The following is a 287,262-nucleotide window of genomic DNA, read 5'->3' as shown; positions in this document are numbered from 1 at the left end:
TGTACAGTTCAGGAGTCTTTTTTAGGTTTGTAGTCACATTTCCTGCAGCTGTGGAGATGCAAGGAAACGCAAGAGCCTGCGGATCTGTTGTTGAGGGAAGCCCCCGATGCATCCCCCAAAGGCCCAACTTCAGCTCTTTCCTTGCAGCACCATGAAAATAACCCCATCAAACGTGCCCCAAACCACAGGGCTATTTCTGGCACAGCAACCTGGATTCATCACCAAATGGCCCCTCTGACACAACCAGCCGGATTCATGGCTCCCCCTATAAAGCCTGCACCTGACCGAGGGGGAGAGGAAAAAATAACAGCTCACCCTGTGAGTGAGCGCCGGAGCTTCAAATAAATCCACTTCAAGAAACCAGCATCATGCATATAAATTCACAGAGGTGGCGTAGCAGAGCAACACAAAGTTGCTGTGTATTTGTGTTGCCCAACCTCTGCATTCTTTCCATGACAGTACTGGTTGAGAGTGGCTTTCAATCCCTGCCTGAGAGGTAGACCAGTGGATGGACTTTCTCTTAACAGTTATCTTCAAAGAGCTGACAACGAGGAGGATGGGAGGGAGAGGAGAGGACTCGCTTGGGAACTTTGTTGTGTGTAAAAACAGAGAGGAGGGTAAGATGGATAAATAAATAAACTAAGAAGGGATAAAAAAAAAAGATTGATGGAAGGAAAGGGGAGAGGGAAGAGGAGAGCTGCAGTACCTTGACACAACCTGTTTCCCTGGAGCTGATATCCCTCTGGACACTCACAGGAGTAACTTCCTGGGCTGTTAATACACTGGTACTGGCACATATAGCTGGAGATGCTGCATTCATCAATGTCTGTGCAGGAAATATGCACACACACACACACACACAGATATTTAGTGTATGGCAGAGCACGATGAAAAATGGGAATGTGCCGGCTGTTTACTAACATGCATTCATCTGTCACTGTGTGTACCTCTGTATGTATATATTATGTATGTGTGTGTGTGTGTGTGAGTCCACCTTGGCAGGAGACCGTGTCTTGTGCCAGCTCATAGCCCTGGTCACACTGGCAGAGGAAGGAGCCAATCAGGTTGTAGCAGTGGTGCTGACAGGGACTCTGCACATCACATTCATTCACATCTGGAACGAAAGCAGATGTTTTACATACATGGATATAATAGGAATTATTCTGGTTTATAACGGCTTGGAACTTGTTTTTGTAGTTTTGGCCATCAATCTGGTAATACTGGCACAGTACTCACCAATTATACTTTAAGGAAGAACAGTGACTATAAATACTATTTAATTGTCTCATTTATTTTCCGAAGGGAAGTTGGACTTCCCAATACAGGTCAAAAAGAGGCAGAAAGACACACACACCAACACGGAACATACACACTCAGCACACGCACATGTTTCAACATAGCTGGGAGCCGGTCATGGGTTTTGATGGATTTCTAAATGTGTCTCAGAGATAAACAGCTCTCTATCACAGTGAAACATTTTCAATAACATCCTTTGACTTCAGAGGGAGATTTGCTGTGTGGGTTCAGGTTGCACGGTGAATCTCATGATAGCCCTGAGCTTCCAGGCATAAAAGAAGAAAAGAAAAAAAACAACAACCCAACAGCGTTTGCACTATTTGTTTTGTTAAGCCATTCCTGCCCTGAAAATATCTGCATCCTGAGAAAACTGAGGAATGAGAGAGAAACAGTGTGAACACTAGAATTTCATAAGCTGACATCCTCTGCTGTTTGTTAGACAGCACCTCTTTAAATCTACCTGATTACAACTTCATCTGATAACCCAGTTTTATTCATGTATATTTTTCTTCTATTAATTTCACTTGTTGCTCTTTTCTTTGCTTTTATTGGCTTGGTGTGTGGTTTGGTTCTACTTCTGTGTACAGTAAAGCACTCTGTAAACACAGTTTTTAGAAACTACAACACTATTAGGCTAAACTCTTGTTGTTTGCATTGAGCATTCATGCAGCATTTGGTGCCGAAATAGGTGGAATCAACGCTGAAAATGTCTGACACGCTACGTCAGAATAACAAATCACTGAAGCAAAATGTTTATATAATTTGATGCTGTACACACAAGCGCACACTAGCGCATGAGTACACATGGCTTTTCAGTGACTTACCAACACAGCTGTGGTTGTTGCTGGCCAACTTGTGACCTGCGTTGCACTCACAGTAGTATGAGCCCTGTGTGTTCACACATCTGTGCATGCAGTAGTGGGTCAGCGCACACTCGTCTCTGTCTGCAGGAAAACACACACACATGTACAGGACAGTCAATCAATTCTTTATAAAAGACAAAACAGAAGCCTTTTCAAAAGCTGGACACCAGTTTTAATCATGTGATCAAGCAGGAGGATAAAGTGTGCGACAGACCCAAGCAGTGATCTCCGTTCCTCTGGTAGCCCGGAGGACACTGGCAGGTGTAGGAGCCTCTGGTGTTGTAGCACGTCTGTTCAGGGCCACAAGTGTGCCTACCTGTCGCACACTCATCTATGTCTGCGATAAACACGCAAAAACACACACAGAGAGGAACCAAGTTAATGAATGCAGGAACACGTGGCCGACAAAGCGACGCAACATGCCTGGACTGTGTGCGCTCTGTGATCTGAGATGTGTGAACTGTTTTCTGTGATCACCGACACCATCACATCACACGCGGACACGCATGTTCGCACAGAGCGGGCCATTAAATAAGGAGGGCTTTTATTCAGCTGCTCCGGGTGAGGGGGAAAACACAAGATCGTATCTTCCACTAACAGGACAGCTTTTTGAAAGAGCGAGTGTGTGTGTGAAAGAGAGAAAGAGCTCAAATGATAAGTCATGCGCTCTCTACCGCAACACCTCGCTCTCTCAAGAGACATCCATCAACCCAGAGCGCACAGATCCAGACACATTCGCTCTCTATCTCTCACCCCATCATTAATAAGTTATATAACATGATAAGCCCTAGTTTGATGTTAGTATAGGAGCTTAAAAACACAAAGCTCCTGCGAGAAAGATGCTACATTTCCCAAAAAAATATATCTTTTCTGTAAAAAACTGCAGATTTTATCACTGACTGACTTAATGATAAACATGATGTGCAAGCTCAGACGTTGCCAAATCAAATCGTAAAGCTACATCCAGAATGTCTAAAATAACTGATGCTGTACGATGTTGGTGATGTTAAGATGTTAAAAAAAACACTTTTTTCTTTAAGTTAAGTTTTCAGCAGATATTTTCCAGCCTGGGCTAAGATACACGACACAGCAGTGGAAAGATTCTCCTTCTTCTGTTGATCCAACAAACACGTTCTCAATTTTTGATTTGCTTGGAGCCAGAGCTTCTTCAAAAAGGCTTTTCTCAGTATAACCCCCACTCCCCTTTTTTCTGAACTTCCATCTTTCTCTCGCACACACACTAGAAATATGCCCATACTGTATACTCTCATCCCTGTGGGCCCACCAGCAGTCCTCTTGGGTGGTCTGACACAACCCATCGTACGCAGACAGCCAGTGGGCATCAGTTTAACAGCATGACAGACAGTTATACTTAATACCACACGCACACACAGGAAAGGAGGGGGGGGGGGTACTACAACTTCATTGTGATCTGACACGTGCATAGCCTAACAATAGTCAGAAAAACCTGACTGGAAGGTGACTGGAAAAAAAAAGAACTGCACTCTGTCTTCCCTTGTGACTGTGCTGAACTTGACAGGCTGTGTTATCCCTTCTGCAGGGTTTAGATGCATCTGAGACAAAAAACAGTTGCACACTCATGGAGCCCCTCTTCATGGAAAAGGCACTAAAATCACTTGATAAATCAATTAAAATTGAGTGCAGGAAAGCCAAACCTGCTGCTGCACAGATATCTTGAACTGATGCACCCCAGAAAATGTTTCATGTGATGTGGTCTCGGCTGGATAGATCAAGCTCTTCCCTGCATGCCTCAAGAGCCCTATATTCCAGTCCCACAGCCTCCACCGTCCAGTGGGACAGGTGCCGGTGAGAAACTGGCCCATTAACCGAAAGGTGGACAGAAAGTAAGTTGTCCTTGCTCCTTAAAGGAATGAAAGGGAAGAGGGCTGAAATGTGCTAAGTCTTTGGGGGCACAGTGATAAGATGCACTCACAACATTAGGGACAAAAGCCGGGCTTATCTGAAGGTGCACCTGAGAGACAACAGGTGCGAATCGCATACAAGCAGGAATGCACAGACAAGGCCTGTTGCTCACTCTGTGAAGGCCAAAGATAAAAGCAGTGTTGTTCTGGAAAATCTAAGCTCTGATGTGGCTTGAAAGGCATCTGGGAAAGTTCATCCGCAACCAGCACCAAGTGTCAGCGAGAAACCGAATGCTTGGATTCCAGCAGTATCGCACCATGTGACACTGACCCACATGCAACAGCCCAAAGGCTTCATGACATGGCTGTTAAAAAAAGCCCTAGTGCATTGAAGGGTCGCTGTTGGGGGTAGACCTGTGGCATCCAGATCCAGCCTATGGGTCCAAAGTTCTTTCTGATCTGGATGTGGATGATAGATGTCCTCATGTGGTGCACGGCTACAGATACGCAAGCGCATCCACACTCAATAGTGTTTGTTTCGCATGATTTGTGTTTATCAGGTCACATCTGTGTGGGTGACAATACTGTCTAACATCATCCCCCCAGTGAATAACACAGTATATTCAGGTAAATATTACCTGGCAGGTCATTTTTGTACTAAGGCAAAACAACTTCACAAAAACAACACCTCTCTATGCTGGAGTCTGAACATGCAGAAAGCTGCAGGTTGATGCAGAGGACAACAATACAGAAGCCACAGTACTGTGTAAGCTCGCCTTGACAGGTAGCTACACGTGCTACCAAGGTAAACCACAAGCTAACCCTTTAAAGAGTATCAGGGCGATGTGCTTGTCAGAGAAAAAACTGGAAGTGAAATCCTGCATAAACACAAGACCAATGTCAACAAATAGTTAGCTAATAGACAGCAACAGCTAGATCAAGTCACCATGAATCACAACCACGCCTGCTTACTGGAGGTATTTGGTGATTCATTGGGACTGGAAATGCCCTGCCCTCTGGCAGTGGATTCAGACAACACAAGTCTGAGACTCCTGATCCCTGATCAGAAAGCCTGTGTGCTGAAGATGACAATGCTAGCAAAGCTGATGGTTAGCAAGTGCAATGTTTACAATGTTTACCACTTTTGCTTAGCATGTTACAGTGCTAGCTGCTAATTAGCACTGAGTTAGTGGGGATGCCATTATTGTTGCAGATGTTCGGTTTAAATCAAAATTCTGGACGCATTTAAACTGCAACATGATGGTGGCGATAAAACATTTGGGGATCGCCAAAGTTACCGCAGTTCATCCAAAGATTCAGCCTCTTAGGTGAAGAAATTTCGAGGCCGACATTGCTCGAGCTGCGCTGCTAATGTGGTCGAGCACTTGTTAACCTGTTGATAAAGCCTCTAAATAGATAATGGGGCTTTTTTTTTTGTCTTTGATTTTTATTCAGTTTTTATTTCTGTAATGCTGCGACCGGTTGAACAGTGGATCCATTGGTGTAAGCAGTTATGTTCTTGGACAGGATCAGTGCCAGAACAGATTGGCAGCAGAGTTTGACCAATTGCAGTTGGCACACTTTGTTCAGAATGAATTGAAGAGAAAATGTGAGCCAGAGTTGGTCAACATATGGCTTCAAGACTCAGAGTATGGATCAGCACCCTTTGCTCTAGATTTGGGCCATTGCTGCCAGCCATAATCACAACAAGTGCACTTTGAATGATTTTGGCGTGAATTACCTGGAGTCCAACTACATTTAAGCCACTGTTGCTCCGAGCAGTTTTGGCTACTTTGGCAAGTGAATCATCAAACAAGCTGTCACTCTCCTACATGAGGTGCAGAAACCATGAACTGTTCGAGAGGGACGTGCCTGCACGTTGCTAACAACGCAGCGATGCATCTTCAGAACTTCTGTGTACGGAAAAGTCAGAGTCATCCTCGCTGCCTTCAAGAAAGCTTGGAGAGCTCTAAATAAAAGCATATGTGCTGAATGCAGTCCAAAGGTTCATTCACGGGAATATCTTGTGGTAACTGCTACTTTGTCACTAAACCTTTAAGACGCTGCCAATACAAAGTGCCACAAAAGCATGTGTGTGCGTGTGTATGAGTGTGTGTGTGTGTGTGGGTAGGGTGGGAGGGCATCCCACACTGGCTGGCTCTTCGGTCCCATAAAGCCTCCACAGCTTACCACATGCAGCACAGTCCGTAGAGTTTACACAGGAAAACAGATTTTACTGCAACAAGCCATCAAATGTGATGATGTGTTGCGTGTGGGGAGAAGTGACTCTGTTCTCTGGGGTCACTTTTTTTTTTTTTTTTTTGTCAAAATTTGTTTAACACAGCTTACAAGTTTCCTCTAAGAGCTGCAACATCACAGGGAAAGATAAGGCGGTCCAGCAGAAGAGTGGAAGGAAAGAATGAGGAGAAAGGGTGGAGGCTTTTTTTTTTTAAACAAAAAAGGGCTTTTTAAGATTTGAAGTTAGATTTACGGCCGTGTGTGCATATGTGATGTCAGAGTTAAAAACTCCTTGCTTTTCAGGGAGATTAATTCTAAATGCCTTGTGGGAGTTGGGGGAGTAACGGGGATGGCGGCAGCTCAAAGAATGTGAGTGTGTGTGTGTACGGATCAGTGGGTGTGTGTGTGCATAAGAGGTCCTGTTTGAGGTGCTTGAACATTAAATGGCCTTTTTTTTTCCAGAGCTTACAATGTTTTCCAAAATGAAGAGATGCATTTTTGGTGTGAGTGCACGTGTGCTCGCCTGTGAACACGGGTGAAAAAAAGCATATGTGTCCAAAACGGAGACTAAAAATTTTTTGGCCCGAATTCAGAACAATGTGTTATTTGCTCCAGATTTATACTGACATGATAGGGCTTGTGGTAATTATCACTTGAGAGCATTTAGTCTTGTTTTCACTGAACCACTGCAATGGAAAGCAGGAGCTGTTCCAAAGAACAGTTGGAGCCATCCTGCAGTTGGACAGCATCTCTGTTTCCCTCTGATTATTGGATAATTCAATCTTTGGGAAAGCAGGGGGCAAGATGTGCGATGTTAATAGCCCATAAAATTTCACAACGTCAAATTTATTAGCATGTCACACACCAGCCCCTGAGTGTTTGGTTTTGCTTAAGCTCAAACACCTTAATATCACCCCTCCTAGCAATCGTGCTCGTTTCGTTTGTGTGCAATCCTCTCTGCGATGCAGTGCGAAATGCAGCTATCACTGGCTTGAACACAACCTCAGGACAAATGGGAGTGGTAGTGTTTCCCTTTCAAAGCAAGTCCAAACACAAGGAAGATAAGAAATCAAAGGAGTCAAGACGCTCTAACCTTATATTCCGTGTATTTCCATCCGTATTAGGGCATGAAATATTTCCATGCTCTTGCTATTCGCACCACTCCCAAGATTCCCTTCTCATCGCTCTCATTGTTCAGGAGGAACAGGAGTTTTAGTCATGCTGACACTTACTAACTGATTTGTGAGTTTGTTCCACACTCTTCTAAAGGTCGGGCAGAGTCTTGACATTCTTGAAAATCCGTCCAGTGTGCCAGCTACATTCCCGACTGATAATAATCCTTCCTGTTACTCTGAAAACGTCGAGAAAAAAAGAAGTGCTGAGCCACTCTCCTGCTACTCAGTGCGAATAAAATAATTCGCTCTGCCCACCTGACATGTCAGTAGTCGGGCTGTGGCCACTTACGGCCTTTAGGGCAAAATCTGTGGCACGGGAGGAGTGAAACCTGCAAACACGAACACTGAAAATGTGGTCAAAATAACAGTGATGGTGCGAATCAAGAAAAGGAGAAACTGTGAGAAACACGGACCCAGCGATCGCATGTGTCACCCAGCTGAGCGCAATAGTGATTTATAGCAGCCCCGTGTCCCTTTCCATCATGAGGTAAACGGAAAGAGCAACACATGTAAGCACATCAGAGGAGGAAGCAGCTGGCCGTTGGACAGGCACCGACCTCAGGGAGAATAATAACAACAACATTAAGCACTTATGCCGAGGAGGCACGGCAAAGCTGCTTCCCCCTTGCTCCTCTCTGCCATCGTTGATGTGATGGCAGCGAGGAGCCAGCGGCAAACCACAAGCAATAACAGCATGCTGTTCATCAGCACGGCACGGGCCAACAGAGGGGCTGCCTGCAGGATGGCTGGATTATAGTCACAGAGCCTGAAAGATTCTCTGCTCATCTCTGGCAGCGATAGTTAGCTGATATCACCATGTTGTACCCACGAAAACGCAGGAGGGCTTTAAGTCATTTGCTGACATTTAAGATTCCTCATTGTACTGATTTTTGTTTTAAGACGTTATTACTTCAGTTGTTTCAGTTGTTTGGCTCTTGATGTCTTGGTTTCTAACATCAAGATATTAAAAACATATTGAGACACTGCTGTCAAAATACATCCAGTAATTAAAAGAGCATTTAAGAATTTGAAATGTCTTTATCAGAAGCCGAGGGGTTGCAACATCGACAGGTTTTCTGGCACAGCTGACGAATGGAAAGTGAGTTTTGAAAGCCAGAAATCAGAGCAATGTTGATTCACTAGTATTGACTTTAAAACACGAGCAGTAATGGATGGTTGATACCGATTCAATACCTAGTTTAAAAAATCTGGTAATGATTTATCGGCTGATATTTCTGCTCTTTTTTTTTAAACATAAAACCAAAAGATGAACATAAATTTGGTTATTAGAGAATTGTGACCACGATGTGTTGATGAATGAAACTTCTCAGTGCTCTTTGGTGGGCAAAGCATGAAATTGGAACCACAGAAATGTTACTTCAATTCATTTTAATTGTGCAAACATTTCATTTGGCACAAATAATCATTATTTTGATATGAACTGAGACTAAACAGATCAACACTACAAAATAACAAGATCTACAGGTATGCTAGTAGCTCTGTGAGGCTATACTTAGGTTATACGTAGGTTGGTGCTTCGTGCTAAATGCTAACATCAGCATGCTAGCATGCACTCTGCTTTTAAAGCAGGTATGATGTTCACCATGTTCACCATCTTAGTTTAGCCTGTTAGCATGGTAGTTAGAGCTACGGCTAATGGGACTGTTCATAGTTTTGCACATATTTGGTTATAAACCAAATTTTTGAAAAGCATTAAAATCAAAAGTCAGAGGATCACCAGAGTTATTGCAATTCATCCTGATGGAGGCAAGAATGTTTGCGATAAATTTCATGGCAATCCATCCAACCATTTCATCTCAACAAAGAGCTGCTGTGGGCTGACAGACTGGCCAACACCGTCATCCCTCGAAAGTGTCTGCAATTTAAAGGATCAAACATGCGACACTAGTTGTTACAGCTGAAACTGCAGTGTAACAGGTGCAATGAGCTGGACAGTAAAATCATAGGGCACAGGACAATCTCTTAGTGAAGACATACTGATGCAGGGCAGTGCAAATCATCAGTCTGAGAGCAGGTGGAAGCCGGGAGCTTAGCTGGTAATAGGAGGGTTCAACAGGCACAAAGGTGTGCCTCAGGTGTCTTTTTCTTCGAGTAACCCTAAACAAAGTGGGTCAGTTTTCATCAAGCAAAGGCTTTGTGTTTGATCCCACTTCCTCCTGTCGAGCAACAAAACCGCTGCTGAATGTTTTAATTTAACATCCTGCACATCCTGTATTGCACTCACCTCCGTGTTGAAGTCTTTCACCTCTGTGCAACAACATTTTCCAAATCTGCGTTGCTTATCTCTAGATGGATGTTTGGGAGAAACAAACACTAACAGGATAACATCTGAAGGAATTTCCTGATAAACTGCACTCTGTGTATCCTCACATCTTTTTACATTGTGTGTGGATCAACAAAGACTGGTGGCTGGGGCTTGTTTCCTCAAGTGCAAATGTCAGGATGAGACAAAGCCAAGTGGAGCTGCAAAGCATAAGCTGTAAAGGTCAAATCACGAAGCAGCGTCATGTTGTGCCTTGCAACCACCGGGCTCTCTCTCTCTCTCTCTCTCTGCTTGTTCTGCTCTCCGCATTCCTGCTCCTCGCAGATCGATCCGACGCTTACTGTATCTGTCAAGGTGGTGAGTAATTCCTACCATCACAAAAGATGGGAGCAAACGGAAAAAACAACCAACGCTGACATTCCAGAGATATTCCTCCCAAGTGCATTGCATCTGCGTGGAAAAATGTTATTGCATTCGCTCGGGCCTTGTTCGGAAAAGTACACAAGTTCTCTGTCACACAGGGCTTAACGGCCTTAATAGAACATATTTAGGAAAGATTTACAGCCACTGCAGGTGAAGAGCGTCCAGACGTAGCTGAAAATAGTCAGGCACCTATGTAGGTGGTAATGTGGCCTACGTGACCTCGGGAAACCAGACAGGTAAACAGGATCGGCATGTCCTCTCATGTCCCACACTGCAGCGCATGAGTATCTAATTCACAGATGAAAAATAAATAGGCAGCAGCTCAAGTGTGCAAAGTCAAGACTTGTGAGGAGAATAACAGAACCCACAAAGTGTAAAATACTGTACGACATGACAGCCAACGTTATATGTCACTGAAAGTACAGTTAAGTCTCTAAAACATGGGGGTGTACTCTCAGGCAGCGCTCAACTGTAACCGAGAATCATGAAATAACCGCTTTCCACTTTTCATCAGATTTAACGACCGATTCAACAACTTTTGATGGACAACGTTCATTTGCAGGCGGAGGTGATCTCACCTCTGCTGAAAATACGAGTTAATATGCATGCACGGGACTACAGCGAGCCACTTGTAGGCATCTCCCGACGGTAAACACAGTAAGTGTGTGTGTGTGTATGTTTGGAGGGTGGGGGAGGTCATGGAAATGCGAGGCATCATTAAGCTGTCACACATACAGTAAAGGTTCATAGTTTCTCTGTGCTGCCGGGCCGGAGGAGGATGCCGGCTTCCCCTCTCTGTCACTGCAACAACACACACTTAAAGGCCCGGGTTCACACTCCAGGCCAAGGGGCTTTATTGCCAATTTGCAACCAGTTATCCCCATGGGAACGAATATCAAGGCTACATTTAAAAGGAAAAATATCAGGGTGAAGTGCATTATATATAATTTGTGGTTTGGTTCGCTTTTAATCAGTATAAAGAATAGTAAGAGAAGCTATTTTGTTTTAGAAACAATTTTTTTCAGCAATTTAAGTTGTGCTTTGGAAAATTGGCTTCATTTTTTCCAGAGCATTTAGCTGATCTCTCTACTATTCGCCACACACTCAGCAGTAAGTCACCAAAACAACTCCGCAACGGCACAACCCATGACGTTGGTACAACCTGGCTCGGTCAGTGCTCCGGCACTTCTGTGGTTATTTAGCCAGTGTCAGCCTTTCATCTTCCCCTTTGCCCTACCTGACTCGGCACTCTGGGTTTCCTCCACAGAGTGGTGAGTTAGCAGGGAAGGAGCCTGATGTAAGCGCTATTTGATACGTTGAGGTTTCCCCCCATTGAAAGTTAATGGGAATTCCTTCGCTAGCAAGATACAGTACGTAGCTGTGCAAAACAGCCACTGTGGAACAAAAAAAGAAGAAGGAAAGAAAGAAAGAAAAGACAATTCTGTGTCCAAGAACAATTGGCTCATTGTAGCGAGTTAAAGGTAATGACAGAGAAACCAGAGACTGATGTAAACAAAGATTATATCACTCTACCAGCAGGAATATACGCCCACATAACGGCACGAGACGCCTTCCAGTTAAAACTCCAGTCATTTCAAAGCAATAACACTGACAGCAACAGCCTATCTTTGTTTAGCCCATGCACTGAAACGGCACGCCAGTGAATGAATAAGTATTATACCCATGCCAGCTCGCTTATGTGGTTACTTGAGCTGATATGCTGCCATGTTTTACACTCTAATAAAACCTAATTGGGTTCCAATTCAGAGAAACACATAAAGCACCTCACACATATCTTTGCCCCAGGTGTAAAATCAAATTTGTTACTTTCACTGCAGCTCCGTGACCACAGGCCTCACCACACAGCCACTCACCACATGCCTCTGCCTACTGGCACGAGCAGCTCCTCGCCACCGAGCACATGCACTGTATGGTAATGCACTTTGTCTTACAGTGCATTTATACAGCCAGCGCTACGTATCCACACTCACCTCCCACCTCCTCAACACACGCGACAAACTCCATCTCAAAAGAGATTCTCCCTCTCAGGTGCAGCCATGAACATCTGGCACAAAGCAGCAACAAAGGGCGTGAGACAAAGAATGAATCTTTAAACCACTCCCCATTTGTAAAGATCAAAGCGTCTCGCTCTAACGCAGGATCACACCCACACAGTCTTGTGCAGCTACCAAGCTCGTCGAGGCCCAGGGACTAATCTACTGCAGGAGCAAAGGCTATAGGTGAGCACAGACTTTGCCACAATATAAAATCTCCCTGATTTGCCCCTGAAGCAGAGGACCTCAACACCCAAAACAACATTTTTTTTTTTTACATTTTAGAGAGCAGCTGAACTCTGGCCAAAAACATCACGCTGCGAGCGACCAAAAGAGTTTAGAAAACATGACATCACAGCGAGAGAAAAAATGAGAAGCTTGCAACACATCTGGCAGCTACGCATGGTTTAGCTGTTGATGACTGTCAGGCAGATGGATGAACAGTTCACCTTTGGAGCTCTGCTTACTGAGGCTCTTAAGTCGTTAACAAGTAATTATCAAATACCTACGAAGCTCTGCTAGAGACACATTCTTCTGCATCTGGCCAAGTGCAAGAAAAGCATACTACTGATATTCAGGAGATAAGAAAACACTTCTCAACACTGACATTTAATTCTGCCAGTGTACTGCAGCACATAGCAATTTGCAAGCACATTTTTAGGGTGTAATCTGTAACGTGAAGGCCAAAAGTCAAATCTTTAAAGTTCTGGAAGACAAAAAAAAACCTTTTCATGGAGAGAGTGTGGCATCCCTTTTGCACTTCTAGACCATATTTTGCGTCCAATTTCTCTCCTGAGGAGCTTGTCAGCACCACTTGCTGAGATAAGAGGAATCGTCCATGTGTTGGTGTAAAGCAGTAAAAAAAATTTCAAAGCACTTTGATGATACTTCATATCATCTTGTAGCTGAATGGAGAAGGGGGGGGGCTGCCTGGCCTGATCTTACCTCTGCAGAGGTTCTGCTCATCTGCATTGAATCCGGTCGCACAGGGGATGGTCCGGCTGGGCTGAGAGACCCTCTGGCCGCCTGAAAATACCCGTGGGGGCTGAGGCTGGCTTGGTGGGAGGGCAGGGGCAGGAGGGACGGGGTCTGGCAGCGGCACCTGCTCGCCCTCCTTACTGATATAGATGACGGCGCTCTTGGGGAGGCAGAGGTATCCACCAAAGTGGTTGATACACTGCATCCCTCCTTTGCAGGCGTCATCTAACAAGGCACACTCGTCGATGTCTGACGAAGACAAAAACAGTGAGACAGAAAGACAACAGACGTGGCATTTTCTGTACTTTAATTTGTTTAAAGGACAACTATTATTAAGCTTCAATGAAAACAGATGAAAAATAAAGACAGAATCAAACTTATTAAACTTGAAAAGCTGCACAAATATGCAAAAACCACAAGGCAATTTGTCATTTCTCACCTCTGCACTGCTCTCTGACTCTGTCATACTCATACCCTTCTGTGCACTGTGAAGGACACATAATGATTACGATGCATGACGATGAATAAAATCATGAACCCCGACTTCTCCATCAGCAGATGAAAGTACACAGCCCCTCAAAAATGCAAGGTTGTGTTAAACTACAGACAAAACATTAGCTGGTAAAAAAAAAAAAAAAAAAAAAAACAATGATAACCTCTCACTTACTGTGTAGGAGATGGGCTCCTCAGCCTCCTGAGAGAGGACGTGTGTGAAAACCGCACAAAGACACACGCAGATACCCAGCATGTCGACCAAACGTCGGAGCAGCACTGAAAACGAGATGCAGAGAGACCAAATGGATAGAGCGTGCAAGATCATTTTTCGCTTGACAAGCCTACATGTTTTAATACCAGTTATTACATCATTGATGGCATTGCTTAACGAGTCCCAACATCTCCCGCTGCTGGCGTGATGTTTACGTTGGCGCCGCTCCAGCTAAATCTGCGACTTCAACTACGTGAAGTGTTTTTCTGCTGTTTTTCTCCAAAAGGATTAGCGCGTAATGCGCGTAAAGATCGTGCGTAAACATGCCCTTGTGTGTCAGCCAGTGTCAGGAAAATGAACGAGTTAATCAGCCGTGCGGAGCCCATGTTGATTAAAAGTTTGTATTTGCACAAAACATGTCCAACTTAACAAGCTGTCCAATCACGAAGTGTGTGTGCGTTCTCGATTCTGTCTCGTTTCAAGACACTGACACTTGTTACTGGACAATTCCCCGAAACAAGAGAGCTACATCTGACACAAGTGCTACCGCAGATTTTTTTATCACTTGTTTCAACACACGCCTCGAATAGCTCCTCGGTGTATTTTTTTCATGCTTATCTGATCAGAGCGCTGTACGCGGCAGCTTTGTCATCCCGCGGCGCCTTGGCGACGTACCTGCAATTACCTGCGGGTCTCCGACTCTCCTGGCGCGCCGAAGGAAGCGTCCCCGGTTCGTGTTTTGCCGCAGATCGGAGCGTGTGCGCAGGAGCCGGCTGGTCTTTATTCTGCAAACGGTGCGGTGGATGTTAGGTGGTTGTCAGAGTGCAGGCAGCGCTTGTGATGAACATGCGGCTCCTTCAGTATGACATGCTGGGGGCGGTGTACCGGGCAGGTTGAGCTCCGGGTTCGTCTCTCACCGGAGTGCAGCAAAGGATCAGCAGGCTGCAGTGGCTCCCTCTATAGACTGATGACTACTGAACAAATGGCTATCAATGGAAAACTATCACCAGCAACAATCTAATAGTGCTGCTGGCAGATAAACTCATGTCAAAACATTTCCACCAGTTTAATTGTTGTTTTGACACACATTATTGGCTATTCAGGTCTGGTTTTAATAAATATGTGTGTCCTCATTTTACCAGTGTTCTTTTAACCCTTGCAGAAGTAACATTGTGCTTGTTTTTGTACGATTTTAGTAGTTTATAGGGGGAAATCTGATGCCATACCCAGTTAGATTTTTAGAAACCTGCACAATTTCTGTGTGTTATTTTAAGAATGAGCCTTCCTAACTTTTGGGGTTGTCCCACACAGACCTTGTCATGCTGTGAGGGACTTCAGAGCCTGCCTATATGTACAGTATGTGCGTGCAGCAGGTGGTTAAATCAAATTGTGTTGAGGACCTCTGTCAGCAAGCACTACATTAGCCTCCAATACATTTCATGGTGTTTACAAGATGCCTGCGCTTCAGGAACATCTGCTGGAATTGGCATGGCTTCCTGGATTTCCCATGGGTGAAGAGACAGCAAGTGATTGTGTGTTTGTGTGTGCGTGTGCATGTGCATGTGTCTATGTGGGCCAACAGCTTGCTGATATGAGTGGACAGAGACGGACTTGGCACCAGCTCCTTCAGTGCTGACCTCCTGACCTTTCCTCACTGAGTGTGGATGACAGAGGTTTGCAGATAGATTCTGCACGGTGCCACATCCTGCACATGCAGAGTCAAACTCACAAACTTCCCTTAGCAAAGAGCAGATTCTTCTTTTCAAAGACAAAAAGCTACTGTTTAACCTTTAATGTGAGTATTCAACTAGTAATCTGTAAGACTTCACCAGGTTAAACACAGTACAAGTGGGAATCAAAGAGCAGAGTTCTGGTCCTTCACTATAGGCATATACTGCTGAGATGACTGAACAACCCATACAGAATACAGCACAGGAATAAACTACAAATTATGCAAATAAATAACTGCAAACACAGAGGACTCAAAAAAAATAACTGAAGAAGGCTTGACTCTTGACTAAAAGTTTATTTGACTTGGCAAGCTATTCAACAGATCCACAAAAAAAAAAGGCAGGGGCATCGAGATAAAGCACTTGATTAATCAAAGCCATTTTGAAACTGTTTATAAAGATTAATAGAAGATTTTATCCAAGACTGATGAAAGAGAACATTCCCCTCGGTCCTGTTCCTCGCTGGAACCAAATGAAACAGTCTTGCTTGCAAATCACAGAGGCGAGGCCGAGGTGGGTGTGTCCCCACGGGAGCACCTCTAGGTGTGAGAAAGTCTGCACAGAAATGTTACTGAAGTCAAAGCAGATGATCCGTCTCACACTGATGTTACACAAAGCACTGACACAGTACATTTGGACATCTATGCAAAAACGCTCCATGTAAGTTAACAAGAGGGGAACATGATACACCAGATATCACGAACATACACTTAAATGTGAGAGCGATAGATTGGGCCTCGGTTTAACATAGGCACCACTTTGAGTTTCACAACATCTCTGTGATCACTATTATCTAATCCTCCAGCCACACACACACACGCACACATGCACACACAAACACATAACCATGTGCTAACCATTGCTGAGAATCCTCTTCATTATCACCGTTTAACAATACAAAACTTGTATGCAAAAGGTACATTTTTCAGAGCATAAAAGAAGTTGTACGTTGTGACGTTTCTTTCGATGCTGAAGGCAATGCATCAGGTACTGTTGGCTATTGAGCATCAGCCAATCAGTTCCTGATGCAGTATCATCCACATCAGAAAGCTCTTCCTTCACCCCAACAGCAGTGCAGGGGCAACAAAATCTGAACAGTTTCCAACACATTTTGGTCCATTTGCAGCATCTCCTAATTGTGAGAGGAGCGATACATAAATAACCCAAACTCATAAAAACAAGCCATTATTATTCTTTTCATCCTGCGATAATACAATAGCCAATACTGTACAGTACACATCATTGTAAGTCAAGATGGCAGCAGAAGCATCTGGAAAGTGAATTCATGCAAATTCAAAATGGGCATGCATTATGAAAGAGCTGCAAGAGATGAGGCTGCACTTCAAAAGACTGTCGAAAAGAAATTTTTTAAAAGTGGGGAAGGGGGATGCGAGAGGAGGAAGAGCAGACAGAGAGGGTGTCTGTGAAACGTGCTTGTGTAATTGCAGTGACATCTTCATTGAGAGCCCTCCATCTCTTTCCTGTGTGCTCCAAAGGGCGTCGCTGACGCCGGTCGATGGGGAGAGCAGCCGAGGCGCTGTGTTTAGCATAATCCCAGAGGCCATTGTGAGAGCAGCTAGTGATCGACTCACAGTTGCCAGCTGAGATTTCACCAAAACACAGCAGAACACAAGGAGAAGGCGATGAGACAGGAAAATCAGAGGTGGAGGAGGGGTGAGAGTGGGGAAGGAGCTTGGACGAGAGACAGGATTGGTAGTAGTGATGTGAAAAAAATGTCAAATATTATGTTACATGAAGTCTGAAGAGGAATATTTTGTATGTAAAGGTTGCTGAGTTTTGGGGGGTGGCAGGGAGGCTGCAGGATCAGGGTGGTTGTGGGTATCTGTGGTTGAGCGTGCAGCTCGCACAGCATCAAAGAGGCAGGGAGCAAAGTGTGAAATGTTTTTTTCCCCAGGTGGACTGCACCTGTTGGCCCTTATTCAGTCCTGCAATTCAATAATCTTCCCCCTTTTCTTCTTTGAAACAATCGCTAACTGTTTTGACTTGCAGCAGTGAGGCATAAAAAGATTAAGCAAAAGTGTCCCATGGCAACATTTCTTCTATTGTGCAATGATCATTACCTTAAGCTAGAGTGTGAAATCCCCTTTGATCGCAGGTTCAGGTAGGCAGACAGAAGCCAGCCTTTGGTAAACAATTCGCTCTCCTTCTAACATGTTGCAGGAGGCACTAACATGACAAATTGAATGTGTTGCGCAGCCAATAAAAGCAATTCTTCATAGTTTCTATGGCTGGTGACACAGAGAATGGAGATGAAATAAAGACACAGTTTAAGGGTTTGTGTCATGGAGGGGCTCTTTAAAGGTTTATTAGACAAACTGCAGAATCTCTCCAGGTGATTGTGAGAATATAAAACACCATCACAGTTGCCTGCAGAGATTACCCAGTCAGCCCAACGCGCATACAAGCGCACACACATGCTGTTCTGTGGTGGGTGCGTGTGATATCCACAAGAGTCAGTTGGCAGCAGACGGTTAACACCGATCAGGATAAAGACCAAGATTTGACCCTGACACCCCTCCCCTACCGTTCCAAAAGGTCCTGCGTTACCATGGTGACATGGCCAAGGCACGTGCCTCCCATTGTTGAGCCGTATCCTCCGGGGTCAGCCGCACGCCTAGTTAGAGGTCAGATGTCACCCAGGCCTCTCACTTTGGGTCACCACTCACTAGCCTTCAGCCTTTGACCTCAAACACTGAAACAAATTGAGGAGATGGGGGGAGAGAGGGGAGAGAGTGGAGAGAAGGGAGGACCAGATAACATGTTTACTTAAAATTTCTCCATGACCACATGATATTTTAGGATATTCCCATAAATTCATGCATTTGCTTGTGCTTCAGGCATTTTAAGTGCAGATTAGCGGTGCAGTCCTTGTGTGGGCGATGTACAGTGTGGTGGAGATTCACTCTGCGTGTTACAGTATGTCTCCCTCTTGTGGTGAATTATGATGCTTTGAAACTGTTAGATTTTAAAGCACGGCATAAAAATGCAGAATATGGGGCGTCCCGGACGTGAAGACTCACACCATACAACAACACCGGTTCGATTCTGGTCTGATATCTTTGCTCCATGTCTTCCCACTTTCGTTCCCACTGTTTCTGGTCTACATCTATACTATATACATCATGAAAAGACAAAACAGCCAAAAAGAATTAATTACATGTTATATTTATGCTGAGATTTGTTGCACTGGTGTGTTAAAAACATGAGATACACCTGATACAGAATGGCCTTTTATTATTAAGGTGTTTTCAGACAGTCACTTCATTCTGGATTTAAACAAAACATAGTTTTACATGCAATACGTCCATATATTCATCACACTCATGTATACATCTGGCTGAGAAAGCCTCTTGACCCAACCTTATTATTTCCAATTAACAAAACACTATCAGCTATTGCAGTTTAACTGACCAAATCAGACATATGTCCACACATTTTGGAAAGTCTTTCGCCAGAGGTGCCATCTTTTCCATTGAACCTCGAAGCATGTTGGGATATTCAGGTCATCGAGTTGCAAAGTGTTGCTCAGGCGTTGACAAAAGAAAAATCTTAAGTTTATTAAACGGAACAGGCTGACAGTCCACACTTTGTTAGGCAGTGAATGAACAGAGTGGTTTTGACAGGCCTAACCTCTTAAGCTTCGGGTCCCACTGAGCTCGGCACAGCTAGAGCTAAATGCCATCTGTCCCAACATCATGAGGCCCCCCCGACCAGTCCCCCAACAGTTTAGCATAAAAATCATACAATACTGCTATTAAGAATAGAAAATAATTCTGCTCATCTGATACCGAGCTCCTGAACTAGAAGTATTACCTTATCGTCAGTAAAGGCTTAAGGCTGTCCAGGTTAAATGCTCTGAAAACAATAGCTGTGCTTGTAATCCACATAATTTGATTTTCAAAACAAAACATGCGATCTGGATTATCAGCAAAACAACTGTCTTTGAAGACTTTAATAAAAGTTGCAGTGAATGTTTTTTTTTTTTTCATTATTATTAAATTATTATTAACTAAATTATCTTCTGCTGTATCTCTCTTCTTGCTGCCTCCACCTGTAGGCTCTTGGCCATGCACTGGCCCTGCTGTGTGGTTAAACTTGAAAATAAAGAGCAGAACAGCAAGAGCACTGAAAGGGGAGTGAGAAAAAAATGGTCATTCTAAGCTGATGCTGCTGACCTCTGAATAGTGTCACTACTTTACTGTAACTACAAACAGCAAGTCCTCTCAAAATAAGTAAAAAAAACTATTTCCAAAAAGTTTGAAAAAACAGCACAGATTCTGTTAAGATGGATCAAGGAAACCCCTCCTACTGTTACTTTGTGGTACAAAGAGATCTTTAAAGCACTACCACATGAGAGGATCAGCTCTGTGCTTAAAGGTACTGATCAGTCATCTCTGAACATTTTGGAAGGCACTCATGGACTATCTCCCTGCAGAGAGTCTTAATTTATTGTCAAAAGGATTTTCTTTCTTGACCTGGAAACCCTCAGGATGAAACACTTGTACTGACACAGTCGGTTGGACTGAGGCTGAGTCAAAGGTGACACAGTCAGTGGTGGAATGAGCTGAACTACGGGATCTTTATGTGCCAGAAACGGGCCGTTTTTCTGTTACGCTGCTTTTTTTGTTGCTTTTTTATGTTGCTTTCTTCCTGCATATTTATGTTTTTACTGTTTGCTCTATATGCCGTTGTGCCATATTATTTGAAATGTTAATAAAACTGCTTTGGGAAAAAAAAAAAGACAGCATGGGGTTTCACCCTTATGTTAGGAAGGTCAAGATCCTGCTGCACGTTACTGGTCTGACACTGACAACCTATTCAAACCACATTGTTTTCTTCAGTTAGTCTCTCACTGTGACTCATCAATGGCTACTTCAATTTTCGGTTTGGAACAAATTCGTTTTACGCTTTGCTGACTTCCACATACAGCACCGAACAATAAAGTAATGATATCACCATATGAACTTTAGTCTCCATCCTTTCACAGTGGTGTCTGCTCCGTTAGCTGTCATCTGACGTTAAGAGCAAAGAACGACCTCTGTGCCCAGTGGCCGATGTGTGTCCTTCAGCACTTCATTAAGGCCCTGGACCTTCAATGTACAAGCAATTGTCTTCCTCTAACAAAAAGACTGACGCATTGTATCAGTTGGAGGTAAATTTATCAAAGGAGGCCGATACAATGGACAGAGCAGCCCAAATTATGAAACAGGTCTGTAAGGGGCCTCCTGGTGAGCCATATTGTACTGTTTGTTGATGGTCCAGTTTGGACTGAATGACATGTGGCAAGATTCAGATGGGACAGCATGGTGTGTGACAGCGTATGCGGAGAAATGCAGATGTACATGTGCGGCGTATGAGTCGGCAAATGTGAGCGCGTGGTGTGTGAGAGTTGCGTGAAATGATGTGGGGTTAAATTTGGGTGCACGGGGCCACGCTGAGAAACACAGGCAACCCACGGACCTCTCAGAGGTGCACACTGGCTAAAAACAATTGGGATCTCCGTGAACCGATGTGACATGTGTATGTGTCCCAGCCTTTCCGTTAGGAGCCCGACTGCAGGGGTGGAAGGAAAAAAAAACTGCACGAAGAAAGGGAGGGAAAGAGGGATAGTAGGATGAGGAGGGGGCACAACAAGAGCTTTGGCCGAGTAAAAGCTGCACAGTATCTGAGGGCGGTTTCATCCTGTGTGCAGCCATTTATGCTGAATACAAGGACAATAAGATACCCACAAAAACAGGTAGAATGTGTATTATATGAAACTGAAGTGAGCATGTTAGTATTGTTTTAGCGATTAGTCTCATGATGAATGTCCCTCAAGGTTTTTTTTATCAGTGGTCTTGTGCATTTATACACCAGAGTTGTGATCTTTAGTAATTAACTATTTTGAAGCATAATATTTTAAGCAAAACACAAAATATTCTACTCTCCAATGGGAGGATTTGCTGCTTTTCTCTTTCTCTATCACTGTAAGATATAATCTTTGGCTTTTGGACTGCTGGGCAGACAAAACTAGATATTCTGGGACATCACCTTGGACTCTAGGAGATCCCGATGGACATATTTCAACGTTTTCTGGCATTTTATAGACCGAGTGATTAATCGATAAAATGATCAACGAATATAAAATGATCGTTAGTTCCAGTCCTACTAATCTTTCCTGTACAAAAACGATCTGCTGGAAGGCAAACACTCATTTAGACTTGACACTTCATTCCATATAAAACACTTCTCTGTAGTGCTGTGGACACCAGTTTTAATTTGCCCTCCATTCCGTGTGCGACTGGCTGCAATTTAGCCCCTGCACTGCAGTCTCAGACGAAATGGGCCGATGGTACATCAGACTACTGACTGGTCCTGACCATATTTACATCCCATCTCAGTTATTGGACACATAATTCCTCCACACATCTCTTCAATCTTGTATCGGCCACACACACACACACACACATGCACGCAGCTGACTACAATTATAATTTCATATGCCCCAGTGTATCAGCCACCCGAGCAATTTTCTGCCATTTAAATGTGAATTTATGTCTCATGTAAATGAGTGGGAGTCGATTTAGGCCCATTGGAGGACTGGCCTTTTCCCAGGGAGCATTCTGTTATAGGCCTCTGGTCATTTCAAGGTCCCCGTTTATCACCTTGATTTAACAGACAGCGCCGGCACTGAATGAGGCCTAGCCATCTTATCAACTTCCCTCCTCACCTAAACACAGTATCACCAAATCTTTTACAGTAGCAACTCATTTTTCACAAATCTTGCTGGAGGAACAATCGAATGGTAACTCAAAGCATCTCCCTAAAGAATATCGCCCCTCTGCTCGAAAACAGCTTACAAAATAGTTCCTTCGCTGAAACTTGAACGTGATCAGTTTTCGTGGTGAGGCTCAAAAATACACAGAACAAAACAGTCAGGATGTGATATTAAGCTTTATAATCAACTCGAACACTTAACAGATTTCACTCTACGTAAACGGCATTGCTGTTTAAAATGTCGAGTCAAGTTTTTAAGAATGAGACATCTCTGCTCCTCTCTGAGGTGAAAAAAAGAGCCCCACAGTTTGAATGGAGTGGTAGCCTACGCTGGGTTAACTGCTGTATGTCCTGTATGTCTGTTAGCACATGGCTCACTCGGGCTGAGGGGAAGCCTACTTTCAAACCAGCAACTTCCAAACCAGGAATTTCATTCATATCTAATATTATAAGTATCAATAACGACTCAGTTCCTGGTTGGTCAGTTGCTAAAGTTCATAGCGGCACGAATGAGGCCGAAGGATTGTTTCATATTTCTTTAAATGGCATATTTTCAATCCTGAGGATAAAACCCTTGACAAAACATTCTAATTAGTGCATGTTGCACAGGGTCAGTTATTGGCTGTTTTATTGGCTGCGTCACAACATAGCAAGCATGTGACCTTTTCAGAGAGCATTTCTTGACAACCCGGACGTCGCATTAGCTTCATTAAGACCCCATCAGAGAGGAGGTTTCGTTCTACATTGATCTGGAAAAAAAAGATGTGGAGGTGTCTTGATGGGCACTTTCACCCCCTGCAAAATACAGTTTAGCATTTGTTTCCTTTAATAAACTTTTCTATCTTTCTGTTCTATTACTCTGCACACTTAAGTGGCTGAAATAGAATAGAAGATCTTTTCAACAATTAACTGAGAAAGAATACATTTAATCTGTATAACCAGTTTTAGGAAGACAGGGCAGCCTTTAGCCTTTTTCAGTACTTGTGTACGATGTGCTTTTTTTCACATTAGTTAGCCGCTGTTGTAGTTCAGGAGATAAATATGAAGTAACCTTTCAGCTGATCAAACTATGTCTGATAGACAAGACCTTGACCGCATGATCGATCACCTTTTCTTATCACAACAATAACCAGGTCCAGCTGCTGCTTATCACACGGGCGCTCCAAAACAGGTGCCACTATTGCAAAATACACGCAGCCCTCAGCATGCTCTACCTCATGTCTTATCCAGAACCCAAGGTCTTCGCGCTCATCTATCAAATACAGCTGGCTTTTGCCCATACCATCATTTGATGGTGTCCTAGCTTAGTTTAACGCAACGTGTTGTTAAATTCTTAAAACAATTCAAATGTATAATGATCATACAGGACAAAAGAAATGGGCAGTTCATATGGAGGTGAGGCGCGCACACACACACACTCACACAGCTCTGAAACGACTGACATCGGGTACGTGCAGGGAAACAAGATGTCAAGCAGGCATGGGGAAACATTGTTGTGAGGCTAATGAAGCCGTACAGTAGTTGCAGCCAGAGAACGGCCTTCACTATGTTGTACTTATACTGCTTACAGTACGCACAGAGGGGTGATGTTACCCTGCAAAACGTGAGAAGCAGCCTCCTCATCTGTTTATTTAGTATATGTCTCTGTAATATTAAGCTGGTGTGGAAGCACCACAGACTTCACCTTGTGCACGATTTACTGCAATGGGAGAACCAGAACCTGACAGAAACAGCGGATGTGACTGCATATATGGGGCTGATTTATAAGTCGCGCCGTAAAAATCTCACCCCCCGTCATAGTCTGAAAAGACATGGCACCGCACAAATGTGTTGCTTGAGTTACGGTGCAGGGTTGAGACAGAAGTCCAGAAAAATGCAGTGTTGCAGCTAAAGTGCTGTGTAATTCCAGCCCAGAGAAGGGACTTGAGGGACCAGGAAAAGAGCAATGCGGCTCACCGTGCATTTGTGATTGATGGCCTCTGTCTGTGCAATAGCTGACTGAGCAACATGTACATCTCTCTTATTCACACACTTAATGGCGTTCTATAGTGTGCGCCGTCTAGCAAATGTGCACCGCAACCCATATATGTAATGCACATGTGGAGACTCCCTTAAAGTCATACACATCAGGCCGGTCATGGTGGCTCATTTGGTGAAGGAACGTACCATTTGGAGCCTGATCCAGGATGTTAGTCTTCGTTCACCCACTGCATCCCTTCCATCTCTCCCTTCACGGACACTGTTGAATCAAAAACAAAAAAACAGTGGAAATAAATGTTTAAAATCCCTCAGAAATATGCATGATATATGTATTTTTGTACTTTGTTCATAATGTGGATCAACGATACTTCATACTGTATGAGCATATTTTTCCCCCAATCCTTGATCCTGTCACGTCTCTGTTGTCTGGTGCCAAGACATGTCTGGTCTGGCTTTTGGCCAGGCTGGGCTGGTCGCCACCACACCCCCAGCAGCCTAGCAGGCAGGCCTAGCTTAATGCTGACACATTGCTAACATCAGCCAGGGAGAGGAGACCTCTGGGAGATGCTGAAACATCAGCACAGCACCATTTCAGATTTACAAGGAGGGGTACACTTGCTCATCTGCAGTAGAATTTAAGAAAATGTCACACGATCATTGTGGCCTTTAGAGGCTTCATAATCGCATGCATTTAAAGATGCCCGTGAGGCCGAGACAACGTAAGCTGGCAGAAAATTGTGGAAATGCACTAAAAAGGCCACACAAACTACAAATAAACCAATGGTTATTCACATAAAGGCATCATAAAACAACTATTTTTCCCCTAACAAGAAAAACTAAGCAAAATATTGATACAGTGCTTTATTTTAGCGCTCCACATTCAAGGGTGTAGCATGCAAGAGCTACAAACACATATAGTCTATATTGAATAAATTGGTGCATTAGTGGTTTAAAGTAGTTAAATATTGAAAAAAAAATGTAATCTACTGAATCATAGTTTTCTGGGTAAAAAACATTTAAAGCAGTAATAAAAAGATGCACCTGATTCTTACAAATAAAATACATTTTCTCCTTTGCGGGCATTTTTTTTTTTTTTTTTTGGAAAATTGACTCAGCAGCGTTACCTTTTATAAAAGCAGATGGCATTTACAAACAATCATGGTGCTATTCAAATGCCTGCATGATGAAGTGAGTTAAAATTACACAAATAAAAGGTTAAAAAAAACACGACTGTACGGCTGGATTAGACCTAAAAGCGGCCTCTTTGCAAAACAGATCTTACTTTTGTTCGCATGTATATGATTATAATGGCTGCTCTTTGTGCAAAGCAAGCCATGCAAATGAGATTGGCAGAAACGAGCATGTGTCATCGATATGCGCAGATATAACCAGGAGTGCCACTGATTGATGATGCACACCTTCTCCCTATAGCCTTTTTTGTGACCTCTGACTTCTCACCCCTCGAGGGGTTAAACTTATTACCCTCTGACTCACATGACCTCTGCTGTGAAAGGAGCTAGATTGAAGGATGACCACAGCTTAGGTCCTATTGGCCGCTCTCTGACCAAACCGTGGCCAGAGGGCTGACCATCCAAACCCTAGAGGGATGTGACCCTGGCCCTGCCACACGCTCTGTGGATAATACTATTAACAGGTCAATACGAGCCTCAAAAAATGGGGTGAGAGAGCGCTGCTTTAACCTAAAGGATGAGCAGAAGAAAGGGATGAGGGGGAGATACTGTGGAAGGAACAGATTTGCACCATGCAACCATTTGTAGGTTATTTATCAGGTTGGTTTGAACAAATGGTCACCAATTGGATTTCCAAACAGAGATGTAATGGCCTGGACACATTTTGAATAAACAATAAGAGTAGGTCTGTCCTAGAAACTTCAATGAATAATCATGAAAATATGGCCATTTCCAGAGTATACACTAGATAATGTGTCCTGAACAAACACGTAAAAGCTGGGACAGTGAGTCAAATGTTTTATTAATGTAAGAAATTCCCGGGGTAGACCAAACCCCACCAAAATAATGCAAGAATTTTAGCTTAGTCATCCATGTAAAATCCTGCTGAAGCTCCGTATCGTATAAAAAGGAAGACGTGTTAAATGTAGTATTCTAACAAATTCGGCTGCGTATAGAAATAAGATGGTCATGATGAATAATTGTATCAATATATTGGAGGAGCGCTGCTTTACGCTGGACCTCTACCTCTAGTATGAGCAGAAGAGGGGTGTATTGGGTGTTCACCAATACAGCACGTTCCATGCAAGACATGTGCTCACAGACAGACAGACACACACACACACACGCACGCACACACACACACGTTATAGGATTATTAGCCCTTTTTGCTGTTATCTCCCTTTTTTCTCTAATAAAGCACATAATCTGGTTCAGCCTCTGTCTAATTAAGTTTTTATGAGACACATAAATCTACTTTTTTCATGGAGAAAAAGCAAATAATATGCAGCATGGCCACAACTCAACTGACTAATAGCTGTTTTTTTTGTTTTTTTTTTAAATTCAGTTACTGTAACAAATGCTGGGCAATGTGACAACCAAAAGCCACCAAAAAAACCTCCCAAAATTCACTGCTCATCTCCAACTCTTTCACACCCACCATCACCACTATCACACCCAAAAAACCACAATACTCTTGCTGTTGTAAAGATGCTGCCATGTATTTCTACTGGACTTGATTTGACCGAGAGCCTCTACCCAAATATCATGAATACGCATATAGAGGGTGTACACAGGGCATACATAATGCGCTTTGTCTACCTCCACCCTTAAGAGTTGAGCGCCAATAGAAATAATAAAATGCGAGACTAAATAATGCAACAAGCAGCCAAAGCAGTGGCTCTTCTAAAATTAGTTTTGAAAAAGGCATTACGGAATAATAAAATCAAATCGAGCTGGAACACATGTAGCCGATAGAATCTACTCTACTAAAGTTGTCAGACCAGCGGCTACAGTCGAGCTTGTAAACAACCGTGCAGGCGTGCATTCAGTCCCGCACACACGCACATGCAGTCTCACACAAACACACACGCGTTAGTGGCAAAGGCTCGCAGATCACTCTGAACAATGAAGAGAGGAAATCTTCGAGCGAAGAAGGGGAAAAGAGCAAACCAAAGAAAACTGAAGAAGAATCGGGATGTCTGGCGGGGAGGAGGCAGAAACAAATGGAAACAGTACCTTCTGAAGCATCCATGTGATGAGGGAAGGGTGGGACACCTGCAGAACCTTGCATGGGCTATCCAGAGCTCCTCAGCGACTGCTTCCTCGCGGAGCCAGAGTGTGTGTATGAGCCGGGGAGAGAGAGTATGTGTGTGTGTGTCTGTGGCTGAGGGAGGGGATCCTACCCCTCCTCCTTTCGGACTGTGCCTCCTTAACAGGATGGAGGGGTAGGTGGGGCCACTGCAATAAAGCAAACACACACATACACACACATTTTTCTATGGTTGTTATGTCCTCGCTTCTCTTGCTCTTTCCCGCCTCCACACTTCCATCTTTCCAAGACTTGTTCTCAACCTCCTTCCCTCGCAGACTTGCTCTCATTCCTCTTGCCTCGTGCTTCCCTCAGTCTGTCTGCAAGGCGCTTACACTCTCCCTCTACCTTTCATCTCCCACCCCTCCCTACTCCTTGCCCCTATCCCTTCCTCTCTGACTGTATGGTAATATTAACATGCTCCCATTAATCTGGAGAGGAGAGGGACATATGCTGTTTCTGGCTGGTGGTCCACAACCTGCTAAACTCCTGGGGTGTGTGTATGTGTGTGTGTGCGTGCGTCCTGTCGGTCTTTAGTCTCATAATACTACAGCGCTAAGATTAAGCGGGACAGTCAGAGAGCATGGTGAAAAGAAGAGAGGAGAGGGACAGCGGGGAGAGGAGAGGAGTGGTGCCACGATCAACAGCAGTGAAGCACACTTTTTTTTAACCTTTTATAGTTCTTCTTGCTCTGGGTCGCTGTGCCACCACCCCTCCTCCTCCCTGCTCCCTGCTCATCCGGCCACCAAACACACATCCCATCTGATTCGGAGAGTAGCCATCCCTACATAAATCATTCCCTTATTCCATTGGCCACACGGTACATTGAAAGTATTGATTTTTCTCCCCCCCCCAGCCGCAGCACTGATTGCAAGGAAACCCTTCACAACGGTCACAAACAGGAAGTGGAAAAACAAACCACGGGTGTGTTTCGATTGACCACAATGGCGGATTCTGTTGCTTTGGTCTTAACACCGATGACAGATCCATGCTTTGCTGCACATAGCACACGAGGTGGAAACCCAGAGACAGCATGTAAAATATATTTTTTTAAAAAAAAGGTAAAACACAAAGAATTCATTCAGTACGTGATGCGCAGTTCAAATACTTCAACGCGGAAAAATCTGCAGCCACATGATCGTCAGAACAACACAGGAAGCACTAATACTACAATAGGAGCCATTACTAACATCCTTATTCCAACAACTCCGATCAGTCTAAAGATTAACATCTGAAGTCTGGCTGTGTGGCCACATTAAAAAGTCTCATCTTGGAGCTTAAAAGGAGTAAACACCGAACCTTTAAAAGGTGAGACAAAAGAACAGCAAATGTTTTGAATGGACCACTGTCCTCAGATTAACACTGACCATCAGAAGAGCAAACGCTGCCGTTTCCATGGCAGCACAGCTGAGGATACTTTGAACTCTGACCTTATACCTCCTGCCTGTGCTCTGAAGCGGTGACCAAGCCCGGGGGTCAATCAAAAAGAAGGTCAGCAGGGGTCAAATGGTAATGACCCTCTCTGGTTACGCAACCACACCACGTCAACCTCCTCCGAAGGAGCATCCAAGCATCATTCATCCTAATCAGAGCGGTGCACCTTCCAGGAGGTCGGGGTGATGCTGCCTGTATAATGAGATAGGCCAAAGTCAGTGACGATGCCAGAGAGATGGAGAGTGAAATGTGCAAAACTGGAACAAGAAAAGACGATGATGAAGGAAATAAAATTGTGAACTTCAGTCCATTCTTAGAGCACACTTAATATCTAAACTTAATCGGTAGCAATTTTGCATTAACTGTAATTCACTTTCAAGTAGAGCTGCAAAGATTAATCGATTAGCTGTCAGCTATTAAATTAATCTTAACTATCTTGATAATGGATTAATCATACTGAGTGACTTTTTATGTAAAGTCAAAATTCTTCATAAATGTAAATATTTTCTGGGTTCACTACTCCTCAATGACAGCAAACTCAAAGTCTTTGGGTTGTGGACAAAACGAGACATTTTAGTGCATCATCCTGGTCTCCTGGAAACACTGATGGACATTTTTCAGCATTTTCTGACATTCCATAGACAGAACAATGAATTGATTGATCATGAAATTAATCGGCAATTAAATTAATATTTAGTTGCAAACATAATTTAGAAGCGAGTTTGATGGAATAGTTAGGATGCATTACTTCACAGTGATGTACTATAACTTGGGATTGGTAAATATGGCAGGAGCAGCAAAATGCAATAATTTTCGGAGTTATAAATCTCAACATGCTGTATATACTAAAAAAGTCTAACTGGGTGCCGTAGATGAGACGCAGCAGAGAAGTCACAAAGAAGAATGGTGTAATACTCATTAGCATCATTCTTCCTGTATGATGTATTTAAAGGTATGCTGGATGCCTGTGATGAGTCAGCAGAAAATAGGGTTTGATAACTGATAGGGTGATGAAACAGATCCATCAACAACGATGTAGGACAACTGTCAAAACTACTGGAATGGTCCAGTAAAGAATGCACTAAAACACATCCCGAGAGGAAGAGGGGAAGATCTTTAAGGAGGGATGACACCGTCTTGGGGTAGAGAAACTGGGTTGGAAGAGAAGGGGGAAAGACAGATGAAGGGGTGGAGGGACTGATCAGAGGGGTGCCAGACACAAAGAGGCCAGGCCATGGCCGGTGGCACGCGATGGGCAGATTAACCAGCGTTTCCTCCCCTAACTGAAGCATTAGGACACCTGACTGAATCCCGCCAATGGCAGCCAGCCAAGGATTTGTTGGGGGGGGGGGGGGGCAAGCTGGGGCTCGCCTTTCAACACTCAGGCTCTTCAACAACACAAAGAGGGGTGGGGTGGTGTTCATGGGATGGGGTGGAGTGTGGTGGGGGGTGATGGGCTGGTGGCTTGGAGTGGGGAGGAGGGGGCTACAAGCCTTACCCCTCACCATCTGCTGCCCAGGCTAAGTGAGGACAGGGGTAGGGCCAGAGTGCGGGGTGGAGTATCTGAGCGCGTGCATGCAGAACACACGTGTATCTGCGTGCACGCACCTGTTAGTGTGTCAGTGGGTGGGTGGGTGAGCGGAATGGCAGATGGACAGGGCATATACTCCTGGCACCACAGCTTCGATGTTAGTCATCCCACGTTAAGGAGTACCCCCCCGCCCGCCCTCTTCCCCCACATTCCTAACCCCTGCTACCTAATCCACAGTGCCAGCCAATTCTTTATGTTTTGCTCAGTTTGATTAAGACATCCATGATTAGAGACATTATGGGGTGGGTGAGAGGGTGTGTGTGAACCGCTTATCCATGTGGCTGTTTACTGTAATCAAAGCCAAACAGATGCAGCCCGTTTGGCCTCAATGCCACTTAGCAATATCTCCTATTTTAACACTTACTGTAAAGCACACACTAATCCCACTTTATTAATTTCCTTCTATTGAAAGCGTGGTGCAAAATGTGGTTTAAAAACCCCTAAAATGGTCGTGGATCAAACATCTATAAGCACCACAGCTACCCCAAACAAACTACACCCACTTCCACACCCTTGTGCACTATTTGACATAATTTCCCCCCTGCGCTGCGTGTTTATCTGAACATTATCAGTGAGCTGTCCGTTTCCCCCTATAATAAAAAAAGGGGGTCAGAGCAGCAGACAGTTCAGTCTTGCTGAGCAGTAATCTGAAAATGCCTGTAATCCTCCATACAGAGCCCTTCTGGAGCCCGTGATTGTAGTGTGGAGAGGTGCAGCCTCGTCTCAGTTTAGCAGCCATGTGTCTGACCAAGCTTGACACGCAACCAGAGCCTTACAGCTGCCAGGACACACACTGAGAGATGAGGCACAGCAAAGCTGCCCCGGTCACTCACTGGAATAATTATGCCATTTTTCGCCCTATACAATGCAGAGTGAGTGCAGGTCACTGAACTTATTCAACTCAGTGTTAGGACAAGTGGCATATGTGGGAGCCAATGAAATCACTGGTTTATGCAGATAAATGGCGGGTGTGGGCAGCGTATTAATGAGCGAGCGTCATTTGTGAAACACGAGATGAACACAATAAAACACTGCTCAGTGAGAACTTTACTTGGCATATCACAAATCAGAATATCATCAATTAATCTGGTGGCACTTCTTTCGAGTGAGCACACGTGAATCCTCCCAAGGGATCTCTGTAACGATGAAGTGGCACCGAAGCTCCTGAAATAAACGGAAACATTTTAACAACTTCCATGTTGATGAAGAGCACGTGGGCTTCGAGTGTGCACACTTCTGCTTGTTTTTTTTAAGTCCTGAGCGCGTGCTGCGCACCACCTGAGATGTTGCACTTGCCTTGGGTTCAGAGTGGTAAACACATGGCTCACTGTCAGTCGTGGCGCTCGTCTTGCACATCGTGCGACCGAGCAGGACTTCCAGGATGTAGTTTATCCCCGCGACCACCTAAAGAAAACAGCAGGACTCACTGCAGGCATCTGTCAGAGGTTTAGATCAAACTCAGATAACTTGTACCTGGATTTTGGCCGATGTTATGTTCACAATTTTGTAGGCAAATTGGTCCGCAGCGTTGGCTCTGTTGAATTCGCCCAGGGCGAACCGCGCCGCCGTCAGAACCGCGCTGCTGTTCGCGGGGACTTCGTGCGGCCGACCGGTCATCTCATGTTCGGCGGCGACAAAACGGGCGACCGAAGCGCAGACGAAGATACAAACCCAGGCGAACATCCTGAACCCAACAAGTTGTTCTGAGGCAGCTTATGAGGGTCCTGGTTGTCGGTTCCGAGTGGCCGAGTCCTCGTTGAAAGCCGGGTTAAAAGACGCTGGAGAAGCGCACACCTGTCCCCCCAATCAGCGTCCCACCCGAAAATCGCCGACCACAAACCGCATCGCTAAGCTGCCGTAAAGCCGGTGGAAAACAGGCTAATGTGTGTTCATTGACTAAAAAATAAAATATGCAACATTAGACATGTGTGACTTGCAGTTTGTATTTATTTATTAAGAGAAATACAGTAATGCCAGTCTGCAGTGACATTTATCAAGATACATAACCAATAATGAAACATGATAAAACCACATCAAGCACAGGTGTGTCCCCGTTTGATCATTATTTCATACCTTGAACCTTCCCTCCCTGGTTTTTGTCAGTGCCACACAAGCTTAAGTTTAATGAAAATTAAAAAAAAAAAAGTAAAATGATGCTGTTTAAAAACACTGACACAGTGGTATATTTTTCCACTCATTAAGAGATAAAAATACTTTAATATTAAAAGAGTACTATAAAAATTTAATTCACAGGCGTCCATTCGCCTTACAAACCTAAACAATCACCAGTGTAGTTAATTGTGTTTAGTAGTCACATAATTAGGCTGAATTTGCTCAAGGTGACAAGTGATTTTACTTGAAATGCTGCTCTATCTGGATGGCTCAGCTGCTGGTCAGTGAATACCCCAGCAAAAACTACACCATGAAATCAAAGGAATATTGTAAGGCACTACATGACAAGGCTACTTAAAAGAATCAGTCAGGGAAACAGTATAACAAAAAGCCCAGAGCACTGAATAACCCTTGAAATGGGAATATAAAACAGCGCTGCTGTAAATCTGCCCTGAACAGCTCCTTGTGAGCTTTTGTGCGGCAGGCCACCACAAGGCCTTCTGCAACTGCAAAGCTCATTATACTAAATGCAATATTTGGTGTAAGCAAAGCACTGCACATTAACAGAGGCACGCCATCCCTCTGCAGGTCCTGGAGATGACTGCTTCAGTCTGTGACACAGCCATTTGGAAAAAATATTCATTTTCTAACAAGACAAATTGAAAAAGGACTCCCCAAGTAGCATGAGAGAGCTTGTGCAATTTTGTTAAGATGCACAAAGAAACCACAGATCCTTTCATATGTACTAGCCTACAACTGCTGCCAAAGGTGACTCCACCTAATATTAAATAGAAAACATAAATTGAGCATTCATGTCTTTTGTTTTGAACTACTTGTAGATATTTCACATTACAGAGTTTTCCTTGATCATAGCAGAAAAGACAAAAAATACTTCCACTAATTTAATGTTGAAAACAAATATGCCAAGTCAAGAGGAGGATGAAAATGTTTCATTGACACTGAATTTACTTTATATTTTTTCTTCTGCAGTGTATAAGCTTTATTTTTTCTACTGAGCGGTGAATTTATGTGGCACACATCATTCAGGAACAAGTTTAAAAATAAATATAATTGCTTCATACCTTTCATTCTGGATAAGAATCAGAAAACATTAACAGCTAAAATTTACTTATCTAGTGTTTTTATTCATTCATCCATTTATATCATTTTAGCTTAGTGAGAAGCATAGAGGGACTACACCTGGCATTTCGTTGTACAACTCTGTGTTGCAGAGTGACAAATAAATAAAACTTGAACCTTCGGTTAGTCACTGAATTAAATTACCTATCAATTTGCGAGTGATATGTAGTGGTTTTTGGATTATGGATCACCATTTATTGTCTGTGATCAAGAAAAAGGGTCTGTTTTCGTCCACTCTTGTCAGGAGGTTAAATTTCAGACAATGCGTCTTTGCAAATCCGATCACATAATATACTGCGGGTTGTGCGTTTGTTGCAGACAAATGTCGAGATATGTCTTGAGCTCAAGTTTGCAAAGTCACACTGATGAGAGGATCTTCCAGCCAGGGAGCAGGGATGGCCAAAGCAGGAGGAGCATGGTGCTGCTGGATGGGCAACGTGCCCTAGAAGACATGGGGGGGATGGGGATTACTGGAAAGGAATCAATTAAAGAATTTGTTCTTTGGATTTGAATTTAGAGATGCTATCCTTACAAAAAAGGCCTAAAATAAAAGACATCCCTCTGTTCTTATAAGCACTGGTTATCCAGACTCCTGAGACACTGTGTAGTGTGGGTGGGAAACAGCATACTGAAGGTGGGTGCAGGGTTTCGTTGTGTTCTGTGCACTAGGAAAGGATTTCTTCAAGGCAGTATGCAAAGGAGGAATAGGTAGAGTCGGGCTGCAACTAATGATAATCTTCATCATCAGTCTAGCGACATCGATTAAAATAAATAGTTAAAGATTTCATCACAGCGCAGAGCCCAAGGTGTTTTATATATATATATATATATATATACAAAGGCTGTTCAGTGTACTCTCATATATGACAAATAAGACATACATCTGGCAAGCTGCAAGCAGACAAGGCTCGGCATTGTGCTTAATAAATTAACGATTATCTGGTTATCAAAATGGCTGCAGAATAATTTTCTGTGAAACTAAATGATTAATGGACTAAACATTTCAGCTGTAGCTTACAGCAGCTAATAACACTTGCATGTTCATATGGGCATATATATATTACGCTTACGATAGGCTTGAAATATCTTAATCCATCCTTTATTAAACCTCTTCTGCCCTGATACTGATACACAGTACAGTATATCAGGTTAATGGACTGCATTTGACGTAATGGTGCTGCCATTTAACAATACTCTCTCTACTTTTGCTATTTTACGAGCAGATACAGGTATACTGTAGCCATGAGATATTTGCTGACACATGTTTTTATATAACTTTGAACACAACTAAATTTAAGGAGAATGTCAGGAGTCTTAACAGCAAGCAGCAATGACAGTTCATTACATAAGAGCAGTGGTGGAAAGAGAAATCAGATCAATTACATAAGTAAAAGCAACAATACCACACACACACACACACATATATTAAATAAAGGGTCTTGGAAATTTTACTTCAGTAAGAATACGAAAGTGTTGTCAGCTAAATGTATTTCAGGTATCATTAATAAAAGTACTGTAACCCTGTCTGTGTCATTATGTCAGTATCATTACTACTACGAAGCCACATGTAAGCAGCATTTTAATGTTGTAGCTTGTGGAGGTGGAGACATTAGTAAATACTAAATATACTTCAGGTACTTTGATTTATTGATCATTGATTATAGTTTTTGTATGGAAAAATCTTAATTAGCGAAGTAACGACAGCTGTGAAATAAATGCAGTTAATTAAAAATTAACGCTATAACATTTGACTCGAGGAAAAATCGAAGATGGAAAAACTCAACAACAGAAAAATACTGTAGTAGCGACAGTACCTGAGCAGGTTTGCGTTCAAAGGTACAGAGAACTGCGGCACGAAATCATAAATAAACCTCTTTATTAAACCACTCAGTTGTTAGCATCGCTCCTGCCTGCTACAATGGAGCTAACGTACCGGTGTTTTCTTTAACGACATTTAAACTTTTGACGAGTTCTGGTTGTGTGGTGTTTAACACTTCGAGGCACAAACGACCGCCTGTTCATTATGAATGATAAATCTACATTTACTAATTTATTCATTCCCAACATATTCCATAATAACAAAATACTTAACGTACCATCGGCCGCCGGTATGCAGCCATGAGAAAAACACAAGTCTTCTTCATAGCGCCTATTTACAGGTTATTATAGTATTTTACGGCAGCTGGCAAATAGCGAATGACGCATCAGCGCCCCCTACCGACTCGGAGTCTGAACTGATTTTTTTTTCAGCAAAACTGCTTTTACGAATATGTCTCCCAAGTGTCTCCTTCGTCCACTTATTCAATATTCCTTCACGTTATACAATGAAAAGGTTGTGAATCATCATCACCCCTGACAGATACCAAATGAGCATAAATACAGAAGTGATCAATTTGATCCAGCGCAACAAAAAAGTCAAACTTTCCAAATTTATTGAATTATCTTAATTAAAATTTTAATTTATCTTTATTGATTTCTCACTATCAAAATAAAAAAATCCAAAATAATTGGCAATCTGTGTAACCCCATGCAGAGAAAATGGAAACATGTAAAAACATAAAGACGTCAAGATTAAAGATAAGAGAATATTTCTGGTGTTAACTAACTAGGAAAGTAACAGGCTTATTTTTAAAATATCTACTGTAGTTTCAATTATTTTCATATACTTCTAGTTACTACTAGTATGTAATTTATGAGTTGGACAGGTCTGCAGATTTGAGTGTTTTTATACACATTTTTATTTAAGAGCAGACATTTCATATATTGACATTTCTCAAAATGACATTAAACATTACTTCAGTGAAAAGGTTCACTGACATCATCATAATATACAATAAGTACAAGAGTATAAAATGGTTTTGCCCAGAGGAACAGGAACAAAACAAAGGCTTAGGCCTTTAAGGTTTGATTGATTTAATATAAATTGTTTTCCTCATAGTATTGGTTTTCTTTTAGGATTGTATTTCACCCAAATCTATATATATAACATCCCCATATCGGTCATTTTGCAAAATGTTTGCATATACAAAATAACTAAAAACTTAATATGACCCAAATGTGTGTATAGAGCAATTAAATATATTTTCTTAAGAACTACTTTTATTTTATTCTAATTCAAAAAAATCTAAAGATTGATTTTAGACACATTTAAATTAAGATCTTTTTTATTTAAAAACAACAAAATATAAACCACACTACACTTTTAAAAAGCCAAATTTATCCTTTGTACAGAACAGTTTAGTGTTGAACAAGCATTTTTAAAAATGTCCACATGTGAACATACAATCACAAAGACAGGGATGAATTCGTTTCAGCAAAATTTCAGACATGTTCCTATTTCTGGTATGATGTCCACCCGTTACGGTGAAACAGCATCTGAAATGCAGACCCGTCTAAACGCATTGAAGGTCACTCCAAGCCAAAACCATTTACTATTTTGGTCTGAATCTACACAACATAGTTCTTAAAAACAGCAAACAAAAAACAAATCACTCTCTAACATGGCAGCTCCATAAGAGCAAAATACATCCAACAAATTATGCTTCAAAACAATCCTTTAGACATTGAAGGAATGTAGTGCTGGTTCATCTTTTCCTCATGGTTGGAAAAAAAAAAACATGAAAAACACAAAAAAAACAGAATAGCATCACCAACTGAACACAGAGAGAGACTTGGATTAAGCTACACATTAGTTGTTGTGTCCACCATTAAATAATATTTATCAAAGTTATACATTATTAGGTTTTGTTTCTCAGAAAAAAAAAAAGAAATCCGGTCACCTTTGTCAAACAAGCACTGTTAAGTGTTTTGGCACAAAATGTGGCTGCATTACTTTTAGCATGATATGTGCTCCGTACGAAACAATCAATCCAAAACAGACGTCGGGGCATGAAAGTCGTGCTGATATGAAGAACTGGCAAAAAACAAACTATCATTGCATGAACCAACTGCTGTGTAACATCTGCAAAATAAAAAAATTAAAAAAACTGTTGTTCATACTTAAACCTACAATAACCGCTCATGAAAACACAATCCAGCTGCTTTTCTTCTTAGAGTATGTTTCCATAAGTATCTTCACCCCATCACGGGGAACGTCACACCTGAGGTACCATTAGCACATCCTTCAGAATCAGAAACCGCATTCAAGCTTGTCCAGTCAAAAGGAAATAAGGGTAAAAAGAGAAATGTGTACGAGGATTTGTCTTAGACGTTCCTTCCTTTCTTTTAGACCCAGGATATGACAGCAGCATGGTGGTCGGTCAACACATCTGCCAACACTAACCCCTGAAATTACGAAAAACCTTTCTAAGTACAAAAAGTCTCTACCTCTCCACAAGCTCCCTCACACACACACACCTTCCAAACAGGCTACTCCTGTGGCTATTGGCTAAACGGGCTTTGCTTGTTTGGATATCATTAGATGCCAATTTCTATGCTGAATATCAAACCACAGCCGGACTTTCAGTACATGTTTAGTGTGCATGATGGTGGGCAACGGGCAAATATTGCACTTTAAAATGAAAAAGGCCCCAAATAAAATGGCAGAATCGTCTTAATTTTAAGATATTTTTGTGGTTCAATAAAGCTTCTGCTGCAGAGCAAACATTTGAGGTTAGCCTGCTATTTCAAGATTATCTCGTAATACAATCTGACACAGAAAAATATGTCCTACAAAATTTCCATAGCTCATGTACCTCCTTTATTGGTATGTGCAAGGGGAATGGAGAAGAAGTGTGGGATATGGATCTACTGTGTGATACCTGCCTGTACAAATGACTAGTGGAATATCATTGAGTGTGAGTGGTGCTGTGAGGGTTAAAAAGATGAAAAAACAGGAGTGTTGACAGTTATGTTAGGTGGTGCCGCACTGCCGCAGCTTGAGGATGCTGAGGGAAACCCTGGTGTGTACACATAACTATGTCTTCATTCAGTATGAAGTCCATTAGAACCACCATGTGTTCTACAGGGTGTTATTCTCCGGGGAGAAGAGAGCTGCCAGGCCCAGAGCTTCACTGTTCAGTGCATCCTTGTCCGGCTTCGGCTTTTTAAAGAGCGATGGAAGATTCCGGATATGAACCTCCTTCCTGAACTGCTGGCACAGAGCTTTCTGTTGGCAGGGGGACACAGAGAGGAGGGGTTAAACAGAGCCATCCAAAGATCTACCAGAAAGAATTTCATTAGATCGTACAGCCCTGTTGAGCTGCTGCACATTTTTTGCTGCCGAGCACAGAAGATTTACAACACAGCCAGAATCACACTGCTGAGTAATGACTTGCACTATTAGACCTGTGTCTCTGGTCACCGCTGATGCCCACAGTGAGATAAAATAGAGAAACACTGCCCTCTAGTGGCTAAATGTAACATTACCCCAACAGTCCCTGCAATGAGCTTCTTGAACTGGTCTTTCCTCTTCTTGTCTCCAGCTTTCTGGGCATTGGGGTCTATGAGCCTGTGATCGTACTGGTCCAGAGCCTCCACACTGATGTTTGGGATCTGGGTCATCACTGTTCTCAGCTCCATGTAGCGAGGCCGCTGAGACAGATGGACGGACAGGTGCATGCACAAGCAAGGAGATTAAAAGCAATGCATTCTCAGGATGCATCTCCACATGAATGGAAAATTAGCTTTACCCAAGTACTATATGACTTCAGAGCTGAAACAATTAGTCATTAATTAATCATTTGGAGTTTTCATTTCAGCTTGACAAATTTACAAATTATATATATATATATGTGCGCAGTCCAAGGTCACTTCTTGCACCAACCAAAGGCAGGAATCAAGAGCAGATATCGCAGATTTTTTCCATTAGCCTCACCAGGTTTTCATAGATGAGCATGGCCAGCTGAGAGAGGGTGGAGTTGCAGACCTCATGCTGCCCATGAACCTGAAGACCCCGAAGAACACTGGTATAGAACCACGTGACAGCCTCAGGAAGAAGATTCCCCCCTACGACCTGAGGAGACGCAGAGTGGGTGTGGGATGAAAACTTAATATGTAAAAATGTAAGATTTTTAGCAGCTACCACTACAGAATAAGTCTAACTCATTTTTTTTTTAAAAAAGGTTGGGGGTCACAAATACCTCCATTAAGTTTATTTTTCCCTGAACTTCGAAAGGAACACTGGACAGTATTCATAGTCTGGTGATTTTTTATGCTATTATTGTCCACAAACCCCATTAAAAGACCAAAACCTGAAATTAATTGTTCCTACAAACAAGTATTTCCTGTGTATTTGAAACACATCAATGGGCCACACTGCTGCACTGGACGATGGATGCTCTTTCATTAGTGCTGTAGTTAATTTTTAGTCAATCCCATGTACACGGCCTGCTGCTGAAATACACACTGAGCACCAAATCTGATGGTGAAACAAATGCACTATTTACTCTTAGAATAACATTTGCTACAACCTACAGCACCCAGCTGTTTCAGGAAATTTTAAAGCTTTTTTTAAAATTTTTAAACGAAATACACTTGTGCCCTGCGTTTAAAGCTCTTCAGTAGAAATGAAAGGGCTTGGTGCTGAGGGCCACAAACAGGGTAGGGAAGTCAGAACTCAGTCCTTTTCATGGAACAATAACAACAACATAGAATATGGCCAGCATTATCCTTCAAAAAGAAAGTGTGACATGAAAGGATAAAAAAGATCCAGACGCATATTGAACATCAAGTGTGCTACCTGCCGCAGAAGGGTCCAGCAGACCATGGAAGCAGTGCGGTGACAGTTAGTGGTGTCCTTCCATGACAGTGAGGTGAAGGAGAGGGTCAACAGGGTCATGTAGATGTTCTGAATAAAGAAAAAGAGAAACTGAGTTTATGCAGAGCATTTAATGAGTGCCGGCGCTGCCCTCTGAATGTTACGTTTCAGGCTGACCTCGTGTTTCATCAGGCATTTTCCCAGCTCGGTCAGCTCCTCTGTGGGCTGCGCAGGAGACGGCGTCTGCACTGAATCCATCATCATGTCTTCCTCTGCGAGAGCACATTTAGAACAATGAGGTGCTTGACAGAACAAAAAACACACAAAATCTACCTATTGATTCAACTTTTTTTACCCTCTATTTCCTCCTTATTTGCTGCTGGTTCAGGCACTTTTTTGGAAATACAGCTCACAGCTAGAAGAGAAGGAAGAAGAGAAGTATTACAGCCCCACAATAACTCAGCTCTCAAATTCACCCTCATTTTAGTCAATTCTAAACCTGATGAACAGCAACAATAAAGTGGAGGATAGCTAAACTGTGAACTGTGCCACAGGCTTCAAGGTGTCCGCTAACCTGGAAGGAACACAGCTCAACGTGTAGAGTCTCAGCTCTAAGAATTATGGCTGATATCTGCACTTTCCTAATGTGCCCTGAAACTGTTTTTAACTTGCGTAGCTGGCTCAAACACAACCTTACCACATGACTAAAGTGCATTAGCGGTATCAACGATTAAGCCCCGAGCTTCTTTTCGCGCTTTGCTTTGCAGTGAGTTTGGACGGGGACATTATGTTGCTATCATAAAACAACTACAACGTCAGTGCAATAAAAATAACTCACTTCAGCAATAAATATTTTATTTCCAATCAATATTCGTGCCAGCAAATGCAAAGTGGCTGGCACATGGTACACAGCGCAATGCTTGTTAACACTTAGTTCACTGTCAAGCCCTAAACTCCATCTTATTTCAAAACAATCAGTTTACAGAAACATATGCTTTAAATCAAGAGTGCATTTACCTGATGTTTTACCACACCTTTATATACTGTCAGATTATAATTCACTCGTAACACTTGCATAGAAATGGAAGTGGGAGCACGTTACTTGAGATGCTGAAACTTACAGAGGAGATCCAGCACCTCCCTGGTGAGCAGGCGGACCAGCTGCTCCTCCAGCATCTCCTGCGTTACCTGGCTCTCCTGACACACCGCCTCCTCCTCATCCTCGCCACTAAAAGCACAACAAACAAGCTGCCAGTGAGTCCACATATCCAATTTGCTGAGTAAGACACAGAGAGCTATCAAAGAGTTAAACATTTAGTATACTCAGAGGTTTTAGAGTGATTTGAGAAGAGCTCTCAGCTGTGCATAAAGACAAAACGGAACTGTGTTTAAAACAGTTCCGTTTTGTCAAACAGCGTGAATTGTGATTTATATTTGGGCAATTTGTTTTACGGCTTCAGCTGTGACTCAATCATAGCCATCCCAACTGAGGAGCTAAGGGAAGCACCTGTTTTCTTAAATAAAGTGCATAATGTCCAGCTTCCTCTGCTTCACAGTCATACTTTACAAGCACAGATCCAGTGATATAAACACATTCAATCGATGCACCACAACTTACTTGACAGAGGTCCTCTGGTTGATGACCTGCCACTTGACGTTGAGCCTCTGCAGCATGAAACAAAAGCAAGGCCGTGAGATTTGGCAGCAAAAACAACTCTGACTGAGCAAATGAAGTGTATCTAATGGTGAGATTAATAATATACAGAATAGGCACTGTGGAGATCCTGACCTGCAGCATGTAGGCAAACAGAGGGCCCAGCAGGGGGCAGAGCAGACTGTCGTAGTACTCCTGAGGACACGATAGCACCAGCTGCCTCAGGAACACTCGTAACACTGGTTAAGGAAATTCCATGTTAACATAGCAGCTTAGCATTGTTTATGTATGGGTGGAGTAGTATCCACCTAAAGGAGTCTAAAAAGATCACAAATGTGTATCACCAAACCACTGATGAAAGCATGGCAATAGGAAAAACTGATCAAATCAAATGAAGCAAATGCAAATGAGGATATGAATCATAGGACGAAGTCTGTGGTCAGGCACATGGTCGAGGGAGACAAAAGCAGAAGCAGCTATTTCTTCAGCCAGCCTCTCTATGGTGTAGAAATCCTGCTGCAGGGACACACCTGCATTCCCCAGGACGTGGAAGCTACACAGATGAAGAGATGAAGCGATCAGAAGAGGAGGTATATTCTTTCTGCAACAACATGTGAGGTATAAACAATACAAAAATAAGTATGGTGGAAAATTGCAACTGCTGCAACACGATTCTCACCAGTTGTCATACAATGTGGCGAAAAATCCCTGCATGCGCTCCAGGTTGGTTCTATACACTGGAGAGTCATAGATATCCAGAAGGTGCTGAGAGAGACCTGCAGAAAGCACATATTGAGAACGTTTAACCAGTGTTTTCAGACGATGGCTCACTATGGGGTGTAACACATGTGCACAAAGCTCCTCTTACCAAGAACCACATTTTTCTCTGCATCCATCACCTCATGGGCCCTGGAGAAGGTCTCACTCAGACGAGCCATGTTCTCAGGCAGGAACAGACTGTTCTGAGTCCTACAGGGAGGAGTACAGAAAAGAGACTGGTCACAGATCAGCATAACAGCAGGTATTATCACTGAGACACCGTTACACACACTGATAAAACCCGAACCGCAGACATGTCCCACCTATATATCAAGGTCAGACCCATGTGTATATCACATGTAAATGGCCGGATACGGAGATATTATGATGAAGTTTGGTTTTTTTTTGTTAGTCCTGCTTACTTTCCCACAAAGGAAACATGGATGAATACATTTGTGAAAAAAAAAAAAAAAAAAAAAAGGAGGTAAGTACAGGTAGGTGTAAGGTACAGTGTCAGCCCTACCTTATTAGAGCCAGCAGGTTGGGCAGCAAGACCAGGAACTGAGAGGTGCAGGGGTTTCTGTATATGGGAGCTCCTGCGGGGGTGTAGCCCACCACAAAGCCACCAGCCTTAGCTTCCTCCAGATCTGCAGGCCAGTGTGCACGCTTCACCACCCCCAGCATGGCATACAAACAGAAACTCAACTAGAGGAAGGTCAAAAGAGACGGGATAAACAGTTAAGTGTTACACTGTTATAGCCGCCTCCAAGCCATCGTTAGCCATGTTAGCAGTGTAGTGATAGATGCTAGCATGGCCACAGACTGAGCTTTTGGGGTTGATGCAGAAAATCTGTGAAGGACGTTTTCTGTCCGGCAAGTTGTTCTCTGCTTATGTGGCAAACAACTTTGACCAATGGAATTTACAGGAAGCATCTTGTAACTGTTTATTTGATCTGGTAAGTCACACTGACTGAACGCAAGACACTGACTGAACGCAAGAAAGCTCCTTAAGTGGCACTGGACAAATTTTGTGGTATCTTTGAAGCCTAAAATCCCTCTGTGTCTTGCAGTGTTGTGAAAAAGGCTATTCTGGAGCACTTAATGTGTTTCCTACTGCAGTGTCTTGTACATTAGTATAATTTTTTGCAGCCTTACTTGCAACACTTTGCCATTCAGATCCAAAATGAAGAAAAAAAAAAAAACAAGCATGAAGCCTGAGGTATGTGAGCTATATGACTATCATAGTCTGCCCTCACTAACTCAGTTTACACCTACACACTCACCCTCCCTCGATTAAGGCCCGCAGTGTCTGTATCTTTACTTTGTTCAGTGACCACCTGATCAGCTCCAACAAAGGACAGGAACATGGCAGGGTCCCTCAGCACACTGAAACACAAAGACGAGACAACTGTGACTTATCTGTCATGACATTAAAATACCTCGTATACAATTTGAAGGGAATAGAAAGGATTCAAAACGCACTGCCTCATCTCATCTGAGGTCCATTCTGAAACCACTGAAGCCATCAGTTCATCCAGAAAAGCCTTCTGCTTTGCAAAGTCTTTGAACTGGTTACTGATGAGCACCAGAGCTTCCATCAGGGAACATTTCTCCATGTGTGTCAGCGTGGCGTCGCCTGAGAACAGCTTCTTCACGTGATTGTAGAACATGTCAAAACAAGGCTGGGGGGGGTAAAAGAATAAATGGCGTGACGTTTACTCATGCCTGTTCATCAGCACGGTGTGCTTCAGGTACACATTTTGGATTTTATAATCCATCAACTGAAAGCGAGTGTAATCCACCCCATGCTGTTTTACTTTAACTGGCATACAAGGGCATTTACCAAGATGAACTTTGGGTAATCCCGGCAAATTTTGATGATGGAAGAGCAGGCGTGCCTCCTCACGTTCTTTACAGCTCGGGTCCGAGGTGCCTGAAGTTGAAGAGGACGTTGGATGAAGAATATATTTTTGGTGGCGGACATGACGGATTAAGAAAAGTGCCAATATTTGGTGCTGTGAAGGCAACTCACCTTGTTTTCCTGACCGACCTCAAATGTGATGGCTTTAAAGAGCTGTAGCGACAAAATAAAATGCTGGTACGGTAAATACAGACTAGCAGAAAAAAAACATGCCCCTAGTTTTATACAACAATAATACATTATTACACATAAATAACATGTAGCCAATGGCGATTCAGCTGACCTTGTACAGGATCTGTGGCAGGAAGTGCTGTCTTCGTATGGTAAACGGGAACAGAGCAGAGACGTTGGTGAGCACACAGGACAAGATGAGCGGGTCTTTAGTTTCGTAGTTCAGCACAGCCTGCAGCAGCTCCATGCTCTGATCTATGGGCAACTTCTACACAGTAAGAGGCAGAAGGTGGGGGCAAACCTTCACATCATTATGATCAAACCTTATTTTCCAAAACAGCTTTGTTCTGTTACTTGAAATTGCTCCCGTTACCTCCTCCTCCAGATTTTTGAAGATCTGTGCGACCATACACTCCATGAAGACGGTCATCGCATCCCACTGGACCACTGACGGCGACAGGAGGGAGCACAGGCCCTCAGCAGTCTTAGCTAGTGAGGTGCAGAGAGAAGTCAGGAACCAAATCCACCACAAATGTACAGAAAAATCCTCCCCAGCAGAGAACCAAAGCACATCTATAAAGAATTATCAATCCCATTGTTTCTGATACTGCACCAATGTGCCCAGAGTGAGGACAAACACTTACATGTGGTGTCCCCTGTGTCAATAGGGCTCGCGATTTGATACTGCAGCCACTCTGCTGCTATCTGGAAAGCCTCCAGAGGAACAATGCGACATGCACCCCTCACCACCTCTCCCTGCTGCGCTCGAAAAGCTGTTAAGCATGAACAGACACCATGAAAAACATCAAGGGATAAAATAAAGTGTACAGACCTTAAGTGAAGTACTTCCAAATCCATAATACTAACAATTAAAGAACAAATTGAAGTCCTCATCGCTGTCAAAGTCCACACGGGAGTATTCGCAACTGGGGTTATCATCTCTAGAGGGGAATCCAGTCTGGAGAGAAAGACAAAACCTTTAGTAACACTCTGTGTGCCTTCCATGTGCCCTGGGGATGGTAGCGCTGACATCACCTTGACTAAGTTGGTCATAGACGCTCTGAGGTATTTGATGGTCATCTCCACAACAACCGCCTCCTTCGACAGAGTCTCATGTCTGAACAAAGATCCCCAAGTAGCCAGAGTGGATGACTTTAAAAACTGCAGAAAAACAAAAACACAGTTGAGGAATTCATATTCTACTGATTCAAACCCAAAACATGCAACATGCAAAAAGTGCTGTCAGCTCACCTGGCTGGAATGTGTAGTGAAGGCTAACAAGGCCTCCATGTACTTGCTGAGATTTGCAGGTACTTCAACCTCTACATCTGAACCCTATGGGGAGAACATGATATGACAAAGCCTAAACTGCTAAACGTGCTTCTTGTGTGTGTGGACCAAGACAAAAGACCAAGCGAACACAGGAATTAAAGTGTGGCCGAATTCGGATCAACTCACCACTAATGAGCAGAGCTGGCCTCCCAGCGCACACAAGACCTGACACAGCCTCTTCAGGAAGATGTAGCGCCGCTCCACCACCTCCACTGCTCTAAAGATAAAGTGTGTAAAGAGGATTTTAAGTCACAGGCAGATGTACTGCATAAGCTGTGTGGTTTTTACGTCTGGGTGCTCCACAGTAGGCAGCTGTGTCACATTACTTACTGCGATTCAGGAGATTTTTTACATATTGCCAGTCCATCTGCTGATCTGTAACCAGACAGAAAAAAAAAACATTCAATGACACAGAAGAAAGTGGATTGCAGCCTGTGAAGAGGGATGTTGGAGGGAAGCAGTTGTACTCACTGGGCTGCAGAAAGAATGTAGTGGATGGCTACATCATCAAACAGCAGCATGAATGGCTTCCTATCCTCCAGTTTGCCCTGTGGCAGAATGACAATTGATCACACGTTACCATTGCTAATTTAATAAAGATATCCACTGTCGTACTGTCACATGACTCATCTGATCTACAGTTCTTCCACTGAAGCTGGAGTTGAATGAAACGGTTGGACAGGATTATTACAGGCCGGCAACATCAGATTTTTTTGTCACAGCATTTGATTTGCTAACTGCTGTCGGGATGCAAAGAGAATTTCAACAAATGTACCAAAACTTCTAAAATACATTATCTGCTCTAGCCTTAATGACAAAGCAGATTAAAATTTCAACTAAAAAGTACTCAGCAAGCACAATCTTCCATAAAGGCTGCACAGTCCTCTAAATTTGCTATTTTGATACTGTATCAAAAAATCTGCATGTGGAGCAGCATCAAATACACACAGTGGTGGAGAATACCTAAATCCTGTCTGGGAATATTAGGAATCGTACAGTGATAGAGGGCAAAATTAGTCTGACTCATGACTTACAAGCATTTAAATCAGGATGTAGCATCATTTATAGTTTGGTTTCCATCAGATTTTTAGGGAACTCTCAGACTTATATACTATTATAATGTATGGTGTATCTGAAAACCATATAATGTTAATATATTCATTATATCAGCAATGTTGAAATTTGTAGGAGTCGATGTGAAAAGAAAAAAAATGCAAAATTGCTAGGTTTGTATAAGGATTCAGAAGAAAAGTTGTGTTTCACACACCTCTCAGTTCAGGAGTTATAAACCAAAATAAGTGTGTGATAAATAGCCACATGGCTGCGCTATTGCTTCTCATCTGCACCACCTTATTCCATGACCCGTGGCCTAACTTTCTCCCAAACTAAATGGTAAGCCGTTTAAAAGATATCATACAAGAATAACTATCTGACTAAAAAAATGGGACTGAAAGAATTATGTCTTTACAGCTACCTGGCTAGCATTGTGGCTTAACCATGGCCTTCCAACACACACTTCCCCTGTGACTCACCTTCCGGCTGATAGCAATGAGCAAACACTCAGCTGCCTCCAGCTGCAGCTCCGGTTCACTCAGCAGCAAACACAAAATCTCCAGTAGATGACAGTTTCCGGAGGTAATGTGCACCAGAGACACCCAGTCTATGTAGCCTGCAAGAGTATTCAACGTAGCCACAGCGACTCGACAGTGAGCTCGGGCCTGTGGGCGGGAAAAATAAAGGACAAAAAGGGGAAAAGGGAGGGAAGAGAGAAGAGAGTGACACCGCAGTAATTAAAGTAATTGAGTTCACAAGCGGTACATTTAAGCACAGAGATGCAGTGATGTTTTCTCACCTGCAGTTCATGTCCGGGTGAACCTTTCTGTATTGAGAAACAGAATTATGACAAACAGTGTAGTCACTTCACTGCTGATTTCTTTTTCCTTTGAGCAATATAATCAATCATATTTCATAAGAACCATGATAATTCTGGAAAATTAATTCTAACTCTACCTATTTCTACAAAATAACAGTTAAGACCGCACTGACCAGTTTACGGTAGTCCTCAACATTAATATGCAGAATTGCCATCATGAAACTGAAGATGTTTTCCATGTTTTGGGTGAGCGTTTGCTGGATGTCTCTGCGTCGTTGGGTGGGCAACGTCTGGAAGGTGATCACGTCCTCCGCCAGCCTCAGCAGGATCAACATCACCAGCTCCGTCTGTGCCTCCTGTAAAAGCCCCAAGTGAATTTTTGTGTGTATTTATTCACTTATATTTGACTTTAAAAAGAGTCCATAACAAGAGCAAATTAACTCGGAAAGGACAAGAACGTAATTTGCACTTGTAAAATAAAAAGATGCTGAAAAATGGGGGTATCAACCACTGCCCCAAGCTGACATTATGATGGCACATAAAAATAAATATGACTCATTCTACACTGGTACTTATTTGCATTTGAGCTATCACATAATCCTATTCAAATTGCATACTATCTGGCAAAGTGAAGATGGTCCTACAGTAACAGACAATTTCCTGCATTACAGAAGTTACTCACCCCTTGGCTAGTGAGAGCCTCCATCTCTTTCAGCATATCTGGCCAATGCTGAGGCCATTCTCTCTTTATCATTTCCACTATGATTCGTGACAGGACATCTTTGATGTGGCTCTCCTCCTCCAGGATAGAATGAGTACCCTGATCAACCAAAACAGGAGTCAGGTCAGTAAGACAGATTTTCTTTTGAACTACAAGACAGATGTCCACACGTTTCGCACTTACATTTGATAACAGCTGCATGGCACATTCCTTCAACTGGACTTTCTCTTGTTGTTGCATGTTGTTCCATCGGTACCTGCAAAAAAAAAAAAAAAACTTTCTATAAATGTACCGCTTTTACCACGTAATCATTAAAATACTTTTGCTCATTGTGCTATATTACACTCACTTGATGACGTGCTCCAGGATTTGCAAACCAAAGTGTCTCACTACAGCTGGCTGGGCTTTGTCGGCTAATTGTAAGCCGCATGGGACACAGAAGGAGCTGGTCTCTTTAAACTCTTCGCAAAACTGTTTTGAGAAATAAAGCTTGTTATACTACTTACAAACCACTTAAACTCAAATTTCTGAGGTTTTAAACGAACACCTAAAGTAACTCTTAATACTATACATGTAACGTGTCAGTGTCAAGTGGCTACAACAACAACTGCTTCTGTAACATCACAATAAATGCTTTAAATAGCATAAAGCTAGCTACCGACTAGCCACTGAAGCTAGGTGCAACGCTGCCATTAGCAATATAACGTTAGTTGGCCTTGTTAAGCTGGGCTCTGTCTTTCATAACCCTTCGCAAAACTATCGGTATTAAAACGGATGTTACCATTTCTATGAATGAATGAACGTGAGTCGGCAGTGGATGTGATGGTGAGGTGGTAATAATGGCATACCGGCTAGCAGGCACAACATCTGGCCATCACCATTGCAAATTTAGCAAACATTAACGTTAACAAACGGAAAGGAACGATATGAGCAGTGCTGTTACTACTAGGCCTACTGATAAAAACTGACTTTTTATTCCGCTACAAAGGCACTTGATTCTTCTTTCACAACAGTTCCAATATGACAAGCTCAGCTAACTAGCAGCTAGCTAGCAATCCATAACGATGCTACCTTTAGGGCCTCCAGTCGGTAAATTTGGCTTGTTTCTGCATCCATCATCACATTCACAGCTTTGAAAAGCTGATCGCACATGGTAGCCACCTGGTCAGTCATGACTTCAGGTAGCGTCTGTTAAGGCGAAAGCGAGTGGCTCCCTTATGCAAAACACCTGCACAACAGTGAGCTGCGTATGCTCAGGGAGGTACCAACGTGCACAAAATGTGCTGCCTGCGTGTTTGAACCTTCGGCTCGCCGTTGAACGGGAATTCTGGGAGTTGTAGTTGAGGCGCCATTTTTTCAATGATCGTCGATATGCGGAAAGAGAAATCACTTCCTTCTTAGTTAAAAAGAAATGTCTGAGAGCCTATGCAGCCCCAAAGAGTTTGTCATGTCATATGGATAGCTAAATATATTCAATAAATTGTAAAATTATTTTCTAAATGATTCAAACGTATTAGGAAATGCTACTTCAAAATTTCTTTACAGAAATTATATTTCAAAATGCCCATTTCAAAACAAACTGACAGTGGAGTGGAGTCATTACTAAATAGTATAAATACATAATCATATTACATGATATTCTGTTGTGACTGATTGACTGTATCATTTTACTGTTTCATATGCAACTTTGATGACTTTGCTGTATAGTACTAGTATTGCACTATTAGCTCAAGTACAAGTACAACACTCGTTGTGGGTACTGCATGTATATTGCTATTGCCTGCAATTTTGTGCTTTGAGTCAAATTGCTCTGACATCGTTTCTATTTTATTCTGTTCTTATTTTCATTTTAAACAATTTTAATTATCCATTTTCTTTCAGTTTCTCTATTTATCTGTACTTATTTCTGTCCTTGTGCAGTTGTCACTCCCTTCTGGGGAGTCAATAAAAGATCATTTTATCTTATAAAGTGTGAATCTTAACATTCCGTAACAACCTTTGTCATTATTATTATTATTATTATTATTATTACGATATACTATTATGATGTGGCAGTTTGCAGCACCGGGGCTCCACAGGGTGCTGTGCTCTCTCCTTTCCTCTTCACTCTCTACATATCGGACTTCAGACACAACACAACCAGATGCCACCTCCAGAAGTTCTCCAACGATACAGCCATTGTTGGATGTGTATCACAGGGGAACGATTTGGAATACAGGGAAGTCATCACTGACTTGGTCGACTGGTGTGGACTACACCACCTGCACATCAATGCCAGCAAGACCAAGGAGATGGTGATTCTGCAGGAAAGCACCACAGACTACACCGGTGTGCATCCAGGGATTTGACATTGAGATCGTGGAGGAGTACAAATACCTGAGTGTACACCTCAACAATAAGCTGGACTGGTCCACGAACACTGGTGCCCTGTATAGAAAAGGCCAAAGTCGTCTCCATCCCCTGAGAAGACTGAGGTCCTTTGGAGTATGTAGGACATTACTGAGGACTTTCTATGACACTGTGGTTGTCCTGGAGTCTTTTACGCAGTGGTCTGCTGGGGCTGCGGAAGCTCTGAGAGGGACAGAAAGAGACTCAATAAACTGGTCAGGAAAGCTGGCTCTGTCCTGGACTGCCCTCTGGACACCACTGAGGATGTAGGTGAGAGGAGGATGTTAGCCAAGCTGACATTGATCATGGACTACCCCTCCCACCCCCTGCATGACACAGTGGGGGCCCTTAGCAGCTCCTTTAGTAACAGACTGCTGCATCCAGTGTGTATGAAGGAATGCTACCATAGGTCCTTCATTCCATCAGCTGTCAGATTATTCAACTCCAGCATCACTTATAAGACTGTGTTGATGTTATTTGCCAAATAATCTGTTGTTTTTCTCTCGTCATTTATGACAACATATGCTAATTTCCTTACTTTTTGTGCAATATCACATATTTCCTTTATATTTTGTGCAATATTACATATAATTTACTGTTTTGTATATTTTATTCTTCTATGCAATAGTAGTAACACTATTTATTGTTATTTTTAATCTAAAGGCACCATACATTTTTTTTTTCACAGCTATTGGGGCAATATGTATTTTTTACATATTTTTATATAGTCAAATTTCATCTTGCTTGTATAGTATGTACATATATATAGTCTACTTTTTATTTTGTATTTTTTGTTTTTTTCCAAAAGTTCTCTGCTGCTATTTTTCTTCCCACTGCTATTACATGCTGCTTTAATGCCCAAATTTCCCCAGCTAGGGATAAATAAAGTTTTATCTTATCCTATCTTATCTTATCTTATACATTACTACATATTATTATCATTATGGTATTAGTTTTAGCAGTAGTAGTATTCTAGTATTCCTTTATTCTTGTTTCTTGATGTAGAATGTTGCACAACAGATATATTTCTATATAGATGTTGCTATTGTTATTGTTATTGTAGCGTAAGTAATAGTTTACATGGTTATATTTGCATGTTTCATATAATTTATTATGTATGGTTAATTTTTATTGCAGTATAGTGTACATATTTGTACATTTTTAAAACAGATTTTTACATGTTCTCTATGGTATTTCTTATTTCATATTTCTGCTTTTTTGCAACGGACCCAATTTTTTCTCGAGGATCAATGAAGTAGCAACTGTCCATTTGGATGCTCCATATAAAAAAATCACTTCAGATCAAAGGTCAAACATCAGCGATATCTTTGTTAATTATCTGACAAGTCACATAAATGAATCACTATGGTATTGTATAACGCTGTTACCTGATAAAACTGCTTGCCATAACTCCACCCACTTCGTTTATAGATTTCAGCTCCTCAAATACGAACAGAGTGAGACCTCCCGTTCCTCCAATTCAACTCAGGTCGCTCCCTACTTTTAATGTCATCTTAATTTGCTGCCAGGGATCGTATTGTTCCGTTGAGAACATTACATGTTGTGAATGATGTCTACCTAGAGTGGACTTTAATGGAAATTATCTTTTATTTCCTATAAGTGGGTGCAGTTTCTTGTTGACACCGGACAAGTCTAGCCGGTGGGGGTGTTTTGTGTTTCCAAACGAGGCGGAGCTTGAATTCCAAAGTGGACTGAGTTTCCTCCCGGTACGTCACTCTGGGATAGGCTGCGAGCTATCGAGCTACGCTGTCAGTCAACGGGATTTCGGGCTGGTTACCTACGCGTCCTAGGGTGAGCAAAAACCAAGAAAATCTCAAGTAATTCCCGCATAGATTTATAAATTGCTTTATGTGTGATTTTCTAGTAAAACGTGGCTGTTTTTCGTAACGTCTGTTCCTCGCGCTCACAGCGAGCCGTTTCAAAGTTGTAGGCGATGCTCACACAACTACAACGGAAACTTTTGTCGTGAAGGCCTTGTTATTTGTTGCAACAGGTCCGCGACACGGCGTACAGTTCACATACATTTGTGTATTTTAATCCTAAAAAATGTGGTTGAGTTTGTGAAATAATGACGTGCTGTGTTTTTAATGCAGACCGGGACCCCCGAGCAGGAGAAAGTAGCCTTGCCCATCGCGGGTTTAGGCTCAAGGATTAAAGTGATCGCCAGTCCCACAGCTTTCGTCGAAACTGCCAGTGGGGATTCATGCTGTGTCGGTTAGCTAAATGCGGTACGAAGCTAAAATGATGCCGGTGAGTTCATGTTTTATTCACTCAGCTACAAGTTTCAGCCTTGTGCTGTTGTGTAATATTTCTGTTTTCGACATTATATCACCGCACCGACCCCTGCAATGTTGTCGCTGAGTCTTACCTGGACATTTAAATTGACGTGGCAAGTTGATGCGGTTGCTTCTTTGTGGCAGCACTATGGCAGCACAGGCTCCTGTTGTGAAGTTTATTATCTGTGACAGCTGTGTGCGTGTGTTCGATCGCTGCATGTGCTTATAAGTTAGGTCGTTTATGTGCTTTCAAGGGATATTTCTCTGCGCATACGCGACTCAACTAGACAAAGTCCCCCCTGCGTCAAAAAATCTTGTTATATCTCAATGTCGTGTTTAGGGACGGTTGACATTTACATGAGAAAATAGTCATTAACTGTAGATGCATTTATTAATTCAATCAGCCATACGCTATCTTAGTATATACACATCCATCCTGCTCAGAACACACAGCAAGCAGAGGGCACCTGCCAAGTCTGGCTGGCACTGTGTTAAACTCAGCTCTGGACATCTGCCATGTCATCATCATCATCATCATCATCATCATCAGAAGTCCATGGCTTTTGCTGCAGTACAAGGCTCTATGTCTCAGCACTTCTTCGAGACGTGCAGAACAGGCAGCAGGACAGTAGTCTGCATGCATGAGCTCAATATGGAGCGTTAACGTTCCCAACAACATGATATAGTTTTTGAATAATGCAGTTTTACTCCTCTGTTGTGACTTCGTCCGCCTGCTCGTAAAAGGAGCAAAGTTCAAAAAAAGCGATGGCTGGATTTGTAACTCACCTTTAAGCCTTTAGCTCAGCTAAATTTCTGATGTTTACATGAGAGTGTCATGGCAAATAGGGTTTCGACTAACAAATATCTTCATGATTAATCTGTCTGTAATTTGTTTTTTCGATGAATCACTAATTCAATAAAATGTCATAGGACAGTGAAAAGTGCCCTTCACAATTTCCCAGAGCCCATGGTGATGTGTTTACACAGCTTCACAGGACCAAGATAGGACTCATAGATAAAGATAGATAGATATCACAGATATTAAGATTCACTTTTCAGTGATACTTAACAGAGAAAATCAGCAAATCCTCACATTTTAGAACCTGGAACCAGCGATTGTTTGGCATTTGGGCTTGGTAATTGCCTTAAGTGATTAATCTGTTATCAAAATAGTTGCTTATTAAACTGATCATTTCGAAAGTAGTGCCTTTTCAGCATCAGTTGCCAGGATGTTTCAAGATTCAAGATTCAAGATTCTTTATTGTCATTGAGCACCCCCATGTTAGAAACAGATAATAAGAAAGATTAGAAAGAATAAAATTAAAATAACGACAATAAAATAAACCAACGTGCAATAAAAATATTCGTAAATGCAATTAAAAATATACCAGAATGAAAATATACTAAGGCAATAAAATATACTAAACAATAAACAATAAAATATGCCAGTGTTGAGGTTATAGGGTAAAGGACAGTCACTATCAGATTGTGAATACTGTAATATTCAGTGTTTTTGGCTCAGCTTCTCCAGTTAATTCTGATTCGCGTACCATCGCATACCATTAGCCTACGCTTAGTCTACACTGATGTTTGCAACAAAATCCAGTGTAATCTTGTGTTGAAATACACTCCAGCTCTGCTAATGTTACCCTTCACTGCTCAGACCTGTGCTTCCAGTAAAACAGCTTGATCAGTGAATTAATCATCTTAGCTCTGGAGACAGAGTGGATGGCTTCTGTCTGGTGCATGACCTCAGTCTGCTACTCACACATAGTCATTTGTTATCACCATGCTCTGTTCTCGTGGACACCAGTGTAAATTGTCAACCTTGCATGCTTTCATGTAAAATTTCTTTCTTGATAGACCACACAAGACCTTGGTAACCACCCCCTTCATCCCAATTCTGTCACTCCAGAATATACCAAGATATATGTTTTTGGTGTGTTTCAATGAGATACAGACTCTGGCGTTCGCCTGATAAACACAAAATGGCCACTATAGAGTCATGTCTGATACGAGGTATTGTCTTAGAAATTGCACCCGTAGCCCATGACCCTGCTTGTACAGGCGAGGGGCTCCGGAGTAGTGACAATGTAGTGTCGTAATTGCTGCCTGGAATTGTAAATAGGGGGTCACTGTTTCGTGAACACAATGAGCAGTAGGGACTCTTTAACAGTGTGTTGTGGAGAGCACATTGTGTGTTCCTGCGCTGTGGCAGCACCCTGATAAGGGATGCTTGCCCTTTATTGAACCATAGCACAGTATCTCAGATTTACCCCTCATTTACCGTTATCGCTACTTAAACCAGCCTTTGTTCTTCAGACGCGTATTAATGCCACATTTCGGTTTGCATTCTCCGCTGGTTTATTAACCCATGTTTCATTTTGGTGTACTTAATGTCAGGATAAATTGTTTTCAATAAACCACTCTGGCAATATAAAAGAATAGAAACCAAGCTACAAACAGAATATATTAACACAAATCACTGCATGAGTTTCTGCATGATGTTGGATTTCAAATGTTGCAGGCACAAATCTCCTATCGCTTCCTCATTCCTCTCCCATGACACGCTTTGCTTGCTGTGTAGATTTTCAAGTAGATAAACTTTTTTTGTGCCGGGCCTGCATTATTTAGTTTTGTTTTCTTTGACCACACACATTTGTACCATGTCTCAGTTACACCACAACAGATCTCACTGTTGCCAGACTTTGTGGTGGTGTTGTGATGGTGGGAAAATGAGGTGATGCTCTGGCCAGCCTGGTTTTGCTGCGTGTGTCAACAGAAATTCGAGTAGGCTTTCTCTTTGGTCGCTGCAGCTTTGTGTTTTTACTCTGTGGGAGAGTATGTGGTGATTACGTAAGCAGAGGGTCACAACAGTGACAGGCAAGGACGTTCAAGGGTAGTGTTTTGACTTTTATGTGAAGAAGAGTTATGTGGATGGCTGAATTAGATTTTAGGCTTGTAACAAGCAAAGCTGGTTATCTCTGTTCTGTGTTCATAGCAGTAGTACAAGTACAAGGCTGATTTAATTACCAAAGGGTAGAGCGAAGAATATTTATTGTATTGAATGCATACCGTTGCATCTGTGCATCACAATATCAGCATCACGGTAGCCTGGTTTCTGGGAGGAAGCACACCAGAGTCACCTGAGCAATTATTTTTGTTATCCACCTTGGAATATTGATTGACTCTGTAAGGAATCCAGGTGAAAAGTGGAATCACCCATTAAAGTGTTAGAACGCCAGAAAGACCCCCTTTTCAAGCAGCGAGGGCTTTGTGACAGCATTGTGCAAGGCTGAAACACTAGTCTAGCCATGGGGAACAGGGAGGCCGTGGTTCAGAAGTGTACCCAGGGTGGTCTGGGAATCAGTTTTCCAGGTCAACTTGTGGCCCTTTTTCACTATTTAGTCCCAGGAACTGAGATAAAGCAAGAACTAAACTGAGGAACTAAGTCTGGAATCAGAAGTTCCTTTAGTGACATCCTGTTGGCCCTTCTGCTACACCTGAAGAGCCATGAAGATAATGTAAATTAAACCGCTAACAGAAAGCAATAACTTTTTAAAATCAGAATTTATTGCATGTGACGAGTCAAACAGTCCAAATATTGATGCTACAGGAAACCAGAACCTGATATCATGTGAGTAATACTCACTTTTGTCAGGACAGAAACTATTGCCCTGGAATTAAACTTACACCCTGGTTCCTCTGGCCAAATATTGGACAATGTCGCAGAGTCCCAAAAAAGGTTCCAGGAAAAGGGATTTTATACTCTGCCTCCTCCCTCCTGCTTCCCCAAGCTCTCTTTTGCATATGACAGATTAAACACCACAAAGACATCATTCAGTGTGCATTTTTTTAGAATGCCAATTAGGCCTAGTGCATCTGCCACATTTTGAATCACTAGCTCTTGGCATTTAGTTTGCCTCATGAGATAATTATTGATAAAAGATAGTTTTGCATTCAGTAAATTCCTATATGCAGTTTTCATGTACATGAAATGATTTATATAGCACTTTTAGACAGTTTAAGTCACTGTATATTCAATTACTCTGAATGCCTTCAACTGTCAAGAGGGCTTGGAAAAAAAATACATCCTCCCCGTTCTGCTTCATTTTGACTCCCATTTCCGTTATCTCCCAGATGAGCACAAAGTAGGAACTGTCTCATCACGTAGACCAGGAATGTAAGAGTACTGCGAGAGCGCAGATTATGAAGTGATAGGCTAAGTACTGCAGTGCAGACCGAGAGAAGAGGTTATCCTGATCGAAGAGTCACAGCTTGCTGCAGCTTCAGTGTGTTGTAAAAGCTGCTTGTTTTTTTTTTCTAAATGTTGCAGCTGAATGAGGCTTCTGTGCGTTCCGATTCCCTCTGCGTTCTCCTGTTTGTTCCCCCTGACCTTTTCTCCCTCTCCCGCTCATTCACCTAATACGCCATAAAAAAACGAGAGAGAATGAAAGAGAGACGAAGAGGAATAGTGCATAAAGCCATTAGGGAGTTTTCTGCTGCCTCGCCTTTTTGAAGGACTGCTATGCTGGAACTGTGTCAAATTCTTGAAGCCATGGCAGGGAGAACTGAGACGCACACACAGGAAGATGATGCTGCAGTGTCTTACAAACTTGCTGTAATCAGATTCAGAGGTGACTCCCTCAAGAAGACCTAGTTGACTCATTCGCTTACCGCAGCAATATTTGTAATTGAAAGTGGGTAAGACCCCTCAGGCATGGTCAATGATATTCTCCCTGTTATCTTCTGCTTCTGTCACCATGCCTCATGCTGTCCACTTTCCCAGTTGTCCCATTTCTGTCCTAGGAATTATATCAGATGTTGTATGTGCGGTAGTCAGTCCCAGTGTATTATATCAAGCCTGTCTGGCCATATTTGATCTGACTATGTCCATACCCTTCCGAGGTACAGCTCTAGTCAGATCTTCCTTTGCTATGTGAAGATGTATGACACTGTACTAACTTAATTGGTGTTTTGCACAGTATTCGCTTACACACTCAGGTACTGTGCTCTTTCATTTTTGGAGCATGCTGTTGGTTTCTAGAAATTGGTGTGAATGTGAAATTGTTGTTCACTTGTGAATCCAGCACAGCTACCTACTAAAAAATTGACATAAGTCATTAATATTTATGGTTTTAATTTTCAATCTTCTATCAGCAGGAGTTTGTAATCAGGTCTACCTGTAACCATGGTGACACTATAATATGCTTGGGTCTGTCGAAGAGACGATGACAATCTGAAAATGTATTTTATGCTGCTGACTGCAGTACTGATACCTTTTCTCACCTTGCACTCCAGAGTGAAATTTGGAGGGCACACTTTTTTGGGTTTTCTTCCCTCTTTTTCACCTTTATTGGGCAGTGACGAACGCAGACAGGAATCAGGGAGAAGGGAGGGGGTAAGACAGGGGGCAACCACTTGGCTACCTAAGGGCCAGCTTTTCCAATGACTGATTCAAACCACCCCAGGCTTCTTCGCCACCTTCCAGACTTCCTCCAACAATTTCTTGAGTAAAAGTATCTAGTAGAAGAATGTATGTGGATTTCTTTTATTTCGTACTATATTGAATTTACTACATTTGGGTATTTTGAGTCTTATATTAAAAAAGCTATTTTAATTTTTGACATCTACAACTTGAGGCGTGAATTTCACATTTGTTAAATGTTGATATTCTGAATAATAAATCAGTTATTAACATAAGCGTAATATTAGTGTCTTAATAGTATTTTTATTATAATACATAATATTGATATTCTCAAATTTCCCCGGCTGGGGATTAATAAAGTCTTTATCTTATCTTATCTTATCTTATCTTATCTTATACAAACCATAGCTTGTAGGAAAAATAGACAACTCTGCATTATGGACCAAAACAAAGGTACTGTTATTGTAAGAACTGATCTGAGTAGAAGCTGCTTGCTGATTTTACAGGGAACAGCAAATATATTTAATTGGATTTTTTTTTTTTTTTTTTCAACCACCGAGCTAAGATAACAAATTATCTCCAATGTTGCTGTGGGTGTTTTTATTAGTATTGATGTGAATTCCCAGTGACGGGATGGGCTTTCATTTGCTAGTTATCCCGATATTGCAGAGTAATTCAATTACAGTACGATCCCTTGTGATTTGTCTATTCCTGGAATCGGGAAACTGCAGTGGCACACAGTTAACTCGATATGTGACAAATTGCATTTGGACAATGATCTTGAGAGATTAATGCAATAGAAGTGACCCTCGCAAGGAGAGAGTGGATTGTCAAGGTGGGACACAGGGATTGATACTCTACTAGGCCTGTTTGAAGTAACATTGCCAAAGGATCGTTTAACTTGTTTAGAATTTTTCTTTGATAACCATTTCCTGCCAAGTGCTCTGTTTTTGCACTACTCTGTTGCTGTAGTGCACATGTTCGCTGTCTGAAGAATCAGTGGGAGTGCCACACACACACACACACACACATACACACACACACACCATCACAGCATTCCTTCCTGTAATTGGCGGTACACGGTGCAGTGTTGATCTTCAAACTCAAGTCATCTCAGAGTCTTGGTATAAACAACTGGAGAGGCTTGAAAAGCCTGTTCCCCTCAGGGCTGCAATCAGTGGCATCTGCTTCAGGACCCCTCTGGCTTTAATGGGAGGAGGGATCCAAATTACACAGTAAATGGCCAAATCGACATCTTATTGGCTAGAGGTTTTATAGCTGGTATCTTCAGTACTCAGTATATCTGAGAATAGCACTGCACCTCCCTACAGGGACTGCATCTTATTGAACTTTGCACAGAACATAGTCATTGACAAAGCCTGTTTCCATGCAATAACACAGAATAGGTGATATAGTATATCTTAATTTTTTCATTTCTCTCTTAGCCCCTTTAAACAGGGAGGGTCAAGTAGGTGCTGCCAGCTGCAGTCACTCTCTTCCTCTTACATGCATTCTTATTACAGTGTCTTTTGTGTGAAGGTTTGATGTTACGGCCTTTCATCTCCAAGAGTAGCACACACTCCAATCTGTGTTATTGTTTAGAGAAGATGTTCCTAAGCATGTGCCACTGATGCACAAAATTGCGTTTTTTTTGTTTTGTCCAAGTCACTACAATATCTAATTTTAAGGATTTCAAGGACCTTAAACCAGGTACTGTACAATGAAATGTGCTTATTAGAATGAACACCTGCCTTCTCCTGGGTCTTAGTTACTCAGAACGATATTTTCTCCTAAACTTTAGGCATAGTGGCTGTGGCATGGCTGCAGGCTATTGAATTTAAGCTTACTATTGTAATACTGAGCCAGTAGTCTGTTGAAAGGCTATATTTTTATATAGCGGATTAACTTAATCCCTGAGATATAACCCCAGTGACCTAGCCTTATAGCTGCTCTGCTTTGAGAATATCCACAGTGCAGGCTGCAGAGTTAACAACCACATTTCTTTGCACTGACTGTAATTGTCAGTTTGCCATTCTGAGCTGTCACACCAGTTCCAAACCCTGGGAGACATCTTTTACGCATCTGATGCTGTGATGGAATTAGAAATCTATCGCTATAATGGGGAACCACAGCAGCAGAAGCAGCTCGTCCCCTTCTCCTTCCCCCAGGCGATCTCTTTCCCCTGTCTCAGGTTGGAAGGAAGTGCAATTCAGCAGTTGCTTCTGTCATCTACTGTGATAGACAGAAGGCCAAGTGTGGTGCATTTAATCAAATGTAGTCCTATACAGTAGAAATGTGTACTGCCCAGCTCCCTGGTTGTGTAGAGCTACCTGGGTGATGCTTTCTGGTAAGCTCTTGTGCTACTGTTTTGTCTGTTTTGAAATAGGCCTTATTGAGCTGTTTTGTTTTAATTGATGTTGTATCTATGAATATTTAATGAACTCTCAAGTTCTCTGGCTGAGTCAAAAAGGGGGCCAGCACACTCTTCTCACCTGTCTGTCTCAGTAGACCACTTAAGGTAGTCTTTTCCCCCCTTAATCAAGTTAGGCAAGGCTATACAGTACGGCTGGGTATTGTGGAGTGAACCAAATATTATAATCACTACAAGACTTTTTTTTCTGACATTGGTATATTGTATTATCATTTGAAGTCTAGTTTACACACGGTCAGCTAACAATGGAAAGTCAAACTATAATACATTCTCCTGCTGTGTTAATTCAGACAGCAATATTGTGTGTCATCATAGGCTGTGTTCCCAGGCCAATATGAATATGCCAAGATGCATCGACCTGATAAGTTTGAATAATTATGTGTACTTATAGCACATGTGTGCAATATCTTAGCCTATAAGAAATGACCACATGTATTTGATGTAGTAGTAGATGTGGTGGATTTAGATTGTAATAGATGAAGGTCAGCAGCAAAGTGCTAACTCATCGAGATCAGGGCTAGGACTGGATAGTGGTGGCCCTGGATCATTAACTTTAGTGCTGAGGAGAATTGGCTGTCAGTGTAGGTATGGCCATTCCACCCCACTCCCCTCCCCTCTCCACTCCCCTCCCACCAGTGTTCCTGTCTTCTCACTCTCTTTCAACCCTGCTCTCTCCCGACCCCCCGCCCCACGCCCTCGCTCTGTTGTCTCTCTTTCACTCTCCAAATATTAACAGGGTCATTTAAATGTCCTACATTGCTGGGAAGTTGTGATGATGTCAGCTGCTCTGCGCCGATCTCTGAATGGCTTTTCTGCTAACGACAGACTTACATGAAATTGAAACCAGTTCAGGTTTTATTTTAGATACAGGCTCTGGCAGTGTCATTTATTATACTAACTGATTCCAGTTTAGTTCTCAACTACATACCACAAACAGTAAAACTATTCCAATTTCCTGACAGGAAAGAAAAAGTCTTTGGCTTTGTTCTCCAGGGTGGTCTTCCACCACTGAGCTATTAGGAAGTCTGTGGCCAGTGATGGACACAGGGGTACTGTCTGTTTACAGCCTTCTGTACTGTAGATTACTGACAAGGATGACTCATGGCTGATTCACTCCATTGATGGGGATCTTTCATTTACATCCCTATGAAGCAAACCAGTTGAATCAGGTCCTCTGACTCAGACCACTACCCGTTGCTTCTACCTTCACCTCATCACACTGAAAAACAAACCTTCTCTGGTTGTGTGTGTTGCTAAGGGGATTTCAAGAGGAAACGTGTCTCCTGCCCACTCACTCCGTAAGCTTAATTCGAAGAAGAAAAGGGGAATAAAGCCACTTATCTTAAGGCTGTTGTCCTTTTGCTCGGTGCACCCCACAGTTCAAAAGCAACCCAGATACTTTTGTTTCTGCGCCACGGCTGCAGCTGCTCCACTTTCTCGCCCCCCAAACCCTTTGTGCTTGTGACCCCGCTGACCTGATGTTCCCACCATTGCCCCTGTAGGCACTGCCATTCACAGCAGCGTGCTGAGAATAGAAAAACCTACCAGTCTAACCTGGAGGTTTAGGACACAAACAACAGTATTACTCTAACAATTAGACACTTCCAGGTTATTCTAGCTTTCTGGGCTGCTGCTTTTCTACTGCATCACTATTGAAGTCACTGTGTAGACATTACAATGTGCCAAAACCTGGGGCTAAAGCAGAAAGGTTTAATAAGTCCTAGTCATGCCATGTTCTAGGACACCTATATTATAATACTGGTTTCATTGCAGCCTTATCAAAGCTCTCCCTAACGTGTGATCAGAATACAAATGGGAGCATATTCCAGCAAGGAAAGCAAAAGCCTCTTCTTCACATCTCTGAATAATTATACAGAGACACTGTTTTCACTTTCATGGTTACTATCATTGTTTCAGAGTATCAGATAAGCAGAATATAACATTTCACTCCCAGATGTGTATTTTTGAAGTGATTGTCAAGGCTTTAATTTGAATTAGTCATACTTAATTTTATTACATTATAACTATTGTAACTACAAAGATAATAATTTGAGTATTAATTTGAGATTTTTTTAGACGCTTCCAAGTATAATGGTAGTTTTCGTAGTTTCATCTTGAAATGTGACAGGAGTGCCAGCATTTGGGATGCTTGCTGTTAGACAGCTCAATTTTCTGACAGCTTCATTGAGATAGTCCATTTCTTTTTAGATAGTCCTAAACCAGTCTGCACCATCTGTCAGTCACACTCTGACATAGAACAAATCCAGCGTCTCCAGAGTCTGCAGTGGTCTCCTCCTTCAGAGTGCTTGGCAGGAGTATTTAGTGTGTATGTGCACGCATGTGTGTGTGTGTGGATAGAGAGATCTCTCACAGTGGTGACAGCAGTAGTTAGCAGTTAGATGGCATGGGGTGAAATAGAATTCTGGGAGCTGGACTCTGATTTCTCTGTTGACACAGAGGAATGCGGGCTGGGATAAAGATACCGCTGTCTGTTGCCCCTGCACCCCTTTGCATGAACGTGACGGCAATTTAACATGTCGATCTCGTGTCTGAATAAGCACCCTGGTCGCCTTTATGTAAAAGTCACATCAGCAATCTTGGCATAGCCAGATCTCTTTCAACAAGCATAAATTGAATACCATCAGATTAATGTAAATGCTTCAGCAGTACAAGGTGAAGCATGAGAGAGAGAAAATACGCCTCTTGTACTGCCATCTACAATCACTGTAATACCATCAGATCACTGTAAATCCAACAGTGATGCAGCATGAGAAAACACTCTTCCTCCCTACTATCAAAACATTTTGAAATCACCGCTGCGCTTTTCCTTCCTCTTCCCTCTCTCTTACACACCTGGTGCCAAAAATCACACACATGCACAGACACACACACAAACTGAACCATAGGCAAATGAGACACCAATTACATAGAATTATAATGTACACTCTGCTTCCAACTAGGCCCCCAGCATCCTCTATCTTGTGTGGTAATTTAACTTATCTAACTCTTATTTCTCTCTCTCCCTCTCCCTCCTGCTGTCTGCAGATGTTTCTGACAGTATACCTCAGTAACAATGACCAGCATTTTACTGAGGTCCCCGTTACCCCGGAGACACTGTGCCGGGATGTGGTGGAGTTGTGCAAGGAGCCGGGAGAGACGGACTGCCACCTTTCGGAGATGTGGCGTGGATCTGGTGAGTGACGGTGCCAGTCAATCCAGTGTCATCCTTATCCATCTACACACAATGAGGAACGTGAGAGTTTCAGTCACATGCTGTTTTGTTTATGGAATATGGCTATATCCCAGCAGGGACTGGAGTCACTGTGCAGACACTTGTTTGTCTTCTTCCTTTAATTAGAGGGAAATTGCTTTTCTGAAGTCGACCATACAGTAAATGGAGATTAGCTGTGTGGTCAACTGCTTGGTGATTTCTTTTTGAGGGGCTTATCTCTTTTGGCTGTGCAATGCAAATGAAGCAGAGCCCATAATCCCTGTAACAAACACAAGCTCCCAGACATCTCCTACATCTCTCAGGTGGAGGGGGAGGGGGTTGGATTTCATGCCCTTCCCATTTTCCCCATCTCTGAGAGTCATGAGGTATTCAGAATCAGAACTCAAGGAGCCAGGCTTCGTAGCTGTTTCCATGGTGATGCAGCCATAAGAGCAAAGAAAGTGCCAATTATTGTGTTTGAGTACTTCCACAAGTAGTCTGAAAAGAGACTGCTAACTGCTGAAAAGATTGTCTCATTTTGCAGTCATTTCTCACTACAGAATCACTGCTGAGTCTCCTTGAAAACACAGCAGTGGCATTTTACATCAAATTTAGATGTAAAGCTATTAATAACCTGCTTATTAGAGTTGTTACTGCTCTGTTTTGCCGTCGTGCCACTATGATAGATCAGCTTCATTGACCTCTACTTGACTGTAATTTGTCAGTCCATTTGTGTAATGAAATGGTCTTAAGAAGGTTGAAGAAAATGTTTGAGGAATGGCTGATGAGCCCTTTGGCTCAGTACCAGCCAGAATATTTGACAACACAACACAGTTGTTTTCCCTGAGGTCATTGCTCAACTCAGTTCCTCATTATTGTCGATCAGTTAGATGCAGATGGCACTGATAAAATGAACATGGTTGGACAGGATTCACAAAGCAAACAGCACGTGCACTCTTGACCTACATTTTTTAAGTATTGACATTGTGGGTGTGTTTCTTCCTCACACCTGAGCACTGTCACGTGTTTATGTATTCCACTTGCAGAGCGAGCTGTAGGTGACGGGGAGAGGATGTTGGATGTGCTCCAGCGATGGGGACAACACAGGGCAGAGGTGCGCTTCTTTCTTCGTCACAATCGAGCTCCTAGCAGGGAGTCAGGTAAGTGTCCCCCCAGCCGCACACACACGTGAATGTAATGAAACAGAAACAAGGGTTTCTAAGATCACTTTCTCCCATATAAGAGTCATGGTTTTGACGAGGGCTGTGCTCAGAGAAAAGACATTTGTCACTACCCCAATGTTGTGAATCGCAGAGATGCCTGCAGCCTCTAAACATACACACATCCGCCCTGGAGTTAAGCATTCATGAAAGCGAAGTTTACAGTAACAACCTGTTTGAAGCTGAGAATGAACCAGATCACCTTTCCTATTACACTATAGTGGTTTGGAAATGGTACTCTTTAAGACTTTATCCAGGAAAAGGTTTTCTATTAGCCGGCATCAGATCCTTGAACAAGCCTTATTTAGTCATGCTGTTGGAGGCCAGTCTGTCTGCAGGTTGTCCCAGTCACATCGTCATAAGCCTGTTACTTTTCAGTTTTCTTAGGAAGACTGAAAACTGTAGTATTTTGGTCGTACGCTATCCTCTCAGCCCCCAGTTGCGTAACTAAGCCCTTTTACCCCTCACAGCTTGAGTCTGGCCCAGGGATTAGATGGCTGTTTTCCCTTCCTGTTATCTTAGCCTGCTCTTGTTTTCCCACACTGTTAGCTTAGCTCTGCTCAGTCTTTGCAACACTGTTCTGTGTTACCTTTTTCTGTTACGGTATTTATATTTTTTTTATCAAAGACGGGTACATTTCGTCTCCTGTTTCTTGGGTGTTCGTATTATTTGGAAGTGGAAGTATTGTTGTATTCTGTCCTGCCTGCAGCATTCACTTAGTCTTAAATCTTCTCACCTGATGCTATGCAGGCATATTCTGTCTCACCAGGTCAGAGGACAAAATGTATTCTCTGCTGAATTGAGCTATGTTAGTAATCTCTTACTAAATATCATAATGTCACTCATTGAGCCTTTGCATGGTGTTCTGTTCACATTAACATTTAACCAGTAAATGTATTTAATGTGGACCCTGTATGTCAGGGGTCATCTAAAACCATTATGCAAGCTAAAGGGCTTTGGTTATGGGCCAAAGCTTTAAGGATCCACTCCCCACCCCCAACTGTCAAATGCCAGTAGCATGATTGGACATAAGTGCATTCATGGACACAGACAAGCACGTACACACAATGTTGTAGGACCCACTACCAGACGGTTATGTATTAGGTTTAATCCTGAGATTATTGCAAGTCACAGAGAGCACTGATCCCAGTTGGTTCCCAGAGGAGCTAAGATCATTCAGCACTAGCCTGTCTGTTTTGCCTAGCTTTCTGCTGATCTACACCCTCCTCTGCAGCAAGCTCCAGATAAAGCTGCACTCTAGGTGTGTGCTCTTTTGTTAGAGACGGTGACAGGCAAAAAGGCGAGAGGAAGGTCCAGTCATTTTTCACAGCTGTCTGTAAAGGCCAGTAGTTTGCTCAGTTTGTTATATCTTGGTTGGGACTATACCGATGCAGTTGCTTTTGATGAAGGTCTACAGTAGATTGTGATGTCTGATGGAGTCTTCTGTCGTGTTCTCAGGTGGGTCAAGAGGCTCAGAGCCAAAGAGGAATGGAGTAAAGGGTCCTCCAGACAGAAGAATGGAGAATGGGGTGAGATCCAATGTCTTCTTTTTAGGTTATTTTAGTTCAGCAGCATGCTTTCATTTGTAAGAAAAATACTCAGTAAAAGGGCAAAGATATGTCCTCATGAAATATTTTACCCAAATATTTTGCCATTGCCAACAAATTATCTGTACCTATGCGCACAATTTTATTTCATTTTTTTAGGACCAACAAAAGCACTGGAACTGTTCTAACTAACAAGGCCTTTTTACTGCACTTCAGTGGAGTAACATTAGAATTACAGTTATAACCTCCATGGTTCAGTGCAGGAACAAGATGCTCTGATGCATCACCACCAAGATGTTTTTTATTTGTACTATTTAATTCAGTTCAAAAACATCATATAGTGTATAAATGCAAATAAAGCATGCATGCAATGCATCATAACATGGACTGTATATACAATTGTTAAGTTAAGAATGTCACCTTCTGGGAAACAAATATTGTACTATGAGCCCTGAAATCACAAAAAGGCCCACTTTTATCCTCATTTGAGTGTTTGAATAGGAAGGTAAAAGGATTTCAATGATCCACCAATCTCCCTACAAGTGTGTGGCTTTTGAAAAACAAAGGGTTAGTTGCTTTTGTTTTTCTGAATGTGTTTTCTTTTGTCCTTTGTCCATCTATTTCTCCCTTCCCAGGTGGCGACACCCCGCATGGACATGACACTGGCCGAACTACAAGAGATGGCTGCCAGACAACAACAACAGATAGAGGCTCAGCAACAGCTCCTCGCTTCCAAGGTGCATAAAGAAGAAGTGCAAGATGAAAGGAGAGAAGGGGAACTGAGAGAGAGATGGGTGGATACAGGGGATGAAGAGGTTAAGTGGTTGAGATGAAAGTAAAAGTCAGAGGAGGACAGTCGAAATAATGGAGCAGTAATAAGGAGCATGTTATTGGGAGAAAGTGGGGAGATGGTACACAAAACAAAGGTACTACATCAAGGATAGTGCTCTAATGGAAATGTCGGGAGATTGATGCTTGTGGAGGTTGTGACAGGTGAGATGAATTGTGGATTGCTGCAGGTGTAGTACTTATAATTTGAGAAGCCTGAGACAGCTGCCTGCCTTGGATTCTCACTGTGCAAGACTCATTTGGAATTTGAAGTTCTCTTTTCTCTTGCTTCGGACTTCTTTCTCACTTGAGAAAACAGGCGCGATATAATGAAATTCTTGGCTGATCATTTTTCCTCCAACACATTTTTTTTTGGTTCTCACTGAAGGCACCTTAAAATGTTTACGTTCTGACCCAGTTATATTGTCTCTATTAACTTAACTTTAAAACGCCTAAATTATGCCTTTCTATTTGTTTCCCTACCCAAATATGCCCTGCAGGCTTCACCTTTGTCCTTGACCCCCTTTAGCATTCAAGCAACTTCTGGACTGTGTGTATGCCTGAGGATAATGTAGCAAGCCAAGGAATGTAACGTCAAGCAGTCCTGTACACTTGCATACAAGCCAAGTGAGCAAACAGGCATTACCATAAGCACATATCACATGCAACAGTTCCTGATAGAGACTGTGTTGCACTAATCTTACAACCTGTTAGGGAGAGCTTTGTCATGCATGTAGCACATGCATCATAGTTCAAGACTGACTTGATTTTGAAAGTTAAGCCCCACAGAACGTTTTTCTAACCCTTATTTAACCAGGCATGCTGATACAAAATGTGAGGAAAGGATACCCAGCCATGGATTACTCATAAATGGATGTTAACAGGAATGTATTTGTTTAATTTTGTTTCTGTTTCTGTTTTGTTTCCAGGAGCAGCGGTTGCGCTACTTGAAGCAGCAGGAGCAACGTCAACAGCAGCAGGCCTCTGAGCAGGAGAAACTGCAGCGCCTCCGAGAGAACATCGAGAACCAGGAAACCCGGCTTAAGAAGGTCCGGGCCCTCAAGGGCCAGGTGGAGCAGAAGCGCCTCAGCAATGGCAAACTGGGTAAGCTCATGGACTTGAGGAATGAATGCATGACTGGAAGCACAGCAGACTGTCTTCTTGATGTTCTTCTCACCTCCCTGCCTCCATCATCTTGACACACCTTCTCTCTACCTGTTATTCCCTCTCTCCATCACCCACTCCTCCTCACCCCTCTCCAGTGGAGGAGATCGAGCAGATGAACAACCTGTTCCAGCAGAAGCAGAGAGAACTAGTAATGGCTGCGTCCAAGGTGGAGGAGCTCAACCGACAACTGGAGTTGCTCAAAAATGGCAAAATGGACAACTTCCATGACACCCAGAGCTCTGTAGCTGAACTAGACCGCCTCTACAAGGAGCTACAGGTGTGTGGAAATAAGATTTACAAAATGAAATTCAACACCTGAAGAAAACTGAGCCCCTGAGTTTGTTTTTAAATGAATACAAATGTTGAACCATGTCTTCTCTTCATCCTTTTGTGTTGTCCTTCTCGGTGGTCAGCTGAGGAACAAGCTCAACCAGGATCAAAACTCAAAGCTGCAGCAGCAGAGAGAGAGCCTGAACAAGCGCAACCTGGAGGTGGCTTCTATGGACAAACGGATCAGTGAGCTCCGAGATCGGCTTTGGAAGAAGAAGGCAGCACTGCAGCAGAAGGAGAACCTGCCTGTAAGCATTATCACGACACAACATAAATGCTTTCACAGAACCCCCTCAAGTAGTTTCTTTTATATTTTTGTCAAAGACATTAACTTAGCTTTAATTGTTACGGTGACTTGATCATAATTTGTCAGGCCACAGCTATTCCTATCTGCAAACAACTGATAGGAATGGTTTGAGGTCCTCTGTGTGGGAAATCATAGTGACCTCCTCACTCGAAGGAGTCTGGTCCTATTGGTCTTTTTCCCTTCCTTTGATCTCTCACTGTCTGAAAAAGCTGGTGGGGACTGATCATTGTTGTGATCATGTCACAGAGTGGCATCTGAGTTTACACTCCCACTTCTTCACTCAGTTGTGCTTTCAGTCCCATTTGGCAGAAACAACTCCTGAAGATGAGAGAGGAGTAATAAGCGCAGGCTGACAGGCAGGAATGTCAGGGGAGATGCTATCTTCTCTGGCTGCACTCTTGACAGAAACAGGAAAAGAAGAATAACCAGTTTACGAAAGATAAACAACCATTACAATGAAAAACGCTAGTTTTTCAAAACACACTTTATGAAAGAATACATGACAGGATTCAGTGAGTATTAGAAATTAGCAGGCTGAATAATACAGTCTTTGTACAAGCTGTTATGGGTGTGAAGGCTTGGCTCTGAGCTCGCTGCCTGGTGTCTCCCTTCTACTCCGCTCCTCTGCTCCTGTCTCCCCTTTGCAGGAGTTGTTTTGAACACAGGTTGCCATGGGACTGTAAATAAGAGTCAACAGACTCGTCTATGAAACAGACTGTGAGGACGGACAAGGAACATGCTCACTGCTTGAGGTTGAAAGCTGGTGTAGAGAGAGCAAGGAATAAGAAACCACAATCATTTTGATTAGATGATGAATGATTTTAGGTCTTCACCATCTTAAATAACATGAGCCATTTTACTCTGTCCTCAATGCAGTAATTTCTTTAATCATGTTTTCCTGATCAGTTCAACTTCGTCTCAGACATAATTAGGGTGCTTCATTGGCTTTCATCATTAACTTTCATTCTTTAAACCAAATTAACATGCAACCAATTAACCACAAAGATTGTTTTTCATTATTTAATGCTGATCCATTACTTTCTATTAAGTGACATTAAAAATGTTTTTTTTGTGTTGTAGGTACAAACAATATTCTCCTTACAGCATGCAAGATTTACTAAGCAAATGCAGTGTATAAGATTTTAAGTGGCCTATAAGTTAGAACATAAATAATAAATGTTAAAATGGAGATTTAACATATTCCTCTGAAGCTCTGCTGAGAGCCTTTTAGATTAATGAGCAACTTGCATCCTAATCCAATTTAAAGAAACCCAACTTCTCTTTTGATGTCCCGTTGACATGTGTAATAAAGTAGGAACAGAGCAGAGAAAGGTGTTTGCATGTGTGTTTGTGTGCGCATGTGTGCGTGTTAGAGATGAAGGCCTGAATAGGCCCTAGTGAGGAAGTGATCTCCTCACACCCTGCCCGGAATCATAATGAGTAGACCTTTTTCACACCAGCACAAAGACACACTCCATCCAAGCTGCTCTCTCCTCCAACCAAACAGCAAGTGTCTGGCTGACATCACCCAACAGGCACGTATAACCATACTGACTGAAGTGAGGTAGTCTGAGAGCTGCCAGCGTAGAGTCACTGCACACCGTCTTAGTCAGGAAACACTTGGAAAAGGCCAATATTAGATTCTAAAGAAGGGGCTATTTTGGTATTTTGAACTGCTGTTGCATGTTTGTGCTTTTGTTTTTTCAAGAATGGCTATCCTGGTAAAGAGAGGGCTTCAAAAGACACTCATCTCCAGGTAACTAAACTAGTATCAGAGCTGAACATACAGTATGTGTTTCTTTTCTGTCTGATCTGATCTCTTGTGTGTGTGACTTGGTACATCAGATTCCATTAGTGCCTTTTCTTTGCTTCAGACCCTGGATGGACAAACTGAGCCATGTTCATCTTGTTTTAAATGGACAACTTGTCATGATTTCGTCAGCTGTAGAATGTGTTTTTTGTCCAGGGGCTGAACTATATTTTGAAAGATGGTTCAATCCCAGTTTTTAGTGAATGTTCAGTCAGCCTGTTTGTTGAGTTTGAAAGCACAGAGGCATTTAATTTCTTCTGAAAAATGCTATATCTATGATAGGAGTTAATATCTTCAGGTTTTTAATAATTGAGTCTACGTCTATCCTCGCTGCTTTAAAATTACTATAGATTAAAACTGCATGATGTTCCATGACAACATATATTTTTAAAGCACTGTTAAAGTAAGAGGGTTTGAATATATTATGAATCTTTAATATGTAGCTGTAACTGAAATGTTTTCTTGAAGCAGTGTAGTTATTTAGTAGCAAATAAACTGAGTGCTTGTTAAGAAACCTAAATCAAAGAGCAAGTGGTTCAAGACAGCTCAGAAGATGGTGATTTTTGTCATTCTAATATTTTGATGCAGTGTAAAATATCTGCTTGGTGGATTGCAAAGTTGTCGTACTTATAGACACTCATGGTCCTCAGAGAGTTAATTCTATCTACTTTGATCCCCGGAATTATCACCAAGCCCCCATCAGCAAGTCTAAATTTCCACTTATTCCAGTCTTCACTTCAAGACATTACCCCTAAAGAAAAAACACTCAGTGAGGGTCTCACTGTAATGACCATTCTGCTAGCACCACCCACAGGTCAGAAAAGACTGTCTAACAAAAGCACTTCCATTCTAACCAGAATAAATCCTTTGGAGTGAGTGTGACCCACTCTGGTGCCACCCTCAGGCCAAAGTCTACATTATTCCCTCTCTTGTGGCAAGGATATAAGGACATTTAAGTTGTTTCACCAATTTTCACCCATCAGACATTTTTTTTTTGTTTTTGTATCATAACCAAAACATCAGATAAAGATTTGGTTACTATTTTGTCATCTGTGTTTGAATAGTGTATCTCGCTCTGCTGTCTACTACTGTAATACAAGATATTTTAAATTACTCTCCCTGACCTTTTCTACTTAAACAGCCTCCTGTTTTTCTCTCTCTCTCTCTCTCTCTTACCCTTTCACTGTATAGCTGCCCTCCGATGGCCAAGCCGGACAGCAGTCAGGTCCGTCTCGCGTGGCAGCGGTCGGCCCATACATCCAGTCATCCACCATGCCCCGGGGCCCAGTGAGGCACGACCTGCTCGTAAAACCAGCCTACCCTGACGGCACTGCCACCCTTCCAGCCCACGACCCCCAGAGCAAGGCTGGCACAGGTGAGCAGCCAGAGGCAGCGCACCGCCTGCAGCCTTTCACCTCTTAATTCAAGCCTTTTCCTTTCTGACCGTGACTCAGATCTCTGCCGCGGCCGACTTGGCAGCAGGCCTTCACTTTGTCCCTTCTGTCATTTTAGATAGAAGTTAGTCAGCTAAATTTGGCAATTGCTGAGTCTGCAACAGCTCACTCAGCAGCAGAGTTCAGAGATGAAGCTTAAACTGTCAGATCACAAAAATATAAGGAAACCATTTGTAGAGAGTCCTCAACTTCTAGAAGCTCTCAGTTACTGTTTCCTGTGATTCTTTGTGTCATGTCATCATGGAGTTGGGTATGGTTTTTTTTTTTTTTTTTTAATTGACATGTGATTAGACTGTCCTGCCTCCAGCAGGAGCAGAGGAAACTGGAACACCTGCTGGTTGCGATGTCACTCTGAGCTCAGAAGGTAGCTAGTTACCTCCTGGATGGTGTGTTGTGACCTTTTACTGCTGAGCCTATCGCAATCTTTTGTTTCACTCTCCTGATATTTTCTGATAAACTTTTGATATGCTTTGCAGTGAGTGAACCAGCTATGGTATATGTCTCTTTGTGCCACTCCTCATATGAGCTTACACTACACTAGTCTTAGGCATTTATTTATGCACAGGCAAATTACCAGAGGTTTCAAGTTAATGCTGACTAGTCATATTCGAGCTCTCAGCATTTAACAATTGTCTTTGCCACTTGGTCCATATTCATACTCAACATCTTGGCCCTTATAATCAAAACAATCCGCTGGTGAACTTTGATTTACAGAGAGAGACAGAAAGATATTTCAACCAGTCCTGATTGTTTATGAGAACTCCTGATGCAAACTCCAGACTTGAAACATGAAAAAGACTTAATCTAAAAGTTAGTTTTATAGAAACAACTTCATTGCACGATAAAATAAGACCAAATAAAGTTGTAAGCTGTTGTTGCACCAGCACCCTCTCCCCACAGACTGCAGCAGCATGTGTGCTGTGTAATGGAGGGGAACAAAGTATGGCCAAACCAATGACGGACCTGAGCTACATATCCCATTTAAAGATCTTCTTTTCGCAGTTCTCTACACAGGAATTCTTTCTCACACGCTCCATCTCGAGACTCACTCTCTTAGCCCTAAATCAGTCCCCCAGTGGATAGTGGGCCAGCAGTGTGCTTCAGGTTATTAAAAATGAATGATCCGACACCAAAATTAGTCATTACAAAACAACAGCAGAAGGGACCCCCACCCCCACCCCATTTCCCTCTCTCACCTCCTCATCAGCTCATGTTTTCCTACTTGAAGCAATTCCTTACACAAGAAGTAAAAGTAACAGGCTTTTCCCGGTCTGTCACGATGTTGCACGCAATTATTTCTGCATGCTGAGTTGATTTGCAGTATGGGAAGAAGAGAGATAGGGATGGGCGGGGATGCAGATGAATCTGCTCTTAGTACACACAGATTCCTAGTTCCTTTCTAGCAGGGACATTCTGCATAGTATCAGGCAGGCTCCCGGGGGTCGAACTGGTCTCTGTGTGGCCCCTCAAGGGGGCCCCTGCCTGGGCCCGGCCAGCAGCATGTCTAGAGCAAAGGGAGATCTGGAGCTCTAAGGCTACTTTTTTTTTCTTGTCTTTTGAATGCATCTTCCTCAGAAGCCATGTTCTTGTTTAAGCCTCTGAAAGAGCTGCGGGCTAAGAGAAAAGGTACACACTTGTGTTTGTGTGCGTGCGTGTGCGCTTCTCAGCAGCTTTGTTTCGATGTGTTTATTTTTCAGGAGAATGATTCTCACTGACAAAGATGAAAAGATAAGATATTCTCGTCATTTCTTAGCTGGATCTTTGGTACTGTTTGCTTGTTTTGCTGCTATTTGCTGAAGCGTGTTTGTTGAGCTTTCTTCTCAGTTATTTTTCTGCCGCTCTAAATGGGTCAGTTGGAACAAACACATAACCTTCAGCTGAACTGACATTCTGTGTGGATTCTGACCAAACCAGTCAGTTCTTATTTGCAAAATCTGTGTGTGTTGGCATATTTCTACAACACCTCTTGAGAGGGAACATTTAACTACAGTCTTCAGGCACTGTGATGGAAAACCTCATGTTTTAGCATTTTTGATGTGATGCTAATCTTGCTAGTTGCAAGAGCCTCATGCTTTTGTGGCTTATCTGACTGTGGATGTCTGCGGACATGCATGGCCACTGGCTGGGTCTTAGTCAGTCAACCAAAAAAAAAACAAATGATGAGTAACGAGGAAGGCAAAAAACAACATTCACTGCTTTTTCTTTCAGAAATCTGTAAATGTTTGCTCTGAGTGACTCTAGCACACATAACACTTTGTGTTCATCCAGATGAATGATAACTGAAGCTAGTTTCCACTATGTGTATTGGTGCTTTGTTTTATCTTTATTTAGCACTCCCTGCCTCTCTCTCTCTTTTTTTTCCTTTCTTCCTCCTCTTCTGGGGGACCTCCAGGCCTTCAGCCATCCAAGCTGGCAGACTGGGGCTCTTCAGGTCCAGAATCCAACACCAATGGTCATGGTCCAGCTTCAACACTGCCACGAATGACGTCTCAATCCAACTCGAACACAGAACAAGGTAAGAGACACACACGCACATGCAGCATCTCCACAGAAACTTTCCTGCAATCCCTTCCTGCAATTATGAAAATAGTAACTGTTGATAAGCTTCTAAAGGAGCTGTTCTGCCTTTTCATGAATCACACTGTGTCTGAACATGAGACGAAACTGATAACTGCTTTACATGTGGTCTGCGGATAGATGAGACGGAACTGAAGAGGGACAGGAAGGTGCGTCCATTTTCCATGTTTGAGCCAACGGAGGCTCCCACCACCTCCCTCCGTAAAAACCAGAGCAGCGATGACCTGGTCAGGGATGCTCAGGTGAGAGGGAATGAAAACACACTCCTTACATCCCAACAGGAGAAAAAAAAAGTGAGATTACCAGCAGGCATACAGCCCGGTATCTAATTTGATATCTCTGCCCTCTCATCTCTCCAGTCTGCTCCCAAGGCTCCAGTCAAGGTGCCTCCTCCTGTCCCCACCAAACCGAAAGGCCCTAGCATTGTGCCCTACAGCAAACAAGGCCTCAACACAGGCACCTTTCCTAAGGCCAAGCCCCACAGCCAGCAGCCCCAGGCGGCCCAGGGCCGCAGCCCTCTCCCACCCTCACAGAGCCAGACACTCCCACTACCCTCCAAGCAGGACACTCCACCCGCAGCCACAGTACGGCCCTTCACCCCAGAGCTGCCCTCATCCAAAGACTCCAGCCTGAGTAAGCCCCAGACCTTAGCGGCCAGCTCCATTTACTCCATGTACACGCAGCAGCCTGGCTCAGCGAAGCCCTTCCAGCCTGGTGTGCAGGGCGCTCTCAACAGGTCCCAGAGCCGCACCAATGGATTTATCAGTGGTAAGAATATCCAGTAAAGCTCTGCTTACACACAGCATTTAGATAGATTACATTTAGAAATACAAATGCGTACTTAAATCAGACATAAATATAATGGAACACACAAACTCAAATGGTAACTGTACACATTTAATGAATAAAGTATCCTTTTCATTGTAATGAATATTATATAATAATTATAATCTGGAGTAAAAAACAAGGTAAATCAAATTTAACAGAATAGTCAAGACCTAAACAAGTAGTAGCGTAGTGTTGCTCGATATATATTCACTGTAAGGTAAATCATCACTGCTGTTTTCTTCAGCATATTCAGCAAGAGAATATTCACACGCCACTGACCTGAGGGGCATCTAGAGAGGCTAAGCCATCTGTTATATCCTCCCTATATAAATACAGTTACAGGCAGCTGTACCTGCTGCTTCTTACTGGAATTGTGGAAATTAAATGGAACAAATTTTTGTCCTTCTCCGAATCTGAATCTGTGAGGTTTCCATGTAATCCACGCTAGTTCTGTAAAATGAACAGAATATTGTTTTTTTAAATGTAATAGACCCAGTATAATATAGTTATTATATTATATTATTAGACTGACCTGGTGTTTCATGTATAAAAAAACAAAACATTATACTTTTATGATTTTAACATGAGCAGTCATTGGCATATATGTGTGCAACACTCAACATCTTGGCTTCAGTTCAAATTTTACCAAAACAGTATCTCAAGCCAATCCATAATTGATGTTCCTATCAGGTGAACATTCTTGACCAATGTTGCCTTGAAGCAGTAATTTATATTTAATATAAAACTGTCTTAGCAGCAGGTTTAGAAACAGGTACAAGCAGATTTCTATACAAACAGAAAAACACAAGTAGCATCTTGATGGAAAGAATCTCTTCTTGTAACAGTGATAAAGTGCAAAATGCTCTCTCTCAGAACCTCATTCTACTTTCTCAGACTGGTTCAGGTGGCAGGGTTAAATCAAGTATCTAACTATTATTTAGCATGATCATTTTCGTTTTATCATCACAAGTTTAAGGCTGCGTGACTCCATCTTGTAGTTATCAAACTATAATACTTTGCTTTGTGCTTTTGTGAGTCATAATTTGAGTGAGTCATAAGTGAAATTAAGTAGTTTATACAGTAAGTGATCGAGAACAAAGGGTCAGTCTTAGGTTATTAATGTGGTAGTGGTATTATCTCTGCAGACAATCTTAACGCTTGTTTCCTGTCTTTGTTTGTAGTATACGGTAAACCGGTGATCCCAAGTGGAGGCTCTCTACATCCAGACAACCCTTACCTGGACCGCCGCTCCCCTGCCCCAGAAACTGAGGTAGACCACAATGGAGCCAACACGGTGGGTCCCAGCCCGCCTGAGGGCCCCCAACCAGAAACTGAGCGCATCCCCCGCCCCCTCAGCCCTACCAAGTTGCTTCCCTTCATTTCCAACCCCTATAGGCATCAAAGTGATGGTGACCTGGAAGCACTAAGAAAGAAGCTGTACAATGCCCCAAGGCCCCTGAAGAAACGCAGCTCCATCACTGAACCGGAGGGTCCAGCAGGGCCCAACATTCAGAAACTCCTCTACCAGAAGACCACACTAGCAGCTATGGAGACCACTGTGACTACACCCACCACTCCCACCTATGCTGGGGAAGCAGAGAAAGCGGCGGATGGATCTGTGGGGCCACATGTTCCAAGCCCCCTGAGTGGTGCAGAGAACCACCCATCAGAGCCGGGACAGATTCCCGAGGGAGGACAGCTCCCGTCTCACACCCCAGGTGCTAATGTCCCCGTTCCGCCCCCCACTGAACAGACCAAACCACCTTCAGCCATCCCGGAGAGTGAGCACATTATCCCCCCTCCTCCACCATCCCACCCAGCCCCCAGGCCGGATGACGCTCTTTTCCCGCCACCACCCCCTGCTGGCTTGGATGACATAATGCCCAACCTGCCCCCTCCACCTCCAGAAGGCTTCCTTGAGGAGTTCCCTCCCTACCCACCACCCCCATACCCCAGTGGAGCAGAGCATGACAGCTTGGGAGAGGACACCTTTAACATGAAGGCACCTGAGGTCACGGGCCAGGTCACTCTGCCACCGGTATGATCACCTCCTTAAACTACTGAATGACAACTATTATGTGGCCCCTAGTTGCATTGTTTGTGTTGTTTTATGGCTATATATTTCCCTTGTCTGCTTTTGTACTACATGTGTTTTTAAATCCCCTCACATGTTTGTTCGTTCATGTTCAGTCATGAGTTACAGGTAGTCCAGGTTCCACTTTTTAATGGCCTGCTGGTTAACAGCAGTGACCTGGTATAATGTTATATAATGAAATAATCCCTGTCAAGTACTTCTTTTGTTTGTGGAGGAAAATGGACCTTATTCTGCTTGCACTAAGCGGATACCCACCCTACTTTCCCCCTATTTACTTAGACGCATTCTGTGCTGGAAATAAACACCAGTTTACATGTTCTTGTTGTTAAGCTCTTAGTGAAACCTCTTAAGTAGTTTTCATGGTGAGACGGCAGGTTTTACCCCAAAAGGGCGAACCAGTGACAAATCCGTATTATGACCCATTTTCCCCCTTGGTTCCCTCCTTTTGTCAAGTCCATTTAAGACCCCTTTGGTTGCATAATCATGGTTTTAGAGAAACAAATGTGTTTCTTACAGCTTGTGCCGATAAACTGGATTAGCAATGCACTTAGAGCTGGAAAACAAGTCCCTCCTCTGCTTTCAGTCCAGATTGAACACAGCAGCGAGTGGACGTTTCCTTCTCAGCAGGACAGACCTTAGGATGAGACTCTGCAGCCTCCCATCTTAAATTTACATTTGTCTTCCCCGTGTTGTAATGGCCGTTTAAGAGCATTTGTGTGACAGACGATCATGATTGTGTCTGTAGGGAAAGAGAACCAACTTGCGCAAACCTGGCTCTGAACGCATCGATCACAGCATGAGAGTGAAGTTCAACCCACTGGCTCTGCTGCTGGACTCGTCTCTGGAGGGAGAGTTTGACCTGGTCCAGAGAATCATCTATGAAGTAAGACATTTTCTCCTCATGAAACATTTGCTAAATATGGTTTCTTTGTTAGTTGGCTACCAATGTATCATAGACGTTTAGTTCAAACATTTCTATAAGTAGTCATTGTATTTCTTCTCATGTAATTTCTCAATCACAGGTGGAGGATCCCAGCCAGCCCAACGACGAAGGCATCACTGCTCTACACAATGCTGTCTGTGCCGGACATACAGAGATTGTCAAGTTTTTGGTTCAGTTTGGCGTCAATGTCAACGCTGCAGACAGTGACGGCTGGTAAGTTCAAGTTCACCGCTGACATGCTTCATGAAGGATTCTTTCATCTGAGCCTCAGACATGTCCCAACTGTTATAATTAGTCTATATATCTGATTTTTTTCAACTCAAATTTGAACCATCCTGCAGTATGAGCCAGTTATCAGCAAAAAACTTGAATGTAGTGTTGTGGTTCCAGCCATGCTCACCAAAATCCAGTCATTAAATTGAGTATTTTGACAGTCTTGCTTTACAGCAGTTAGTGTTTCTCTGCACATATCTCATCTACCTCTCCCTTCTCCTCTGTTCTTGTCTTCCTTTTCTTTTGTCACCCACCCTCTAACATAGGACGCCTCTTCACTGTGCTGCATCCTGCAACAATGTGCAAGTGTGCAAGTTCCTGGTGGAGTCTGGCGCAGCAGTGTTTGCTATGACTTACAGTGACATGCAGACGGCTGCTGATAAATGTGAAGAGATGGAGGAGGGCTATACCCAGTGCTCTCAGTTCCTTTATGGTCAGTGAAAGCTGTTTTATTCTTTTTCATTTCTTTGTGTTTTGCTTTATGTTATGCATGCTGTGTGTGCTTTGACAATATTTCTGTCTGGACTAAAACTCACAACACTAAATCTTTTTATTTCTCTGTTATTTTAAATCTCTTTACCCTCAGGGGTGCAAGAGAAGATGGGCATCATGAATAGAGGTGTGGTCTACGGTCTCTGGGACTACAATGTTGAAAACCCTGACGAGCTGTCATTCCGCGAGGGAGACTGCATGACCATCATCCGCAGAGAAGACGAGGACGAGATTGAATGGTGGTGGGCACGCATGGGCGACACCGAGGGTTACATTCCCCGCAACCTCCTTGGGGTGAGTCATGAGTCACCAAACCGCAATTATGAGGGTGTTGCATTTTTGTCGAAGCATTTAATTACAAATGTGTGTTGACTTGTCTTCTTGTCGTCTCTAACAGCTCTACCCCAGAATAAAGCCAAGACAGAGAACCCTGGCTTAAAACACAAAGATCCCTGCACATTCCAGTCTGCCAGAACTCTCCAAAACACACCCACACCCACACCCACACCCACACACACACAAACACACACCCTCACTCACCCACACACACACACACACACACACACACACACACACACACACACACACACACACAGGCTTTAACAGACTGGGGAAGAGAAGGACACTGCTGAAATGAAGCGACAAGGACAGACCAAACAATATGAAGGATCAACTATAAACTCTTTCTGGCACTTTTTTCTCAGAGGGATTCTCCCTCACTTATTTTTCCAGACCACACCGTGTACTGTGTTGTTAAGACACTATTGGCATTGTTTTTCCTTTGTTCCACTGTTTTTGTTGTTTTTGTAATTTGTGTCTGAAACTATTTCTTAAGTGACAGAAACTCACATGTTGGGATGTAAACGGAACAAGCAGTATTTTTATTGCTAGAAAGTGATTTTTACACTTTTGAATAGTCTTTTAAAGCTTGTTTTTCTGGGCTGTTGGTTATTTTCTAACACACTTAGAGCTCTACATCACATGAGGTGAATGAGTGGATGATGATGATGATGATGATGATGATGATGATGATGATGATGAGGATGATGCTTTTGACATGCTCTATTACCATGACAATCTTTGGAGGCTTGTTTCTCGTCATCTGTGTTGAGTGACTGCGCCTCTGTATAACTGCACTGGAGGTGTAGAGTTTCAGCTGTGACCACCACTGTTCTCGCTAAACAGAAATGAAATGATTGGTGGAAAGACGGTGATGGAGCTTTTGATTGGATCTATTGCTGTTCGTTCTGTGGTCGATGATACCCTGAAAGTCAGTCTGCTTTCCTGCATTGGCACACGGTTGAGATGCCATAGATACTGTGTATACATGTATTTCTGTCACTGAAACAAATGAAATGTTACTACAGGAACGATTTTGTTATGAAAATGGACTTTCAAACTCTTAACAGGCCCTTTGAAAAACAAGGAGACATCATGCAGTGTGAATTTTAATATCACAGCCATCCTATGACAATACAGTATAATGTAAGAAGGCAAGAAGAAAACTTGACTTTTTGTAGTAATCAGTACGAGATGACACATTATATTGTAGAGTCAGACAATTTCTAAGTCAAATCAAAAATCCAAATAAAAAATATGGGACTTCCCAAAGAGTTCCCAAAACCCAGCTCATCACATATCTCTGTCAATGCAGATGTATTTATTTTTGTTACTTTTTTCTTTAGTCCTTTTGTCAGAACTATAACCACAAATGTACTGTAGTATTTCAAACATTTACAATAAAATACTTTGTACTCAGTTTACATAGTCTTGTTATTGAGCACAAATGCAGGCTTTTATCCCATTTTCTTGTTACTACGATAAAGGTGATTAGACGCCAGACTGATTTTAAACCAAATCCGGTAAATGTGTGAGTCCACATGCATATTGTTTTACTAACTAGCCAATGTTTGCTGACCTCTGGTGGACAGAAGGTGACACGTTCACCTCCTAAAGAATTAATTCAGTCTGCAGTAAGCGCAGGACATAGAGTATGTGAATCTTTCTGTTTAAGGGATACAGCACATAAAACCTGATTCAGGCAGGCATTAGAAATGATATGTTACCACCAGTCTCAGGTCTTTGGAGGGACAACATTTAATAGTGGTTTGTGGTAATGCATGTTTAGATCATCTGTCAGAAAACTGTTGATTTCAAATTTTAACATATTACATCTGTCCATATACAGTGTATAAAAGTACCAAAACTGTGAAATAAACCTGTTTGTTTGCTGTGAACTCATTAAGACATCAGTATGAAAAAAATATACTGAATGATTTATTTTCTGGGTATTTTTACACACACATAGGCCTACGTGCGTCATTTGCTGTGTTCAGTATTACCGCAAACACAAGACAGGTGCTTTTAATTACACAGGTGTTTTGCATTGCATTAATAATGCTTCTGTCAAAGCTGCCAGAAACTAAGATTAGTAACAATGTTTTCTGTCCTTAATGAAAAGCAAGCAAGACATTAAAGCATGTTCCCATTTGTGTTTTATTTCACTGCCCCAAGACTGACTAATCATGGAAGATTGCGGAATAATAATTTATTTATCTTGGATTCAGAATTAGAACAAACAACATTATCCCAACAGACTGTACAAGACAATAAACAATTTAAAATCTACATAGCATCAACATGAATTACAGGTGAAAGATGACAATTTCAGAAGGAAATAACACTCACAGTAATTGGTGTACTAAGTACTGTATATGTGTTTCTCTTTTTCCATCATGGTGATAACTTGAGGTGCTGCATCTTCTGCAGAGTTAGCAGATTACAGGGCTGAAGTGAGTGCTGGTGACTGTGAGTTCAGTACAGGTTCATCTGTCACACCAAACACTCCCTGGGTTGGGAATTGAGCTGACGCTGCCGTCTATATAAGAAATAATGAGGTTTTCCTTCACACAAGCCTATGGAGGAGTGCACTAATACAAGCAATGCTACAAGAGTTGGTGAGATGCTGCTTTGAACAAAACTGAAAGAGTCTACAGCTAGCAGCTCTGTAACATTATACCTGCATGTTAAGCAGGTCTGATGTTTACCATCGTAGTTTAGCATGTTAACATTTGTACAGCTGAGGCTGACAGTAACGTGATGTGGAGAGGGGATTACAAACGTCATTGAGATTCATCCTTCGGGGACCATGAATGTCTATAAAAAGTTTCATGGCAATGACATAAATAGACATACAGACAGGCCGGCATTGCCGTCCATAGAGGTATATTTACCATGTTCACCATCTTAGGTTGTGTTATATCACAACATCGCATACATCTCGGGAAGTAGTTAACATATCTGCATACTGTTTGTCCACATATGTGCTATGACCACACCACCGCTTCTTCAGGTACCACTGTTGCCATGGCAACCCACACCAGGGACGCGCCTCCCTCCAGAACCTCCAGTGAAGTTCTTCTGTTGTGTCCCTTGACGAGTTTTACGGGGTTAACACGGCTGAGTGTTTAAGACACAACCCCTACGCTGCACAATTCCCCTGCTGAATTGCAATAAGGAGCTGAGATAAAAGGCTGAATTCAACATTAACGCTGCCCACTGAACATGACTAACTCCATCCATAATTGATACATACATTCATAATGGATTAAAAGTTCTGTATAAATGAGAGAAGAAAGTCATACGTGGAACGACAGATAGCTGCTGTTTTTTTCCCTTCATAATCAGAGCTCGCATTGATCTCTGCAGCACACTAGCGCTAGCCCTTTGTGTTTTTATGAGCAGTGTGGAGACCTGCAGGGTTTATGCACACAGATAAAGACCTAATCTGTGTTGTTACTGTTGCCTTGTGAAATATAATGACTTAGGTCCCATGTTTATCCCCTCTGGGCATGATACTTCACTGAGTTTGGATATCTCTAAGGGAGTAGAAACAGGGGAAATTGATGGAGCCAGCTTTCCTCCCAGGCACCTTTATTGAGTGTTGTCCATAACATCCACATTTACTGGGATATGAGATCTGATGTGCTGTGAATCTCACCCAACCTGGAAAAATGTAATATTTTAACCTGAAGGGTCTGGAGGAGAGGAAGAGGGAGGTGGGGAAAGAGATTAGGAGCAGCAGGTGGAATTATGTCTGCATGCCTGAATGCAAGCAATTTGAATCCTCCACAAGCATCTGAAAAGTGTTTTAATTAAGAAAGCAAAAGCTGTTTGTTTCAAACATCCGCTGTCTTCTGTAAACCTTCAGTGAGCTAATATCAATCAATATTGACCTTTAACCCTGCAGCCATGTGTGGACACAATGTTGACAAATCATCACCTTTGAAGATTATATGTGGAACTTGTTAGCAAACAGAGCAATGTTATCAATCATTTGGAGTCATGTTTGTCCAACATTCATTCTCTTTTAGCTCTGCTTTTGGTCTCTACCAACTCCTGAGGGAAATATCTGGCTCTTAACACTGTGCTCACCATCAAAAACACCTGAACCAAAAAGTCAATTTGAAGGCCAGAGAGCTGAAGAACAAGATTAATGAGTAACACATAAAGGTGTTTTTAAACTTTAGCTTTGATTTTCCTTTTTTTTAAAGTTTAGCTTAGCTTTGACTGTTTATTATTTTCAATATTGTCAAATAAATTCCAATTTTGCTCCATGTCTGCTAGATGTGTAAATAGGCGACTGTTTGCTAAGGTTGTCATTCAAAAACAGCAACAACAAAAACACAACAACTGTTGATGCGATTTAAAACCATGCTTTTCAGAGGCTTTAAAGCCACAGTTATTGATTGGATTTACAAAGCAGCATCAAACGCCAATGAAGTGCTGGAGAGTCACATGTTATTTGATTGAATCTTTTTCTTTTTTGTCCGGAGAGATCAAAGCAACACTGGTTTCAACCATCGATAAGAGAGGCTGGATAAATACAGGCAGGAGTAATGTGTGAGATGATGAAAAACACACACACACACAGTCTGAAATTATTAAATTAAATATATTTGATTTTCTGTAACCGCCACATTTGTAATTCCCTCCGCGCCCGCCAGATGTCAGTGTGACGCCACCAAGCGGCACCGGGACAGGTTGCACTCGTGCACCTTTTTCACTTTTGCCTCACAACTGGAACTGTCCACGCGCCGCGTGATGCACCCCGAAAAAAAAAAGTGAGACGAAGCTGGACCCGTTTTATCGTCAACTGACAAGGAGAGGGGAGCGAGACCGGAGCACCTGATCTAGAGGCTGGCGGGGAGGAGAAAACGCGAAGAAGTGAGCGCGGTAGGAGGGCGGGCCACCTGTGACGGCTGAGGAGCTGAGACTCGACTCGGTCCCAGTATCAGTCGGCTGCTGCGTGTCGCTCTCTGTGTGTCTGACAGTGTGTACACACGTTTAAAGTCCAGCTGGATTATCTCGAGTTTAAGGAAACGTACATATCCGTCTCCTCGAGGAACTGATTCAGGTAAGACACCCACGAGCGCTGCTTAGAAACATACCTTACTGACTGCTAGTAGTGACTTTATCTTGATATATTTGTATTGTGGTACCTTTATAGTATTTCTACAACGACCCTACGGTGATAGCTGTGCAGTAGAATTATTTTTAATCTCTTAAATCTCCTCTAAATACATTTCCTGTTATATTTGTATATCATCCTCTTAGAAATATGGGGAAATCTACGTCTCATTGTGGGATATTTGCATCTTCATAGCAGCCCAGTTCAAACAGGTGCAATATATCAACCACTGAGGCAAGAACTGAGATCATAAATGTGTGTGTAATTGGCTAATTGCTATATTTAAAACACCCAGTGACCCATCATGAGCCTTCCTGCCTCATTTTACTGCATTACTGCGTTATAAGTCCTCTGGGGCTGCACTGGTGCACGGATGGAGTGACCCTCAATCCGTCAAACATCAGCGGGGATGTGGATGAAGTGGGCGACATACAAAGTAAAGCTGCAGCCTGTGATTCATGTGGAAAACATGTGGCAAGATGCCAGCTGAGCAACTCTGACTAGATCGAATCAGCTGTTAACACACACTGATGGTGTTGAAGGTGCTTGTAGAACATGATTGATCTTCTCATGGGTCATCAGCCTTCTCCTGTCCAAGCTGATGGTCTTTGTAACTGTTGATCTAATCATTAAGCCTGTAGGGAAACCCAGTGAACCCGCTCATCTGCCTGTGTAGTGTTTGCATATTCATGATGTAGTGGTTTGGTAGGTGGACACGAACGCTTGTAAGACATGCAAAGATGTGGTCATTTGACACAAAGTCTGTTATTGTTATGCAGACGTCTTGTCCTTGATGTTCTCTTCCTGTTGCGTTCTTTTTGTTCCACCTCATTCGTTAGAGGGGAGGTTAGCCGGTTTTCAGCTTGTTCAGATGTTGGTTTTGTCCATTTACAATCTTGCTTTTATAATGACTTCAGCAAAGCTTTTACTCTCGGGTATCTCGATGTTCTACTGCAGCCTTTCTTTGGGATTTATTACCCATAATAAATCCAAATGAAAACAGCTCAAAGTAAAGCCTGCACACTTATCAATGAAAAGACCAAGGCAAACATACTGTATATTCGTCATTAATTTATATTGCTGTGTCTATCCACTTTGTACACACAGCGTTGATTGCACATCTGTCCGTCCTCAAAGAGGGATTCCACCTCTTTTGCACTTCCTCTCGCGTAATCCCTTTTTCCCCTCACATTTTGGCTTATATACTACAGATAAAACCATTTTAACACGTTTGTGAGTTGACCATAAGCATCCCGTTTTCTTACATCAGACCAATCATGGGTTTTTTTTAGGGTCCAAACTTCTCTGTCTCTTCTCTGCCGTCAAAGAAAACAGAAATTTTAGACTTTAGACTCTAAACTGTTGCCACATCTGGACTCAACCCTGAAAAAAAAAACTGCAGCGGAGTGGAAAGATTCTCACAAATAACACAAATAAGCTGTTTGTGTGGCACAATTACAAACGCAGATACACTGACCATGCACTGTTTTAGTATCGTTTGTCGTGCTGTCAGAATAACTCCAGTGTGAAAGGACGGTTTAAAGATCCCAGTGTTATATTCACAAAGCGGCTGCAGGAAGTATAAAGCTAGAGAACAAATAGAGTTCAGTTCAGTTGGCTTCCTTTTGTCTGTCTGTGAGACAAGAGTGTTTTAATGCAGTCTGTCTCAGTTGAAATACAGCTCAATGGCTTTGACTCTAATCTTTTCTTCCATTTGTCTCTCTATCACACACACACACACACACACACACACACACACACACACACACACACAGACACGACTCCAAAAACAAGAGTTTTGGTCCTTGGGGACAGTTTTTGTCTGTTGATGGAGCTGTCACCGCAGCGCTCCAACCTCCTCCATTCAGGCAGGTTTATGGATGCTTTATAATTGGCTGATAAAATCCATTTTCGTGAATGAACGTCTCGGGACGGAGCGCCGGCAGTGAGATCAGGAGGAAGACAGATTCGAAAGGTTAGGTCGTGAGCGGCGGAGTCGCTGTGATCTCCTCTGGGTCAGCCTCATCTTATTTTCAGCATGTCTCGCTCTACGTTTTCTCAAAGGTTTGAGCGGTGTGCTCAGTGGCCAATTAACAATTGAGAGCTTTTGCATTCAGGGGGTCCGGGATACTCAGAGCAAGTCAGGGGTAATGGATTTTAGATGACAGAGAATCAGGAATGTCTCAATTACTGGCTCTGTCTGGCTTTGCTTTGTGCTGCTGGACTTTCTGGCAGTATTTTACCTCCTTGCTCGCCGCTCTCTCTTGGTCCCTCTTTCATATTTTCTTCCTCTCTTTCCCGTGAAACATCTCAATCCGAACAGACTCCGCTTCCTCTCGGGATTATAAAACCACGTCAGGACCACTGTGGCTGACTGACAGGCTGACTGATTGAAAGGATTTAGACCCCGACAGCCCATTTGAGTGGTTTTGTGCACACGACGCGGATGACTGACTTATAAAGAGCTCCTCACTGCACCTCCTCTGCTACCTTTTAAGCTTAGTTTAGCTTAGACCAGGCTGGGAGGGCAGTTGACACACCTTTACAGTGTTTGACAGCCCTCAGGAGAGGCAGCACATCCTGAAAGAGAATGTGAAACTCAAATAATTGGTGTCCCCAAAGTATATCTGCCATACTGGGAACAATATAGAGCTGTAAAATCCTATAAAAACTTATTTACAGGAGTGGAAATTTGTCCCCAGCGACTACATTTCAGGAGCTCCTAAAAGCAGCTGTGGTTTCACTCTGTTTTGAGGTTATTTCTCCACCCCTGGAAGACCATAAGATGGATTTGCATCCCACTTCCAAATCATTTAAATAGATCTAAAGCAAAGTTTAATTTTACTCCTGTACAGTAAAAATATCCCAATCTCAAACCTTCTATACTTTACTCGGCAATGAATTTGCAATCAGGGACGGATTTTTCCTTCCTTCTTTCCTGCCAGCGTGTTGTCAGAAGTTCTGACTACCAAGATTTTAGAGTCAGCTGCAGAAAAGTCATGTTTTTTAATGCAAGCAGATAATGCTGATTTTCATATTCAATTTATCTGTTGATTACTTTGAAATGATTAGTTTAGTCCATTAAAATGTCACAAAATGGGGAAAGATACCCACCAAAAGTTGTCAGAACCCAACTTGTTCTTCAAATTGCTTGTTTTGTTCAACCAAAAGTCCACAACACAGAGGTAATTTAATTAACAATGATATAAAACATAGAACTGCTGCAGATCCTCACATTTAAGCAACTGGAATGAGCAAATGTTGATCATTTTCTCTTGAAAAACGACTGAACTAATCAATTAATCATTTCAGAAGCAGACAGGCAGCTGGCCCACACAGATTCATTTGTAGTCCTTCCTCGCAGGTGCACTACTGTGCAATTTGTTGAGAAGATAAAGGGGAATAAATCAGTGTTATGTGTTTCTTATCTCACCTAGATCTTACCCAAACCTGCTGTGGGTTTCACGTCTCTCTGACTTCAGACCACAGGGGAAATCAGCTGAAACTGGTGACTGCAGGAAGATAGAAAATGAATCTCAAAACTCATTTAGCTTGTTTTAGGAAAATGTTCAGCATCTATGGACACATACTACATGTTTAAGAATATGATCAACTTCCCATAGCACTAGCAGTGCAGGAAAGTCTTACATAGAGCGAGTGGCCTGTGGGTGGAACGGTGGGTAGCAAAAGGTTATAATATCACAGTGTAATACAGTGCTGCGATTCCGTGTCTCACTGTTTCTACGTACTGTTAAAAGCACAGTCAGACCTGTTATCGACACCTTCACCCTGCTGTGTTTGTCCGTTACATTATGCAGTGCAGGAACGAGCAGACTGCCTGGACCTGGAGCTCTGCAGGGTGCTAGAGGCACCGTCTGTGAGAGAAAACAGCTAAAGAGTGGGACTGTTTACATTTGGAACTGGGAAACCATTAAAGACAGAAGTGGAGCATTTAGAGAGAGACAGTGTGTGTGTGTGAGTATGTGTGTGTGTGTCTGTGTGCGTGTGTGTGTGTGTGAGTGTTTGAAAGACAGACAGAGAAAGAGAGATGTCACCATTCCTCCGAATAAAGCTGGATAAGGTCGCTGATGCTCCACAGTCAGTGTATTCTTAGTGTTGGTGTGTGTACTGGTGCATGTAAAAATGACACACACACACACGCACACACATCATCTCCACCCTCCCCTCCTCTCACTTTCTCTCCCTTCACTCCTCCAAAAGAGGAGTCTTGTTCTGCTGGAACAACATTGACATTCACATCACAACACACGCACACACATCTCAGAGATGATCATATTTCACTGTCTTTCCTCTCGTGGATTTGGCGCCTCTCAGGTACGTCTGCTGCCGTTTGAACTGGGCTCACACCGCATCGGTCCGGATTGCTCCACACCGGCGTTTAATCCCCAAGTGTTTGCCCGCGATATCGGCACGTAGCTCTGTTTGACAGCCGTTGTTTGGTTAAGATATTTTTTTGTCATATGTTTACACTCGGCAGCTGCTGCTCACGCACCGCAGACTGCAAGACTTTGCAACGCGGAGAGCGCCATTGATCTGCACAGGCTTCCAATATCTTATTGAGTGAATGCACTTTGTGTCTCTTTCATATCTCTGTCGTCATCTTCGCGAAATCCTCCACATCGGTTTATTTTATGTGTTTGAACTGTGCCGCTCAACTTCACCAGCTTTTTCAACTTGTCCTCTGACTTTCTGAGGTGACGTCTTCAGTCGCAGCGCCTGCATGCACAGCATTTCAGAGATGACTGCTAACACTGTTGCTCTTGTGTGTGTTTTATTCTTTCAGGTTTCTTCTCATACAGCACGGTGAAAGAGGCTGCCTGCTCTCCTGCCGGTGTTGGTCTGATTGCGTGGGTGTGCGCACAGAGGTGTTTGTGAGTCGCCGGGCGAATATGCTTGCGTGAATGCCTCTGCATGCGTGTGCGCCCTGGTCGGAGAGCGCGTGCCCCATGAAACGCTCGGCGGAGATGCAGGGAGCTCGATCCGCCGCGATGCGGCTCCTGCTGCTGAGCTGCTGGGTGTGTGCGGCGGCCGGCTACCCGTTCAGAACGCCCCTAGACCTGGATGTGACTCCACGCGTCACAGTGCTCAGCAGCGGTAAGCACGGACACAAGCACACAGTGGCTTTTGTTCCAAAGTCAGGGTGTTTATGAACAGTTTTTGGTGCATTTCAAAGATCTTAATCAATTTGACCCCCAAGCATTGAACTTAAATACCTTAACTCAATTATTCCTGCAGTGCTTCACATTCAGACCAACAGTTGTGTTGTTTCTTTAAACGGATCTCCTTTTGGAAAGAAACAGTTTGTTCAGTCTCTCTGTTGTATTGCAGGTGCCACCTTCGTTCTCTTTATCTTGTTTTCAGTTTTCTTTATGTTCTTACTCTCTCCTGCCACAGCTCTTTTCTTAGATTCACCTCACATACGCCCACTTGCCACTAGTAATTCATACACCTGTCTCCTTTGTAAAGCATGATTTTTTTTTTTTTGTCAAACTGTGATTATTATTCATTTACCTTGTGTGAGTGATGGCATGTAGCCCGAGGTGCTACAGAGGCAGTGGCAGCTGAGTGAAGCGCTAACTCTTGGATCCCTGCGGAGCATCCAGGGAGACTGACACCACTGTAGGTAGTTGAGAAGCACCGTAACCATGACAACTGTTGTAGTATGGCGCAAGACTGCCGTATACAGTATTCTTTGGTGCATGTGTGGGCATGTGTGCGTGTGAGTGTATCTCCTTAAAGCTGTTATCTGATCCTGGGCTTTATTTGTTGATACACAGATGTGCGAAAGAAATTTTCTCACGTCTGCAGTTTGACTCGCGGCCAAATTCGCTGTATAAGATCTACTTGCAAGACAATGTCCCTCCTCCCCCCTTCTCTTTCTCTAAACAGTTGTCTCTCTCACAATACATCATCTACTTGCACTCATTATCCATCTTTTTTCCTCCTGTTACTCCGCTCGCCGTGAACCTCTGTTCATACCTTTATCTCGTTTTCTGTAAATCTTCAGTTAGTGCTCGAGCCAGCCCACAGGTCCTCCTACACGCCTCTTCTCCTTGTCTGCTGCCCCATCGCTCTCTCATCCACTCCCCCTCCTCTGCCATCCATCTCTCTTCCTCTGCACTTCAGCTCTGTCTCTTCTACTCCATTTTCCTTCATTAGTTTGTGCTTTTCATGGTTGCACAGCCATCTCCTAATTCCTTTACCTTGCAATTACCTCGAGTCTTTGTTTCTCGTGCTTCCCTCCTCCTGATGAGAAGACTTGGATATGCAAACTTGCCAGTAATCCCTTTAATCTCTGTGTTTCTTAGCAACCTGAAGGCAACGCTTCCAAACCTGTGTGGGGTAGTTAAATCACACATGCGTGCACACGAACACATTGAAACACACACACACACCTGTGTTCACTCCTCATTGCAGCGTCACTTTTTCCCCATAAAGAAGGTGAACACATTTGTGGGAGGGAGGTCGTTAAGGGTTATTAATTTGACAAATTCCAGGAGGTGAGCAGCTAAGATCTGGCAGAACAGCGAGCAGGTTGTTAAAGAGAATGAAAGCTGGTGTTACACCGGAATACCTTTTCATTGCACACACACTGATTCCAACCTGTCAGGTGTTCTGCGAGTGTACCACACTTTGACATCAGTTGCAGTCGGTGGATTTAACTTTGTTTATTCTGTACCACCTGTCGGGCCCGTTTGCATGTCAGAATACTCTGAACCGTAAACAGGCCTGATGCTCAAGTGTGGATTTGCATGTAAGGCTGTCACGTCACAGTCCAACGCGCAGAGGTTCAGCAGGTGTGTGTACGTGCGTGTGTGTGTGTCCCTGAACACTGTGTACTGTGCTTATCAGCTGAGGTCCCTGAGTGTTTGCTCAGTAAATAATATCATCTGGGCTTCTCTCTACCTCTCTCTCCCCTTTTCTTCCCCCATAGGATGAATCAAACATGCCTTCTTCTCACATGATCTTGCAGACTGAGGCTAAAATGTGCTGTCATGTAAATATCATGTCCATAAGCCCTCTGCTGCGTCACACTCATAGCGAGGTTGTTTTGAGTTACCTGGCTCCACCTGTCAGGCATTGTGTCTCCTATTGCTCGGATTACACTGAGGAAACTTGGGCATTGTCTCTGCTATATTGCACGGTCTTCACTCACAATGACACACTCACATCACGTAGGAAAAGTCATTGTTCAGAAAATCCCACACAGGTAATACTCTTCTGTCTCCTGCTGAGAATGAGAGAGGAAAGGTAGACACCTGATCACCCAGGAGCAGTCAGGGATGGGAACTGACTGCTGCTGCCGCTGGTGTAGTGAGCAGAGTGGATCATGTTTTGCAGCAGCTGATAGGAATCTTAATGACAGCTCACTTGATAACCATGCACTCTTCAGGGAGAAGTGGATTGGCTGAGGTCTGACACTTTTCTGTTTGGCCATATTGAGCTACTGTACTCCTCAGTGGGCCTGAAAGGTGCCTTAAACAGCTGACAGTAAAACCTGCTCAGCATTAGTCACGTAGCATGTTCTAATTAGACTTTAAGTGACTTTGCTGTAATTTTTCCATAGAGGACTGTTTGCTCACGTCACAGTTGTCCCGTGGAGATATTGTCGCGGTTACAACATGCCTAGAGGTTCTCTCTGTGTGTGTGTGTGTGTGTGTGTGTGCGTGTCTGTTGACAGTGGTGTCATGTTTACCCAAGCCAAGTGGAGTCCTGATTGGTCGTATGTTCAGAACTTGCATAACTCTCCAGAGTGACCTCATGACAGGTCTTTTAAGTGTGTGTAAATATGTGTGTGTGAGTGTGAGTCTTTGCTGAGTGTTTGTATGAGTGAACCTCATTAGTATCTTGTCCTGTCAAACAAATGCATCCCAATATAGCCTGGAAAACTGGACTAGGGGCATATACACAAAGCAAAGAAACCTCGAACCACAAAAAACCCCATTAAGTGAAAGTGGAATCTGATGTTGTGTTGGGCCTCATTTTATTACCGTCTTCCTCCTCGACAGAGCTGTGTAGGATAAACATAATCCCTTGGCTTTCATTGTCCATACTAGAGTTGCAATTTCATTTCTGGTCAGTGCTATTTATAACTATATTAAACAGAGAAAAGCAGAATTATGTGGCATTTTAGCAGTGAGGCTCTATGTTTGATAATGTTGTGTTGGTCAGTCTATGCACCGCTGATATCTTTAAGTTTCCCGACTGATATCTATGTGATGACCGTATTGACCAGCTATTGGATGCATTGTCATGAAATTCACCAATGCTTTTGTCATGTCTTTCCAAGTTCTTTGTGTTCTATGCTATTGATAATGCATTGTGCTTTTCCCATTGTGTTAGTTATTGTGTATTTTTCTTATATCAGACCTAACACAAGGAGCTGTGTGCAGCTACAGTAAATGGAGATTAATAGAAATTTTCTATCAGTCTAAAAACAGATCTCAGATTTCTGAGTCCCTGCAATCAAAGAAAAAGGCCTCTTTGCACTGACGTTCGACAATCATACAGCGAGAAATCCATCACAGAAGAAGAAGAGATTTCTATTTCTCCCTTTATTCTCATACTGTCAGGTTTGATAGAAAAAGTGCTCATTCTTGTGCTTTTAACACGCCGCTCCCTGACTGCAATAACTTTATGCACATTTGTGGGCTTTTTCAAGGCCTTCAAAGAGATTTGTTGCTGTATGCATATACACCAGTGTGGATTTTTGCATTAAGTTTTGTTCGAATTATCACATAAAAATCCAGATGACAATCGGGTGTGTATGTGTGTGGATGTGCACAATACAGTAATCAGTCCAGTGGGACTACAGAGGATAAATGAGTCAATTTGTTCATTTAGTATTTGAGAAAATATGAATGTGAACAGAGGATGCTTTGTTATTTGTTAGCCCACAGTTGTTCCCATAGAGACAGAGCCATAATCAATAGCAGCAGCATAATGTGTGCCGCCACACGAGTGAATTGGGTTGTTTCTGAGGAAGGAACAGCAACAGAAAGTTAAATTGGGGTTTTATCATCATTTTTGCTCCCACTGATATATTTTAAAAAAATGTCATCAATCCTTTATTAAAGATGTCAGTTATACTGGATATCATACCACTGAGTCAGTCACTAAAGAGCGTGTGTGGCGTACAGATGCCTGTGATGTATCTTTTTTTTTTTGTTTTGTTTTGGAGTCTGCTAAATAGGCGTAGCAGTCAGGTTACAAAAGGTCAACTTCATTAACAGCCAATTCTTCCCTCTCCTCCTCTCCTTCCTCAGGTCTCCAGGGCTGCAGGCGTTTCCAGTCCTCTGCAGTCAACTACAGCACCATGCTGCTGGAGGCTGACAGCGAGCGTCTCTACGTCGGGGCCCGGGGGGCTGTATTCGCCCTCAATGCCTCTGACATCTCAGCCAGCTCTGCTCCCACTGTAAGTTTTGTTTGTTTCGGTGTTGCCGCATGTTGTGTGCCTCAGCTGCTGTATCGTTATCTCTCCCACGGCTTCATTTGCATTCCACAATGCAGGAACTTTTTTCCGGCAACACTATTTCAATTTGAGGCAAAAGTATTTATTCCCCTGTCACTCCTTGTGTGTTTGTGTGCATTTGTGTGTGTGTGTGTGTGTGTGTGTGTGGGTGGGTGTGTGAGTGAGCATGTGTGTAGTCACAATAACTCACAATTACAACACAGGAGGATCTTGCTGCATAAACTTACATATTTAATGAGAAACTACTAAGCATTGTATCTTCTCACTGTACTCTAAATAGATAGAGAATTCATTCCCATCATCCACATACTGGAGCATGTTGACACGGAATAGTTCCTAATTAATGCAGGAATTAGCATACTATCTACCTCAACCCAGTGTTGCCAGTATTTACTCTACTGTTGAAGTTCAAACTCACAAACTCTGCAAAATCACAATTTGAAATGTCTCATTCCAGGTTTTGAACAAATTTCTCTGTGTTTCTACCTGACTTCTGTGGTATGTTTGGAAACCCTGGCAAAATAAAATTTGCGAGTCCTCTCTGTAGAACAGAAGTTTGTGATGATGGTCCCAACAAAAGGAGTGTGGGGTTTATCATTTTTGGCCCTTTTCCCATTCTTATAGTCAATGTTAAAGTTATAATTATGATGATTTTCTTCATGTCAGACCCAGTTTTAGATTTTTATTGCCTGTAGATGTATCAACACTCATCAGTCACATCATCAGCGGCGGAGTCTGCCATTGCTGTGCTGGTTTCAAGCGTTATTCACAGGAAACTGTGCCTCCATGTGCAAATGTCAAGAAATGTTATTGTCCAGAGGAGCAGAACATTGGGTAGTTTGATGAGGAAACACATTTGCTTGTGTAATGACAGCGATTTATAAGGAATTTGATTTTCAGTTTTCAGATTTGTACTATCGGCAGTGTCTAGTCCTCAACCTACTGCATGTTGCAGGAAAATGCCATTAACTTAACTGTCCCTTTAAGTAACTATAGGAGCTGAAAACACTCTTTCACCTGTCGTGCTGCTGTGCCGCTACCTGGTGACAACCTGACGTTAAGCTGTTATGCTATTTATGTTAATAAAGCTGTGGTGTCTGTAATATGGTGTAATTGCTAGTGCGTGTGGTTGTGGGTGTGTGTGTGTGTGTGTGTGCGTTAGTTTGTGTGTGTGTGTAGCACTCTCGCAACCACCTCCTGCTGTAAATACAATGTTAAGTCAACTTTCTTTACAGAAAAAAAGCTACTGTTCAGCAAGACAGTAAATTCAAATGCTATGAAATTTCTAATATATGGATAATTAGAGCAAAAAGACATCGCTCTGAGTTTATCTGCTGTCAGATCTGTGTTTTTTTTTGCTGAAATTCATGCAAGCCAGTGATGTGAAACCATCCAAATTTCTCTCTCTGTCTCGCTGTTTGTTATGTGGTGTGTATTAGATCGAGTGGGAAGCCTCCCCGGAGCAAAAACGCCAGTGTCTGCTCAAGGGAAAAGACAATAAGGTAGGAATTTAGTTATTCTTTCTCCCTCAGCCCTTTCTTTTCATCTTTTTTTTTTACGCGGTTCTCTCAAATGTATTGATCTTCGTTCCCTCACCATGATATCTTTTTTGGCTTTCTCTTCCTCTTCCAGACGGAGTGCTTTAATCACATCCGCTTCCTCCAGAGGTTTAACTCGACTCATCTCTACATGTGTGGGACTCATGCCTTCAGCCCCCTCTGTGCATACATAGTATGTCAATGCAAAACACATTACAGCCTGTGCAGCGCTGTTAAATACATTTGACATTTAATTAATTAATTTCTCACTGTCACAATGCAGGTGCAGTCAGTCTGCATGTTGTATTTGCCAAATAGATTAGTTCGTCTATAGATGTAGACGTGTGAAATGTGCTCGATTTATTTCACATCCTGAATTATATGTTCTGTGATTTTTGGAGATTCCTCATGTGTGGTTTCAAGATGAAACTAAATGACTTCCTCTTTATCCCGAATGTTTTGTCCTTTATAGGATGCGGAGAGGTTTGTGATGGCATCTCAGCCCGAAGAGGGCAGAGACAAATGTCCCTATGGCCCAGCAACAGGCTACACTGCCCTCATCATCGGTAAGTCCTTCAACAGTTGTCAGTCACTTCCAGAGCTTTACTAAAATACTGAAGCTAAGTAATTGCTTTCCCTCCAGACCAGCAGATGTATACAGCTTCCCAGTACGAGTTCAGGAGCTTTCCAGATATCCGCCGCAACTCTCCGTCTCCCACACTGAAGACGGAAGACGCCCCCACACGCTGGCTGAATGGTGAGCTAATCTGCTGGAATGATAAAAGCCTTTTAGCATGTTTAGCATGTTCAGCATGCTGGGTGGTCCAAGTGGTTTTAGCTCAATCAGCTAAGACCAGGTTTAAGCCTCTTTATTGGCTAGCATCTAATCTGCTGTAGCATCTCGGACTCTTAATCAGTGCCAGTGGATCAATAATGCATTATTTTACTTTCCTTACATCAGCTACTGGGTGCTCCACTAACTCTTAAAGCATTGCAACTTGTTACATGCATTGACAGTTCTTTTTGTTCTGACCACTGTGCACACTGTGTTGGTCACATTTCTTTCCCCTCTTATTACAAGTAGCCAGCTGCTCTTTTTAAGATGTTAAGATGCAACTATCTCACCTTTTTTGGTTTTGTTTCATGGTAAGACACCTCAGGAAGACAGGTAATATTACATTAACAGGGTATCTATAGCCAGTTTCAGGGTATCAAAATATCTTGTCAGTTCCAAAATGAGACACCATGAATGGAAACACTGTCAAAGCCTACTGAGTCACTGAGCCAGCGCATGTTTTTCTCCCCCATACAGAGGCAGACTTTGTGGGTTCTGCACTGGTGAGGGAGAGCCTGGGCAGCAGCACCGGCGACGATGATAAGATCTACTTCTTCTTCACCGAGACGAGCCTGGAGCAGACCCCGACCTACAGCCACAGCCAGGTGGCACGAGTGGCTCGGGTTTGTAAAGTGAGTGCAGCTTTAAAAGGAAGCAGGATATGATTTGAAACCGGGGGTGAAGCCTTACATCAGACTAGCTTGAGTGAAGTCTTGGTTAATGATAGGAGTGGGTGCTGTAAGAGATGAGCGGCTGGATGGGGAATGCATTTGTAACAAGGCAGCGGTGTGATTAGATGAGCAGACTGTGTAGCTGATGAATGGGCTGCAGAGTCAGTGGGACTCGGAGTGAGAGGGATGGATGACTGCAGGGGAGAGACAGACTGTTTAGCATCTTGTGCTGCCTAAAATGTTAGTGATTTACATTTCCAGGAAGGGGTTAAGAATATTGAGAGCCAATTGTACAGTGTAATAACCTTGTTGTTCTCTCCTGTGGCACCTTAAAATGAAGTCAGCTCACAGTTTCTCTCCTTGAAAGCTTTGTGGCATATTCGTTGTTTCATCTTAATAGAGATGCCTTGCGGCGGCATGTGTGACACTTGCAATTTGCCGTTGGCTAAATACATTTCAAAGTTAAAATCGGAGGGCAAGATGATGCCAGTTGCTGGATTTCCAAAAGAATTGTGGCCTTGAGTCAAACTTTTCCATTTCAAACCTATATAGACATTTAGCCTACACCTTTAGGTGTGTTGCAGTCTGCTGAGGAACAAAAACACACTCATACACAGACCTGTACAGCGGGGACTTATGGAAAGCCTTTAGCTTATTGAATGTATCGTTATTATTTTCTCTTGCCATCTGTTGCACTCTTTAGGAGGTTCACTTCCCCTTGTGTGCCACCTTGAGCCCAGTGTTTTGTCATTTATCCAGGCAGAACCTCATATGACCCTCTTTACTCCCTCCTCCTACTCCGTTTCTCATTTCTCCTCCATCTTTCTTCCCTCAGGGGGACCGAGGAGGCCATTTAACTCTCCAGAAACGGTGGACTTCCTTCCTCAAGGCCAGGCTGACGTGTTCTCTTCCCGAGTATGACTTCCACTTCAACATGCTGCGCAGCGTGTTCGTCATGCCCGGCCACATGCCGCAGGACACGCTCTTTTACGGCATCTTCGGCCTGGAGTGGTGAGTGTCTGTTGTCAAGATCTCTGGCTGCCGGGGACTTTGAGGATGCAAATGCAAATGAGCGAGGAAAAGATGAAAGGCAGCAGTCAATACATTCAGACAGTCGAAGAAGACAGGAAGGGACGAGATGAAAGAGAGGGGCAAGACAAAGCGAGGACAACTTTTTTATTGAAATGGTGTGAAAGTTGGGTGGAGAAGTTTTACAGAAGCTCTGAGGCGAGAATTAAAAATGCAAATTTAGATTCAAAGGAAAGTTGTAATCCTTAAGATTTCAGTCATGGTTGATTTGGCTACACCTGCAGTTAATGTGGTAACAGGAAGTACAGCTTAACAATAGAGCAAACACAGAAATATCACAAAAGGAAAACTGATGAATCTGTGTACAGTGCAGCTAAATAAACTTGCGGTGTTTAAATATAGATATATTAAATATTTAGTCGGTCAAAAATAATTGCAACAGAAGGGCACAGTGAAGCTGGATCCCTTGAAGATTTGGATCTGCAACTTGATGCATGGTGGTTAATAATGTCAGAGACAAACACATTTCCTATGGCTGCTTCACAATTCAAGTCTTCCCACGGTTGTCTGGTATTTAAACTATTTTAAATCGATTAAATATGTGAAGCTGCAGAAGTAGCAAATATTGGGTTTGCTTTAGCACTAGCTTATTGCAGCTCTGGTATGGTGTAAAGAGAGCGAACATGTGACAGTGAAGGCGTTATCAGTGAGGTGTAATTGCACTGGATCACATGCATGCATCGTTTTCATTCATCCCTTGCGTTTAGGTAGGCAAACTGAATACAAGAGGGAATGGCAGACCTCCCCACTCCAAATGACCCTACTATGCAGAGAAACTATTACATAAATTAAAATAGCCATTAAATGAAATGGCTATTGCAGAGTAAGTTCCTATTAATATTCTAAAAATTAGGTCTGATTTTAAGGAAAACCTGAAATGGCCCTTTGGAGAAACTAGTTTCCACTTTGCAGTGTGATTCATCCACTGCAAGGATGTAGCTGCTGAAAAGTGGATGTTGAGCCAAAACAAAATGTTTTGTGGAGAGGAAATATAAACAAACAATGATTATCTTCTGTCAGGGTGCTGCTGTGTCCTCTTGAGCTCCGCCTCTCCTGTCTCTTACCGCAACTCCTACTCCACCACTCTGAAGCCATTTCTTCTCCGTCTCCCCAACCCCTCCCAGAGATGTGTGACTTTGTGTCAGCTTTGTATTATTTCTTGTCAGCTTCCCCCCCCCCGCTTTCCTCCCATTTGTGTCTCTCCGTCTTTGCAGCTAGGTGATCCACTGATCTACTGTACTTCCACTGCTGTCCCTATGGCAACACTGGGTTTACTGCTGGTATTGTTCGCAGCCTGTGCTCTGGTCTTTTTCTCACTCTGTGTGTGTGTGTGTGTGTGTGTGTGTGTGTGTGTGTGTGTGTGACTGTCTTTAGGAAAAATGTGAAGGCATCTGCGGTGTGTCGCTTCTCGCTCTCTGACGTCCAAGAGGCCTTTCAAGGACCCTACATGGAGAACGAGGACTCTGGCTCCAAGTGGAAGGAATACACTGGAAAGATCCCTGACCCACGACCTGGAACGGTAAACACGCATGCAAACGCTCACATGCACTGCTGCCCTCTCACTCTCTTTGACACAAGATGAAGCACAGAAAAAAGTGTCTCCCTCCCCTTCGGCTTCCAAGGAGTCACACCAGAAAACTGATCCAGGAGGAAGCAGAGGAGAAGATGGAGGGAAAACGATGGAGAGCATGAGTGGCAGCCTCAAGGATGAGGCTCAAAACACAACCAGCTTATGTCACAGAAATCCATTTCCATGGTGATTAACTCCAGCCCGTAGCTTTGGCGACAATGGCTTAGTGCGGCAGCCAAGGCCGCACCATCGTTAACGGGAGTCGACATTATCCACTGTAGTGTCACTTCAACACTTTGTAGGACTTAATTTTAATGTTGCTATTAAACGGGAGGGAGAAACGGTCAAGGGTTTTAACTTGGGAGCATGAAAGCCTCTTAGAGGAGCTGGCTGAAGTCATTTGAAAAGGACAAAACCAGAGGGGAAGTTGTTCTCTTAGTCAGGTGCGGAGAGAGCTGAGTCGCCTCCATGTCAGCACAAGCCGGCTGTCGAACTCACACGGGCTCATTGTTGTGAAGTGAAAAGTTGCATTTTCCAAAGACGCAATCATGCACAGGCTCCAGTTTTCCTCTTGATCCTTTAATTTTCCCTGCAGGCCATCTCGCTAAGCCTCATGATATCCTCGCTGCCTTCCACTAACCGTCTCTATTTACAGAGAACGTTATTACAGATGAGCCAAACATGTCTCTCCTTTCCCTGCAGGCCACATCGTGCCTTGTTGCTTGCTCATCATCCCTCCTCTCATCGCTCTCTTTGGCTTCTTTTTCCTGCAGTGTATAACCGACGCTCTGAGGACCAGGGGCATAAATGTGTCCACCTCCCTGCCTGATGATGTGTTGGATTTTGTCAGGAGGCATCCTCTGATGTCCCAGCACGTCCAGCCTTCAGACAGACGCCCCCTTTTGTTCAGGAGGACCACAGACTACACACAAATGGCTGTACTGGTGATCCAAGGGTTAGATGGACGAACATACCATGTATTATACATGGGCACAGGTGTGTATGAAGTCAACTCATGTATTAATTTTAGAATTTGTGAAGGGCAAAGTTCAATATTTTCTCAGTCTGGTCCTTTACCGACATGATGCTCTATTTCTGCATACATGAGTTCCATCACAAACTTGCTCATAAATTTATTTTACTCGTGAACATTGCCCTTCGTAAATAACAAAAATGCATGTGCTTGTATTCTAGCACATAAAGAGAGAATAATAGCAAAAATAAAAGTTTGCAGAGAATCAACCCATAAGACAAATGTGGGAAAAAAAACAGTGTGAAAAGGACAAACTGGAGTTTTGTTTGTTTCTTGCATTAAAACGATATGTTTGCAGTCCACAAGTCCACACCTTACACATTTTGAATGCATCAACTGAGGTTCACACTCAACTATATTGTAACTCTGTAATAAAATAAAAGCAAATAAGTGCATTACCCACCTTAAGTTAGTTGCAAGTGTTTGCAAGTTAATCTATATTGCAGAATGAGATTAATAAGAAAACACAGTGACATCTTTTGGAAACTGGCTGACAGAAATGCTTGTAGGTATTTTTTTTTTTATCAAAAAGCTTCCCTTCTTTCCATGTCTCACTCAGATGAAGGCTGGTTACATAAAGCTGTAGAAGTTGAGGGTCAGCTGCACATTATCGAGGAGCTTCAAGTGTTTGAGGAACGACAGCCTGTTAACAACGTCCTGATATCTGCAAAACAGGTAGCGTGTCTGCACACACACGCACACACACCTTCTAATCTTCAGATCTAAATCCTACAGTATTTAAGTGCTCTCTCTCCACCCCAGATGAGTGTGTACGTGGGCTCTCCATCGGGTGTGGCGCAGCTTCCCCTCTCCAACTGTCGCAGATACACGTCGTGCTATGACTGCATCTTTGCCAGGGACCCTCACTGCGCCTGGAACGGAGCCCAGTGTGTGGACATAATGGCACACGCAGACAGGTGTGTACTGAAGGGTGTGTGTGCGCGTGATTGAATCAGGTGATTAAAGTGCTGCAAGTGCCCTTTTGTTTGTTTGGTTTGACTAAATCTCACAGTGCCCTGTCACAGTGTCAGCTCCATGAACTGTTGCGTAATGCCAGCGTTGGCAGAAACTTGATGCTAGCTGTGGTAGTAAACATCGTGTGCAGCTGTGTAAAGTTCACTGATTAATCTAGACAGAATCGCCTACTCAGTAGAAAGCTGTTATGGAGGCAATAACTGATATGAGATACTGTATATGAATAGAGCAGAATATATAGAGAGAAATCTCACAATACTAGATAGTTTTATGATACAGCAAGTGTTTATTCTTTGCAGTAATATGCTTTCGTTTCCTCCCTCTGCACAGATCCACTTTAATACAGGACATCCAGCATGGCAACAGTGGATGCAAGAGCACACAGGATGGTATGCAGAAATCTCTTATTTCTCACAGTGAGTGATGAAAGGGAGATTGAAAATAGAGAATGTTAGGAAGGACTCGAAAGATGCATGGTTGTCATCAGATGGCATGAAGGCCTCTTTGAAAGTTGATTATGCACACTGCGTTGGCAAAATCCACTCCTCCCTTCTTTAATCACATTTTTGCCATCTCTGGAGAGAAATCTGTTTGATATTCAAGGCAAGCAAATGCCTTCTCTCACTTCACAACTTCAATCTGATAAAATGTAGCATCTCCTCTCCACCCTCCGCTGTTCTGTCTCTGTACACGGTAATACGATGGCAGCGATTAAATGATGTGTAATTGGCATTTATCAGTAACTCTGGACAGCCTTTGATAATTTTGGTGTTAAACAAGTTGTGAGTTTTCCTGTAAACATAATGTGAATTCAGACTCTCTTACTGTATTAATGTGTGTGTTTCAGACGTTGCCCTGCGGAGCCGCACTGTGCGGGTGGGTGATGATGTGTTGCTGCAGTGTGAGCTCAGCTCCAACCTGGCGACGCCTCTCTGGACTCTGGATGGCAGCGAGCTGCAGGGCTACGGCCTCAACTCTGGCTTCAGAACCGGCACAGACGGCCTGCTGATCATCGAGGCCCGGCAGGACCAAAGCGGGCTGTACGCCTGCTTCGCTGTTGAGAACAATATCAAGGTTGCCGTAGTTACCTACAACGTCACCGTCCGCCTGGACCTGCCTCCTCCTCCAGCTGTTGAGCCAGATGAAGACCATCACAGTCTCTTCCCCACCCTGCCAGCACCCACTGACCGTGCCTCCTCCGAGAGGCCCCTGCCACCACCCCCGGCCCCTCTCCTCCCCCACTCAGAGCTGCTCTCCCCCAGGAACATGGAGGCCATGTACCTTTCTCTCATCACCATCCTCGGAGGCCTGTGTGTGGTCCTCACTGTCGTCCTCGTCTACGTGGGCTTCTGCCTGCGAGTAGGCCACAGAGGGAAGTATTCATTACGTGCTGCAGCTGCTTCCTACCCGAACAGCAAGAGGAGCAACAGGAACAGGAAGCAGCACAGGAACTCCGCTCACATGGAGCTGAAGACCATCTCGAGTCACTGCAATGGCAACGGCGTTTGTAATGGAGTTTCAAAGCAGCATAACGGCGGCGTCCAGGACGGAGGCTTCCTCCAAATTGTCCCCGGTGAGGGTCACCCATCGCCAAATAAAGAGTCTCCTCCCCCAGCCCCTCCCCTCCCACCGACTCCGCAACTTTCCTCTCCGGAGTGTGACTTTCCCAACGGGCTGACGGCCACGCTGCCCAGCGTCCTGAGGAGGATGAATGGCAACAGCTACGTGCTGCTGAGGCAGAGCGAGTCTGAAAACACGTCACCGCTCTGCTACTCTTTTGCTGAGGAGCTCAACAAGATCTTAGAGAAGAGGAAACACACTCAGCTGCTGCCCAGGCCGGACGAGAGCTCTGTGTAAACAGATGTAGCTCCCCCTGTGGTGGGAGGACTGCTGTGTTCTTACCTGGTGCTGAAGTGCCTGTCATATGACTCATTGTTGAGGACTAAAGCAATGACAGAGTCTTATCTACATTCTTTATTTTTTCCATATCGAAACATTCCTGCTTTTTGAACCTTTGAGCTGTTTGTCAACCTTAATTGCCAAATTTCCCAACACGTGAGAATGAGAAATGTCAGTGAAGGACCGACCATGTAATCTACCTCACCTCAATACTGCCCGGAAGTACATGTGCAGTCAGTCTGCAGTCTTATCCGAGTATCAGGCCTGAGATCTCAGAAAGATCTCTGATCCACAAAGCACAAAGCCGGACACACAGACTCCAACAAGGAGCAGAGCCCCACGGGGACATAAATACATGTGAAGACTTCTGCTGTGTGGCGGCCATATTTGGCTGGATTTCAACTGGAGGGCAGCTAGCCAAAGTTTGTTTGCACTGACAAGTGCACAGATGGCCTATGCATTTTTAAAACATGACATTCACACATTATAAATATTGAGGGAGATGGATGTGGTGAGAGAGGGAATTTGATGTTCAGTGTTTTCACCTTTAATACCGACTTAACCCCCTGCAATAACCAACACAAAATAATCTACAGTAACTCATGACAGCACATAACACTTTACACCAGCCATCATTAGAAAATGGTGAACAAATCATTATTTAATATTACTATTATAATAATAATTTGGAGTTAAGTAATTAAAGATTAATGTATTACTTTTTTACATGAATCATTAATGACATTATGACTTTATTTGATGATTAATGAATAACATTATTAATAATTCAAATCAGCATTTGTATGTGGTGTTAAAATAAGTAAGAAATTAAATCAATAACCTTTGACTGCCAAAGTTAACAGTTTGCTGGTAAATACACAAACACAAATACATGTTGCTGTACTTGGACCCCTAATTTACAGTTGCAGCTGAGGCTCACAATTCATCATCGATGTTTAAACTTGCATTGTTATGGTGAAGCCTTATGTCGGCCATTGAACATGAATTTATACAAACATTATAAGGGTCCACATTTATATAAAATGCACAAGATATTTAAAAAAAAAGCAAAAACAAATAATGTTATTTAACCTTTACATAATTAAAGAAATATTAAATAGTGATTATTTCACCAAGTGTTAATAGACAAACAGTATTATTGATTTTTATGCACTTTAAATACCGGTTTTTGAAGCCCTTTCGGAAAGTTAATGGACGCTTCTATGGAATTTGATTCTGCAACCTGTCAAGAGGCAGCATGCCACAGGAGCTTTTTGATTGGCCGCAGCTGTGTCTGCTGGACCTTGTTTGACTCAAGTGGATTAGAAGGAAAACACTGGCCGTGTCTCAGCCGAACCTGATTCCACCACAGACGGGCTGTGGGGCACAGCGTTGGCCAAAAGCATCCAAGGTAAATCATTTTTGTGTGTTCCCATCACATCTCCTGCACAGGCACTTTGCCCAACAAGCACTTAAAGGAATAGATCATGGAGTTGGAGTGCATGATCGCTGCATCAGTGTTTTAAAGACTGGATATACACAGAACACGAGAGCACAATGTTATCTTATATTTTACTGGATTTAAATCCGTTTGTATATGAACAACTTGTTTATCGGACTGCTGGGTTGTTTATAATTTGTGCAGACGTTTCAATTCAAAAATACCCAAATGAAAACATTAGCTGCAGTAAGATTCACAGATAAACTGTGACATCAGGCAAACAAACAATCTGACTGCATATTTCATTCATGAGAGGAGTCCAGTTATTTAAAACAAGCACCAAGACTTGATTCCTAGATATCAGGGTGACAGAGGAGCCTTTTAATATTTCATTTATTTTACTTTGTCTTTAGACTAATTTGGTCATTTTCATTCAACATCACACTGTTTGTTTTCCTTATCAGTGTCCTCGTGCTGCGTCCTCCTGTCAGAGGGCAGCGTTAATTAGACACTCGTCTTATGCCAAGTCTGACCTTACTGCAGGAGGAAGGAGAGAAGAGTTTGAGATCTCCCCAGAGATTTATAGTATGAACCACTCTCAAGCTCCCAATTATTTTCTCATACCCTCAGACTCACACTGGGGTTTTGTACTTTATTGCTGTATGTCAAAACAGAACCTGTCAAGTATAAACCCTGTGCTTATATGCACATATAGCCGAGCGACTCGCGCACCTCCGCACTGTGGCACGCTTGCGTAACGGCACATTTGATTGAATCTAACAAGCCTGTGATGTCGGAGTGTGAGATACTGTACGTGCTGCTGTGGTTCGCTTGAAGAGCCAAGCTCTCCAGTCAGTGGCACTGATCAAAGACATGAAAGGAGAAGGACATAGCTGCACACTTCCACATTAAACGCCTTCATTAAAGGCCTTTGACCTCTTTTCAAAGTGCAAGACAAGGTGAACACAATGGCAGGGGTTTTTTTTTTTTTTCGTTCCACATTCCTGCAAAAACATTAAAATCAGTCGCTAATGTGTTAATACTTGGAGCTGTGTTTGAAAAGGCCCAGGCCACATGTCGGCCTGATGCTGTCATTGCTGGCACTTAATGCCCCTCTCTCTCTCTCTCTCTCTCTCCATCTCTTTCGAATGCAGGTCTGATGAGCACGGGTCAGTTTGAATTCCTCTCAGTTTCATTCCAGGGGATACCATCTCCCCACCAGCGTCAGATGGACCAGCTCCAAAGATGTTCTTTTAATGAGCAGTGAAATGAAATTCACCATCATTAGTGGACGGCGGCGCCAGAAGAGAAAGAGAGGCGGCATAAGGGCTACAGCATTGTCTGTGCTACAGCTCTGCTTCCCCTCGACTGGAATGAAAATTGTTGTCTGCAGTGTCTTACCGAGCAGCGCTTGTTCTTCACACGGCGGCTCTTTGTGTGCAGAGAGCGTCCCTGCCTCTGTTTGATGCAAACTTGTTAGACCAAACTCGACGTATGATGACCTTTTTCTCACACTTGCTGCATGAATTATTTTTCAACACTGCTGTTTTTTTCTTTAAGTAAAGGCAACAACAAGGATAACTCATGTTAATATTAATGAAAAGTGCCAAGGTTGATGTTTAAAAAGTGCTTCGTGAGCCTATTTTACTGCAAAACCTGAAGGAAAAAGATTTTTAAAAAGAGGCGTATTTATTTTGTTATTTTGTAAGTCGTGTTTTGGAACTTATTGTTAATGTTTCTGTTTGAGTGCCAGTTGTGAGACACCGTCCTAACAATATAGGAGAATCGCAAGTTGCCTGTGTTGCACAAAATGTGATGAATAGGAGCACGGTAGCCAAAAGCATGCAGAGGCTGTACCAGCACCACAGAACTTACTATTTATAACAAATACACCAATTTACCTATTCATTCAGCTTTTTCTGTCACTGTAATGTCTAGGTATTTGTTTTGATCTCTATTTGCATGTTACACCATGCTTGTGCACACAGCAAATCACATTCTTTTACTAAACTAACACAAAGAATAACAAGGCAGCAAGTTCCTTTACATTTCAGTCTTAATGAGTTCAAATAAAACTTTGTACTTCAACCCCTGCTCTCCTCATCTTTGCTTGCGTTTGTCCACAGTTTGCCTCTCACATTTCAGCAAGGCAGGTAGATGAAACTGGTATGTTGTGTCTGAGAGGAGGCTGAGCGGAGGAGGCGTATGCATTGTTACTGGAGTCCCTGCAGCACAGCCTGGGGCTGTAAAACAGCACGGCACAGAGTGGTACGGAAAATGTTGCTGTGAGGTTGATGAACTGGTTCAGATCCAACTGGAGTGTCTAAGGACAGCCTTGTTGACAAAACCCACACATACAGTACATGTGCTGTGAGGGCATGACAAGAGAAAATGTTACCTCAGCCGATCCTTTTTTTTTTTATTAAAGAGCAGAAGCTCTTACTTTTAATCTGAGCCTTTTTATCTGATCTTTCAGAAATGCCACAGTCAATAGAGAACGCAGATTTTTCCATCATCCATATGACCTTTTGTCATGGTGAGAGGGCAACACCCATCTCTCAGAGTGTAACTCTGTTGTTACCGTACAGGCAGCATGACAAAACACCCATAAATAGGACAGCCGTGTCGTGCACGCACAGTCAAACAGCCAAAGGGCCATTTGTAGAAGTGCCAGGTACCTGCAGCGCGTACAGCCTGACGTGATTACCAAACTGTCATGGTTGGTTTGTTATTTACGTGAAGCTGCTTTGGTTAAATCACTGTTAACAGGACAAGCTTGTTCTGGCTCTTTAAATCGCGTAGATTAAATAAAATGCTGCTGCTTTTGATGGGATGTGACCAAGCAAATCAACCACGATACATTACCATCATATTTAACACGAGAACTGCATCGATGAAGACTGACGGTGTAGGTGTAGTGGAGGTATTGTTGCTGATTCATGGTTTCCAGTGGATGAACCAGCATTAATGTTTTTCTTCTAGTTTCACCTTGAGGCTCACGTTTGTTATTTTAAGCGAAAAGTCTGTTGCCCTAAAATCTGTCCCATATACTCCTGTATACTGTCCCTCAGGATGAATTATTAACACTGCAGTGATCCATTAGCTTTCCTCCAGCACCATGTCAAATTTTAAATTTGTCCAATACTTTAATTTATGACTAACAACTTAACTTTATGGATATTAACCCACTTCTCTGATTAGCATGAGTGTCTCACTTTAATTACTTTCCCATTGGCTGTACTCCGTGTGTAGAGCTAATTACCAAATATTGGCACGCTAACACACTCAACTAAGATGGTGATGATTGCGAACATAACACCTGATTAGCATCAGCATTTTAGCATTGTCATTGCGAGCGTGTTAGCATGGCGGCATTAGCATTTAGCTTAAAGCGCTGTGTGTGTGAAGTACAGCCTCACTCACTGTTTTCTTGTGAATTACTGGATGAGTTTACCAGTTTGTGCTTCTGAAAATAATTCAGATAAAGAAAGAACAACTATTTGAAATGGTCAAAATCCTTTGCCTATGGAACACTATTCAGGCACACTGCCTGTGATTTATGTGCCTGTGCTATTTTTAAAGTATTCCACCTCATAGAAATAACTTGTCAGGTGACTTAATCTGAGATTAAAACATCTGGTCTTTTTCTGGAATAGATTTACACCCCAGAGAAAAGATTATTTCAACAGATCTTCTTTCTTCCCCGTGAATCCGCGCTGTAGATAAATATCATCCCAGGAGAGACAGATGAAAGGCCTCTCAGTGACAGATTATAATAAAAAATAGATTTTAGCTTGCAGACATCAATCATATATCAAGGTATCCTTCAGTGAGATAGAGTAGAAAGTGTAGGGAGGTGTAGGAATCACATTGGTGTGGTTGATAGTTCCACTCCCCTTTTGTTCCCGCTGGCTCTATTATCGCTGCTCCTCTTTGTCTTGTTTATTCGCCGCTCCAAATTCTGCTTTAGACGCGAGCAGCGGCGCTTTTGTTGTCTGAGAGGGTTTGATAAACAACATGGATGAAAAGACACGCCCTAAAAAGTGTGTTCTAATTCATGCGAAATCACAGTCACATAAGTGAAGGTGTCATATGAAAGAGGTCAGGAAACAAAGTCAGCGTGACTCATTAACACTGGGGACAGGACAAATAGCTTTGATGTGACTGTGCACCGATGATTGTGCAACGCTCATGGATTTGTAATAAGGATGCAGCATAACAAAGACATGAGGAACACTGGGCTCACTTCAAGATCTGATGCCTAATGTTTGAGGTCTGAATGTTCATTTTTAACCTTTTCTTCCTTCTTTGCTCTCCTTTCAATGCCTGAATCTTTGCAGCCCCTGTGATGCAGGAAATGTCAGACAGACAGAGATGCGTTTTTAAGAGTTTTGACAGTCCGGATGTATTAAGAGGATCTGGAGCCTCAGTCAAGTACAGTGCAGCTAATGCCGCTGGGACGAGCGTGACGCCTATAAAGCCCTCGCTGTGGTCTCACATCCAAAAATCAAGCAAGAGAAAACTAAATGTTGTAGCCAGTCAGTCTGTAGATTTCATGGGAACACTGATGGTGTCCAGAGTGCTCTGTTCCTGTGTGCAGCCACTGTAAAGCCAACAGTAAAGCACATAAACAGGCTCATAATGTTATTGTCACCATTATGGAAAGCCTTTAATTGAACTGGCAAATGGAAGCGTGTCGCTCTGCACTTTTCTCCCCCGAAACAAACAGATACTGTTGCTGGTTCCTGCAAACAAGCGGCCTCTCTGCCTCCTCCCAGACCGGTTTGACGCCAGAAAAGCCACGCGTCTCTGCTGTCACACACACACACACACACACACACACACACACACACACACACACACACACACACACATATCAATCAGCCCTTTATCTGCTTCCTCCACTTGACCCGACTGGGCTTGCTGTCTGTCTGTCACAGTTTTTTCAGACATGACACACGTCTGTCAAACTCAGACTGGCTGGCAGCTGCTGATAAACCTATGGAGAACTTCAAGTTTTGTCCCCCACGACAATCTGAGTTAATTATAAGAGATTAAAACGATCCTCGAATTAGCAGACTGGCATTTAAGGCCGATTGGTTATTACAAGCTGGGTTGAATAAACCGCTCTATGCCTTTGTTACAGATGGCTGAGCATCACTCAGTTTTCTTCTCAGATTTTTCCTGACAGCAGCGACAGCAACAAAATCAATAACAAAGGCAGCTTTTTTTTGAAAGCAAGCGCATGAAAAGGTGCTCTGTGGTTTTCTGCGCATGCAGCAGGAGTGGAGGAAGTAACAGGAGAAGGAAATTAGAGTTGCAGTCACCTGCGGGGGAGCAGACACACCCAGCTGATTGTGGTCTAGTAACACGTCATTTGCGTGATCAGCTTGACAGCCACACACACACACACACACACACTGGTATTCCACTTTAACACCATGTACATGTTTTTATAGCAGCTCACTGCAGTTTCTCTTGAAACTTGGTGAGGAATGAGTCTGAATCATGCTCACACGTGTGATTTTGTTCCTCTCCTTCTCGCTACATAACAATTCAACAGACGTCTAATCTTTGAGCTTTGGACTTTGGAAAATTGGCAGTGTGAAAACATTTTCCAGCCCAGCTCGTGTATGTTGCTTGCCATTGGTGGTCTGAAAGAGGAGAGCACTGGTTCCTAACTGGGCCCCAGAGAGTTGTGCTGCATGCTGTATGTTCATCGTTAAACATCATTAAATTGTGTGTCTCTCTCTGTCTCTGTCTCTGTCTCTCTCTCTCTCCAAATCTGTTTACACAATCACATTTTGGTGACTCGCCTCCCTTATCTGCACAAAAGTCTCCAGGAAATGAATGTAAGTCTATGTGTGTTTGTGTGTGTGTGTGTGTGTGTGTGGTAGGCTTGTGTGTATTGCCAGGGTGATTGTCCAGCTTCTACTTTGGATCATGACTTTATGCCCTGACAAATTTCATTCTCACACCTGTGGCGCCACCTAGTGATTCCCTCTTTTCAATAATGTACTTCTGCCGTTAACCACTGGAGGTCATAGACAGTCTGCTTATGGAAAGTCCTCATGTATCAGTATACATTGCACCTCTTGCACTACCAACACTGAATAAGTCCTGAACTAGTAACCACCTGCCTTTGCAAATTTAATCATATTTTCCCTGCTGTCTGACTTCAGACAGCTGTGGAGATAATCTGATGTAAGTAGAGATGTAAGTAATCTAATAGTGTTTTGTATAGTGTGTGTGCAGCAGTATGAACTGTGAGTTTTTCTCGTCCAGAGGTGAGTAAAGCTTTCATTGCCTGCCAGACTGAATGACATCTGGAGGAGGATTACCTCTCTCACTGTGTTTGGTGCAGGGTGGATGGTGAGACCTGGGTCAACCTGTTACTGTACGTAATGAAAGTCTTTGTTTAAACCTGACTGGAGAGCTAAGGGTTGTGTTTGTGTTTTTCTACAGGAGGACAATTCAGATTGTGGCAGATGAGCCCGGGTTGATTTCCTTTGATTGTCCGACTCTCTCGTTGGACTGTCCCATTAGTCAAAAGCACGGCCCCATCTGGCAAAATAAAACAAGCCTGCAGGCTGGCAGAGTGAGTGGGAGACCGACCTTGACACAGAAAACCTGGCATCAATCCTTCATGTCAGCCAGCGTCCGACCTGATGAATGTGTCACCGGACAAAAGTGAGGCTGAACTCCTGCCAGCTCCAGAGGCGCTGTTTCATAGCTGCCCGTGACCTCTGACCTTCCTGTGCCAAAAGAAAATCCCCCCAGAAGGAACGCAAATATTTAACACTTCATTAATATCAAACACGTCACTGTTGCTGCGTTGAAACTTTGCATCTCTAAAAACAAGAGGCTTTCAGGAGGAGATAAGGATGTATTTGGGTTTTGTATGTATGAACTGTATGATATGTAAGTCAGCTGCTAAGATTAAAGCAGGTAAAGAACCCAAAATAAAACTCCAGCCAACTTTTACTAAAAAGCAGCCAAGAGTGACACCTGCAGGACAACAGTAAGCACGAAAACACACTAAACCTGTAACACCACTCGTGTAAGAAGTACTTAAATTCTTGGCTTAAGTACAGCTGGACATATGACAATGTAAAAGTACTCTGTTGCAAGTCCTGCATTCAAAAATTAAAAGTACATAAATATTATCACCAAAATGCATATAATAAAATAATACATGAACTCACTACAAACACATTCAGGAAAAAATACAACATCTAAATATGCAGTAACATAAAATCAAAATAGCCAAGTAAAGTACCTAAAAAAGTGTACTTTTTTATCTATTTAGGTTCAATTCTATAATGTTTTTCTATCATGTGTTTGCCCAATGTGCTGTATAGCTGTCTGGGTTGGGAATCATTGTACACTTCTCTGTGTGCTGCTCTGTTCCTTGTAAAAAATTAAGAGTAAGAGTATTTTTAAAAAAAATGTACTTAAGTATATTTCTTAAGTATTTAGTGTATAAAGTAGCATAAAAAACTGTAAAGTAAAGTACCGAAACTGTACTTATGTACATTACTTGAGCAAAGAGTCAGCCGCTGACTTGAAAAGTTACAGACTGTTCCTCAGTCATGGTCCTCAGCATCGACAGAGAACAATACAGAGCGTGGCTGCAGAGAGAAATCCTTTACTGACAGAAAAAGAGCCTGTTAGTGAGGAAACAGTGATGTAGATAAATTAATTTGCAATAACGTTTAACCCCATTTGCAGCAGCGGACAGCCTCAGGATTCAGTGCAGTCCCACGTCGCTAACTGGAGGAGAAGTTAGATTGGTGGCTGGTTAACTGACCGGAAAGCTCTCCTGTTGAGCAGTGCGCACCCTCAATGCATAAATTCAATCTCGCAAGCAGAATATCAAATCTCTTTCAAATTGGTGTAAGCCTAGCACAAATGAATAAGACTGGATACACACACACACACACACACACACACACACACACACACACACATTGCATCTGTCATGGGGTCCCAGCTCTTGTTTCACTGAGTGTGAAACACAATCAACAGCAGGAAGGAAAGGCAATTTCAGGCTTCAGCGACGGGAACTCTTGTCTGTATTTCAGTGTCATTCTTGTTTAGGGTGGATGGAGAAGTCAGACACAGAGTGTGTGTGTGTGTATGTGCGTGCATGCATGCTCGTGTACATGTGGGCGCCTGCACGTGTGTTTCATTTCTGCTGACTTACACCATTTCCCACCTCCTTCCATCATGTTGGGCATCATTTATCGGAGGCACGTGTTGCCGGTGCTCTCTGTACGTCAATACTCTGTTGAGTTATTTCACTGCTGCTGACACTTCCTGCTTCTTTTGCATCACACTGATGGTGGGTGGGGGACACTCTAACAGTCAGAGGATGCCTTCATCTGCTGCATTTGTATTAAATCACTACGGTTTGTTTGTCTTTTTACATAGAGGTTGACATTTAGGTACCAGCTGGTTCATTTGTGATAACTTAAAAGCTACAGTGAAATGATAAAGCTCACTTGTGGTGCATTTAAGAAAAAAAGCTGTTTGCACACAGTATAACGTTTTCATTGAACATGTTTTAGATTGTCCAGTTAAAATGACCTGCGCAGGAACACATGCAACCTCTGCTTACCGCTGTGCCCCAAACTCACATGTGCACATTTTGGTGCGACTTTTAAATGAGTCATAAGGGAAATAAATCATCAAGAAGGAGAGTGGACAAGGCAGTCCCACCTGCTGCTTTTTGTGACTGTTTGTCAAAATAACTGGCCGACGAGTCTCTCTCCACGATGCTCCACGAGCCACAGCAGAAACAGAGGAAACCACTGCTGCTGTTGGCCAAGAGCGTGACAGTTGGCGACTCTGCATCATCTGGTGAGATGCTGACTTTTTGCAGCTTCAGCCAGCCAATTTGAGCAACTGCATATTTTGACTTGACTTGAAATTTTAGATCTGAATTGAGCTTGTTGAATTTGAGCAATTTGAATATTGTGTCCTTAAATAATATCTTTCTATCTGAATGTGTGAACCCTAAAAAGACAGGCAAATTTAAAGTGACAAAAATTTAAAAGGGGAATTCAGACCACTCAAAGTCAGAGAGACAAAGTAAAATGCTCTGATATATATCTGTGGTGTTTACATTTCAACATTCAGTATTTAGTCAAATGCACAGAATAATGGACAGTTATGACACAGCAAACTCAATCTGCTGATGAAGACTAGGTCAGGAGGTCAAGGACTGAAGGTCAAGAGCGCCAGAACCAGCAGGTAAGTTGACGTTGACTTGAGATGATTTTGTCAAAAAAATTGAAAAATAACAAAAATCACAGTTTGGTCCCTGTACAACACAATCTGTTACATACTGGTGGTACATCACACACACACACACACACACACACACACACACACACACACACACACACACCTGAATAAAGGCAGTATAGGACACTGATGACATGGAAATATCAGGTTTAAAATACTCTGGTGTGTGGGGGGACAGACAAAGAGAGAGTGTGTTCAGTGTCAGTGAATGTGAAGGGTTAGCATTGGGAGGTGATGGGGTTAGAGTTAGTTTGAGAGTTAAAATTACAGTTAAGAGATTTAATGAGTCCACGTGTGTGTGTGTGTGTGTGTGTGTGTGTGTGGATGTGTTAGAGGATCCAGCTCCAATCCTGGATTAAAGCTCATCTCGCCGCATTTATCTCCCAGTGGACTATCTGAGAGGCAACAGAGGGGTTTGACCCAGTTAGACACACACACACACACACACACACACACATCCCAGCAGCATGGCACCAGCACAAAATGACACACAGACCAAAGCACAGAAAAGTGCAGCATAATATAATGAAGAAGTCTGTGTGGGTATTACTGCTTTGGTGATTGATTAATAAGAACAACAGTACCAGGTGTCCAATCAGCAGGGAACAATTAATGACTTTGTGTCTGTGTGTGCGTGTGGGAGTTTGTGAAGCCACTTGTTACCTTCACCTCAGGCTCAGTGATGCATGTTCCTGTGAGATCTGCATTGCAGCAGTTGCTCTCCCGCCTCCATCGCCATCAATACCTGGTCGAATAACCGATGACGCACTTAGTGAACTGGCTAATGGGTAGCAAGCATCATACTTTGCTTTGAGATCTGCTTTTATGACGGGGCAATAAGCTATCGACTCAAATCACCAGGGTCTGTGGGGAAATCTTCCACTGTCTTAACATCTGAGGAGAGTTTGAAGAGAAATGCGAACACGAGCAGAGCAGCGCTATGTGCAAAAATGTCAGGATCTTCCTCCAAAAGCCACACTTTTGATATGATTTGCTTGTTACTGTTTTATTTTTGCGCTGTAAGTGAAGGTCAGACAGTCTCCAGGGTTGATATTAGTGCAGTTCTTGACTTTACAGCACCGGAGAGACTTTTTCTTCCATTTCCTTCCTTCCTGATCACGGCCGATGTGAGTTTTAATGGTGTTCAGTTTAGTGTTTGTTATGAGCCCAGGGTCAACCCAGGGTCCTCAGTAACAACCTCAGCGTGTTCTTTATACGCTCCCTCTCTCTCAGTGAAATATGAAGTACGATTCAGATGAAATGATGCAGCTGTCCAGGGAGGCCACTTGGAGTCTTCAAGTCCTGAGCAAACAGCAGGAAAATAGTTGTGGAGTTCAGTAGAGGACATGGGAGGAGCCTGTTTTCAGCGATATCTCCTCCAGAGAATAGAGTTCAAGGGGCTGAATTCCAACAGCCATGAAAGAATCCCGAAATTATTGAACGACTGTTGAGTGATTGGGGTTAATTGGCCTTAATCATCCCCAGTTTCACTCCCTTTTGCATTGCAAAGAGAAATAAACGAGGAGAAACCTCCCCTCGTCTCTTTCCAGTCCTTGTCGCCGCATCCAGACCCGCACATGCTAATCTCTTATGTAATAATGGTCCCCACACACACACACACACATGCTTTGAATTATTTCTCAGGCCCCCGCTGTAATAACACTTCAATATTTTTATAGCCTTCTGCTATCAAACAGAGCAGCCCTGACTGACCCTGGGCTGTCGAAAAATAACTACAGCCCTTCTGTCTCTGCTCGCCGTTATCCGAGTCCTCCGGGAGAAGCCCCTGGTTTTCTCTTTCTGTTGGTGAAACACGGGCTGCTTGGAGTCCACCACATAAAATGAATAAGAGACTCAGAGAGATGCAGTGGTTAAAAAAAAGAGGGGGTCAGGAGGAGGAGGATGGATGGAGAGCAGAGTTTAGAGACTCTAAAAACAGATGCTCCCTCGACTGGCCCTGTCTCCCCACATTAGTGCTGTGTACCTGCTTTCCTCTCCTCCGTCATCCCTCCCTCCTCCGGCCTTTTCTCCACCTCTCACATGTACCTCTTACTTCTCTCATCCTCTCCTCGCCTCTCTGGTGCAGCTTTTTTACCGGTCGATTTTTTAAGTTGTGTAACCAGCTTTTCTGAGCTTTCAGATGAACGCCATGGTCTTCTTCAGCTGAAGGATGGATGTGAATGGCCTCAGCTCCTGGATCTTCCTCCAGCCGTCCACTGACTCCGTACTCTTTCATTGTATCATGAATAAGTTGTAACTAATGAAGGCTTTTTATTAGAAGAGCCTGAAGTTACCTTTGTTAGATATGTCAGTGGTGTGGCTGTGGTGATGGACATTTTGATGATTTCATGACATTCATGATCTCCAGGGGATGAATCCATCTGAATTTGGTGATCCCCTTGTGATCCACTACTATGAGATTTGGTACATTTATTCATGGTTCCCCGATAACGGCCGAATGATTTTGGTGATTCCCTCACTTTTCCTTTTGCACCACCTGTAAGTTTTCACTCGTCCTTTGAAATATCTGCACATCTTCCAGATGGAGCAGCACCAAATATGTTACAGACTCAACAGCGAGAGAAAGCATTTCAGGGCTTCCAGCGCAGCCAGCGGATATAACAGATAACAGATACCCAGGCCAAGATTCCTCTTCTGTGTGCCAGTCATTGTTTACAGTCCAATTAGCAACTTGACTTTCAAACTTGACATTTCAGCTAATGCCTATATACATAGTGAATGCAGATAAACTAAAAAAAAGCTAATAAAAAGCCATGGGATGATCGCCTCTCGACCTGTGCCTTCCACCTCTTCTGCTCTGTACGTGGACTGTTTATCTGCATGCAGCCACTGTTTTGCAGTCTGCCTTTTTCCTCGTGTCTCTGTTTCCTTTTTCCCTGTGTGTGTTGTCTGTCTCTACCTGTCTGCGTGTGGGTGTGTCATGCAAAAACACCCAGTTCAAATCAACCAGTCACATCATTTTGAAATGAAACAACTTGTTTTATTAAAGATCTGCACTCTTATGGAAATGATTAATTTGTCAGTAATAATTCATCACTAATCTATTGCTCTTGTTTCACTGTAGTCTCATACTTTAAACCCCTTACCATTCCAGTTAAAGCTGATCCTAAAACGCTCATCCAAGGCATACCCAAAGCAAACTGATAGCTCTTCTTGAACCATTTGGAGTACCTGCATAGTTTTGATCTCTTTTGAAGGGTAACACTCTGAACTTTTATCCCCAGCAGTCTGAATCCCTGTAAGTGCTGCTGGCATTGAGAAATAGAAGTCCTAACACACTGAAGTAGACAGGATTTTTTTCCCCTTCCTAAATATTTTATTTTATTTGTTAATAGATGCTTGCAGATGACTGTATCTGGAACCTATTAGCTGGAAATGACAATGGGACCACAGCATGAATCATTACACCCGTCCAAGTTCAATAAAAACTGACAACAATACCACAGAAACTGAATGTTTTCATGCTTTCTATAATGGTTTGTATCAGTGTTCTCCAAAAAAACGTCAATTTACTATATATCTATCTACATAAATATCTATATTGAAAGTCATAAAATTTAAATTTAGACCATTTATTCATATTCATATTTCTAGCAATTTATACCAATATTTTCGCCATATATTTTTATATAAAGGCCATTTACTTCATATGTCACTTGAATTTGTGCGTAATATCGCTTTTATCACTGAAATCCTGGATTTGATGTGATCGGTGAGTTTCCTCCATATTACGTTAATTAGAAACACGGTTGTTTGTCTACTGGTTGGTGTTCATTGCACCTCCTAATGTGATTTATGTTGAAGTGGTTCACAGGAGTGGTTCTCAGCTTTGTTTAACATGAGTAGAAACGTGGACTGAACAAGAAATGTTTGGAGAGCAGGAATATTAATTAAAGCTTGTGATGTTTAACCCTTAAATTTTCATATTCACTTCATGCTCATATTTCCCACAAACATTTCAACATGATTGTAGTTGTGGGTTGATATTAAACCAGGATAATCTGAGCTGATTGTACTGTCATTATATTTTGTTTCCATTTACTATAATAGCAATCCTATGTGATAATATGAATATGTGTATCTCAGTGAGATACTGTAAATGATGTGCTCAAGGCCAGTGTAAACTGTCAGATCCTACATGCTTCTATACAACTGCATCATAATTACTGTTATTATTCACCCAAAATCTACAGTATCTTCACCTTCAGTTCATGCAGGATGCTGCTACTCTGCTTGTAACAAATTCAAACAGACCATATCACATAAAAAAAAGTTATGAAAGTTATCAAGTATATTTCTGTAGTTGTTCAGCCTGGTGAAGACAGTTTGTCTCCTAATATTGCTTAACCACAACTGACATATTGCTCCTCGTGAGGATCTGACTGTTTTTATGCCTTTATAAATTCTATTAATGCAACTTGGAGTAAAGGACCACAATATGTATCTTGGTAGGTGAGAAAAAAAACGAGCTTCATCAAGGCCCGTCAGAAAACTCAGTGACAATCTCGGATCTGAATGCTCATAACTGTCAGAGAGTAGTAATAATAAAACTCTGTAATGTTTCAAAACATATTTCTAGATTTACTGAGTTCACTCAGATATGTATTTGTTCATTAGTGCCCAGTGCAGCAGGTTGTAACTGGGGTTTCTGTAGACAAATTGACTTGTTTCACTTTGTTTTTGCTTGAATTTCACCAAACTGTTTATAAAAGTTTCATATTATAATTTGTTATTACATATAATTAATTATTATCACATATAATCAGATATAAATACACTCCATGTTGACATTCAAGTGGCCTCCAGCATTTTCAGCCAATCATGGAATTAGAATTGGAATCCAGTGATGTCACAAAACTTTGAACATTCTATATCTATGAGCTTACCTGCTGATCACCTGCAGATGAAACTAGTTTTCAGTGAGTGTGGACACATTAAGCTTGGCTTCTGACAACGGTGGAAAAGTTTCAAAGATGGATCTACAATTTTGCTGTTTTGGAAAGGTTTGTCATCCAGATGTACTCCAGATTTTCTGCTGTTAACGTCACTTTGACAACAACAACAACAAAAAAAAAACATGAGTGTATTTGCATCAATGAAGTGTTATAGTACCTGCAGACTCTGCAATGTATCGGGTGCAAAGATTTGTTGAGTACATTATACATTATAAATGAAATGGATAAAAGGTTCAGCTTCACCAGTGTTATTATATCAAATAATATGTCTCCCAAATGTCTGCAATGTTTTTTCACATTGTGGTAACTGTTTCATTTCTATTGCAAGCAATTAAAAACAGTGATTCAGATTAGTTTAAGCTTCTCTGGAGGAATTGGGTACGATCAAACCTATTCTAAATTTACTTAAATTTAAATTTAAATATATTTACTAGCTACATTTAAATCATACTGTGGTTTGTTTAATTAAATAAACCTTTTTTTCTTGTTTAAAACGCAGCTTATCAAATTCAAAGCAAAACGCCCTTTAAAACATCACAATACACCTCCTAAAAGGATTTTTCTAAAAAGAAATAAAAGATTTCAACCCCTTTTCATCCTTCAAGAGCACCAGCAACATCTCACAATACAATACGCTACAAGGAGCATAATTATGTGTTACACATACAGTTTATGGATGTGGTGACCATGTTTTTGACCTAACGAAGATTAAACTGGGATCAAAACAATGTCACGCTAACACTTACCCATTAATCACACCAGACTTTCCTCGCTGACTTTGTTATCCAACACATTTGTTTAGTCGTGATCCAGAAAAGCCTGTGTGTGTGTGTGTGTGTGTGTGTGTGTGTGTGTGTGAATCATACAGCCTCTGGGAATAATAATAATAATGATCTCACACTTATATTTTTGTTAAAGTAACATCATTACTCGACTGATACAAGAAGAAAAACAATCTTCTGACTTGTGACGGGGCCAAGTTCAGTGTCAGGTGCTCCATTTCTTTCTGAGGACGGGAGCTTGAGCCTGACGCCCCATTTAAAAGACGGTTTTCCTACCCTCTCATTACAACACACAGACACACACAAACACACTCCCTACACATCCTTTTACTGTGACAAACAAAGAAGCCATGCATGACTCATGCTGAGTTCAAGGACCCTGCAATGATAACACTGATGGCTCCAGTTCAGTCATGCTGTTGCATTAGCTGGGAGGACACTATAACTGACTGTCTCCATGTGTGTTCACGCACATCTGCTGTGTGTCTGGAGACAGTCACGCTGTTTGCATCACCTCAGCCAATCCAAACATTTCCACAGCTGCTGTTTTAAACTGAGACCCCTCATTCTGTTTTCCACACAGCTACACATCTGTCTGCGTGTGTGCTCCATGTGAGAAATGTTTTGTTGGAGATGTTATTTTCCTGCATGTGGCGTGAATGAGTAGGCAAACATAACCTTTCTAGGGCGCTGTTGCGTCTTGATTTTCGCACACATGTCGCTGTGAAAAGGTGTGGAGATGATTGAAGAGTTGTGCTGGCCTGCAGCCGCCGTCCTTGACCTGTTTTGATATTAGAAACACGCTGGTTGGCCTGAGCAGTGAGTCACCCACCATCAACATTTCACCGTCCAACCTTTAACACAGCCGATACTGTGAACATACACAGGCACACATCCTGCATGCGACTGCATCTGCAATCACATAAAAGCAATGCACAATGCAAACAGTGAAAAAATAATGTATATACAGCATAAAAATTCATAGTATGGATTTATGATAGGAATCAGATGAAATAAGGAGTTTTGAAAGTCTAAAGCCAAATGCACTTGGGCCTGAATCAGACATTTTAAAGGTCAGTAAACTCTGAATCTACCAAGGTCACTGAGGCACAAAATGTTATTATTCATGCGGTGCTGATGGCGATGTACAGAAAGTTAATACAAGGGTTGCAGTGTAAAATCACAACCGCTTGGCTGAATGTTACATCATTTTATCTTTTCTCTCCAGTCTTCTCATTCACCATTTCTCAAACGTGCAGTAATCTCATCATTAACCTGCAGGGATGGACCGCTTTCCTGCAGCACAGATTTACACAACATGACAGCGCGCTGCCTGCAGCTTTTGCCTGACTAAAATAACCATCTGCGCTGGGTTCTCCGGGACACGTGCAGCATAATTCACTGCCACTTACTACTAACTACAAACGCAGACGCGCACAGACATGCGTGCTCTAATCTGGGTCAGTGCACTTACTACTGGCGGTGTGAGAGCACAAAAATGTTTCATTTCGCAAAGAAACACAAACTTGATTGTATTTGCGAGCATGTGCTGGTTTGATCGGATAACATTTTGCATGTGAGAGCGTTTGACTGTCTATGTGTGTGCAAGTAGACGCCTCATACACTTGTGCACGCACAAGTGTGGTTATATATAGTGTTGTGTATCTGAACAGGGTGTGAGATTAATTCAACCCACCTCCTTATGTCTGATAAAGAAATTAAACCTCAAACCTAAAAGCCCTTATCCCGCGCTCACATTCTGCACGTCCAAATACGTCTGTGGCAGCTCCCTTTCTAGTTACTATGACATTTACTCACTGGTTTTTTCCCATATCAATAATGTAGGATTATAATTGCTCCCCTTTGAAGTGGCTGTTTAAATAATCCAGGGAGGATTGCTCTTGGCATCCCATTTTCGGCTCAGTGAGAAAACTGAGCCGCTGCAAAAAAAAAAAAAAACCTTCCAGAGGGTGAGGCTGAGAAGCTGTGTTAGCTACTGGAGGTAGTTAGCTTTAATCTGTTCGGCCTGGAAATCTGCTGTGCTGTGTTCACATCACAACGAGGTGCAGAAAGGGGCTGTTCTTTGATGGAGCATGATCTGTGATGTTCTGTGCACCCTCTTACTCCAAATCTTTTTTAAGCTGCGTTGCATTCTTGATGCAAAGTGCAAATGTAGAAAATGAATGTGTTGATTGTGACAACGCTGACAACCAAACGTCCTGTTGATGTTTTTCGACTCCCATTTTTTTTGCCGTCTATCAGACTACATTGTACTGCAGCTGCACTTGAAATGCCAGCATTAGGTCGCATCATTTTTGTTCAGCCAACCAGAAAAATGCACCACCAAACTGTAAACAGACCTCGAGATGCAAGGTGCATCACCAGTGGCAGTTTTTTTAAATGTACGGCACAACGTTGGACTTCTTTCACGAGGAAAGATAGCCCCGAATTTGTCTAAGTAGGGATGTTCAGGGATACAATGTTAAATGTGAGCAAATCCTGAATTTGAAAAAAAGCTGGAACTTGGAGCTGAAATGTGACTACAAGATTGTTTTTAGTTTCGAAAAACCATAACTTCAGATCCCTTCGGATCTCTGTCTCAGTGTAGATGGGGGACACAGACTGGAGGGACGGGGAAACAAAACATACATTCACGCAATCATAAAACAGATTATATAACCCTTTTCTGAAAAGCACTGCACATTGTTATTGGACATTGATGTTTAGAGCAATTTAATGAGGTCGCATTGTCATTCCAAAAGCATGTTATGGTTGCATTTATATATTCTATGAGTTTTAATGATATCTTTCCTGAATGCAGGGGTGTTGGTGAGGTCAGGGTTCAGCTACAGTGCCAGAGCAGCAGGGCTTGGATGAGCATATGGGACAGTAATTAAAATGTATGAAAGTGCATCAGGATGGGGAATAAAAGGAAGATCAAAGTGGTGGCTGGCTACTGAATAAATGATCTGCGTGGTTATTTTTGTTGCACAGACATACTCCTAATGAGCATGTGTAGAATAGCAGTATTAAATAATCATCTTCAGTGCGTGCTTCGAGTGAGTTCGCGCTGCCACGGCCCAGACTTTATCAGCAGCTGGAGCAGCAGCGAAGTACTTCACTGAATTAGAGAGAAACTGAGCCGTCATGTTGTTTTACAGGACCAACCTTGACAGCAAAGAGACGAGAGGGTCTGAACAGACGACAGTATCAAAACAGAGATTAAGCTGTTTTCTGCCTCAGTTCTTCTGCTTCCCAGCCACACTGATTCTACTCCTAGACAAAGAATTCAATATTGGATGAGCTCACAGACTCGGACCAGAGCTGGAATCTGAGGGCTTTCATGCTACGCTGCACTCTCCTGATTTGACCATTATGGAAATATGTAAATAACCTGACCGAGAGCTAGCCGTGCAGCTCTGGGATTGGGTGACTCTAATTGGGAACATGGCAGCAGTGTGAGAGCACTGGATGAATTTTTAAATGGCGAAACAAAGATAATGGCATTATTCAAAAGCCCACGTGGTTGCATTGTTTGGCAGTTTCATCCTGGACGCATTTTGAGCTTCATTGTTTATTGAACAGCTAAAATTCATCCGTTTGGCAAACGAGGCATTAACAATTAATGAGTCATTAACCATAAAGGTTTGACAAGTAAAGGGAGCGTCGTGTAGAAACAGAAGAAAATTTAAAATGCAGTGATGCACTAGAGGAACTGCCAGGAGCACTCTGGTAGGCATGTTTAGACTGAGGGTCGGGCTCTGGGCAGGTATCTGGTGGTGGATGAAGACCCTGGGGGGACGCAGCATGTGTAAGTCATATGATCCAGGCTTTCGGCCTTCACACAGACAGACCAAAGCGGATTGGAAACAAAGGCTCGCAGTGTATCATTCCTGCTGAGGCCTGAGTGTGAGGAATTCTCCTTTAATCTGTTTCATCTTGTTTTATGGAGCTGTTACACCAAACAGTGTTGTGCGTGAGATGTGTGAGGGGAGTTGTTTCTCAGAGTCCCCCCTCTTGGAGCCCCGTGACTGTTCTCATGGTATCAGAGCTGCTGCAGAGGCATATGTGTACTTGACTAGCACAGCATGCATCTACGGTGGAATTCATGCATAGGCTGTAGCAATCCATCAACAAGAAGCAACGTAGTGGAAGTCATGAAACAAACGTATGACTCCACCAGAAGTCTGTCTTTACATCATGGTGGTCCAAAACCTTAACATGCACTGCTTCTGATCAGCATCTGAAACATTTAAATGTTTAATATTCAACATGTAAACAGTCTTAACAAGACTAAAGATCACAAGTCTGCAGCCATACTAGCTAGTGCACAGTCGTGCTTTGAGCTTAATGCAAAGATCAGCATGCTAACACGCTCACAGCGATAATGGTAACATGCATGATGTATAGCAGGTCTGATGCTGATCATTTTCATCATCTTAGTTTAGCGTTTATTTAACATGTTAGCATTTGCCAATTAGCGCTAAACACAAAGTACAGCTGATCTGATGGGAACAGTTGTAGAGGATTTATATTTAGAGAGGAAGAGTTAAAGAGTTATTAAGTTATTGCAGTTGATCCGCTGGGGAACATCTGTACCAAAGGTCACGTCAATCCATGTGATGGTTGCTGACATATTCCACTCAAAATCACATATGTGAACCTGCTGGTGGCGCTAGAGCAAAAGTCAGGAGATCAAATGAATATCTTTCCCAAATTTCATGGCAATCCACGCAACACTTGTAAAGACATTTCACCAAAAAAAGCAAAAAAAAAGTCAGCCTCATTGTGATTTTTCTCTGCTTTGTCCTCTCAGTGATTAGGAAATAAACAGTCTTGTGCAAACCTCTCAGGCTGCCAAGGGCAAGGACTTTTTTTTTAAAAAAGAATAGACTGGAGCATACAGAGATCTACAGAAGCACACACACACACAGCTGCGACAGTGCACACACACACACACACACACACACACATGCTTTGCATATTGTGCAAGAAGACAATAAAGCAAGAGGGCTTTTGTGGTGCTGGAAAAAATAAGCAATGCTCTGCCCACAGACATGAAGCCCAGAAAATATTCACCTTTAATCTTGTGCAGTTCCACCCACCCCAGCCTAATGAAGTAGACTCCAATGGGAACCCACTGGGGATAAGGAGAGGCTGCAGCACATTTGCACGTTTCATTTCAGCTGGAAATCATATTAGCATTGCGGGCTGCCGAAGCCTGAAGTTGAAATGAACCATGGAGATGATTTAAAGGAGAAAGGGGTTGGGGAAAGAACGGCTGTGGCGGTGAATTGGGAAGGCGGGGGCTTAATATGGCAGGGAGGGAAGAGATGGAGCTCACAGTCATGTGGCTGAAACAACAGGAGATGAAGATTATTGGATGGAGTGGAGTTGGGGAGAAGAAAAGGAACAGAGGTGGTTGACAATCTGGAGGGAGAGATGAGCAGGAGGAGGAGAGGTGGGGGTTACGTACTTGGCATTGGTGCAGGAAATAAATTGGTATGTTGTACACAGAGGAGGTGAGGTCAGGTGGAGTTCAGCAGTGACAGGGCTCCTGGACATCCCTCTCCTCGGGCAGGAGGGCCGGACCAACATCAAAGACGGAAGGTGGTGCTGTGGAGGCTGCAGTGTCAGATCATAGTTGAAAGCTACACAATCCTAACAACAGAAATGTTTCTACCGTCACGTTTGAGCTGTTTACAATTATATATAATAGTATATAATAGTGTAGATGACTGATGTTGCATATGTGATAAATATTTAATTCTGCACTGCACAAGTATCCACTTCAATGAGTTCTTTAAGGGCAGAAGAGCAAAAGAAATCATCATTTTCTTGAAGAATTGTCATTTCTTGTATTCTTGGGCCATTTCTTTTGTCCTTACAAGTGAGTCAACGATAAAGAGATAACAGAAAAATGAGGAGAGACAGACGAAGAGAGCATGATATGCCACAAGGTTCTCCAGGAAGACTCAAACCAGTCACATTGAAAATCACGGTCAGTGCCTTGTTGCATAAGCCACCAGTGTAGCCTTGCTTTCTTTTACCTTTGAAAACTTTAGACAGCATGTCTAAACTGATGAAAAATAACTGATAAACTGAACACATGTATACAGATTTATCACTACTGGCCACCCTATCTCACCTGTAGAGTATCAGGACACTCAGGTCACTCTATGTGGATTAATGTTTCTGCAGCAGCTGCTCTTTTTGACTGACAGGGATTTTTGCACTTAAGACCTTGTGGAAATCAATCCATACATTCCTCAAACAAATTAGGTAACTCAGGCATTCACTGAGCTCCTCTTTCACGGATGAATCGGGCAGGTGGCGGCCTATTGTGGTTGGAAGAGAAGGCCGCATATTGTGTTTCCAGGGCGGCTGAGTGGACAGGAGGCGGTGGGCGGGAGCCTAGGAGTTCAAAGCAGGATAGAGCCCATGGTGAACTCACCTGCAACCAGCTGGCTCTCCTGTTTTGGATGTACACCGTTGAAAAAGCAAATTAGCCTCATCAAAGAAATATTCTGGATGATTAATTTTTACATCAGCAGTGTCCCTTTGTTATCATTGTTGTGAGAAGACAGCAACAAACCACTGAGGCACCAGTGCAGGATGTCAGTGTGTTTGGTCCCTACAGTCCCCTAAATGCACCCCATGTAAATGTCTGTTTCATAATATGTATTATGTGTTCCAATGACAACAAGACAGTGATTCCACTCAGGGTCACAAGAAAGAGAAATATTGATTTCTGTTACACCGATTAGATGTTCATCATTGCATTTGTAAATATTTGTGACAAGAGGTCAAAAAACATATTGATTTGTTTTGATGGGTCACAAGACAAAAAGGTTGGGCACTGCTGGTCTATACATGAATATAAAAGCCTTAAAAGTAAAAGTAACTTACTGCTGTGAATTTATTTTTAATTATTCTGAAAAACAACACGTGCCATTAACACTGCAATGAAACAAGCAACCACCATGCAATGCATTTAAGCAACTTTTTCTCAACAAAACTTGACTGACAGTCGACCAAATGGTGCAGCTCAACATTTAAAATAAAGAGACTTATCAGAGTATTAAAGCACTAAAAAGGCACAAATGGCGCCGACAGAAGCTGTAAAACCAACACATAGAGAAAGAGTTAAAGGCTAATTCTACTTTATTATAAACACAAAGTGTAGAATTTGTTCATCGGTGGTCGCATCCCCCCCTAGCGGAGCCCCTGCCCCTTCCTTCCACGGTCCTAAACCTCACTCTGTGGATCAGTAGTCGAGCCGCTGTCGGAGCAGAGAGTCAGCCCGCCCCGCAGAGCAGCGGTCGGGCTCCGCCGGTGATCATACCAAACAAACTCAGCCCGGGCAGCAGCGGCGGAGCAGCGGCGGATCCACCGAGCTGCTGTGGACTTGGACGGGTTTGGGAGACGGAGCAGACCGCAACTACAGAGAGGAAAGAAGAGGAGAGCAGGAGGTTTTTCTTTCTGAGCTGGCTGCTGTTTATTTCAGAAAAGTTGTGGCGCGGATACGTTCACTGTTGCGGGAAATATTGCGGTGCGGGCTGCGCGTGAACAACATCTTGCTTAAGGTGAGTTGAAAACGCAACGTGCAACAGTGATTTAGTGAGAAAGTCTGTGTTTTTGTGCTGTTTCCTTCAACAGGAGGCTTCAGTAAAGTTACTGGCTGTGTTGTAAAGCTGTCTTAGCCCGTTTTCACACATCTAGTGAAGGATGGGAGCAACTTATTTAATTTTGTTATTGCCAATTTGTGCAAAATTACCCCAAATCAAGCGTGGTTTGTCAACATGGAGGTTGATAGTACTAAGTTGTGGAATTAATAGTGGTGCGTTTGAGTGTGCATGGCTTAGTTTACGTGAGTAATTGGTTACTGATAGTTTGACTTGTCTGCGTGATTAAAGTACATGAGCATAATCTGTAGCTGATCCAGTTAATGCAGTGACTTCGTTTTCCCACCGGTTTCTGCAGGTTCCTGCACTGAATTCAGCTGTTTTTCCTCAAGAACTGGCATGTGTGGCCATGAATTACTCATTTTGTGGGGACATAAATCTGTTTACACGGTCACATTGTGGTGACTCGCCTCCATTATGGGGACAAAACGCAACTCCCCATAGTGTGAATCATTACATTTTAGGGTGAAGGTTTGGGTTGGAGTTAGGGCAAGTCTCCAGGAAATGAATGTTTGTCTATGTAATGTCTCCAGAAGTGACAGAAACACGGCTGTGTGTGTGTGTGTGTGTGTGTGTGTGTGAGGGAGAGAAGAGACAGAAGGGTAACACAGGACAGAAACTAGAGAATAAGTACTGCCCTGTTATCTCCATCCAGCTGTTTCAGTGAATGGGCCTGGGCAGCCCCTTGCAATGACACACACACACACACACTCACACACACTCACACGCCACTTTTCTTGTTTTGGCAGTTCTCGTGGCTGAGGGGATGAAGGGAATGTGATGAAAAGCAAAGGTCACACAAAGAGGGAGAGACCTTCTATTTGTTTTATGCTCTCAAGGCCTGCTTTAATATATGGATTAGTTAGTAGTTGAAGTGGAAACGCCCAGGGTCTTATTGGACCATAAATAATCCCCACAGGAGCAGATATATATTAACAGCGAAGGAGCAGCGGCATGCCTCAGATCCTCTCTGTCTCCTCCTCATCTGTGGTGAGCAGTCTCCCTGCAGCTGATTGATGGGCTGGACGTCATGTTGTCACAGCTATGACACTTCAGCTGAGTGCAAACGCTAAGACAAGCGCACATGAGTGCACGCACGCCGCAAACGTGGATTCTTAAAGGTTCTGCACACACATGCTCCCTCCTCTCCTGCACGAATGTTAACTTAGTGTACGGGCATCACGCCACCTCGGTGGGAGACCCTATATCATCCTGCTCTGTCACCACAGCACAGCACAGCGCAGGCAGAGGGGAGGAGGAGGAGCAGGGAGGAAGGTGGCAGGACACATAACAGAGAGAGAGAAGGGGGAGAGGGAGGACTTGGTGGTGGTGGTGGTGGTGGTGGGAGGTGATAACCAGGCTGTCAGGCGATCAGGATTGGAGCAGCTAAGGAGGCGGACAGAGGGCAGGTAGGGGGAGGAGGGGTGTGATGCTGAGAGATCATTTTTATCACACGGCTCCTTCACGGGACGAGAAGCCCTGAGGGGAGCGAACAAAGTCACGGTCAGTATGCTTTTTGGTAGCACATACTCCTAAAACACCCCCCTTTCTTTTTCCCACTCCCTCTCTGCTTCTTTCCAGCTTTTTTGCTCCTCCTCTCGAACGAACCGGCCTCCCGTCGTCTCCATTCATGCCTGCACTGAGTTGACAAATATGTGTGAGTGGAAACTAGAACACAGCCAGAGGCACAGTCGCAGCTGATGCGCATCTGCCAGCACTTGTTCTGAAGACGCTGAAACCTTGAAGACACGCCTACTGTTCAGATCGTAGCTTTTGCGGCTTAATTTGCTCATTAGATAATCTCAGCTGAAAATAGCACATAAAAGTGCACACACACACACACACACACACACACACACACACACACACACACACACGTACACATACACGGGGGCACATTCTGTGCACTTGGGCGCACTCTTACATAACAAACTAAAGGAAAATCCCAGATTGAGCAGCGCACAGTATATCCCACGCCAAACTGATGCATATATAGAGACAAATCTGATCCACACCTGTGATGTTCATTAGCTAAATGCCTCTGCTGGCATCTGGGATTGCAGTGATGACGGATTGCCATTTCATTCTGCTACAGCTATGATGATGATGGTGAGTGGTGGATGTGATTAAAAGCATGCAAGTAGCATGTCGGCATATTTAATTCATTGTCAGCCAACGTGATGTAACGTAGCCCCCAAAAGCCTTACACAACAGAATCTCCACCTCACACTGCTCTCATTGAACGCCGCCGTCGGTATGTTTGAGACAAGCCAGCCTTTCACTTTCGAACATAATGCTGAGCTTTCAAGTGAAAATCTTGTATGTGGAGGCGCCACAGGAGCCTCTAACTCCATGGAGGGAATGATGCACTCAGAGGAGCTCAACAGATATGTTTTCTTAGCTTTGTCTTGCGCCTCCCTCCGTTAAACCCTTCCCACGTCAGACAAGCAGGCCTGTTTGATCACCTGAGCGGTTTGGTTGGTCTAGATACGGTCTGCTCGAGTGATGTTGGTTCTGGGATCCAGTTCTGCGTTCTGCTTCTGATTCCGCTCAGCTGTGATGTGTCTAACAGCGGGGGAGATTTCCGTCACAGTTTCACGCTGTCAGCCCATTAAAACGGGACAAGAGCAAGAGCACAGCAGGGGAGAGACAAGCTGTCAGTCAGACTCACGCACACACACACACACACACACACACACACACACACACACACACACACACACACACACACACACACACACAAAAAAAAACAACTACCCTTGTATGGGAAACTGTAATTAGTAGCTGCTTGGGTTTGCAGTGACCTTCCTTTTCCTCCTTTAGAAGGCCCAGTTCTGCACTGAAAGTGTAACACCATCACTTTTCTTGCATGTTCATGCAGTTTTTATTTTCAGCGTGATTGACCAATACAGCAGATTAATTATTTGTTATATAGGTGAGTTTCAAATATGCAGCATTTTGAAGCTTTTTCCACTTCAAGACGCAGCAGCAGGTGGATTTGTCGTCTGTCATACAGGTCAGAGCGGGCGAATGATAAGCTGCCAAACTCCTGAAGTCGACAGTAAAATGAGTTCTGAAGAGTTAGTTTAAATGAATCTTGCATATGTGGTTCATTTGTAGATGCATGTCATCCACTTGCATTCCAGAGATTTTTACACTGACCAGAAATAAACAACACAACATGCATCATTCCTCTGGCAGAAAACACTGGGGATGGAGGGGGAGATGGTTCTCCTTATGTCTGTTATTGCTTAGTTCAATAATGACAGAACATCTCTAGCATTTAAATGCTTTCAGAGTTTCACATTATGAATTTCTTCATGTTAAACTGGTGTCCACGCTGTTAAAGGAGACAGTATTTTGTTTTGTTCTACAGCAGGTTTCATGTTTACACCAGACTCATCTTCACAGCTTTGAGTCAGGTGGAGGAAAACACCAAACTTTCTTCGTTCACATTCACACACTCACCCAGTTGGTGTTGACTTTCCTTGATGGTTCACTGAGCTGCTTTTTTTTTTACCAGAAGAGTTAACCGGTCTGACAGTGAGTTGTAGATTGGAACTTTTAAAGAGGCCCAACTGCTCAAATCAGTGCCATCATTTCATTTTCTCATTAAGTTTTTAAGGTTATCTGAGGGTTTTTCCAAAGTTAACAGGTTTAATTTGATTTAATGAGCTCTTGGGTTATAGATATATTGCAGTAAAATTAGTGAGTTCTTACAGTAGCAGTGTGCTGGAAAATGTTGCTGTCAGTGGGCAAAACTCCCACCAACAAGAGACATGTGGTGATTGTTTCCTGCAGCCACGTGGATGCATAAGCAGTGCAGCAGAGCATCCCGTCCTGCTCTGCAGTTCCTTTATATTGAACTAATCTGTTTGTTATTTGATATCATTGCAAAAAAATAAACCTTAAAAGGGATGAAATTAGGACTTTTTTGCATTTCTGAGCCTGCATGCTTAAAGCCAGGTGAGCTATTTCGGGTTCATGAGGCTCTTTGTTAATCTCTCAGAATGAATGAATGGAGTGTTGACACTGACATTTTAAATCAAGGGTATTCAGACTCTTAGCATTATGCAGGCTGTCTACAGAAAAACATTTCATTAGGTGAGTGATTGCAGTGGAGGCCATCAGTTGTGTATTGATGATAATGGCGAGGTCAGTGCCGCGCAATCAAACTCAAATACAGCCATCTCTGCTGTGAATAGAGAAAAGAAAGAAATTAGGAATTATGTACTTTTTTTGTTGGAGAGTTGTAGTTAAAATGAAGTCAGACCTGGTTTTGATGATTTGATGAGGCTCTCATGACATGAATTTGTGCAGGCGTCTTAGCCATCGAGCTACACGAGGTCAAGTCATTACTCTGCAATGATTTGAAATTTGAGAATGAGGCTGTGTCAAGTCTTTTATTTTTTTAGCGAGGCTGCGGCGCCTCTGTGGACAACGTAGTTGGCCTGTCTGTCCACCACCTTTGTCCAGACAGAAATATCTCTTAATCAGGTAGAAATATGCATGTTGCCAGGTGGATGAATGTAATAACTTGGGTGATTCCTTGATTTTTGCATGATGTTGTTAGCATTAAGATCAAAGCACTGCTGTGCCTCGCAGAGCCACCAACACTAATGACGAGGAACGTGGAGCTGTAGGAGCTCACCAACACATGTGGCCTCCCTTCATCAGGCCCAAGGTGTGTCTGTACAGACTCGGGTGGACCACTTCTGACGCTGGCCTGCCATAGCCAAACTCAGCCTGTCATTACCCCCTTTGACTTTTACGGACTTAAAAAGACCCAAAAGCAGGCATAAAATTCCCATGAGCCGACACACTGCCTGTCTATTATCATGCTCATGCAGAACCCTTTTTCAACACGAACGGAGACTCAGAATGTGTTTTCTTTGCATAAGTAGATTGCAGGTCAATTAAATTGCCGTTGGAATCTGATAGCTGAGGTGGCAGGCAGAGATGGGCTCTGAAAGCCATTACAGTCTGTAAGGAGACACAGAATCAATGCAGAGTGGAGTAAGTCTGTGTATAATGGACATTAGTGGGCAGAACTCTGGCACAGATCACATTAGAACCAGGAGTGCCGAAGTCTGCCAGCTGCTCTAGACGTCCATTAGTAGGCCAATCAAACTGTGTTTGCTCAACACTCATGTATTTGTTCACTGCACCCCAAACTTCAATTACTCGCTGAAAATGCAGTTGAAACCCTCGTGTCATGATCGCAGTTGCAGTAAGCAGATATCAACCTTGGCAGTGTGGAAATGCAGCAGCTGTCCAGCATGCAAAGTGTGAGCACCATCACTGCACGGAAACCGTTTTCATCCATTTGAGCACAGCACTCCCGGTCTCTCCTTCTCCTGAGGAGGAGAAGGTAAAGTGGCCTCATATGTCACAAAGCGTCACTTCACTGCTGTCAGGAGGCTGATGTACGAGCACCGAAATGGCCAGTGCTGAAACAGCAGACCACACACACACACAAACACACACACAGATACACATTAACACAAGATTGATGGATGACACAAGCATTAGATCCAGAATTGGGGCTCATTGGCTGGTAGCAGATGAACGGATTTAGGAGGTCGCGGGGTGGGCCTGGCTGGAGACGACCTGCAGCTGCAACAGTTCGATGTTTTCTTTGGTAGCGGTCTTGTCTCTGTGAGAAAACTCATTCTGGCCTCTTGGAATTGTTGAGTCAAGACACATTTTTCCTCTTGTAGCCTGAAATCAGAGAAGAAATCTTGTGTCGGAGTCTAGCTCTTGACGGGACTAACAACGCCCCACGTCCTCACAAGTGCGAGTGGCATTGATTAAGCTGTTTGTTGATTTGCCTCTATTGAAAACCCGATTTGCACCAGCAAGGGAAGCAAAGTGTGAATTATCGATCCGGTTTAAAATCTCATCGGCCCCTGCTGGTTTGGTTGTGATTTCCTCAGGATCTTTTAGAGGGGCTTCTCAGATATGATTTTGTCTCACAGTTTTTTCTCAGCCCTGTCTGAAACAACCACCTCAGCAGAATCGAATCAGCGCAGCATGTTGCAGCGAGGCACCTCTGTGCTAATAACATAAGCAAAGATCTGTTGACACCCAGTTGTTTGGACATGTGTCTGAATTCTAGATTGGATTTCCTCCACCCTCTTGGCCAACTACTTCTCTGTGTGCGTGTGCATTTTGCTCAGCAGAGTGAAGCCAGCTCGGAGGACGCGTCTGCCAGATGACCCCTCGGCAGAATGCGTGCCACACGGCGCCCCTCCCCCTTCCTGCTCAGCTGACTCGCTCGGGTAAACTGTGGCCAGCTTGTCTCGTGGAAGCAGAGAGGAGAGGAAGACGGGGGGCTGGGAAGTTTTAACCATGAGAGAGTGTTTACATCATGACCCCGGCGTATCTCTGCATACCGTACTCTCAGTGGTGAAACTATGGGATTGATCCCTCCTTTTTAATTGCTGACAGATGTTTCCCCCTCAGCGTCCATGCCTCCATCTCTTTCTTTCTCATGCTCACATGTTGGGCCCCGATGTTCCCAGAATTCTTCCGGGAACCTCTGGGATGCCGTCCCAGCCGTGGTCTTGGTAACATAACTCCCACCACCCTCTCGTCCGAGCCAGCCCTCATCCCCCAGCGGTCCCATTGCACATGGATCGCCAGGCCTCAGCTGGCCTGGAAGCTGGCCTGCGCTTATGAAACATTTGGCAGATTTTAAACATAGTTGCAGTTTATGAAGTGATGCTGTCGCTGGTTTCAGCTCAGCTTCGGTGGGACTTGGGCTCAGACTGACGGAGCTGAATCTCGTAGGTGTTGTGTGTCGCCGTGTCTTTGTCTGCTCGGCATTATCCTGCAGAGAATTGGTTATGGAGGATTGTGTCCATCTGCTGAGTGGGATTTCTTGGAAAAGAGAGACACAGTATGGATAAAAAAGATGAAGGACGGGGTTTGTCTTGTGGCTCATCAGCAGAAAAGTGAAATCAAGTCCTCAGCATGAGATATATACTGTGTGTGTGTGTGTGTGTGTGTGTCCAGCTGAATTTTAAATGTGCAAAACAATGAGTCCAGTGTGATTCTTTCACATGCACGCGTCCTCAAGCCTCCCTCAGCTTCCCTTTGCGATTTGACATTGAAAAGATGTATTGTCCAAATAAGGCTTTGATATTCATATTATTAACAGGCCGGATCAGCATGAAGCTCACTGTGTTTGGGGTCTTGGTCCTCCCACCCCCCCTCGGCCCAGACTGAGGGCAGACAGAAGTAGGTCAAAGTTTAGTAGAGCGTCCTGTCTGAGCAGATTGGAGAGGTGGATGGGGCTTACTAAACTTTTTAATAATCAGATCAGTAATAATCTATTCTGATGCATTGAATAAAGGTTTGGTGTCTCAGGTTGTGAATCCTCCTCCAGTGTAGCTTGCTCATACGGACAGTGTGATCCTCTGCCTTCAAGGTCATAATGTTGTATTTTAACTGAAGGCTTGACGACAGATTGTAAAGTAGAAAAACTCATTGAAAAACTGATGACCAGATTATTGAGTGAAGAAACTGCAACATGGAAATGCCAAAGATGTGTTTATAGTAACTTAGAAAAACTGTTACCCCTGCATAGTAAAATGTCTAAACATCCTCTGTATCTATTCCTATATAACGATTTTTAAGGGATTCTTTAACAAATGCTTTTTATGTCTCATTATTGGATTTTTAAGAGTAGCTTAACATCCCTTGAAAAATCTTGTTTTTACTAACCACAGGTGTTTGAACGTCTCACCTTGCTGCAGTGACACTTGCAGGGTGTAGAATTAGGGTTCTACACACTCTGAATGCGGAGCTGAAGTCTGTGTGCGGCTGCTTTTTATTGACTACAACTCTGCATTTAACACTATTGTCCCCAGCAGGTTGGTCACCAAACTGTTTGACTTGGGTCTTAATAACTCACTGTGCAGGTGGATGAAGGATTATCCAGTCCAACTGCCCACAGACGTTATAGAGTCCCCTCCTCTATTCCCTGTATACATACAACTGGACCCCCCCCACACACACACCCAAACAGAATCATTAAATTTGCAGATGATGTAACCCTTGTGGGACTGATAAATGGGGACCAGACAGCCTACAGAGACGATGTGTGCGAACTGGCAGGATGGTGTACAGAAAACAATCTATCACTGATCATTAAAAAAAAATGGAGGAATTCATCATAGACTTTAGGAGACACTTCAAGGACCTTTCTCCTCTAAGCATCACAGGGGTAGAAGTGAAGGTTTCCAGCTTTAAGTTTGTAGGAACCCACATCACAGAGGACCCAAGCAGCAACCTCTGGGGTAGAAAGCAACACAGAAGTGCCAAAAAACTGCAGTTCCTTGAATGTCCACTTGAGGCTTCACTTTCAAAGACACTTATGAAAACCAGCCTGACTGTGAGGCTGCTGGTGACCTCCTACCACAGCTCGATAAAAAGTTTACTGACATACTGTAGTACAGTATGCCAACTGTTCAGCAGCAGACAGAAATGCTCTCCAGAGAGTCATAAAACACACCCCAGGAAATAATTGGACTTCCCCTTCCTTCACTAGAAGACATCTTCAGATCCCGCTGCCTCTGCTGAGCTGGCAGCGTTCTGAAGGATGCAACTCGCCCAAATCATCGTGTCCTCTCTCTGCTGTTATCTGGAAGGTACTACAGGGCCTTCAAGACCCGCTCTTCCAGGCTCAAAAACAGCTTTTAATCCAGAGCCATCCTTGAACTGAACTCCACAAAACACCATCACCCCAACATCGTTCATCACTTCTTTTTATCTTTTCTTATTGTTATTATTGATCTGTATGAAAGGCTGGAGCTTATTGTATGTGTGTTCATGTGCGGAATGTTAAATGAGCTGTTTTAGGAGCTGCACAGCAAATTTCTTTGTACAGTGTGCAGTGACAATAAGGGCGCTCTGTTATATTCTCTTCAACCAGAGTGGGCAGCCAAACACTTCTTTTCTTTCTAAGTTGCTCTTTAAACTCTCAAATGTCTAAATTTAATATCAGACGGGCTCTCAATGTTAAGATATGTCGAACAAACCGACCTTTTGTGAGCTCACAGCCTGTATGTAGCACATTACTCGATGGAGAGTTAGCACATCATTGACATTTAATGAAATAATGGCAATTAATATGTTCTACATAATAAACCTGGTTGTTTCATGACCGTGCTAGCAGCCCTGTAAAGCTGGACGGCTGTGCTTTGAGCTAAGTGCTAACATCAGCATGCTAACATGCTCACAGTAACAAGGCTAACTCGCTGATGTCATGCAGGTATAATGCTCACCGTCTTAGTTTAGCGTGTTAGCACGCTAACGTTCGTTAATGAGCACGAAACACAGCACAGAAGGTCATTTTAAACTGAGGCCATTATGAAGCAACGTGATCGCTTATGTTTTCCTTTGAGGTGACTCTGGCCTTGTTGACCCCGTGGAGCAAATCATACCTCTGCAGATTAGGGTGTCTGGGCGCCGTGCAAGAGGGGACAGGGGCGAGGAGAGGTCAGACTGTCGGGTTAGAGATGAGTGGAGAAGGGCTGGAAGGGTGAGGGTCATGTTGGGGGGAGCTAAGCCTTTGTTTTCCAAAGTCTTGTATCATGAAGTTTGCAGAAAGCGCCACTTTTCCTAGAAAGGATCTGGAATACTAGAGTTGTTGTCGACAGGATTTTGTCCCGTTCTTTCTCTCACTGTCCTGGATGGCTCGTGTTACGTAAGAGAGCTTTCTAAAATCAGATGTTGCCGTTGATTTCAGAGTAAAGTAAAGCGGGGGGAAGGGACGCGTCTCAAACTTCTCTTCATTGTCAGCAGACCCGGATTTGCTGGCGTGCAGAGTTTAAATTGTACGTAGCGCCAGTTTGCTGTCAAAGACCAGATAGATTGGGGTGGAGACGGAGCGGTTTGGAGGGGTAGCAGCGACGGCGGACGTGGAGATGAACGGATGAAATGAGGCCAGTGTCATCCTGTCTCATTTACGATGCAGGGTTGGGAGGGGATTAGCCCCGCTTACATAACTCCAACTCCCCCATCTCCCCCCTTAACTAGCCCATCTCCCCCCATCTCTCACGCTCTCCCATCTCTCCTCTGTGACTAACATTGGTGTTGGCCTATTTGTTATTCCAGCATTCTGGAGGTCTTTGTTTTTTAACCCATCTTTGTAGAAGAAAACAGAAAAAGGGTGATTCAGAGAGACCATGAGGAGGGGGGATGATGAAGGTGATGTCGGCAAAAATTAAGAAGGAGATGCGTGGAGTTGGTGGAGGAAATAGAAAGCAACGTTGTTGAGTACATTCTAGTGAATGTAGTAAAAAGTGTGCAGATTAAGCAAGAGGAAAAGAGGAAACAGGAGAAAAAAGGGGGAGTGTTGGGGGTGGATGAGTCTATTTATAGTTTATCCCTGCTGTTGGGTTAGACCGCCTGGCCCAGCGCAGCACAGCTCAGCATCCGTGTCAGTCTTCATGTCAGTCTCCATTAGCTCCATACACACACAAACACACACATACTTTAAATGCCCCGAGATTGTAAATACAGGCAAGAAAACGTGGGCGCTGACCTTTGCCACTGAAGTACAAGTAAAAGAGAATTACACACTGATGGATCTGACTGTGTGTGTGTGAGTGTGTGTGTGTGTGTGTGTGTGTGTGTGTGTGTGTGTGTGTGTGAGGTGCTAAGGTGCTACAGTCAGACAGTGTCTGGCACAAATATGCTGTGAAACGGATGTGAAATTGCGTGCCGCTCAGCTCAGTGGATGAAAAGACTGTCTTTTGAGGCAATTGGCGCACTTCAAAGAGCGACGTGTTCAATTTAAAAGACAGAATCAAACACGAGACACTACATGGCAAACTAAATCCTGCACCTGATTTTACTTCTTAATCTAGAGAATAAATTAACTGTGCACCACCTCCCGTGTCCTTCACGTTCTTGTTTTTGTTCTTGTTTCACATTTGCATATCTGTGTTCTCCTTTTTTTTTTTTCTCCCCCCGCCTCGCACATACACACGGCTACAAGCACACGTGCACGTGAATGCATGTGTTTCAGAGCGAGAAACGTGTTCCCTGAACTACATCTAACCACGGGCTTCCCTTCTGGCTGACTTGGATGACATCGGTGCACTTGTTTATTGTATCTGCTGCAGGCAAACACACACACAAACACATGATCTGACTGAGTCACAGGCAGAGGAAATAGCTCTTGTTTCAGACAGTAAATGCAGGAGGTGTTCAGTGTGTCTGCAAATAACCTTTTTTAGTTTATGAAGTATTTTCTGCAGCAGTGCACGCTCAGGGTGATGTTGATTTCATTTTCACGGATTTGGCTCTGCTACACGAAAACTGCATTATTTCTCTGTGTTAAGTCAGTAACACATTTCTTTATATATATATTTGTGTTTTTGTGGTGGAGTATGGCGAAAGCCAGATGGATTTTGTTTTTCTTTTAATCAGCCCACTGTGGGAAACATTGCATGGGAAGTTATTAACTGCGGGCTGAAGGCTGCGAGGACTGGCCAGCTACTGTATAAGTTCCTCGATGATTCATGGAACAGTCTCCGGGTTGCACAGGACCTCGTTTGTTTCTGCTGCTCCTGCCCCTGGCTCACCTCCAATAACACGCTTACTGTGGCAAAGGACACACATGTACAGACACACAATCATGAGCATGCGCAAGCGTTCACGATGTGCGTGTCCGGAGGCGTCTGCAGAATGTGGGAATCATCTCATGTCTCAGACTCGCTCTTGTGCTCTTTTTCTTCGCTCTGTTGTTGCTTCCTGATCATCATCTTGTGAATAAGAGTGTTATCTCTGCTGTGACACGTCTGCCGCAGTGGTGGAAAGTAATCAAGTATTTACTTATGTGCTGTACTTAAGTACAATTTTGAAGACCGAGTATTTAACTCGACTATTTCCATTTTGTTCTCAATCCCACCAGAGAGGCATTTTTCCTCCAAACCTCTCAGATGGTTTCATTTAAATAACTGTTTAAGAGGTGAAATGATCCAATGTGTCACAAAACAGCCAAGATCACAGAAAGGTCCAAAACATGAAGACATATTTCTGTAGATGTACATCTTGCGATCCTTTGGAGGGGCCTGACCCCCAGGTTGGGAACCACTGGACTGAACTACCTGAATGCATAGAAAATAGTTCAAACTAGCTCCACCTTGACCAGCTATACATATTAATATATGCATTATTATTATAATAATACAATATATAAGAGTATGACAAGAGAGAGTCCTTTTGCTGAATAAGCACCTTTATTTTAATGCTTTAAGTGCATTTTTCCAATGACATTTCTCTACTTTTGCATAAGTAGGATAAGCAGGAGTGTGTCTGCATCGTTGTAAACAGTCTAAGCACTTCTCCCACCGCTGGTCTGTGAAGCACTTTGCACCCTCAGAGTGGTTTCCTTGTATTCTTGCGACAGCACAAACCGTCCTGCGGTAGTCACGGATGGTGAAACAAGATGGAGACAAAAATCTTTCAATTTTCTGCAGCCAGCGTAAAGCGTGACAGCAGCAGCTCTCGTGCTCCGTGTCTCATTTCAGCTTTCTCCATGTTTAAGTGCAATGCACAGTTCAAGTGCAGCCAGATGCTGACAGGTGCTTCAGTGTGTTTCTGTGAAACATGCACAGATCTCTCATCTGGCGGCCCCCACCCCGTCGTCCTGTGGCAGCTTCCCCACGCACACCATGTTCCCACTTGTTAGAGCTGAGAAAAACAGAATGTGTGCACAGAAATGTGTTTGAAATAATGGAAGGCTGGGAGAATAATATGAGAGGAAACAAAGTGTGTGAATGAAAGGAGATGATTCACATCCTCCAGACAGACAAACTACAGCAGCAGCAGCAGCAGCAGGCTGATAGAGCCGCAGACAGACAAAAGCCAAGACAAAGCTTTTGGCTCTGGCCGTGGTTGAAGCGCTGAAAAGGCAAATGAAAACTTTCCTGCAGCCTTTTTTTTTCTCTTCTTCTTTGTTAATTTCCCCCTGCTCGCTTTATTTCCTCTGCTTCTGCTCCCCCTGCCCACACTGCTCATTAGTCATCAGCTGTCTGTGAACATGCAAGATCATCTTTTTTTTCTAAGAAATTTCCTAGTGGAGGTTGATTGTGTGCAGCTGTGGATGAGCATCAGCTGCTGCTCTTAAGATTGGTGACAGAGATAGATGTGACCACCGCTGCTGCTGCTCCACCCGTTCTCATGTCATCTCATCTAATCTGGCCAACAAGAGGGACGACTTAAGATCTGAAATCTTAGAGGAACGTTGCAGAGCAGAGCGAGAGCAGGAGTGTATCGATTAGTCACTTCACTTCAGGGAGGATTGAGTACTGTACGTGATGAGGTCATTCTCCTCTGGCAGTGGTGGAAGCACATTTACTCAAGTCCTGTACTTGAGTAAATACACTTTTAGTATTTTGAGTATTTCCATTTAATGCCAATTCTCCTTCCCTTTCACCTAGAAAAACACTAAACATCTCAGCTCGTTTCATCTAAATTAGAGCTGACCAGTAAATTGAAATATTATCAAAATGGTAATATGGCTAAATACAATATTCAGATCGAGCGAGTTTTTGATAAAGTTAAAATGTGTCACAACATACAGGTGTAAATTAAGTCTTGTGGGGCTACGGATATGGCTCGGCCTTCAAATCATATTCCAGACATAAGGGAATATGCTTGTTTGGTACAGACCCCAGCAAAAATCACAGTCCCATATTGTGATCACAGTGTGATTTTTTTCTTTTCTGCATATCGTTCAACCCTATTTTAATTTGCTGTTCAAGGTTCAAGGTGATAAAAATATCCAATATTTCGCAATGAAAGCAAAAAGTAGAGAAAAGTTCAAGATCTTAGGTTTTTCCTCTTTCTGACCCTCAATAATCATCTCTCCCCAGATTTACCTTTGGATGGTCTGAGTCCTTCGTTTGGAGCCGCTGGACTAAACAAGCTAACAGTATGTAAAATAGATCAACTAGGTAAAATACTGCTTACATGTTAATGCATCTGTAACAACAGTAACATTAGCAGTCTAATAATGTGATAATATAACATATAAGAGTGCAGAACAAACTTTTAGTTTGAAAACTTTTGTGCTTTGATATTGTTGTTTTTACTGAACTTTTCTTGGATGGCACATTGCTGGGTCCAGATCTGTACTGAACATATTAAAATCAGTTATTTCTTCTATTATTTGTACTTCCTTGAATATCAGGGCAGAAAAAAAGTTTTAATTGAAAACAGCCATCATTGGAGTTGCCAGACTTAGACAGGCTGCCCTCTAGTGAACAGCAGTGGATCTACACCGAGCCTGACCTGAGCTCCTTGATCAGAAGTGAGGTGCAAACCAACAGGACTGAAGTTTAATATATCCAGCAGATAGATCTATCAGAGCAGCGTGGGCAAATGCAGCTCCCATTGTTTTTTTTTTCTTAACCTATAAGATGAATGGACCTCATTAATCACGGCCGTTTGTCTTCAGTTGTAAGTGTAGAGGTCAGTGATTAAACCTTGTTCTCTGTAACGTAGCCAACTCTCTCTCTCTCTCTGTCTGTCTGTCTTTCCCTCCCTCGCTCGGAGGATCAGAGGGAGAGCTGCTCTGCTCTGCTCTGCTCTGCTTTTCATGGCTCTGATGTTGTCTGCCACCAAATCCCTGCTGAATAAAAGTCAGAAATTGAAGCAGCAAATCATGTTTTATGTATGTGTGCTTACACAATGAAAGCAGGCTGGAAAGTGGGCCAAGCATCACACAGGGCATATTATGGCAACAAAGCAGCTTTCCACTTTCTTGGAAAAACGACAGCGGCAGCCGGCAGAGTGCCGGGCACAGAGTACAATGTGAGTGTTCGCTTAATGACAGCGAAAGTGGAAAGAGAGATACATAGAAATTGCATTACCTGACTGCTCTATTCCTGGGAAGTGTTTTACTATTCTCATTGATTCTATTCTGGTGTAGAAACTGCACTGTTGACTTCTCAGCTCCATTAATGAACAGGTATGTCTAGTGAGGACAATGTAGACTGTCAGTTAATACAGAGGCGGCCGTTACTTAAATATCTCAGGCTGGACCAGGCGAGGGCTGCAGCTATTGATTGTTTTCATTATCAGCTCATTTGGTGATTGTTTTCTTTTCTATTAATCAGTGGTTTGGTTCATAATAAGAAGCTGCAACCAGAGAATTTGGGACATTTTTGCTTGAAAAATGACTAAAACAGTAATTTTCTTTACCATTAATCGACTAATTGTTTCAGTTCTGTAATTGATTGTTGTGAGCAATGTTGTAACTCACTGAGAAGATCTGCTTTATGTCAGTATTGCATCTACAGAGTTTTGGCACCAAAGTGGTGAACTCATGTGATTTATGTGGTGTGTAATTCAAAACAGATATTTCTGTCTTGTTATTTTCAGAGCTAAAGCAATTAGTCAGCCAACACAAAATAGATTGATCATCTATTTTGATACAAAGGCCAAAGGTCAAGGTCACTGTGACCTCACAAAACATGTTTGGCCACAACTCAAGAATTCACACTGATCATGACAGAATTTCACACACATTTCTTCTAGGATAAAATGATGATATGATGACATTTTATTTCCCAAAGGTCAACTTCACTGTAAATCTTCTGTGCTGCCGGGTTGAAGATGTGTGTGTGAAGCGTCCATGTAGCTTCTTTGCAGCAACATCCATAGCTGAAGCATTGTAGCCCAACACAGGCTCATTGGTTCTGATGATATTGAGCTTCAGGTGATTGTCGTTGCACCGTGTGGTGAAGCACTCCATCAGCCCTCTGTATCCTCTGAAAACTGGAATCATACATGGAACATACACTGGAATCATACATGTTGTATGATAGCTTCAAATTCAACAAAAAATACACTTAATACCATGTTATTAATTCCTTTAAAGTCTTCACTACATACTGTATATTACATGAGTCACCCACCCCTACATACTGTCTGCCTAATGTGTGTGTTAATGTGTTTGTCAGCTCAACATTTCTCTCTCTCCTTTCATTCTGCAAGAGTCACCTTGGCACAGATTTAGCCACGCCTTTTGTGTGACGGCAGCTACTTTCTCCCTCGCCCTCCTTTCACTCTTCCCCGATCAGTGCAGCCCTGATACACAGCAGAGACCTGGAGTCACCCAATAACTATAATGATAGAAGCACTGTGATTAACAAAGTGAGCCCAAAGCACACGAACTGCATAACCTTAATAACGCCCTGAGCTGAAGTTAGTACTGCAGCATCCTGTGGGAGTGCCACCCTAAATCATAGTGTCATTGTACTCACTTAAAGTGTGGTCCCTGCAGCGAGGACATATGCTGCTGTAGCCGTGTAATCTATCCACCAGTGATCTAAAGGATTAAAAATCTCTATCTAATCTGCACCCATGGGTTCACATCAGCCCATCATACAGAGTGAGATGTCATCTCCTGATTGGAGATAGTGTGTGTATATGAACTCCAAGCCCTACAGAGATCATTGCAGCATCACAGGTCATGTCTTTTTGGCCCTGAAGTGGATTTTATGAAAATTAAAAGATGTAAAGCCGACCATAATCAGGCCTGGGTCAGATCTATGTATTTATGTGTGCATATACGTGTGTGTGTGTTTGTGTGCATACAGTACAGTGCATGTGCCTGCATTTGCAGACCACTGTTTGAATATATCTTTCCTTGATTATTCGACACGCTAGCGTTCATGGCTGTAGGGGTGGCAATGGTTTGGTCCACCATTTCAGTCCAGACTAAAATATCTTTGACATTAATGGCTAGGATGAATCCTATTGCTGAATCCCTGGCGTCTGGCGTTTTAATGAGAGTGGGGGCATCTGAATAAACTTAACCATCACCCTGTTATCTCACAATTTCTACCCCAAACCCTCCCCTGTGTCCCTCAGGGAAGACCCTGACCATCTGTCCTCCTGGGAGGGGGGCTCCCTGTTAGGACAGACTGATGTCTTTACCCCACACTCAGCTTCATATGATCAGTCTGTGTCTCCCTGGGGTTCACAGCAACAACTACAAGGCACGTTGCCATCAAATCAGGCCTCAAATGACTGGAACACAATAATCATCTAATGGCAGAAGTCCCAGATCCTGATTGCCACTTTAATCAGTCGAACCTCAACCCAAAGCCTAACTGACCTCCATAAGTTTGTGAGATTTTCTGTTGACAGACACAGGCCAGCACATGATTTCATTTCATGTTTGCTCCATATTGATGCAATTTGAGCCTCTTTAAAACATCAGCTACATTAGAGCCATAAGGAAGCCTAGAGGCTAATCAATAATCAGGTTTTGGGTGATCATTTGTCAGAATGAAAGGGAGTATATTGATTTTGTTTGAAAGGTTATGCATTATGTCCTGTTTTCCAAATGGAATTAGCATTTTTTGTATCATCTGTATAGACATAGTTGAGCTTCTGGTGTTTGGTCGATGGAACAAACAATGCACATTTCTCTACCTTATATCTGGGGTAGTGTCATTAAAATTCAGACATACTGAAATCCTCTGTTTATGTGGAAGCCATATGATGCGTTCATCCATAGTTGATCAAAGTTATAGAGTGGCTGATTTTCTGTGCTGCAAAAAACACAACATCAAACTCCAGCTGACACAGTTTGCCTTGACAATACCATTTCTATGAAGGAAAATGTGTCAGCGTGACCGTATGTATTCCTGCAGCTTGTCTGACTGTGAATAGCTTTTGAACGAGCTCAGTCAGCATCTGTTTGTGGTTCCTGAAAGCAGCTCTGAGGCTCGGCCTGGCAGATGGGCGATACGGCAGGACTGACCCCTGCACCGGGCCACAAGGGCCAAAATCAATAGTTGTATCGTATCACTTATCAGACTGTAACAAGCTGACTGATTACCTCATCGGCTGCTTGTATGGAGAACGGAGAGGTGGTGGGCAGGAAGCAAAGGGAAAGAACGGGTGAGATCAGATGATAAAAATGCATCAATGAAAAAGGGAGGGTGATTTAGCATTAATGGGGAAAAAGAAGTTTACGCGTACAAACAGAAGAGCTTGTAGTTTCTATTACTGGCAACCAGGGGGCGACAAAAGTGATGAAACCAAGCCTCACAAGGTTTTTTTGAATAAATACATTGTTGCTCTTGTCTTAGCTGTGATGCTGCATTAGATATTTACGCACAAGATTTTTTTGAGAAAGGAATAACAGTAGTAATGAGGATAGGATGAGCAGATGCACAGAGGAAGTCATTGCTTTTTTCCCTAATCTGAAGTAGCCCATAGATTTGTTTAGCTTAACTCTTCTGCAGCGCATAAAACAGGAACATGCAATTCAGGATATTATATTATAAATAAAATCAATATATCATATTTTTCATTTGCATGTAGATTCTTGTTCAGGTGCCAGTTTCTCAAAGACAGACTTTAACTGGCTTAGATCTCACTAATAGTCACACTTCAGACAGACTTTAGTCAGTTAGACAAGGATGTCTAAGTTCATATAGCTTCAGTAGTGTTATTGCAGGTCACTGGAGTCTCAAGCCTCTTTCCCTTCTGTGTCACTGATTGCTACCATTGAAAACACGGTTATTAGTTCTGTGTTAGCCTAGAGTGGCTAACTCCCTGGACTTAAAACAAGACCCTGTTTACACCTGGCATTAACATGCGTGGGGGATCTGATCACAAGTAGGCAGCTCTAAGCACAGATTTAAATGCACCCAAGACACATTGAGGAAAGGTTGATATCTGGTTACTGCATTGTTTTTGCTGCATGTAGGTGAATGTGTCTCGGGCCACACTGAAAGACCACTACACATCAAACGTGCACGCTGATTTCAGTTTGGGCAGTCGGTTCCAAAAACAGAATAGAAGTACGTATTTATTTGCACATTGAGCGGGGAAGTGAGCTCTGATCACAAGTGGTCACTAGATGTGCCAGATGTGAACTGATCTACTTAGAGCTTCAATTGTGATCAGATCACCCAAGACGCATGTTAATACCAGGTGTAAACAGGGCCTAAGTCAGTCCTTTTTTGGTCATGGGTGCAGGGGCATTGTGTGCCTTTATTTGGCAGCGGACAGCAGAGAGATGACAGGAGATGAGGAGAAAGAGAGATGAGGGATGCATCATAACCTCTAGTGATGAATCTACAGGACATTGTCACGTGGATCTGCAGCTCCACTCGTCCTTACGGAGCTCTGTAGTGACTTTCGGCTCATTGTTTAGCTGTTCGGCCGTTCTGTTTTGGTTCACTCTCACTGCTCTCGTGGCATCATTCTCTGCAGCCGTTTTATTGAAAAAGCTCTAAACACCCGTTGTGTACTACCTGGCTAGGACTAAAGGCAGATGGTGAACATAGCAGAGCATTTAGCAGCTATAGAGCCAGATATTTTCCTCAGGGGTGTGTAGAGACCAAAAACAGAGCTAAAAGAGAGTGAATACGGGACTAATATTTGTCAAGTGGTAGAAACACGACTCTTAGTAAATGATAATGTTGCTTCATAGCTGTTGGATGTATAAATCAACAACTGCTGGTCAACAAGTTCTCCATATCATGTTAAAGGTGATGCTACTGCCCCCAAGTGGCCAAACAAATATTGCAGGTTTAATGTAATGTAAAATGACATATGTCAAACCGATTCCATAAAGGGCCATGTGGCTGCAGGTTTTCGTCCCTACCAAGGAGGAGCACACCAGGCCAACCAATCAACATCGAGGGATCACTTATTAATTGATTCCAGCCTGGTGTGCTCCTCCTTGGTTGGAATGAAAACCTGCAGCCACATGGCCCTTCATGGAAACAGTTTGACATTTAGATTCTAAATGCTGCTAACTTCAGTGCAATTTTGAATCAACAGGTTAACATCAATGCTCCATGTTTTCCCTCAGGCCAGAGTGCAGGACAGGAGGCTGAGAGAGGAGCGAGGTCCTGGGATGAGAGCTCTCTGCCATTCCCCTCTCTCCCCTAGACCTCCAGGAGGAGAACGCTGGGCGACACTCTGAGGTAAAGAGCCAGACAAAAAAATAAAACACCCTCTGCAGACAAAACCCTCCTCTGACGACGCTGACCTTCAGTATGTGCTGACTCAAGCGTCCCCCACTCCTCCTACCTCTCTTGTTCTTTCTCTCTCTCCCTCCCGCCCTTTCAGTGTCGTCCTTGTTTTCAGTCCTGTCTTTCGGGGAGTTGGGGACATTGATCACTGGTCCGACTCCGTGGTGCAACCTCAGTTTGGAGTGACCTGCTGTGGTCACTTAGTCACATAGACAAACACACATTTATGGAAATGGGGGTCTTGGCCTCCGTCTTTGAAGTGTCCGATTAGGGACCGGGTTTGGAGATGGATGGCAGTTGGAGTGTGTGACACAGGAGGAGGAGGGAGGGGGAGATGAAGGGTCAGGGGGTCAGGAATTTGCGGCTGAGCCTGTGTTGTTCCATACGGTAGCCGGGTGTCACCAATGGAGTCAGGGACGGTGTGTTTGTTTACTTCTACAACAAATTTTCTCTACAAACTTCACATATAGAGTTGCTTCTTTTAATCTCAGGGTGTGTGTGCGCACTGGACAGCTACAACCAAGTTATTGTTTGCTTTGTTTTTGGGCTGTGTGCAGCCACCTGACACTGGATCCAGACATTAGCTCCTTATCATTTCTATCAGCTCAAGGCCTCACACTGAAGGGCAGTGTTTGAAAGATATGTGGGGTGATAATCATGTGTGGTCAAAACAGCAGCAGCTGTCTTCCTCTCTTCTTTCCGCCGTCTCCATTACAGATCTGTTGCCTCCTCTGCCCTCCGTCTTTTCCTCTCGTCCCAGCCCAGCTGTCCCCTTCCTTCATTAGCTGTCCCACAACGATACCCACCGCCTGCTTAGGCAAGGTCACTTTCAAAATACAAAAGACTCAGTTTAGGTCTTTCTTGGCACCTTAGTTTGGGTTTATACGTCTTCCTTACAAGTTAAAGCTGCACTAAACCAAATAATTAACAAAATGACTATATATAATGTGAAATGGGTCCACCTCAACTCTACAGAGCATTTAAGCATCTTTCAGCCCTTTGTTTTGGTTTTAAGGGCTCCAACTTTAGAATTTTGGTTCAGTCTCGCTGCTCTCATCAGCATTGTCTCGAACAGCAGGCAGCTGTTTTCAGAAGCTGTAGAAGCTGTAATAAACTCTAATATGCTGTACGCTACCTGCCCGGCACCAAACTGTCTGCTCACTATTGCAGGCTGTGTTAAAATACAGTCAGAAATCTCAGCCCTGGCCCACTTGAAATTTCTTAAAGCTGGCAAAGCATGGAGGCAATATGGCTTGACACCGCCGCACCCAACGCAGATTAAAAAAAGACCAATGAAGACAACCTTAAAGACGCTGTTAACTATCTTACTGTGTGTTGCAATAGTATTAGCTTGATTTTTCTATGGATGCTTTACTTAATTTGCAGCTTACCTGCTGATTTTTGCTTTGTTGGTCTGGAAACTGATTTAGGATTATGAATCAAAATAAAACTTCTCACCCGACTATGTAATGCATAATATATATTTTGATTGATAATATAATCATGCTGTGCATTTTATTGTAAAAACAGTTGGATATTTGCTAAAATGTTGGCACCAGGCAGCAGATGTCAATCCACACAGCGTGACCCACTCCTCATCTGCTGAATGTGTAAATATGCATGCTTGATAACGGATTAGCCGCAGCGGCTTTTTTCTAAAGTGATGTCATGTCAGTGTACACCTTGTTGCACTGCCCCCAAGTGGACAAAAAATCCCTGAATTCAAGTTCGTGATGTTTAACAATATAAAAATGTTCATCTGAAACTCATCTACTCAGTTTCCCTCATAAGTTACCTGTTCAGGTTGTCAGACAGAGATAAGGGAATAAATGTGAAAAACGTGATATGAATGAGGATACAGGAGAGGTGGCGGACTGTCTACTGTGTGTGTGTTATACATACATATTATGAGGGTTTAACATGTTACACTGAACTGATATACTCAGTTTGTAGGTCACCTGTTCGGAGGCTGAAATAGAAACTCTTGCTGACTCACACACACACACACACACACACACACACACACACACACACACACACACACACATACACACACATGCATAAAAGGCTCAAAAGCTTTCTGTTGTTGTATTTTCAGCATTGAGAAGTGGACTGTGTTAATGGCAGTAAAGTGCCAAGTCAGAGAGCAGAAGTGAAGTCTCTTCTCACTTGTTATACCGCTGTGGGACTTAGAGCGATGTACAGGGAAGTTCCAGTAAAGAGAGAGAAAACACACACACACCCACACACCCACACACACCCACACACACCCACACACAACACACACACAACACACACACACACACACACCCTTCCCCAGAATTACTCAGCCCTCCTACTGGTTTTCCATGGAAGCACACAACAGTAAACCTACAGTGGTTAGTGAGTGCACCAGACACTGCACAGACAGCCACCAATAGTTTAGTGCTTAAACAGTTAGTTGAATAATCAAACAATGAATTGTCAGAAAAAATTAAACAATTGAACTGTTCTGATTGTCAAATAATCGCTTGTAGCCGCGCCAGCAGCTTTGTGAGGCTGCACTCAGGCACCGATGTGATTTGAGCTAAACGCTAACATCAGCCTGCTAACATGCTAATAAGCTAACTAAATAGCATTAAACAAAAAAAAAACAGCTCAGATTGGTAGGAATGTTGTTAGTTTTGCAGGTATTTGGTCATAAAAAAGTATTGGAGAAATTGAAAGATATCAACCTCTAGGTGGCGCTAGAGGAAAAGTCAGGGGATCATCTCCTATGGGCACTGTCGTTACAAAATGTCATGAAAATCCATCTAGTGGTTGGTGAGAGATTTCAGTCAAAAGCCAAAATGTCTGGAACCACCATTTGAGATTAAATGGTAGAAACTAATTAAATGAAGATGAAGGTAATCTCTTAGTGTAGCCAGTCACTGCACACCCCCTTGTCTTTGCACCGTCCACCCTCTCAACTTCACCTCTAACCAAACAGCCACAGCACATCACTCAACATCACTTTCTGTCACCTGCCCAATCGTCCTCATGCTCACCTTCATGTGCACGAGACAGCATGCAGAGTGTGAGATGAGAAGATGAGCACAAAGATGTTATGTAATTTACCCCAACTGAGTGAGTTGACCCTCCCCCTCCCTCACTGTAGCGGCTGCAGCTCTTGATGTACTTGGTGTTGTTTGATAATTGCACAATTGTGTGTGACTGCGCTGTTATTTAGCCAAAGGATAGATGCTGAAAACTGGGGGTGAGACGTTCCCCCGACACCTGCGGGCCAACCTGCTTTCACACACACCCACCAAACAGAAGTAGTGCATGACATTTCCAAAATCTGCTCAATCTGACGCAGCATTGTGTCGATGCAGAGAATATGTGTGAAGGAGAAGGGGATGGATGAAGCTCGGGCTAAAAAGAGAAAGGGGGGAGGAGAGAGAGGCAGAGGAGAGTGTGTGTGCATGTGTGTGTGTTAAAAGAGGGAAACTAGAGGCAGGGGGCTGGCAGACAAAAGTGAGAGAGGGGAGGGAGGAATGAGGAGGAGGAGGGGGAGGCGGTGCTAAGGCAGACAGCAGGGAAGGAAAGCTGAGAAGAGGAACATTGGAGTGAAGTGAGAGGAGGAGGAGAGGACAGGACGGGAAAATAAGGGGGCTTCCATTTGAAAGTCCTCGTGTCGGGATATGAGGTCCTGGTGCGGCGCAGAGGCGACGGCAGGAGGCTGGAGTGTTGTGGAGAAGAGGTAGACGACGGGAAAAAGCAGGAGAGACGTGGAGAACCTGAGCCAACGGAGATTGGAGTGATTTTTGCATTTTTGTTGTTGTTTTTTTTTTTTCTAAGAGAGACAGAGACAAGTGGAGGCAGCGATGCAGGGCTCTCACAGGGGTGAGTGTGGAGAGAGAGAGTGTGTGTGTGTCTCTGCGTAAGCGTGTGTGTGTGTGCGCGCGTCTTAACTCAGGCTCTCTTTACCCTGCTCTTTATCCCAGTTTGGCTTCATTTACATGAGGACAAATTTGCTCGAGGAAACTTTGCATTCACGAGCGCCTTGAGTCAGTGTGAAGCCACTTAAGAGGGTGTCGATTGCGGTGTGCCAATAATGGAAGGTGTGTAACGGAAAGAGTTTGAGACAAAAGTTGCTCGGCGGGCCCATTCACACGGAACCACTGATTTTAACAGGACTGGGAACTAGTTCAGGAATGCCAGGGAAGGCCAAAAAGTTGGTGAGGGCCTCTAAAATCTGCTCAAACTGAGATCTGAATGGTCAAATAATGATAAAAAATCCCTGGAAAACTTGACATTGAAGGCAGCTGGATGATTCAGAGTCAGCTAATTTGCACTGGAAAAGTTAGTTTTCTAAAGTTGTTGCAACTATAGCTGCTCTCTCTGACCCTGGAGACTTCTGGCCTGCACAAAGTGGGACAAACAGACTCTGTAGCTTGGATTTGTTGAGGTGGGATGGTGAGTTTTTGGCAGTGTGCGAGCCCAGGTTTTCTAATCCTGACCCTGGGTAATCTGCTCATTACAGACTGTTGGGGTATTGATTTGAAATTCCAGCCTTCAGAAAACCTGTCCCACCCTCTGGACAGTTGGCCTGAAGGAGGAGGAGGAGGAGGAGGTGGAGGAAGGTGTTATCCAATCTGTCTGCACACACACTCTCACATCAAAGATCATGAGGCAGCATCAAATTTCTAGCAGACAATTAAGCTGCATCTCAGGAGCGTGACCCGTGCAAAGGGAATCTTTGTGTTTCTTCTGATGACGAAGCACTCTGCCTGCCGCTGTTTCTCTTCGGTCTTCGCGTAATTACAAGACTCCTCGTGCGCCTCGGGCCGCATATTGTAGTTTCTCATCAACTTTGTTATGGCTTCAGGAGTGATGTGTCAGCAGATGTGTTTATAGTCAGAGCAGTCATTCACTCAACTCTTTGTAAGAGCTGTCTGTTTGACCGTGTCACGTTGGGGTTTCATTTGCGAGCACGCCGGAGAGAAGACTGTAATTACCCCGACTGGATTTTGGCAGAGATGGGAGGAGTGACGTTTCGCTCCGCGAACACAGCGGCTGTCAGCGGGCAGGTGTCGAGGCGCGAACGCTGACGTGTAGTTGAAGTTGGGGGTAAGGCGGAGGGGAGTGAGAGAGGGGGCAGAGAAGAAGAAGATGGGTTACCTCATCTCCTCTGTGCAAAACAAATGAGGTAAATGTGTGTCACGTGGTGCAGGTTTCATACGTAACCCTTTCCAACTGTGTTGACTCATGCTTCCTGTGTATGCATGTGTGTATATGTACTGTACTGAAATATAGTAAAGTAGCTCCAAATTAAAGGAAGTGAAGTTTTCTCCTTCCCTTTGAGGGTTTGGTTCCAATGGTCAGCTCCATTTTGGATCCATTTCCAAGCTAGTAAAATACTTTCATCCATCAGTCACATTCTCTCTGAGATAGTCTCTACAGGCATCTGCAAAGAAAAAACTGGTGATTTGCAGGAGGGTACTCAAGACAAATGAGAGACCAGTCCAGCATGTTAAAGTATGAACTTGTGGGACGAGTGCTCCGCCCACCATCCTGTGACCCGTCAGATTCTGCATAGCAGTGCAACAGCAGTTCTGGTTCCACTAAGTGCACCGTCCCTGCAGAAAAATCTGCAACTTATTGAGCTGATATTTGCTGAATGATAAAGCAGAATTAATATTTCCGCTTGGGTGTTTTTATGCCTGCAGCTGTAGCGCAGCCCCCCCAGCGAGGAGCAAATTCTGTACCAGGGATGAATGTCACAGAGCAGTGACAAAATGCGTGGTGGAAGTCCTGCACCCTTTCAGCACAGTGCAAAATCTGTGGTTTAGGTAGGAGTGAACTTAAAGCAGGGCATATGTTTTGAACTAAGTTGTCTCCATAACCCCACCAAACAAAAGAAAAGATTTGTTAAAGGATTCAAAACTGGATTCAGATTCGATCCTCAGCTCCATTATTTTCCAGTGGTCCCGTGGAGCTAAATGTCGTGCCAGGTATTTATGTAAAGCCTGCAGTTGAGAAGCATGGTGGAACAGCGAAGGAGGGAGACAGAAACACAGGAAGACCGAGAGACAGAGAGAGATTAGAAGTCGGCCTGGCTTCTGCTCAGTTTGCTGAATGAGTGTTTTCCACGCCAGTCCCGTCCCCCTCCCCTCCATCTTTCTTGAGTTTACAGCGTCACAGGCCGTATGTCTGAATGCATCTGCACATGTGCTTCTTTGCCATGTCAGATATTTTCTCAGATGAGTGGAAGTGAATTATACATCGAGGCTGGCACAGTTAAACTGAGGCGTCGCTGCTTATGTAACAGCTGCTGTGGAACTCATTTGCTTGGCTGTATTTAGCAGCACTGTGCGTGTGTGTGTGTGTGTGGCATTGTGTGTGTTATATTCTGCCTTAGCTATGATCAGTGATTTCACACGAAAAGCTGTGACACCTTTGCTGAGCCATTTCAGATACTGTGGCCCGCTTTTCCTCACTGAAGCCTGGTAGCAGTCAGGCCTCCCTGTCAGTGCCCCCCTTTCTCGATCTCCCTCACATTATGGGTCACATTGTCAGTCAATGTGTTGTTGCTTTCAGTGTGAGATAACAGGCTCCCTCTCTCTGCTCTCTGCCCTCTGTTACATTGAAACAATGGCCCTCCACTGTGCATACAGCCAAAGCAGCAGGGGGGGAAGGAAGGCAAGTTTAGGAGGGAAAACTTTACTCTTCTCTTCACATTTGGGACAATGAGAAGTCAGAACAGGCCTGAGCACCTGGATTTTCCACAACATACTCCAGTAAACACCCTGCTAAAGACAAACTGACCCGCTCCTGCGCTGATAAGAAACTGTAACCGCCCCCAATTAATGTATCAGTTCCAAGTAAATGAGTTAGGGCTGAAGCGGTCATCGATCCTGACAAACGGTAGTCCACTGGCCAGACTAATCCCTGTGTCTCTACCACTGGTATCCTTGGTATTTCCAGTGTCTGCGGGTCTGACCACTGACCGCCGCTGGATAGCTGTCAGCGGCTGGAAAAATCTCCTGGAAAATCCAACATTTGGAGCGGACCAGAAACGTCAGCCAGATCTTCCCCTTTCTCACATGCTGTTAGCTCAGTTTCCTCGCATGCCAGCCGACTGTAAACAAGCGCTCTTCAGCTCCGGTGCTGTTTAGGGCTGAGTCTGCAAACTCTGTACTTTCTGGTGCAAACTGAAATGTGTGCATAGCATTCAGATTCAAGAACTGTCAAGGATTTACTTATTATTCACTATTTGATCAGTCGGTTCATATTTTTTTTTCTTTAAAGATAGTTTTGCAACCAGGGAGCCACTACTATTAGCTGAGAAGTAGTACAGCCCCCCCACCCCCCCACCCCTCATTATTTTATTGCCGAGAAGAAATTGTTTTGTAGGCGGTGCTGAAACGTTAAATGTCAGATGATTGCCAGCCCCAGTGTTCTTAAGACAATAGAGTGACATTTAGATGACAGCTCTTTTAATCTACATAGTAATTAATACATGCAGCATAGACAAGCTGGACGTGGCCACGGCCATATGCTTCGTCTTATTCACAAAATGTGCACACCACAATCTCAGTTTCTTCAGTCAGCTAAAGCTCTCTGTGGAGGAGCTAATAGGACAACGCATGAATAAACTACACTTTGTAAAAGTAACACGCTGGACCCATAAATAAGCATGTGATTGACAGTTCATGTCCCCAAATGACCGTAGTGTTTTCGCAGGGCTGTGTTGCCGCTTTCATGTCATTCAATCTCAATAGATTGCTGGCTGCTCTCTCTGTCAACCCCCACAGGGAGTTCCTCTGAAGTTATATGTGTCTGTGATAGAGAAAAAGAGAAAAATTCTAGGCCTCGGCCACCCCGCTCTCCAGCAGCCCCGCTCGTCTGAATTGAGGCCAGATGCTTTGAGATGCTAAAGAGCCAACCTGTCCACTGTCAGACGCATACAAAACTCACTCACTCATTCACCTATTCACTCACTGTCTTTCTTCCTTCCTTCCTCTTTCCCACTCCCCCCGTCTCTCTATCTCATTCCGCCCCATGCATGAAAAATGTGGGCCTCCGTTGCCATTGCAACGCTTCCAAACAGAGAGAGAAGCTGAAGTCCGCAACAGCAACAAGTTGGTTGTAAAGGAGGAGAAGTAAAAAAAAAAAAGAGAGAAGGAAAAAAAACTGGACTGTGGGAGGACCTGTTGCCAATTACTCCTGCACAGACTCACAACTTTGAAACCTTATTTCTCCTTTTGTGCGACCACAGAAAACCTGTTAATAAAGTCAGAGCTCTGCAGCAGCCTGGACGCAAGAACTCACAACTTTTGTACAGCTACAATGTCAACCATGTTACTTTGCCAAAGAGGACAATGTCTCCCCGGTTTGAGTGAAAGGGGACTTGGCACAGAGGCGATGGGTTAATGAGGACTGAGTAGGTCTGCACGCATTCAGCAATCTCAATCACACTGCGAGACTTGAAAGCCAAGCCATGTGGGGGTAGGTGACAGTGAGCGACCGCTCAGACAGACAGTCATTGTGTTGGAATGGAGGCATATTATAACCTCAGGTCTTCTGGCAAAACCTTAAAAGACTTCTCTCATTTTACAGTGCAGTCGGCTGACTTCACTCCAATACTGTTCTCCTGCCTGTTTGAACTTTTATTGTGGACTTTCAGCAAGTAGATGCGTGACAAATAAATGGGAGAGTAGATTAGGTGTGTGTGTCAGTGTGCTGCTGCCTTGCCTGTACTTGTGGATTTGCTTTTGTTAGCAGCCGTCGAGGATTACTGTGACTCACCTAGACTGTTGATTTTCTCTCTGCCTCAGTTTCTCTCTGTCTGTCTGTCTCACAACCTCCATCCACTGGGATCACTCGTCTCAGGATTAATCAAGGCCACCCAGGCTCTGTATACCAAAGTGGAATATTTCTGCTGGTCTGAACAAGCTCTCAGCTTCACGCCACACTCTTTCAATATCCTCCTTTATTTTGGAAACTCAAAGTGTTTGGGTACTACCAACTACCGTTCTGTGATCAGTGAAACTCTGCTGGGCAGTGACCACCCGTTAAAGAAACATTTACACAAAGGCATTTTTTATGAATGGTTCTCATTACTGCCTGCATGCTGATACTTTTGCCCTCGTCCGCGCAGAGCCTGCTCTTATCTGACAATTTTATACTTTCCACCTGTTGCTCTCACCTTCACAATGGCTTCGCCTTCGGTTAGTCACGCTGCGGTGTTGCTGTCAAAGCAGGGGCAGATGAAAATCTAGCTGCATAGACCAGTGAGCGGGGAGTTTTAGGAAAGGGGGGATGGAGAAGGAAAGGCTCACAGGAGAGCAGTAGAGCAATAATCCAGACCAGGAAGAGAGGAACCGGGATGTGGGTGAAAATAGTTAGGAACAGGAAAGAGGGATGAAAGTGGAGGAAGGAGGTGGAAGCCCCTAAAAACACGGCAGTTCGTCAGGAGGATGTCGCCTTTACCAGTGGTTAAAGCTGCGCTAATCAGTATTTTAACAGTGAATCAAATGTGTGAGGTGATTAACCCACAGGTCATTGTCACCTAACTCAGCAGTTCTCCTCAGCTCCACTGAGCCTTTTAGCATCTTTTAGCTGATTATTTTGGTTTTGTGGACTGCAGCATTAATGTTTTGGTTCACTCTCACGACTCTCCTAGTTTTCACCAGTAGCAAAAAAGTTGTAACAGTAACACCTGACTGTACACTACCTGCTCAGTGCCATGTAGTGCTGCCAGAATGCACCTTTTTCTCCAAGTGAGGAAATGAAATATTCACAGTTCACAACTTTGCATAATCGCTACATTTTTTTTTAAGCATGTGAAGATCCAGTCATCACTAACACTTATGTAACGCCAAAGAGCCAATAAAAATAAATGGGATGGTCAAAGTTGTCATATTGACGTCTAAAGTGTGTGGATTGATTCAACTCGTGCATTGAGTAACATGCAAGAAAACGTTCCACGCCTTTGAGCAGCACGGTGAATTAACGTCTGACGGTTTCTTTTTCTGTGATGCATTTGTAATGAAGCGTTAAAAAGCCAGACTGTTTGACTTGGCCAGCTTATGCTGCATTCGCAACGTGTACAGGAAATGAAAGCTTTCTTACCTGCGTTTTCAGAGCCTGTTAGATGAGCATGCCCTGCCTGCAGTGTAACTTTGCACGTGCCTTAGACACAAGGAAGTAAATGAAGTCTTTCAAAACACAAGCTACTTGTGTTTATTTAAATATACCACGCTAATTACAACCTACTGCATGGTATCGCCAAACACGACTTAGGTAGATGTTTGGCTGACAACCACTTGATATTGTCAACATGGTTAGAGTCCATCTAACATTTGAGCTTCTGGTCAGTTATGTACGTAAACTCACCTAAGTAGAAACAGCCAGCACATAACCTTCGAGACAAGCTACAGCTTGACCATGTGCGTGCACGCATGCACGCGGGTCATAATTGCCCTCTAGTGCTTAAACAAACAGCACTACACCTCTGCCCAGCGCCAAACCGCAAGCAGACACAGTTCGCGACTAGCTGGTGAACCCGGTGGAGCGTTTAGCAGCCAAAGAGGCAGACACTTCCCTCACGAGGTGGTGGAGACCAACAACAGAGCTAAAAGGAGAATGAGTATTGGATTACATGCACCGGGAATTGATTAGGGAGTACGCTGTTATAGAGAATTGCAAAAAGGTTTGTCATGATTTGTCAGGTTGCTCCTGTCCAGGTTGACATTGCCGTCAGCTCACTGGAAGCATTGCATTTGTGTTTTTTGTTAGACGTTCATGCATCTAAACCAAGCATAAGTACAGTCGCTAGCTCGCTTACCCAAGGCTTCCACACAAGCATCCACAAAAAATCTGCTGTGTTTGCTCTACTGTAGATAATAATAAGAACAACCTTTATTTGCAAAACACCTTTCATACAAGAATTGCAGCTCAAGTGTTGTAGGTCTCTTGCTGCTGCAAAAGGTGACATGATGCACTTAGGATGCTTCAGTTCAGTTTGTTCTCGCAGTGATAGCTCACATCAGCTGGGACTTCTGCCAATACAGTCTTAGCCAACAGACCATAGTGTAGCTGTCTTCTCTCTTTTTGTTTTTTTCCTCTGTCTCTTATCATTACAACATCGGAGCGAGGCAGGCATGTGGAAGGATGATGATAAAAGAGAGAAAACTGAAAACTGGTTTAGATAGAAAATGATGTCTGACTTCACATTTGATTTCCCTGCTAGGAGATCTTAAGGTGCCCAGATCTCAGTGTCTGTCTGCTGGCCAAATAATGACCAAACAGGATTATAGGTGCCCAGTGTTCCCAAGAGCTCAGGCCTCTTTGGGCCACGTAGTATTGGAATTTCCCTAAACCCCCAGCCCTCACCCCCACTCAGCCTGCCTTTGTGTTCTCGCCGCTTCTTTTTCTTCTGCCTTCTTTTCGCTTTTCTGACTCTGTCCTGAGCCCAGCAGAGGCTCCGGAACAGCTCGCAGGTTGCGTGTGATTGCAAGGGGTGATCTGCTGCTGCGGAATAATGGGCTTCCTCTCCTGGGTAATACTGGCGTTATTAACAGACTTATCATAACGGGATTATTTCCCCGTCACAGACCCCACTTCTGGATCTTGTTAGAGAGCTACCTGGGAAACCTCTTTCTTCTGTCAGTCCTGCTCTTACTCATCCCAGGCCAGTTGGAGGCATGTGGAGGGTAAACTCCCACGACCACTTGGTGTATTTACAGTTCCTGTCAGAGGCAGTATGGCTGCCTTGAAGCCATTCAGCATCATTTAATAGTCTTAGAGTGTCAGGATGCGGTGTAAAGCGGCCTCAGGTTGACCCCATAATAGCTGGCTGCAACACTATTGGAGTTTATTTTTGAATGTCAAATCAAATGCCTCGCGGAGAGAAAGCCTCATGAAAGACTATCAGAATGATTTGAGGCACTTGAGATGTTTTCTATTTTTAGTGACGGTGACTGTTTTTTTTCTGCCAGTCTTGTGCTGCTGACAGGGGAGGAGGATGCATGTAACGAGGAAGGTGGAGGAGGGCGAATGGAGGGCTGGTAAAAGTACTTTGGTGGAGGAATGCAGCCAAGGAAGGGAGGAGAGGAGGGCTTCAATAACTCTAAGAAACAACCAGTGAGCAACATCAGAGGGGGAAATTAGCTTTTGGGATTTGTTGCCCGAGTAGCAAGAACAAAACCAGACCCTTGAAGGTCACAGGGGTGGGAGGATAGAATCAGACCAGCTCCCCTCCACTCATCAGGGGGTCACAGGGTTATGGCTGTGGGGGTCACGGTTGACGGTCTCAGAGGGTTGTTAATTCTATTATCTGTGCCTGAGAGGTCCTTGTCAGGGCTGGGAGTGAAGAAGAGGTGGGGTCGGCTGGATAAAAGGTGAAAGGAGGTTGTGAGGCGTGATTATTCTGGCATGGGAAGTGATCACATACCACACATATCTTTATCTCCTTGACTCATGTGCACCCATGAAGTCTGTCTCCTCTCGTTAACTCCCCTCACTCCCCCTGTCACGCACTCACGGACTGCTCACGGTTTAGTCAGTATGGAGTCAGCTGGCAGGAATTGAGCCACCCTGCTGACTGATTATTAACCATTAATTCAACGAACCCAATATGTTTTCTGCTCAGTTCCCGTGTAGTGCTACATGCTCAAAAGTGGTTTGATAAATGTAATGACATGTTGCCAGCCTTCGAAGGCATTCATAGTGTTGTCTTGTACTGAAACTACCTCTGCACACCTGGCCAGTTGCTATCCATAATGGGCTTTGTTCGTGGATTGTCCTTGGTTGCAGCTGGCGAACTGGACAAAACCGAGAATCTGAGAAACATCCAAAAATCTCTGCCTCTTCCACTTTTTTTCATTTGAAGCACTGCTGAAGCATATTGACGCCTTTAGTCTGACAATTTTGTTTAATTTTCCCAAACAGGCAATCACGGTCAGTGTAGGTAGTGATTATCCAAGTGTGCAGAGGTGAGAAAGTAAAGCAGGATTTCAACTTCAACAAAGCCAATTCGTCTGGCCTCTTGTGTGGCCATTGGAAACGGGTGTAAACACTTTTGCCTTTAGATGTGGTCGGATGACACTTTGTATGAACTCGTTTGATTCAAGCCTGCAGTGTTTCTGACACCGTTTGACGGTCAGGTAACCGCTTAATTTGGAGCATACTGAACATACATAAATAGATAGCTGTTGTTTTGCAGTATAGTGCTGTACTTGAATGTTTTTTGTTTGTTTGTGAATGTGAAAGAGTCTGCAGCACGCATCTTTCAGAGGGATCGGGCAATAAACTGAAATCTGATCCAATCATTTGGTCTGATTGTGCTCTGATTGTGTGTGTGTGTGTGGGTGTGTATGTGTGTGTGTGTGCGTCGCTGTGTTTGCATGTGGGAGTGTCAGTCTGTAAGATCGCGTTAGTCCTGGCAGACTGTGCGCAGCCATAGCTGGCGTGGATTATTCCACTTGGCCAGACGGATCTGGGCTTGGCACGACAGGCTGAGGATATGTGTCCCTTCTCTGCCCCCCCCCCTCGGGCAGCTAACACTGATAATACTATCTGCAAATGGAAGACTTAATCTGCTGCCACTTATTGTGTTAATAATATAAATCCATGTTTCTCATCCTAAAAATAGTGCACTGACCAAGTGAGGCTATTTCTTCAAAGATTTTTTTGATAGGCGTGCGAGCGCTGTGATCACGAAGCGGTGAAGTGACTGGTTTTCAAACCCCTTTAGAAGTAATACATAGATGACTGCTCACCAGGTTCAGGCAGGGACATTCAGGAAAATCACAGAGCAGCTCCAGATGGTGATGACCGTGACTCATTCTGTCTCGCTTTGTCTCTTTCATCCTCAGTCTTTACTAAATCCATCCTCTCTTTTTTTTTTCCCTTCCTGCCTCGTTAATGACATTGACAATTAGCAGTGGCATCATCAGAGATACAGAGTGTATTTAATGAGGGATGAGCCTTTACTGGGCGGGGGGACGTGCCCTCCCAGGAGAAATGTTTCAGATAAACAGCTGTAAAGTGGCTGTAGCTAATGAGTTTCGCAAGTGGCAAGAGGCTGAAAATCAATAGATAGGCTCAATTGTTGCAAAGAAGGGTTTTAATTGTAATAAGTTTGCACATAACGTAAATCTGTCACATTCTAATAATGCGACTATTTAAGATTAGGTGTTTAATCATTTTAATATGAACAATTTAAGGATAATGATAAGATGATTAGCCCTATAATTCAAAGCTGACAGTAAAGCTGTTTACTACATAATGAGTCTCATTCACATATTTTTAACACATGGATGAGATGCTAAACACAAATCACATTAGCGGCTGTCGGCACCCTGCGAGAGCCGTGGCAATTATATTTCATGTTTGGCTAGATGCTATTACATCTACAGAAGAGAAAGTACAGGTGTAAATAATAGAATTAACGATGGCTGAATTCCCTTTAGCTGCTTCACTTTCATGCTTCTGGTATTCTGCATGCTGGCTCGCTGTCACGCTGACATGGCCGGCTGGGAAACTTGAACAGAACATCGTTAATGTTGTGAGACTTCATTTGAAGGCATTTTTAACGGGTGTAACTGATAATGACGACGATGGCCTGTTCCATTCAAGTGTAACAGTAGGGTCCAGAAACCCGGACACGCATAGTAGATGGAATTCAGCCACCTTTTTCAAACGTTTTTTTTCCTCACTGTTCTCTGAATGTGGAAAACATAACAGGAAGAAAATTGACTCACTTCACTGAGTAAAACCAGATGGTGGCTAATAATAGCTCAAAATTTAAATCACTTATTTTGCTTGTGTCTTACATTGAACTTGAAGATATTTAGCTCGTAGGCGTCATCCCCCTATCTTTATGTGTGGCTGTGCAATCATGATCCACAAGGCTGTTATGGTGTTTCATTGGTTTCCCCACAGTGCAGCTCTGTGCAGCACTCTTTGCTGGGTCCTAGTGCCAGCCCTTTTTGTGTATGTTGTGATTTTTGAGTCTACGTCATATTTTTGCATTATAAATCAGTCAGAAAAGGCATGATGAATTATTTGGGATAACTATTAAATTTTAGGGGGCTAAAGGGCCACAAACTTGGTCTTGACATCATTTAGAAGAAAGTATTATGTCTTATGAATATTGAATTAAAGTCTGTCCCAACCCTGATTCCAAAAACGTTGGGACACTGTATAAAATATAACTAAAAACAGAATGCGATCATTTGCTAATTCTGGTTTATTGTTATACACCGCCTCCAAACTTTTTTAGAATTGGTTTCGCATGCATCGATACAACACTCCAACACAACATCTGTCAGTCACATCTGCTGCATTAACAGCTTGCATTAAAAATGTTTTCCATATTTCCCCTTTCTCATCAGAGTGTGTGGTGTGTCTGAGGCCGTCAGGGTGCCATGGCTCTGGTTCAGGCACTACCTGTGACCGTGACTGACCACCCCAATCCAGGTCTCGACGTCCAGCAGTGCCGGCCGCTGTTATCCCACTCCCCCTCAGGCCCCTGCCCTGGCCCCTGTGGGCCCTGCAGCTCCGGGCCAGCCATGGGTTCTGTTAGCAGTCTCATATCAGGCCGGACGTACCAGGAGAGACACTGCCGGACCGCCAGCGAATTCACCACAAAGTCACGGCGCTCAACGCCAGCTACCAGCTGCTTCCGGCTCCAGGATAACACGCTCCGCAGCGGAAGCTCCCTGGAGCAGCTGCTGGTTATCAGCAACCAAACGCATCCCGAGGCCCAGGTTCTGCCTCCTCCGCTGCCCACCAAGAAGCAGCCCCGGCCTGGGAACTCTGCTGGTGCAGGCGGTGGAGCCGTTGCTGGAGCAGAAGGTGGTGGCACTAATGGAAACTTTGGGTTTGTGAGCGATGAGGTGGCGGTTGGAGACTGGAACGACAACTTGGTGCTGGCAGCTACAAGCCCATGCAGTGACTCCGAGGACCAAAGGGACAACAGGACTCTGAACGGCAACATTGGAGGGCCTCCTCCAAAACTCATCCCAGTGTCCGGACAGTTAGAGAAGGTGAGAGCAGCAGAATGTAGAGCTAGACCGATTAATAGACCAGCCCGAGCTTTCAACCACATCATAGTCTTCTAAGCAAAACGATAGAAACACTACCTCACTGGAAGTGTTTAAGTGCCTGTCAGTATGACACTGAATCCCTATCAGCTCTCTAACCTGAAGATATTTATAGGAAAACGTCTTCTTTAATTACGGTTCAATATTACCGGCTGTGACATTAAATATCACAGCATGGCCTTTTTTTCCTCTGCTCTCCTTGGAATATACACTGTACTCATGTGCATTCCTGCAGCATGCGCCGGCATGTTTTACAGCAGATTGCTTCAGCTGTCTAATTGGCTATTTATTTCCATCGATCCGCGGGGAAGCTTAATCACTGGCCTGACAGGCTCAGATGGATCGTCTGACAGCCACTCACCTTGCAGACACGTCATGATCAATGTCAGAGCTCACTTACATTTACTGACGTATTTAGTGAACCCTGAGGAAGATCGTTAAGAAAAATGCTTACAGAACATGTGAGGAGCGTTCACCCACCTCTGTCTTCCCCTCTTCCTCCACTCTTCTCCCTCCTCTTTCGTTGTCTGCCCTTTAATCAGATTTTCTCTGTCCTGTCGTCTTTCACTTTCTCCCTCTCTTGCCTGTCTCTCTATCTTAGATGTTAGGAAAATCATTAAGAAAACTGCTTAATGAAGCCCATGAATATCAATTAAACCGAATTAAACTAATCAGAGCCTTGAGGGGTGACCTGCCAGCATATCACTCACCCCTCTCTAATGAGTTTTATTCAGCCGTTGCTAATTAGCACAGCTTAGCTGTTATCACTCACTAATGCTGTTTTTTATACATTTCGTACTTTCAGAACATGGAGAAAGTGCTGATCCGTCCTACAGCGTTCAAACCTGTCGTTCCCAAGAATCGTCACTCTGTGCAGTACTTGTCACCACGGCCAGGGGGCAGCAGTCTGTCAGAGAGCCAGGCCAGCCTCAACCTCCTGCTGCCTCTTGGAGGATCCAACAGCGCCAGCGGCACGACCGGCGTCGGAGGGAGCAGCAGTTCCAGCTCTGAAGGGAAACGCAACTCCTACAGCGGAGGCCGCAACGCACGGAGCAGCCAGTCCTGCTCCATGTCAGATTCAGGGAGGAACTCCCTCTCCAGCCTCCCTACTCACAGCAGCACAGGCTACAGTCTGGCCCCCAGTGAGGGCTCCAGCTCCGGGTCTGGCTCCGGGGGCCAGTTGGAGCCAGTGGCAGGTCTGGGCCGAAACACTTCAGGTGGAAGTGGGAGCCACGGCCACACTAACTCAGACAGTGGACGTTCCTCATCAAGCAAGAGCACAGGCTCAGGGTCGCTAAGTGGGCGCGGGCAGCCCCTGTCGGACAGCGGGTCCTGTGGCCACACGCCGCCGCCCGTGGAGGGCTATGAGGCGGTGGTGAGGGAGCTGGAGGAGAAGCTGAGGGAACGAGACCTGGAGCTGCAGCAGCTCCGGGAAAATCTGGATGAGAATGAAGCTGCCATCTGCCAGGTGAGACATAAAGACACCTCACCACACTGACCAAACCTTCCTTTAAAACACCAAATAAATAATTACCATGACGTTAGCACAGATGAAACATCAACCTGTCACCCATGTCTTTTCTCTGGAAGGTGTATGAGGAGAAGCAGCGTCGCTGTGAAAGGGAGATGGAGGAGCTGAGACAGAACTGTGCAGCGAAGATGAAGCAAGCTTCTCAGAAGGCCCAGAGGGCACAGCAGGTGCTACAGCTACAGGTGTGCTAAATATTTTAAAACCGTTCATAACGTTTGCGAAAAAACTGGCTGATCTGTTTGGAAGAAAAACATTTCCTGGCATTATTTCTAGTCAGTGAGCCTCCACTAAGCTGCACATCTGATATGTAGTTATGTTCAAATTATTACTTATCTAATCGCATGCTTTCGCTGTGAGTCTGGAGATTCTTTCTTTGAGAGTTCATGTCTTTTCCAGGTCAGACTGCCCGTTTTAATGTGTAAGGCAGTTGTCAAATAAGGATCTCTGTGTGCCAGGTTTTTCAACTACAGCAAGAGAAAAAGAAGCTGCAGGAGGACTTCTCCTCCCTGCTGCAGGACAGGGAGACGCTGGAAAGGAGGTGTGCCACCATCCAGAGGGAGCAGACCCAGCTAGGACCACGTCTGGAGGAGACAAAGTGGGAGGTGAGTGACAGTCAGACACTGTGAGGTGCTTAAAGGTGCCAAATGGAAAATGCAACATCCCTGTTTGAGTCTGGCAGGGGACCTTCGCCGCATGTCGCACCTCTCGCTACTGTTGACTCACTACTAAAAGGAGTTAAGGAGTTTAAGGAGTATGCAAATCTAAATAACAGTTTATTCTGTATTTTCAGCTTCACCTCCACCTCTCTCATCACTCGCTTTATCTTCCCTTCAGGTGTGTCAGAAGTCAGGAGAGATCTCCCTCCTGAAGCAGCAGCTGAAGGAGATCCAGTCGGAGCTCAGCCAGAAGGCCGGAGACATCGTGGTGCTGAAGGCCCAGCTGAGAGAAGCCCGTTCTGAACTGCAGGCCAGCCAGGCTCGATCCCAGGAGGCCCAGGCGGCCCTGCGGACGCGATCTCTGGAGCTGGAGGTCTGTGAGAATGAGCTGCAGAGGCGCAAGAGTGAAGCCGAGCTGCTGCGGGAGAAACTGGGCCGAGTGGAAGAGGAGTCAGCCCGCCTCCGTGACGCTCTGTCCAATCACAGCGGGCTCTCTCTACCCGGAAATTCAACCATGAAGGGGCAATGCATGAGCCTCTCCCACCAACAGGGGAGAGGTGCGGGAGGAAGAGGGGGTCCCAGTCCCTGCGTGTACCGCGATGGAGAGGAGACTCATCTGGTCTGGGGAGGAGAGAGCGATGAAGCCAAGGCACAGAGGCAGAATGCAGAAACGGTGTTGGGACTCAGACAGCAGGTACATTGCTTTTTTTTACTGCACCTTTTCCAGGCATAAGTAGTTCTGAGGTACTTGCACTTTACTTGAGTATTTCCATATTACTTTATTGTTACATATTTACTTTATACTTTAACTTCACTACATTTCAGAGGAAAATATTATAATAAAGTTATTACTTTGCAGATTCAAATTTTACAAACAGAAAATATGATTATCTTAGATATGGTGCATTCATATTAAGCTTTAAAACAGTATATAAAGGAGTCACCTGGACTTTTAATGACATTAGAATACTGCTTACACGATAATGTATCTGATATAATAATTGAATAATGTAATATATAATCATATAACAGTCTCATGGACAATTTTACTGCATAATGAGCACCTTTTCATTTGAAACTCAAAAGTCAGACTTTGATTGTTTACATGTAATGGAGTATTTTTATAGTGTCGTATTACTTTTACTCAAGTAAAAGAGGCTAAATACGTCTTCTATCACAGTGAAGTTTCTAATATTCTCTTTTTCTCAGGTGGACAGGCTGAAGGCTGAACTCATGTACGAGAGGAGGACGAGTGAGGAGCATCTTTCACGGTTTGAGAATGAGAGGAGGGTGTGGCAGGAGGAGAAGGAAAAGGTACAAAAGGAGGAGGGAGGAGATTTTTTATCTCTAATGTCTCAGTGATTGACTTTCAATCTGTGTCATTTTCATTGGTTGTCAGACATGTCAAGATAGATAGGGCTGCTGAGCAGATTACGTACTTACTGTACTTCCCTCCACCCAGGTAATTCGCTACCAGAAACAGCTGCAGCAGAACTACATCCAGATGTACCGTCGAAACCGGGATCTTGAGCGAGTGATGAGGGAGCTGAGTCTGGAGCTGGAGAACAGGGACATGGAGGACTATGAGGTCCACAGTGGCAGCAACGACATCCACTTTGAGGAAATCACCGCCACTGAGATCTAAATACAAAAAAAACAACAACAAAAAACCCCACTCACACACTTACAGTAATATGTGCACAAAAACACAACTCACAACAAACTCTGAGGATGTAAACCGAACTCTGAATATTTCATTGAAGTGAAATATCTTCAACACGGCTTTGCCTGGACCACTGAGCGAGCACTCACCACTTGTCACAAAGGTGCGTTCTTACTTTCTGCTAACGGACGTGCACTCCAATAAATCCTTATAAGGCGTCCTCCCCGGTGCTTTTAATGGGTTTTATTCCACTACAAAGCCAGCACAAAGATCTCTTTCCCTCCATGGGAGCAAAAGCAGTGAAAAAGGTGTTTCTTTCACAGACCACGTTCGAATCAGGGTATCGAAAGTCGACGGGAACTTAAAGCAAAAAAAAATGTCACCACATGCACAGCAGTCCGGTCAAAGCGCAGTCACGCCTTTCTTTGCAGCACACAAGGTTAAACACCCGGCCACCAGCACGCATGTAATGATGCATCACGACGGCAGTCCCATCGGCACCGCCTCTGCTGGCCGTTAGCGATGACCGTCCAAACTGTGCTCAGCGGCGACACAAGGACCAACCGCCGCGCTCGTCCTCCAAGTAACTGCTGAAGGGAAAACACAGCATGTTGCAACGTCTGCAGTTTTTATATTTTATGGTGTTCGGAGGATCAGCAGCGTGTTTCATTCTACAGATTATAAAAGGATAAGAAGTATTTCCTCAGCAGCGTTTTTGAAAGAGAATGTATTGTGACTGTTATCACTCCAGAGAAATGCAGTAGAAATGGTCAATGAAACAATCTGCTCATCGAGGGAAACATGGTGTCGTTTTGCACAACTCCTCCTGCTCTCTTTTGTTCAGGACACAACTGTCTTCCTCACGAAGCAAATCACCAAACCTAAACCAACCAGTTTCGACTTTTGTTTCTTGGTTTGCTTACTTGTGGACTCCCCATTCTCTCATTTCCCAAATCGCAGAGGACACAGAAACCAAACTTGGGAAGGAAATGCTTTATTTGAATGCTGCTCGTGTTTTGGGGACCACCAACAGTCATGCTGTTGAGCTCGACCAGTGTTTCAGCTCATTTAAACAATGCAGCAAGCTCTGACATGAACATTTGCATTTTACAATTATGTAGCACTAGGAGGCAGAGTGTAGCATGGGAGATTTCACCAGGATGCTGCTGATTCTCCTCTTTATCTGTCTTTTTCTGCCTTTGTCTCTATGTCTGCTCTCTCTCTTTCCATCTCTATTTCTGCCTCTTACTCAGCTATTTTTGTAACAGTGAAAAGCACCTCAGCAGTCAGTATCAGGAAACTAAAAATGGAGCATATTCTTTCAGTATGGGTGCGACATCGCTAAGAGATTTCAGCCGGTGTTTGAACTGTAGGCATGCTTATTCAGAGTTTCTGTTTATTCCCTTTCGTTCCCATTAGTGCTCTTTATTTAGCTTTTGGCAGCCCAAAGCCAAATAACACTCTTTAAGTCTTCCTAGTTCCCCTAGACTATAATCTTCACTGACCCTCTATACAGGTAATGAGACTGGCATGTGTGCATGTCTTTGTTATATCAGATTTCAGAAGAAAGCCTGTTCAGATAGCGCTGAGATGAGAATTTGCAGATGCGGTAGCTCCAGCACTGAATGTCCTCAAGGCAGGTCGGCCGTTAAAGCCCTAAATATAAACCGCTGAGGAGCATGTGAGCATTTGAAGCTGTGGGTTGCTCTGTTTTCTCACAGTATATGCAGGGCTGTGTGTAGCACTGAGCATGGCAGGTCTCTATGAAAAAATGGAGTTGGCTGAGAACTTTTATTTTACAAAGAGTCTATATCAAGGAATAATAGCTAAAAGGAAATCTATATAATGGAGGAGATGTTGTATATTTTTTTATATATAGCACCTGAAGATATTTTGTTGTAGTACTGGTATAAGTGTGGGTTTAATATACAAAATATAAAGACTTCTATATATATATATATCTATCACATACCAATAATTCAAATGATGGATCAGTTATAAATGGAGGCGGCAGCATAGAAAGAGTGCACCTAATACTGTAATGCATGAAAATATGTTTACATTATGTAACCTGTGTGACACAAACATACACTCTAATGACCAAACTTTGCAGCTGATAAAACCGTTGGGAGCTTTTATTTTGGGCTCAGTTTTGACCTGCTGTCTCTCCATTTTGCCTGATCTCTGATTTGATCGTCAGCATCATAATATCACACCGGTTCATGTCTCCATCGTTGGGTTTTGTGCACGTCATTGTTTCATAAATGCATCAGACGGGCCACTTTGACCGTCAAGTTCGGAGCGGCCGCGAACCAGGAAAGCGTTCTGTCACCTACGCTTGGAAATTCAGTCGAAAATGTGATCAGTATATTGGATCAGTCTACATTTTGCATGGCGTCACCGCGTTCGGCTGTGGTTTGAGAGGTCATGTAGAATAAAAAGTCTGCACCGTGCGTAACATAAAGCCATGGGAAGCGACTTTGAAAGGAAGAAGTTGGGTTTGTCCAACCGTATTCAATTTTTTGACCAGACCAAGACTGTTATTTACTCACCACGGATGCAGCACAGGTACAGATTAGCAACAAACTGACTCCCTCACTGAAAAGTACATGTGTGCATCCCAGACATCGGTCTCCTCCTCATATCTCAGCTGTCTTCATCCCCATAACCGTTTTCTGTGTAAATATGTAAAACACTAAATAGTATAACAGAGTGACATTGTCTTTTATTTAGACAAAATATCTATTTCAAATGTAGCCACTGTGACTAGACCAAAGCAACGTAACACATTTCTTTTTTGTGGCATTTTTCTCATCCCTTTGTGTGCATTTTTTTTCATGTTTACTTACGTTGTCTCTTCAGTAATTCATAAAGTATGTAGTTGTCCATGTATATTTTTATGTGTACATTTCTTGTACAAATGACTGTTTTTAATTAAAGAACAAGTTGTCACACCTTAAAGTGACTGTTGTTCTGCTGCTTTTTTCAAGGGTGAGCCGAGTATTCTGACTGAGCGTTTATTACATCAAAGTCAAATATCTGAAGTGCTTTGAAATGACTTAAAGGCAAACTCGGTTTCATCTATAAATTTAATCGCCTGTCAAAATTGAAACGTTTCACCCTTTTCTAGCTTTTATTAAAACCACTGTTCACATAACATTTATCGTGTTTTCCCACTGGCCGTCTGCAGAAGTAAGGCACAATGCACACTATATTCCAGTTACCTTGCTGCCCATATCTCCTCTACCCTACTTTGATCTAAACTGTGCCACTGGCCCTCATGTCCTGCATTTCTCACTGACATGTTTTTCCAACTCCTCCACATGTCTGCATAAGCTCAGTCCACAGCATGGTGTAATTAAGCCTCTAAAGTGGCGGATTGCTCCAGAGCACAAGCACTTCTGCCAGAAAAATACAGCACAAAAATACTGAGCAGCAATTTGTAATAATCCCCCCAGACATCCACTAAACCCAAACTATGAGTTTTGACATAATACAGGAGTTTAATCTGGGTATAAATCTATAAATCTCATAACACAGGCTGGGGTAATCTCCCTCTGGCAGGCCTGCTGGACTGAGATGCTCTAACTGAAAAGTGCAGACCACTGACTCCACAATCAGACGGTGCTCAGAAGTCATGGCAAGGTTGCCATGTGTCAAACAGTGGCACAGTTTCAACCAAAGAGGAGTTCAAGAACCACATGACCTTTATATATTATAAAACACACATTACTTACTTTTTGTCCGGTTAATGTGCAATATGTCTGTTGAGTAAAATGTTTTAGTATCTTACATTTCATTATAGCAAAAGTCTATAACAATCTTTCATACTGATAAATAAGATGCTGAACTGTATCATTCTTAAAAACCTGCTTCAACATGTTCGGCTCTCTCTTCGACATGTTCCCTGCTACTGTCATAACTCTGCCTTTCATAGGACAAATACTTCTGCGCATCCGTCCCTCTCTATGACTGGAGATCTACCTGTCCCATATTTCTTCTTCTGGAGGGAACCCTGTCGTTTATTCACTCCCACAGGAGTTGCAGGTTTCAGTGTCCTTCATGCCTGAGCTGCAGCTTGGCTGTGAGGCACTCAGAGGTTAGTCAGCAGGTCTCCTGGGGCTGATGGGGGTGGTAAGGACCTTGGGGACCTTGACCACAAAAACCATCGGGTCTTTGGCCTTGTTGCTGAACGCACTGCGAATTACGTCCACCGCGTGTTGATGGGTCACTCCCTGCAGACTCTCGCCATCCACGGACAATAGCTCATACCCCGCCTGCAAATGCAAACACAAATAAAGGGATACAAAACTTGATTATTAATATTTCATGATTACATGTATCTCTGTCTATCTGCAGCAATTGTGCCCCTTAGTGGGAACCTGATTTATGCCAGAGAGAACTGGGGCTCTGCCGTTACTTTGATATATTCGCACTGAAGGCCGTCACTAGTGCACATATAACGTTTCCCTCTCAGCACAAGGTTGTTGAAAAGAGAACATACACTGAGACAATCACACACACACACACACATGCAGCCAGTAGGGGCCATTTGCTCAGTGTTTCCTGCAGGATGCGAGCAGAGAGTGAAAACTTTGGAGCCCTGAGCAGAGGAACTTCCTCTGATGTCATCTCCAAGGATGCACCTGTCTCATGCGCTCAACCTCAGTGAAGGTTAGCAACACATAACACGGACACGCAAGGCCGCTGGCCATTGTTGTATCTCCACGAATCACGTCTTTTTCCCTTTGCCTTTTCCTTTTCAGTCATTAGACACAAATAGACACATGTTCTCTTTATTCTGTACCAGGCCACCCTATCTGTTATAGGCCAAATATATTTGGGTAGTGAAGGAGATTAGATGTGTGCTGTCCTGTGTTTTGCCCTGATAGATTTTCCTTACAGCTCATCGCACAGTCTGGCGTTCACCAATAACCTTATAGCCTTCCGTGAGAACAGTATCAAAAGATTTAGATCCGTTTAACCAAAGAGGAGATTAAAGGTGCTTTTTCATTTTTTAAAAGTTATTTATTTGAATTAAATAGATCACAGCCTAATCTGGTGCATCCTCTTTTACAGCCATTTATGGTTCACATTTATGAGGTTTCCCCTTTTCCAGCCAAAGGACGTCATGACAGAGAAATAACACTGTGAGACTGTAAAAATTACTAAAGCTTGCACGGAGGGAGCAGTGACTCGTTAATAATGAGGTTTACCAGCTCATTCCAAATGCATTCAACAAGATTATGTAGCTAAGGAGTAGTGAAGTGTTTTGTAAGGGAAATCTCCATAAAAGGGGGACATACTGTATATCCATACACAATAGTGGTGCATCTCTTATCTTATTAGATGCCAAACTTACGGTTTCTAACTTGTTGTTCTTTTAAGATCCCTGAAACATTTGCAGAAACCCAATTTTTACATTTTACATTTAAACATGAGAGTTTACAGCCATACTAGCAGCTCTGTAAGGCTGCCAGAATCATGGTCCAGTTACTCTAGATGATCCACATAACACGGTGTTAAGTGTTTTCATGAGGAATATTTCTTCAATATTTCCAGTGAAAACTTTTCACAGCATAGGAAACTGTGTTTTGTGTTGTAAATGATGTGGGCAAACCATCCATTTCCACATACAAGGCTCCACACTTAATAGTAAGGTCCATTGACTGTCACATGTTGCAGTATTTACCCTCTTACACAGTCAGTTAAATCCAGCCACATGACACACTCATGTCCAGATTTCCGCTGGTAAAAGCAGGTGGCAGAGTCTAAAGAGCAGGACAGTGTTCCTAACTGATTGTATATTATCATAAGTGTGAGTCTAAGGAAACAGGATGCATGTTAACACTGAGCTGACCTGCTCTCACTTCCCTCTGCAGAGCAGGGGGAGATAGCACTGAGGCGGGGAGCTGATACGGGCGAGCTGACATTTTTAGTAGTGAGGTGTGAGGCAGAGACAACAGATAGCAGTAGGGTGCAAGCAATTATCCACATATCTGTGTCTGAGGCCTCTAACCAATAACTTCTCTGTTTTTAGCCATGCCAGCAGCTCTAGGTATGATGTCAGTATGTTGGTATGCCAGTCTACCCACCACTTTGGTCCAGACTTAAATAGCTCAACACTGTTTGATGGATTAACGTTAAATTTAGTTCAGTTGATCACGGTCCCCAGAAGAAGAGCCCTCCTGACTTTAATGCCCCCCTGACTTTTCCTCAAACACCACCTGCAGGTTTAACGCTCTGCTTATCCTGCGTAACATCGCAACATCTACCGGCTGTATTACCATTAAATTTGGTCCAGACACCAATGGTTCCCAGAGGATGAATCCCACTTACCTTGGTGATCCTCCCCTCATCAGTTGTCATACAGACATTCATGCTCCCCTCAGGATGACTTGTAATAACTTGTTGATTATCCTTTCATCTAGTGGCACCATCAGGTCAAGTCTTTAATTTGTATAGCTTATTTAGTTCCAGGACCGAATACTTGTAAAACTAATTACATTCCTAAAGCCAGTGGCTGCACTTTCTGTTTACTACTAATTAGCATGCTAACTCGCTAAACAAGGTATGCTGTTAGCTGTAAATATTTACCTACTAAACCTCCAGCATGTTACCATTGTGATTCTGAACATGTCAGTATTGTAATGATAGCATTTAGTTCAAAGTACCACTGTGCCCTGCTAGCAGGGCTCTAGACTAGCTTCAATCAGTCTCTCTTTGTTAGGTGCTGGTTTTTAAAAGCCACAAAATATTGCTTTCTTTGCCATTCCTGCCACTTTTGTTCCTCTGTTACTGATTTTTCGCTGTCCCTCAATTTAGATCTTCTCTTTCTTTATGCTGTGTGGTGCTTTTGTGGCCGTAGGTGCAGATGTGTGTGTGTGCACGCACTTTAAGAGGGAGCAGATACTGGATCCCCTCTATGTTTGACACTCTAGTCAGGCTTTCGACCTGAGTAACAAGTATCAATAGACAGCTAGCTGTTAGGAAACACATGCAAATTAACCCATACAAATACATCTATTATTGCAGTTACACACACACACACACCTTTTCAAGTATCTCAATGCAAGTGCTGTTTGCCCGCTATATCTCTGACTCTAGCCAGGAATTAGCCTGTGGTTAAGTGCAGTGAATGAGTGTGTGTATCATGTGCGTGTGTGAACCAGGCCAAGATCACAAATGACTGTTAAGTTACTGCACAGTCAATATATTATCAATACATCCGCAGACCAGCACCTGTGTACCTCATCAATAATGGAGGCGGCGGGCTACTTGAGATGGCTCCCCACTCACCTCCTCTCCACTCCTCATTGCACACCTTCAGCCACTCTTATAGCAACAACAACTCATAACCACAGGACGGATGGTTTGACAGGTACTTACAGCACCCTCCAACCAGGACGGACATCAAACGTGCTTTAAAATCAGGGTGGGTTGATGTTGACAAGATGTAATTATGTTCATGTTAATACCTTTTCTCGGATTTTACTTCAAGGCAAAGAAGGATTATCAACATTTTTTTTTTTATTTTTTAGCCCCTTGTCATTCAGTTAACACCCTTTTTTGTAACATATTGAGGGGTTTCTTCCTGTCTTTTCCACAACTGCTCACCCTCAGAGCTTCATTTGTAGATGCAGCTCCTCCTGGGAAGATTCTCTCAATCTTTATCATGGGCTGGACTCTGGACTCCATACCACCAGAGATACTAATACCTGTAAACACACACGGAAATAATAAAATAATGAACTGAGGTATTGGTTAACAGTACCCGATTCTTGTAATTTAACTAGTCTAATAGTGTACATGCTCTCTTTGGTCTTTTTCAGCAATCATTAAAGCATTAAACTCCTCAAAGTCCCTTTCAGTTTTGTAGTAAGTGATGCCCTGACCTCTACTGGTGATGGAACTGATGTGGGAAAACATTAAAATGGACAGCTTTACAATTGTAATTTGGCAGTTTTTATTCTACTCAAAGTATATTGAGCAAACATGTCCACAGATTGAGAAAAATAACAATTCTCGGCTTTCTGTGCTGAACCCACCCAGTGACTGCTTGGCCTTGGAGATGGTCAGAGTGTTGATTTCATACTCCTCGGTTGGCAGAGTTACTCTTCTTTTTACACCGTGACCATTTAGTGAATGTCCATTTAGCTGCTGACTGCTCCCTCTGTCCGTGGTTGGACTCTTGTCTCTCTGGGGCTCAAACACATCAGCTAAAGGGGCCCTTGCCCGTCGCTGTGAAGGAACGCGTACGCTGACCTCTGTGTAGCCCTCCTGCCTGCTCATTCTGCCATCTATGCTGTCAGGACTCGCCTCCCTCCTTGCTCTCCCACGGCCGTTCCTCACAGGTGACCTCCCTCGTTCAGGAGACACATCTCCGCAGTCGGACACCGTCAACAAGGAGACCTCCTCGTACCGGGATGCCCCGTTCTCTCTTCTGTTTGGGGAGCGATGGGGATGGCGCCCACGTTGCGTGCTCTGTGGGGATTCTGCGAGGAGGGAGCTGTGGGTGGGTGAAGGGCTGAGGGAGCGGGAGCGCGCAGTGGAGGAGGTGTAGTTGTCCACAGAGACATCCAGCAGCGGGGTGAAGGCACGGGATGGAGGCACATGGCCTGACTGTTGGCCAGACAAACGCAGTCTCTCCAGCTCCTCAACCAACTGACGCTCCCGTAGTGTGTCCTGGACCGGCTGGAGGTGGAACCCACCCCTGTAGTCTGGACAGTCATAAAAACAGGAAGCTCAGCTTTAAATCTGCAAAAGTAGAAATTTCTTTCAGATGTGGAACTTGTAGAACTTCTCCATAAACACACAGTGGTGTGGAGACTATGTAAAGCAGACGGTGCACTGCACTCCAGTAGCATTGTTGGACCCATGATGGATGTCCTTCATATGGCAAACAGTGCCTGAATGACCGGAAAATAACGATTCGGGTTTTTTTTAGTATTTGGACATGTTGGTGTAGTTCTCAAGGACAACAGCAATTTAAAATACCAAAACATATAGTTTTACTGAAAAATAGGGACAAACTGGTGGGACAAATGGACAAAATTATCACTCTGCTGACCACTGAAGGCTCTTTGAGATATTTATAATTTCTTTGCAAAATCAAAAATATCCAAATATTTTTGTAGGGCACAAAACATTTCACTGGTGTCAAATATCCAACAGTCCAAAAAACGTCCAACTCTGCATCTCTTTGCTTCCAAAACACCCGAGTGACGCCCTGTCAGCTCCCTTTCGCTTTCATCATACTGACCCAATGACCCCTAACCTGTGACTTTAGAAAGTGAGATAGCTGCACTCAGTCTAAAATGAGACTGTATTGATTGTGTCCCAATGACTCTTGAATGAGGAAAAGGCTAAAAGCATCTCTGTATTGTTAAAGTGTCACACTGGCCAACCAGGCACGTCTCAGTCCTTTCTGTTGGCCGCAGAGATGTAACACAAGCCTTTGCTTCAGCGCAGGCACAGGAAACCTGAGATATTTTGCGCATAGTGATATGTGTGTGTGCGTGTGCATGTGTGTGTAAGTGTGTTTTGGGGTTCAGGAGGGGTGTGTGTGTGTGTGTGTGTGTGTGTGTATGACTCAGATATGAGATGAGGCAGGAAAGAAGTGAGGTGAGAGAGGAAAAGTAAGAGCAGGAGGGGGAAGGGGACAAAAAAGGTCTAAGCCCCACGTGTATCTCGTATTCCTCTGGGATTAGAGAAAGGCCAGCAGACAGAATGCGAGTCAGAGGAAAGAGGTGAGGTCTAGAAAGGGCGAGAGGAAGAGGAATGAAGCAATACAGCCCGTTGTACCTGGGATTGGGGTGATGAGGTGACGTCGAGGGGTCCCACTGCGAGGGGAGCGCAGAGCTGGAGAGCGCACTAAGAAGAAAAGTAAAGACACATCACTGCTTTTACATACATTTCTTTTGCTCTCTGGAATACCACCTGCTTTTTCTTTTTACTTCCACAACTCTCACTCTTTTGTTTCTCTCATGCAAACAGGAAACTGTGTATTTATGTCAAATTGCATGAATAGAAAACATTCCTCTGCTTACCAGAGCGACTCTTGAGAATATCGTACGCCTCCAGCTCAAACGGCATGACCATGCTGTCAAACCGACCCAACTCAGCAGTAGGTATCAGCATTCTGCAGAGGATGTGATCAGAGTCAGTTAGACTTACTCACATGCATATCAACACATGCCTATACAGTATGCATAGATATGAACACAGCGCTATACTCTGTATGTACTCTATTTATCTCACCTTATTTCTCTGAGAAGTAGCAGTTTCTCTGGCCTGTCCAAGATTGCCAAAAGGGGACGTACCAAATCTTCAATCACATTGTCGGACAAAAACTGAGGGAAAGTTCAGATTGGTACACAAATAAGAGGAGAAGAATGAAAACAACCAGCTCATGTAGCTGTCTATATCGACACATCTCCTTCAGGTTGTTTCTGTTTTGTTTATTCTGTGGCTCTGGAGGGACTTTTCCAAAATTTGAGGAAATAACCCTGATGATGTCATAGTGATGTCATATAGATAGATAGATAGATAGATAGATAGATAGATAGATAGATAGATAGATAGATAGATAGATAGATAGATAGATAGATAGATAGATAGATAGATAGATAGATAGATAGATAGATAGATAGATAGAGATACTTTATTTATCCCAAGCTGGGAAATTGCAGAATATCATCAGAGTCATCTCAGCTTGTGCTTGGGACCTTTAACAGGAAGTCTGCATCACAGTCTGAAGGTGCAACGTTGAAAGAAGTGAGCCTTAAGGAGGCAAGAAGTGTCAAATGAAAGATGCTGCCCAGGTGCACTATGGGCAATGTAGGATCCACTGTTTCTCAAGCTCGACCCACATTTCAGAGTAAAAGCCAGGTTATAATTTTACCACTCTTTTTCCAAATCTGTCTCTTGTGAGTCCCCTACCTTCCTGGAAGTGCAATACTAAATCTGAAGCTGCCCTTTAACTAAAGGTGTTAAAATAATAACAGCAGTCTTGCCTCAAAAGACCAACAGATCAAACCCAAAATGCCTCCAGACTAGACCGGACTTTTTCATGATGGGGAGTCGTCTCCCGAATGTCTCCTGTATGTGCATTAAATATTCACTTTTCCAGTGACTCTACTGTTTTCAGTCTGTGTTTAACTACTGTATTAACAGGTGAGTCATACTGTGCTCTAAGTGGCGTCGATATCCTCTGCAGTGGAGACAAAGGGCCGGCCGAGGTGCTGATCCCCTGAAATTGGCTGGAGTGTGAGATCGGCCGAGAGTGACAAGGGGATCAAATGCTGGCTGATATTTGATCCTTATCATAAATGACAGGCCAAATCCGTCTTTTGTCACGGACGCTGCAAGACACATCTATCGCTAAAGGCGAAACAGCGACACAGGGAACAATACTGCACACTTAAGCCTGTGAGTAGTCGGGCTGACTTTCATTCAGTGGGAGGAAAAACACACACAGCAGAGTGCCACTGAGGTGTTAGAGATGGTAATTTCGGACCAGGGACTCACTCGCCGGCAGTGTCTCATCACGGCAGCCACCTCATCGTGGATGAGCAGTTTCTTTGCCATGTCCTCCACGTGCTGCAGGGTCTCCGGTCGGGGCAGCGGGCTGCTGTCTTTAACCCCAGCACGGGATTCCCTCGGGGAGGTCAAGAGCTGGAAGGGACGACCCCGCTCCTTATCTGAGGAATTAAAGTGAAAACTGAAATGAACATGATGCAGACAAGAAAATGCAGGTGGCATTAAATACTTTCACGTATTTCCAATGGAAATTCAAGATTACCTGAATGAAAATGTGCACATAAGAGACTTTTGCTTAAATTCTGCTTCAAATACGTTGTTTCATGGGACATTACATTCGCAACTTTGTACCAAACATCAATCCATCTTTTTTTATTGACAAGGATTAATTTGTCCCAAGCATCATGAATATTACACTTTGACCTGTTTTCAAAAACAAAGAATTAATCATACAAAATAAAGACGTCATTTGGCAAGCCCATGGGTGTCCATACAAAATCTTTCCACAGAGGTTGTTCTAAAGTTTAATCATAGCCAAATACAGTTTAAATGAAGCGACAGGAAATGGCAGTGCAGTCAGAATCCTCGGCTACATTTTGCTTTGCGGGATGTAAGAAAGAAGAAAACTGTCCTGTGACCATGCACCCTCACCTTTGTCAGCATGGTGAGACGGTGACTTGGAGCGACTCTTCTCTTTACGGTCTTTCTTAAATAACAAGTTGACAAAGGTTTTGGACCGCTGCAGGCTGGTTTTACCCTCTGCAGAGCGCTTCTCCTTCTGTTGCCTCTTCTTCTTTTGTCTGTCCTCTAAAGGTGGAGAAAAAAAGACAATCTGAATCAATCATTATGCAGTCAATGCAGAGACATTTTCCCACCCGAAAACTGGGAAATATAACTCATTTTAACAGATTTTAACATTGCATGTGACTGCTCAGACTTTCACCTTCAACAAACACAAACAAGCAATTTAACTAAATCTAACTGATCAAGAGCAGTTAGTTATGTTCCACCTTTGTTGCAGTTACATCTTGTTCAAACGTGGTGTTGAGCTGCAGCAAGAATAGGCCATTCTGCATCTCTGTGTACAATGTTGAAAACATAATTCATTAGGCTGCTCTGTGCTTAACTGTTAGCCAATAACAGTGGGTGATACACTCTCTCCGCTATGAGTACAGACTGTTCATTTCTCTTCCAGTCAGCTGCTCTGTCCACTGCAGTAAATCTGCCACTGTGGAAAGTAACACAGTAATACTGATGAATTGCAGCTACACCAACCTGAGCACACTCCCATCTATTGAGGACACTAGAGCGAAGTGCTCCAGCTTACATAACAAATGTCCAATCAGACCTGGGCCTTGCCCCAAGCCCCCGCCAGGTCCTGGAGGTATGAATGAACAGGATGAATTGAAAAGGAAAGGCTAATAACTCAACACCCCTGCCAAGGCCTGGATGGATATTTCTCCATATGCTTGTTCTTATACATTTCTCACAGCGGTACAACAAGTGAGAGTAAAGGGCAGTGATTAATCATGAGTCTGCGCTAACTTTGTGCTCTTGGACAAATCCTGCGCGGAGCTTAAATCAGCTCTGTGGAGCCGGGATGTTCTTGTTTACTTCCTGGACCGACAAAGGGATGAGGGGTCATTAAACTGACTGATGCCCTACAGAAAGATCTCTGGAGGGTGTGAGAGTGGATCTCATTACACAGTGAATGCAGGTACTGCCACAAAAATCAGATAAAGAACTGAACCTGATTGTGGCTGCAATACTCACCGGGCCATGACTCTGGAAAGGTTTGTTTCTCAACTGAGATGGATGATACTGCCACTATAACCAACAGCTACAATACAGAGTACAGCCTGACTGATACTGGTCGCTCTAAACAGAGCTGATCCTCTGACTTTTCATCATCAGGTCAAAATTAGTCCAAATTTATGACCATATGGTTTACAAATGACATTGATGACATTCCCACCAGCCTCATGTGCCATTTGTGCTTAGTGCTGCTTTGCAATCTAAACACTGATGTTTAAATTGTACAGATATGACAACCTGTATTGTACATATCATCAAAATCTCTGACGGTAAATTGACCTTTTTGCTTATAATTTATACAGTCATGTGTTCACAAAGTGGTGAACCTCGCTCCATCCTTGCTTGTGAGGCTGAGCCTTTCCAAGATGCTCCTTTCATACTCAATCATGATACTATCACCTGTTACCAATCAACCTGTTTACCTGTGGAATTTTCCAAACAGGTGTTTTTGGATCACGTTAACGTTAACTATTAAGTTAAGTCTATAAAGAAGCTTACATCCACAGCTTCACTCTCCTTACAGTCCCAGCGAGCCTGCAGGTCTCACCTGACGCAGTGATGTGGCTCTGGGAACGTCTGATTGGCTTCCGTGGGCGGCTCAGGGCCATCAGTGCTGCAGTTTTAGGTGAGTGTTTCTCTACTTCCTGGTCCCCTGATGACAGTGTCCTCGTCCGTCCCTGCCCTCCTTCCCCAGCTCCTCCCATCTCCCTGGGTCCTTCCCCTTTCCCACGTATGACCGTGTCCTTCAGCAACACTGTGGCACCTACAGTCCGGCTGGTTTCTGTGGAAACCAGCCTGTCGGGGCAGGACCCATTAGGCGAAGGGTGGTCCAGGTAGTTTGGAGGGTGGGGGTCGGTCTGTATGGCGGTGTCAGCAGTTCGCTCGGCGCTGCTTGGACGTCGGGAGTGGCCCTCTGTGGAGATGGCGACGTCTACCATCTCGGAGCCAAAGACAGGAGGGAAAAGGACCTGGGAGAGACCACTGAGGGAGCTGAGGGGGGTGCTGGAGGACAAGGAGGAGGCGGAGGAGTTGGAGTCTGAACCCTGGAAGGATGGTGGAGGGCCCCCATTGGCTACTGTAGAAGACAATCCATAATTTCAATAAAGTTAGGGTTTTTGTGTGTGTTTAAAAAATCATTGTGCAAGTGCAATACCCTGTGAACGTGCTATATTTGAGCACAACACACACACAAAAGCTGCAAGGTTGCACAGGGAATAAGATTTGCACAGGAAGCTTATTTTCCTTATTTTACACAGTGTGCTTTGTTTGGATCAAAACCTGCCTGCCCAAATCCTGTTAAACCCCTAAACGTTTGAGAGACAGAACATGAGCCAGGAGTTCTTGTGTTCCTTTTTTTTTCTAATAAAACTCCAAAATGACTCTGCATCTTGACCCAGATGTCAGGTTGCACTCTGTTCCAGAAGACTGAGCTGCCTTTGAGTACGCTGAATTAATCCCTGGCTGTGTTCAGAAGTACTCATATCAAACTGAAAAACAAGGAATTTGAGTCCTGCGAAGAAACTGAACGACAGGGTTTTAGTATAAGCACATGTGGCCGATGCTCCACTTTTTTCTTTTTTTACATAAAATTTCAAAGTAGAATCCAACATGTGGCTTTGAAACAGAAATGAGAACAAAAAACTCCAAATCACCAAATCACATCCTTACTTTGCTTTATATTATTTAGTTTATTCTTTTCACCCCACCTTTCAAGTCATCATCTCTTTTAAAACCCAACTCAAACACTACCTCTTTCTGTCTCTCTAAAATCACATTTTGTGATAAACACACTTTTGGAAAGGTCAACATACGTTTGTCGAGCCAGCCGTATTCTGCCACCATCTCCTTGTAGGCAGGGTATCTCCCAGCTTCCTGTTGAAGTGCAAAAACACATTAAGCAGGAACATGACAAAACAGATTACACTCATGCATTTGATGCTTATGAAGCAGAATCTCTGTTTCCTTGACTGAGGGGAATCCATCCACTCGTTGTTGAGTCAGCTCACTCAAAACCACAAATGTGAACCTCATGGTGGCGCTACAGGAAAAGTCAGGGTATCATAGCCATTAGTATTTATCCTTGGGTCGACATTAATGTCCTTACAAAATTTAATGGCAATCCATCCACCAAAGCGAGGAACTGACAGGCCGACATTTCCATCCATAAAACGAGACGAGTGATAATCTGTCATTGTCAGACCTATAGGTTGCTCTCCCTCTGATGCCTTCAGTTCTGCACAGCAACATAGCTGTAAAATGACTTCTTCAGGCCTCTATTCTTTCAGTAAGTATTCATGTTAGTTCATATGTCACATCATTTTTAGTTGCTTTGTTAGTTTGTTAAAATAAACCCTTACAGTAGAAATCCAGGATTAAAATTAACCAAAGAATGGTCAACACACATTTGAGTGACTCTTACCCACAAATGGGTCTAATACAGCACAGAAGGAGGACATAAAATTAGGCTTTCTGTTGATTATAACCTGATCCCTGACTGCCTTTGAATAATGGACGTCGTCCCTGGCTGTTTTTCACACGTGGAACCTGAGATCAGAGGAGTAAAATGAGCACGCAGCAATGTTAGCAAGCTAAGAGGGCGCACATACACACGCGCTGCACAACACACGTGTGCCCATTCACACATGCAAACATGCACACAAGTCCTTTATCTAAAAATGACACAGGTTAAGTGGCGCGGCCTTGCACACATGCATGCGCACACAGACACACATGAGGAAGGGCTGTAAGCCAGCTGTCCGCTCTGCTGTGCTCCCCTCCCGAGGAGAGCTGGTGTTGTTTAACATGCTGTACCATTTATTATTGTGTCACAGCACCTAAAGCACCCAATCAATTGTCATGTTTAAACCTGAGCAAATGATTAACACTGCTGCACAACACTCACCGCACTACAGATGTGTGACCCAGGGGACATGTTTCTAAAACCTAAACCTGGTTAACTGATTTTGTTTTTTGGACACTTGAAGGCAACAAGATGTTAACACAACACAGACATATTATCAACTTATAAGGGATGGGTTTCAGAGTTACTTATCTGAAAACATGGATGATGAGAGCAGTGAGAGTGAGCCGCAACACTGAGTTTGAGGGTCGAAAAACAAAACAACAAGTTTAAAGAGGCTAAAATGATCCAGAGAGCTGAGGGGAACTGCAGAGGTGACCCCTGTCACATGCCACATGCTCATTTGGTGCATGATTAGTATAAAAAACTTTTGATTTGTGCAGCTTTAAATTTGAAAAGTTGCAACATTGGCTCTCACCCTGATGGTCAACATGACATGGGTGTGGCTCTTCAGCACCTCCACAGCATTGCTATGTGTAATGTCGTCAAAGCTGACCCCGTTGGCTGCGAGGATTTGATCGCCCATTTTGATGCCGTGCTGTTCTGCAAGCCCACCCGGATCCAATCTGAAGAGAAACATATAACAGCATGCAGACATATATAAACACACACACAGACACAGGAGATATGAGATATATTTCCTGAACGAATGGATGAAGTGCAGTCACTTACAGTGCAAGGTCAGAGATGATTTCTCTATCAAGTAACACTTTAATTTCATTTTCTACTCTGGAGTTAATAATGATATGCTTATTTTAGATTTATTATATGTATTTTTTTCTCACTCAGTATCAGTTGTGTGTGTTGTGTTAAATGTCAGCATGTTTGTTTTATTCACACTACAAGCTCATTAAAACAGCTTAACAACTTTTGTTGCAATGGCAATGAAATCAGCACATTTCAACTGCCATAACCCTCTAATTGAAGCCAGGTTGCTTTGATCTAATGCAAAATCACATAAAAACAAAATAGCAAACGAGATAATGATGTGATGTTTAATTCCTGTGGGAAAATTCTGTTTTCCTTTGCCCTCCTTTCCTCTTTCTTGAAGGACACTTCAGCAGGGTGGGCTGAACCTGGGTTCTACGCACACACAGACACTGCACCACCCTGAATAATTTTGTTTATCTGATGCTGATGGCTTCTTCAGGTGCAAAACAAAAAAACATTAGCTGAACATGGCTCATACTTAGAAACATAAATTCCCAGTCCAAACTCTTTGCCTCCTCTAATGTTGAAGCCCAGACAGTAGTCATCTGAGGTGGTGAAGAGATGAACGATCCTGCGGAGAGCGCTGTCTGAACTGGCCTCTGACGGCGTGCGACCGCTCTCCTCCACCACCATCCGCCGGTGAATCAGATCCACCCTACACACACACACACACAAGTGCAAAAAACCACACACATGCACACATGTAAGCATTCGCATACTGCTGCTTTTCCTGTCTCCACCGAGCTCAGGCCTGTCAGTATCGGATAATCAAATAACCATAAAGGTCACGGCGGTAATCCATCCACTGCTGCCACATGAAACCAAGATACAGTATATCCCAAAAGAAAGATAACCAGTGTGAGCTACAGTCAAGTGACAAGACTTCACAAAACAAGAGCCATGCAAAGGTCAGTGGTAGTAATAACAAGGCTGTGGTCTGTATATACAGTATACTATACAGTTACTGTTTGGCAAAGTTGTTAAATGAACGACACAGTGTAAATATTTAATTGTAGATTGGATGTAGGATAACATTTTTGGCAGCCTTATTCACTCTGAGCAGCAGTTTGGCCTCACCATGTGGTCTTCTCCTTGGAGTAGCGGATGCCGGGGATCTTGCCCACCCGTCTCACCACCATCCTCAGCCTGTTGTTGCCTGTCAGGACCTTCACAGCGCTGCTCATGGTGATGCTCTCCAGGCTGACCCCATTCACCTCCACCAGCTTATCACCCACAGTGAGCCCAGCCTGCTCTGCAGACACAGGTGGAACTCAGCATGACACACAAGAGCAAATGTCACATGGAAATAGAGGACCACATGCTCAGATGAAGAATAAGCTTGCTATCACTATAAGAAACACACACAAACACACACACACACGCTCCTAACCTGCAGAGCTGTCGTCCTCCACCTTGCTGACAAATATGCCAAGTCCATGTTCGGAGCCCCCGCGGACACTGAAACCCAGATGCCCATCTGGACTCTTATCTACTGTCACCGTGTGAATGTCTTCACTGTCATCCCCTCCTGCAAAGACCACGAAACCCACTGTCATGTGCCTGCCATAACAGTCTGCACAGTCCCATGGCCAACTATTGACAGCGCTTGTGGCACTCGTGTGAAAATAAGGTTTGAAAATTCAAAACTAAATGAAAAGTTTTTGGAAATTCATGAGAAACAATGAAATATTTTTTTATGATTCAATTTTCTGAATTCCTGTGAGGCAGATAGTACAGAAATACTTATATTTTTTAAATATTTTTTGCAAATAAGTTGTACTAATATTCAACAATAAATAATCAAACTTCATGACAAGTCCTCAAACCTAGAAACGGTTCCTTCAAGTTCCTTCCTTCAACTTGCTTTTGAAAGTTTTTTGGCTTTGCGTCACTGAGATATTCACATGCACCTGTGTGGTACCTACTAGGGCTGCAATAAGAAAAACAGTAAATATTTACAGTTTAGGAACCAGAACCAATGCATTTTTAGTATTTTTTACTTAAAATAATTAGAATAGTTGCTAATTAATTCTGTAGATTGACTAAAGAATTAATCGACAGCTCATTTCAGCTCTAGCAGCTACATCATATTGCATTATTAATCAGATATTGCCTCTCTTTAAACTCTAATCCAAATGTGGATGGAAGACTGATCGAGCCACTGCCCCAAAAGTGCCTCTGCGTCGACTGGCACTGTGTGTGTTACCACGGCAACAGAGAACCTTGGTCCTGTCCTGAACTCACCATCAACAGGTGCGTTGATGAGGATGACCCTGCCCATTGGTGAGGAGGACCTGCGTCTGTGGCGCTGCTGTTTCTTCAGCATGTAGCGCGTGGTGCTGTGGGAACCCCCAGACTGGCCTCCACTGTTGACGTGGGGGTGCCCCCCTCCATTTGTCATCTCCCTCCAGCCAGAGGGCTGAGAGGAGCGAGCCATGCTATGTGTCTGGTAGCTCTTGCCTTAGTCATCCAGACAGGAAGATATCTGGGGTCTGCTGTCAGGATGAATGAGGTGCAGCCTGGGGTTTGGGGAAAGGAGGAGGGGAACAAGTCTGGTGGAGGACTGGATTCTTTTGCGCCTGCTGCTCCAAAGTGGATGATAAAACGCTGGAGTTGGTCCCCACTGCAGCAGACAACTTACAAAGCTGTCGTTAACATCTTCATTGAAACCAGTTTCAGCCATAAATAAAGCTTATTGAAAGAGTCCAAGATCCATAGGAGGAAATGTGACCTAGAAAAACTCACAGCTGGGTAAAGAAAGTATATATTCATAAAAAAAAAAAAAAGTAATGCTCCGTGATTGAATTGTGGACTCTGGTATCCTAATTTCTCTCGCAGATTAAAGAAGTTGGTGTCATCCACTGCTTTTCTTCGCGGCCCATGGTGCCTGTTTCTCCCGGCTTCAGCTGAGAGGCTGCCGGCCTGTCTGCAGAGGAGTCAGCGGTGCATGGTGATTCCCCTCGGCTCATGTTTAATTAAATGGATATCTGTTGTGAGAGGAATATGCAGTGGTGACAAATGTGTGCTCAGAAAAAAATAGAAAATAGATGATAAGTAACGTTCTCTCACTGATGTCACACATTTTTCTATCAACCAGCACCATGGACAGCGACTAGGAGATAGTGCACATGAACAAGCTTTGAGGTTAATTATCATCTATTCATGCACGTTAACTAACTAAACTTCTGGACTACTTGTTGACAAAACTGCACCGCGTCTCGTTTTCAGTCTAAACTTCTTCCTGTTGACACCTGGAACCGGGAAACGTTACAAAAACGCCTATGACTCAACTGTAACATCGTGACATATCGTTTAAAAGCAAACAAAGTGTGACAGCGTTACCTGCTGTGCCCGTATCTTGCCGGATGAGCTCACCTGTCCGCCCCGCTGACGCATTATCGGACACATCCGGAGTATTAGTGCCACCTCATTTGTTCTCCAGGTGACCATCATTGTCTTAGGAGGAGTAAGCCTTTCACATAAGCCCCTGCAGCTGTGCAGTCATTAGCGGTGGACTAGTGGTGATTAAGTGCGCTAATGGCACCGACATTACAGTAACACCGGCTCAAAGTTTTCTCTCAAGTCGCTTTCAGTTTGTCCTCGGGTAAACCTTGTCATGAAAGTGTTCATTAAGCCCATATTTTTACAGTAAAACTGCAGAGAGGTGGAAAAACTGAGCTGCGTGGATCATCCTGGCTGCCTCCACCATGCTTTTGAGATGGGTAAACAACCCCACCTGGTGGTCAGCGGTGTTATAGCCTATCACATTCACAACATCCATGCAGAGCACAGTGAATCTGACTTAATCTCTAAGGAATTGATTGGTCATATTAATAAAAGTAAATATACTGCAGTTAAGCAGGAATCTAGACCATGAACATGACTTTATGAGATTTGTTTTAAAATAGATACTATAAATACAACCGGAATGGGTATGACAAAAATATAATTAAAGAAAAGAGAGACTACTGAGAGTAATGTCCATGCTTCCCAGACACTCTTGACCCCTTTTTCATTTCTAGTTACTTCTTTCTCAGACTCTGTATCATGAAAAAAAGCGGGAGGTTTGCAGTAGCTGCATGCTGTGGCCTAAATTATAAATATTCCTCTAAATCTTTCCCAAAACTTTGTTCAACATAATTATTCACATTCATGTTTTGTCGTCTTTAAGATATTTAAATGCATTTTTTTTAATTACTTTCAGAAATTCATCCAAGTGTAAAACGTCCCAGAGCCAGTCAGCTGTTTCTTTAAACAATCATGTGTTGTCTGGCTTTCAGCGACTCACGTCCTCCGTGACGAACACCGCCCCGCGTTTCCCCGCCCGTGCTGCATTCAAAAGCCTCAGAGAAGATCAGATATAAAAAAATGCGACTATCTATGAGACTATTTTGACCGTGTTTTCTTACATTTTCTCAACTTTTCTCAAATTTCACAATGACGTTGCAGACGAATAATCAATATTTCTATTCTCTGATTTTACAGATAATACTAGACGGACAAATATTAGCTATACTTCAACAGAGTGGAGTTAATCATGACTGTTACTGATTTATCACATATTTTGTCCGACAGATGTCATTAGAACTATCAAATTATCATTATATACATGTGGTCTAGATTTTAAACGAGTTTGGTATGACATAAAATAATGTAACATACATTTTGCTGTTTACCTCTCCGTAATTTACGATGAATTTATGCTTTACGATACTCCCAAGAGTACCAGAAGGCAGCACAATCCACCCGGTGGTGCTGTGATATTGAGAGGTCATACATTTTCAAATAACGAAGAAAGGAAACCAGGTACGTTTCAGTTCTGGTTGAATTCACATCTTTAATGAATTTGAACCACAATCCGACTGCGTTAACGTTTACTCCGCCTCGATATGTACACATGCAACGCAAATTAAGGTGCTATCATATTGTGTAGCTTGTAAACTACCTGGCTAGCTAGCTGGTTGACTTCAGTTTACCAAGAGAACACTGAAGTGGTTTGTTTTGATGGCACGACAAGCCTCTTATCGTTCTGTCCAACTCTACATTTGATGTTGTGTGGTTTTCATTTAGTTTTAATGTCCTCATTGATTATTTATGTACTTCAGTGTTTGAGTTTCGCTGGTATTATCAGCTGCCTTGCTAGCTTGTTATCTGCATTCGTTAGCGTGTTTGCCGACAGGAGCCGGCAGCGTGTCGTGACTTCCCCAATCCCATCTGTCACCAAGTGTATCACGCTGTTTCTTTGATCGGCTACTTACAATGTGACACATTGGACCGGCTGTCTAAGTAGTTATAGTGGACGCTTTGACTTTCAGCTTGAGGTGTATTTCACCGAAGGTGGAGCAAAACAATCAAAATTTTTGTGTTCAGTAAAAAATATTCAACGTTTGTGTGTTTGAATCCACCATATTATTTGTCATTCCGCCCTTGTACGTCCTGGAGACGTACATATATTTGTGCATAGGCAGTCTGCAGACTTAACTGCAGTTAATTATGGCCTCCATATGTACTGAGCATTGTATGGACTGCCTCAGGACACACACTGTAGGAGTGCATTCTTGTAATGGTTTGGTGTACAGACGTGGCTCCTATACATTTGCTGATTATGTTTAAAGCCAAATAGCTGAAATGAACAAAAATTAACAATTTTGATAATTGATCATTCAAGTAATTTCTTCAACAAAAAATGTCTCATGCTTACTTGTTCCTGCTCTTAAAATGTGAGAATTTAGCTGCAGCCTTTGTTGTGTTAAGTGACACTAAATTGAAAACCTTTGGGTTTGACTCTGTTTGCCATACAAAAGTGTGAGGAAGTCACGGTGGGCTGTAAGAAATCGCAGCTGACATTTTTCACAATTGACATTTTAAAGACAAATTGATTAATCAGGAGAATAATCAGCAGGTTAATGCACAGTGGAAATCATTATTTGCTGTAACCCCAAGTGGTGGTATAGTCACCCTCATGTAGAAACTCCACAAGTGCTGACCTACATTTCAGTTTGTTTTTCATTGTTGTTCCTTTTATCTTGTACCCACAGCCCACAACCAGAACTCTGAGATCAGGCTCAACCTTACATTCCTAACAGTTTTTAATCTGACACAGTAAGAATTCTTTAACATCCTTTAACTGTGTCCTTATATGTCTGAATGTATCAGGAGGCAGAACATGCTAATGGAGAGTAAACCTGTTCCACTAGTGTGTTGCTGGGTTAATTCTGCAGGGATAATTTTCTGTATGTGTACATGCTTGTCTGCTGTTCAGTGATGGGGGAGGGGGCTTCACCTCTGTGCATCGCATGCAGCAGAGCTCTTAATGGAGGTAGAGGCTTAACTGTGCAGCCAGTGTTTGTTTTGTTTTTTAAAAAATAATAGCCTCACCTGTATGACTGGGCATCAGTACCTCATATCCTCCAAAATGTGTAAATAGCACAGATAATTGAAAACATTCCCATCGAACATCTGGGGAGATTTGTAGTGTTCTGTCCTTCTTTTTTGATCAGACTGATCCCCATTAAAATAATGATTGTCACATTTTTAAACTATATTGTATTTAGACAAGGTTCTTGTGTTGTTCAACATTTGAGAACCTGGCCTTTAAAAACAGTTTTCACTGATAAGCCATGTACAGTATATAACTCTAAAAATATCGAAAGTTTGGTTTTGGCATCTGTATTGAAATGCTGGCCTCATTACAGCATTAGCATTGCAAAATTTCAAATAAGGACCCAGCCTGTCCAAGTACAGTACCCTAACTGGACCTGCATGTTTGTTAATCCAAAATTTAATCAAGATCATTCTACGGACACATTCTCAAAATGGGACACTTGTTTTCACGTGTGAATCCAGTATACATTTCTTACATAGTGTGAATACTTATTAACATGTCTGCTATTCAAATCAAAGAAAGCCAGGATGTCTGGAGAATTGTCCCTCAACATAAACATCAAGGAGCCAAGATGGGATCAAGGCACGTTTATGGGGCGCGCAAAGCACTTCTTCATGGTCACAGACCCCCGGAACGTCCTGCTGTCCTCTGAGACTCTGGAGGAGGCCCGAGTGATCATGGAGAACTACAGGTAAGGGGGTCAGGAGATTACAGGATGGCATGAATAGAAATGAGAATTGAAGTGACCAGCCAGGTAATTAGGTGGTTAGTTGTACCATTTACACTAAAATGGAGGTGCCAGTGGGAGAAATGTCTTTTCCTTAATGGGGGAACATCAACCTTAAAATTAGTTCAAATCATATTTTGTATAGATGCATTTATTTCACACGCTGTATAAGTAAGAAGGCATATCTGGGATGTGGATAATCTAATAAGCTGTGGTTGTGTGACTACTGTGACTTTAAATTATGTGGAAAATACTCCACTGTTTTCACTGTTTCAGAGCCGGCCACGTGAAGCCTGGCCTGACAGAGGATGAGCTCTGGAGGGCCAAATACATCTACGACTCCGCCTTCCACCCCGACACAGGAGAGAAGATGTTTGTGATTGGCCGGATGTCTGCTCAGGTGCCAATGAACATGTCCATCACAGGCTGCATGCTCACCTTCTACAGGTACAGCAGAGGTTTCAATAAACGATTCAGTATATCAGAAGCACCTAACTGAACATGGCTTCATCAAAACACAATGGAAAAATATAAGAATAGAAAAATGAAAATATGTTGTCTGCCAATATTCTAAATAAATATGATACTGTTTCCATGTGATTTTGAATGTAACCTAAATACAGCATACAGCGCTGCATAAAAATAGAGATTTTAATCCTAGCACCAAGGGAAAATCCTCTTAAAGAATGAAAAAATCACTCTCACTACAGAATACTGATAAATCATTGGACAGCTGAGCGGATTGTGAAGTCATGTGAAATTGTGTTGAAACAACACATTAATTAACCAGTCAATTGACTCCAATTTACAATTTTGATAATCAGTGTAGTAGTTTGAGATATTTATCACATGGTCACAGATTGTGTTTGATATCAAACAAATACATTAGAATAGATTATTCAGTCTCATCTAGACTGAAGCAATAACCAATCACATCACTGCCTTGATATACACAGTTTTTGACCTCCATAGTTTACATCATTAGAATAGATTACTTAAGGAATTTTGTTTGGTTTACCACAGTTTCATGTTTCCAGACTAGCACTGGGGTGCCAAAGTGTGAAATTTCAAATTTTTTAATTCGTAAAAATAGGCACAACAGTATTTGTCAAAAGAAAGAATATGCAAAATACAGGAAAGTCTGATATATTGTACGATATAGCGCTACAAGACGATCAACATGTTGCAGTTGCAGACATTTCTATCCATGTGTGTTGTTGTGTGTTTATAGTGCTCCATTGCACAAACAGGTGTCTTGATCTTTCACTTGTGCAAACCAGCTTCAATTAAAACTAAACTGCTGCGTTGATTGTTGTCGTTCCCTTGTGTTTACAGGACGACTCCGGCCGTGGTGTTCTGGCAGTGGGTTAACCAGTCCTTCAACGCTGTTGTCAACTATACCAACCGCAGCGGAGATGCCCCCATGACTGTGAAGTAGGGAGGACTTCTCACTTCACTTCCACTCTAGATCATTCCTGCCCTCCCTCTAAACTAGTGTCTGTAAGGAAGCTGTGGGAGCTGCTGTCCTCTCCCTCACGGCGGTATTACGTTCCACTGTTAAGCATGTTCAGCCCCATGTCACCATGCACTCATGTTGACATAGGTTATATGCTCTCGATTGATGTCAGGTCAGCCTGCGTACATTTGCATACTCTTATCATTATGCCACAAAATGCATCCTTCAGATGCTCCAGAAATGTATTTTTTTAATTTATGAAGAACAGGGTCACCTTCAGAACATGCAAATGCATATTCATGGAGTAAGCATGTCATTGATAATTCATATAGAGCATGAATTCACACTCTTACCGAGGTAACTTGAAATGTTTCACTTGAGTAGATTGTCAGTCGCTGTCATGTGATGTAGCATAAGTCAGCTATTTATGTTGTGTGAAAATGTTGAAATCGGAAGTGGGTGACCAATGTGCGACATGTGTCTAATGCATCTGTCTCCTCACAGTCAGCTTGGTGCAGCCTACATCAGTGCTACTACTGGAGCTGTAGTCACTGCCCTGGGACTCAAGTCTCTAGCTACGGTAATGCCTGTGATTCAATTGAATAAACAGATGACGTAAAACAAAAGTGACTCAGATACTGAGAAACTGGTCAGCATATACACTACATATTTGTATATTTGTGCAGAGATTGGATGCTGATTGTCTGAGTGTGTCGCTGATTCTGTCCCGTCTTTGCAGCGTCTCCCTCCAATCGTCAGCCGGTTTGTCCCTTTTGCTGCTGTTGCTGCTGCTAACTGTATCAACATTCCCTTCATGAGACAGAGGTGAGGTCTCCGAAAGTAAAAGCCTCCGCTTTGCTCACTCAGGTACTTTTAGGAACTGTGATGCTGTTACAACTGCTCTACATAAGCTACATAAGTTTTTTCCTCCATTCTTCCAGGGAGTTGAAGTACGGTATCCCTGTGACAGATGAGAATGGAAACAGGTTAGGAGAGTCTCCAAATGCTGCCAAGCAGGCCATCGTGCAGGTGGTGGTGTCAAGAATCGGCATGGCGGTGCCAGCAATGGGTAATGTCAGCATTATATCTGCTAGTTTGTTAAAGCGGCTATAATTTATGTTTTTCACCCACTTTGCTGTTTGGGTTCACTCTCGCTGCTCTCACGGTACCATTCATGGCTGCAGCAAGCAGCTGTTTTCAGCGCACATACACTAATGTCACAAAGGGACAGCATAACGTAAAACCTGTTCACATGCAGTTCTTCTCCCCTCACCTCACTTATTTATGTCTTTCACAGCTATCCCCCCTGTTATTATGAATGCTCTGGAGAAGAGAGCTTTCATGAAGGTAAGCAGACTGCATGCCTGACTGTCATACTGCTGTCTGTTTAGTCAGTGGATTTACTGGGTGTAGCTTGGTTTTGTGAGGCTGAAAAGAGTCCTGTCACATGTTACACATACATCGAATGCTTGTGTCCCTGCAGAGAAACTTTTGATTTGTCTGCCTGATTCACTACAGTTCTTCCCTCTTTGATTTTGTCTCTATAGCGATTCCCAATTCTAAACGCTCCTGTTCAGGTGGGGCTTGTTGGTCTGTGGTAAGTAAATCACACATAATATTATCTATGGTTGTTTTATTAAGTGTCTGAATGAGTGCAGGCATCTAAAACAACCCTCTCCATCCGCTATTTTCAGCCTGGTGTTTGCAACTCCTCTGTGCTGCGCCCTCTTCCCACAGAAAAGGTACCTACAATCACGCAAAGTACGTACGTAAAGTCTTAGCATTTTTTCTTTTTGTTTTTAAACAATGTTCAACCATCTCTTCATAGCTCTATGAGCCTGAGCGGGCTGGAAGCAGATCTGCAGGAGAGGATACGACAGGCCAGTCCCCACACCACCACCGTCTATTTCAACAAGGGCCTGTAGGACCAGCCAACACATCTCCATGCGCACACACACACACACACACACACACACACACAACATATGCAATGTCATATGTTGGCACAAGTGGGAGGGCAAAACATTTTTTTTTTTTTGTTTGTTTGTTATGTGTACTGCTGCATTGTTCTTTTGTATTGCAATGCATGTAGCTGCTCCAAGTGTAAGAGTAGAGGATTCACTGCAAGGAAGACAAAACACTCTGAGAAGGAAGATCACTGATAGTTCTCTTTGCACATAATCCTTAGAGAAGAAAAACTGACTCCTGAGTTTTATTTTTATTTTATTTTGTTGTTTTGTGTTGTGTTTTCTGTCTTCCTTTGGTCAAACTGCCCACAGGGTGGCAGTTCATGAAGTTACTGATTTGTGTTTCATTCACCAATATTTCACGTTGCATTCAGGTTTATGCAAGTTTTAAGTCCTCTGATAAATTATTTCCATCTCCAGTTTAAAATGAAGGCTTGTGCTTGTGAATCATGTATGTACTTGCTTCTGAATGTAACGTCCTCTTTTTTGCCTTGTGTTAGATTCCCTCTCTTCAATTCTTGCCTAGTGATGGTTGCATTATTCTGTTCTGACAAGTAATATTTTAAGCTGTTAAACACTGACTAGAGCTTGTTTAGGTTCATCCACTGTGCAGTTTTACTGGAAAAACCAGTGTGTTAATTAGCTCTATAGTCCAACCCTTGAAGAATGACTTTCTCTTTTGTTTTACTCCTTGTGGTGCAGCTTCTTACACTCTTCAACAGTCCTTGAAGTGTACTTATGCCCCTTCATATTCATAGACAAGGTATTAAAGGTGCTAGGTACATGTGGCAAAGAAAATATGTAGGAATTATACTGCAAAACCTCACAAAGCACAGCCATAGAGTACATCAGCAAACACTAATGAGTGTGAATTTAATGAACGTAAATATGTACTTTCAAGGCTTTCAAGGCCTTTTATCATTTTGAAATCACTTTATGAACTAGTGCAGTCACTATATTTACTGATGAATTGTTGTAGGTGGTAGTGCTGGTTTGGTGGCGGTGTCAGGTGGAGGAATATACTGTGTTGTGACTACATGTTGTTGCTAAGAGGAAATGTAGCTGTTGTCGAGGGACTGCACGAGCAGGCTAAGAGAAGTCAAAGCTGCAGTTTCAGTTCTTCAAAGCTGGAGATAATGGGTTTTTACGTGCAACAGCCAGCTAGCCTTCTGCAAAACTGTGGTTTGCACCAGAGCTGTTGACGTCCCATTGTACCAAATGGAAGTAGCTTATGTTGCATGACAAAGTCAAAGTATGAAATGCTTATTTCTTGGTCAGGGTAGTGTGTAACTGCACAGCCTCTGTTGTTGCTCTGTTGAAGTGAACAGTTCGCCTGACTTTGAGCTTCTCTGACCAAATTCATTCACACTGTCAAACACTTGACTGTCCAATGTGCTGAGATAGTGATAGATTGTGTAAGTGAGGAAATAGTCAGCTAAATTTAGCAGTGTTGTCAGTCTGGATTATGTAAAAATAAGTATATTTTAAGGGGATATATTTATAAATATATTTATATATGACGCACAGTATATGGAGCACATATGCATGAGGGATTTTAGAGATTTTAAGTTCAAGGTGTGCCTCTCGTAGTGAATCCACCAGGTGGCTCCACCTATGTATCCTGAAAACAATGTCAGCTGCTCGTGTCACAGGAGTACACAGGTGTGTTGAAAATGAGCGAGTGCACCTCTTGCTTCAGGGCTAATGATTAGATTAGAGGAGCGTTCCTCAGTCTGCCTGGATACAGCGGACGCAGTCACAGATTACCTGCTATTAGTTGATGTTTGTGCACAGTGACGTTTTGTGTATGGTAATCACTACTACACCCAACAGTAAGATTGTATAGTCATACTTAATTCATCTCCATCATGCTTCTGTTGTCACACAAGTGAAGCTGTACAATCATTAATTTAAGGTGACTGTGGCTGGAAAGGGATTGTAGCAGCTGCACAACTGTTTAACGAATCAACAGAAATGCACACAATGATTGTGTTTGCATGTGATCCTAAACTTGAAGGGTTTAATTCCAAAGCGCTATCAGATCTGTTTTTGAAAAATGTGACCACCTGAAATTCATCACATTTTATAGGCCTGTACGACTGTCCTGAAAGAGCGGATGTTTATATGACTCCCTCCTCCTGTATGAGAATGTGGATCTTTCTATTATTTTTGAATAATGGCATCTCATTTTGGAATGAAAGTCGTCTTTCAGCTCTCCATTGTCATATCTTCATATAAACCTTTAACTCCCTTTGGAAACTTTCTCAGACATTTTTGTCTGTTCTCAGTGCTGATGGCGGTTATTGTGTGTTGTGTTTGGGGTGTTTCCTGCCGATGGTGAATCTGTACTATTTAACCTTTGCTGTGCTGCTGTAGGAGCTAGTTGGATTTGTGTTGCTATTCAAAAAGAAGCCTTTTAAAGTGTATATGGAAGATTGTATTTGTCATGCTAGATAATGTTAAATGAACTATGGTCATGTTACTGCTAATTCATAATTCATTCATTGTCTGGCAGCTTTTCTTTGCTTATAACCAAGTAGATTTATTTCTGCCTTTTTCCTTTGTTTTGTTATCTGCTCTTTGATTTATGGCGCAAAAGTGTCGAGAACAAAACTTGTCGGCATTCAAACACATTTCTAAACGTGTGTCACGGCTTGTGACTGTACTGTACCAGCATAACATGTCGCACCCATAGATCTAGCCAAAGATGAGACGGGTATGAATTGTACAGGACTAAGGAGAAGAAGCGTGTAGCTTTTCAAAGTTTTCATTTCAGCTTTATCGTGTGGACCTTCTGCCAGGCTTTTCTCATGCAAAAACATGTTTTAGGTTGTTTTGTTTTGTTTTTTACAACACTCAACAGCACACCAAATGTTTCAAATTATCGTCATTAACACACAGTTAACAGATCAAAGATTTGAATAAATCCCAGCACACATTTTAAGTCATATTTTTGACTTCACTCCACATAATGCCAGTTCAAGATGCCGTACTGGTTAAAAACCCACTAATTTCTAACTTTTGGTTGTGCACTTCGTGAAAAAAAGTGTCACATCTTTGCATATTGAAGCCACTAATGTAAAGACAATCTCTGTTATTGGTACACTCCATGAATGTTTCAGTTATTTCATGTACATGCAACTTACATACATGCAGTCCTGTCAGTATTGGTGCAAAGTGTTTTCCCCCTCCTTTTTGTATTGTGTTGAAATATATTTCCTCGATGTGAAATGTATTTGACTCAGAGCAATAGAATAAAATATGTAACATTAATGTCCAAACCCGTCTCTTTAATGCACTGTTATTAAACACTGAATGTTGTGAATATAATAGCGTCCTCCTGCTTTTAAAAGCCAGAGAACGAAGAAGTGAGTATTACAGTTACACAGCACTGATCTGATAAGGCTGGATTGTTCAACAGCCACCGTGAAGCAGTCAGATCAAACTGAGATTAAACCATGAATGTCATCGGAATTGTTAGATGACTGTTTTGGCCACATACATCAAATGGAACAACGCAGCCTGGAAACACAAACATGACTGTACTCCACATCTGCAGTAAGTCAGGGGATGTCTTGGTTTAGTCTGAGGATAAAATAATTTCCAGGATTAGTGATTTAAATGTGAGAACGGTGAATTTTTACCGACATGTTTGAACCCATCCCCAGCTTTCAACATAAAGTGAAAACTTCAGTTTTCAGTATGTGGATGTTCTGTTTCTATAGCTGTAATACAGTTTAAATAATGCTCACATTTTTTACTAGAAAAATGTGTTTTGAATATAAACTGTTTTTTGCTGCGGTCTTACACAAATGACAAGAATATGTATGTACAGCCTCATAAGCACAATAATCTTAGTGTTGAAATTCATCCAGTCATTAAGAATTAAGCTAACTTTTAACAACTTACATAAATGCATGAAATACATACTGTGCTTATATATTTTTATTGTGCTATATATTGTATATTACATTATATATTTACCGTCTTATTTTCTACTGTGCCATAGTACAAAGACAGCGTATTTTATTATTCATATCTTACCCATGTGCAGTTCAAATCCACTGTGAAAGTGAGCCAAGGCAAGACTTTTTATATTCTTTTGTATATAATGTACATAGCCTCTTTAATATATTTACTGTTAATCTTTTTCTACCTCTCCTTTTTATTTCCTGCATTTGTAAGTAAATTTCCCCAGTGTGAGATCAGTAAAGTCTAATCTTATAAGGGATAAGAACCTGCATATGAGCGTGCAAATGTAGAACAGCAAAACTCTGCGTCATAGTGTGTGGTTTTACAGCCCAGCTACTAAAAATGAATCTACACCTGCTAGCCAATCAGAATTGAGAATTTCCTGTGGCCATGGTAGAAAGGAACATACAGAAGTCCAGTTTTAGATTTGTTTGTCTGACAAGAGTTGTTAATTTTGTGTCTCCCCAACATACAGATGAAATCTTAAAATTAAACACTTGGCAGCACAGTGAGGATATGGTGATGAGGTCTTCTTTATTGTAATTTTCTGCAGCTAGTATTCACATGTACAGGTACACACAATCTCTCTCACGCACACACACACACATATGCACGCGACACCTGCTTCAGACACCACAAACACTCCTCAAACACGGGCGACGGCGGCTGGACCTGCATGTGTTCGAGCATCAAACCTGCTCCTCTCAGTGTTGAGTTTAGAGTCAGGTTATCATTATCACACACACAGACCACACAAACACACTCGTCTGCCGTGTCTGGGGCCCATTGTGGTGCCTGACCAGGAGAAGCAAACAGAGATAACGCATATGAACGTTAACAGAAATGTGCCACTGGCAGACTGAGTTCATAGAATATTGAATCAAACGTGTAATCCAGCAGAATGACGTATGTTCTTCTCTAAAGGGACAAATTCAAGTGATCTTATGGTCGACGTACCTGAATGAAAATGCTGCCTTTAAATTCCTTTCTACCTGTTTTTAATACCCGTCTGAAAAAAAATAGTATGTGTCTGCAGAAGTAAAGAGGAAACTGACAAATTCTGTATTTCACAGCATGGATTTCATAACCAACAGTAAATTAATATGCAAAAGACACACAATGTTGTGATATTGGACAACTCTAGCATATTTATGTTATTATAATATCAGTATGTCAGTGATGGATGGACTTTGCAACTCAACGTGTCAAGTTAAAAATTACTCCTTAATTCTAGTTTTGATCTAAACTTTGATCTAAATGTACTACTTTGATCTAAACCTTATTTCACGGGCACAATTTTCTTAACGGCCGCTAACACATCTGAGGTCTGCACCTTATCCCCGAACTCCTTCTCGCGATGTTCCAGGAGAATCCCCTGCGAACACAACACGCAGTTAAAATACAGGCACGTTCAGTGAAAGCTTTTACCAAGTCCAGATGCTTGCTACGCTACCTGGTCCCCTGCTCCGATGACAAACACTCCCCCCAGGATGAAGCCCTCGCCGTTCATGTTGCCCTGGTAGCCGGACCTCCAGGCCCGCATGAAGTTCTGCCACACTCCGAGGCGGATGAACCCCAGGCCCCCCATCTTCCTCTGCAGCGGGCCATAGAAGTGCTTCTACAATCGCACAGTTTTAAGGACAGGATGAATTTGCTTTTTCAGGTCACAGTCTGGCTTTTTCTAAGACAGTGGATTTACTTCACAAACTTTAACAGCCAAACTGACTTTATCAATTAATTTACCGAATATCAGGTTGCCCGTTGGCAGATAATATGTAACCGATTTTCATTTTCCAGCAATAACTAATAATTAATAGCCGAAGTTCCTTAAAAGGACCATTAAAAAACGATAAAAACTGCTCAATTAACCGAGACTCTAATGCAGGTGGAGATCAACCTCACTATAGCTGAACTGATAGAAAGTCAATCAATGACCATTTTGATAATTGATTAATTATTTACTAGCTTCCCAAATGTAAATAATTTCTGTTTTTCTGAATGTTTATCTAAGAAATCTTTGATTAAAGAAAAAATATTCTGCAGATGAATTGATAGTGACAACATTCGCTAGCTGCAGCCCTACTGTTGCAGCTAGCGCATGTTGCCCTAAGTCTTCCTGTAGGAAGTTTTATGTTTTTATGTTTAAACTGACTGACATGAGGGTGAGATCTGGAAGATGTGACGCTGTCCACCACTGCTCACCTCTTCATCTACGTAGATGTCCCCATCGAAGTGCGGCCTGAAGTCCTGGATCTCTGTGCCGACGTTCTCCTTCACCACAGCGACCAGAGGGACCCCGAGCTCTTCCAGCTGGGGCTTCAGAGAGGACAGCTCAGAGGCCTCCTGCAGAGACAGAGAAAGATTATACCGGCAGGAATATATTACCCACATATGATGTTTAAATGTCAACTCAAAGTCATGCGTAGTGCCCTCTCCGTCACCTCTCTGCACAGAAATCATCCAGGCCGTCGTACGGCCATGACCACGGCCCCGTTCGTCTGCCACAGGCTCTTTGCTTTGATGACCTTGCCATCTGCAGACAAAACAAGAGGAAACCGCTTATAAAACAAGGCTCCGGTCTAACGTGTCTCCGATTAAAAATTCACAAGGGTTTTCATGGGTTTTACTGTTGCAAGAATTCAAGCGTACAAGCAAAAAGTTCATGGTCACGTGGAAACATCGATACGTTGAGAACACTTAAGAATAACACAGTAACTCGACCTGAAGCTTCGGGCAAAGGCCTTTCCAGTGATCATCTGTAATACCAGCAGATTTAAGAAAGCAGCTTTGCCTTAAATGCCAGACAAAACTTCATTCACAGCATGGACAATGCATACAAACATGCAGCAGTAAAGAAAACTGCAAACTGGCTGATTCTTGTGCTGATGTAATGCTAATTCTCCTCCTAATGGGTTTAACAACAGCCGGTGTCAAGACAAACAGGGGTCACATTTTACATTTAGGTACACATTTCACCGCTGCCTAGCTGCTTATTTTTATAAAGCACTTAATAATGCCTTGTTCTGGGGGCTAGGGTTATTCAGGGTTAGTAAAATGAGAATTCATGTACAACAACATCCTTTCTTACTATAAATGAGCAGTAATTAGGAGGGTATCTAGGGAAAACTTGTAATTGTAGAATATTGTAATGCAGGCATTAATAAGTGTTTTATAATGACTAATAAAAAGCCAATATGCTACTAATATGCATGCTAATACGCAATATTTAATGGTGAATATGTGTACCTTGATATAAAGTGTAAATGGACGTACTGGTAGTGGTGACATTTTTAACGGCCAATCAGAAAGCCTGCCTACCATCTACGGTGGAGCGCAGGTTGGTATCTTCAAGGTGCTCCAGTGATGCATTGGCAGCTTTAGTCAGACACAGATCAGTGTTGGCCAGGAAGATCCCGGCAAGCGCAGCTCCGACAGCGCCCAGACCCAAAGACCACATCCCCATCTCGAGCAGCTCCCCTTCCAGCCCGGACGCAGAGGACAACACTGCAGCACAAAAAGGTGACAACACAGGGAGAGGACTGTGTAATGAAATAATGAAAGAGACACATTTTTTTTTTTTACTTTGAAAACACAGGTTTTGCAGTTTTCTTTCACATTGGCGACTGCAGTTGGGCCGCTAGATGCGCAGGCTAGTAGATAAGTGCACAGTTCATGGAAAACAAGGAGACCTCAAATCTCCCTGAGGCCAAGAGACTAACAAGACCCAGCCTGCAGACTGAGCGTAGTCCTCCCTCAGTCTGTCTGTGCGTTGCTTTTTCACCAGCATATCCTATTCTCACCTTACCCTTATCTAAACCTCAGCCATGAGATTAAATAGCTCACATACTTACTTCAGAAATAAGATGCTACTAAACGTGACGAGATAACTACAGTTCTTAGACACTATATCTGACTGACGCTGTGTGAGTCATCTGGGACCTTTGTTTGTGTAGTCTGTTGTGCTTTCAATTCTATTCTTTAGAAAATCCTGCAGTGTAAAGTAGGTCTGCTCAGTTATTTTCATCATCAACTGATCAGCCTTAATTATCTTGATTAATTTGCTTGGTTTATAAAATGTCAGAAGAATTTTCCAGATCCCGGGGTTATGTCTTCAGATGTCTTTTTTGTCCAACAAAGACTCCAAAAAATCCAAAGATATTTAGTTTACTGTCAAAACCAGCAAATATCCACAACTGAGAGGCAGAAGCATTTAATTTTGAAATGTTGAAAAAAAAATAGTTGCAAATCAATTTTCTCTCAGTCTACTTATTGATGAATCAACTAATAGTTTCAGCTCAAAGTACTGTTTGTATAAAATATCAACAGTGCATAAAACTCCTAACCTCATCTTTAAACTTTAAATCATTACACACAATAAAAACTGTATCAGTGCTTGAGAACTAAAATAATTGTAACTAAGGTCTATAGTCATTTTGGCACAAAGTGGAACGCGATACAGTGGAGAGCAGTTAACTGTATAGACAGTCAAATGTGTCCTTGCCTGAAGCGGGCTTGCTTGGCTCAGGACTGGCTTTGGCTTCACTTTGGTGAAACAGAGCAGTCTGGGGTCTTAGAAACTGAGGCCCGGCTGCGGTGGAGGGCTGGCTGCTCGTGGTAGCCCTCCCCAGAGAGAGGGCAGAGCAGCGCAGGGACAGCCTCCACCTCAAAGCTGCCGAACACCTGGACAGAGCCAGCATCTGGACCGTGGAAAAAGTCTGACCCTCTGACTACAAACAGCCTCGATATTTCACTGAAAGACAGAAACACAAGTCTTTTCTATGAAAGTTATGCCACAGACAATACAACCCACCTCTACTGTAACCCCCGCTTTCAATGATCCTTCATCTGATTTCACAAGAGAAAAACACCTTGCCATCCTTATTTACGTCTAGACTATAGAGACAAAACATTATACCTGCACTTAAACCAGTTAGCCAGGTTTGAATTATGCTTACAGTAAGAATCTACTACCCGCATTGCAGAATGTGATATCAAAATTACAGCGCGCTAAAAGCATGAAGTATAAAATGTGTGTTTTTTATTTTAATCATCTTACTGGAGTGTGAACGTTCACCATTTGCAAGCATACTTCCTGTTCCTGCACCCTAAGCTCCCTAAACACATCAACACATAAATTACACTGAAAACACAAACATATAAGACAGTTTATCAAATGCCACACAGAGAAATTCACACACTGTGTATTAAAAAAGAAGAAAAAAAACTACTTAATATGTTTAAGAAGGATAAAATCTGTCTTAGGTCTATAACCAATTGTAAAAATGTCTTATACTAACTTGTCTCGGTTTCCAAATTGCGAAGAAATACTTTTTCTCCTGGGAGTGAGCTTATCCGGTCTCAGACAGTAAATCAACCAAATGCATTTGTGTTCTGACACTTCACAACTGGGAAGGACAAAGAGCTGAAAAAAACCCCCAAACACTGCAGCAGCAGCAGCCAATAGAGACAGATGCTCACGCCTGCGACACAAGGAAGGGTCTAGATTCTCTGAATGCGTCTGCAGGGCGAGCAGTGAGAGGAGCTGTCAGCACGGGTAATGCCAACCATGATGTAGTGCTGCCCAACACTTTGTAAACGATGACACGTCATCGAGGAGAGCAGAGCTGATATGTATACCGTGCTAGGATGAATGATCATGTAGCAGCTAGAGGTGGAAAGTAATCAAGTAGTTGTACTCAAGTACAGTTCTGAGGTGCTTTACTTGAGTATTTTGATGCTACTTTATACCTCACTACACTTCAGGGGGAAATGCTGTACTTCTTGCTCCGCTACTTTTATGTGTCAGCTGTGGTTACCAGCTGCTTTGAAGACTTTTCATATAAAACATGCGATCAGCTTTTAAAATATGATTTCTTACAGACTCAATGACTGAAAAGTACTGAATAGTAAAAGCAGCTCCAACTCCACCACAAGCAACCAAAATGCTGCGTACATGTTAATGCATCTGTTATAATAATCAATAATACAACAATCTGAAGAGCCTCATATTTTCTATTACAAAATTCAGAAATACATAAAAAAACAACAACACTCTAATTCTGAATACAGGATTTTTACTTGATACTTGTCATTTTTAACATGCGACATTGATACTTATTGTAAAAAGCAAAATCCAAGTGAGCTTTTTTCCTTAATTAGCTCAATAAATAGTAGAACTTCTCACTGAGGTTTCGTTATGCTTCAAAATAAAATTTCCAGGATTATGAGGCTGTTAGATCAACACTGACAAGCACAAAGCTGCTTTGTCGAAGTCAGAATTTCTTTGTACCCAGAGAAAGGGACTTTCTGACTGGCCTAACTGTGGGTTATATAAGACTCCATATTTTTACTAGCTTTAAATATCTTGGCAAATGTTGTCAGGTAATTTGGCTTATTTTAAGTACAATTTCTCTGATTTGATTGCTTTTTTTCTTGTTTTTGAGGGCTGACCTTTTACTCGGTGTACTTCGGTCCTGAAGACTTCCACTACTGACCCATGATGACCTTGTTACTGTCAATCTGTAATCAATGACATGAACTGATGGCTCTACAGGCTACACTTACAATTGCAACCGAGTAGGCCTTGCATAACGTAGCAATTTTGAGGCTGAGATGATTACATAATGAATGCATACTTTCAGTGTCCTACAAAGTTACTGTTGCTCACAGGCGGCACGTCGACACTGACTACCCTGTCGTAGATTAGCAGTTAGCTCGGCTAAGGTTTAGTCTTTGATTGATTGAGTCTGAGCCTACAGATAGTGAAGCTTGTTTAGGCAGGTGCACCTGCTAGAAGCTGTAGCTGCGATTTAAAGTTAAAAGAGCAGTTTCGTAATAAAGGCACACTTACCAGAATCAATGAAGCAACACACACAACGCCTCTCTTGTCAAGCGTATTGTAAACAGAGCTCGGCGCAGGCGTACTAAACGATCCAAGGAGCAGGGAAACTAATCGAGCACGATGGTTCGCTAAGAAGCTTTGAACTCTGCCAAGGATATTTTTTACGCTTCTGACGAGGCAAAACAAGCGACACGGACAGGTAAATAAGCAGATGGTCTTTCTGCAAGCAGGACTGGTTTATTGCTTTTTAAGAGGACAAACACAAAATGCGCCAACGGTTCAACCTCCCTCATGTCAGGCCAAGACTGTCTTGTTAAAAGTGTTGGATTTGTGTGTTAGCATCAGAGCTGTTCCCTCAAAAGAGTTTAGAAACAAATCTTCATTAAAAAAAAAACACAAAATACCATCACATAACCAGACCAGAAATGCAGACAGTGGGTCAGTAAACAGTTACAGTCACACATTTTAGCCACATTAGATTTACAAATAGAACAAATGCAGTATGGGTGGAGTACAGCATGCTAGAGGCTGTACTCCTGGGTTAGGCTTAAAGAATACAGGCAAGTAAATGAGAAACAGGCATTATTACATAATGCCACATTCACGAACAGTCCATTCATTCAGATTTTGAGGCCTATCTTGCCATGCTGTCCTGCATTTTACGAGCAGTTCTCAGTACTGCCAGCGTGTTCACTTTATCTCCAAACTCCTTCTCGCGGTGCTCCAGCAGAATACCCTGGAGGAAAAAAACACAATCAAGGCCCTGTAAAACGTCCAAACACACTGATCAGAAAATGTTTATCCTGTTAGTTACTGTCTACCTGATCTCCAGGCCCGATGACGAAGACTCCACCCAGGACAAGTCCTTCACCTCTTAGGTTTCCCCTGAAGCCCCTGCGGTAGGCCCGCCAGAGGTTCCTCCACACGCCAACACGCAGGAACATGGAGAGAAACATCCACCTCTCTTGAGGGCCATAGAAATTTCTCTATGAGGAAAATAGAAAAGCAGCTTATTGTCTTAAATTATGTAACCCTCCATGTTTCACTACATCTTAAGGCCTTGTGTAGCAGAGGGTTTTTCAAAAGCAGACCTTCTGATCCACGTAGACCTTCCCAGAGAAGTACTTCTTGAAGCCGTCCAGCTCCTTGCCAAGGTTTTCTTTGACCACGGCAAGCAGAGGGACCTCAAGGTCCTGCAGCTGGGACTTCAGAGAGGACAGCTCAGCAGCCTCCTGCAGAGGGGAGGACAGAGAGAACCAAACAGCATGAATGAAAGTTAACTAGTCGGGTGACTGCGGACTCCTCATTGCCAGTACACATACAGAAGTTCATGCTGTACCTCTCTGCACAATAATCATCCAGGTCGCCGCACGACCATGACCACGGCTCCGGTCTTCTCCCACAGAGTTCTGGCTTTGTGTCGCTCATGAACTGAAAAGCACAGAGCAGCATTATTGCATCTTAAATGTCACTGACTCTTCTTCATAAAGGATGACTCATATTCTTCATATTCTTCTTCACTTATGAATGATGCAGTCACTGTTTTGGATGGCTACAAGTTTGTGGATTGATCTGTGTGCTGTCACACAGGCACCAACAGCTGGATTTTGACCAGTCTTGCGTTCACCTCAGTCTAAAGTGTTCATTATTCTAAACGTGGCATTTCATACAGAAAAGACAGTACTGTGCAAAAGTGCAGCATGTCTCAGCTTGTTTCTGACTCACCGCCTCCAGTGGTCTTCAGTTCTGTGTCCTCCAGCACTTCTAGGTTGGCCCATGCTGGTTTGGTCTGGAACCAGTCTGTGAAGGAGCTGATGAGCTCTGCAACAAACAGGCTCACCACCTTCAGGGCCGTGGTCACAGTCACCATGACCCTAAACTCGCTCTGCGGGTCAGCTACAGAGAAAACATGCAAAAAGATGAGCTTTCACACCACTTTGGGAACTTTTAGCAAGATTAAGATCTTTTTATCTTATCACTCAGCTCAGTTTAACACGACTGTTAGGAAATCTGTGTCTTTCTGCATGACCAACAGGTGGAGTCATGCATGCTTTGTCAGTTTCTTCATCTAGTCGTACTACAATCAACATATTTGTCTTCTTAAGAGCCGCTAACACAAAGATTTTCATGTTTTCTTTGTTCAGAGAGCATGCCTGCTCTGTTCCGTGTGACCGCCAGACACTCATTCAGAATTTAATTGGATTAACAACAAATTCCACATATTAACAGAAGACAAATACCAATAAGATGAAACTGTAAAGTTTGGAATGGCTTAACATTTAACTTAACATTTGATCACATCCAATAACATGACAACAACAAAAGTGATACTCACCAGACTGTGCCTCGCTGCGAATGTGAAGAAATCTGATGTTTTCAACCAGCCTCTTAAGCCCCTCTAAGATCAGATCAGTCCAATCACAGTGAAAGCCTCGCTTATGTGAACTTATAACGACTGGAATTCCTCAAAGACTGCTGTGAAACGCGGCTCACGTTGAGCTGAATTCTCAGTACCAGGTTCAGCATGGTGCGAAGTGGAGCTCTCATCAAAGAGCAATGCTGCCTCAGTGTAATGGCATTTTTGAATGTTTAGTTCTGTTACGTTGCCTTGATTGTGTTCAAGCTTTTAGCATCCATAAATAAAGAAAATTACATCTGTTACTCAGTGTTCGAGAAAGGCGCTAATACACATAACTCTTCAGCATCCTGATCTTTTTAATGAAGTCACCGAGGACCATCTGAATGTCTTATTTTAACTGATGAAATATGCACGTCAGTGGAGAGCATAAAAATCTTTGTTTTGGCTTCTCATTGTCTCCTCAGATCAGTGTCCGCAGAGGCCCTGAGATCAGGCTCCAGCTGTAATCGCTCAGAGCAAGACCGCCCCCTGCAGGAGGTTAGTGGACTCACCAGTCAGCAGCTGACTTTTTACTTGTTTTAATTTATTTTATTTATTTGTTGTTTTTATCTTTCCTTGTTAAGCGCCTTGTGCTCCTTTTGGATGTTGGAAGGCGCTATAGAAATAGAGTTTGATTGATTGATTGATTGACTTTAGGGCTTCAACCAGCAATTATTTTACTTTCCTCGACTAATAGATTCTTTATCAATGAATTGTCAGAAAATAGTGGAAAAAATACTCACTGAAGATGAGTCTTCAAGTCTTTAAAAGCCATAAATATTCAGTTTTAGATCGTACGTGACAAACGGCAGTATCAAATACTCACATTTGTGTGTGTGTGTGTGTGTTGATGCCGTAAAAATGACAATATGATTTATTAATCTTATAATAATTTATCAATAGTTGCTGATTAATTTTCTGGCAATCAGTTTCTTTCTACCCTAATAATTTCTATCTTATCACTGCGTCTAACAATCTAATTTAAGACTGACTCATGATTACACAATACATCATCTAACTGATACCGAATTACTGAATAAGAGACCCCCTTCATTATAGCAGTAGTTCAGTGTTTCCATTCACAGCTTCTCATTGTAATGCGATGTTTACCAGGTGTTAAGTTCTTACTTAATAATGATATTCAATACAAAAACCCTAAAATAAACCATATCTGTAATGTTCAGTTTCGCTTTAGGCTGTCAGAGACAAGTTGATTCAGCTCTTTGGTCTTGAGATTTCACATAGTCGGTTAGTCAATGTTTTAGTTTGCTGAGAGTTGTTTGTCAAAACCCGTTTACACACCTAAGTGAAGATGATTATGTGAAATGTTTGTATCACAGTCTCTCCAAAAGCTAAAGAAGTGTATTCAATCCATAATCTGAGAAGACTACAGCACTGTAAGGGCCACAATGCTTTATATACATCGTGTTGATCTTCAAAAACATCCTGTCTCTATATTATGCCCTCTTTTACAACCACCAGCAGTGGCGATAGCAGTTTTATAAGAGGAACTATTGATAACAACAGAGCCCACCCCAGTGTGGCCTACTAAAGGGTGTTCAAGGTGTGCGGAGTGTGGAAGACTTTACCTTTACGACTTGTTCATGAGTTTTATCGCTTTATAGTTGGCATTTTTCCTGCAAGCTATCGCTGATGGACTAGTGGAGTGAACACATTGTCTTGCTCCTGCATGATGTGTGTGATGAAAGTGCATTGCTAGAATGGCATTGTGGTTATATTTCACTCATTGGTGGCAGCTTCACGGAGGAATGTGCTGAGGGTCAAAAATGGGCTGTAATAGAGACGGGATGGGATGACACTCCACGATCCCAGCTGCTGCACTCCCTCTGGCTGCTCTGCTCGGCCATATGCTGGGCTGTGTGTGTGTGTGTGTGTGTGTGTGTGTGTGTGTGTGTGTGTGTGTGTGTGTGCTTGTTTTTGTTGTTGTATACCATTTCAGTTCATCTACCAAAAAAAAAAAAACCCAGAATGGATTTATTTTTCCCAAAAATGACATGAGAAATTGAGGCTTGTGCATCTAAATGTCAATGTTGTGTAAAATTTGACTCTTAACAACGCAGAAGACTCATCTGTGAGGTTCAAGTGAGGTCTTGGGTTTGTCAGGCTGTTTCGCCGCTGGTATTCTCATCGCACATAGACACAATCATGCAAACATACACACAAATAGATAACTGTAACTCCTTGGACTAATGCTGCTCCAGTGGGGAGTGTGCGGCACGAACAGCCAATCACAGCCGAAGAGCTGCGCCCCTCCTCCTGTGTGGCGTTCTCGCTCGCAGGCATTGGTCGACATCAAATTCTTATTGTTGTGCGAGTGAAGCCAATCAGAGAGCAAAGTGGGAGTAACATAGAAATTACTGTCTGGCTGCGCACGGCTCTTTGATCAACTCTTCGACTGCCTTTCCCTTGCTTTGAGTGAACTTCTAAAGACTTTATGTGAAGGAAATTGGTAATTCGGATATTTCTATAATGGCAAAACATGCACCTGATAATACTGTAATACTGTTTTCAGGCCAGAACTTCAGATAAATGCAAGAAAGAAGCCAAAAAATCAACACAGCAGGAAATAAACCTTAATACAGTGAGCCGGCTAAGGCTGTAAAAGTCTTTAAAAATGCCAGACAGCAACACTAATAAAAAGGAAGCATCTATAAAACAAACATTAAACTAATTCTGGTGACAGACTGCGTCGGTTATCTACTGTTTATTGGCATGTAATTCCTGAGATAACAAGTTGTGCACACTAATCATTCCACTCCAATCTCTCGACCACGCAATAAAAGTTCAGGACCGGCGGGATCCGACTGATTCTGACTGCCATCCAGATGAAACTGGTTGGTAATCAGACGAGCTCAGAGCTCGGGCCGGCGAGCCACGGAGGTAAACCGCTTGTCCTTGAACCTGAGGAAAGACAAACAGGTGTTAACAGCCCCTGAGGCAGCCTGGGTTCATTTATCTCATCCTGTTCTGTCAAGTTTCAGACTCCCAAACCCCAAAGTGACCCTAAAACCCTGACCCCTGCTTTTAAATTGAAACGCAACAGGGGTCAATGAAACACATTTCAGGCAGCCAATCAGACGGAAGGAGGAGGCGTCATTTTGTCAAACTGATTTTGGATTGGTTCAGCCACATAGTGTTTTCTTTTCTTTATAGCATCTTATAACATCATAATTATAGTATTTTGACGATAAATGCACAACGTCTGCCTGTGTCTTTCACTAACGTTTAACGTCACTGAAAGTGTATCTGAAAAAGCCCTTTGGCAAACTGTACATGTTAACTAAGCTCGCTCCGGTAGTTAAATGATTATGTGGACATTTAAAACAAACTGGAACCCACCACTACACCAACACAAAGGTCATCAGGCCTTTATCATTCTATTCTTCCCCTTTGAGGGGCCCAACAGCTCTTGGGATGAAGGATTTGAACTTTAAACTTTATCTACAGTGTGTCCTCAGTGGGTTTCATAAATCCACCTCTTCACACTGACCTATTGAACTCATGCTAGAGTAGCAGCAATAATCTCCATTTTAGAATATATCTCAAAAATCTGCTATTTCCCTCTTTACCTGCAGGATCCTGTCAGTTCATTGCTGAATGATGCACAGTGGCCATACGGCACTCTGTAGCTTTACAAATGTAGTTTAACTGAAAAGGAGACCAGGGGTCAAGCAGGTTGTTTTGTCGTTGTTGTTGTTGTTGATTTGATGGAGATGGTTTTTTTTGCATCCTTCTTCTTATGAGGTGCCTTATTTGTACACACATCACTTATTGGAATAGCGCCTGCACGCTAGCTCCAAACCACAAATTTATGTGTGAACTTTAGATTAATTTCAGAATGATTGAACATTTCTAATAAGAAATGAGAAAAAAAAAAGTAGAAGTCAGTAAGTTCCACTTCGAGGGTTACATCATTATCTGGATTAGATTATTTTTATTATATTGCATTATCTTTAAAATCTAAATCTAAAAGTACAGTTATACGTTTATACTGTCATGCAGACACGTGGTCAAAGCTCTGATAGCGGTTATCTGTCAACATAACCAGAACGATCTTGTTGGAGTTGAAAGAATCCTTTTTCCTGGTCAGTCATTAACAGATGTTTGGAGGCAAACCGCTCAAACTCAGAGAGAAGCCAGTGTCTCTCTTTTTCAGATAGAATTCACGTGTGCACACGTAACAAGTGTGGCGTCTTGAGCGTTTGCATCCCGGCACACAGACTCGAGTCGGGCCAAAATAAACAGAGGTGTATCATCCAGGGGTTGAGCACTGTGCCATCAGACGGTCTCTCTGCTCTCATTGGCTTCAGGCGGGACTTTCACGTTCTCTCTAGTTTAATCTAGTCCACGTCTGTTATGCTTAACTGGCTCTGACCTCTCTGCCTGTACGTGAGCAATAAAGTATGAAGCAGCATGCATCTGAACCTTGATTTTTGACTGTGTTGCTGTTGTCCTGCAATGCAATGCACAAAATGGAGCGGCAAAAAATTAGAACACATTTTAGATGGTGGTAAAGCAGCTTCGTAAACAACTTTGAAACAAAAAATGGATACGTTTATTTATAGGGTTTAGTCGTAGGTGGTATTCCGAAGTAGCAGTTTGATTAATGTGCAGGGACAGGCCTGCTGGCAGGAGGGAGGGTGGAGCTTTGTTTGTGGGCCCTCTTCCACAGTCACTGAATAAAACAATGATTGACATTGTTCATAAACACAGCATAGAAATGACCAAAAAGTATGTGTACGCAATCATGCAGCTTGGGTTGCTGCACGCCGCATGAAGTCTATGGCCTGCATCAGTGTACATATTGTATCATTTCCTGTTAGTATAAAATGGTTAAATGCATCGATGTGTTTATAAACTAACCACTGAAACAGTAGACTGTATGAAGTGTATAGTCTATAGTGGTTTCCAACCTATTTTTACTGATGGAAAATGAGGTCAAGGGTCATTTAACTGACACCACCCATCATGCGCCAAATGTTTTTAAAGTGTGTGGTGAGTAAAAGATTTAAAGGAATAGATGAACTATTTTAGATGTTCCTGCATTGCTCTTGGCTAACTAGTCTGACTTACCTGATACCTTACCTGATCTGACCTGCTAGCTCGTTTCCATGCAATCTGAAACAGTTTATCCGGGGTGGGCTGTGCGGAGACTTCCCCCAAAAAGATCCCTGAGCTTGAATAATCTGTGGGATAAAATGTCTTATTTGTTGGCAGTGGAAGAATAGCGGATACTTTCTTTTAGCCCTCCAACAGATTTTATATCGCACTCAGCATGCAGCTCCTGCCTCTCCAGGTTTGATTTGATTCTGCAGGCCTGGAGTCAGATTAGGTCAGCTTGCTACTTACTAAAGTGGAATTTATTTTAATGTTAGCGCAGCTGTTTCTGATTTTCAACAACACAAACACTAAATTACTGCAAAAACGTCTGTTTTTAGTTAACTTGTTGTAACGTTCTTATTACTCCTTGAAAAACAACACAAAAGTCCCACATTTGCACAGACCTACAGGCCTACTGCGGTTTTGCGAATGCTTTGTGAAATACAAAGGGAAGCTAGTGCATCGTATCTCAAAATTCAAGCCATTTCTAGACTTTGCATGACATCGTGAAGAAATGAGGTCACGCAATTACTGCTTATACTCGCTCTGTGGCTGTTAGTAGATTGTGCTTTTTGTTTTTCTGGTCAAATGAGGCTTAAAACTGTAAGGAAGAGTGGTATTTTATTCACTGCTGAGAGCTAGTTAAAATTCTCCCCTCATTCCACGAGGCCAACTCAACACCAACTGAAATTAGAGCCAGATGAGAGAGAGAGAGATGCAGAGCAAGGGGTTGTCCCTCTGCACTGTTTACCCTACAATAAAGGGAGATTTGTTTATCTGAGCCATATGAAAAGGTCCAGAGTCAGTGTCTGTGTGGTTGACAGTCCCATTGTTTCTCCAGGTGTATGTCTGTGCATGCACACACAGCACGTTTGTGTGTGTCTGCTTGTACCACTTCCACAAACAGTCCTATACAGGCCCTGATTTTCAGCAAAAACACAGGCGCAGTGAGTTACCTGACAGGCCAGGAGATATCTGAGAGACACATCTTCATTATTTGATCTTCTCTCAGCAAATGGCTCGATATTTTCTGCAGTTGTGTACAGAGACAAAGGCCTCGGGCTGAGACTGAGATGGTAAAAAGCCGACTGTCTGCTCTTAACTTAATTATTGGCAGTGATGGAAAGTAACTAATTACGCAGCACTGTACTGAAGTACAAATTTTGCTTTTCTTTACTTTTATTTTCTTTTTTTATACAGCTATAAGCTTGTACTTCACTCCATTTCAGAGGGAAATATTATTGTAGTATGTTTTGCTCCACATATATTTGACCTCTGTAGTTGATCAGTTGGTTGATTAGTTCATAAAATATGCTGCATGCATGATGCTCCACCTCACCCAGCTAACATTAAGAATCTGCTTACACCGTAAAGCATCAGTAATGATATTTCAATAATCTAGTATGTATAATAATAAAGCACTTTGACTGGATAATGAGTAATTTTGCTCTATTTACTTTAAGTACATTTTGCTCATAAAACTTTACACATGCACTGCATTCAAAATCTTACTTAAGTACAAAAGTATTCTTAAAACATCAAAAGTAAAAGTACTTATTGTGCAGAATGGGCCCCTGTCAGAGGTGTATTAATACATATTATAATGTTGGAGTATTACTATGGATGCATTCATGTACAACCATCATTTTAGTGGCTCAGAGTGGAGCTAATTTTAACTATTTTAGGCTGATGGGTAGACAGACATAACAATGAATTATATTTTGATAAACAGGTCATCAGGTTTTCATGTGAAATCTCCATCTGCAGAGTAACGTGATAGCTACAGCTGTCACATAAACATAATGGAGTAAAAAGCACAATATTTCCTCGGACATATAGTGGAGTATAAAGAGGTAAAAATGGAAACACTCACAGTACAAGTACCTTAAAATTGTATTTACTTAAAGTGACTTCAGTAAATGAACTTAGTTACTTTCCACCACTGCAGTTTACTGTAATGTAAACCAAGAAAAGCAGTAATTTTTCACTATTTTTGACAACCTGAAACCATCAAATGTTCATTAAAATAGTTGCAAGTTAATTTTCTTTTAATCAGTTAATGGGTAAATTGTTGCAGCTCTACTCTAATCACTTTCCAGAGCATTTAATTTGTGTTTTTTTCACCACTATTGAACAAACTAACCTCACTGAGAACATGATGTAAACAGGAGTAATTGCATCACTTTCACAGTTGGCAACAACTGCCTCTTTCTCTCTCCCTCTGTCCATAGGTTGACCCAGCCTGGCCGGGTCCCAGCAGACAGAGCTGTCCCACCGGTGTGCCGGGGGGAGGGGATCTCCCCATTAAGATGTTCCTGCCCTCACCCAAGAAGCATCGCACCCCAAAGTCGAGCTGTCAAAGCAGAGGCCTTGACTCTAAACACACAGTCAAGCATCATACTGAACACAAGGGGTTAACAAGCCGTTTCCACGAGCTGAATGCCCTCCCATCATCCACTCCCCCCTGGAATGGACTGTCCCATGGATTCACATGACAAATGTGTGTGTGTGTGTGAGTGGCCGAGTGTGTGTGTGTGCGCGTGTGTGCTCTCTTAGCCATATATATTGGGCCATGTGGACACAGACGTGGAGTTTTGTAGGATAGAGTCTGTATTGGCTGCAGGGCTGTTGGCCTCCGTTTCTTCATCTCTCTCTTAAAGAGAACCAGCAGGACTATAAAGCAGCCTTCAGATCTCTCTGGACTGCTCATTGGTGACAACCGAGGGACCTTTTCACCCTGAGAGTACCGAGTCTCGCCGAGTACCTGGCCCTATAGACAAAATGAGTGATCTGCTCGACGATGGCTCTTTCATGTTCACGTCGGAGTCCGTGGGAGAGGGACATCCAGGTGAGTCAACTTTAGCTGCCTGGGTGTGAAACTGGGACTTGAGGTCACACTGAAAGTGAAGTGTGTTCAAGTGTTTACTGTAAGATATCTCACAACTTGTCGAATCTCATTGTACTTTATTGTATAAACCAAAACACACAGTCTCAGCAACTTATTTTGCAGAAACACTGACATGCAAATACGTCCAAAATAACTCCACAGCGCTGCGTATTTACTCTCCAAGCATGGTTGGTATTCCATTCACAGCAACACTCTCACTCATGGGCAGCAGGACCTGAAAGTGTGTGTGTCAGACTGGTGTAGGGTTGCACACTGCAGAAAAAAGGCCCAGCTAATGAGTGACAAGTGAACTCCATGCTGGTTCTGGGATCCATATGGCATTTTGCCATAATGCAGAAAATAGGGAGAATCATCAAACAGTCCTGTCAATCAAAAATACATGCAAATGATCCCATGCTGGCAACACTTTAAGTCCCTCTATTTAGCATTTGTAAGCAGCATATAAAACATTTAATAAATGATTTTTCATACACTGTATTGTAGCTTTAAACATGTATAAATGTTTATTAATGTATTTGTCAACAACTAATTCCTCCTGTGGGCACCCATAAGTAAAGGCTGATATATATGTAATCAATACATATCATCACTGGCAAACACTGTATAGTGAGTTGAAACCATTTATTAGTTGTTTATATGCTGCTGATAAATGTTAAAGTGAAGCGATGCCCCGTCAGAAAGCTTTTCAAACTAACAGCCTCATGATGAAAGTTAAAATGTACTCTGCCCTCCAAACTGCTGCCTTTAGACCCCCACCCACACCTCCACCCACCCCCTCGTCAATGTGTTGTAATCCCTTAACTAATATATCACCTTACAAAGTCCCCTGTGCTGAATCAATAATCAGTAAACACAGCAGAGTAAACCAGTTGTGCAGCTTCACAGATAATGACAGAATGCGGCCCGCTGTATGATGAGTCCTTTTCTTTTATTGTTTGTTATTAACGACACATGGCAAAAAGTAGAGTGGTTAAAAGATAAATTGCAATCAAAAAAGAAGAAGAAACACAGGAAAAAGTGGAAGACCTTGTTATGAATGAAAAGAAACAAAGAGAAAATGCATGTGATGATCTGAAAGGCCACTTCAAAAAAGGCAATTTCGACACGAATCCAAAAATCTCTTCCATACCATCTTTCAAAGTAGCGTGCAGTTTGTGTCGTGCGTGTTATACAGTGTCGTGAAGGAAAGCAGATTTGATTTTTATGCTAGCAAAACAAAACAGGCAGTCCAGATGAAATGTGTCCACATGTGACATTAGATTCCATATTTACTCACCTTTAAACCTAAAGCACTTCTACATCCACTGTTTGTACGTTCACAGTGGTGTTCGGCCTTGGTGGCAGGCCGCAGTGCTCACCTTTTGATTTGATAACACACTTCAAGGTCTGGGCTGTTCCCACAGATAGTGGCCCTTTTTTTTTTTTGCAGATCAAAGTCACAAAGATACGTCTCAGAAATGGTGTTAAAAATACATTTTGAGGCTCTGCAGCAAGATGTTGTTCTGGTGAAACCTGTGTGTTGCGGAGTTGTGTGTGGTGCGTTGTCCTGCTGCTGCACTCAAATCAAGATGATCCAACCAAAATCCAGCACTCCTCCTGTTTGAAATGTTAGCGCGCAGCATTCGAGCTATCGCCTTCTGTTGCTATTCTCATGTAGGACCTGCTGCGACGATGCTGCAGCATATGTTTTTTCTGTGCCTCAAACGCAGCCTCAGAAAGTCAGATATCTCCAATGAACAGGCCTAGAAACCTCAGTGCAGTCACACTGTCTAAACCTTTTTGCTTAATGCTCCTCCGCAGACAAGATTTGTGACCAGATCAGTGATGCTGTCCTGGATGCTCACCTGAAGGAGGATCCAGATGCCAAAGTGGCCTGTGGTGAGTAAGCCGGAATTCACATGTCTTTTACATTCTCGAAAATCAAAGGGAAAGATGTGGTCACTTTTGACGTAGCTGCGCGTAAACAAACCGGCCCACTGGCCTGAATCTCACCAGGAATTTGAGTCATCAGCATGGTTGAGATTATTTGTTATATTTCAATTCTGTCACAAGATGGCCATCTGCGAGCAGAACCCTGTGAACTTGCTGATAACAGCAATCAGGCCTGTTACAACCGCTTCTGTGTTGCCTAGCGACCGAGGTAGAAAAGAAGATATTTAAAAGCTTCGTATGTTGAATTGTGTTTGTATCGACAGAGACGGTGTGTAAGACCGGCATGGTGCTGCTCTGTGGAGAGATCACATCTCGGGCCAACGTGGACTACCAGAAGGTGGTGAGGGACGCCATCAAGCACATCGGCTACGACAACTCCGACAAAGGTGAGAAGATGACCTGGGGGTCAACAAAAATTGAGGTAATATCTTCTCCCTGTGGTCACTTCTTCCTCGCCACCGTCTCTCTGTCCCCTTTCCGTAGGTTTTGACTACAAGACGTGTAACGTGCTGGTGGCTCTGGAGCAGCAGAGTCCGGACATTGCTCAGGGTGTCCACGTTGACAGACAGGAGGAGGACATTGGAGCGGGAGACCAGGTGGGACTGTCGCAACAGGACAGTGTGTCCTCTGGCTCATGTTTGCTCCGGGGCAGGGTGATATTGAAAAAAGTTGGTTCAGGTGGTGCTTTTATTAACTACTATTTATACAATTAGCTAGTTTAGTTATTAGGGTTCGAGCGCCTCCAGGGGGTCATAAGATAAATCGTCAGATAATTAATGAGTTAATGAGTTCTACATAAATTTGAAATATTGTAAATATTGTAATTTCCTCTTTTTGAGCCACAGCTGGACACTGTTTTTATACAAGACATCACAAGCCAAAAGTGTCTGGAAGCACTGGTTTAATCTTTCGCTATCAGGAAACAAGCTTTGCAGTATCTGTAAAACGACCTCTAAGGAAAATAACGTCTGCTGAGTCAGCATCCTCTTTTAGATCTCGTCTCGTCAAAACATAACTGTATCTGACCCCCCCCCCCCCCCCCCCCCCCCCCGTAGTAGAATGCGCATCAGTATTTTGCCTCTGTTCCCCTCTGATCTGTGTCATGACCCTGCACAGTCTGCGTCTTTCTGCTGCCGCTCTGACCCGCTTTGCCCCGCAGGGTCTGATGTTCGGCTACGCCACCGACGAGACGGAGGAGTGCATGCCTCTCACCATCGTCTTAGCCCACAAGCTCAACTCAAAGATGGCTGAACTCAGACGCAACGGCACCATCGCCTGGCTGCGTCCCGACTCTAAAACGCAGGTGAGGGTTCTTGCGCTCTATTGCAACACAAACAGCAACAACACCACCCACGTTTGTGTGAATTAGTTTATTGTTTCGGCTCTGGAAGTCCTCCAAGAGATTTATTGTGGTGCCAGCAGACAAAATCTGATCAGCGGTGGCTACTGCAAGTATTTAAGATAAAGCTCTCTGTGTAGAAATAATAGACTTTTGACTGATTTAGAGGCAGTTAGCCGCTGACTGCAAGGCTGTGGCATACAGCGTCTAATGCCTTTGTGTTCCAAATGTAGGTTGCTAGAACATCCACACAGAGCTTTAGATTGATCCCAGATTTGACTGAACACACAGTTTAACTACAGCGAAGAAGCATTAATGAATAAACAAAGTAACTGTGTAATTACCTGGTCCCAACACCAGCTGCTGCTGCATAAATCATAGACTGGTTTTTCAAAGATATCAGGACAAAGTTTCCTTCAAAGCCTCAGGTGAGGGTCTGCACAAGCAACCAAATACAATTACAGGAAACTTTGATCACCCTGTGAGGAAACTGGGGTTACTAGTGCACCAGGAAACTGCGAAATGAGAGTAAAAGAGAGAGAAGTGTAGGTGAAGTCTAATTCTAACTAATTCTAACTTTTGACATCTTGTCTGTCCCACAGGTGACAGTACATTATGACCAGAAGGACGGAGCTGTGATCCCCAAGAGAGTCCACACCATCGTGATCTCTGTCCAGCACGATGACTGCATCTCTCTGGAGGAGCAGAAGAGGGTGCTCAAGGAGAAGGTAGAGCCTCATAAAAACACCCAACGGGGCTCTGACTGACGTTTCACTCAGGAAATGAAGTCGTATCTTTGGTTTTAATGTTGCATCAATTCAATCAGGTGATTGACGCCGTCGTTCCTGCCAAATATTTGGACGACAATACCATCTACCACCTCCAGCCTAGTGGCCGCTTCGTCATCGGGGGACCCCAGGTGACCATCACAATCTGCTTAATTCATCTTTAAAAAAAAGTCAGAGTCACCACTGATTTTTGCTCATCCTCTCCAATGTTTTTTTCGCAACAGGGTGACGCTGGTGTGACAGGCAGGAAGATCATTGTAGACACATATGGAGGGTGGGGAGCTCACGGTGGCGGAGCCTTCTCTGGCAAAGACTTCTCAAAGGTGGACCGCTCCGCTGCCTACGCTGCTCGCTGGGTGGCCATGTCCCTGGTCAAAGCCAAGCTGTGCAGGAGGGTTCTGGTCCAGGTGAGTGCACAGCTTCATTCATCCAAACATGAGACGGAAGCTAAGGCCTGTGTGCAGACGACCGGCGTTTGATGCATAAACGTGCCGATAAAAACGTTTCTATCTACCTGTCTGCACAGGTGTCTTATGCTATCGGAGTGGCCCAGCCTCTGTCCATCTCCTTGTTCACCTACGGCTCCTCCCAGAAAACAGAGTCAGAGCTGCTGCAGATCGTCAACAAGAACTTTGATCTGCGGCCAGGAGTCATTGTCAGGTAAACACTTTTGTATTGATTATAGCATCTTTCAAATTAGCCTGATGGCATATGTTGTTCTTTCTGGAAAAATCTGAAAATCTTAGTGAAGCTGTTGCTTTCTTCAGCTCCTGTGCAGTTTTTGGTATTACCACCAGGGGGCACCAAAGTCAGACATTTTCAGATTGTACACATAGTGGCTTTAGTGCTGTTTTTCCACTGCATCACACACTAAGCTCAACCCTACTCAACATGCTTTTAGTACCAGGTGTGTAGGTGGGATTCTTTAGCTGATTGCCATAGCGACACTGGGTGAAACTGCTGTTAAATCATCTTCTATATCCTCTCCTTCTGAGATCCTTTAATCGGCAACCAAACAGAGGAGCATCTGCACTTCATCAGTTGATCATGGCTTTGAGGGCTGCCATTTTTTAAAATCTGGGTCATTCGAATACGAAAATTGCAGTCACAGTTTGCAGTTGGTGCGCAGGATGTCCGTGTCACGCAAGTGACAGTAACAATTCAGCAAATGCTTTTGTCTGCAGATGTGATACCAACCAGAACCACATATATCTAGAATTAAAGAAAAAACAACTCTGCTATTAACCTGTGATGTGATTACAGTCTGTTCTCACCTCTGATCTTGCTTTCCTGCTGTATTCTCTCCAGGGAACTTAACCTGAAGAGGCCGATCTACCAGAAGACAGCCTCTTATGGTCACTTTGGCCGACCAGAGTTTAGTTGGGAGAAGCCCAAAAAACTTGTGTTCTAAATACTCCACCTATTCGTCCTCACCTGGAGGCTGAACAAGACGCCTCTTCGTGGGCTACAACTGCCAGCTCCATCAACTGACATTTTTTTTTAATAGGATAGGGATAAGGCGGCTTTAACGAGGTGAGAAGATAATTACGTGCAAGAGTGGTTGTAGCTGACGGACATGTAATGGGACATTCTCCCAATGAGAAGAGGACAACTCAGTAACCAACCCCCCTTACCCCCTTTCACAAAACATCCAATTATTGGTGCTTTAGAAATGTACGTACAATCACTAGTCACAGATCTTCCCTCATAAGGAACGCCACAGCGAATAAAACGGTCTGAAGATAAATACTAGAAGCGGAGTGTTTTACCTCAGGGCTGTGAAGGGTCCTTAATGTGACCAGTATGATGTACAGAAACAACCTCATCTTCAGAAGTAGCTGACAACAGCAGATATTTCATCATATGAATGTCAGCAGTATAATTATTGCTCAACCAAAGGCTTTCGAGTAAATTTCAGTCTTTTTGTTGTAACTGTAAAATTCCTTTTTCCAAGTCTTATTTTGTAATGTGTGCTGCAGGAAGCTGTTTGCACTGTTACCATCGCCGTCGCACATGAAGACAGGTCATTAAAACTTGGGGAGTAGTAGTAATGTTACAATCAAATGTAAAATAGCCATGCAGTCTTGTGTTTTCACACCGCTCTTTTTTCCCTGTCTGCCACACAGCTCACCTGGTGGCTGGTTTGTATCTTTATGTCTTTTTTTTTTTTTTACCTGCAGGCCTTAGCAAATAACTAAAAGTCTGAGTTCTGATTCGATTGTGAATCCATCTCTCCTCTTCGCGGTGGATTACCGAGCTGCACGCTGTTGAGACTAAAGCATTTAGTCGACCATTGATGTCTTACAGTTGCTGGATTTTTACTATGTTATAAGCCTGATGATCCAAGTTAACAGCTGACAGAATCCGCTCCTTCTGTATCTGTCAGATATTTACCTAATTTCTCACACAATGTGAATTTTGCTCTTGATCCCAAAACATCCTGGACTGTTGTCTAGTTACATTGCAGCTGTATTGCAGACCAAGATGCTTCCCCGTGAATTTAGAGGAAAAAAGGGAGTGTTTATCCAGATATTTCTCACAGGGCGTTTAGAATATTTGAAGTCAGCTTTCGCCATTGCTTAATCACAAAGTATTCAATTTAATGCTTTCCTTCTGAAACACTTCTGATGAAGAGTGAACTGTGTTCGCTTTAAAACTTCACGTCTGTAAAGGTTTTGGACTTTGTGGTGAGCGCATCGACCCGTGCTGTCATCCGCAGCCGACATTGTTTTTGTAAGAGAGGTTTTCCTCTATTTAATGTGTTGATCTGTGTCATCTTCTGTCAATCTGTTGGCGGAGAATCTGGACAATGTAAATAATTAAACAATAAAGAAAATTAAAGATGTAAACACTTTGGCCTCTTCCACAACATGTTAAAAGGATGTGCTGAAGATAAAAATGGCATTTGGTTGCAACTTGCATGACGCTGATTATGAAGAGCAAACATTTTTATTTAAATTGTTTTTTTGTGGAACATTAAGGCATATATATATAATATATATATACACACACACACACACACAATCATATGACGTTTCATCAAAATAGAATTTACAACCTACCCCTCTTTGGTTTTCATTATCAAAATAATACATAAGGCACATAGGGAGCTTTTTGCATTTGAGAATTGAGTACAGAGTGACAGCTTTTGTGAGGTTTAATGTACAGACGCCAGTTAGTTTGTCAGAATGCTCTCACCAATGATCTACTGATTGCATGAATAAGCTAATATTTCTCGCAGATATTTAACTGTGTTTGTTCGGGCAGCACAAGCATTCTCACAAGCTAACTATGAAGGAATGTTTATTTTTAAGCTTTACAGACTCTTGATTAACAAAAATAATCTATTATATTGTGGCTAACCATCGAACCTACAACTGTGCAAAAAGCATTTGCACCTGTACTACACAAAATGAATACACATGACGAATAAATGTAAAACAAATGCCGTTAAGACGAAGACAACAAGGCAGAAGCGAGCAGGGTTCATTCTGCTTTTGATCGAGCAATGCAGCTGGTGTCGTAACATTTTCCTGAGTGCAAAGTTCAGACAGATCGATAAAAAAGGACAGAGAGTAGAGGGGTTGACACGAAGAAGAGGAGGCCGAGCAGGCGATGCAAAATGTGAATCAGATCCAAAGTAAGTCTCTCAAAAGAAATATTTTAAACCACCTTGGTAGTGTTCAGCAGGGAACAGGGGCAGCATGCATAAACCACAAATCAAACACGTACAGTAACTGTGTAATGACAAAATGTTTCTTGGTAGAGCAGCACCATCATTTGGCTTAACAGTTCAAATGCATCAAATCTTTACTGTGATCTGTTAGAATGCATATTGTAGAAGTAGTGTCACAAGGCTAAGTTTTACTTCAAGGTGATGCCAGGTAGAACGAACTGAAGATCGCTGCTGTACTAAAGCCAGAAGCACAGGCTGGAGTGCTCTTCATTATGGAGCTGCAGAAGTAAAACGAGAGCAGATTTGGCCTGAACGTGTGGCTGAGTGAATATCCGTAGCTGTGGGTACAAAAACATGTAGCTTTTCAAGTAGAAAACAAGACTTCCTGTGAGCTGAGCTGCAACATTCCAGCTCTGATTGCAACACAAACTCATGTGCAATAAGCGGTTTGACCAGTAGAGAGAAGCAAGTGATCAGTGGTGCGGCTGGTGTCGTTTCGGTCTTGCCAGCTCATTCCACAGAGCAGCGTGCTCAAGCTCTTCCACTCCAGTCTTGTTGAAAGCATTCATACATTCAGTCTGATAGTAAACTACTACATTTCATTCCTTCTGTAGGAGATTGTAAAACTGGGTTTGAAGAATGGCCACTTAAACCCAAAATACTGGCACTAAGGAAACCTCTGCTCAAACATGTGGCCAGCTGTGGTACGAGGGAGTGATATTTCTACTGTGCTACGGCTGTAAACCCCCTGCTTGCTCTGGTTTTTCACCAGAGAGCTCAGAGTGTGTTATGTTTGCTGAAAATATGAACAGTAGTTCTGGCGCCACTCTCTGTATTACAACACTGCCCAGAACATCACAAAATCAATGAATTCATTCAGCGACTGAACATCTGCACAGAGAAACGACTGAAAGAAAAAGCTATGCAACCACGAGGCTGTGCTACACTGACAGATATCAAGTCAGTGTAGGTAGCAGGGGGCATTTTTCAATGTAAATGAACTGATAGTGCCACATATCCTCTTTGGTATTCCTGGCACTCCCAGGCGTGCATGCAACCTTCTGTCCCTGCTCCTTCACGATCAGCAGTCAATACTGAGACCGACCCTATTTATCCATCTTATTGCTTTCACTTGTCAGACGTTAATCACGGCTAAACTCAGGGGGAAATGACAGGATAAGGCCTTCTGTATTTTAGCACCGTTACCACAGGCAAGCTGATATTTGGTATATTCTGCTGTACAGTAACATGGACGCAGGACAATGCATCTCACTTTTATCCTTCCTTTTCCCTTTGTCCCGCTACGCCAGCTAGACCAGCTCCAAAAACTCACGAGTTTCTGAGATTGAAAGGAAAAGTAAGCAGGTGAAGCAATAACGGCATGTTCTGCTCCTCCTTGCTGGGGAATAATGAGATGCAGACCTCCGACATGAAAACACGTGTGGTGCCGAGTTGTCACCAAACTCAATAAACCCAGAGCTCTGGCTTGAATTAGCTGGTATGCACTTGGCCTCTGGACACTGTATCATCTCTCCTCCGTATTCTTTACAGAGAGGAAGTTCAATGCTATTTGAGGTTCAAGGTCGATATACTGTATTGATCCTTACAATAAGAGATATTTTCAGACTCAGGCGTTCTCTTTGAATTATGAGGCACTGTATGTTCTGTATGTAGTTAAAGTAATGATATGGCACATCACCTAAAGCTTCCAGGCGCCAATCAGACATCCAGCAGACGCAGAGCAACATGATTATCCTAATGGCCACCTGAAAAATAGGAGTCCAACATTCAGTTTCCTTTCAGCCTTGGTTAACCAGCTCCTGAGAAACATCTGGGTCCTTCGGCTTGCCACACGGATCAACTTTCTTCACCTTCCACTTGTTAACCTTGGCAAGAAGGAAGCGTACATTCGGCTAGACAGAGTATGAAGGCTGAGTAACAGTCAGTTAAAAGCAGCTACATATTTGTGTAGAGTGTTCGGTGTGGTGAAGGTCATATCAAGAATATTACTTAATGCAGGTTTAAGTGATTGCAAAATACAGACCGCGGCCCTGTTCTACCTTCAGGATGAACTAAAACATTCAGTAACTCGTCTATCTGACAGACTGTTTCTTTGCTCAGGTCTGTCCTTGCTCCAACTGTGACACTCATGCATCATCTTCTCTCTCTCTCTGCCTTTCTCTCCGTCTCTCGGTAATACTGTCAGCTAGGCCATCCAGCAGCCTTCACTCCTTTACGTACAATAAAAGCATCACAGCGGTCACCAGAAGTGGGAATGGTCCAGGTTATAGTATCTCTGGGAGGAACAGTACATTTTCTTGATCTGACTGACAAATAACGCCCTGCTGGTCGCTGAGGACAGGGCTGAGTTTGGAGAAAATTTGGTTTCACACTGGTACAATGTGCAAAATGCAAACAAGTTCTTTAGAGACACCAAGCTCTGATGTGAGCACAATACAAGCGGAGCTCTCCACTGTGGCTGCAGATCTACACCCCTGGGGTTGAAATAGTAGAATCCACTCAGCCGTGAACGGCGACTGCACTGGCCTGGTTCATTTCAAAGCTTCAGACGAACATGGCTGGAAACGAATAATTAAACTCATTTGACAACCGGAGTTTGCAAGGAATAACCAAGCCAACTGTGTGGCATGAAGATGTGCCAGCGGGCTACAGTATGGACATGTTTTCAGGCTGGTGTGGATGTGGTTGTGAGTGTGGACCGGACCCTCCCAGTGCTCCCAGCGCGTCCACCTTGTGTTCTCTCCCAGCAGGCCCCAGGGCCCCTCCTCTAGCCAGCACTGCCATGGTATCTCCCGACATGCCGGCAAACTCGAAGGCAAATGTCCCGTAAAACAGCATGACGATGACGCAGAACACCCATTCAAAGATGGCTGACGCGTGCTGCAGGACGAAGCTCTCCTGACAGAAAAACACACCACCTGAAAACGTGGTTAAGGACAACAGCAGCAAAGCAGAATATGACTTGTCACTTTCGTCAATGTAAATACATGAAGCTGTTCAATACATTTTGACTTTTGCACTTGATAAGGCTCTGGAGTTATTGGAAACTGGATCACACGAGTTGGAAACAATCCTACGCAGCCACCACTGGAATCTGATTCTGCAAATGGCACCATACTAATAATATTAGTGGAGCCTAATCTATATCACCGACTGTGCAGAAAATACCTGATTTAAACAGAATGAATAGACACGCAAAAAATACTTGACTTTTCTAATTATTTGGTACAGCCCTGTGTGTTTGTGTGGTCATGTTGCTAAAGGTACAGGCAAGAAAGCAAAAATTTGTATTAACTGTCAAAATATTCTTTTAGACCATGTCTATCAGAGACATGACAGCATGTCCTCTGTCAGCCTTCAAATTGACTGTAAAATATGTGACATGATAAGACAGGATTTGACATTGAATACTAGAGGGAAGCTGTAATTGTGATATTAATCAGGCTGGCTGTTCTACACTCTTTTCTAAAGCACCCGATAGCCTTGAAGGCTGGTATCTGTTAGCGGCTGGAGAGGATACTGAGCACCAAGGCTACAAAGGCCAGCAGGGTCATGCAGAGCCGGAGGTGGGCCACGTTGTACTCCCCCTGGGTCTTGGCCAGTCGGTAAGTCAGTGCTGACTGCAGGCACACAAACAGCATACTGGTGGGGAAGGCAATGCCTGCTCCGACATAGTGGAGAACTTTGGCATTATCCACCTGTCACATAAAGAAAGGAGACAGAGGGGTTACATTAAAATGGGCAAAGCCACAAAATCGTCAGTTCAGCAGCTGACAGAAGCACCACGTGGGAACGATCAGAAGGGGGCAACATCAGACAACCTGTGCATCAAGCTATTGTCTCAGATCATTCATTGTTGTGTAACACCTTCTTCAAAGCGTCTTAGACTTCTTTTAGCAAAGAGGTACAAGTGAAACAAAGAGGGTGACACGTAGTAATCGACAGCAGCATGCCACACAACACAACGCCTCCTTTTCCCTGCCGGTCACAAGAACAATAAGAAACAATACACAAAAGAGCTGCTCAGGAGCATGTGACTGCAGCTCCCACTGCTGGATCCACACACATACACAAACCCAGACAGAGAGAGAGAGAGAGAGAGAGAGAGAGAGAGAGCTCAGATGTACTGATCACAACAGATAAGAGATTAATGGAGCATTAACCAAAGCTAAAAACACATCTCCAAAGACCAGACTAACTCACATGACAAAGAATTGCTTTTCTTGGCTGATGTTAAATGATTAAGGTCGTGTGTGTCGAAAAAAAAAGGTCCCTCTGCTCCACACGATTCTTAAGGATCATTAGAGAAATAGCCTAGAAGTTATTTCGTTTTGGCCACTAAGCCATTTGTCCATTGACCCGGTGAGTACATGCTGAACATTCTTGTGCAGTAGGCTAATCCCTGAACTGACAAAGTACGATTTCCAGGCAATTCAATACATAAAGTGCACACAGCAGTATGTACAGCGGTAAGTCTTTCTTAGATCCACCTGTGACACCTCCAGAGGTGGAGGTGGAGATGGAACAGAGATCAAAGACAGGACTTGCACATTTTTTCCACAGGTTTTTGTTCAAAAATCAGTGTTTTGTTCACAGTGGGAATTTTATTTTCCTTGAGTACGATTCCATAGTAAAGTGGCTATTACAAAATTACTTCTACTGCATCATCTACTGTAACTACATCAAACTGGCACGGTGGGGGTCTGAGCACCATATGCTTTCTTGTTGCTTTAACTGACGCTGCATGCACTCCAGAGCTTGATTAGTCGATCCACAGAAAATAGATCTGCACCACTTCCCAGATTCTAGCACTGATTGCAATGATTACCCGCTGGCTTAATGATGCTTTAAGCCATTGCTGTTCAAATCTTTGTATGTTTGTACACTGTATACAGTATGCCAGGATTATATGCTGTCTCAACACTGTGCATCAGAGACAATGGTGAAAAGGGGGAGGGAGTGATGGTGAGGTGGGGGTTTAGATGAAACAATGACGAGGATGAATAACGGATGAATGGTGAGAGCAGTGAAGTGGACTAAAATGGGGCAGCACAAGAAGTAAGAAACAATGAAGAAACAAGAGACATATGGGGAAATAAGGATGAGGAGAAGACTGCGTGTGTTCATCAGACACTACATTTCTCCGAGCATCTGTCTTCATCTGTCACTGCCTACACTTCATATATATATATCGTCATATATTCTAAAAGTTGCTGCCAACTTTTCATTATACAGTTCTCCTCAACTGTCACTATCAAAGGTCTCAAACGTGATCCTCTGCAGTAATTGTCCTCACGTAAAATGCAGCTTGATGACTAAGCAAGATCATCCGGATAAATCCATTCCTGCCGGCTGACGCTGACCCCCCTGCATAAATGAATAGTAATGGTGTTCAAACAGTGCAGCATTGGAGTCAGCAGAGCCCACGCGCCCTAGAGAAAGGGCTGGTTACAATAGGAAATACTGCACATGTGCAGTGACGGGATTTTTAATAAACCACCTCAAAAAAATACTTTGACTCTGCGTTGAATGAACGAAAGCGGCGTGTTTTTGAATGGCTGTGTTTTACGGTGAATGATTAAAGTGTGCAGAGTGATTAGAGCGCGATGATGTACATCATCACATCAACATGTGGGAACAAGCTCAACTGTAATCAAGCTTCCTGTTAGCTTCAGGTTTCATTTTCTGGAAACTGAACCAAATGAGATGAAATGAAACTACTGTCTTCTAACTGTTTACAACTCACAAATCTCTAACGTGTCACCACCAGCAGCAGCTATTGCAAAAGCAAAAAGATTTTGTTTCTTTTGAGCAGAGCCAGATTACCTGTTTCCACCTGTTTTTAGTCTTTGAGCGAGGCCAAGGTAACCAGCCGCTCACTGTGGCTTCATTTTTACCATACAGACATGAGAGCGGTGCTCATCCTCTCATCTACTTTAACTCTCTGCCAAAAAGCAAATAGGCATATTGACAAATTTGTCGAACTAGTCCTTTACATTTTATGAGATGCTTTCAAGAACGTTTGATACGGACAGGACTCCCTCTGGATGCAGCTGAAACAGCATCCGCAAGGCTCTGCTGACGGTGGGCATCGTCTGTGACTGAGAGTCACACTCATGAACAGCACTGTGTGGCAGTGGTGTGTTTCTCCATCATCTATTTATGTGCTTCTCTGCCCAAACCACCAGATCGCCTGACAGGAAAAGCCCCAGTGGCTGCACCATGGCTTTCCTGCCAAAGCCTTACATAACACTCAGCTACAAACTGAGGCAGTTGCCGCCGCTGAGTATGTTGCCATGTGTTGTGTTTTTTTGGTGCTTTTGCTCTTTGATCAGTCTGATCCGTTCATCAGATTTTGGCCGCCGTCTTCTCCTCTGATTCCAACTCGTCTGTGGTGCTGGCCTGCGGAGGCTGTGTCCATATGTTTTTGAGCCCGTGAGTTTGTGTCTGTGCTTCATTTTGCAGCAGACTTTCTATCCTGTCATGTGGTTTAAACAGTTTATTCACCATCAACAACATCTCTATTTCCATCCCACTGGAATGTCCCCGACTGTATGCGAGTCTGCGAGCGAGCGGCTAAGATCGGGCCTGTGATTGGTTATAGATGGGGCTGGGCCTCTGATACACACACCCTGTCTGCCCAGCTCTTCTCCATGCATGGCCAGACTTGATGACTCACTTCCCCCCCGGCTCTTCCCGTAAAATTCCTCCCAGTTCTGCAGAGCAGAGGCCCTGGAAGAAGCGGGAAGAAGGTGTACACGACCTTTGTTCATTCTCCGAGAAACTGCAACTGCACATCTGTTCCGCACACTCCCGTGAGACGATTCTTCCTTCATGAACTTCAGACATAAGCAGATTAAGCAAGACGTCATGTCACCCGCAGGAAACATTTAGCTAAGTATCCTTCTCATCTCTACCACACCTGTCATACAGATTCAGCACACATGTTTCAACAAACATGTGCAAATATAAGGAGGACTATTCAAGATGAGAGGACATAAGGCCAAGTATCAAAACAAAACAAAACATGTATTCAAAGTTACAGGAAGCTTTAAAACTGTTGGCTTTTTACATGGCTGCATTATATTGTAGTCTCTTTTCCTGTGAAAACATACTGTGGATTATACAAGTGACAGCTGATACACTCATGGAAACATTACTCTGCATAATAATGAAATGTGTTTCCATTCAAAATTTATTATTTTACTATTGCATGTATTTTAGAATTAGTATTAAAAGCTGACTACTAAAAACTACTACTGCTACTAAAAGTGGAAGGACAAAACCAGAACGGTAACAGAAGTATCCAGCCTCTCATCAACGTCTGTCTCTTCTCATATTTTAGAAAAATACCAAGGTTGTCTCATTAAGGCTACCCGTAACTTCTTACTCCCTCCCTCTTTCCGTCTTCAAAAAGACACACACATAAACACACAAACACACACTCGAGGCATCCAGCCAGGGCTCCAAATATTTAAACTTGACGAAATTCTTTCCCAAAGAACAAATATCTACAGGCGAGGAATTCAGGTTGGATTTCTTCACTGAGTGCCAAAGTTTTAACACTAAACTACCAGAAAGATCAGCGCAGCACTGTGTGTATGAAGGCCAGACAAACTTAAACAAACCTGAATGTGAATTTACTCCATAATACAGGGCATGTACATACAGACCTGATCAAAATCTTAAGACCAGTTGAAAAATAGCTAATTTACCTTTTGGACATTTGGATTTCAATGAGGTTTTAAGGAGAGCTACAATATGCAAAAGCAAGAAGGGGGAGTGTGAAAACAACAAGTAAACTGAAATATGCTGTTTATCAGCTGGTCAAAAGTTTAAGACCATCGCTCAAAAAATTACAAAAAGCTCTCCAAACCAGAACAAAAAATTTTCTCAGTAGGACTCAGTGATGAGTAGCTCCACCGTTCTTGTTAATCACTTCACATTTGGGCATGCTTGATGCGAGTGTTTCTAGGAAGCTATTGGGAACATTTGTCCCAGGGGATGAAGATGGCCTCACGCGGGGCATCCACTGTCTGGAACTGATGGCCATTTTTATAAACTTCCCTTGCCATCCATCCCCAAATGTTCTCTTTGGGATTTAAATCAGGGGAACATGCGGGATGGTCCAAAAGAGTGATGCTATTCTCCCTGAATAAGCGAGCATTGTGAACTGCAGCGTTGTCCTGTTTTAAAACCCAGCTGTTACCACACAGACGAGGGCCCTCAGTCATGAGGGATGCCCGCTGCAACATCTGCACGTAACCAGCCGCCGTTTGACGACCCTGCACCGCCTGAAGCTCCAGTGTTCCACCCCCGGATCATGATGGACCCCCCTCCACTGAGCCGGGTAGAAAACATTTCAGCCATCTGGACCGTCAAGGTAAAATTTTTTCTCATCAGAGAATAAAACTTTTTTCCGCCCTTCAATGTCCCATGTTTGATGCTCCCTGGCAAAGTCTAAATGGGCAGTTTTGTGGCGTTGAAGGAGACGGGGTCTTTTTTTGTTTTTGAAACCCTTTTCCCACAAAGGCCGTCTGATGGTTACTGCCCTGCAGTAAGGGCCTTAATTTGGGTCGAGGACCGCCCTGTGTCTTGATGGACAGCCAATCGGATCCTCCGGCTCAGCACAGGTGTAATTTTTTTGGGTCTACTACTTGACCCTTTTGTTCCATAATGCTCAGGATCTTTCAAAACATTTAGAATGACTGTCCTACTGCCTCCAACCTCAGCAGCAATGGCACGCTGCGAGAGGCCTTGCTTATGCAGCTTGACGATCCGGCCTTTTGCCTTTTATAGCCTGTGGTCTTAAACTTTTGATCAGCTGATAAACAGCCTATTTCAGTTTACTTGTTGTTTTCAATAAATTACTTTTTTAAAGTGCTTTTTGTCACACTCCCCCTTCTTGCTTTTGCATGTTGTAGCTCTACTTAAAACCTCATTAAAACTGGTCTTAAGATTTTGATCAGGTCTGTTGTGTCTGTGTGTGTGTGTGTGTGTGTGTGTGAGAGAGAGAGGAAGAAGAGAATGAGAGAGTTTAGAGAATTAGAGAAAGACAAAAGCAAAATAAAAGAGAAGCAGAAGCCTGAATATCAATGAGAAACCTGAGACATTCTCATGAAATGCAGTTCTGTTTTGGTCAGTGACTTTCATTATCGACAATTCTGCAAACAAGCAAATTATTTTATATTATTTTGATTAACTGCTTCGTCAACAAAACGTCAGAAAACAGGGAAAATGCCCTTTTTAATATCCTAGAACCCAACGTGATGTCTCATTTTGAGAATTTTGAGAATATTTGGCAAAAAAATGTAAAATAATCAATCATCCAAAAGTTGCTGATTGATTTTCCTTCAGATCTATTTCTGTGTGACAGTTTGTGACAGTTAGTTTCAGTCACTCGTTGATGGTTTACTGTCACCATCATGGTCTCTCACTCTCTTATGCTCAAACAAACTCTATCACTGGGACATATTTCTGTTTCCCAGGTGTAATCTTCCTACTTTTCTTTTACTATGCTAGATCTTTTTCATCATTCACTGTAAATTGTGTTTATTGCACTTTATCTGGATTACCATACCTGGAAGTTGCCCACCATTATGAGTCCAGCAGCACAGATCCAGCCTGTGGAGAGACTTGCTGTGTTGAGAACACAATTTTGGTGCTTCTCAATGACGTGGGCATAGCGAAGCAGCACAATCACCATAACTACAGAGAGAGAGAGAGAGAGAGAGAGTCAGTCATTATTGGTTCAGCAGATGAATAACACATTCAAATCACTGCACCAGTGAAATGCTTATTCTGGAAAGGTACCATGCACACTTGGTACTGCAAATGATTACTTTACATTGCCTGGTTTCAATTTAATGCCAACACTTGCACACCTCATTTAGCCAAAATACACAAAAATTCCTTGGACGCTGATTGAGAGTAAGACAAAACTGATTTCTCTGCCTAACAAGTGGAAATACGAGAGGCGGGAAATGGCGGGAGAGTGGGAACGATGCTCGGGTGGGGGTTGGTCTAGTCTTGCATAAGATTAAAAGGTGGAGGGGAACTAAGTACAGTATACGGGACAGATGACTGCTGTTGTGCTAATGCACTGTGACTGGGGGTATTGTTGGTGCACTGAGGAGCTGACCCCCGCTTGGTTTCCCTTTGTTAGCTCCTCACGGCTGGTGCTTGACGACAGCTGATTGGGCTTGGTGAAAGCGGGGCATGAGTGGTGAGTGGAAAAGAGGTGGGTGAGAGAATTAGAGGGGACAAGGAGCCCCTCATGTCTTGACCTGAAACCCATACATTGTCTCAGAGACTGAACTGTTGTCTTAACTCTGTCACCATCTCTGTGTCAGAGGCAGGCTTTAAGAGGGTCTACGCTGCCAAAAAGAGAATAAAAATGGAAACCGTGGTCGCAGAGAGGAAAGAAAAACATCAGTGCAGGATTTTACAATGTGAAGCTTTGTCCCCACTAGTCAGGGTTTGGATACGTTGGCCTCTGTGGCTCCAAGCCAGCATCTCAATGACAAGACACATTTCATAACCTGGCCACAACCTGTTCTTGTGTTCATTATCTCACAATGCTGACGATTTGGAAAACAGAATGCAGATGTCAGTTATCTTGTGTAAGTTATTTTGTTGTGGCAGGTTATTTTGATCAAAGGGAGGGTAAATTATAATAACAAACATCATAGAGTTTTTTGAAGTGTCACTCAAACGTGCAAAGCATTTCAGCCTTTTGTTTTATTTTACTGGATTTTCAGAATGAGAATTTATCTGAACGTATATTGATTTGTGATGTGCAGATCCTCAAGCCCTACCTGGTGAGTGTGTTCTTGTTTTCGTGTTTTCACAAAGCACTACAAATCATCTTGGCAAAGTGATTTCAGTTACAATCATGGAAAAACAAACAGCAGTGTCTCCAGGCTTGGAAACAATCTTGTCTTTGTCTGTTTCCTACTCCTTTTTTTTTTAAATGGAGAACACACTGCCTTGCTGAAGAAAGTCAACTGCAGTTTATTTCATTAGATTATGGCCTCTTGGTCTCTCTGCTGCAGACTGGCTGTCTGTGGATTTTTCCTACTTCAACAAAATGACTTTTTCATCATTACAAATGAGCATGTTTGAACTTGCTGGCATTTAGCAGTTACCATGAAATGATGTAAGCTAGGCCTGAAGGTTAAAGACGAGAAAGAACATTTTTCCCATTACTCTCTATAACCAAATCCATCTTTCACTTGTATTTTGTACACTCTGAAGGCATTTGTATGGGCTGTTTTCTGGCATATTTCTTTGAGGATGCATGTCATGCTGAGGGGCTTCAGGCTCCTACAGCATTCAGTCAGGGCATGTGTGATGGGTGAGCAGCATAGATGACATCCACCTGGCAACAGATGATCAGAACAAGCTGTTGCCTGACAGCTCAACAATAAGTTTACATAATACACATAAACAAGAGTCCCTAACACATTCCCAACTTTAGTCACCATCCACATAGCCGCCCTTTCCGGATCTTACTCCTTTTCTCTGAGCTCAGGAAGCTCAGGGGAGGAACCAAAGTCTCCCATCCCAGTGCATACACACCATTGTTTCTCTATCATAGAAGTTACCTTGCAACATGGGTGAACACTGTAACTTATTTTACTATTACGATTTTGGCAATTGTGCCAAACAAACACAAACAATTGTGAAAACAAAATACTGGAGATAAAACAGTGATTGGGCCGCGTTCTGTTTTGCAGCAATGCTTTCGTTTTGTCTCGTGTCATAAATCCAGCACACCCCTTTCCTTCACAGGGTGCGCTTTCATCCCTCCCTACACACCCAAACTCACTCCCAGCCAGGCTGTGGCTTGTTTAGTTCACTGCGGTCAAGTCAGCCACTTGGATTTTTATGCGTGTCTATCCGTGCTGTTACTGTACTGGTGTTAAGAGTGGTCAGAAAGGACGAGAGAGTCAGATTTCTGCTATCGTTTCTCACAATTTATATACCAAATAAAAACAAAATTATAATACAAATAAGCCTTTATATTTATAATATTATATGTTATATTATTATCATTATTCAAAGACAGTTTTTTATTAGTTGTCCAGCTGATTATATTTAAAGTTCAAGGAAATCCACTGTTAAAAAGTTCAATTATGTTCAAGTCAAAGAGCAATTGTGTTAAATACTCGCAATCCCAATACTGAGTATTATTTTTGTAAATCATTGAGCAGCCTTAAAAAACTTGTGCACATTCCCACAGAAGTCACATCAGCCACACCGCAGCTCACAGTTAAATAAACCCTGCTGTCCCCACAAGGAGATACATTTCAAAACAAACGCCCGGCTGCGTTCTCTCCCACAGGAGGCATGCTGAGAAAGAATACATGCATTGTCTTTGAATCGTTGCGTGTGTGCACACTGGCAGGGACTGGGATAAAAAGGAGAAGAATAATTATGAGGCAATATACAGTTCATTCGGTCCATGTAATCCCAGAGACCCCTGAGCCAACTGCAGCGGGTGTAATCTACAAAGTAAGACATAAATCAGTAGGCTAAGAAGCCATTCACTGATTATTTACAATAGCTTGTTGTACAGCTACGTGCCACATCAGCTTAACCTACTTTTGCAGAGTCCTAATAACTGGCTTCACAACAGGTATTAACATATGCTATGTTCAGACTAATTGGATGGTGAAGAAAAAATCAACAAACATGCAGGAGCTGTAAACACAACTAATTTGGCCTGAAGACAGAAGGAGTCAAACTACATGCACGTGCTGTCACATATCTGTTCCACCAGGTGTAAAAGCAGCTTGACTTAACGTAGTGTAGATAATGATCCTGCTGCTACTACAACCACTGTTTATGTAACACTAAGTCAGTGATAATCTATGTGTTTGGCAAAGGACAACAGAGTTTATCATGTTTAATCATAAGGAAATCCAATTAAGAGCGAGACCGATGCACCAGCCAGGCCGACATAATGACTGAGAAAGTGCAAGAAGTCGTGCTAAAATTCCCTGTCTGGTCCAACCAACACAGAACACATATTCAGTTTACTAACGTAGAAAACAAAGAAAAGCAGCAAATATTCCCACTTGAGAGGCTGGAACAAGTGATTTTTTTGTTTGAAAAATGACTCAGTGCTCAATTAAATCGCCGCCAATTAATTTTCTATCGATGAACTTATCAATGAATGGACTAATCCTTTGAGCTCTAGCCATGTGTTTATGTTAAACTCGCAAATGTCACTATGGGTATTTGCCTCAAAAACGGGAACGATCGGGACAGGAGAAGCACCTTGTGTCTCCCTGCTACCCAAAAACTAACTGCGACATTTTGAAAGATGCACTGATGATACAAACATTGTGTCAGGACTAACGGGCCAGGATGGCTCGGCAGGCAAACACAGTTAACTGGAAAAGTTTCGACAGAATTACAAGTCGCCTTGAGTCAGACGTGAACTGTCATCATGGTTGAGCAATGTGGAGACAGGAAATGTGCAATATTGCGGTGCCATGAGAAGGAAAATGTTTGGCTGCTGCATTGTTTGGTTGTCACATAACATTTTCTGAATTGATCTTTGATTTTGTAAAACTGAACAGCAGAATCAAAGTGCAGTGGTTAGTCTGCCTCTCTTTCTCTTGCACAAAAACATATATGTACACAAGCTCAACAGACTGACCTACTACGGTTCAGGGGTCATGGCTGTCTCACAGTGCTGGTCAGATGCTGGACTTTCACTGCTGCCTGAGCAGACTTCACACTGAGCTGCAACAGTCTGGTCCATACCACCAGACTCTCAAGCATAGTACACCATGTGTAGAGCAGAGCTGTGATGTGGCTCTCAGCAACACACGATTTAACAATGATGTAAGTTATTTTATGAATCTACAAGGATCTTATCATGGATTTGTCCCTGCCTTCACCTCAGATGTAGCAAGCAACGGCCAATCAGACAGACAGGCAGGCCCTAAGTAGTGTAGCTGCTAGAGGCATGGAGACTCCTTATGAAAAGACAAACAAGGCAAGGCAAGCTCTCCCCCGCTTTACATACACACACACGCACGCACGCACGCACACACACACACACACACACACACACACACACACACACACACACAGAACATGTCAAAGCCACAGCTGGGAAACATTAACTCGATCAGGGTAGTCAGAATCACCAGTTAACCCAGGGAACAGCACGTGTAGACTCAAAAAAACACGCCGACCCGCACATGGGAGCTCATTCCCTTCTTTTAAAGATCATGCATGGTTTCCTTGTGCCTGCTAAACTACACACTCACAGTGCATGTGTGCTTGTTCATTCATGCATAATTCACTATAAAGCCATTCTGAAGCTAAATTTGTTGTCATTTCTAGCCCCTCTTTCATTCAAAACGACCACATGCAGGGTTTTCACTGGCTGTTGGGTCAGTGTGGTTGTAGCTTTCGTACAGGGCCAACGTTTTTCAAGGGGGAACAAAACATAAGCAAAACAGTCGATCAAAACAACTACATTTGGTACTACTACTATTCATCAAGCCTCTGTTAATCTGTTCATTTGACTTATTTCTTTTATAAAACTATTTGGTATATTATACAGATTGACAGAACTTTATCAGCAACTGTTATGATGATCAATTAATCATTTTCAAAGAGAAACCTTTTCTGGGTCCAGGTGTGAAATGTGAAGATTTGCTGGGTTTTTTTTCAGTTTTACATGATAGTAACCTGATTATCTTTTGGTTTTGGACATTACCTTGGCCTCTGGGAAATTATGAGGAGCATTTTTCACAAGTTTTTAGGCTTTTTATAGACAAAAATGATCAAGCTAGAAAATAATCACACACATTAATAGATAATATAATAATAATTAGTTGAAACCTGAATACTGTGAGTTCTTAACTTACAGAGAAAGCTATTCTTGATAGGGTGACTTAAAGTAGAAGTTGAAATCAATGATTGCGACATTGTGTGTTGCGTGTGCGTATTGATTGTGTGTGCACATGATACCTTACCCATGAATGATCCTGTGCTGCAGATAAGGCTGAAGAAGCAGCTCTCAGGGGGAAGAGTCCCACATTTACTGCAAGAGAGAGTACACAGAAATAAATCAGGGAAATACTGTGAATCAACCTACGCACATGATATTGTGCCACGAACTCTCCTCCCACGCTGTGCACTCTGAAATATAGCATTTTTTTAGAGATGCATTTCTACTCATGCAATAAGGAAGTGTGTGCGTGCGGGGGTGGCGGGGGGAGAACCACACTTCCTCACATCCCATCATCAAGCCTCTGACTTTTCACCTACTGCCTCTCCTCTAGGAATGGGAAATGTTTGTAGGAGGGGAAGGCAGGAGACAGCCAGCACAGGCTGTCTGTGCCCGAGCTACTGCTGCCTACAAAGCCAAAGCCTTCTCAGCTGACTGCAGTTACACACACACACACACACACACACACACACACACACACACACACACACACACACACACACACACACACACACACACACACACACACACACAAGCATATGCTCTCTCTCATACACACACACACACAAACAGACACACACAGACACACACTCACACTCACACTCACACACACACACACACACACACACACACACACACACACACACACACACACACACGCTTCAGGACATGGTTGCTTTGATGGATTTGGCATTTTAATGTATGGCTATGAACATTTAGTCAGATTCTAGTCATCTGACATCGTTTGATTTCAGTCAACTACTGTCCATCTCTTCCATCTTTACCATTAAACTGCAGAATTAAGCAACAACAACAGCAACACTTGATTTATACATTTCTTCGTTTCTCTGTCCATCTGTAGTTGAACCTTGTTTGAGAGCTATTTAATATTTCTGGGCACATTACGGCGTGTGCCCAGAAATATTACATGTTATCTGTGTTTAGGTAAAAACACAAGCAGTGATTTCTTTGCATTTTTTAATGATGCTCTCCAGATTTTTTTTTATAAAGACCACAGTATTTACACACCACAGCTGGTCTTTGATGTTAAAAGCTCAGTCAGACAAAAATCTAAACAAAAGAGTGGGAGTGTCTTGATTTCTTCCCAAATGTAAGCCGACTCCTCTGTGTGTGTGTGTTTACATGGCTAAGTGCAGGCCCATGCTTTGCCTCTGAACTGCCACGGTGGCAGGCAGGATATTTCAGCCCCAAGTTATTTTCAGAATGCACACACACATGCGCGCACACGTGCACATGGTCACACACTCTCAGGAGAAATGTCTCCTTCAAGCTCACTCACATTTTATCAACAATGTGTCGACAGGGGTCGTGTAAAACAATGGGACAGTGTTCCTGTTTTTAAAGACCAGACTAGAAACTAGAAACACAGAGACAGAAGAGGGACAGAGGGACTGACGGGCAGAGGCAGGGTTGAGTTCAGAATGGGGCTCTCACTGACCTTATGAGAGGTACATTGTCTAGTGTGCAGCACAAGGTTGGCCCACTCTGCAAATACAGCTCCTCTTCACATGACTGGTTGTACAACCTGGAAAACCAAACATGCAACCAAACATGCATGCACATGTGCACACACACACATACACACACACACACACACACACACACACACACAAACAAAGTAGTGCAAGGCTCAATGTTAAGAACACAAATCACATTTACTTTAAGTTGTGGAAATAACTGGTACAATTTCAACCCTACTGGGAAATCACCAACAAAGCACAGATGTATTTCTGAATATCACAACAATATATAAGATTATCTGGTAAAAATATTCAATTTGTGATATAATGAACATTTTCAGTCTTTAGATCACAGTCACAATGTTGTGCCATTTTGTGGGGTCACAACCAGGCTTCCTTTGTTTTTAGCAATGGTGAGTCAAAGTGGCAGAGAACCACTGTGTCATCAAATAGTAGCTGGTAGAGATTAACCTCAGCTTGTCCGAAACAAACCCAGGGTCCAGAGGAACGGCCCATCACTCACTGACAGTGCATGAATTACAAATCTTAAATCCCAGTTTACTGCAGTTTGGTCTAATGTGAGTGGATGTAGGTGTGTCTCTCAAACATATGTGAGGTGACTGACTAGGAAACAATCCCATTACTTAATGTACCGACGGAGGTAATTGCATTCTGTAGAGACAAGGGTCGGAGAGACAACGACATTGACAGGGAGAGCTTCAGTAGCCGAATGATTACAATGCATGCCGCATGGTCGCAACTGTCGCTGGTTGGATTCCAGCCAGCAACCTCTGCTGCAAATAAACCCCTCTCTCTCTGTCCCCGGTTCCTGTCTGCTTCTTAACCTGTCACTATCATGCAATCAAATAAAGGCAAAAAATACCCCTCTCCCAAAAAATACAATGGCAAATCAGCAGATTGCAATGAATTATTTTGTAGAGTGTTTAGGGATCAACAGATGAAGCAAAACACAGGATGGATGAAGTAACATACCAGTTATCCACAGGGCAGACGTGCTGGTTATACAGGGCCATGGCATACCTAAAAGACAGATAGTATGATGAGTCATAAAAAAGGAGACAATGTTGGTATATTGTGATCTTATTTTATGATTACACCATCATCCAAAGTGATTCAATAATTAGTAATAATTCAGAACAAGAACAGATTTTTAAATAACCAAAATTCAAGCATCAAACAATGAGGAATGCACTGACAGAGCCGTAGCCAATGAAATATTTCAATGTGACCCCAGGGTGGCCACAGACAGAGGTAGCGAGTGTGCAGTGTGGGAATACTTCCTGAATACAAGAAAACAATTATTTTTGTTTAAGTAAAAACCCAAAGCTCCGTCAAGGTTTAACACGTTACACTATCTAATATTTGTAGACTTGGACTATACTTTTACGACCAAAATGTCAGATGCTATGCTGCTTCAAATCACCTACATCAGCATTTTAATTTACATTAATTGTCAACAGCCATCATCCTGCTAGTCTGACCTACCACTGAGTTGTTTGTTCAACCTGAAGGACCAGGACATCTGACATCTGATCATTTCTTATCACTCTAACCAGAACGCAAAGGGCCAGAGAAGACTGGTCTGTGTCGGTCACACTGATGAAATCCCGAAGGATTGTTTAGTTGGTCAGGTCACTGACCAGCCACATCCATAGAGAAGTCAATGGCCAGAAGATCAAAAGACAGAAACTGTATATTGTGAGCTTAAGACCCATATTATATTCAGACAAAGATTTGGATTTTTGTTTTATTGTCAACATGCTTAAAATTGCTACACTTCTTTCATTCATGTTTAGTGTCCACAATTGAATTAAACATTGGACAAAAACAGAATCTCTGGGTGGATAATGTGACTGAGACTGAGACAGTCGTCAATTAAATACAAGCTAGACCAATAAATCAGCCAGGTAATATGTCCGTTGATATTAGCTAATTGTAGATGTATCAGTATCAATTAAATCAATTAATTAATTTAATCTATTTAAATAAAATTAACCTGTATGATTCTAAACTGTGAGAAATAAAAAGGCACCAAATCCTTACATTTAAGGGGCTGGAACAGGCAAATGTTTGACATCTTTACTTGAAAAATGACTGAAACGGTTAATCAATTATCAAAGTTGTTGGCAATTGATTGATCGTTGCAGCTCTATGAAATGCCAGTGAATGGCTCACTTCTTGGCTCACTCCCCCACCAGCAACATGTGCAGCTCAACTGTGTCTGCTTTGTCCATATATGTCCAAGTCATGTGGAGCAGCAGATGTACCTGAGACAAATGCAGAAGTCTGCACATTGAACGGTTGGTCTCACTGCTCAATATGAGGTGCAGAGGTAGAAATAGTCGATAGCCATAGGTGTTAACACATGCAAAAACCGTTAAATTGTAAAAAAAAACTATAATCAAGATATACAATTCTATTGTTTACAATATACGATTAACATTTCAAATGGGCAAAGCGAAGCTCTGGAAGGAAAAGCAATCCTCATGTTGTCTCCTCATTAATCACACATGCATGTAGTAAACACTGATCGAAACAACATGTTCAACAGCCAGAAAAAGATGGAGCGACCGACTGTCAGAGACGCGGAGAGTCAGACACAGAAACTATCTGTCCTGATTTGTGAAAGCAGTCGTAGGTCAGTAGGAGGTTAAGTACCAATCAAGTATGTTTCCAGGGCCGATCGTATCCTACTCACAAACCACTCTTTGAGGGACAGAGACATATCATAAAGACACACACACACCTGCTACCCAGAGGACACAGCGACAATGCATACACACACCCTGTGTGACAACATCTATAGGAAGCAAGATTTGTTGTATGCGTGACAATAATTCTGGTGTTGTATTGTTTCCACAATACCATATCAATACAAAATGTCAGAACTTAAAGGTGAACATGCTAATTTGGAGAGCAAGAGAGAAGCGTCTCACGTTTCAAAAGTTTCAAAATCATTGTGATAAACAGTATAACACAGCTGAGTAGTTACAGTTATGTTATCGTTGTGAGCACATCATTTCTAGGAGAATCAGGCCAAGAGGTCACTGCCAGTATCGACTGCAGCATATGGTTCTAACAGTGCTCAACAAAGATGTAACAGTTATTATGAATATGTGGTTCATACCAAAGCTGCACACACACACACACACACACACACACTTCTACACTATAAAGCCTGTAAATCACTCTCATCCCTTAAATATATAGCTGCCATTAGTCAAAGGTTATGTGCAGAGTTCAGTTTTGTGGGAGCAGAGAATGTCATCTGTTTGCTTTGTATTGCACACTAGGTGAGATCTGCCACAACATCCTACACAGAAAAGCTAAAAATTAAACAACAATCATTACAAGGACAGCCAATCTCTGCATTTAATTCTTATAGATTTTAAGACAATCCAAAAGCAGTAATTACTATTAGAATATCAACATTATGAAGTATCTATTTGTGGCTCTGTCTTAACATTAAGCGTGAGCAAGCAGAAGGCAGTACTCAATTAAGATGGTTTCTTCGTGTTCTCGGGCTTCATGCGATGGCGGTGGCAACATCTGATTGGCTGGTTACTGGCTGGGATTAGGCTACACGAGTTACCATGTGAAAAATCATATAATCCAGATGGTTGTCTGCAGAGAGCACGAGTCTTGCATAATGCAGTGGTGTGAGTGGAATATGTCTGTCAGGTAGAAGGTTGCCAGAGTACCAGGCCCGAGCCCTTTGACAGTACCATCACACCAACTTGACAAAAACAAAAGAAGCCTGCAAATGTAGAGGCTTACGGGGGCTTCATTAGAAAAAATGTAGGAAAATAAACTATAGCCAGCTGAAGTTGCTAAAACCTCTGAGGCACATTTTTTGCATTTGGTCAGTTTCCAGAGCTAAAATAGCAGCAGTGCAGCCCAGGGACATTTCTAAATAAAGTGGTCTTTTTTAGCTGTATGTGGAACTAAACTAGCGCAGTAATAATAGGTTTGTTTACATAATTAGACCTCTATCAAAGCTCAGCAGTGGTTGTAAATTGTAATTGCACGCCTGTGAGCAATATATAGGAGGAGCAGACCATGTTTTTCTATTTAGGATTGAACAAGGAACATTAAGGAAAGACTTTCATGGAAAGAACTGGTATGGACTGTTAGAATTCCCAAATGCTGTGCAAAAATAACACATCAGAAGCCACAGGAAAGGGTGTGATGCATAAACTATGAATGAATTTTGGGCAGTATAGACTAGACTCTGCTACTCTGACTGGTAGCTGTAGCTTCTAAAACACACGGTATCTTAAAACTGAAGGCAAAATATGTGCTCAAAAACTATTTCAAAGCTAAACAGCATGCACTGCATACAGGTATAGTGGAGCCACACTGCAGTTTCAACCACACTGCTTGACTCAAAAAGGTCAGCAAAAGATTCTCTGCCAAGACTCTTGGGTGGGCACAAGCTTGAGCCTTCCTCTGGCTCCACAGACCTTTTGTGCACTGGGCATGGCCGCCAGATGTGGAGGGAAAGTTCTGCTTACACTCTCTATTACCCCCTTCCAGTATTTACCTTACTCCCACCCAGTCACCCACAGTGAGAGAAGGAGTTACGCAACATGTCACATCCTTTGACATTCTGCTAGTCAGGAAAAAGACTCTTGCCTTTAGAAACAAGGCGTCCTTGTCAAGGTAACGGGAAGGAAATTTGCTTAAAGGCAGTGCCAGTCAGGAACATTTGGCATCTTGACTCAAATCAACTCTCTACCTCAGAAGCACACGCCAAAACAAGATGGAAATGTGCAAAGCTGGCACAAATTTTCACCTGCATGCTCTTCATCTCGGTTTATGTCTGTAGCAATGTTAACAACTGAACCACTTCTTTTCTGCAAAGCTCTGCACACCTGAATACACACTCCAGACTGCACTGTGAAGCAGCCAAGTTCAAACAGTAATTGGTGTGCACGGTCTCAGCTTTGGCATCTGATTGACTGCTTACTCTTCAGGCAACTCATCATAGATGCAGCACATAGCCTAAATACAGAACTACGACAATCTGGAGTTGGGCCATCTGTCTCTCTCCCCCTGAGGTTTGCATTCCTCCTCCTGAAGTAATAACAGAGCAGCGAGAAGAGCTGCCAGCCGAAACATAACCAGGAGGTACTCGTTCTTTTCTCTCCAGCACATCTGCTCAGATACCGTGCCGCAGATAATTAAGCTACGCTGCGAACCTGCATGTCTCACTTTCAAGAGAGGGGCGATAATCCCAGATCCTTCCTGTAGAGAGTTAATCCACATGCAATTGCCATGGCTCCCAGGAATTCAGGGTAAATATGCAGTGTTACTCTCCTGGAGGCAAGAGAGGCTCAGGTGTCAAAGGTTTTTCAACTTAAACATTAACAACAAACTTGTTAGAATATGCCCTGGGTGTCACTGTGTGTATTCTATGTGAAAGATCATTTGCAAAATATAATTTTCACTCTGACGACAAAAATTCAGATGAGAAGCATTTATGTTTTCACTGAATTCAAAACAAATGCGAGAAACTGAAAAAGACTGTGATTAGTCAATGGCTGTGCAGGCAGAACAAGTGTGTGCGAAACCAGTTTTTAATGGCTCTGCTAACCAGTTAAATAGTTTATGTAGAGTGCCTTAGTGGACTGGATTTGGTTTATTACACAGTAGCACTTGGATATATCGTGATGCAGATGTGAAGTAGCAGTATATTGTATATTGCTACTGTTCAGCCTTACTTAGCATTTATTCTATTTGGGATTACACGTGGCGTGTTTTTTGTTGAAAAAAAATGAATAAATAAGTGTATGTCGAAATTTTGTGGCCATTGCAGAAGTTGTATGTTTCTTTCACTTTTGATAAAAGGTTACTGTGTGGACAGGAAGAACTACTTATGCATCAGGCAAGTGTATTATGCTCTTACACCATAATCTGTGTAACATTACTGACATAAAATAACACTTGCACAGAGCATCACTGCTCACTACCAAGGCAGCAGACAATTTCACAAACCATTTCAGTCTCAGATGGCATGAAGAGGTACTTCAGCTTTTATAGCTATATAGATATAACACTTTTTTTTTTTTTTACTGTCGACAAAATATAACACTTACACAACCCATATCCCAGTGATGGTCAGAACTGGGAGGCTAACGGGCAGTATCATCCAGAGAGACATCTTCCAGCACCTCGAACAGCCCCTTTCTTCTTTTTCCTCTTCGGCCAGCCGAGCGATATCTGCTCAAGTAGTACTAACATTTAACTGAGTGTCACTGACACCTGCGCTGCCACCGACTGATTCATTTTCATGAAGATGGAGGGTGGTAGATGGGACACTGGCAGGACAGATGTGTCCTTTAAGCTGGTGAATGAGAGGAGAATGGAAGTGAGTTAGATCAGGGTCATTCACCTACTGATAAGGTAATCATCATAGTCATCATGAAGGCAGTCAGTTTAAGTAATGTGAGTAAGACTCAGGTCAGGGTTATGTGATGCTCAAGGAAGTTTCATGTGCAAAGACGATTGTATGCAGAAGGGTTACATTACAAACAAAAACACCTGTGATGTAACTCAATACAATGTCTGTTTTTGTGAAATTGGAGGTCCTGTTTTACCTGAGTTTGTTGGACTTATCTGGAAGTCCACTTTATTTTAGCGGAGAAACAGTTTGTTTTAGGAAACTTAGCCACCGAACTTGATGTAAAATGGTGATGATGTGTTTTGTGGCACAGGTTTACGCGTATTTCAATTTAAAACTCATGCACGGTTAGTTAACACCTCTCATGCCACATGGTAGCCGCTCACGTTCACGTTTCTAGGTAGCAATCACGAAAAAACATCAAACGCAAATCTGTGACTAACGTTACTCACCTTCTGCAGTTATGCTAGCTACAAAGTTTTTGCTGTTTCTGGCTACTTTCAGTACGCCGACCTGTCCTCCACACCTCTGGCAACAAAGTATTCCACACTGGACTCGCCGGACACGTTGCAGCCTTATTTCTATATCAATTCCAAGTTTTGCTCTCCCGAACATCTGATGTCGCGCTCGCCGTTGTCGCCTCGCTCAGGAGTGGGGGAAGGCTCGCTCTCGCATGCAGTCGGTCTAGCCGCATCGCCGCCACGAGACAATCCAGCTGTTTGACTCCGCCCACCAAAAAAGCCTGTAGTAACGGTGTACGTTACATTCATGTCAGGTTGCTCACCAAGTGGGCGGGGTCGAACGGAAAATAACGAAGCAAAAAGCAGTTTCTCAATATTGGATGTCGTGTTTTACAGTAGAACTATGCCAGCTCAAGGAAAACGACGTTAGTTAAGATTTCACTGTTTCAACCATTGATATTTTTAATGTGTCCGACTTTCAGGCCCATAAGCGACAGTGTCAGAAAGCAAACTCGGAACCCAGCTGTTTCCTAGCAACGCAATACAGGTTAAGGAAGTACAATATTAATTTTACTTGCTTTGGCTCAGCTGAAACGGCTCCGGGTGCGTTTCACACAGAAACGCGCTTCTTTTAATGTGACTTTCCTCTCTGAGCTGATCGTGTTTTCTTCTCTCACTGTAAAGTCAGACGACTCAGCCAATAAACAGGTACAACTACACTGACATTTGAGACTATATCTGCAAAGAAAGGATAACCAAGTCTGTGTATATCCTCGTGTGTGGTGGTGCAGAATTAAAGCCCGCCGGTCCAATAAACATGTTTCTGCCGCCCCCTGGAGTTTAAACTCATTAATGTCTCTCTCTACATATATTTACAAACCCCCTGTAGTGAGGACCGAGAGCTGGTGGTGTGTGCCAATATGTGTGCAGGCCTCATGCCTGGTAATGATTGATCAAACAACACCCTCAATATGATTTGATCTCCTCTTGATCTCTTTCTATATGCATCTCACCAGGAAGGAAGTTGAGATATGAGCAGCACACGACCCTTGCCTTCAACCTTGACCTTGTATATTTGGATAACTGTTTATTGTTTATTGTACCTTAACTGATCTCTTTATTTCTAAGCATTATCAATAAAGGTGCAAGAAAACAACAATCTCTTGCACTTTTTTACAATTATTGTAATTATAATTTCAGTTAATATTTGCTTTCTTTCCTACTTTGTTCTGCAACTGCTCCTCAACAACTTTCATTGTGAAAAACACCTATATCATCTTGATCTCCTATTGATTAACAGTCTTTGAAGAAATTGCTTACATTTGCCACAAAAGCAAACAAAAATCCAAAATCTTAGAGGTCCCTTTTCCTTTTTACTTTGCCTAAACCACTGTTAGGCCCAGGTAGAGGAGGGGGATTCTCATATTTGAGTTTCTGTATTAATGGAACCAAGATGGCTAATAGACTGACATGAATGTTAAACAACAGCATCTCCATTCTCCCTGATGTTGAGTCATTGTCAACATGATGTGTATTAAAACGAACCAGAGACAGCTGTTTCATGCAAATACATACTTTTAGTGCCAGATAAATCAGTGATAACTTCAGGATTTTAGAAACTACCGTTTAATTTCACAGACAGCATTTATAACCAGTTATGTAAATATTACATGGGTTAACATGATAAAGAAAAATATATGAGACATCAAAAAAATGACATGATAATCAATTGTTGCATTTTCTTTCTAGTTAAAACTAACATTTTTTTTCAGAGTAGATTGCCCCATAGCAACAAGAGTGATCAAAAGAACAAAAACTGATGAGTTGGATTGTTCAAAATATTTCTCAAATAGTTCATGAGGGAAAAAATAACTTTAATCAAAAAGTGAACCAAACCAGAACTAATGAAATACCCTGTTTCAAATTTCACAGCAATATTTATAATATTGCATAAATTCTATGCCAATTACTGGCACTTTGGCAACTCTCCTACAGTCTTATGCTAGTACCAAAGCCCCACACACTGAATGCAGGGTAGAGGGGCTCTGTGAATGTGGTCTGGACTCTGTGCAGAAGCTTCATGCTATCAGAGACACTGTAAAATGCAAGTGTTCCTGCTGCATGATCCAGGTAGATGCCAATACGAGATGACATTGGAGCTGGAATGTCTTTGCTCTTATTGTTGTGCACAAAGGAGAATTTGGAGTCAGAGCAGTACAGACTCCAGGACTTGTCGTTCCAGCCCAGGCTGCATTCGTTGCCATTTCCTTTACGGCGGATTCCCCTGTAAGTAACGGCAATGTCTATCTCTGTTCCTTTCCAGTCCACCTCCCAGTAACAACGAGCCCCACTCACGCTCTCCTTGCACAATATCTGAAATACAATGGATGAAATAAGAGGTTAAAAGACAAGATGCTACTTTATGCATGACCTATAACAGCTGTTTACATTAGAGTTTAGATAACCTCTGGCTGTGGAAAACATAAATAAAATAGAATGTGATCATTTACTAATCCTTTTTGACATACACTGAATTGGAAACAGTACAAAGACGATATATTTGTTTGACTTTATCAATGAAACTGATTTTTGTAAATATCTGCTTATTCTGAATTTGATACAAGCAACTCATTTTAAACAAGTTGGGACAGGAGCAACAAAAGACTGGGAAAGTTGTGGAATGCTCCAAAAACACCTGTTTGGAACAGTCCACAGGTAAACAGGTTGATTAGTAATAGGTGATAGTATCATGATTGGGTATGAAAGGAGCATCCTGGAAAGGCTTCGTCGTTCACAAGCAAGGATGGAGCGAGGTTCACCACTTTGTGAACACATTATTGTATAAAGGATGTTACTGTGTTCTCTGTAAACACAGTTTGTTTGCAAATGATTTATGTTTTACACAGCATCTGAACTTTTTTGGAAAATGTGAGCAGCAATTTTCAGTCACAGCAAAAGACGTGTAAAGATTTTCTACACGAGAGAGGAGGGACTCACGCTTAAAAGTGGAAAAAAGACATGATTTCATAGACTACTTTCAAACAAATGAGCTGCCTCAGGAGGGGAATTCAGAGACCACGACAGTGAAAGCTACTTTCACTCTTCAGTCTGTATTCAGGATTCAGTATGCCTCCTCTTTGATAATGTGGTCATTTTGGCTCTACTCCACTCATAACAAATGAACTTCCCTACTCTTTTTTTCAGGCACAGAATGACATCCTTGCACGTGATTAATCCTCACCTGCTGCCAGTGGTCGAATCGGTCTGGGTGGTTGGGGTAGTTCTTCGGCTCATTCTTCATCGTAGCTGTTCGGTTGCCCTCGGAGAGGTGAAGGTTGGGGTGGACAGTGTTGACATCCAGAATCAGCTGGCAAGAGTCTAAACAGAGCAGGACAACATAAGCATATTTAACATTATCAATCCTGTGTTGCTGTTCAGTCTCTGTCTTCCAGTTTAGTGCGATCGTATGTTTTGGTATTTGCCTCTTTTGAGATCAGATCTCTGCTCTCTGTAATCATCCTCTTTCATCTTTTATCATCTTTGCTTCTGTAACTAAATACTTGTTCCACTAACATGTTTAGGAATGACAAGGCTAGCTCACTAAACCCTTTGGTCTGTAACTCAGCCTGCTGAAAGCTTTCCACAGGTGGAGTAAAAGCAGGAACACCTGTGTTTGTTTAAGTTACACTGAACTGTGTGCTTGCTTCCTGACATTTCACCAAACCTGTTCTGCAAGCAGCATATCCTCAGTTTCGGTTGGTTCACCACACGGTGTGTCCATCCTTTTGTTAGGGATGGAGATATTCCTACTATATGGCACCATGAGTGGGACACTTTGATCCTTATTAGCACAGAACAGACTTTGCAAGCTGTAGAGTATGAGTGGGGTTTGCTAAAGGTTTCATAACAGGTTAAAGGCATTTTTCTCTACAAATGACATAATATAATCATAACATAACTCACACTTCATGAAATCTTCTCTTGTCTTTGGTTCCTCTCTTGTCTTTGGTCCTTCCCTCAAAATCGATTCCCTCCTCGTCTTGGTCTCACCTTCTTGTGTTATGTAGACTTCCTTCACTAGGAGGAGACAGATAATAAAAAACACACGGCAGCATAAGCTTCATGAAAGCATGTTAAGAGACAACTGCTCCTGAAAGGAACCCGTCTGCAGAGAGACATCATTTCCACTTGAGATGAAGAAAAGTAAATTTGCTTACCTGTTCCTGAAATTTTGTTCATTTCTGCCTTGCTGACTTCTTCTACCTGTAGTTTCAGCGCTGCAATGGCTCTCTTGGTAGCATCAAAGGAGTAATAGGGAGCGACGCTGATGTTGTTGAGGTCTTCGTATCCCGAGGGGCCCGACAGAGACTGCCAGCTCTGGTTAATGATAAGACGGAAGACAGAGATGAGAAAGGAGACATGTCCAGCAAACGGCCTGAATTTCTCACCACACGCGGTCTTGGTCGGGGTCCTCCGTTCAGCCTCACCTGTAGAAAGTGTATGTGATCGTCAGTGTGTGAGAGCTTCTCCAGGTCAGTGTGTCTCTTCCTCAGCAGCGTGATCTCTTCCTCCAAGCGGTCCAGCAGAATCTCCCCCCGTGTCACGGTGGTCTTCTCATGGGAGCGGATCATCTCCTTGACTTCATTGTACTTCCTCTCGATGGAAAGCAGAAGCTCAGTGAAGATCCGCTCATTCTCCTCTAGGACTGTCTGAGCAGAGTGCTGATGGGATACATAAGAAAGACACTTTGTTAAAATACACTTGCAAAGAAGATATTTTTCAAACCAGAAAACCAACGACTTTAACATCAGGTCATGTTTATAGTCATGCAGATTGAGTGAGGCAGGTTGTTTCTTACTTTAACTGATTCAACGGCTTGTCGAAGGTCCTGCCACTTTTTAATTCTCTGGTCAATCCTCTGTTGAGATTTGTGCAGTGTGGTACCAAGTTGTTTCTGTAGAAGGAGTGACATTAAAGTTGCCATCATTATTGATGCTACAATAAGTAAGCTTTCAAATCACTCAAAAGTACAGATTGACAGATTCTTTCAGCACTCACCTGTTTCTCAGTCCTCTCAGTTCCAGCTGGGACGATGTCGTGGTGTTTGTGTTCGTCCATCATGCACAGGACACACACTGATGTCTGATCAGTGCGGCAAAAAGCCTCCAGAAGCTTGTCGTGCTGTGCACAGATCTTCTCTCTCATCTGGCCTGTAGCTTTGACCAGTTTGTGCTTCATCATGGCAGGGTACTCATAGTGAGACTGGAGGTGGGTCTCGCAGTAAGATGCCAGACACACCAAGCAGGACTTCTCAGCCCTCTGCTTCCGTGTTGTGCAGAAGTCACACAGGACTTCCCCGGGCTTGGCCTCAGCCCTGGGCTGGCTGCGGCCAGTAGAGCGACGAGATTTCTCCAAGCTGCTGTATCTGTCTAAATCCAGAGTGCTGGGGTGGGACATTTTTACCAGGCGTTAAAGAAAATGTCCGGCAGATGTGATAACAAAATTAGAGTCCACAGGTGATTTAGCTCGGCAGCAATATGTTAACCTCTTAATAAAATGTGTTCAAATCAACAGCTAAAGAAAGGGCTCATCAAGTGAGGAGGACGAGGTATCCACAGAGAAAATGAGTTCCTGAAGTTAACAGCTCCAGTGAAACTGTGTGACTGACACTGTGTGTGACAGAATGTTAGCTATGTGGTCCGCTCTCACTGTAAAACCAGTATTCCTGGTTGGGTGTTTAATAGTCGGGAATGGGTGTTACTACAAATACACTGCCTGAAACAAAGACAGTTGAGACAAAGGAGGAGAAACTAGCAAAATAAAAAAGGACTGATGTACAGTACTTTATAATTAAACTCAAGGAAGGATAGATAGATAGATAGATAGATAGATAGATAGATAGATAGATAGATAGATAGATAGATAGATAGATAGATAGATAGATAGATATTATATTATTTTTGAGTGTTGATATGTTTTCAACGTGTCAAACCTCCGAGCCTGACCTAAAGCTCTTATCTTCAAAAGAATGATTAGCTTGGCCATTTTTCACGTTGTTTTTATCTGCACTGTTAAGGAATGACCTTGTCTGTTCCAAGATAACATTTGTGTTGTGTCTATCTTTAGACTTCTGCGCATGATATGCACAATATGTGCTGCCCATACAATCAGAGCATTCACCAACACTGCAGATGGGAAAAGAGCATCATCTTGTGGGACTAATTCATTACTACATGAATTACACATTTTGACTGCTAACTTATACCCATTCTATACACAGGACTTTTCTAGTTGATAATTCACCTCAAAGGTAAAATTGCACAATACAAAGAAAATATTACTGTTATATTTATATATAAATACATATATATTTATATATGTACAGCTTCGAAAACCATCACATTTTGCATTGCTTATGACCTTACAATAGCTTTTGTGGTTGTTCAGTTGCAATGCAGAGAAGTTAAAGGCAAGCCACTATATTTGCCTCTGAATTGTAGAGGCATAGGAATATAAAGCTGCACATATAGAAATATTAAAGTAAAGTACAAGTACCTGAATTTCACTCAGGTACAATACTGTAAATATATTCAAATAGTGCACACTAACCGAGTACTGCATATTAAGACAATGGAAATACAAACTTTTTTGTGATCTCCTGTTTGACTTGCAGAAGCAACTCCGAGGCTGTAGGGGGCGATGGTGATGTCCGTGCCGTATTGAAACGACAATGGTTGCTTTCGCTAAAGTGCGTCGGTAGTCCAACGTTGGCGCCAGATGAGCTGTGGCGCCAGCTACACACACAGACCAAGAGAGGAAGACACACACAGCGGTTTGACGAGACACACAACAGCTTGCAAAGCCCTTCTCAACCCAGAGTTTGAAGCATACAAACGATTCTCTTTTTTCTTTCTTCAGCCATCAAAAGTAAAAGGACAGAAAGGTGGGTGTGTGCATGAAAGAATCTAGCGTATATATTTAAAACCGGTGTGATCCTTACTCCTGGTGATTATTCATCGTTTAAATTCAACTTACTCTAACACGATTATTGGCAGCATTTAGGTAGAGGCAAGTCTCTGCGTAATGGAACATAATCTTCGTTATTATTTATTATGATAGTCAACGTATGTGTTTTATTTATGTGTCTATTTTGCTTCTCCGGGTCTGATAGTAAGGAACTTTGTAATGGAAAAATACAGGCCTAGACTCGTACTGGTTTTAACATTTTGTTCTGTAGGAAAAGCAGCCAAGCAAACATACTGGCATGAGGAACTATTTATGCTTTGATTCTCATCCAGGTTATTTTTGTGACATGTTAGTTGTAGAATCGGCCCATCCGTCCTTCGCGAATCAGTCTAGTTTATCTTTGCATGCGAAGCCAGACTTAACATGGTCGGATGGGCGGTTTAGCAAAGCTTCCGTTCCAATGTTTTACAACCTACAGGCTAGTACTAAACTGGAAAGCAGGCTTTAGCCGTGCTAGCAATCTGGATTAGCTGGCTCGTTAGCTTGGCATCATGGCTATGTAGCCAGCACGCTAATATTGTCTCGGCTGGATAGCTGCTAACATCAGCAAGGCCGCCATTGAAGTCGTGTGTGCGGTTTCGGGTGCTGCCGCAGTGAAGGAGGGCTGTAGGTTTGTAGCCAAGATTCGTCGTGTCCTTTCAAGCAGCAATTGAAGCACTAGACCGACATTGTTCTTTTCGGGTTATTTACTTTTAACAGCGTTTGCTTTGGGATTTGTGTTTTACATGAATTCTTATGTAAGTAAAGGCGTCCTTTCCCGGGCTTTTCGCACAGCATTCATCGCCCTCACGGTTAGCCATCTTTGTTTCAGCTAGCCAACTCCTGGTTGGAATTATGGTGTGGCTCTTAGCTTGCTAACGTACTTACCATTAGCTTACAACGTCATATTATGAGGGTTTGAGACTATGCCAATATTGCCATATGCACATTTGGCGACGCTTTGCATGTTTTTTGTTAACTTGGAGATCGCTTTGGGGGTATCGCTAATTCAGTATGTTTTGAAGGGCGGAAGCTAACTTGGCTAACGTTAGCTAGCGGCAGCCATCTTAGGCGAGCATGTAATCTTGGCTAGCTGGAAGTGCTGGTGTGGCACAACAAGATGGCCTGTTAATACTCGCACAAGGAGAATTTCCGCGTCGGTAGCCGTGTCAGAAATAGCACCAAATTGCTTAGTTCCACTACTCATTTTAATGTAAGTATTTCATAGTTCTTTAAGTATTTACTGCAATTATCCGCGTGTTCCATTTGCTATGAAGCTAGTTAGCTGGCTAAATCGCGCAACACATTAGCAGCTAACACAATGCTGTTTTGTCGTTAACCAGTCCCCCCTCGACCATAGCCAGCTAACTAGCGGCTATAAAGGCTATTTGTAGCTGTTATTGAAGGCTAGCAACCAACGGTTCAATTTTTAATAACAAAACCTCGCTACTTTAATGCCTCTACGCCTGCCACGTTTATTTAATAACGCATTGCGAACTGCGCAGACACGAAAGCGGGCCAGTCAGCCCTTGGCTTTCGGATTAATTTACAATTGGGATCTTGATTATGATGTAGTGGTCAACTTTGATTTTATCAATTGCGTTAGCTAGTGAAGTGATGCTCGTCTTGGGCGCTAACTTGGCTAGCAAATTGGTAATTTAGCTTGCTAAGTAGTATCGCCAGCATGTCGTTGATGGGGCATGAGGTGTGCAGTGACGGGAAATGCATTTTATCACATTAAGTACCACAACTTTATTGGATGTGAACTCGGAGCCATTAGCCCATGCACCTCTCAGTTGAACTCTGTCGTTCAGTTTTCAAAGCATATTGTGGTAGATTCTGAGCTATTTTAGATTAACTGAGCATAGACTTGCGGATAAACTGTCTTACAGAATATATAGTCTCATCTAATAGTAAGACCTACTTATTGTGTTACCAATAATCATGTATTGTGTTGCTGAAATACACCACCAACCCTTTTGTTTGCTGTTGTGCTAGCAAGTGCATGTCCATCCCAGGTGAGCAGGGCTCCTCATGGGAGGCAAACTTCTGTTGCAAACAAGATGTCCTGTTATTTAATCTGAAGTAATGTTTTACCAGACGACAGATGTTGATTACTAGCGTTGTCTGCACAAAGATAATGATCCATTGTCAAACTTTATTTTTCAGAAATACTGGCTGTGAATTCAATATTGGTTATATTGTCTCTTCCCGTAATTGTGTCAAGAGTCCTTGCAGAGTTATTGTCTGGTACAATTATGTCAAAACACATAACCTGAATTGCATAAAAGCACAATTTCAACAAAACACCACCATTCTTTGATATACTGAGATATAGTGTCTGTAGTATAGAAACATAATCTAACAATGAGTGATATGTGATTTGAACTTTCTAATATGGGTATGATACATTTGTCATAATTGGATGTTGAAATGTAATGGGTAATTCTGGCAATATTAGCTGCAGATATATAGCTCATCCCTGCACGTAAGCACTACGTAATTGGGTCCTATGATCCTATGTCCATGCAGACATGTATGCAACAGCTCGGAATCAGCAATACATATGGTCCATATTGTCCTGATATTCTGCGTTTTGTGCCAGAAGGAATTTGATGCTAAATCACTTTGTTAAATTGTTTCACTGTTTCTCTTGCCACCATATGATTTTGTTTCACCGTTTCATCATGTGAAATTAGTAAGACCACGTTGTGGCTAGTAGTGACAAATGTAGGTGAAAAGCCGGCTACCCTATTAGGCATGCAAGGAAAATGGCAAAGAAAACTGGCACTGGCCTTAGGCCTCTGCATTAGTTTTTGTTATTTTTACAGGGTGTCAGGAACAACAGATGTTGCTTCTAGTCTAACTCTCTCTGATTTTGCTTTTATGTATATCAATTGGCATCATCCCAGACAAATAAGCTGATAAATGAAAATCACTCAAGGCACTGTAGTTATTTTTCATCTTTCATTTTCCTCATTTGCAGGTTTGATTGCTGACAAGAGCACCAGCGCCGGCTGACCAAAACAAAGCTCTTTATCACCCCGATTCTTTCTTGAGTCATCGCCCGGCAGGAAAACGGAGGTCGTGGGGCTGGAGTGTGTTCTCATGGCCGAGTCAGAGACTGAATGTGACACACCCGGCCTTGACACACTTGGGTCGGAGTGTGTCATAGCCCACAGCCATGTCGACCTTCATTATGGAGCAGAAACTGAGATCATGACAGAAGAAAAGCGTGGATTAGAGCTGGAGATCCATGGCTCAGACTTAAAGATCCAGGGACTGGGGACAGATCTCGGAGCTGTAGCCTGTGTGGATGCAATTGTAGCTGAGACAGACCATGATTACATTAAGGTGGAACATGGTGAGATGCACTGTTTCACAGGAGCCGAAATCAAGACAACAGGAAGCGAGGCTCTTCTGGGAGAGGTGCTGCTCAAGACGGAAAGTGAGCATGTGGTGAAAGTAGAGTCTGACCATGGTGGGGAGTTGACAGTGGAATCTGAGAATGGTGTAATCATACATGAAGCCCATGGCCTGCAGTGCAACGAGTGCGGGGAGATTTTCGGCAGCATAGCTGATCTTCACCAACACTTTGAGATCCACAAGGACCTCAACCCTTACATCTGTGTCCACTGCGGTGAGAGCTTTGCTGTGGAAGCCAGCCTCAAGCAGCACATGAAGATTCACATGAAAGAAAAGCCCTATGTTCCCCCTGGAGTTGAGATTATGGGTAAAGATGTTATTGATGCCTTCAACCTCAAGTCTCATCAGATGATTCATTTGCCAGACAAACCACACAGATGCTCGGAATGTGGTAAGAGCTTTGCAGCAGCCATCACCCTGAGAGAACACATGAAGATGCATTCAGAGGACAAGCCCTACAAGTGCACCCAGTGTAGGAAGAGCTTTGTCCGCAGAAGGCATCTGAAAAAGCACCAGGAGGTCCATGCACGTGAGAAGCCATACACCTGCGGTCAGTGTGGCAAAGGCTTTGCTACAACTTCCAACCTGAAGCAGCACCAGAAGACCCACGCTGCAGTCGTGCTCGGAGACAAACCCCATCGGTGCGCACAATGTGGCAAGTGTTTTGCGGCCGCTGCCACTCTGAGAGAGCACCAGAGGATCCACTCGGGTGAGAAACCCTACAAATGCAACATGTGCAGGAAGAGTTTTGTCCGCAAACGCCATCTGAAGAAGCACCAGCAAGTCCATGCCGGAGGAAAGCCCTACACCTGCAGACATTGCAACAAAGGCTTCAATCACTCCTCTTCTCTCTCTCGCCACCACAAGACCCACCTGCAGAATCCAGTGTTTTCTCCACCTCAGCCTGGGAAAACCTTGTCCTACGGCACCCCCCCAAAGCAGAGGGTGCACCAGCAGGGAGACAAGCCCTATATGTGCCACCACTGTGATAAGGGCTTCAATCATTCCTCTTCCCTGTCCCGGCACCAAAGAGTCCACTCAGAGGGAAAGAGTTACACCTGTGCTCACTGTGGCAAAAGATTCAATCACTCCTCCTCCCTTGCCAGGCATCAGAGAGTTCACTTGGAAAGCAAACAGCAACAGCAGCAGCAGCCACAACCACCCCAGCCACAGCCGCAGCAGTACAGCACCATTCCCACAGGGAAGGGATTCCCTAACAATGCCTTCCCCAAACAGCGCATCCTGTCTGTTGAAAAACCATACAGGTGCTCTCAGTGTGGAAAAGGCTTTAACCATTCATCTTCCCTTTCCAGACATCATAGGATCCATGTAGATCAGTGAGCACCCTTTCCCACTCTTACATGCTGTGTCATGCAAACGCAAACATCCCTGCTCCCCCTGTTTATGTTCTACCAATGGTCCCATCATTGTTATCACCACACCACAGGATACATCTACAGACGCGAGTGGTCAGATCGGCACATTGCTACGCTGAAGTGGAGCAGTTGAGAATAAATGGATAGTAACACTCAAGTCTTCAAAAGGAAATGGCTTGTCCTGAAGGACTTTGTAACCTATAATTCAGAGCTGAACCCGGGACTTTGTGCTCAGTAGGAAGAAGGTATAATAACAGATTCTGACGGAGCCTCTTGAGTTCTTGTTTGTTACTGTGCTTCACTTGCTCCAGGACCTCTTTTGAACACTTTTAAAGGAAAAGAAATGTGATTTGAAGATCTACATGCTAAAATTGTTACCTGGAGAGAATATGCTTCACCCTCTGGTTAGTCTCTTTGATAGAAGAATTCAGTTTATGTACCTTCAGGTACATGTGCTTTTCAGCTGCAACTTTATTCAAGACTACAAACACAATTGGTGAACAAGAACTGTTGTTTCAATTTAAATAGTTATTTCTTTTTCATCCACATAACCCATGTGAAACAAACATCGAAAATCCAATGTAAATACTTATTGATTTTCTTTTATATATATGTATAGTTGACTAGTGTGCTGTTCCAAAAGATTACATTTTTGATAGTAAGATCCACCTTGTCTCCACTTTTTTTTTTTCCTTTTATGATGTTAATTTGTTTTAAGTGTTGGAGATAAATGTGTTGCAGGTGTTCTCATGCAGCTTGTTCTTGAATTTGGGCTCCATCGGACACGAGCCATCTTGTATATTTATAAGGTTGTTTTGTTGTATGTCTACGATGGGTTAGCAATGCTGCATAGACTGTACAGAGAGCAATACTGGCTGACACCCTGATTCTATTATGACACACAGTTTAGCCACTAGGAAATGCATAATAGAAAATAAAAACCTTCTGGGTAGCATATTACAACATGACCTGTGTCCTTATTATTTACTGTGCAGTTTCCTCTGTACTCCTGCACCAAATGTACACGAAATGCAACATCACACATTGTTTATTGCTTTGGAGACTAATTCAATTACCTGTGTATAGAATAAAGGTAACTCTTACTTGTGTTGATCTGCAAACTCACAATTTGTTCTAAAAAAAAAACAAAAAAACGCTTGTGTATACTAAAAGATTACACGGGAAAATCTCACTTTTACAAGACTTAAAATTTTTCGGAATTCCAATGGATTGCGCTCTATTTACTGTTCTGTGTAAAATATCTTTTACAAACTGATGTATTTTTTTAGATATGGCTTGGGTTATATGAAAGGGAATGAGAGATATACAGTTTTTATGGGAGTGAACATGGTGAGCAATATTTTCTTTTCTTTTTATTTGGATAACAGTTGTGCTTCAAACTGTAGCATAGGTTTCTTCCTTGTGTTAGATAGGTGCCTTATTGCATGCTATGTAGAAATGTATGCCGAGCTGTTATTTGAGAAAAAAAGTTAGGGTTTTCAGGAGTCTTTTGTTCTTATTCATACTAACTTACCCTACATTTTAATTTGATGTCACTGATACCTATTGCTTTTTTGCTTTCATGTATATTACCATGCGTTTACACTGTTACGACCATATTGTCTTTATTTTCTTTCCCCCTCTTCATTTTTGTCAATGGCCTAATTGTAGAAAGAAATTGTAAATGATCCATATAGGCTTCTCTTAAGGGCAAATCCTGTAACACCTCTTCCCAGTTTCTGAGTGGCACATATATGGATAAATAAAGGTTGTTGACTCTCTTGTGGTGTTTAATCAATACGATATGGCTATGAAATGGAAGACACATTCAACCTCACAGCTAAATAAAAGTCTCATCCTGTACTTGTCAAAATGACCCCCCTCGTTTTTTGAGATGCTGCTAAATAAATAGCACATGACTGCTGATGCATAATGGTGACAGCAGAGATGATGCCAGTTTGCAACAAATCTCACCTATGGCTGACAAGGCAATGCAGTACAACAGTACTCTGATCCTTAACTTCTCACATGTATCCACAAGGTGTCACTGTTTACCAGCTCAAAAGTTTCAGAAGACTAATGTGGAGATTCCAGATGTGGGGCAGGCGCTAGTGCTTGCAGTGTATTACATCGATTTTATAGGACTCTTATCCTTTCTACAGCTGGAACATTAAAGTCTTAAACTTGACTCTCACCAAAATTGAACCAATCTGAGCAGCTGAATTAAACGTGTAATTTGATCTGCTGTATGCGTAAAGCTCTTGGGAATGGCCTGTGTGAGCTGTGCAAAAGCAAGATAATGTCAGGAAACTACCCGCCTTCCCACACTCGCATACACCAAACTGTTTTACATTCCTTCACAGTTGGGGGCCAGACTTAAATTGCCTGTTGAGGTAGACGCTCAAGGTTGAGATCCACTGTCACTGAGACCATTAGACATAAGGCTTATCAGCCTTCTGGATACAGAGCAATGTCTGCTTTACCTCACTGATATTTACACTAGAGATAGCACTTAAACACATTTTTTTAAAGCTGCTGCAAATGTCCAGCGATCTTACCTCCAACAGATGCAATACATCAATCTAAACTTGGTAAGCTTTATACATATGTACAGTATTTTTTAACGATATCCAGCAGTTCTATTAAGTAATATCCCCAAATAAAAACAACATGCAAATTCAACAATTGGATAAAAGTAGTGTCTGGCCAACAATAATATAACTTTCTGAAACTCTATTGACCAATATGGAGAGTAAATCTCAGGCTTTTTGCTGAAAAAGCAGCAGTTGTTTTATAGGGAACAACATGACAAGAAAGACTTTGGCTGACATACACAGTTTTATTTGTGGTAATTGCTACATGACAAGAGGTAAAAGGAAACTCTAGGAAACATTGATGCTGCTATGAACATTATAACCAATGATGCATGTAGAGAAAGAAAACTGTACATCAAAATCACAAAAACAACGCTGTCGATATGCTGCACATACACAAGGTAGTGAATGGATAAATCATAGCAAATATATATATATATATATAAACTGTACATCTGTACACAGACCCCTGTTGTATTTGGTATTAATATGTGAGTGTAGGAGTGTGAACCCTCCTGTATGTTTCTGACCTAGCAGTTGCATAGAACTGAAGATTGAAGCACATTGTTTGGCCTTTTCATACTGAGCTGCATGAAGAGATCTGTCAGCTCCACGGACCTCAGCCCTGCTATACGTTCATGACAGGAGTCAGCTGCAGCAGCGAGCTCTGTGGTCGAATGGCGTTGCTCTTTGAATGCAGTTTCTCCAAGTTTTGTAAAAAGCCTCTCCTCTTGAGACCCTCCAGAATGACGGTGTTGCTGGAGGCCAGGCTGACACGGGTCCTGTAGGGGGGAAAAAGAGGGGCACAAGGTTGATATCTATCTATAAATATGCCATTTGAGCGAGGTGACGTGTCCGTGCACTACGTGTAACCCACATACCACAGTGCACAGCGAGTTCAATGACAGAAAAGAAGTCTTTTCTTCCTCTTTGATTATAACATGAGGATTTAAGTGCTGCACAGCAATTACACATAATTATCAAAATGACTCCCTTCTGTCCAAATACTGGATGCTTTAATTGGTCACAAGGTGTTTGCTCAGCTTTAGTTTAAAGGAAAAAACACAAATTGGGAGTAAGGCCAACCACAGAAATGTAACCCAGGGGTTAACTAACCTCAGTACAGTGTTTATTTTGCCTGTCTCCTCCAGAATGTAGAGGGATAGAGCCTGTTGTGGCCTCACAGTTGGAGAGGTAAGACATGAGCCTAAGGTGTGAAACCTAGTAAAAAGCACTGGCCTCAAGAGAATGTGCATCTGGGCTGAGGAATTAGGAGCATGTCTACAGTGGTTGTGGACCTTTTTTCTCTTTCATAAAACCTTTTCTTCAGTCTCAGTCTGTGTTAGCTACCCAACTTTCAGTTCATTTGGTTTGAGTAGTTACCCCAGGTCTCACAGTCAACTACAATGAAACAAACACAATTACAGTATCTTATCACAGCTAATATGAGCAACTATAAGGAGAGGCACTCACCGAGGGGAATCTATACCACTGTCTCCTGTGATGCTCTGGTTCTCTCCCATTTCCACTGCTTCCCCAGTCTCTGCCCCTCTGGCTCCACTGGGCATGCCCAGAACAGCTCTGTGGGGCTGAGGAATGCCCGACTCATGCTCCTGCACTTCTTCGACCTCAGCTGCCCAATGAGCAGATTCGCCATCACCCTCGTCGGCTGACTTGCGGACAGTCTCCGTGTCTGATTCTATCTCACTGGCGTGGCAGTAGTCAAAGATGCTGCTGTCTGCAGCTTCGAATGGTTCGGGACAATCCAAATCAAGGTTGACCTCATGCCGTCTTTCCCCCTGGATCATTGCGTCTTGCCTGGGGCTGGATTCACTTTGGGCCCCTGGTGATCTAGTCCTCTGATGGTGATGAATGAGTCTCCAACTGGTCTCCCCAGGTCTGGTGTGGCTGTGGGAAGCTTCCCTCTGGGTTCCTGGGGGAATGAGATCTTTGAAAGTGCTGTCCCTTGAACTTTGTATCGAGGCGACTTGGTGAAAGTTGGAATTGTAATAGTGACTGCGGGGTCCCTGATATGGCAGGTCAGATTCACGGTTATTGTAAACCAACTGTTGGCCGTGGTAGTCCGCTACGCCTGTTCGGTACACATTTGCAGCATCAATAATCTCCTCCTCGTTCAGACACAAGGAGCTGCAGGCATCCTCATCCTCCTGCTCAGCGGCTCTCTGATAGAGCCTATAGTCATCTTCTATAAAGCCATCAGTGTGTGTTATTGACGGAGTGCTGTCAGCTATCAGTTCCGGCATTTCTCCCTGGCTCATAGTCCTTTGCTCTCTATTACTGACAGTAACGGGTCTTGTCTCCTGTTGTTCCTGGGTGGCTGTAATTTCACAGGCCGGCTGGTGTGAGGAAAGCTCGTCAGGCCTCTGAATGTCATCCCGCTGTGGGTTGGAGAGTCTGAGGGAGTGTTTCCGCTGTAAAGAGGGCTTTGGCCACGGCAGAGTTGGGTCATAGGAGTGGTTTATGACAGGCTCGTAGGGATGGGTAGGGAGAATGGGATTAGAATTGGAGTATTGCTGGATGTTAGAGAGGCCATCCTCTATAGTTTGGCTGTGGTCTGGCACATTGCTGTACTCTGCCTCCTGAAAACACCCGTTATTGCCTCCTCCCTCATAGCTCTCCTTGCCGATTCCCTCCCTCTGATGTCGGATCTTGTCGTCTATGCGGAGCGTGCTGCTCTGCGGGTAGGCCGAGCTGTAGTCCAGTGGCAGCTCTCTGTTGAGCTTTACATCCACTTGGAGCAGATGATCAGCAGTGAGGTCCCTCTCGTGGATGCAGTTGTACCTGTCCTCAGATGTAGGGGATTTCCCAGCATGCTCTCCATCTGCTGCAAACACTTTGACCCGATGCGGGTCCCACGATTTGGAGCGGTGACTTGTTCGCTCCTTCCTCCCCATCCCTGAAGCCTTTCCCTCTCTCACCTCTCGTCTCCTTTGCTCTCTGTTGACAGCCGGGGGAATGCCGGCCTCGGCGTCTTTAATTGGATGAGACTGGAAAGGGTTTTCAATGCGTTTCTTATAAAGAGATTTTCCCTCAACAGCTCCACCTTCTTCCACTTGATCTGCTTCATCAACAGGGATTTCCACTCTGAGCTGGGCCGGGATCAAATCCTCCCCCTCTGGATAATCATCTCCACATATGGGAGCCTTACTCTTAACCCTCTCCTTCTCCCTTTCCCTCTGCTTCTCTCTGGAGGAATGGACCCTCCTCTTACTGCGAGAGGCCTTCTGAGCTGACCTTTTCCCCGCTCCTGCCTTCGAGGAGTGATGATGCCTGGGTTTTGAGAACGCTAGGATCTCAGTAGACATTCCCTTGTCTACTCCCTTATCGTCTTTATCCAGACCCCTGTCCAACACTCTGTCCACCCCCCTCTCCCTCCTCTCCTCCAGCTTCTTCATTAATACCGTGTGGCGTGTCAAGTTGTCCACGGTCAGCTCAGGGTTGATGCGTTTGATGATGGCATGCTCCAGGTCACGGGGTAAGTTGTTCAGGTCGTCCTCGTCTCTCACCGGCCACTCCTCCGGAGGGAACTGGCCTGAGAATGATGCATACTCCTTCTTTGGCTTCTCCTTTTTACCTCCATTCCTCCGGAACAAACTGAGACCAAACTTCCTCCCCGGTTTGTTGTCCTTTTCTTTGCGGCCAGTGGCGTTGGTAGTGGCTGTAGTTTTGCTGATCTCACTTGCCTGACAGTCGGCCGCTGTGGAGGTGGACTGATGCTGCACTGTGGGTTTGTGATCTAACGGCCGGGGCCACTTTAAGCTCTTGCCGGTGCACTCACTTACGGAAACAGACACAGAATGCTGGTCTGGAACAGTGGAGGGAGGGTTGGCGGCTGTCACGGCAGTGGAGGCGACGTTAGTGGATGTTTGGAGAGGGCTGAAGCAGCTGCAAGACTTGCAGTGCGACAGCAGCAGCGTTTGAGTGCTCTCGACACAGGCATCGTTGCTCAGTAGGTAAGTAATGGGAGGAGGTGAGGGAGGGTCGTCTGCTGAACCAGAAGTCCACCAGCTCTTTTCTCGGACCATGTTGTTGGTGATGAAATAGGTCTGAGGCGTGACGATGAAGTAGCCCTCGCCTGTATGGTAAATTTTGCGCTCCTTGATCAGAGTGCCGAGAGCATTGTAGAGGATGTCCTGAGTGGGGATGGTTATCCCTGAGACACAGAGGGAGAAAAGGGTGTTTAAGGGTGGTTTAAGACGCTTCTAATACCAATTCCCTAAGTTTGGAAAACACACTCACTCAGTTTCTAATGGACAGTTAAACAAGGAGATACCATTCTCATGTCAGTCAGTTAAATATGATATATGACAAATATGGCAGCTATTCCCCCCTGCTGTAGCTTCATATTTAACTTACAGATATAAGAGTGTTGATTCAAATGTTGAACTATTCATGTAACAAGCAATACGAGGCAGTGTTTTATGGATTACCTGGATGGGCTTTGCTCATGTAATTGACAAGTGCTTCCTGGTTGACGATGATGTCAGAGGAGTTCATATCTGAGATGACTGAGCACAGCACCTCAGCCAAGGGAATGAACTGGGACTGGGGGACCGGGGACATCTGCACCGGGGACAGGTCACCTGAAACACACACACACCAGCAGATTATTGAGAGAAACAGGTGGTCCTGCTGCAGTACACACAAACACACCTGGGTTAGAGAGGTCTTTCTCGAACCTGAGCTGCCAGAGAAAACAACTCAAAGTACTGAAGTTGACATTCCTCTCCCAACCACCTTCTAAATCATGACCGAGGTGGTCTATTTATGTGAGTTATATGAACCATGCCTGACTGCTTTTGAAATTCCATCAGTACTGGGACAGACCACGGAATTCCATTACTCCCACAGAAATGACCACAGGCCTGCCTGCTGGGCAGATCAGATATCCCGCCCCCCATATAATACGTCTAGGAGGTGCCCTTAGACAAACACGTTACCGAAAGTGAGAGAGGCTTCTAAAAAAAAAAAAAAAGACAGAGACAGTCTTGGAAACATTTGTTTTTGTAAAAATAGTATGAAACATACAAACAAACTGTGGGAGCCTATTACACAGAAGCCACAAGGCTTCAAATCATAAAACTAAGCTGCTTTTAGAGCTAACCAGACATTTTAGAGACATTTCATTTTGGAATCAAAAACAATCACCGGAGTTTCACAAACGGAGAAATATAATTGAAGCAACATGCGGTGGTTAAGTTCCTTCAGGCAAAGAAGATTTTTTTTCTGCAAAGCCTGTAATGAAGAGAGCAGTTAAGATAGTACTGCCATAAAGACTCTTCCACACCCCGTCCATAGGAATGGACGTCAAAACTGAATGTGGACTTTGACACAGCTGTGTCTAAATGATTGGTTACTTCACTGGCTAACATAAAGCCTCTAGCAGTCTTGTTCAGAGACAACTAATACCAATCTAAACACATGCAGTTTTTCTTTATTAAACAGAGTTCCTCTTTGCTACAAGGTCAGGCAGCCACAAACCAACACCTGACTTCTCCGCTTCCACCTCAGTTCCTGAAAGGACAGAGGCAAAATTCCCAATAAAGATGTCCAAAGAGGGAACCATTCCAGATATTACAGATGCAGCATTTTGGACCCCACAAGGGTTATGGTGGGTTGATATTAGAAACATTTCTTTTCCGATATAAACCTTTAGGCCCTTAGTTTTAGGCAAGTGTACCCACCGTGACGTCCCCCATTGGTTTGTGGACTACCGTTTTGTGGCCTCGACTTTGTTTTTTATGGAGCCAGACGTGACCATATTTAGAGAAGACATTGACGCTGGAGAGGTTGCGCATTGGGGTTAGGGTTAGGGTTAGGATGTTGTTACGTCTCTATCCTGATTGGAACTGACTGAGAAGCGCGTCATCATAGCAACTTGTCAGTCACAAGGTAGCCATGTCTCTAAAGCATATTCTGCTTTATTGTCTATTTTACTGTAAATAGGAGCATAATTTACAACATGAACCTGCACTGAAGAAGGCTTGAACCTAGAGATTGAGACATTTAACACATTAGGAAACTGTTTACTGAGGTAGTAAATCAAGTGAGAAGTAGCATTTTCTCAAGCCCCCTGCTGGCCATTAGAAACAATGCAGGTTTAAGGCACACCCGGATTGGCTTCACTTTTCAGACCTGGAAGCTCTGTCCACTATTTACACACACTAAAATGCTTTTAGATATACAGTCTAGTTCAAATGTTTGTATTTAGGTTAAGATGAGAAATAGTTAGTGTTAATAGTTAATAGATAGTGGCTAGGCTCAGCTGTGATGTGGTCATGGTGGCATAAGAATGTGGATGAGGGTTTTTCGTTGCTCTGCACAACTACAGACTGATGATGACTTGACAAACCGACAATGTCTGTGTACTCATACACAGACAACAAAGAATGATGTTAGCAAATGAGAAGTGAGCTCAGCGGAAGCACCCACACAAACCAGATCCCACAGCTGATGAATGATTAGCATCTTAGCTGGGTTAACCTAAACTCCCTTCATCTGCACAGCACACACAAGGGCATGAGCATAACCTTACCCACAGGACTGGAAAATTGGTTTTAGTTAATCAGCTACACCTCATTAATGGACGGAGCATAATGAATGAAAAAGGGTCAAGAGATGAGTGCTCAGTGATCACACTCTACCTGCTGTATTTCAGAGTGTAAAAAATGCATACAGTGGGAGCTTCAGCTTGTCTTGTTATCGTCAGATAACGTGACTTCGAGCTCCCACTTGTGCACTTTGTGTAGAAATGTGTCAAATAAGGTTGAACACGTGTGACTGTGAGCGATTCTCCCACCAACACGTTCTGTGAAAACAGGGCTGAGCTCACACTTGATGTCAGCTAAACATTTACAACCCTCACACTTGAACCGCTTAACGTCTGAGACAGGGATAATAAACAACAAATCAAATATCTGCCGTGGTAAAGCATGACAGAGGCCACATGTGCCACACACATACTGACAGATTTGGGCAAGCCCACTGATAACTTTTGTTTGTTTCACTTTTATGCAGCTGCACATATGGATTAAGACTCCCAATGAAGCACCACACACAGTGTTGCCAGATTGAGAAAATTCAGCCAAATCAGAGCCTAGAACCTGCATAATGATTTGAAAAGGAGAAAAGTTTCAATCTAAATGTAATAAACTAAAATTATATTTGGTTTTGATGGTCATCACTTATCAGTCATTGTTTGTCAAGCCAAACCTACTGCCCTGGCAATCTTATGTTATAAGAGGAGAGGAGGGGCAGATTTATTGGAATGTAGTTTCACTTTTTCTAGGTGGAAAATGCCCGGATTGTACAAAAAGTAGCCCAAATTTTCACAACCAACCCAAAACACCTTTAAACAAGCAGGTAAATAAAAAGTAGCCCAGAAAACTGCCCATTCTTCCAACACTGACCCCAGAAATGCCACTGCTACTCATTCTTTGTTTAAGTTAAATGGAAAACGCTTTATCCTCAGTAAGGAATATGTCAAGCAAATTCAGTAAAAAAAAAAAAAACAAAAAAAAAAACAATTATCAGCACAGTGAGCTCACATAAGGCTCATAAGTCTCACAGACAGGGGTCTTTCTTTCCAAAACTGATCCTATGACACACAGAGGGATTGTAAAGAAAACCCCATCTGCCTTCTCCCCCGGCTCCGACTGAAGACGTTAATCTGGCTAAAACCACAGAGTGGATATCTCAATGGCAGTCTCCCTGGGCAGTGAATTAGTCCTGCTGACTTAGCTCCTCATTGTTGTTAACTTCCTATAGGAATGTCTGGTTGGCTGTTGACATAGCAACCTCTTATAGCCACTGTCAACAGTCAAAAAGGCCAGCAAGGATACGATGGGGCCAGAGAAGGCAAGTGATTCGTCTTAATCACAGGGAATCAATAAACTAATGGGAAATCGCTACCTGCATAAAATGACTTCCCAGCTCTCTTTGCACAAAGGTAGTCATGGTGGTATCATCTGATCGTGTTCTGGTTCAGAGCAGGATATCCTGTCGGACACCTGCTAGCGTGATTTGCGCTCTTGAGGGAGTTTAAAGCAGAAATAACCTCAAGTAAGAGCATGTTTCCCACATGCCATTCACTTAATTACGGTCTGATACGAGCACTGGCTAGAAAATTCAACAGAGAAGCGATACTAACAATGTAGGTGTGAGATAGAGGACAAGAATACACCTACAGCAGTGTATTTATGAGAAAAGGTTGTGATGGCAGGATGGGCCCAGCGGAGGATTAGTGTTTATTGAGTCTAACATTAGCAGGCGTGACCGTCGGGGAGGTTCACTGTTGTAACCGTCTTCTCTCCAGGGAGACCGGACCTCTGTGTGCCTGTAATCTAAGACCGGGCCACCGGCATTACACTCATTGTCATACACAGCATGAATACCCTGCTGGGTGCCATGGCGACAGTCAAACAGGAGACGAGACTTGTGTTCAGGCCTATAGGAGGAGCAGCGGTTCACTTAAAGGGGCACTCGACCAGTTTAACAGTCAAAGTCTGTTCGACTGTGGGAAGAGTTGAATAATGTCTTATATGGCTCTGGAGGAGCTGTGTCAAGTCTGAGCAAATAACCCTGATGATGTCAACATGATGTCATTAGGGTTATCTCACCTTGGTAACAAAGGTGAACTTGCAAACTGTGGACGCTGAGTTTGAATGATGTGGGTGTATATGATGATGAGGGTATATAAAGGTGTACAGCTCCTCAAAAGTGAAGACAAAACATGGATCGCCCCCTGGTGGCTGGCTGCAGTTTCCAGGTTGTTACATTTGATTTAGTATATTTTTCATCCCACACGTCAGTGACCTCCAAAGCCGTATCCAGAACCACTAGCATGACGCATACTTTCTATGCCAATTTGGATTACATGAGATAATTGCAACTTTATATAAACTGTCTGAAAATGTACTTTAATGGACGTCACCGTAACATTACAATAAAATGGCAAAGCCCGTGCTGTGCTTTCTGCTCCTAGCCGAACTAAAAACTTGTATATCTTCCCATGTCGTAAATCTTCTATGTGAGAATAAACTGCTGCCCTGGGGATAAAGCTGAAAAATGCCTGAAGCTGACTGCTCATAGTGTGGAGATGATTGACAGAAACCTTCTCTCTTATATCCCCACTGAGATCTTTCTGGCAGCTGACACTGATCAATACCACATGTATTCACATGGCTGTGCTGTTAGCTGACCTCAGAGCCACATGAGTCTCATTTCACACGTGATTGCATTACCTCCAGTTTCTTGGAATAAAATACTAACACACCACACCATACTGTAGACCTTCCATGCGCTGCACTGACACACATTCAAAATGATGTTTTAGTCCGGGTGTCACGCTCCATCTAAATTATCTTTGCTGAGTGCTGCAAGGTGACGGTCAAAATGGTACAAATTAAGGGATGTTTAAAGTCCTGCAGCAAAGCCATGTGTTGACCTCCAAATCAGCATTTAACTGGACAGGACATTTTGTCATCCGAACATCTGGCATTTTTAAGTATGGAAGTACATTTTAATCGTTATGAAACTCACCATGGTAACAGAATGCAACACACAGACCTCCTATAATCTAACATGTTGATAAGTTTGATAATGAGGTGAGGCTATGCTTTGATCACGTGCTGTCAGACAAACGAGTGCATGCACATTCAGACGCAGAAGTACACAACGCAAGTGCTGCCTTCATGACAGCTTGCACGTCATTTTGAAATTCAAATAATTAGCTGACAATTTGATTATTTTGCTTGACATTTTGCTAATGAGTGCAGCATTGGAGTAATCTTCTGTCTCCGGGTCCAGCAAATAAACACACTGCACTCTGATGTGAGACACTGGCGAGGGGATGGCAGTGTCAATCAGACTTCTGCTTTGGTCCAGACTGAAATATCTCAACGACTACTGGATGGACTGCCACAAAATTCTGTACAGATTTTCATGATTCCTACTGACTTTGGTAATCCAATTTTCTCTCACAACACCACAAGGTGGAAATTTTTGTTTTTTAGTAAACTGTACCTGTAAAATGAATAACATACCCATCAGACTCAGCTGCACTTTAGTGCTCAATAGGGAATCTTAGCATGCTAACACACTAAACTAATGAACATGATAAACGTTACACCTGCTAAAATCAGCATGTTTGCATTGCCACTGTGAACATGCTAGCATGCAGACGATAGCATTTAGCTCAAAGATCAGACAACCAGGCGACGCTGGAACGATCCTGCTGCTCTGAATGAGAAAATCACTCCATCACATTTAAACAGTCACGCATCTACGGATTTAAACTATATTCAGACCAGAAGCCAAAACGACAACTTGTGACTGAATCTAGTCCTTGACCTCTGACCTTCATGCTATCACATGTTAACTCTGAAACATCAGGCATGTTGCCACAATGCCTCCGTCCGTAGCCTCACTCAGACACACACCATCTTATCTCATACTGGTATCGTCTAATCTTTTAGGCTCCAGTAAGCAAACAGGCTAATCTCCTCTCTCCCTCATTAAGGACACACTGCGTGGCATTCAACATGAACTTGAGGCTTGCCCGAATTGCAAAATCCCTCCCGGTCTGCCATCGACTGAGACCTTGTGAAGGACACGCTTCAGTGAATCTACAGGCTGTACGTGAGACAATGTCAAACATTCATACAGTCAGGTTCAGTGTAATGGGAAGAGATGCCAGCTGTAATTTATGTCATGACGCCCTCCAAGTCCCACGACCACTTCCTTTTGTTTTGGGCTTTTTGGTCTAACGGGCCTCTGTGACCCCGCCCACCCCTTCTAATGTGTGCATGTGTGTGCAAATGACACTATTCAAAAGAGCTTTATGAGTTTGTGCCTTTCATTCCCAAAGAACACTCATATGTGGGCGTTGCAGTTAAATGGCCCAATAAACTGAGAGAAAAGATCCCTTCAGAGAGCAATCACAGCCCGACTGTCCCAACAACCGAACCTCGCCCAGTCTAACAACGCTGCCCTTTCCTGTCCGTTCACTCTGAGAGCGCTTGGAGAAATACTGAATCGCCGTCAACATACAGCGTTACAGCAAAATGTTGGCAATAAGTACCTATTGTATCTATTATACAGGGCAAAGTGAAATCTTCATGGCTGCCACCATACCTCTTAAAAACAAATCAATGTCCAATAAAATGGAGCCACCGATCATTTTACAACTTCATTGATTGATTCACATCAATACAAACCAGCATTTCTTCCCAAACTTGAAGCCATTAGGTAAATATTTAATCTGACCCATTGACGATTCAGTATCTCAGAGTGCTTGTGTTTAAATATTAAGTGAAACGTTGAAGCGGGAGGAAAAGAGTGAAATTTGGACTGTGCCCTCTTTGTAATCAGTGTTTCCGAAAATGCGCTTTTTGGCAGGCTAACCTGGCTGACTCAGATTAACGAGATAAAACCTGGAGAACCTTCAGCATTATTTAATCCAATTTAGGCCTGTTGTCAGGATATGACTGCTGACTTTCTGCTACATTTAGGAATAAACGGTGCTCATTATTCTGCAGAGGAGAAGATAAGAGAAAAAGTCAAAATCCCATGACTAAAGAGGATTCATGAGCTAAAACACTGAGCCACGAGGAGAAACACAGGCCGGCTTTGTGTTGACTCAAATCACCATAGAAACCTTTACTGTGGCACTGACTTGCCACATGCAATACAAAGCCAAAGAAAAAGAAGAAACAGCAGCAGAAGTGTAGTTTGGGTATCTGTAATGCGGCTACAGACTTGAGACTCACTTTGCCAAAGCAACCCTTTGACATTTAATGTATGTTGGCAAGGAAGCATAAACAGGCTGTGACTAAGCTTCTTAAATTGACATTCGCAGAGTTTAAAACATCTACGCTCACATAGTTGCTCACCACAGACCTTGGCTGCATATCCCTGCAGCTGTAATGCCATTAAATAATGTTTTTACCATCTAATTCACAGTAAGAACAATTTAAATGGCGATCCAGCTCATGCCATAAGAAATAAATGACCTGGTACTGAGCTAGTGTGCAAAAACCCTGTTATCATGTTCTTGTGAAATAGGAAATACACCTGACCAGGTGTTTAACAGAGGACCTGTAACAATGTGAGGGTAGACAGGCCTGTATTTTATAGCACGGCCCAAAGTGTTCTGGGTAACATGATATCAATGGTGGTGCCAGGAGGCAGGATTTAGAACACAACACTTTATTCTCCCATCTTTTTACGTCATACGTCATACCTCTGCAGACTTAATGGGCCGCACCCCAACATATCTGGCTCTCGTCTGCTTTCATGACTGCGACTATTACCCCACAGTCTGCCAGTGCCGTTTCTGCCAGACACCTGGGAAGTCCAAGCCATTTAAATGTGGACCACTTTGTTCTTTAACGGCCACGTATGTGCTTTTTACATTTCTGTTAGAATCACTGTAACAGAAACTGTATCTATATCGCCAGAAACTCTACGTGCTCATGTGCCAACTTTGTCACAATCTCCTGCTTGATTCCAGCCCAGATCTAATGTGGTTCAGGCTAAACAATTCATCTTAATAGAAGACATTCAGTGAAAGCAGTACTCTAGGGATTAATGTTGCACTTCTATAAAAATGGGGGAGTTACAGACAGAAGAACAAAAGAAAGAAAGGATTATCTTTGGTCTTTTAGTCACTTGTATAAATAAGAGCGTATGACATCATCCTATACAGCCTGCATCGCACCAGATTAATGAGAGTCCTGATTGGCTGTTTGAACAACCAGTTTGAAAAACTTCACTGTATGAGCTTGTCTGTAAAATGTGATAGATCGGATGCATGGAGGGAAAGATGGATGAACTGGATGACTTTGTAATTACTACCTTTGATAACAGAGATAAAAGATAATTAAGACAAAAGATGCAGTGTGTGCAGGGTTCACCACAGATCTGTTTCATTCAAGACAAGAAGAAAAAACCTGGTCTTTGGCCAGATGTTCTGCTGACCCTCCTGATTGGCTTACCTTCAAAGTAAATGCACTTACCCAAAGAGGAATGCAAAATCATAAATGTAATTTATAGCTCTGTGTAAATTCTGCACGGTAGTAAATTGTAGTAGGAGGCAAAATACCACTTCAGTACCTGTAACGTAAACGGACACTGAAGGGCATGGAAGGCTGAATAAAAGTTCTATCTGTAACTAGCAGCCGTTGTCTGGTCAAAATTATTATCAGGGTCATATAAGTCATGAACTGAAGGTTTTTCTCTCTGTTGTTGTTAGTTTCTAACCAGCCTGGGTTGAAACATTACCATCTCAGCCACCAACTTCTGATACAGACAAAAGCCGACACAATACTTCACTGTTTGCTGGTCTTTTACCAGGAATTAAGTCAGTCAATGGTTCCCTGATGTTGTTCAGACTTTTTGGCTCTGATTCAGTTGTGTGGGGCCGGTTTCACAACTGCTGTGCTGACTGATACTAGTGCGAAAAATTGTCCTGTATTCAATCTTTTTTATGTGTGTGGCAGAAGGTGTTCCCCTAGAGTCAGTTTTAGGCCCTGTCTTGTTCCGATTTATATTGTTAGTAGTCAACTTTAAACACCTGTACAGTTTTTTATGACCCTTTTGCACCATTCCCAGTGGTGAATGTATTTCACTCTCATACTAATCACTGGGCCCAGAATGAGGCAAGAGTCTCTAGTTTCCTCAGTTTCACCTCCGTCAAAGATCCAGGTATTTTCACCCACCAAACACAATCTAATAAGGTTTCCAACAGATCCGCACCCCTTAATCAAGAGGGATGGCAGTCATTGGTTGCAGATGAAACCCATTTCCTCCTGTTTAACCGAGCTGGAGGTGCAGCAGATTCCTGTGTTTGTTAGCCCAGTATTAGGAGCAGAGCTCCCGTCCAGTGTCTGCCATATGATCCATCGCTTGTTAATGCCCTGCAACTGGCCGGCACACAGCTCTGCCGTGGTCCTTGAAAGTATCTTTCACTCTTGAAAAACAATAATACAGCACTTTGCTATCACAGAACCGATGTTAGCATACCATTGAATTTATCAATGCTAAATGAAGCAAAGAAAACATCCTGTCAGGAAACTGAAGAGTAATAGCAATACCAAATTTAATGCAATAGAGGCTCTCTTCTCTGTCGACCCATTTGTCTGAGTGAATGAAGATAAATCCCAAGAGGGAAATCCAAGCGGCCGCTGACGGGGTGTATAAGCTGAGGGATACAGAGGAAACTCCACAACTGTTATTGTTGGCGCTGCTCCACTCCACCACTACGGGTGAGCCCAATATTTGGGTTGATAAAGAGGCCGACATGCCTGATTTGCACCAGGGGTGAGCTTCCTGCTCAATGGGAAGGATGTGGCTAACAAATGATGTGCTGAGAGGCATGCACATCCACATACACACATACACACACACAGATGTGTGTCTCTCACAGATGTGTAGACACTGTAGAGGTCATGTGTGAGAATAGAGGTCAAGGATTCCTCATGTCTGAATCATATACCAAACCATCTTTTAAAAGCACAGGAAATAGAAACAGTCAGATGAATGCAGAGGCGCACCCTTGGAGCTGGCACAGTAAAAAACAATAAGAGTGATGCTTCTATTAGATGACTGCAGCCTAATCAACTTATACGAACTCATCAATCTGAAAAACAGTCTAAAGGTTTAACGAAGCTGCACAAATCAGAGGATGCTTTTCTTTACATTCCATTAAGTCAAAACCTTTCATGTTACAATTTAATTAATCTCCAGTCAACTTTTTTTTTTAGGATAAATGAAATTAGGCGTTCTTTGAACCCCAAACCAGCACTGAAGTCAGACATAATAACCTCCACACTGTTGGGTACCAGCAGATTTGGTTTATGGTTTCCTAAAACATTCCTTCTCTGTTTTTATGAGGAAAACACAACTGAACTGACCGCTGTCATAACGTAGACTCTTCATCGTTCTGAGCAGGAAAAACAGCAGCATATATTCTCTGTAACAGCTTAATGTCATACTATTAGAGTCAGGGGGCTCGAGAGCAATTATCTTTAACCAATATTGTTTGAGAGCAGATGGTCGCTGCAACTGAGCAGAACAGATCTCGCAGAAATGAGACTTTCCCTTCATCAATCTAACCAGAAATAAAATGCAGATTAAAAAAACAAAACAAAGGTTCTTTAACAATATTCTCAGGAAAAACACATATTATGTACCATCACTCCTGCTGTTAGCAGGGGGGGTAAGAGAAAACCTCAACTATTTTAAATAGACTCAACTAACTCAACTGAAAACAGAAATTGTGACTTGATTAAAACACATTTGGATTAAGGAGGAAAGTAAACAACCAAATAGGACTATAACTTGGCGTGATGCTGAACCTTGGCACAATGAGTAGGAATATGTAAGACGTCATCTTAAAGCAAATGACAGCTAGCAGCTGAAATATTTAGCTAAAAGTAATGGATAGACAGTTAAAATAGCTAAAAGTAATGCATAAACTGCTGACAAACAGAAGCTGCACTGGCCAGTGAGTGGAGAACACCTGGATACTGTACTGATGTCGCTGTTTGCCTTCTAACAAACCCTCTGAAGCTAAATAACCTCAAGGTGGCTTGTTAGCAAAGAGGTTGTAACCTTTGACCTGGGCTGCTTAGTTAGGACAGGGTGGGCCATTTAAACCAGGAAAGTCCCGGCAAGGGGGTGTCACGGTTAATAAGCTAACATCTGGAAGAGTTATGGCCATTAGTGAAGCGCGTTGAGACATTGACAAAATACCCTCATGAAAGGAGACACCCCCTGTGTGAAAATACAACACTTTCAAGTGAAAAAAAGGGGCAGAAATGAGGCTCTCTGAGCCGGCGAACTCAGGAAATGATCTCAAGAGTAAATGAAGCATTTAAGGAATGCCTCGCCACCTCATGGTATGGTGAGTTAAACGAAACATACCATTTAAAAAGGAAACTTGGTCTAAGAAGTGCAGCATAACACACGGATGGACGGCTACAGCGCGTCCTGTAATAGTCGAAAACGTCTTTTCCACGGCGAGAAAGTGAGAGGCCTGTCCTGAGGACTCATTCACGTCCACGTTCAAGAGGACGAGGGCGGCTTACAGAGGTTGATGGTAGCGAGGACACAGGACACCTCATTACACCACTGGCTGACTCCATATAAATGTTTCAGCCCGTGGATCCATGCTCATCCTGCTGCGGGGACAATAGCAGGGGTCTAAATAATGCAGAACCAGCTTACAGTCATTATGAAGCCTCTGGTTTCACCAGCAGAGTCTCCAGCAAGAAATGAGTCTCTTTAATGACTGCTGACAAGGCGAGGAGTGCATTTACATACACAAGAAGATTTCTGTTAACATCTGATTGAAGGAATAGCTCGAATTTTTTGGAAAAACACTTAATCCCTTTCAGGTTAGATGAGAAAATGGATACCACTCTCATGTCCAACAGGTGATTAACTTAGCTTAGCATAAAGACTGGAGGGAGGGGGACAGCAGCGAGCCTCCCTTGCATTCCAAAGTTCAAAAATCCGCCGATCAGCACATCTAAATTTGACTTATTAACATGCTTTACCTTGTTAGTCTAATCTGGACAGAACCAAGCTATCAGTTTCCTCCTGCTTCCAGTTTTTATGCTAAGCTAGCTAGCCTCCCAGCTCTAGCTCCGTAGTTGGTGCAGAGGAAGGACAGCGGCATAAAATCCTCTCAACTAATTAGATGAAGAAAGAAGGTGAATAAGCACATTTTCCAAAATTAAAATTCCTTCAAGGCAACACGCTGATTATTGTAACTCCACCTTAAATGGATTATCTTGGTAAAACAAAACTGGACTAAACATGACCCAATTGAGCAAACTGGATTACTCGTCAGTGATTTGAATAAATGCGGTGCTGTGGCCTGTTGGTGTTTTTCTTCTGTACATGCAGTAAAAAGAGGAGGGTTTGAGCTAATGTACGGTTTCTATGGACAATACCAACAGCGCTGGAAACTTAAACACCAACATGCTTTTGCATTTGCCTCACATTCTGCATTTCCCGCAGGTTACCTGATCCACACTGATCATTAATGAAATTACTTTGTGGTGGATCAGTGGAGTTAGTCTGTGAACAACTGCTAAAAGGAAGAAGAGGGATGAAGAGATCATTTCGGAGTAAAAGAAGAAGAATGAGAAAGAGCCTGCAGACGTTTGTGAGCTGAAGCGAAGAGGTCAACCCCAGTACCAGTAGGGCCCATTCCCACAAGGATAACAACGAAGCCTGTTCATACTAACTCCTCACTCTGTCTGTTTACCCCGGACTAACCTCACCACCATCCCCTTCCTCCATCAGCACTCCCCACCCTCCCGCACACCTCCTGCTCCCGTCAGGAGAGGGTCGGAGGTGACTGATAACCAGACAGGGCCAGTGAGGAATGAGCACAGATTAATCAAAGTGAATGTGTGTTTGTCTGGAGGCTTTCTCTTGCCGTTATTGAACGCTGTTACCAGCTTTAATTTATGTGAAACTTCTTCTACAGTAGTTCCTTTAGAAAAACTCCTCACGTCTCAACCTTGCTCTGACCTGAGAAAGGAAGTAGGGCTGTTTGAAATTCACTGTAGCTCATAACTCATAACATTTCTGTTTCCTAGCTGACATATTTATATCAGGACGATGTCAAGGCTTTAAAGTCTGCCTGATATCAATCTGGAAATCTGACTTCCACAGTCCCTCACTGGCCATGAAACGGAGGGACATTCCTGGGTAGCAGAAAAGCGGCGGTGGTCGGCGGCCAGTGGCGCAGTGATTCACTGCTGACCAATTCTCAGTGAGAAGGCAGTAAACCAGGCTCTGACAGCCTGCCAGCGCTGATTTCCATACAAATTGCTTTGGTGTGAGGCTAAGGATTTGTTCAGGAGGAGAAGGAGGTGACATGTTCACACACAGACGTGTTTGCTTACAAGTTTCTGGTGTGAAGCTCAAACACGAGGGGTCCGTTGAGGCTGCGACGCCTGCCCTGCAACCGCCGGTGACCTCATGCATGTGCAACTTTGTGCCGACGCCGTGCAGAGTCATAAGCTCAGCATCACCTGGGGCTCATATGGTGTTTGTTTGTGTGCTGAGTTGAAACTTAGCTCCAGAAGCCGTCTCACAGCAGGATGGCATGTCAGCCTACAAACCCACCCCCCTCCTCCGTCGCTCCACGCCCTCCCAGATCTCCCCTTGTGTGGTCTCTTCCTCCCCTTCACATCACATTCCTCCCTTTGCTTGTCTCTGCAGTGCTCAGTCCAGCAGAGCTGGCAGTCTGACACAAAGTCAGCAGGTAGACAGCGGCAAGGCGAGCATCCAGATAAAATAACGATCAAACAAAGACACATCATTGGAAAGACAGATCATGAAACTCAGCTGGACCGAAAGGCAACTCAGAGCCAATGTGTGTGTGTTGCTGGGACAACCATAAGGAACCTGCTGCAGCTCAAGCATCAGAACATGTGGAAAGCCTCCCTCTAACACTTCTGCATCCTGCACTGATGATGATTAGCATTTTCTTTTAAAGCATGAAAAAAAAGGGAATAACCTGGTGTATCTGTCGTTAGGTCTAAAGCTCAAAAGCTCACACAGGGCTGTCGTTTTCTCCAGCAGCTGGTGCTGTCAGGCGTTTACACCCCATGAGATCACGCTATATGAGGCTGCATAAAGGTTTCCATTCATTGTTTCGGTGCAGCTATATGCTGCTTTAAAACACATCTGAGAAGTGGAGCCAGAGGAGGGGAGCAATTACAAGTAATTACGAGCTTTGTTAACAAGCTTCGGTAAACATATCACTGTGTAGACAACAGGGGGAGGCTGAACGACCACGAAGTCCACCCAAACCCGCCAGATGTTTGGGGGGGAGCAGAGTTTTCAGGAATATCATCGCTCAGGCTGTTTGACCTGCTGCAGCTTTGACAGTGGAAAAAAAAAGCAGCTGTGGTGTTGAAACAGGTTTGAAGTTGGTGAACCTGGCAACAAAATGCGGCCTCTCTTTTTGACATTAAGCCAATTCTTTTGTTTACGTTGCATGAGACGAAACGTGAAAAATCAAGCAGGCTACGCCAGGAATGTAAATATGAGAGGATACCACTTTGCCACTCTGTGATTGGAGAGGGAGTTTTATGCCTCTGCACTCCTGCAACAAAATAATGGTCAGAATTGTCCAAATCTAGTGTTAGAGATAGGAGACAGTAGAAATAAAGTCCTGTAAACTTTAGGTCAAAGTACTTTTAACGTAAATCCAGAGCAGGAGGAGGAGGGCGGCTGTTGGACCCTGCCAGCTCCTGTCCTTTAAAGTTTATGGCTTTCACACGTTTGTCCCAGTGTGGTAAACAAATGTTGGCTGTGTGACTCCTCAGTGTCCCCAAACAGAAACAACACTGTGGCAAAGGTTCACTGTGGTGTTTTTATTTCACCTTTAATACTCTTCTTTGCATGAGCCTGTATTTGCACTGCACATGGTTATTTCTGGAAACTTTCTGGTCTCTATAATATCACTGGAGACTGACAGTTCATTGACAAGATCCTACATACCGACAGCTTTAATGATAAATCCCTTCGGTGACCTCAGTGCCCTGCGCATCCACGCTTCTCTCAGCACCTCCAAGTTGTTTGCGTTCCCTTGAATGAAAAGCACGAAATTTTCCATCCATCCCTGAAAGTACACTTCAGCTATGGCCCTCACGAGCCGCTTATTCCAGAAACTGCGCAAGTTTTGCGCCTTGAAGTCCGCAAAAATCTCCTGGCCGCTCGCGGTGTTGGCGTTGAGCTTCCCTCCGCCGGCGCGCAAACTCTCTTCGTCCGGGCCGAGGACGACAGCGAGCGACGCGGCGGAGAGCTGGACGACCCGCTGCTGGTGAGACATTTCTAACGCCTTTATCGGCTCCGGGGGGGAGCTATCATGCCAGGAATGAAAGTGCACTTGTTAAAAGACGGTTGTCCTGTCCGAAGTTCCTGACAGACGCCGCGTCGGGCCAAGCATTCCTTCCAGTGCGCGTCCGAGTCCTGCAGCGAGTGAAGCGGAGGCGCCGCGGACGTCCGACTGGTTTCTCTCGGCTTCCAGAGAAACCAGTGACGGTGGCAGAGAGGAGGAGGGCTCATCAGCCTGCTGCTGGGTCACACAGGTAGACCTCCCACTGACTGCTCTGTGTGTGTGTGAGTGTGTGTTGCCTCTCTTATGCAGGAGCAGGTGCTGTTTCATTCATGGCACACAAGCATATTTGGATTTTGGGGGCCATTACTTTGTTGCCATGTTGTGTTTGTTTGCTTTACGATTTAGAACATATGTTTTATGGCAGTTTGCATCATCATGTGCCATCATGTTTGATCAAACTAATGATATTCCTAAAGAGAAGATTTCATGATAATTAACTTGTTGTGGTAAGAGCAAAGTCGCCTGCAAGTTGCAACACAAGCACAGCAAATCTTGTCCATAAGTGAGGAAATTAGGACCAGCAACATGGAGCTTGTAAAATCCTTCCTGCACAGAAAATGTTATAGGCTACACATGAATCACCATCAAAGGAGAGCCGAGCTGACAGAGGTACCAACAAAGCTTGAAAGCAGCTTTTGTTGAGTGGTTTAAAGTGAATTTGTGTAATATTTGTTCAGTTCCATCATATGGAGCTATGGCGAGTCGCTGCCACGCATTAATCATGTGACATCGGTGCCAGAGCCGCTTGGGTTTGTGTGGTAAACAGAGATCTCATGAGAAACATGTATTCCCTCGGATAGCAGCAATGTGAAGTATTCTATTTCACAACAACGCCTTAACGAGAGAAAATGCTTTTTCAATAAAAAGCGCCTGAGCCTCAGGGAACATGTTTGCCACTAAAATGAGAACCATTCCTCCCTGTGCTCGCAGAAGGGGGACCCCATTAGTCCCCCGCTTTTACTGACACTGCAACAGGCCGAGTCTGAAGCTCAGACAGACACACACCTCATACATCACAGTCTTAGAGAGCCCGTGGCTTTGGTTTCAGGAGCACTCAGGCCCCTGAGAGGCCGGGGGCCAGTCTGCCTCAGTGTGGTATTAGAGCCCGTGCTGGAACAGGATATTGCGCTTCCTCTGTACATGAAAAGAATACATCGCCTCGGCCTACACAGGATGAATTATGTGCAGTCTGTCCTGAGGAAGCCGAGTCGAGTGAAGTGGGAGGGCGACAGAGAAAACTCGCACGGATTCTGTGTGGGATTAAAGATCCGAGTCTTTTAATGAGAAACGAGTCGAAGGGATTCTTTGTGGCTTCTGATTTTTAAGGCTTTCGATAAGAATTTTAAACAATGCCAGCTCAGCTTTCACAGTCATCATAGGCTCATGCTGTGCAGCCGAACTTTGTTCAAACCTGCAGGATTTTATTTCAGTTCTAGAGAGTTTCCCAAAGTTTCCAAAAACACAAAATCTGTCAACCTGAATTAAGATGAAATGTGTTGAAAATGATACACAGCATGTCTAACATGTTTCCATTCATTGTAATGGTGCCAGCATAAAAAATTTGGGTTTTGGTTTAGATTTCACTAATTATAATCATCATATACTCTACACTTAATGAGGGATTGAAAGAAGCTGATACAGAATATGTGATAGTGGCAGACAGTGTGAAATCAGATGATGTTTCCAACCTTAAAGGTAACCTGCAAACTTTTTTACTGTGGGGCTGCTTTTTTGTGAGTGGGTCTTTGTCTGGAGTGTCTCACATATGTGACGTGATGCACAGTCCTGCTAATGGTTTCACACCACCCCGCTGATCCACAGGTAGCAGTAATCCACCAAGAAAACACAGCAATGAGCAAACAAAGGTGGGGAGGTAGGAAGACTGCAGGCGGGTAAACAAGGATGTAAATATTTTTGGATTTAAAGGCTGTGTGTTGAAGAGTCTTTTTTGCTTAAGAAGGTTCCCAACATTGTGAAATGACCTGGAAGAATCTAACACTGCTTCTTAGAATACTTAGTTCACATTTGCTAAGGTACCTTTCTCCATCCTTGTCTCTGCGTAGCTGGAGGACAGTTTACTGAGCTGAAACTCCAAACAGCTCCCTGATTTATTGCTAAACCTCGTCCTTTTTGAGGCTATCCTGATAAAATGGGAGCTGTGGATCATATAAGATGTGCCGCCTCTCAAACGCATTAGTCTCTCATTGTCCATGTTGTTTGCCAACTAGAGAAACAGAAACACCAAGGACGTCAGCATCTATTTTGACTGTTTTTGAATTGGTATTAGGTGGAGCAAGTGTGTGAAACTTTGCAGAAATAGAACCGGGATGAGCAATTTTTAACACTGCTTAGCCTGTTTGCTGACGCACAGAGCAGGTTAGGACATCGTCACTGGGAAAAACTGAAACAGCCTGATGTTTACTCGCTCTAGTTAGGCAGCGGTGTAGGTGGCAGCTGGTCGAATCTCTAAAGGCTCAGGAAAGGTGCTTCAATGCTTCCTTTCCTATCTCCTTTAGCATAGGACACTAGCCCATCTTTCACAAACAGAAAGGAGATAATGTCGTCCAACAATTGTTTATAGCACACTCACGTCAATAACATCTATATATATACATATTGATATAGATATAGCCTAGTGTAAGTGCAGTCGAAATCTCTTCTTCTCATTAATTCATGAAAAATCAGTGCTAAGCTATCGTTTCCACCTGTCCACCAGTCTTTGTGCTCATCTCAGCTGCAGATTTATGTTTAACAGACAGACATTTGAGTGGTACCAATCTTCTCATGGAAGTCTCACCAAGAAAGCGAATAAGATTTCCCAAAATGTCAAACTATTCCTGTAATAATTGTTGTTTTCCATTCATTATTTATCCGTTTTGAGTAGCTTTTGTTCTCTCACTTTCCCAGAACTGCGGCTTTGAACCGTGGATGGAAGAAGACCTTTTGGCTCTGAGCTCATTTATCCTGGCTCATAGCCGTAACGTCACCGCCGAAGTTCACAAGCCTTCACGTAGATGCTGGCGGAGAGACCGCTCCGGGCATGAACAAGAAATGGTACTTTTGTGTTTTCTTTTCAGCATCTTATGCCTCTGTTAGAGAGTAGAGAGTTGACAGGAAACAAGGAAAGAGGGATTGGGAATGCAGTTCGAGTCTGTGTAATTACAATAAAAGCTTCAAACTTCTTTTGCTGTGCAGATTTATTTTACTAAAAATACAGTGAGTGCCGACCACACTGCTGTGACTACGTCCTGAACACAAAGCATGTGAGGTACTACACACACGTACAAATATTTTTAACACTGTTTGCATTGCACGGAAGTTTGCAAAAGCCCCTCATTGTTTGATACAGTTAACTTCCTCCAGATACAAATACTGGCACACGCTTTTTATCTGAGCAGGGACAATGGGACTTGACCCGCCAGGCCTGACCCGCATTTAAAATCTAAGGGCTCTTTCTTCCAAATGTTTAGTCTGCTGGTGGGACTGATTATCAAGAAGCAAAGTTCACCAAGTTACCATAATTACATGAAATCCTGCACTCCGGCCCCTGATTTTCAATTAGCATACGTATCCCTCCCTCTTGCTGTGCATGAAGCAATTTCAAAGTAGTATCAGGTGTCTCTGAGGGGACGACGACCTTGACGTGATCACAGTGTATATTTTGAATATGATAATTTCATTGAACCACGATCCTGGACC

The 287,262-nt window shown here is 43.1% G+C and overlaps 14 protein-coding genes and 1 pseudogene across 23 annotated transcripts in view; 6 read left to right on the top strand and 9 right to left on the bottom strand.

The window, feature by feature from the left end:
* The window catches only part of efemp1 (EGF containing fibulin extracellular matrix protein 1), a 17,781-nt gene extending 2,979 nt beyond the window's left edge, over window positions 1-14,802 (bottom strand). The window contains exons 1-8 of one of the 2 annotated variants that reach the window (XM_041947245.1): window positions 14,576-14,802; window positions 13,862-13,965; window positions 13,634-13,679; window positions 13,162-13,443; window positions 2,374-2,496; window positions 2,121-2,240; window positions 995-1,114; window positions 707-826 (exon numbers count right to left, since the gene is read on the bottom strand). In XM_041947245.1, the coding sequence (XP_041803179.1) occupies window positions 707-826; window positions 995-1,114; window positions 2,121-2,240; window positions 2,374-2,496; window positions 13,162-13,443; window positions 13,634-13,679; window positions 13,862-13,942 (892 nt within the window). In that variant the 5' untranslated portion in view covers window positions 13,943-13,965; window positions 14,576-14,802. The remainder of the gene's footprint in view (window positions 1-706; window positions 827-994; window positions 1,115-2,120; window positions 2,241-2,373; window positions 2,497-13,161; window positions 13,444-13,633; window positions 13,680-13,861; window positions 13,966-14,575) is intronic. The other variant, XM_041947246.1, reaches the window with a different exon arrangement.
* A 16,966-nt stretch (window positions 14,803-31,768) lies between these two features.
* Window positions 31,769-32,374, bottom strand: LOC121614271 (cystatin-like). The gene is made up of 3 exons (XM_041948086.1): window positions 32,165-32,374; window positions 31,988-32,095; window positions 31,769-31,855 (listed from the first exon to the last, which is right to left on the bottom strand). The coding sequence occupies exons 1-3, from the start codon at window positions 32,372-32,374 to the stop codon at window positions 31,769-31,771; spliced, it is 405 nt and encodes a 134-aa protein (XP_041804020.1).
* A 4,725-nt stretch (window positions 32,375-37,099) lies between these two features.
* On the bottom strand, window positions 37,100-50,312 carry LOC121613755 (exportin-5). Its single transcript, XM_041947373.1, has 33 exons — window positions 50,143-50,312; window positions 49,421-49,542; window positions 49,255-49,327; window positions 49,033-49,170; window positions 48,524-48,706; window positions 48,330-48,356; window positions 48,010-48,195; window positions 46,949-47,025; window positions 46,808-46,852; window positions 46,604-46,694; window positions 46,397-46,480; window positions 46,181-46,306; window positions 46,013-46,103; window positions 45,790-45,918; window positions 45,519-45,634; window positions 45,258-45,413; window positions 45,086-45,127; window positions 44,897-44,986; window positions 44,536-44,735; window positions 44,337-44,439; window positions 43,577-43,758; window positions 43,163-43,263; window positions 42,974-43,070; window positions 42,711-42,847; window positions 42,430-42,527; window positions 42,259-42,305; window positions 41,762-41,868; window positions 40,996-41,055; window positions 40,818-40,912; window positions 40,623-40,730; window positions 39,759-39,896; window positions 39,311-39,475; window positions 37,100-39,050 (listed from the first exon to the last, which is right to left on the bottom strand). Exons 1-33 carry the CDS (start codon window positions 50,242-50,244, stop codon window positions 38,904-38,906), a joined length of 3,663 nt encoding a protein of 1,220 aa, XP_041803307.1. The 5' UTR covers window positions 50,245-50,312; the 3' UTR covers window positions 37,100-38,903.
* A 2,890-nt stretch (window positions 50,313-53,202) lies between these two features.
* Window positions 53,203-82,456, top strand: tp53bp2a (tumor protein p53 binding protein, 2a). 3 transcript variants are annotated; one of them, XM_041947173.1, is made up of 20 exons: window positions 53,203-53,271; window positions 53,574-53,730; window positions 64,661-64,808; window positions 65,873-65,986; window positions 67,505-67,575; window positions 68,229-68,330; window positions 69,351-69,525; window positions 69,684-69,865; window positions 70,002-70,166; window positions 71,934-71,981; window positions 73,227-73,410; window positions 75,882-76,004; window positions 76,187-76,308; window positions 76,426-76,834; window positions 78,076-78,932; window positions 79,735-79,872; window positions 80,012-80,145; window positions 80,472-80,638; window positions 80,792-80,991; window positions 81,095-82,456. In XM_041947173.1, exons 2-20 carry the CDS (start codon window positions 53,704-53,706, stop codon window positions 81,134-81,136), a joined length of 3,408 nt encoding a protein of 1,135 aa, XP_041803107.1. In that variant the 5' UTR covers window positions 53,203-53,271; window positions 53,574-53,703; the 3' UTR covers window positions 81,137-82,456. The 3 variants fall into 3 exon arrangements, with proteins under 3 accessions (XP_041803107.1, XP_041803110.1, XP_041803108.1); XM_041947174.1 differs by having other exon boundaries at window positions 53,264-53,297; XM_041947176.1 differs by lacking the exon at window positions 71,934-71,981.
* Window positions 82,457-85,989: 3,533 nt separating this feature from the next.
* Window positions 85,990-108,793, top strand: LOC121613660 (semaphorin-4G-like). Its single transcript, XM_041947204.1, has 16 exons — window positions 85,990-86,113; window positions 90,972-91,282; window positions 95,455-95,603; window positions 97,100-97,162; window positions 97,293-97,391; window positions 97,671-97,764; window positions 97,842-97,955; window positions 98,511-98,665; window positions 99,540-99,715; window positions 101,168-101,312; window positions 102,137-102,359; window positions 102,956-103,071; window positions 103,159-103,313; window positions 103,702-103,760; window positions 104,219-106,681; window positions 107,866-108,793. The coding sequence occupies exons 2-15, from the start codon at window positions 91,090-91,092 to the stop codon at window positions 105,226-105,228; spliced, it is 2,751 nt and encodes a 916-aa protein (XP_041803138.1). The 5' UTR covers window positions 85,990-86,113; window positions 90,972-91,089; the 3' UTR covers window positions 105,229-106,681; window positions 107,866-108,793.
* Window positions 108,794-129,236: 20,443 nt separating this feature from the next.
* On the top strand, window positions 129,237-172,363 carry lzts2a (leucine zipper, putative tumor suppressor 2a). Of its 2 annotated transcripts, XM_041947439.1 has the most exons (9): window positions 129,237-129,364; window positions 149,325-149,439; window positions 164,853-165,506; window positions 166,369-167,031; window positions 167,154-167,276; window positions 167,550-167,696; window positions 167,929-168,444; window positions 168,960-169,064; window positions 169,213-172,363. In XM_041947439.1, exons 3-9 carry the CDS (start codon window positions 164,886-164,888, stop codon window positions 169,393-169,395), a joined length of 2,358 nt encoding a protein of 785 aa, XP_041803373.1. In that variant the 5' UTR covers window positions 129,237-129,364; window positions 149,325-149,439; window positions 164,853-164,885; the 3' UTR covers window positions 169,396-172,363. The 2 variants fall into 2 exon arrangements, with proteins under 2 accessions (XP_041803373.1, XP_041803374.1); XM_041947440.1 differs by lacking the exons at window positions 129,237-129,364; window positions 149,325-149,439 and adding an exon at window positions 153,316-153,351.
* A 1,150-nt stretch (window positions 172,364-173,513) lies between these two features.
* On the bottom strand, window positions 173,514-188,777 carry pdzd7a (PDZ domain containing 7a). Its single transcript, XM_041948006.1, has 15 exons — window positions 188,585-188,777; window positions 187,731-187,868; window positions 187,418-187,592; window positions 186,819-186,995; window positions 186,048-186,195; window positions 184,581-184,641; window positions 183,317-183,844; window positions 181,606-181,761; window positions 180,943-181,115; window positions 179,674-179,765; window positions 179,463-179,554; window positions 179,218-179,286; window positions 177,462-178,133; window positions 177,031-177,131; window positions 173,514-173,690 (listed from the first exon to the last, which is right to left on the bottom strand). The coding sequence occupies exons 1-15, from the start codon at window positions 188,775-188,777 to the stop codon at window positions 173,514-173,516; spliced, it is 2,952 nt and encodes a 983-aa protein (XP_041803940.1).
* A 2,289-nt stretch (window positions 188,778-191,066) lies between these two features.
* Window positions 191,067-200,154, top strand: sfxn3 (sideroflexin 3). The gene is made up of 11 exons (XM_041947203.1): window positions 191,067-191,146; window positions 193,244-193,416; window positions 193,729-193,899; window positions 194,788-194,886; window positions 195,413-195,488; window positions 195,648-195,733; window positions 195,850-195,977; window positions 196,206-196,255; window positions 196,456-196,505; window positions 196,603-196,650; window positions 196,737-200,154. Exons 2-11 carry the CDS (start codon window positions 193,253-193,255, stop codon window positions 196,831-196,833), a joined length of 969 nt encoding a protein of 322 aa, XP_041803137.1. The 5' UTR covers window positions 191,067-191,146; window positions 193,244-193,252; the 3' UTR covers window positions 196,834-200,154.
* Window positions 200,155-201,369: 1,215 nt separating this feature from the next.
* On the bottom strand, window positions 201,370-207,766 carry LOC121613810 (peroxiredoxin-like 2A). Of its 4 annotated transcripts, none has more exons than XM_041947454.1 (7): window positions 207,698-207,745; window positions 205,349-205,597; window positions 204,166-204,351; window positions 203,289-203,380; window positions 203,050-203,190; window positions 202,301-202,465; window positions 201,370-202,222 (listed from the first exon to the last, which is right to left on the bottom strand). In XM_041947454.1, the coding sequence occupies exons 2-7, from the start codon at window positions 205,542-205,544 to the stop codon at window positions 202,127-202,129; spliced, it is 876 nt and encodes a 291-aa protein (XP_041803388.1). In that variant the 5' UTR covers window positions 205,545-205,597; window positions 207,698-207,745; the 3' UTR covers window positions 201,370-202,126. The 4 variants fall into 4 exon arrangements, with proteins under 4 accessions (XP_041803388.1, XP_041803387.1, XP_041803390.1 ...); XM_041947453.1 differs by lacking the exon at window positions 207,698-207,745 and adding an exon at window positions 206,145-206,335; XM_041947456.1 differs by lacking the exon at window positions 205,349-205,597 and having other exon boundaries at window positions 207,698-207,766.
* Window positions 207,767-208,131: 365 nt separating this feature from the next.
* Window positions 208,132-210,031, bottom strand: LOC121614093 (annotated as a pseudogene).
* A 7,942-nt stretch (window positions 210,032-217,973) lies between these two features.
* Window positions 217,974-223,585, top strand: mat1a (methionine adenosyltransferase I, alpha). Its single transcript, XM_041948173.1, has 10 exons — window positions 217,974-218,055; window positions 219,916-219,993; window positions 220,311-220,433; window positions 220,531-220,643; window positions 221,207-221,350; window positions 221,989-222,114; window positions 222,213-222,305; window positions 222,399-222,581; window positions 222,701-222,834; window positions 223,483-223,585. The coding sequence occupies exons 1-10, from the start codon at window positions 217,989-217,991 to the stop codon at window positions 223,583-223,585; spliced, it is 1,164 nt and encodes a 387-aa protein (XP_041804107.1). The 5' UTR covers window positions 217,974-217,988.
* Window positions 223,586-225,117: 1,532 nt separating this feature from the next.
* Window positions 225,118-249,408, bottom strand: zgc:154058 (uncharacterized protein LOC795538 homolog). Its single transcript, XM_041947379.1, has 8 exons — window positions 249,206-249,408; window positions 248,449-248,696; window positions 243,323-243,370; window positions 242,308-242,394; window positions 240,874-240,941; window positions 235,452-235,579; window positions 229,392-229,569; window positions 225,118-228,789 (listed from the first exon to the last, which is right to left on the bottom strand). Exons 2-8 carry the CDS (start codon window positions 248,511-248,513, stop codon window positions 228,518-228,520), a joined length of 846 nt encoding a protein of 281 aa, XP_041803313.1. The 5' UTR covers window positions 248,514-248,696; window positions 249,206-249,408; the 3' UTR covers window positions 225,118-228,517.
* Window positions 249,409-250,804: 1,396 nt separating this feature from the next.
* LOC121613610 (tripartite motif-containing protein 16-like) lies at window positions 250,805-254,898 on the bottom strand. The gene is made up of 7 exons (XM_041947106.1): window positions 254,273-254,898; window positions 254,073-254,168; window positions 253,702-253,935; window positions 253,432-253,591; window positions 253,178-253,291; window positions 252,456-252,592; window positions 250,805-251,587 (listed from the first exon to the last, which is right to left on the bottom strand). Exons 1-7 carry the CDS (start codon window positions 254,669-254,671, stop codon window positions 251,204-251,206), a joined length of 1,524 nt encoding a protein of 507 aa, XP_041803040.1. The 5' UTR covers window positions 254,672-254,898; the 3' UTR covers window positions 250,805-251,203.
* Window positions 254,899-256,001: 1,103 nt separating this feature from the next.
* Window positions 256,002-262,802, top strand: si:ch211-198a12.6 (uncharacterized protein LOC563253 homolog). Of its 3 annotated transcripts, none has more exons than XM_041947102.1 (2): window positions 256,002-256,157; window positions 259,206-262,802. In XM_041947102.1, the coding sequence occupies exon 2, from the start codon at window positions 259,328-259,330 to the stop codon at window positions 260,984-260,986; it is 1,659 nt and encodes a 552-aa protein (XP_041803036.1). In that variant the 5' UTR covers window positions 256,002-256,157; window positions 259,206-259,327; the 3' UTR covers window positions 260,987-262,802. The 3 variants fall into 3 exon arrangements, with proteins under 3 accessions (XP_041803036.1, XP_041803038.1, XP_041803037.1); XM_041947104.1 differs by lacking the exon at window positions 256,002-256,157 and adding an exon at window positions 256,837-256,977; XM_041947103.1 differs by lacking the exon at window positions 256,002-256,157 and adding an exon at window positions 257,314-257,432.
* A 1,122-nt stretch (window positions 262,803-263,924) lies between these two features.
* Window positions 263,925-283,638, bottom strand: stox1 (storkhead box 1). The gene is made up of 4 exons (XM_041947101.1): window positions 283,164-283,638; window positions 268,067-268,219; window positions 265,089-267,789; window positions 263,925-264,397 (listed from the first exon to the last, which is right to left on the bottom strand). The coding sequence occupies exons 1-4, from the start codon at window positions 283,492-283,494 to the stop codon at window positions 264,244-264,246; spliced, it is 3,339 nt and encodes a 1,112-aa protein (XP_041803035.1). The 5' UTR covers window positions 283,495-283,638; the 3' UTR covers window positions 263,925-264,243.
* Window positions 283,639-287,262: the final 3,624 nt, after the last annotated feature.

This window comes from Chelmon rostratus, chromosome 11, assembly GCF_017976325.1.
Source record: "Chelmon rostratus isolate fCheRos1 chromosome 11, fCheRos1.pri, whole genome shotgun sequence".
Taxonomy (NCBI): Eukaryota; Metazoa; Chordata; class Actinopteri; order Chaetodontiformes; family Chaetodontidae; genus Chelmon; species Chelmon rostratus.
This window is presented reverse-complemented; position numbering and strand designations above follow the sequence as displayed.

What these genes read in the sequence shown, in the direction of transcription:
- LOC121614271 (XM_041948086.1), bottom strand. Translation starts at nt 32,374, where the DNA reads ATGTTCGCCTGGGTTTGTATCTTCGTCTGCGCTTCGGTCGCCCGTTTT. An exon ending in TAACATCGGCCAAAATCCAG is followed by an intron (nt 32,096 to 32,164) that starts GTACAAGTTATC and finishes TGTTTTCTTTAG; the next exon opens with GTGGTCGCGGGGATAAACTA. An exon ending in TTTACCACTCTGAACCCAAG is followed by an intron (nt 31,856 to 31,987) that starts GCAAGTGCAACA and finishes CGTTTATTTCAG; the next exon opens with GAGCTTCGGTGCCACTTCAT.
- LOC121613755 (XM_041947373.1), bottom strand. Translation starts at nt 50,244, where the DNA reads ATGACTGACCAGGTGGCTACCATGTGCGATCAGCTTTTCAAAGCTGTG. An exon ending in ATCCTGGAGCACGTCATCAA is followed by an intron (nt 49,328 to 49,420) that starts GTGAGTGTAATA and finishes TTTTTTTTGCAG; the next exon opens with GTACCGATGGAACAACATGC. An exon ending in TCAAAAATCTGGAGGAGGAG is followed by an intron (nt 45,414 to 45,518) that starts GTAACGGGAGCA and finishes CTTACTGTGTAG; the next exon opens with AAGTTGCCCATAGATCAGAG.
- tp53bp2a (XM_041947173.1), top strand. Translation starts at nt 53,704, where the DNA reads ATGCGGTACGAAGCTAAAATGATGCCG. An exon ending in ACAGAAGAATGGAGAATGGG is followed by an intron (nt 67,576 to 68,228) that starts GTGAGATCCAAT and finishes CTCCCTTCCCAG; the next exon opens with GTGGCGACACCCCGCATGGA. An exon ending in AACAGCTCCTCGCTTCCAAG is followed by an intron (nt 68,331 to 69,350) that starts GTGCATAAAGAA and finishes TTTTGTTTCCAG; the next exon opens with GAGCAGCGGTTGCGCTACTT.
- LOC121613660 (XM_041947204.1), top strand. Translation starts at nt 91,090, where the DNA reads ATGCCTCTGCATGCGTGTGCGCCCTGGTCGGAGAGCGCGTGCCCCATG. An exon ending in GAGTGGCTCGGGTTTGTAAA is followed by an intron (nt 98,666 to 99,539) that starts GTGAGTGCAGCT and finishes TTCTTCCCTCAG; the next exon opens with GGGGACCGAGGAGGCCATTT. An exon ending in TCCTGATATCTGCAAAACAG is followed by an intron (nt 103,072 to 103,158) that starts GTAGCGTGTCTG and finishes TCTCCACCCCAG; the next exon opens with ATGAGTGTGTACGTGGGCTC.
- lzts2a (XM_041947439.1), top strand. Translation starts at nt 164,886, where the DNA reads ATGGCTCTGGTTCAGGCACTACCTGTGACCGTGACTGACCACCCCAAT. An exon ending in ATGAAGCTGCCATCTGCCAG is followed by an intron (nt 167,032 to 167,153) that starts GTGAGACATAAA and finishes TTTCTCTGGAAG; the next exon opens with GTGTATGAGGAGAAGCAGCG. An exon ending in TGTTGGGACTCAGACAGCAG is followed by an intron (nt 168,445 to 168,959) that starts GTACATTGCTTT and finishes TCTTTTTCTCAG; the next exon opens with GTGGACAGGCTGAAGGCTGA.
- pdzd7a (XM_041948006.1), bottom strand. Translation starts at nt 188,777, where the DNA reads ATGGCTCGCTCCTCTCAGCCCTCTGGCTGGAGGGAGATGACAAATGGA. An exon ending in ATACGGCTGGCTCGACAAAC is followed by an intron (nt 183,845 to 184,580) that starts GTATGTTGACCT and finishes TGTCTTCTACAG; the next exon opens with TAGCCAATGGGGGCCCTCCA. An exon ending in GTCTCACCATGCTGACAAAG is followed by an intron (nt 181,116 to 181,605) that starts GTGAGGGTGCAT and finishes TTAATTCCTCAG; the next exon opens with ATAAGGAGCGGGGTCGTCCC.
- sfxn3 (XM_041947203.1), top strand. Translation starts at nt 193,253, where the DNA reads ATGTCTGGAGAATTGTCCCTCAACATAAACATCAAGGAGCCAAGATGG. An exon ending in GTGATCATGGAGAACTACAG is followed by an intron (nt 193,417 to 193,728) that starts GTAAGGGGGTCA and finishes TCACTGTTTCAG; the next exon opens with AGCCGGCCACGTGAAGCCTG. An exon ending in GACTCAAGTCTCTAGCTACG is followed by an intron (nt 195,489 to 195,647) that starts GTAATGCCTGTG and finishes CCGTCTTTGCAG; the next exon opens with CGTCTCCCTCCAATCGTCAG.
- mat1a (XM_041948173.1), top strand. Translation starts at nt 217,989, where the DNA reads ATGAGTGATCTGCTCGACGATGGCTCTTTCATGTTCACGTCGGAGTCC. An exon ending in CGTGGGAGAGGGACATCCAG is followed by an intron (nt 218,056 to 219,915) that starts GTGAGTCAACTT and finishes GCTCCTCCGCAG; the next exon opens with ACAAGATTTGTGACCAGATC. An exon ending in AGATGCCAAAGTGGCCTGTG is followed by an intron (nt 219,994 to 220,310) that starts GTGAGTAAGCCG and finishes TTGTATCGACAG; the next exon opens with AGACGGTGTGTAAGACCGGC.
- zgc:154058 (XM_041947379.1), bottom strand. Translation starts at nt 248,513, where the DNA reads ATGTCTCTCTGGATGATACTGCCCGTTAGCCTCCCAGTTCTGACCATC. An exon ending in ATCACTGGGATATGGGTTGT is followed by an intron (nt 243,371 to 248,448) that starts GTAAGTGTTATA and finishes TCTGTCTTTTAG; the next exon opens with GTATGCCATGGCCCTGTATA. An exon ending in TAATGGTGGGCAACTTCCAG is followed by an intron (nt 229,570 to 235,451) that starts GTATGGTAATCC and finishes TTTATGTGACAG; the next exon opens with GTGGATAATGCCAAAGTTCT.
- LOC121613610 (XM_041947106.1), bottom strand. Translation starts at nt 254,671, where the DNA reads ATGTCCCACCCCAGCACTCTGGATTTAGACAGATACAGCAGCTTGGAG. An exon ending in ATCACATACACTTTCTACAG is followed by an intron (nt 253,592 to 253,701) that starts GTGAGGCTGAAC and finishes ATCATTAACCAG; the next exon opens with AGCTGGCAGTCTCTGTCGGG. An exon ending in GAACAAAATTTCAGGAACAG is followed by an intron (nt 253,292 to 253,431) that starts GTAAGCAAATTT and finishes GTCTCCTCCTAG; the next exon opens with TGAAGGAAGTCTACATAACA.
- si:ch211-198a12.6 (XM_041947102.1), top strand. Translation starts at nt 259,328, where the DNA reads ATGGCCGAGTCAGAGACTGAATGTGACACACCCGGCCTTGACACACTT.
- stox1 (XM_041947101.1), bottom strand. Translation starts at nt 283,494, where the DNA reads ATGTCTCACCAGCAGCGGGTCGTCCAGCTCTCCGCCGCGTCGCTCGCT. An exon ending in ATTTATCATTAAAGCTGTCG is followed by an intron (nt 268,220 to 283,163) that starts GTATGTAGGATC and finishes TGTGTGTTTCAG; the next exon opens with GTGACCTGTCCCCGGTGCAG. An exon ending in CATGAGCAAAGCCCATCCAG is followed by an intron (nt 267,790 to 268,066) that starts GTAATCCATAAA and finishes TCTGTGTCTCAG; the next exon opens with GGATAACCATCCCCACTCAG.